The 288,358-nt window shown below is 43.2% G+C and overlaps 5 protein-coding genes across 10 annotated transcripts; 4 read left to right on the top strand and 1 right to left on the bottom strand.

Annotated features, from left to right (window-relative positions):
- The first annotated feature begins 63,474 nt into the window (after positions 1 to 63,474).
- On the top strand, positions 63,475 to 83,271 carry DEPDC1 (DEP domain containing 1). 3 transcript variants are annotated; one of them, XM_060231996.1, is made up of 12 exons: positions 63,475 to 63,775; positions 64,418 to 64,683; positions 65,260 to 65,398; positions 66,834 to 66,952; positions 68,029 to 68,159; positions 69,136 to 69,183; positions 73,418 to 73,558; positions 73,972 to 74,823; positions 75,430 to 75,602; positions 75,888 to 76,064; positions 76,853 to 77,038; positions 82,152 to 83,271. In XM_060231996.1, exons 1-12 carry the CDS (start codon positions 63,728 to 63,730, stop codon positions 82,290 to 82,292), a joined length of 2,421 nt encoding a protein of 806 aa, XP_060087979.1. In that variant the 5' UTR covers positions 63,475 to 63,727; the 3' UTR covers positions 82,293 to 83,271. The 3 variants fall into 3 exon arrangements, with proteins under 3 accessions (XP_060087979.1, XP_060087978.1, XP_060087980.1); XM_060231995.1 differs by having other exon boundaries at positions 65,260 to 65,407; XM_060231997.1 differs by lacking the exon at positions 73,972 to 74,823 and having other exon boundaries at positions 65,260 to 65,407.
- A 12,454-nt stretch (positions 83,272 to 95,725) lies between these two features.
- Positions 95,726 to 111,928, top strand: RPE65 (retinoid isomerohydrolase RPE65). 3 transcript variants are annotated; one of them, XM_060231989.1, is made up of 14 exons: positions 95,728 to 95,857; positions 96,852 to 96,934; positions 99,445 to 99,595; positions 101,184 to 101,291; positions 101,378 to 101,519; positions 103,691 to 103,838; positions 104,141 to 104,222; positions 105,486 to 105,618; positions 106,058 to 106,197; positions 108,726 to 108,855; positions 109,670 to 109,784; positions 109,874 to 109,968; positions 111,356 to 111,467; positions 111,641 to 111,928. In XM_060231989.1, exons 1-14 carry the CDS (start codon positions 95,847 to 95,849, stop codon positions 111,790 to 111,792), a joined length of 1,602 nt encoding a protein of 533 aa, XP_060087972.1. In that variant the 5' UTR covers positions 95,728 to 95,846; the 3' UTR covers positions 111,793 to 111,928. The 3 variants fall into 3 exon arrangements, with proteins under 3 accessions (XP_060087974.1, XP_060087973.1, XP_060087972.1); XM_060231990.1 differs by lacking the exons at positions 111,356 to 111,467; positions 111,641 to 111,928 and adding an exon at positions 110,331 to 110,532 and having other exon boundaries at positions 95,727 to 95,857; positions 109,874 to 110,022; XM_060231991.1 differs by lacking the exons at positions 106,058 to 106,197; positions 109,670 to 109,784; positions 109,874 to 109,968; positions 111,356 to 111,467; positions 111,641 to 111,928 and having other exon boundaries at positions 95,726 to 95,857; positions 108,726 to 108,856.
- A 187-nt stretch (positions 111,929 to 112,115) lies between these two features.
- LOC132566704 (methylcrotonoyl-CoA carboxylase beta chain, mitochondrial-like) lies at positions 112,116 to 282,908 on the bottom strand. Of its 2 annotated transcripts, none has more exons than XM_060231987.1 (13): positions 282,904 to 282,908; positions 136,113 to 136,427; positions 132,027 to 132,223; positions 131,189 to 131,367; positions 130,070 to 130,150; positions 127,402 to 127,580; positions 123,916 to 124,108; positions 120,625 to 120,716; positions 116,956 to 117,112; positions 115,595 to 115,717; positions 114,628 to 114,770; positions 114,194 to 114,275; positions 112,116 to 112,434 (listed from the first exon to the last, which is right to left on the bottom strand). In XM_060231987.1, exons 1-13 carry the CDS (start codon positions 282,906 to 282,908, stop codon positions 112,345 to 112,347), a joined length of 1,836 nt encoding a protein of 611 aa, XP_060087970.1. In that variant the 3' UTR covers positions 112,116 to 112,344. The 2 variants fall into 2 exon arrangements, with proteins under 2 accessions (XP_060087970.1, XP_060087969.1); XM_060231986.1 differs by lacking the exon at positions 282,904 to 282,908 and adding an exon at positions 140,421 to 140,530.
- Positions 179,558 to 237,577, top strand: WLS (Wnt ligand secretion mediator). The gene is made up of 12 exons (XM_060231988.1): positions 179,558 to 179,859; positions 200,895 to 201,167; positions 213,420 to 213,544; positions 216,626 to 216,787; positions 218,769 to 218,905; positions 219,567 to 219,735; positions 220,637 to 220,734; positions 221,732 to 221,795; positions 222,813 to 222,956; positions 229,644 to 229,727; positions 231,004 to 231,157; positions 236,732 to 237,577. Exons 1-12 carry the CDS (start codon positions 179,754 to 179,756, stop codon positions 236,839 to 236,841), a joined length of 1,626 nt encoding a protein of 541 aa, XP_060087971.1. The 5' UTR covers positions 179,558 to 179,753; the 3' UTR covers positions 236,842 to 237,577.
- Positions 264,978 to 269,348, top strand: DIRAS3 (DIRAS family GTPase 3). Its single transcript, XM_060231978.1, has 2 exons — positions 264,978 to 265,097; positions 268,432 to 269,348. The coding sequence occupies exon 2, from the start codon at positions 268,498 to 268,500 to the stop codon at positions 269,092 to 269,094; it is 597 nt and encodes a 198-aa protein (XP_060087961.1). The 5' UTR covers positions 264,978 to 265,097; positions 268,432 to 268,497; the 3' UTR covers positions 269,095 to 269,348.
- Positions 282,909 to 288,358: the final 5,450 nt, after the last annotated feature.

The raw sequence follows: 288,358 nt of genomic DNA, 5'->3' as shown, positions 1-288,358 counted from the left end.
AGTTGCAGCCCCAGGGCAGACAGTGTGAAATCCAATGGAAGCCTCGCAGAGAAGAAGAGAGTGAAAGCAGCATAAGGCTAGCGGGAAATCCATATCTGTGTCACACAGTGGCCAAAAAAACCAGGTGCTATCAGGAGGTCCAGCAGTGGGGCCAGGACACTAGAAGCCCTTCCAGTCCCCCCACCCCCAAGCACCAAGAATACAGAGCATCATTGCCCCATACAGAGAGTTCCATCAATACACTAATAGTCACTGATGGACCTCTGCTCCATATGTTTATCCAATCCCCTCTTGAAGCTGTCTATGCTTGTAGCTGCCACCACCTCCTGTGACAGTGAATTCCATGTGTCAATTGCCCTTTAGGTGAAACAGTACTTCCTTTTATCCATTCTAACCTGACTGCTCAGCAATTTTTTGAGTGTCCACGAGTTCTTGTATTGTGAGAAAGGAAGAAAAGTACTTCTTTCTCTACCTTCTCTATCCCATGCATAATCTTGTAAACCTCTATCATGTCACCCCTCAGTCAACATTTCTCCAAGCTAAAGAGCCCCAAGCATTTTAACCTTTCTTCATAGGGAAAGTGAACCCATTAATCATTCTAGATGCCCTTTTCTGGACATTCCCAATACTATAATATCTTTTTTGAGGTGTGGTGTCTAGAAGTGTACACAGTATTCCAAATGAGGCCATACCATCAATTTATACAGGGGCATTATGATAGTGACTGATTTGTTTTCAGTTCCCTTCCTAATAATTCCCAGCATAGCACTGGCCTTTTTTTATTGTAGTTACACACTGTCTCAACATTTTTAGTGAGTTATCTACCACGACCACGATCTAGTTAGGATTTTTGGACCCAATGTGCATTACTTTTCACTTGACCACATTGAACCTCATTTACCATGTTGATGCCCACTCGCCCAGCCTTGAAAGATCCCACCGAAGTGCCTCACAATTCTCTCTGGTTCTCACCACCCTGAACAATTTAGTGTCATCCGCAAACTTAACCACTTCACTGCTTACTCTCAACTCCAAATCATTAATGAACAAGTTAAAAAGCATTTTACCCAGTACTGAGCTTTGCAGTACCCCACTGCTTACCGCCCTCCACTGAGAAAATTGCCCATTTATACTCACTCTCTGTTTCCTATTAATTAGTCCATTTTTGATCCACAATAGTACTTGTCCTTTTACCCCATGACTCTTGAGCTTACTTAGGAGCCTTTGGTGAGGAGTTTTCTGGAAGTCAAGGTAAACAACATCTATTGGGTCCCTTTTGTCCACATGTGTGTTCACCCCTTCAAAGAACTCTAACAAGTTAGTGAGACAATATCTTCTGTTGGTGAATTCTGTTTATGCACAGCTCCTGTATACCTCCAATTACCCAAATAACCGGGAGCTTCTGAAATTACATTGATGGGTCACCAAAATTGTTGGGGGATTTATACTGTACCTCCAACAGCACAAACCCAAAACAAAAACCTGCAGTTACCAAAACAACCTGCAGTTATCAGAAGGCTAATACATACCCACTAATAAGTTTTAAGACCTCGTAGATAAATTTTATTAGACTCCCAGTTTGGAAAAGCAAAACAGTTTATTAGACTCCAAGTTTCTCCTTTAGACAGAAGGCTCATACAGTTCCTTTAGACAGAAGGTTTAAAATATATGGATAGAAAAGCAAACAGTTGGATAAACTTAGTACATTTAAGAAAACAATTACACAGTTAGAATTCAGTCAAGCATAAAGCATAGCTCTACCATAAAGCAGAGAGCATACTGAAAAATCTAAGCCCCAACAGCAACAGGGAGTTTACCCTATTGGTCTACATTTTCCCATTTACAATCTAAGTCCCAAATCCCATCCTAGCAGAGCTATGTTCTATATTCTAAGTTTGAGCATGTTTGAGGCCCCAAACAGAAATTAACAAGGATTGTTAGTTTCTTGGCTGGATTGACAAAGAGGTCCCTGCCTCTCATACAGTCAGCAGCTTCTGTTCAAGCTTTTAAAGGTGTCAACTCATCTCTTTATCAGATCTATTGGGTCACAGCTGCATCTTTGATGTAAACAATTTTGCAGCCAAATAAACAATCAGAGCCCAGATTGTCCTTAGTTTACGTTCACCTTCAACTCACTTTGTAGCAGGCTTCCTCCATCTTGTTTCCTGCCATACCAAATAAGGACCCCACCCAAATATGGTCTTCCTGCCTGGAGAGGCAGCTTGAACTTCCACCTACTAACTCCATTTTCCCAAAGATTGAAAGTAAACATAGATGCTCTATGGTGCTGAAAGACTGAGACCTCTAGTGGCCATGTTCATAACTGCAGCAAACGATCATAGAGAAATATAGAGGCTTCTAAGGTGTTTGAAGAGTTTAGTGCCCATTTCATAAGAGACCCAACCCAAAATCCTGTGACATCTTCCCTTACAGAACCCATACTGAGTCTTCCTCAATAATGTTTTTCATCAATGTGCCTATTAATTCTCTCTTTAATAACAGTTTTCACCCGGAATACTTTCCCAGTATTGAAGGCAGACTGTAATTTCCCAGATCTCCTTTGGAACCTTTTTTAAAGATGGGGGTGACATTAGCTACCTTCCAGTCCTCAGGAATGGAGGCAGATTTTAATGAAAGATTACATATTTTTGTCAGGAAATCCACAATTTCACCTTTGAGTTCTTTCAGAGCTCTTGGATGTATGCCATCCAGGCCTTTTAAACTGTCTATCAGTTGTAGAACTTCCTCCCTCCTCACCTCAATCTGATTCAGGTCTTTCAACACCCCTCCCAAAATCAGCAGTTCTGGAGTGGGCAAACACTTCTCATCTTCCACAGTGAATATGGAGGCAAAAAAAAATGCATCCAGCTTCTCAGCCATTTCCCTATCCTTCTTCAATAATTTTTTTACCCCTGGTCATCTAAGGGTCCCACTGCCTCCCTCGCTGGTTTCCTGCTTCTAATGTATTTGAAGAACTATTTATTTTTGGTCTTTATGTTTTTTGCAATATGCTCCTCACAGTCCCCTTTTGCCTGCCTGATCACAGACTCATTTTATTTGCCACAGCCTGTGTTCCCTTTTATTAACCTCACTTGGACTAGTTTTCCACTGCTTAAAGGAATCATTCTTACCTTTTACAGCTTCCATTACTTTGTTTGTTAACCATGCAGGTCTTTTTCTATACCTATTTGTGCCTTTCCTGACTTGTGGTATATATTTTACCTGACCTTTTAGGATTGTAGTTTTAAATAGTATCCAAGTTTCCCCGAGGGTTTTGACCATATTTACCTTTCCTTTTAGTTTCCTCTTCACATGCCTCCTCATCTCAGAGAAGTTACCCCTTTTAAAGTTAAAAGTGGTTGTGTTGATCTTTTGGGGCAACTCTCTATTGATACAAATGGTGAACTCAATAACATTATGGTCACTGCTCTCAAGCAGTGCAATCACTTTTACATCTCTCAACAGATCTTGGGCATTATTTAGGACCAAGTTCAGGATCACCTCTCCCCTGGTAGGTTCCATGACCACCTGTTCCATAGCACAGTCATTGAGAGTGTCTAGAAACTCAATCTCTTTCTCCCAACCTGAAAACATATTGACCCAATGTGCGGGTAGTTAAAATCACCTATTATGACATATTTTATGTCTAGCTGCTATCTTTAATTCTTTCATCATTTTATAATCATCCTCTATCTTTTGATCTGGTGGGCAATAACAAACTCCCAGAGTTAAGCTTCCTTTTGGGCCCACTATTTCAACCCAAAGCATTTCTAGAAGTGAATCTAATTCTCTGACCTTCTCAATCTTACTGGACCATATACCCTCTCTGACATACAGAGCCACTCCATCTCCAACCCTTCCTTCCCTTTCCTTCTGATATAATTTATATCCAGGAATCACCATGTTCCACTGATTTTCCTCATTCCACCAAGTTTCTGAAATACCCACAATGTCTATATTTTCCCCCAACACTAAGCATTCCAGCTCCCTAATTTTACCTCAGACATTTCTAGCATTTGTAAAAAAAAATCTATAATTTCCCAGGCAAATTTCACTAAGAAGATTTTGCTTTGGAAAATGCCATAGTGTTTTAGCTCTTTTTTTGTGGCACAAAGCAAGTAAACAATTCATTGAACAAAACTAAAGCAACAGAGGGGCAGAAATCATAACACTTTCCAAAGAATTTCTTTGTGGAAAATATCTTGAGAGTCAGCAAGTTGTGGCAGATAAAGTTCTGGACTAGGATCCTGAAAAACCTGGGTTATGTTGCTTCAAATAATCCATAATACCTCTTGGGAAACTTAGGTTTGGATCTCCACACTACCATGGAAGTTTACTGGGTAACCTTGAGCCAGCCACCAGTCACTTCTCTCAACCTAAATGATAAAATGGAGAAGAGGAGAATGATGTTCTGTCTTGAGACCCCATTTGGGATATAAATCAATGCAAATTCATAAATGCATTGTCTTCGGTGTTCTTTAACCATATTGCTGGGACGCCATCTACTACCAAGGGTGATTTACTGATCAATCCTATACATGCTTACTCAGACACCAGTTTCACTGATCACATACTGAGACTTAACTCCCAACAGTATATATAGCATTGAGCTAGTCAAACACACAGCCTAACCTACCTCACAGGGTTGTTCTGAAGATGAAATGAAGAAGGGGAGAAAGTTGTACGCCACTTTGGGTTTCCACTGGGATGAAAAGTGGGTTATAAATGAAGTATATACATTAATTAATGAAGATTTCAATACTATGTACAAAGTTGGAACTAAGTCTCATTGTGCTCAGTGGAACTTCTGAGTAAACATATATAGGATTGGGCAGTAAGCCACCTTTGCTGCATCCAGAACTCTAATTTACAAAGCTTCCATTGTTCCTAACACATTGCCTATCATATTTACATATATAATTCTATTAATGGGTTACTTTTGTCACAAGTCCACTAGATAGACCTCTAGTGTAAATTAACTAAACTTCAGCAAGAGCATAATGTGTTCCAGTTGTTCCATGCACATTCATTTGTGTAAAACTTATATTGGAGACACAATTAATATGGATTCTGATTAGAGCACCAGTCTGCAAACAAGGGTTTGGATGTGTTTGTTTTTTAAATCCTAACAACCAACATTAATGCTATCTTCCAACCAGCCTGACTCCATAGTTTTTATGTGCATTTATACAAGCCAGTTCATTGGTATATCCATATTAAAGAGGTAAGATCATACAGATACAGACTGTTTCCATTTTCTGTTACTCCTGTTGAGTTCTGTAGGATGTTGTGGGAGGAGAGGAATCATAGTAATATCACTAGGAGTAAGGGAGAGTTTTAACACTACCTCATGGTATTCTAGTGAGCAGCCCTTGATTTTATTCCTTGTAAACAAATAACTGCCTTACATGCCTATTTGCAAAACAAGATAAAATAGTGAATGATTTGACCCAGTGCCACCAAAGAGTTCCTTCCATATGCAGCCCCTCACTTCACATAGATTATGGTAGGAATTTTGTTAGTCTCATATAAATAACACCCCCCCTTTTTTTTTTAATCCAAACACTGGATTTTTTGACAGTTTGGTTAAAGGTGGTTTTAGAACTAATAAGCAGCTGTCAAGAACATCTAGCAGAATTTTGTTTAGCTGGACAATTTGACTGCATTATAACCTGTAAGACATGTAGAGATTATCCAACTTATTCTTGTACAGAATTAATGTTTTACATCTTATAGGATCTGTGTGGGCTGAATGTTCCTCTAAAATGTTTTACTGCCATGGAAACGCTGGTAGATATTTTCTCTTAATTGCATGAATAGTTGACAGATAACAAAGCAGTGCTATGGAATTAAGTCCTTGACTATTAGTGAATTGTGCCTAGATCTGGAATGAAGTGGGGAGCAAAGAAAGCCATACAACAATCTGGGATGAACAAAGGTCACAAATTTTAAAACAAATAGTTTGGCAAACTTACAGAAATAGGGCGGATATTGGCAAATCCACACACTAGTCAACTAGGCAAGGACATGTGAAAGACATTCATGTCAAACACAGAGCTTTCGGCTTCTTCCCTAGCAGCATGATCAGTTAGAATATTTTTAGCCTCCGAAGTCTTTTAAGAAACCCCTCCCTTTTTAAGGGTCATGTTTCCTTCTTGTTTACTTCCTTAAAAGATATACAAAAATCAAGTGTCTAAAATACCTCCAAGTCCTGCAGGAACCCTGAAGCACTTGTTGCTGGTTTCCTTTGTTTTCTCTTACATCTCTATGGATATTGCTTATCTGTCCCTTGTGATGGTATGAATTCTCATGAGCAGGGGCTAAGCAAACATGACATTCATGTGTGAATCTGCCGAACAGGTGAACACAGTACACTAGATTAAATTCCCAGTGCAATATTCTAAAGGGCTGTGTCTTGATATCTGTACAAGAGTATCCCACTCCCTTCCTACCCTATGAGTTCTAACATCATGCCAGAGTTTATGTTTCACTGTAACCATGGGGTGTTGGGTGTGTTTCAACTGAAATGAAAGTGTTTTAGAGACTCTCCAGATCAAATATTTTAGTGGGTGCCCTGTCCTAAAAGAATATGTGAATGTCACAGCCTCCTGATAGATGGTAATGACCAATGGCCAGGTCTCTCAGTTCCCATTTATTGGGTCTCTCTTCCAATGCTGACTGTCCTTTACCACTTTCTGTCATTATCTTAGATGTGTGATCCACAAGGACTATTGAAGGCCCAAAGCTTGGCATTCAGATTCAATCCCAGCATCTCCAATGGAAAGGATCAGGTAGTAGGTGATATGAAAGATTTCCACCTGACATCTTGGAAAGCTACAACCAGTCTGAGTAGACAATTCTGACCTTGATGGACTGATGTTCTGATTCAGCATTAGGCAGCTTCTTGTGTATTTATGTATTAGGCTACTATGTATGGAGTCTGACCATATTCTTACAGCACAATCCAGAGGGGGGGCAGAAAGTCTTTTGAGAGCAGACGAGCTGCTATGTGGGCGTAAGAAGGGTTTGCACTGATGTACGACCAGTGCCACCACAGCGGAGAGAAGTTACGTGGGTGGGGGGGCCGCCCGAGCACTGTTCCACCCGAGGGCAGTGGCACCTGAGAGCTGCGCCCGAGCGTGGGCAGAAGTGAAGTGGAGCGTGGCATTCAGGCGGAGGAGGGTGTGGAGTTGGGGACACAGCCAGGCTTAGGCAGCTTCCTGAGCAATTTGGCCCATGACACGCCCCCCCCCCCGAGAGGTGCAACATTATGCCAGCAAAAAAAAAAGCGTGTCCCATAGGCACTCGTTGAAACAAAAAACAAAGATCGCCTCCGCCACTGTGGAAGCTCGCAAACCCCTTAGGGTGAGGTGTGATTGCCTCGCCAATCCCCTCAGGCCTCAGGCTGACAAGCCCCCTCCCCAGCACCCAATCACAGTCTCCCCCTCCTAGAAATACTTCCGCTCTGGCCTTGCACAACTCAGTTGTTAGGGAGAGGAGCACGTGGTGGGAAAATCTGCCAGCGAGCTCCTGGCCATACAGATTTAGAGTGAGGGACAGGCAGGCACGTTGGTGACGGGTTTTGCACTGCACTGTTGCTTTGACAGTATCTTTGACTTGCGAGGGGGAGAGATAGGTCTCTCCCCTGGGGCTAACTGCTCTTGTTTCCAGGTTCCGGGCTAGGTAAGTTCCACTGTTCTCCCCAGCCTCCCCCTCCCCTCACTCTCGACCGCTTGGTGTGCGAGTGTCTCTGGCACTTGAACCAGGCAGTGGGCTCCGGCAGGGTGCATTTGCTGACCCCGCTCCCCTGTGCTGCCGCCTGCTCCCTTCCCTTGGTCTGCCCTCTGCTGCATTCCCAACCCCTGGCAGGGCATGGGGGTGTGTGGCAGCTGCCCTATTGCAGGGAGGTGGGTCAGAGACTGTCCCTTTAAGAGAATGCCCTGCTGAAGTGCAGCCTGCTCTTCCAGCCACTGCCCCTGCAGGTGCTCTTGATCTCTATCTTCGTTTTGCAGGTGGGACTCCAACACAGAGGCTTCCACATGTGTCACTCCACTGCCCCCCCACTCCCTCAGCTGTTTCTGCCTGCCGCTCAGAATGGAGCCCCACCCGCGGTGACACTGCCCAGCGTGCGCCAGAGAGACTGTTACACTCTGTTCTGGAAAAATAAAGTCTGAGCTGTGCCCTCTGTTGTCTCTCCTGCTTGGCATCTGCTGCACATTCCTTAGGCAACCTACCCCCCCCCCATCAGAGGCCTCTCTGAGGGAATACCTGGGAGGGTGGGCAAACTTGTTTTTTTTTGGGGGGGAACAGTCTACGAGCCGCCACACTGCCCCCTGCGTGGCTGGACAGGGGAGGGGAGTGCTGCCCCTCAGCCTGCCTGGGCTGACAGTCTACCCAACCCCACAGGGCTGTTGTGTGCAGGGCACTAAGGGGGGGCTGATGAAGTGGACTCAGAGTTCTGCAGCTGATGCACTCGCACTCTGAGTTCCGTGGCCCCCGGGGGAGGTGTTCTGTGCACATGGCAGGGAGCAACACAGAGGGTCTCTGGGTGGGGGAATGTCTGCTGCTGGTCTGCTCACTCCCAGACACACATTCCAGCCGCTGTCTATGACAGCGAACTTCTGCACTTGGAACTTCCTGCTTGTCTGCCTGCCATTGGCAGAGTCTCTGACAGCGGGAGGGTGTGAGGGGATTGATGGCTTCTCCGTGGTCCCTTGCAGGCCTGTCTCGCTCCCACCCCCACCTCACCACCAAGCCAGGCTTCTCATGCGCGCATGCCCAGCCTCACTCCTGTTCCCTCCCCGTGTTGGTGGGATGTCTCTCCTTTGCCTTTGATGGTCTGCCCATCATTGGCTCCGTTCTCTGTTTGGGGGCGGGTTGGGGATGGCTATCAGCCTCTCTGGGGCCGCCTCTCCCCATCCCTGTCATGAGCCGTGGCGCATGAGCCAGGACTGGCCAATGGGGGGGTGGGCTGGCCCTCCCCTCCGGCTGCCTCCACCTCCCTTGCGTGCCTACGCCAGCAGTGTTACCATGGTGACAGTCTCTCTCACGGCAAGCTACGCCTCTCCCCTCCCCATGCTCCAGCATGCTGAAGTCTTCAGGAAGTCTATTAGCGGCACGGCAGCTATGCCACGGCCAGCCACCACTTATTTCTGGATTGGGCTGCCTGTCACTGGTAATCTCCTAATCATACATCTAACCTATTGAGACTCATCTTGTAACTAACCCTACCCTCAACAGAGGCAATACACACTGTATATACATACACACACGGAAAACTCAAAGCTACAAACAACAGAAAGGTAAGGGACTTATTACAGAGAGAGGCCAGAAAGACACTGGTTTGTTACATTACCTTGATATATTTAAAGATTGTTTTACTTCTGCAGAAAAGCTCAAAAGGGAGACTTCAGTAAAAAGATGCAGAGCTTACTCACATGTAGGTTTGGTACTTTTAAAAACTTTTTTATCACTCACCTTTCTCACTGAGACTCAAAGTAGATTGCAAAAGTATTTTTTAAAAACTCCCAATTATATTAGACAGCATAGACATCCAGTAAATAACCCCAGTAGTACTAGCATTACAGAATTAGAAAACAATGCAAACAGAAAACTGTCTAAGGCAGGAGTGGCCAAACTTGCTTAATGAAAGAGCACATAGAATAAACATCAAATGTATGAGAGCCACGAGGTATAAACGTCAGATGTTTGAGAGCTGCAAGACAGGAAGGGGGGAGAGGTGGAAAGAAAGCTGCTTTAACTTTAAATGCATTTTCCAAGCTGCCAGCTGGCTTGGCTTGGAGAAGTGATTTAAAAAGACACCTTCTCCAAGCTGGCTGATGGGGTGGTGGGGGCTTCAATAGTTGCACAATATGTGTAAAAGAGCCACTTGTGGCTCCTGTGCCCCAGTTTGGCCACCCAAGGTCTAAAGTATGACATACCATAAATAATGTAGAGAACTGATTATAAAGACAGAAGACAGTGTAGTAAAACAATATGATGCAATAAACAGTTGCAATAGATGACAGTTCTTTATACTATCAAACTCAGATTCCATCAGGCCTCAAAGGAGATAACTACAAAAAGTAATTGTCCATCTGTTTTACCTTACTTTACTAATTCATCACTAGTTGGGAGTTGTCCTGATAATTTATTCTTTACCAATTTCATTGTTTCTGCATGCAATGTCACATACCTAGGAAAATGGGTTTTCTGGATTTTTTTTTAACAGCCTAACCCTCCTGAATTTCTAATGTTTGTAGTGCTGGTTTCTGCCAGCTGAACTAACATTTTATACATATGATGAATTGATCTCTGATTCACAAAAACTCTTTTCAGCCAAGGTAAATCTCTTTCCAAATTTTCTGTGCAAGTCTTGGACCTTTCTCTCACTGAGAAAGGTAGGCAGTGGGCTTAATTTGCCCTCCACTACCCCGAACAAAACTTTCAGCCTGCTCCCGTTACGAGAGACAACTCAGCTCGGCATTTTCCTTCCCCGGAAGTTCCTCTGATTCACAAAAACTCATGCTCCAGTGAATTCATCATAAGGTGCCACAATATTCTTTATTTTGCTATGGACTAACTCAGCAACACTGCTGGAATCCTTTGGTTACAAGAGCTTACATTATAGACAAAACATAAAATTCTCTGTTAATAATACTTGTTCTCAGCACTCTTTAAATGGGAAAAACATATCCAATGGTTAGCATGAAGTTTCACTCCTCTAGAAACTGTTCTCTGACTAGATAAATGTGGGTAGTTTGGCACACTTCTGTAGCATTAGTCAAATCTGCCTGGATTTTATTTTAACCTCATTACATTATTCTTACCATCTTTGGAATTTTTCATACTTTAAATCCACATGCATTCTAAAATTAGAGCTGTTGGAAACTGAAACTTGGGAGACAAATGTGTACATTTAAACCAACTTAATTAAACTGCACAGTGTCATACCTTTTCACAGTGCTCTATAACAGTTATTGCTGACAGAAAAGCAGAAGCAAAAAGAACAGAAAAAAGGAGCAGGTTTTAGGGTACGTCTTCAATCACAATTAATATTTTTTAAAAATATGGTAGTGAAAATTACAATAGAGAAACTGAAATATAAAATTGGCCAATTAAAAAAATTGGCATTTGCTTCTCATCCTGGATTCAAATCAACCATTATATTACAAAAGAGAGAAAGATTTTTTTTTGCTAAAATACAGCACCTAGAAACATAGCTCCCCTTATAATACATGACCTAATCTACTTACTTTCACTAAAGCAGCAATCTGTATTATGTAAACCCCAAGTCTGTGAAAGATACTGTCAGTTCTTGCTCTATTGATGCAAATGCTGAAATATGAGTGTGCAGTGTAGAAGCTGTTGCCATGGAATTTGCCAGCAATGTGCTTTGGAGGATTCTGAGGTTTTGGCTGACCTAGGGTTGCCAAGAGGCCTACAAAAAAAATGATGTCCCTTTAAAAGAAGCTTAATGTATACTGATGGGCAGCTAAAACTATTTATGGCATGGAGGTAAATAACATCCAGTTAAAAGGATGGAGATTTTTTTTCCCTTCAGGCAGTTGGCAACTCTAAACTCACTTGGATTACAATTTTCTCTCAAGGATCGGCTTCACTGTCTGTTCAGGTTAACATAAACCCTCCTGCATAACTCTAATAAGAGGCACTACAATCTAGAAGGCATGACATAATTTTACAGTGCAATCCTATGCAGAATTATTCACTTCTAAATCCATTTAGCTCTCTCATGGATTGCTGCCTTGACATGGCAAGAGAACTTGTGCAGTTCATTGAGGCTGTGGGCTGTGTCATGCAGGGCCACCCAAGATGGACAGGCCGCAGCTGAGAACCCAGACAAAATGAGATCCACTGGAGTAGGAAATGGCAATCCAAGACTCCCGTAGAAAAAATGGTATGGCCTTTATAGTTAACAAGAGAGTGAGGAAGGTAGTAATGGGATACGATCTCAAAAATGACTGAATGATCTCAGTCCGTATCCAAGGTAAGCCATTCAACAGCACAGTAATCCAAATCTATGCCCCAACCAATGACACAGAAGAGGCTGAAGTGGATCAGTTCTATGAAGATCTACAACACCTTCTAGAACTAACACCAAAAAAAGATCTCCTCCTAGGGGACTGGAATGCCAAAGTAGGAAGTCAAACGGTAACTGGTACAGAAGGCAGCAATCAGCACCATCCCAGAGAAAAAGAAATGCAAGAAAGCAAAGTGGCTGTCTGATGAGGCTTTACAAATAGCTGAGGAAAGAAGGAAAGTGAAAGGCAAAGGTGAAAAGGAAAAATTCATCCAACTGAATGCAGGTTTTCAGAGAACAGCAAGGAGAGATAAGGAAGCCTTCCTAAAGGAACAATGCAAAGCAATAGAGGAAAATAATAGAATGGGAAGGACAAGAGATATCTTCAAGAAAATTGGAGAAATCAAGGAAATGTTTTGTGCAAAGCTGGCCATGAAAAAGGACAAAAATGGTAGGCAGAAGAGATCAGGAAGAGGTGGCAAGAATACACAGAAGAATTGTACAAGAAGGATCTCAATGTCCTTGACAACCATGATGGTGAAATCACTGAACTCGAGCCAGACATCCTGGAGTGTGAAGTCAAATGGGCTTAGAAAGCTTTACTAAGCGAGCAGAGATGACAGTATCCCAGCTGAGCTATTCAAAATCCTGTGACAAAAGACTGTGCTGTTAAAGTGATGCACTCATTATGTCAGCAAATTTGGAAAATGCAACAATGGCCACAGGACTGGAAAAAGTCAGTTTATATTCCAATCCCAAAGAAGGGTAATGCCAAGGAATGTTCAAACTATCGCACCATTGAACTCATTTCACATGCCAGCAAGGTCATGTTAAAGTCCTACGAACTGGATTGGGAACTACCAGAAGTACAAGCTGGGCTTCAAAGAGGTAGAGGAACTAGAGATCAAATTGCCAACATTTGCTGGATTATGGAGAAAGCACGGGAGTACCAGAAAAATGTCTATTTCTGTTTCATTGACCACGCTAAAGCCTTTGATTATGTGGATCACTACAAACTGTGGCAAGTCCTTAATGAGCTGGGAGTACCAGCCCACCTCAGCTATCTCCTGAGAAACCTATATAAGGGTCAAGAAGTGACTGTCAGATCAGGATATGGAACAACTGATTGGTTTAGAATAGGAAAAGGAGTTCGACAAGGATGCATATCGTCACCCTGCTTATACAATTTATATGAAGTACATCATATAATGCCGGCCTGGATGAAGCAGAAACTGGAATTAAGATTGCCAGGGAAAGCATCAACAACTTCAGATATTCAGACAACACCACTCTAATGGCAGAAAGTGAGGAGGACCTAAAGAACCTCTTGTTGAGGGTGAAAGATGAGAGCACAAAAGTAGGCTTGAAACTCAACATCAAAAAAACTAAGATCATGGCATCCGGCCCCATCACTCCTTGGCAAATAGAAGGGGAAGACCTGAAAGTAGTGACAGACTTCACATTTCTGGGATCCAAGATCACTGCAGATGGTGACTGTAGCCATGAAATTAAAAGATGTTTGCTCCTTGGGAGGACAGCTATGGCAAACCTAGACAGTATAATAAAAAGTAGAGATATCACCCTGCCAACAAAAGTCCATATAGTCAAAGTTATGGTATTCCCAGTAGTAATGTATGGCTGTGAGAGTTGGACCATAAGAAAGGCTGAGCGCAGAAAAATAGATGCTTTCGAATTGCGGTGCTGGAGAAGACTCTTGAGAGTCCCTTGGACTGCAAGATCAAATCAGTCAGTCCTAAGAGAAATCAACCCCGATTGTTCCCTGGAAGGTCAGATGATGAAGCTGAAGCTCAAATACTTTGGCCATCAAATGAGAAGGGAGCACTCACTGGAGAAGACCCTGATGCTGCGAAAGACAGAAGGCAAAAGAAGAAGGGGACGACAAAAGATGTGATTACTGGACAGCATTACTGATATAACTAACATTAATTTGAGAGGACTTCAGAGGATGGTGAATGACAGGAGGGCTTGGCATGACTTGGTCCATGGGGTCGCAAAGAGTCGGACTCGACTATGCTAGTGAACAATTTATTTATTTATTCATTCATTCATTCATTATATCCTGCCCTCCCCTGTCAGGCTCAGGGTGGCTAACAACAGTCAACAATTTGATGACAATTTAAATTATTAAAATAAAACATTATTAAAATATTAAAATATTAAAACAATTTTAAATACAATTTCAAATACAATTTCAGATGGCGTTCTGTCTTGTTCAGAATCATTTATGTTAATACTTTGGGATGGTGGACACTACGCACCCCCGTAGATGTTAAGAGCACCTCCAATTAGTTGTTGAAAGCCTGCCTGAACAGGTATGTCTTGCAGGCCCTGCAGACAACAACAACAACATCCATTTAGAAGGGTGCAACTCAGTTCATGCAAAGCCAAGTCAACAGTGCTATCCTAATCTCCATTCAGGTTCTTGTTTCACTATGAATTCACTTGGTAGCCTTGGGTAAACTAATCCAGATCTCTATTCAAATAATAGCCAGTTCAAAGAGGATACAATATTCCAATAGATTCCAATTTCTATTTTGAAGAGGTAACTTTTTGCAGGTCTGGGGCAAAGCCCTGAAGAAAAAGCTGTTCCTGTTCAAATGGTTTGGAATCAAGGCACGTGTCTCATGACTATGCATTTTTACTCTGCTATACGTATGCATAGGGGGAAGTTGATAGGATTGCCCCCCAACACCCTCTGTGTCCCCATTCTTCTTCTGCTTCTTAGTATACTGAGGATTTGAGAGAAATGAAGAGGGCACTTAGATGGCTAGAGTGACTCTGGTGATGTACTCATAACAAGGCATCCAGAACACTTTCTAGAGCACTTGATGGCCTATGAGGTGGTGGTGAAGGCAGCAAGAAGACTTATTTTCCTGTCTCCATTGCCTCCGCAAATTCACATCTGGTGCAATTATTTAGGGTGATTTTGTCAAAAAACTGACCTTTTATGACAGCCATTTGTCTTTAAGTGTTTGTTCTCTTGTCTGTAAATTGTCGGAACCTTTCTACTGTAAATGCCAATACCCCGTTATTAAGTATTTTTAGGACTATTATCCAAGGGATCTAAGATAGTTTGTGATATCAGCTGTTTTCAGTTATTGGTATGTACCTGTATGTAATAGCCATCAGCTGGGAACTGTCAAGTTAATTGTTTTGACAGATAGCAATCTGGATCAAATGACAGCAGGAGATCTAGATCTTCCTTGCTTTTAGCATCTTGATTAGACAAGGATAGAGACTGGCTAGTCAATTAGGAATGACAGCTGGGCTAGTATAAGAGAAACCCAGGTTCAAGGCTTAAAAAGATGTCTTCAGGACTATATTTCAGAAACCTCAACGGCTGAGAGTTGAAGGAACAGGGAGAGACAAAAGACAGATGCTATCCAGGACTTATACTTTGCTACATTGTTTGCTGCTGACAATGCTGTTTGTCAAGGTTTTGCTGTAACCTTGAAGCTTTAGGCTGGTAGGAGCAGTTATTGGTGAGCTAGTCAGTTTTTCTTTCTTTTATAATAATAATAATGTTTTTATTTATACCCCGCCCTCCCCGCCGAAGCAGGCTCAGGGCAGCTTACAAGGCGTGATATAAAATATCATGATATAACAATAAAACAAAATAATACAGTCAATAAACCGAACAATATAAATTATACAATATATAAGTTAACATTAAAATCATCAATCTAAAAACAGTATAAAGGTGCTACCATCGCAGTATATACAAGATGGCTTGATGATAATTCCAGGTTTATCTTAAAAGGCTAATTGGAAGAGGGCAGTTTTGCAAGCCCTATGGAATTGGTTAAGATCCCGTAGGGCCCGCACCTCTTCTGGCAGCTGATTCCACCATTGGGGTGCCTTTATAGAGAAGGCCTGCTCCCTGGTTGTTTTTAATTTGGCCTCCTTGGGCCCAGGGATTTCCAAGAGATTTTGTGAGCTGGAACGCAGTGCTCTCTGGGGAACATATGGAGAGAGGCGGTCCCTAAGGTAGGCAGGTCCTCGGCCATATAGGGCTTTAAAGGTGATAACCAGCACCTTGTAACGAACTCGGTAGACAATTGGCAGCCAGTGCAGTTCCCGCAGCCTAGGCCGCACATGTTCCCACTGAGGTAGTCCCACTAGCAGTCTGGCCGCTGCATTCTGCACTAGCTGCAGTTTCCGAGTTCGGTACAGGGGCAGCCCCATGTAGAGGGCATTACCATAGTCTAGCCTCGAGGTGACCATTGCATGGATCACTGTTGCCAGGTCGCAGCGTTCCAGGAAGGGGGCCAACCGCCTCACCCGTCTAAGATGGAAAAGGCGGATTTGGCAGTGACTGCTATCTGGGTCTCCATTGTCAAGGAAGACTCCAGCAGCACTCCCAAGCTCCTGACCTCATGCACTGGTGCCAATGGCACCCCATCAAAAGCTGGAAGGGGGATCCCTCCTTACAGACCACCGCGACCTAGACAAAGGACCTCTGTCTTTGCTGGATTCAATTTCAGCCCGCTCAGCTTAATCCAATCAGCCACGGCTTGCAACGCCTGGTCCAGATTTACAGGGATGTCACCAGTTCAGCCGCCTATCAGTAGATAGAGCTGGGTATCATCAGCATATTGGTGACAACCCAGCCCATACCTCCAAGCAATCTGGGCAAGGGGGCACATATAGATGTTAAATAACATCGGGGAGAGAACTGCCCCCTTGGGCACCCCACAATTAAGTAGGTGCCTCTGGGACAGCTCACCCCCAATTGCCACCCTTTGTCCCCAACCTTCAAGGAAAGAGGAAAGCCACTGTAAGGCTAATCCCTGAATCCCTGCGTCGGCGAGGTGGCGGGTCAGCAGCTGGTGATCGACCATCTCGAATGCTGCTGATAGATCTAACAGCAGCAATACCACCATACTGCCTCGATCCAGATGTCGCCGGAGATCATCCATGAGAGCAACCAACACTGTCTCCATCCCGTGGCCCGGGTGGAAGCCGGACTGAAAAGGATCTAAGGTGGAAGCATCATCCAGAAAACTCTGCAACGCCACAGCCCTCTCAATAACTTTGCCCAAAAAGGGCAAGTTTGAGAAGGCCGGTAATGCGCCAATTCGGCCGGATCTGATGTAGCCTTTTTCAGGAGAAGGCGGACCACTGCCTCTTTCAGAGGGGTTGGAAAAAGACCCTCCGAAAGAGATCTATTTATGATGTCCCGTATAGGACATCTTCGCTCCTCCTGACAAGCTTTAATTAGCCAGGAGGGGCATGGGTCCAGATCACAAGTTGTTGGGCATGCAGCAGAGAGGATTCTGTCAACTTCCTCCAAGCTGAGGGGGTCAAAACGATCCAGGATCAAACCAGAAGACAGGCACGGAGCCTCGAGTTTACATACTGTATCCAACATGGCAGGGCAGTCGTGGCGGAGCGATTGGACTTTGTCTGCAAAAAATTTTGCAAAAGCCTCACAGCCTATCTCTAATTCCTTAACATTTGGTTTGCCTTGTGGCAATGTAGTGAGATTCCGAATTATCCTAAACAATTGTGCCGGGTGCAAATTTGCAGACGCAATCTTAGCCGCAAAGTACGTTCTCTTTTATAGTTCTTTGTTGTACTGTACACTCTTTTCCCTAACCTGTATGTTTTATGTGTGTTATCTTTTGTAAATAAATTTCTGTTATATTTTAATTGGAGTGAGTTTCTGAACCAGACCCAGGTGTTTCAGTGCCTACCTAATGCTACTAAGAAGTGAAACATCTTTAATTTGGAGCTATTATTTTTCTAAAGTTACTCGGCTAGCAGATATCTGTTTAAGTACTGGTATCTTGACAAGTTCAGAACTTGACCTTCCTGAATGTGAGATCCCAAAATATCAGAAATTCAGTTTTGGAGCTGCAACTTCCTTCAAAGATAAAATTTTGAAACTCCACCATGACCTCGCCACTAGCTTTGTTCCCAGTAGTATGCGGGAGGCTCTGTGTTTACATCAAGGTCCTTTTGGTCACTTCAACCAGCTCTCACCTGCTAACACTGATAGGATTTTGCCCATTATTGGTGTCTCCCTAGCTTAATCTGGCTCTATCTGCAACCAATAAGAGACACCAAATCACATAATGAAAAAACAAATCACATTTTCACTGAAGTTTATCCATTATTGCAAAACATTTGTGCTAGATTTGCAGTGCAATTCTATGCACATCTCTTCAGAAATAAGCCACAATGAGTTTAAAGAGGTTTTATTCCAACAGACATGCAGCATAGGCATCTTCCAGACATGCAGCATAGGCATTGTGATCCAATTTATCCTTTGCTGTCAGGTACCTACTATTATTGTGTGATCAAGGTGGTCATTCCACACTGCCTAATTAAATGTGGAATTTCCCTTGTATGTGTGCCATCTCTTCTTTTTCATTTGTAGCAAGTTTTTTTTTGTTTTTCTGTGCATGTGCTTCAGTGCTATCATGCAACACCAAGCACAATGCTGTTTAGTACATACCTGTATACAGTTCCCACCTCAAAAAACACACTTATGAATTATACCTGGTGTACATGTGTGGTATAATTCACAAGTGTTTTTTCTGAGGTGGGAACTGTATACAGGTATGTACTAAACAGCATTGTGCTTGGTGTTGCATGATAGCACTGACTGCAAGACGATCAAATCAGTCAGTCCTAAGGGAAATTAACCCCAACTGTTCCCTGGAAGGTCAGATGCTGAAGCTCAACTACTTTGGCCACCAAATGAGAAGGGAGCACTCACTGGAGAAGACCCTGATGCTGGGAAAGACAGAAGGCAAAAAAAGAAGGGGACAGCAAAAGATGAGATGGCTGGACACATTACTGATGTAACAAACACGAGATTTCAGAGGATGGTGGAAGACAGGAGGGCCTGGCATGACTTTGTCCATGGGGTCGCAAATAGTCAGACTCGACTGTGTGACTGAACAACAATGTACATGTATGGCCTGTAATTGGTTGGTTACTTTTCCACATGTAAATGGTTATTTTCACAAGCTAGTGACTACACAGTTTTTTTACTACATTTTAAAAATTCCAGCAGATAAAGATTTTAGAACAACTATGGTGGATCACAGGATTCTGGCAATAAACACAGAGACTCCTTGAAGCACCTTAACACTGTGCATAGTTTTCTTGAATAGTGTGTGCAGTAGGGAAAGGAGAGTTTCTAATTTCCTCTGGTGAAGAAAAGTACCTGAGGCAGTTGCCATCTTCACACAAAGCAGCGTTCTCCAGCCTGAATCAAGAAAGAACAGGCAAAGGAACTTGATCCCTTTTGTGCAGTGATGGCACACATAATTTTTGTATAGATGGGGACTGAATAAAGAGCTAGATCTTTTTTTTCTTAAAGGAAATGGAAGAGGAAAAAGAGAACTTTTTTCTGTCAGTTTCCTTCTCTCCCAGTCTTACTTCACTTTTTGTATTTTGTGTGTGTGTGCATGTATGTCTGGAAGTCATAGCTGACTTCTTATGGCCCCGAATGGGACTTGGACATTTCAGAGAGGTGGCTGGCTTGCCTGCTTCTGCATCCTGGCCCTTGGAGGTCTGCCATCCAAGAACTTGCCTGGGTTGGCCCTGCTTATCTTCTGATATCAGATGAGATTGGGCTTGCCTGGGCTATCTAGATCCAAGTGGGCAGCCATGTTGGTCTGAAGTAGTTGAACAAAGCAGGAGTCAAGTTGCACCTTTAAGACCAACAAAGTTTTATTCAGAACATAAGCTTTCGTGCGCTAAAAGCACACTTCTTCAGACGAGGGAATAAGGTACAGTGGGCTGAAATAGACATCTATTTCAACCCACTGTACCTTATTACTTTGTCTGAAGAAGTGTGCTTTTTAGCACACAAAAGCTTATGTTCTGAATAAAATGTCTTAAAGGTGTACCTTGTCTCCTGCTTTGTTCAACTGGGCTATCTAGGTCAGGGCTTTTCCTGCTTATTTCAGTTAGTAAAAGTTCCAGTGGATGAGGCCATGTCTAGAAGAAGAAGATATTGGATTTTTATCCCACCCTCCACTCCGAAGAGTCTCAGAGCGGCTCACAATCTCCTTTACCTTCCTCCCCCACATCAGACACCCTGTGAGGTGGGTGGGGCTGGAGAGGGCTCTCCCAGCAGCTGCCCTTTCAAGGACAACCTCTGCCAGAGCTATGGGTGACCCAAGGCTATGCTAGGAGGTGCAAGTGGAGGAGTGGGGAATCAAACCCGGTTCTCCCAGATAAGAGTCCACGCACTTAACCACTACACCAAACTGGCTCACCTAATCTACAGGTGTGTGTGCTGCTGCCCTGGCTATTGAGAAAAGCTTAGAATAAACCTTGCTTGAGATAAAGGTCCATGAACATCTGAAATGTGTGTGAGGTGTGCATCCATCGGTCTCCAATCAGTTTGTAAACTTAGATCAGAAGCAAGTCCATGGTCTCCTGTTCTCGCTAAAAGATCTCAGGTACTCCTGTGATACTGCTTTGCTCTTTAGCCAGCATGAGTGTAGTATGCACTGCACACAGAATTTAAAAACAGTGCCAGTGCTCAAATGTGCTGTAAAAATGTTCTATGAAGCATCAAGACAATGATTGGCCACAATGGCTTATTCAGCACATGTGCAGTCTCCTGCTGGGCAACTGTAACGCTAGCATACAGACCAAAAAAAAAAGGAATCACCACCCACCCACACTGTCCCAAACCAAATGGTGAGGTGTGCAGAGCACTCAAAAAGGCATGGACATTTCAAACTGGCAAAAAACTGAAATCTAACCATTTTAGAAAAAATATTAGAGTAAACAGGTTTCAGAAACAGCAGCAGGGGAGTAGAAAAACATAGAGCAAGAGTAGTAAGGTATTGCTAACAAAGCTGTGTGGGAATGAGGAAAACAACCACTAACAAAGGAAAATGGAAGTGGAATATTTTAAGGCTATCTGGAAAGCACTATAGAGTACAATTTTGAGCACTTGGGCATAAGCCCCCTTGGTGTGGTATTTTGCTATCAAAGGGAAAGGTCCCTGTTCCTGTATGTGCTGCACAACCAGACCACAACGCTGTAAAATGCCAGACTCTGTGTTTCTTCCTGTTGCTGTCTCTCTCTTTGGCTTCATGGGACAGAAATCCTGCTGATCTGCAGCTTTCTGCATGAACATTGTTATGTCTTGCATTTCAGTCGTGATGTTACAACACAGCCAACGCTACAGAGGCAATCAGTGGAAGTCCACTGGTCCCCGGATGTAGCTCACTAATTTGCTCCACCAATCAAGATCTGTGACAGGAAGTTTAACTGGATTGGACCTGGCCAGACGGAGGGTTGTTCCAGGGTATATATATAATCGAGACCTGGCCCGCGTGTCCTTCCCTTGTGATGTACTCGCCAATAAAGTATGTTGCCTTCAACATGTCTCGTCACTCAGTACATTACAGTAGCGACGAGGATGGGATCCTAGCCAGGTAACTCCTCAAGCGGGACTTCGCTGACCTGGCTGGAGATGAGGAAGGCACGCAGTCTAGGGAGACTGAAGCACCCGCCGCCACCGCCACCATGGCTAACCCGAGTGTGACGACGGGCCACCTTGCAGACTTCGACCCCGCCAACCCTGATAGGTGGGAGACCTACATGGAGCTGGTCGACTGCTACCTATGAGCAAACATGATCACGGACGACGGTGTCAAGTCTGCTGTAATTCTTATAAAATGCATCTTTGGTTCAGGAAAAGGATCCTGGGTAAAAACCATACTATGTACCGATGCTGCTAGCTTGATCTCTCCTTTCCCTTCCTCCCTCCTTTTGTTATGTAGTACTGCTTTGAAATGGGAATATGGGAACAAGATAGTAGTGCCTTCTCAGGAGAGCGTGGGGGGAATTGGTGCCAAGAAGACGGCCAAAGCCGGCCTGGCCTGAGAACGAAATAGTAACAGCAATGTGTGAATGTGCCCTGCATAGAGTACCCCTCCCTCAAGAATCCCTTTGATGTATACCTTAAATGCTTGCCCTGATTATGTACTCGCCTGTCTTTCAATTTAACTCTATAGTCTAACAACATGTTACAATAAACTAGAAACTTTTATCAAAACGGTCTCGTTATTGAAACATCAGACTTGACAGACGGCCATAAGAGAGATGTGCTCCTGAGTGTCTGCAGGAAGGCCACATTCGAGATCGCAAAGGGTCTCTCGGCCCCCGCAAATATCACGGAGAAAACATACGAGGAGATAGTCAGACTCCTGACCGGGCACTTCTTGCCCCAGCCATCCATCATTGCCCGCCGATTTCTCTTCGACAAGAGGGATCAAGGGGCGGGAGAGATGGCCACAGTCTATCTGGCCGCCCTCCGCCAACTTGTGGGGAACTGCAGCTTCGACAAGCTGGATGAAGCCCTGAGGGATCGATTCGTCTGGGGCCTCCGGGACAAAAGACTGCAGCAAAAGCTCTTTGCAAAGGAGGAGCTCACCCTCCAACTTGCCTTCAACGAAGCCACCACGTTCAAGAGAGCCACCAAAGCTTTCCACAACCCGCGAGCAGAAGCCATCCACCAAGAGGAGATGGCACCGGGTAACCCAGAGGAGGAGGAGGCACACCAGCTTTGTCGCCAACCAGGAATGGGGCCAAGAGTGACCAATCGGCCACGAGCGGCCAAGAGACCAGCCAACACCAAGTGAGCCAGCTGTGGGGATCCACACAAGCGACGGGACTGCCCCTATCGCAACATAGACTACAGGAACTGTGGAAGAGTGGGCCACATAGCGTGGGCTTGCCGGGCCAAGGCCACCCGCAGACGCCAGTCCACCAACCACGATTCGACCGATGACTACTCGACCGCATCGACTAGCCTGCAGTTAATGAACTTGCCCCTCAACAACTCCGATAAGGTCAGGGTGTCGGTTCGAATCGAGGGCGCTCCATGCCTAATGGAGCTGGACTCGGGCTCCTCCATCTTCATAATTTCGGAGGAGTCTCTAAGAAAACTTTGCCCCCGTGGCCTGCCCAGGCTGCGACCGGCTGATTTCATACTGCGGGACTTCCAAAAAAAACCCGTACAGATTTTGGGTTGGGCCACTGTTAGGGTAGTGTTTAAGAACTTTAGGGGCAAACTGGACATACTTGTGGTCAAACGCCAACTCAACACATTACTGGGGCTGGCCTGGTTTCAATTTTGAGCACGTGTGCCGGGAATTTCCGGAAGTGTTTGATGGGTCCCTGGGGTGCTACAAAGGGCCTCCCATCACCTTACCCCTCGATCCCCATGTGAGACCAATAAGGCTGAAGGCCAGGCAAGTTCCGTTCGCTCTTAAGCCAAGAACCGGTTTCCTACGCTGCATGGGAAACACCCATAGTCACTCCAGTGAAGCCTAATGAAAATGTGCGCAATAAATAAGGCACTCCAGGATAATCCATACCCTGTCCTGGTGGTCAGCCATGTGCTGGCAGCACTAGTGGGCTCTACGGTTTTTGGGAAACTGGACTTGGCCCAGGCGTACCAGTAACTTCCGGTGGGCGCCGAGACAGCAGAAGCCCAGACCATTGTGACCCACAGGGGAGCTTTTCGGGTGTGGCGGTTGCAATTCGGGGTTAGTGTGGCTCCGGGGATTTTTCAGAGCATAATGGATTCTCTTCTCAAAGGGATCCCCGGGGTTCAACCATTTTTCGACAACGTTTGATCGCCGCCCCGGACACTGAGGAGTTCAGCAACCGTCTGCGTGAGGTATTCCACTGTTTCCAGGCAGCGGGACTTAAAGTAAAGCAGAAGTGTTCCCTCAGAGTGTCGAGGGTAGAGTTCTTGGGGATTGCAGTAGACGCTGCGGACATCCACCCGACGGCCAACAAGACCAGGGCTATTGTCCATGCCCCAGCCCCCACTTGCAAGATGGAGTTACAAAGTTTCTTGGGATTATTAAATTTCTATCATTCATTTTTGCCCCACAAAGCAGCCATCGCAGAACCCCTTCATAGACTCCTAGATAAAAACGCCCCGTGGGTCTGGGGAAAGAAGCAGGCCGCCGCTTTTCAGGCAGTCAAGGACCTACTGGTTTCCAATGAGGTGCTCTACCATTTTGACGAATCCTTACCAGTGATTCTGGCATGCGATGCTTCCCCGTACAGGGTGGGCGCCGTCCTGGGGCACCAACTCCCGGACAGGAGGGAGGTTCCCATGGCCTATTATTCAAGGACCCTGACCCCTGCTGAGCGCAACTATGCCCAGATAGACAAGGAGGCCTTGGCAATAGTGGCGGGTGTGCATAAATTCAATGACTACCTGTACGGTAGGCATTTCACGATTGCCACAGACCATAAGCCGCTACTGGGCCTCCTCGCCCCAGACCGCCAGACGCCACAAATTCTGTCACAGCGCGTCCTGCAGTGGAATCAGTTCCTCAATTCATACACATATGCCCTGGTCCACCGCTCAAGCAAAGCTATGGGACACGCTGACACCCTCAGCTGCCTGCCGCTGCCCTCTATCAACCCGGCCCCGGCCCACCATGTGATTCTTATAGAGACTCTACCGGAGAGGCCCCTCCACGGTGCTGAGGTAGCTAGGGCCACGGGTATAGACCGCATCCTTGCCCGTGTTTTAGACTGGGTGGGAAGGGGATGGCCTGCGGGCAAACAGGACGCAGAATTCAGGGCATTCGCATCACGCAGAGAAGAACTGTCCATGCACAAGGGGTGCCTTCTCTGGGGAAGCAGGGTGGTGGTTCCCCCCCCCCCCCGCCGCCATTGCGAAAACAAGTGCTGGAAGCCCTTCACGAAACTCATCTGGGAATAGTGCAGATGAAGGCCCTGGCACGCAGCTATGTATGGTGGCCAGGAATGGACGAAGAGATTGAAGGGTGGGTTCGAAGGTGCCAACCCTGCCAAGAGTCCCAGCCTGATCCACCCAGTGCCCCTGTCCACCATTGGGAGTCCAATAGGAGGCTGTGGTACCGGTTACACCTAGACTTTGCAGGGCCATACAAGGGCCAAATATTCTTTATTCTTGTAGATGCATACACCAAGTGGTTGGAAGTGATTCCCGTAGCTTCAGCCTCCACCACGGCAGCGGTCAGAGCCTTGCGTAGGGTCTTTTGCACACATGGGATTCCCGATACCCTTGTCATGGACAACGGGACTGCTTTCATCTCCCAGGAATTCCGGGAGTTCTTGAATAGATACCTCATACAGCACATTCGGTCCACCCCCTTCCATCCGGCCACCAACAGCCAAGCAGAGCGCATGGTGCGCACCACTAAAGAGGCCCTGGGGCGCATTGTACAGGGAGATTGGGACCACCACCTGGCAGCCTTCCTATTTGATAACAGAATCACTCCCAACCCCATCAACGGGTTAAGCCCTGCCGAGTTACTAATGGGGAGGAAGTTGATCACGAGGCTAGACAGGTTGCATCCTGACCGGGCCACAGACCTCCGCAGTTCCCCCGAAACCAGGGAAGCCACTAGGGGGTTCTTCCCAGGGGATCTGGTGTATGCTAAGAACTTTGCAAGCAGCCCAGAGTGGTTAGCCGCCCGGGTGCTGCTGGTGACCGGGTCCCGCTCCTACGAGGTCTTGTCAGAGGGGGGCCAGATCCTAAGAAGGCATATCGACCAGCTGCACCACCACACTTTGCCAGAGGAACTGACAGCAACACCCCCGAAAGCTACTCAGCCTATGCCGGCCGCACTGACTATACGGGCAGAAGAGCACCACAGTGGTGGAAGTGACCCCCCCAGAGAGGGGATTCTGGAACAGCAACAAGCGGCGGACAGTCCTCTTCCAGCGTCACCCCAACACGAGGAACCAGCTGCTTCTCCAGCCACGGCGGCCGCTCCAACTGCCCAAATAACCCCAAGGAGGTCGACCAGGGAATGCAGGGCGCCAGCCTACTTGAAAGACTTTGTGTCCTGAACTAGGGGGGGAGGAGTGTTATGTCTTGCATTTCAGTCGTGATGTTACAACAGCTTTCTGCATGAACATTGTTATGTCTTGCATTTCAGTCATGATGTTACAACACAGCCAACGCTACAGAGGCGACCAGTGGAAATCCACTGGTCCCCGGATGTAGCTCGCTAATACGCTCCGCCAATCAAGATCTTTGGCGGGAAGTGTAACTGGCCAGGATTGGTCCTGGCCAGACAGAGGGTTGTTCCGGGGTATGTATATAATCGGGACCCAGCCCGCGTGTCCTTTCCTTGTGATGTACTCGCCAATGAAGTATGTTGCCTTCAACACGTCTCATCACTCAGTACATTACAAACATACAATGCCAGCTCTACATCAACTTCACTGGCTGACAATTTGTTTCTCAACGTAATTGAAAATGCTGATTTTAACCTTTACATCCCTAACAGGCGGGATGTCACGGGCTAGCCAGTTGCCACCTGGATGAGGAGGAGGAAACTGAAGAATCAGGCAACACACAGAGACGGAATCCCCACCTGAGCAGACAGCTCCAGACCCAATGGGGAAGCGAGAACACTTCTCAGTCATGACTGGGCTATTCAGTCTTCCAGGAAAAGAAAGAAACACCATAGAGACAAGATTCCCCATCAGCCTCTCCTGAGCCAGAAGAAGAGAGCAGTTGACAGCTCAGGAGAGATGAAGACATGCTCACTTGGCTGCTCAGCATTAGTTCCTGCAGCAAAGTCCCTGCAGGACCAGGACTGAAGGACTGATAGGGAAACAGTAAAACATCTGTAGGAAGGCCAGTGTGACTGTAAGGAGCAATACCTGGCCCTCTGTGTTAGCAAAAAGTAGAAATAAAAGGAACACACTGAGCAAATCTTGGTGTCAAAGCGACCTTGGTTGCTGGCATGTTTATCAAACAGAGCTCAGTGTCACATTTGCTACTCTCCAGTCTGCTAGTAGAGCAGCTGAATTTAGTGATAGGTTATATATACAGATTACTAGATCAATGATCTCACATCTGAATTCCCTAAGAACTCTCAGGTGCACGCCATTAGGACCTGAACACTTATCAGTTTTTCATTTCCCCAACTGTCCCTCAATGTCATCTCTGGTTCACTTACGTAATTTGACTCCATTCATGAAAACAATGGCTGTCACATGGTAGAGGCCACATTTTCCATAGATAACATCAAAGAAAAAATTCATCGAGCTTCTCCGTCATCTGCCCATCTTCCTTTAGCAATCCCTTCATTCCTTTGTCAGCCCAAGGTTGCTTCTGTAGCTGGTTTCTTGCTCTGGACATATTTTAAAAAATTTACTTGACTTTTTATAGCTTCCTTGAGTTGTGTAGTTAACCTTGCAGGCATTCTTTTAGACTTGGCAGCGACTTTCTTAACTTGTGGAGTGCATTCCTTCTGGGCTTTAATTAGTGTGGTTTAAATAACTTCCATGCATCCTTTAGGGAGCTGACCCTCTTGTATTTCCCTTTCAGCTGCCTTTTAACTATTCCCCTCATTCCCCTCTTTTGAAATCAAATGTTACAGGCTTTCTTCAAATGCAGGCTTTCACCCATTTTGCTGTAAGTGGGTATTAGTAGTCCGAACTTTAATAATTTGAAAGGCAAGATATGCATGTTTTAATAAATAAAAAGATACTATTCTAAAGCCATTTTTGAACAAATTTATTTAAAAAGTCTACTGAACTCTACTGTTGTTCCTGGGTGGAAAAGCAGATAAATTGCCTTTCAGATTTGTTCTCTGCAGTGCTTATATTTCTTTTCTGTGATTATCCACTTGTCCTTGTTGTAGAGGACCATCTAACTGGGATTTAAATAGAATGTGATGCAGTTTATGATGACCTTATACACTTAACCTACAATGGATTATTTTTCTCCCCAGAATGATAAGGACACTCCTTACATGTTCTGGTTATGTACAAATTCTGTCAAACAAAGTTGCCCAAGGAGAAGCACTCTACAAATTTCTCTGCTACACAGAATCTTTTGAATAAATATACGGAGAAACAAAATCTAAGCCATTTAAAACTCACCATGCTGTTTATTAAAAACAGAAGAAGCTCATTAAAATTCAAGGGATAAGCAGGAGAAATACCCAAGACATACAGATATAGGAGAGGGTTCATGCAACGAGTCAAACAGAAATGGCAGACAATTCAATAATTTGGAACTTCCAGTAATTTGTTTCACGGGAAAAATTTGAATCACCACTATTTCTCATCCACGGTGCCTATTAAAATATCTTGTTTTCCTTCCATAGCACATTTCAAGCATTCAAAGCAGAGAACACATCAATCTCCCTATATTGCAGATGTGCAGCTGATGGAACAGTAGCTTGCTAAAAAAAAAGGACTTACTGAGTTTGGGGTTGAGATGAAAGTTCAGTTGGAGATGCCTTTGCTCACAGATTATTACTCCTAACCACTATGCTACATGAGTTCAACCTCCCCCATCTTTCCATTTTTTCTTCCACACAAGTAACCCCCATCCACTCTTGTGTCTGTCTCTCTCCCTCCCACACACACACTCTTTGGACTCTCCTCACTTATTTCTGATCCTGGTACTCAAGCTACCTCCTCCAGTTTGCAACATTTGGCTCAGCAAGCATGCAGGCTGTTGGTTATCTCCAATGCCAAATCCTTTGGCATTTCATCTGCTACCTGCCCTGTACAGAAGTAGATAAATAAGCAGCTGTGGCTTCTAACACATTATCCTCAGCAGCTGATTTCTTTATGCTTAAACTTTTCTCTATTCTAGGACCTCCCTCCCTCCAGCAGACATGAAGCAATCATTTTTAATGCCTCCCTGAACATGGAAGAGATTTATTAGGGCATAGGGGAACAGAGTTATTTCAGAATGTTTAATTGATGTTTCTGTTGGATCACTGCATAATCATGTGATAGAAACATCCCAAAGCCATCTAGAATAATCATGCTGGGGAAACCCATGGTCCTGCCCCCATTTATTTATTTATTTATTATTTTATTTATTTATTTATTTGGGATTTGTATCCCGCCCTTCCCACAAGTGGCTCAGGGCGGCTTCCAACAACTAATCAACATAAATTTAACAATTTTAAATATAAAACAATTAAATAATTAACATTTAAACATTAAAACCGGTAACATTTCACTTCATAAAACAATACAGCTTAAAACCAATAACATGTCATTTTATATAAACAGATGGCTGGCCAGTTACGTCAAGTTTTATCCCAGCTAGGTGTAGGCTAGCCGGAAGAGGGTCGTCTTACAGGCCCTGCGGAATTGAGCCAAGTCCCGCAGGGCCCTCACCTCTTCCGGCAGCTGATTCCACCAAGTGGGGGCCATAACGGAGAAAGCCCTTTCTCGGGTGACTTTCAAGCGGGCTTCTTTTGGCCCGGGGATAGAGAGGAGATTTTGTGTTCCTGACCTCAGTGCTCTCTGGGGAACATGTGGGGAGAGACGGTCCTTCAGGTAGGCAGGTCCCAGGCCATATAGGGCTTTAAAGGTAATAACCAGCACCTTGTACCGGACTCGGTACATCACTTGAAGCCAGTGCAGAGTCCGAAGACCCGGCCGAATGTGTCCCCACTTTGGGAGACCCAATAACAGCCGGGCCGCGGCATTCTGCACCAGCTGCAGTTTTCGAGTCCGGGACAGGGGCAGCCCCATGTAGAGGGCATTGCAGTAGTCCAACCTCGAGGTGACCGTAGCATGGATCACTGTTGCTAGGTCGTCACGCTCCAGGAAGGGGGCCAGCTGCCTTGCCCGCCTAAGATGAAAAAATGCGGACATGGCAGCGGCTGCTATCTGAGCCTCCATCTTTAAGGAAGGCTCCAACAGCACCCCCAAGCTCCTGACTCTGTCCGCCGCCATCAGCGGCGCACCGTCAAAAGCTGGCAGGGGGATCCCCCCTCCCGGGCCGCGGCGACCCAAGCAAAGGACCTCTGTCTTCGTTGGATTTAGCTTCAGCCCACTCAGTCTGAGCCACTCAGCCACGGCCCGTAATGCCCGGTCAAGATTTTCCGGGGCGCAGACCGGCCGGCCATCCATTAGTAGATAGAGCTGGGTGTCATCAGCATACTGGTGACACCCCAGCCCATACCTTCGGGCAATCTGGGCAAGAGGCCACATGTAGATATTGAATAACATCGGGGAGAGAACCGCCCCCTGGGGCACACCACAATCAAGTGTGCGCCTCTGGGATAGCTCCCCCCCTATTGCGACCTTTTGTCCCCGACCTTCCAGGAAAGAGGAAAGCCACTGTAAGGCCAACCCCTGAATCCCCGCGTCGGTGAGGCGGCACGTCAGTAGCCGATGGTCGACCGTGTCGAACGCCGCCGACAGGTCTAGTAACATCAGCACCGCCGAGCCGCCCCGATCCAGATGCCGTTGAAGGTCATCCACTAGGGCAACCAACACTGTCTCCGTCCCGTGTCCCGGGCGAAAGCTGGACTGAAATGGGTCAAGGATGGAAGCGTCCTCCAGGAAAGTCTGTAATTGCATCGCCACTGCCCTCTCAATGAGTTTACCCAAAAAGGGCAAATTTGAAACCGGCCGATAATGTGCCAATTGGGCCGGATCTAAGGATGGTTTTTTTAGGAGGGGACGGACCACGGCCTCTTTAAGTGGCGTTGGAAAGTGCCCTTCCGTTAGGGATCTATTTATGATATCCCGCACAGGATATCTAAGATCCCCCTGGCAAGATTTAATAAGCCAGGAAGGGCATGGGTCCAATTTACAAGTTGTTGGGCGAGCCAATAAGAGAATCCTGTCAACTTCCTCCAGGCTGAGGGGCCGAAAGCCATCCAGAGTATAATCCGAAGACAGGCTCGGGGCCTCAGGTTCGCTAACTGTCACCAAACTGGCAGGGGGGTCGGGACGGAGTGATGCGATTTTATCCGCAAAAAATTTCGCAAAAGCCTCACAGCCAATTTCCAATTCAATAGAATTTAACCTGCCTTGTGGCAGTGTTGTAAGTCCTCTAATTATGTCAAATAATTGTGCCGGGCGCGAAGTTGCGGACGCAATCTTAGCCGCAAAGAATACTCTCTTTGCGGATTTGATTGCCATCTCATAGGCCTTCAAACTCTCTCTATAAGATGTTCGGGTCACTTCGTCTCGAGTACGCCACCATTGCCTCTCTAGTCATCTGAGCCTCCGCTTTTGTTGCCACAGCTCCCGGTTAAACCATGGCGACGGTTTCGGGCGGGGGCGCAGAGGGCGCCTGGGTGCGATCTCCTCAATGGCCCTGGAGAGCCCATCGTTCCAGGACTCTACCAGATCATCCAGGGAATCGCCAGCGGGCCAGGTATCCCGTAGAGCCGTTAGGAACCGTTCCGGGTCCATCAGGCTCCGCGGGTGAGCTGAAATACGCTCTCCGCCTAAACAGGTTTTGGGTGACACCTCCATACGGGCCTTAAGGGCAAAGTGATCTGACCATGGCACTGCTTCCATTGCAATATCAGTCACTGATATTCCGGCCACAAAGACCAGGTCTAACATGTGTCCCGCCTGATGAGTGGGTGTTGTAACAACCTGGGAGAGTCCTAGTGTCGCCATGGATGACACCAGGTCCATCGCCTGGCTGGATGCCGCGTCGTCGGCATGGACATTGAAGTCACCCAAGACCAAAAGCCTTGGGTGCTCCAGCGCCCAGCCCGCCGCGGCCTCCACCAGGGATGGTAAGGCGCCGGCCGGCACGTTAGGCGGTCGGTACACCAGCCAGATCGCCAACCCCTCCCCAACATCCCACATCAGGCCAACACATTCAACGCCCGGAATCTCTGGAGCCGGAAGAGCCCTAAAGGAGTAAGCCTCTCGTATGAAAAGTGCCACCCCGCCCCCCCCGCCCGCTAGTCCGTGACTGATGAAAGACCGAGTATCCCGGGGGAACGGTCTGGGAGAGAGCTACCGTCTCCCCTTCGCGCACCCAGGTCTCGGTCACGCAAGCCAGGTCCATGTCCTGTTCAGTCAGGAACTCCTGCAGGACAGAGGTCTTATTATTAATGGACCTGGCATTGCATAACACCAGTGACGGAGGCGGGTGATTCAACCTGGCCCCGCTACCTGTCACCATCGGGATGGGGCGGAGGCTGGAAGGGGGTCGAGCACTATTATGTCTCGACCTCCTTCCCTTATAATTCTGCCTTGTCCCACCGTCATATCTTCCCCTCCCCAGGAGCACTGGAATCCCCAGGCCAATCATCTACTGTTAATGCCCCCTTAATTTGATGGAGCCGTCAGAGTTACCCTCTCTTCCACCCCCTCCTCCCAGCTGACAGCCTGCTCAGCAGCAGCCATTCACACCCACCCCCTATGGTACTCTGGCAGCCAGATTCTGATGATGGCAGCCGCTCCCACCCACTTTCACATGGGACATTGCTTGGACCCAAACGGCAGGAGGTAGGCATAGTGGGGACTGGCAGTAATCCTCAATTTTTTTTTCTCAGGACCCCAAATCGTTAAGATCTCCCCTGAAAATAACTGTCCTCCAACAAACCTTTTCCCATTTTTCTCTGCCTATTTGGCTGCTTGCTCCATTTTGGCTGGTCAGGCAACCAAAATTTCCTTTCACCCAGACCTTTCATAAGAGAATGTTTACTTGTATATGCTCCTAACATGTCCTTTTTTGATACATAATTACAAAGGAAACTTTGATAACACACAATTTTGTTACCACACAACAGATTCAGCAACCCAGTTAGAACATATCCTTTGGAATATTTCTGAATTTTGAACATAATTTTTACTAGAAAAAGATATATGCTATGTTCCCTGCACAAAAATATAAGTATGTCAAGCTTCAAGATCAGTGCACTTATTAAAAACTACTATAACACAGTCATTTTACTGACGGGACTATACACTCACCTTAGATAAGATCATCTGAGCCAAATTTCAGTTCTCTTTATGATTAATATACCAGTTCACTTAAATTCACTCTATGATTATGATATTAGCTAAGGGAGGGGTGTCAAACATGCAGTTTGGGGGTCAAATCAGGCCCCCGAAGGGCTCCTATCAGGCCCCCAAGCAAATGGCTGTCATTTGCTTCCTTCTCCCTACATCTTGTTTCCTTCTGCATAATAGGTTGCTTTGCAAGGCTTGCTCAATTGCGCAGGAGCTACAGAGCAAAACCTCTATTTTCTCCATTGGCTGAGGCTCCTCCTCCCCATCCCCTGGGGAAGGAAGGAAAGAGCCAGAACTTCCTTTGTCCAGCTCCCTGGATCCCATGGGAGAAATACAAAGAAAGCATCTTTAAGACCAATCTTTAAGACCAATGAGTGCTAATGTTTTAAGCATGTTTTAAGTGTTTTTAAAATATATAAAATGTATATCTCTGCTACCTAATCTTAAATAGGTACACACATGGCCTGGCCTGACATGGCTCGGTCCAACCCTACATGGTCTGGCCCAACAAGGTCTCATTTATGTCAGATCTGGCCCTCATAACAAACTAGTTCGACACCCCTGAGCTAAAGCATCAAGATAACAGAATGCTCTTTAACTGATGCAACCTTAGGAAGCCTGGGCTCCCTATTTGAGCAAACAGGCATGAACCCCATGGTGTTCCACAAGACAGTCCACAGGAACAGCCCTTCACAATGGCTAACAAAATGAATTTATATGAACAACATAGTCAATTACATAAAATAATGTTAAATTGACTTAAGGGGAAAAAACTCATCTATGTTTGTTTCCACCTGAAAAGCAACTTATTTTTCTTTCTTGTTGCCAATAAGAACACACCACACAGAAAACTGGCATGAGAGGAAGGAAGGAAGGAAGGAAGGAAGGAAGGAAGGAAGGAAGGAAGGAAGGAAGGAAGGAAGGAAGGAAGGAAGGAAGGAAGGAAGGAAGGAAGGAAGGAAGGAAGCATGGCCGGTGCGTGGGAGTAGGCCATTTAGGTGACCACCTAGGGCATCACCTGACCTAGGGTGCACCACCAGGTGCTCCCTCTGCCCATGTGCAGTCTGTGTGCTCCTTGAAGCCTGCCTTCCCCAATGGAAAGCAGGCTTCACGGAGTGCAGATGCTGCCCAGCCAGTTTTGCATTCCCCAGGTCTGTTACAGACCCAGGAAAAGCAAAAGTGGATGGCGCCTGCACAATGCACTCGTCGGAGCCCAGCAGGGATAAATTAACCAATTGTAAAAGGTGAAGAAGAGCCAATTACAGTTTCTAAAAATTGGCTCCTGTTGAAGTTGTATGCTGCAACTCATCCTTCCTATTCTACTTTAACAGAGCCATGGGGTGGGAGCCATAGCTCAGTGGTAGAGCATCTTTCTTGCATGCACAAGGTCTTGTCACTGGCACCTCCAACTAAAACGATCAAGTAGAAATGGTCATGTGAAGGTCTTGTCTCTGGCACCTCCAGCTAAAAGGATCAAGTAGTACTCTCACAATTTTTATTGCTTAATCTCACTTTTTTTAAATAATTAAATTTAAAATAAAAAACTGTAAATTAAAAATGTAAATAGTTTCAAGTTTCTTCATTTCTCCTACATTTCTCTTTTTTTAATTTTGAGGAGGCTAGTGGGTAACTTGCCTAGGGCACCAAAAACCCTAGCACCAGCAAAGGGAAGGGGAGGGGAAGGAAGGAGGTAATGTACCATTGTAAATACTTTTGGGGGGGAGAATGAAAAAATAAGACTTTATTATAGCCTGTAATACAAAACAGGAATGGTAATATTTCAAAATCAATGTATATTTAATAATTGTGCAACCATATTTTAAATAAATATACGTTAGAATGTAATTTAATTGAGTACACATCATTGAGATGGCTCCAGGTTCTCTCTGAAACCCATTTCCATGCCTAAAAATTAGATTCAATGGCACCATCTTGTGGACAAAATGAAAAACAAAAATAAGTATGAAATGTAAAGACATTCATTCTTTATCTTTTGTGCACTGCAGCCCTATTCACATTTACTTAGAAGCAATTATTTAATTTTAATAACTTTACTCCCAAATAAAAGACAACCATCACCTGTATGCAGTTTAGCCCTGTGTATGCATAGTACTTGCATGCAAAGGCAGCTTGATCTTTCAGGAAGTTTTCTCCTTGAAGAATGTGCCCCCTCCCAAAGGTGTCTGCAGCTGGACCAGGCTTGAACTGGCTGGCCACCCTAGCTCTTTGCTCCACATGGAAATCATCAGCACTTGCCAAGCTTGGCCTAGAAACTGTGCAGGTCAAATGTGCTTCAGCTTGAATGCTGTAGGGTGGCTGTAAGTGTAGGGTTAGATAGGAGAAACCTCAGTTTACTCAACCCTGTCTCCTCCCACCAGTTTACAGGATGAGTGGAGTAGCTGAAAGATCATGATTTTTACCCCATTTGGGGTAATGATAAAGAACAATAGATTGGAATCCCTGGATTACTATCTTTCCTTTGAGGCGGTTGTGTTCATTGTTTACTTCAACTATCTAGGTATTTTAAATAGTGTAATATCTTGCAAAACATACTTCCCCCCCCTCACACTCATGTTTTCTGCTTGTAGCACATTATCCGAATGCCAACAACTAAACTGTCAAGAAACTGGGTACAAAGAATACTATATAAACTTGCCTTTTCAAGACAGACTTCAGGATTCAGTCACTTCTACAGCTGCATATAGAATACTGGCTATGTTAAATAACATTGTGGTCACTGGAAACTTAAGTCCCACTGGACAAAGAAAGACTTAATTTAGAGTAACCATCCATAGATTCAGTGGTATGTTCTCTGTGTAGCACTGAATGTGTTTAATGGCCTAATATCACCTTTATCCATCTTTTGTATCAAAGTTCAATCTTGTCTGCATGCACCATTTGCAGGATAATTATATCAAATACTCCAAGTTAAATTACAAAGGGCGTTTTCGCATTCACGTTCAGCCGGCGCGACCCCCCTCTTCACCGTGCAGGATCTGCGCGGATTTCGCACTAAATGCCGCGGAGCAGCCTTTTGCGCCGGAAACCCCCGTCGCAAAAGCCGCGCAAACGGAAACTGCTTTTTGGCGGTTTACGTTTGACCGGCTTTTGCGCCGGGAGTTTCCGGCGCAAAAGGCTACTCCGCGGCATTTAGTGCGAAATCCACGCAGATCCTGCGCAGTGAAGAGGGGGGTCGTGCCGGCTGAAGGTGAGTGCGAAAACACCCAAAAAGTTTCAAACAATTCTGCTGCAAAAAAGTTAACTTGGAAAAGCTGGTAACATTTAAGTGAATCAAAAACCCTTTCACACCCCAAGAGACAAACTTCAAAAACGACAGAAGTGTCAATAGCTGTAAGAATACCCAATTAAAATCAGAGTTATGAAGCCACAGTCCACCTTGGTCCCTGAAGATAAGGAACAATGTATTTTTCTTCCAAGTGATCAAAGAAAAAAACATCTAAGTGGGGAAAAAATCACATACTGTGACCCACACAGTACATTCAGTAACTGAAGTTATTATTGTTTAAAAATGGCATAATGTGTTGAAAAAACCACTCTTCTAATCTTACAGTTGAAAACAACAGCCATCTGGTTAACCACAGGTTGAAAAATGTTCTGCTTTCATTTTATTAATAGGGAAAATATATTTCCATCAGTGAGCCAGGAATGATAATACTCCTTGTTCAAATGAAAAAGGAATCAAGATGCCCAGTAAAACGATGACTCTTAATCAAGGAGAGGCAGAATTGCCCCCTTAGGAGATGCACAGCTTTAAAAAAAATCAGCACTCCATTTTCTAGACAGATGCGATGGACATTTGAGAACATTAATAACATACACCACACAAAGCAAACATAGCTAATTAATATAAAATATTTATGCAAAGACACAATTACCTATCCAGAAGAACCTCAGGTAAATATGATTAATCCACTTGGCAAGCAGACAAGACACCAAATTATGAGGAAACCAAGTAGCAATCCAACAGTGTACAAGTAACATGTGCTTTACTGTTCCCCACCAAAGAAGATAATGACAATGATTATGAACATCAAGAATCCAACATTTTCTTTATACTGCTTCACACAGCAGTTCTCAGATCTTAGCAATCCTGAGACATGCTTTTTAAATTAAAATTTCTACCGACTCCTGAGTTGTCCCCCGCCTTCATAGCATCTGCCACAGATAGCCTCTTTTCAAAGAGCACACAGCAACACCTCCCCCCCTCCCCTTGGAACCCCTTGATACCATGAAAACATTATTAGGTTTACTCTAAAAGAAATTTTCAGGCAAATGATGAATTGGCTGCACATAGTCTACAAGATCAGGTTTCAAGATAACTAAGAGTGTATGCACATAACTCGAAATCCTCTGACTTAAGTTCTGTAAGCAATATTGCCCTTTGATTGGAATGGACTTTGTGCTGAGACAATAAGCAGCTTCCTAACTGGGTAATTGCTGGGAGTGAGTGACTCAGCATGCCTGGACATTGGCAGGTGCTACATCACTCCAAGTGGCCTGAGATGTTATCTCCTTGAATGGGATACCTCTCTTTGCCTTAACCTGGAAGCTACCCTCTGACCCCTCCTCTCTCTGCACATGGCCTTCCATGGAGACGCCTGTCTCTGCAGGACTCTCCTGTAGATGCAATGCCCTAATACTTCCACATACACAGTGCCAAACAAGCTGGTCATTTGTGATAGGGAAAGTACTCTAAGTTAGGCTTGTGTCTCTCCTTTCAACTACAACCAGAATGTGAACTGGATCCACTTGAATAAATGTAATATACTTCTTAGAAGATTTTTTTTTTTGCAGTATACTTCTTGGGAGATCTATTTACTGCACTCAATATCATACACCTATGACTGGGTGAAAGTCTGCCATATTAACCAAATATCCCAATACTAATAACTTCTAGCTATGTGCCAAGTGAGCGGGGGTGAGCGGTGGGGAAGACCCCTGGAAAATGTTTAGAGCTGCTCACAGAAATAGAAAAAGACCAATGTTGCACAAATATTTCCAGTATTCAGCTAAAGCTGCCATTGGCTATTAGATGGCAATAGATATTGCCTACTGGAGTAATAATGAACATTAAGGAACTTTTGTTCCCTTGTCAGGGGATCTAATTAACCAGGGATTTAGAATGACATCCTGCTAGTTCTATGGTGAAATGATTCGCACTGGGAAATTAAGTGAAAATCAGTTCAATTCTACACCAGAAGTAACTCTGATGAGGGCATTTGGACAGTATTCTTTGGTGCCGCTCACCCAGTTAGCATTCCTAGGGCTGATCTAATGGTTCCCAGCGACCAATCAGTGCATTTTCTGGCTAATGTAGTAATCTGGAAGTTACACAGTAGCATGTGACAGCAACTCTACAAGCTCCTGCCCTTCAAAAGAGGGTGAACTGCATTTTCATGCTAAAGAAATAGATGTGAGGAGGTGCCCTCTGCTTTTACAAAGGACCTGCAGACTAGGGATGTGCAAAAAAAAATAAATTCAGAATTAATCGGATTCAGAAATATACGGGGCCAAAATATTCGGAATACCGTATATTTCTAAATACCGATATTCGGAATAGCCGTATATACTGGAGACATTTGACTATTTCCGACTATACGGCCACATTATACCCTATGGGCCATTGAAATCAATGGCAAAATAGGGTATATTGGAAGCCACCTGGAGGCGAGGGGTTTTGAGGGAGAGCCCCCAAATTTGCAGGGGACCTGCAGGGGACTCTCCCCTACGAATCCGCCAAGTTCCAAAAATATTGGGCCAGGGGTTCCCATTCCAGGGAAAGAGGGTGCCCCCTATCCCATCATTATACCCTATGGGCTATTGAAATCAATGGCAACATAAGGCATAATCAGAGGCTACTGGGGGGCATGGGGTTTAAGGGAGACCCCCCAAAAAAAACTGCCAGGGAAGCCACAGGAGACGCTCCCCTACAAAGTCCCCAAGTCCCAAAAGAATTGGGACAGGGGGTTCCTGTCTTTGGGCTCCCCAAAAGGCCCATTGCCACCAATGCTGGGGAAAGCCCAATTAGCCACTTCCTCCACTATAATTGCTGTGGGGAAAGTGGCTCTGGACAGAGGGGAAGTTGAGGGAGAGGCCCCAAAACTGCAGGACAGCTTCAGGGGACTCCCCCACATGCAACCCCCCTGGCCCAAAAAGACTACACCCATCTGTGGGCACCCCAAAAGGAACACTGTTCCCAATGGTGAGAAAACACCAATTAGAGCCACTTTCCCCACTGCAATTATCGTGGGAAAGGTGGTTCTGGGAAGCAGGAGGTTTTGAGGAGAGCCCCCAAACTGCTGTGCAGCTTCAGGGCACTGTCACACACAAAATCCGCAAGGCCAAAAAAAAATTGGACTACGGGGTCCAATTCCTGGGGCACCCAAAGCCAAACCTAACTTCACATCAGAAAATCTCTATAGGACCCAAATGCACTACATCCATATATCTACTCTATGACGCCGCCCTGAGCCTGCTTCGGCGGGGAGGGCGGGATACAAATAAAAAATATTATTATTATTATTATTATTATTATTATTATTATTATTATTATTACCCTGCTGGCCTGGAACCAATATAAACCCAGTTGCCACACAAAACACAATCTGCTCAAAGTCTGCTCTGCAGACCTGACTGCAGCAAACCCAGATGCCAGCTCTCCAGCCCTGCCCCAAATAACGTGGAGAGAGCTGGCCAAGCACAACAAGCATGCTGGTTCTGGGTCTCTCACCCAGGTGCCAGCTTCCCTGCCACAGAACACGCAAACTACAGATGCCAGCTCTACAGTCCTGCCCCAAACAACACCTCTCAAACAAGAGAAGTGGTGGACCACACCTAGCTCCACATCATTCTGTATCTGACACAAAGCAAGAAGCATTTAGACTTACCTTGAGTGATAGATGGTTGGCTGGTCCAGGCTCTTTTGCGTTACCCAGGGTGCACCACAAGGAGGCGAGCCAAAGTTGCAGCCCAAATGAGGAAGATCACTGGGAGGGCCTCAGATTGTGTGAGAGGAAGGGAACCATTCCTTCGCTCTCAGCTCAGCAGCAACACACCAGCTATCACTGTCCAATTAGAGGGACCTCGGCATTGGTATGGCTGCTGGCTGCCTGTCATCATCACTGGCACCTCCCTCTTTCTTCCTCCTGCCACTGGAAAAAAACTGGGTTATCCTGGCTGGGCCTGTGGGTGCTGTCAGTTACAGTTGAGGGCTGCAATGGCCCTTTCAGTATTATTAGGCAAGTGTGGATGGGGACTGGGGAAATTTGAATTGCTTTGCAGATTTTAAATCAGCATTCACTTTTGGTTTGGGGATAGATGAGGGGTGGGGGGTTGCACTGCTAATCAATTTGTGAGTGAGTTTTTGGGCTGTCTTTGGACTCTAGTCTATGTTTAGTGGGAGAGCATTTTACAACCACCTTCCAAGCGCAGACCAAGAGAGGATGCAGGCACAAGTAGGTGCTCACTTCATTCACTCTCAAAGTCTACGTTCGGGGAGCTGAACAGAGGCAAGTTGACCTTCAGGAAGACCAACTGCTCAACTGTCCAGGGTTGCAGGTGATTGCGATGTGGGCGGACAATGTCGCCCATATGCGAAAAGATGCACTCGCTCTGCACGCTGTTTGGTGGGCATGAGAGGAACGCCTTGGCCACAGAGGAGAGGGCTGGCCAGACCCCCTCCTTTGTAACCCAGTAGTCCAAAGGAGACGTTTCCTATGACTCATTGGGCTTCGAAAGATAGTCCCTCACCATCGCAGCATTCATCTCTGCTTTCAGAGGCCTACCGCTCCCAGAGGGACCAACGAGTCGCCCAATGAGTGTCATCTCAGCACTCTTCTTGGTGTGAGTCTGGTGGGAAACACTGTCTAGCCAGGGAGGTTGGGGATGAACAGCAGTGGAAGTGGCAGATGAGCTGCTTCCACCCACCCTCCTCCTCAGCTACCAGCACTGGACCCGCCCTGACTCTGCAGTGCTTGACCTTTTGGGAGAGCTTGTCTCACCAGCAATCGAGCTCGTTGGCCCGCTCGGTGATCATGCCCTTAAGGCGCGGGTCTGACATGGTCTCCATCATGTAGACCTTATCCTGGGTGAAAGTCTGAAAGTGGGCCTCAAGCCCTTCCTGCAGCCTAACAGCCAGGGCGTGCACCGCTGGAAGAACATCTGCACAGCCTTGAGCTGGCACTAGAAATGAGGCCAGGTCCTCGGGGGCCATGGGGACCATGGGGATGACCAGTGCGATGCTCGCCATATCAGACGAAAGCATTTCTGTGTGGGTCTTGAAGGGCCCAAGAACCTCCATAGTCTGAGAAATGACCACCCAATCCTCTTGGATGAGACGGTTCTCATCCCAAAAGACCCTTGTCTCAGAGACAAAGGCATCCAGGACTGCTCTCTGCTCCACCATGCGCTACAGCATGGCACAGGTGGAGTTCCAGCGTGTGCTGACTTCACCAATCAGGTGGTGCCCTGGCATGCCTTGTCAGTGTCTGTTTCTCATGCAACAGATACGAGTCCGTATTGCTGCGTGAGAAGTGACCCGTGATGTGCCGACACTTCTAGAGCAGAAGTTGGTACTCATGGGTCACGGCTAGATACCGACGATCCTGGCTTTTCATCTGGCCCAATGCGTCCTTAACCATGAGGTGGAGAAGGTGGGCCACGCAAGGAAGGCATTTTAGACCCTGACATTGGCAGCCACCTTGATGTTGGAGCCACCATCAGCCACCACAAAGCCCGTTGCGACATTCCTCCTGCCCACCCAGCCCTCTAACTGCCATGAGAGGATGGCTCCAAGAGTGTCCGCCATGTGCGGCTTGTCGACTGCTTTGGCATGCTGCAAGGCCCAGCAATAGCCGGCCTGGCAGCCCTGACCCTGCCTGCTGCTACTGCCACCTCCACCCTGCAGCTCACTGGGTTGCCACCAATGCACTGTCAGGGAGAGATACCCCTCGAAGGCATGTTGGGAGCTCCAGATATATGAGGTGAAATGAACAGTCCCCCTGGTAGCACGGGACTAATGCTCCTTCACCACAGATCTGGTCGCCCTGGAAGCAGATGGCACAATGGTCCTGCTAATGGTGGTTCTAGCAGGAACTTTGTACCAAGGTGCCAGGTACTCGAGCAACCCTAGCACCCCAGGATTCTCAACCACTGAAAATGGAAGCCCATTAGCAACCAACCTGGCTGGGTGGTGTTGACCATTTGGGCACCCCAGCACCAGCCTGCTTCTCCCACTTAAGAAGCACCGCCTGGTGGAGTTTCCACAGGTGGTTCCACATCCCCCCCGGAGTCAGGCCCTGCACAGCTGGCACTGCACATAGTGTGGATCCTCCATAAGTCAGAAATGATTCCAGACATCGGAGGTGTACAGATGCCCAAGCTGACCGCAGCTTGGGTGTCCAGAGCCACCTCCTGTGAGGTGCACTGCAACCCTAGTCTCTTTAAAAGGGAGCCTGGTGTGGCCTAGTAGTCATGCTGCCTTTTATGAGAAACCTAAAATCTTTAAATTGCTTCTATCTGATCTAGTTGAATTTTGAAAGAAGATAAAGCCCTAAACTGGATTAACTTTTTAAAAAATTTCAAAAAACACAATCCCTAAAAAACACCCTTATTAGTGGGGCAGCCTATTTAGTGGCCCCAGCCAAACCGAAAGCACCCTCAGACTCCAAAAATAACTCTATAAAAACATGAAAGTGACCCACCCTACACACCAACCCCCTCACACCAACCAGAGGTAATTTAAAAAAACCCCAAAATGTGACAAAAAAACCCCTTAACTTTTAACACCCCCCCAAAAAAAAAACCAGAACCAGGAAAAGGGAAACAGGACAGGAAGGATGCAAAACCAACAGCAACAGATTCAAACAAATCCAACTGAGAAAAGGCCAGCAAACTCAACTGTTAAAAAACTGACCTTTTTAACAATAAAAAACCTCAGGCCAAATCAGTCAATACCCGCCACCTCCCAAAACCAGAACCAGGAGAAAGGGGCAACAGGACAGGATGCAAAACCAACCACAACAGATCCAAACAAATCACTGAGAAAAGGCGAAGAAACTCAACTTTTAAAAAACTGACCTTTTTAACAATAAAAAAATCTCAGGCCAAATCAATCAACAACACCCCCCCAAACCAAAACCAGGAAAAGTGTCAACAACAGATCCAAACAAATCACTGAGAAAAGGCCAACAAACTCAACTGTTAAAAAACAGCTCTCCCCCCCCGCAAGAACCAGAAGAGAAATGAACAACAGCAGCACAACACAGCAGCAACAAATCAAACACAGAATCCTTTTAAAACAGTAAAAAAAAATTGACTTTTAACAATACAGGACTTTACCAACACCTCCCCCCCCAAAAAAAAACTTCACCCTAACCCCAAGAAATCCAAGCCACCCAAATCAGGAAAAGTAAAAGGACACTGCCCTTTTAAAAGTCCTCTCACTAAAGTAAGATATAGGCAAATTGGCAACCCCCCACCCCAGGCCCCCAACCCCAGCAGAAACCCCTAACCCCAAATAAGCTACCCAATACCCACCCACCCAAATCTGGATAGGTAAAGGGACTCTGAGTCTTAAAAAGTCCTTTTACTTTTATCCTAACTAAAATAAAAACATGAATCCCAAGACTGTCTTACCTTAGATGTCTTCTCTTCTCCAAGAAGGTCAGGCAAGGCTGAGAGAGAGCAGCAGCAGCTGAGGCCAAGGGCCAGTGCAGCACAATCTCTCTCACACACCAACAACAACACAGCAGCAATGGAATGGAGTCCAGACAGACAGACTCCTTAAAAAGGTTCTCTGGCCCTACACAGAGCAGTTTCAAAAAATAAGCTACCCAATACCCACCCACCCAAATCTGGATAGGTAAAGGGACTCTGAGTCTTAAAAAGTCCTTTTACTTTTATCCTAACTAAAATAAAAACAAGAATCCCAAGACTGTCTTACCTTAGATGTCTTCTCTTCTCCAAGAAGGTCAGGCAAGGCTGAGAGAGAGCAGCAGCAGCTGAGGCCAAGGGCCAGCGCAGCACAATCTCTCTCTCACACCAACAACAACACAGCAGCAATGGAATGGAGTCCAGACAGAGAGACTCCTTAAAAAGGTTCTCTGGCCCTACACAGAGCAGTTTCAAAAAATAGCCCAGCCATCAGCTACACAACAGCCCTGCAAAGCATGCATTTGCAATGCATTTTGCAAATGCATGCTTTGGATTGGTTGCTGGGGCTCCTCTCCCCCTCCCCCCCTTATCACAGGGTGGCTATGGGAGAGGCGGGAAAAGGCTTCCAAAAGAGGGAAAGGAGGCAAGCAGCTCCACTGAGGCTGCAGAAGCTCCTTTCCCATTGACTTCTGAATACTTCCAAATATTGATTCAGAAGTATATGGGAGCCGTATACAGCTCCCGTATAATGCCTGCAAATTGGATTCGGAAGTATACAACGCCGTATACTTCCGAATCAGGGGGTATTCGGCAGTCTATTCTGTTCGGCTGAATTGAATGCAGACCCCTAGGGATACCTGGACTAGCTTGAAAAATATTGGTTTAACAATTAATTATTGTTTATTGCAAGTAAGTCTAGAACAGCAGTCCTCAACCTTTTTGGCACCAGGGACTGGTTTTGTGGAAGACAATTTTTCCGGGGACTGGGGTGGGGGAACGGTTTTGGGATGATACAACTGTGCACTTTATTTCTATTAGTTTGGCATGGTGGTTAAGTGTGCAAACTCTTATCTGGGTTTGATTTCCCACTCCTCCACTTGCAGCTGCTGGAAATGGCCTTGGGCCAGCCATAGCTCTCGTAGAGTTGTCCTTGAAAGGGCAGCTTCTGGGAAGAGCTCTCTCAGCTCCACCCACCTCACAGGGATGTTGTAGAAGAAAAAGGCAATGGAGATCATGAGCCGCTCTGAGACTCTAAAATTTGGAGTGGAGGGCAGGATATAAATCCAATGTCTTTTTCTTTTTATTATTATTATTATTACTACTACATTGTAACATATAAGGAAATAATTATACAACTCATGGCCTGGTTGCTAACAGGCCACGAACCAGTACCGGTCTGTGGCCCAGGGGTTGGGGACCCCTGGTCTAGAAGATTCATACAAAAGAGGAATAAGAAAATTGTTAGGTCACTAAGGCTTTCCTGAGAGGAAGTGCCATTGAATTAGATTTACTTCTGAGTAGACCTGCTTAGGATTACTGCTTAAGTGTATTAGTGTCGTGCAAAAATAGCACAACCCAATTTTTTGCAGGCTTACTTGGAAGAAAGCCCAATGGACCTAACTTTCAAAGAAGAAGTGTAGACAGCATTGCTGCCTTGTGTCAAGCATGGTGAAATTCCATTGATAATTGATTGTTATAGGATCCTACCTAACCCTGGTCTGCGAAGTATCATGGAGGACTCAGTTTTACTAGCCTTGTTATTCTTTCCCTCCCCCCTTCTTGCTTTATTGCCTAAAGAGTAGAAGTAGTGAGAAATGAAACTAACTTGAGAAGAAGTAATCAGCACCTTCCCATACATTCTCGGTAGGGAGTGTGAGACATCTGGGGAAAGCAAGGACAGAGTCCTGATAACACTGTGGGAATGTAGACATTTATGATAGTTTATGTGTGAGAGCTACTCCCCAACCCCATCCTTTGGAATCCTTTTGAAGTAAGCCTTAAAAGTATTGTATCAATGTATCAATGTATATGCAGTTTTACTCTCAAGAATCTGTTAACACAGAAAGTATCGGTCTATCAATAAACGTAGTCTTTGTATCGACTCGTCATTGAACCCGCATTTATTCTGTACCTTGACACACTTAGGTCTTGAAAAAAAATTGAGTCCAGTGGCAGCTTTAAGACCAAAAAAGTTTTATTCAAGGTGTGAGCCTTCATGTGCACACACACTATGCAACCTTTGTATTTCAGAATATTTCTTTTTTGGAATAGTACATTGGAATAGTGGTTGCAGTGCAAGAGATAAAAAAGCATTTAAAAAAAAATGAAAGGAGCAACTGGGAAAATCTATAAGAAACTGAGATGGAAAGACACTACTAAGCACTGCTTGACAGATGAGGAGTGGGGAAAGAAAAAGAGGGAGCTCTTCATGAATGGAAGAATACCTTTTAGCTTCTGGGAAATGAGATGGAAGATGTTCCAACACATATGCCAAAAACTGCTGGAGAAAAAACAGTTATGCAAGAAACCCAAGTGCACACTTCCTCAGACACATTGGAATGGAAGTTATCAGTTCATATATAGAAATAGATGCCTTTTCATAGATGAACAGCAATTAGCATACAACTTAATGAAGATGTTGTCACATAATCAAAGAAGATGATGATGATATTGGATTTATACCCCAGATTGGATTTATATCTCGGAGTGGTTTACGATCTCCTTTACCTCCCCTCCCCCCGCATGCACACACACAACAGACACCCTGTGAGGTAAGTGGGGCTGAGAGAGCTCTCACAGAAGCTGCCCTTTCAAGGACAGCTCTGAGATAGCTATGGCTGTCCCAAGGCCATTCCAGCAGCTGCAAAGACCAAACAGCAATGTCCAACCATCTCAGTTGTTGGTTTCATGTCTGTGCATTTGGGTCTTCTTTTTAATAGTATTTTTGTAAAACACAGTAACAACACCCAATAAATCATCACATCAACAAAAACCACCAAAATGAAGTTCAAAGAAGCAGCTGATAAAACCAATAAAATAGAGTCACAAAAATTAAAGAATTCTAAAGAGACAGGTATATTTCAAAAACTAATATATACTATTGACAATTTTCAATATAGTTGCATACAGAAAGCCAATCCAGCTCTTCATATATAAATAAATATAAATAATAAATAAACTTAGATCAATTTTGCACTCACCCTACACCCCTCTCACTTTTGTCTTCTCAGCGCCTCATCCTTCCGATTTCTCACTATCTGCCCCGGGGTTGCAGCAAAGATCAGTGTTTAAATGTAGCAAACAGAAACTGTTTTTTAGCAGTTTCTGTTTGCTGTGCTTAAAAGCTGATCTTTGCTGAAGCCCCGGAGCAGATAGTGAGAAATCGGAAGGATGCCGCACTGAGAAGATGAACATGAGAGTGATGTAGGGTGAGTGCAAAATCGGTCTTGGATTCAAATTGTCAAGTTAAATCACTGAGAACCCTCAGCACCCTCTTAACATCCAACTGGTGCTATTCCTTTTCCTGAGGATGTTTAGAATTGGGACAGAACAAAGGAAGGATAAGTTCCCCAAACTTACGAAAGGAAGAATGAACCTTTGGGACAAAGATTGGATCAGGACAGAGCACTACCCTGTCATTATGAAAGACACAGAGCTCTTTATCCACAGAAAGAGTTCTGAGACCCTCCTTGCTGAGGTGATACCCACCAGAAAAATTGTTTCAAAGGTGAGCTCCTTGAGAGAACAGGTAGGGCCTGTGAGAGGGCTTTAGTCACTATATTTAGGTTCCAGAAGGGAAACCTGTGAGCCTGAGAATTTATCAGAAACATACCCTTGAGAAATCTCCTAACATGGGGATGATGTGAGAAACCCATTATCACAGAGATGGCTGCCACCAGTGTTTTCAGGATGCTAGTACTTAGACCCTTATCCAAATCGTCCTGCAAGAAGGAAAAGAGATCCCCTACTTCAGCTGAGAATGGCTCTAACTCTTTATGTGAGCACCAGGATTTATCATTCTCCAATTCTGACATGTTTACTGCCTTTGTTGTTGTCCCACACAAATGCTATCCAGACCAAACTTGGTGTTCTTACAGTTTGTTGATTTCAACATTTTGCCAATGAATTCCAACTTTGTATTTCTTTGCATGCTTAACCACTGCCCACCAGCTATATGTAACACTGTTCACTGTTCCCCATTTCATTGTCTGATGAAGTATGCATGCACATGAAACCTTACATTCTAAATAAAACATAGTTGGTCTTAAAGGTGCTACTGGACTCCAATTTTGTTCTACTACTTCAGACCAACATGGCTGTCCACCTGGATCTATCTATTGTATATCTTGTTAGTTGAGCCCTTCTTATCCAGGAGATAAGAGTGCCAATGACCTTATTGGGATACCCTGTTTCTTTAAATTGCAACCATTCAACCTCCAGGCTGTGAAACGTAGCAACTCAGGCTGAGGATGAAGGAGGGACCGCAATGAAGAAGGTTCTTCCTACTCAGGAGGAGCCAAGGTTCCCTAGAGGACAGCTGAAGCAGATCTTGGAACCATGACCTTCTGGACCAGAACAGAGCTACCAATATAACTTCTGCTTTGAGATCTATGATCCATACCATACCAAACCTTTAATGGCATAACAGTTGCAAATAAAAATACACAGAATATAAAAATTTAAACATTGGAGAGAAAATCAAAATGAAACCGAGCTTACAGATGCATTCATACATGGTCAGATTTAAATTTAAGGATGTCAGCCAAAACTTTTGCCACAGCCTTGCTAACCCCACCCCCCCCCCTCAGAATCATTCAATAAATAATAACAGGGTGGCAGAATAGACAAATCTGGGGAGAAAGAAAGTTTGCAAAATAAATCTTTATGGAGATTATGATAAAAGGAACAATCAAGCAATATATGCTGAATTGAGTCAGGAATATTCGCTCCACAGGAATAGAGTCTGTCACCTAAAGGGACTTGATGATATCTCCCTTGTAAAACTTTGTAGGGAAACGCATTTAGTCTAGCCAACATAAATCCCCTGCAATGACTTGGAATGGTTAAGTCTGATAGATAATGGGTCATTTTGCCGCAGAAAGCATAAAGACCTAAAGAAGCTGGGGAGCAAATATAAGCGTCTGTTGGATGTAGTTTCGTTTCCTCCAACTCCAACAGTCTCAGTTTAATACATCTGAAGGTATATGACTCATCAGAAGTAAAAAAAATCATCAACCTCTAACCCCAACTGGTTAAGTTTGGACATAAGAACTGCTGACCAGGATGAAATATATGAGTCTCTTTTCATACAATCAAGAAAGCTGTTGGGATCTGTTCTAAAGTGAATTTTGAGCCAGAATTTAAACACTGCAATCCAGGCTTTTGTCTCCACCAAAGACTGACCCACTGCAGAGCAGAGAGCAAAGTAGGACACATATTTTGGCATACCAAAAATTTGTCTAAAGAATGCAGCTTGAATGCCCTCCACTTTCCTGGTAAATGCTGAGATCCATATAGGGATACCATAGAGAATTTGGACTAGCGTTTTAGCTTTGAACACCTTAATTGCTGATGAAACTAATTGGTTGCCCCTTGCAAAGAAAAACTGTTTAATTTGAGCAGCCGAACATTTAGCCAAGCTGACAGTGTTGTTATGATGTGAAACCCAGCTTAACTTGTGATTAAAAGTGATCCCCAAGTATTTTTAAAAAAATTGTTTGCTCAATTGTTGAGTTGCTAATAAACCATCTCTGTGGGCACCAGCAATTTGAAAAGACAACTACTTTAGATTTGGCATAATTGATAGAGAGTGAATTACAATTACAGTAGTCATAGAAGGCATTCAAATACCTTTGCAGGCCACACTTGTGCAAGAGAGTATGGTAGTATCATCGGCATAAAGTAATAAGGGTACCGCTTGTCCTGCTAGTTTAGGCGGATGACCATTTATAAGGTTCAAAAACTGTATCAGGTCAGTTAAAAATAAATTTAAAAGATGCGGGGCCAGCACACAACCTTGTTTAACCCCCTTTAACACTGGGATTTTGCTAGTCAAGTCACCACTAGAAGAAAATTTCACTTTGCAAAAAGTATTAGAATGAAGTTTCCTCAAGAGAAACCGCAGACGAGAGTCCATTCCCAGGTAACCTAGCTCAATCCATAGTTGGGCTCTATCTATTGAATCAAATGCACCCTTCAAGTCAATGAAGGCAGCATATAATTTTTTTGTCCCAGTATGCATATATTTTTCAGCAAGGAAGGCCAGAGTGCAGCAATGGTTCATAACAGATTTGCTTTTGGAGAAGCCAATTTGTTCAGGACCTATGATGTTGCCTAGGCGCATCCAGTCAGTTAATCGGAGTTCTAAATGTTTGGCATACAATTTGCCCACTATAGATAATAAACTAATGGGGCGGAAATTTTCTGGTAACTCCAACCCCCCCCCCCTTTTTGTATATTGGGATAATTATAGAATCAAGCCAAGAGTCTGGGATGGAGCCATGCAGATCAATGAAACAGAACAATTTTGCAAGGGACAAGAGCCACCAATCAGCAAACTTTGTGAATACCTCAGAGGAAAGGCCATCAGGGCCTGGTGCTTTACCCACTTTTAAAACTTTCAATAAATCACTGATTTCCTCTAGAGTTACTGGAGGCCAGACCGGCATATCAGTAACTGTGGGGTTTGCTAAGATAGGAGGAGATACAGATGGAGCAGCAAAAATGTTAGAGAAGTAATCAACCCATGTTTGTGCAGAAATATTTGGGTCAGTAACAGAATTGTTTTTAGATTACCCGAAATGATTCTCCAGAAAGCCTTATTATCATCAGATTTTATCGAGTGGTAAAATTGGTCCCATTTATTCTGAAAGAAAACTTTCTTTTTGGATGTGATAAACTCCAGGTAGGCTGTTTTACAAGCAATATAGGCCTTAATTTTTGTTGGGTCTTTGGAGTGACAGGCCTCTTTAAATTGTGCTCTCAGTTCTTGTTTCCAAGCTAAACAATCTGTATTGAACCAGCTAGAGAAATTAGACCTAGACAAGATCACAGGTTTAGCTTTAGCACTACAGTAATCAATTAATAATGAGAATCCTGAAAGGATTGTATAATCTGAATTGGAATTTATGATTGAATACCTTAATCTGCACAGTGCTTCAGAGCCAAAGAGGGAAGAAAACTCCCTTTCTAGGGCCGGGGACCACTTGATTTTTTTTAGAACATTCTCAGAGGGCTTCACAGATTGGGAAGATGATACCATATTAACCTCCAGGTCTAATCTTAAAGATAGAATTTCCGTGCGCGAATCAATGTAAAAGTTATCGATAGATGACAGAAGGTTGGATGAACCCAAACAAAAATCTATCACACTGCAACCCCATGTGGAAAAAAAAGTAAAATCAGTTGCGGCTGGAAATTTGGAGAGACCATTAAATATTATAGCATTGTGTGCTATGCAGAATTCAATTAATCTAAGACCCGCCTTATTGGCTAAAGTATCTTTAGAACAACGGGGCAAACATAATTGTAGTGGAAGGGATTCAGCCACTTCAAAGCCAAAATGAGAGATCCATTTCTGATTATTACTGCCTATCTGAGCATTAAAATCACCAAAAATCATGAGCTGAGCAGTATGGAATTTCCGAGACAAAGACATCACATAATCAGAAAATTTCTCCCAGACAGCATCAAACTCCAGCTCTCCATTAGAAGGAGCTAAATAAACATTAATCATGATTAGAGTCAGTGCTGGAGAGGACAGCAATAAAGCCTGGGCAAATGGCGGGCAAGGATCCAAGAGGACCACCTTAAATGGTAAGTTGGATTTCACCAAAGCAGCCAGACCTGCTTTACTGCGACCTTTAGAATGAGTTCTATAAGCAGGGAGATTAAAAACTTTAAAATCCATCAGTCTAAAACTGTATTTCACCCACGTTTGCTGAAGGAAAACACAATCAAACTATTTCAAAAAGTCCAAAAAATCTGAGTAATTCACTTTACTCTTCCACCCAGCTATGTTCCAGGAGACAATGTGGATATTCCTTGTGGCTTCCCTAGCTGGTAGTCAATCGATAATGGATATCCTTTCTAACACCCTGGCATCATCAGTGAAAATACAACCATGTTGGGGTGCCCTTGAGCCAGTTAGAGAGGCTTCCATAGTCAGATCAATTAAGTCAGCCGATGGGGGACAAGGGGACAGGGGGTTGCCTGCAGGATCCAGGTTGATTGAAGGAACTGATTTCCCCTGCTCTAAAGACATTGCAGCTGCCGCTTAGTACATTCAAGTCTTACGAGGATCACCTGTTGTTCTTTTGCTGGAAGGCTCCCAAATGACTGCAGAAGGTCATCTTCTATTGAAACATTAAGGGGACTATGCATCACATCCATAGAGGGCTGCACTGATGACTCATTATCCAATTCAGGGTTTTATTGGGACTGACCAGAGAATGCTCTGGATACCTTAAAACACAGCGAAGCCTTATATTTTGCCGCTGAAGTTGATGCCTTCTTCAAAAGATAAGGGTTACTTCGCGTGCTGTCCCTTGCAGACAGGTTAGGCAGCAGAGCATTAGTTTGAGAGTTAATAAAGGATCACACAGGGAAAAACCCCTTTGACCACAAGTAATTCTTTCACCTCAAAATTAGTGAAGGAATGTTGGGGGATTGAAAGGTAAGCAGAATCCTCTGCATTTGAGACTGATCATTAAGAGATTCGATAGTAATCAAGTCAATTTTGTGATAGTTCAGATGAAGAAGTTCACAGAGATGAGATTTAACTAAAAGTTTACTTCTCCAGCATGGGGTCTTCCCGCCATAAGGACAAACTGTGATGCATACCTTATTGGGCTATAGAACCAATTGTTGCACATTCCTTTCATGGCCCATGCTGACCTTAGACTCGGTAAAGGAGCTCTGGGGATCCACATCCTGTGTTGCAGGTGGACACCACTTTAAAGAGGCTAAAGCTCCAACAGAGGTATCATACTGCTGGGCTAAGTGAACTTTATCCATTGACACTGATAGTCTCTTTATTTCCAAAGAAAGGTCAAGACTTTGATCTTCTAATCCCTTTATCTTTTAAAAGATACATTCCACTGTGCTTGCAATCAGGGTAATTGGGGCGAGCTCGTCAGAAGACATGGATCTTTCTTCATTATCACAGCATATTTGTAACTCGTGCTGTCTCTGTTGCACCTTTAAAGCCCCCACCCCAGACTAGAGTTGAGAGTCTACGACATCTTCGTGGTCAGACTCATTAGTCAGTTCCTCCTTTTCTGCTGGCTCTAACTTGTCTTCTAGAGGGGAGAAGCAATTTGATGTTTTTAATAGCAAATGACGGCAGAGCAGATTTGGACTTGTTTAAGGTAAAAAAAGTCCTCTATCCTAAACTGTTTGCAAACTGGCAAAGAAGCAGATTCCTCCTCCACTTCTCTTGGCCGCTTGCCTGATGCCATTAAGAGGGTTCTGTTGGATGGCAATTGGCACTGTTCTGAAAAAATATATATAAATAAAACAAATACCAGACAACTAATGTCTTAAAACTTACAGATAAAAGCCGCAACATCTGCTAAGAATATCATAAAATGGCTTTAAAAGCCAAATTTGTCAGAGCCAACGCTGTAGCCGACTGCACTCCACCATGTTGCTTTGCAAGAGTTGACTTAATTTCAACCTTCAGTTAGATTCACAGTTCAAATTAAGAGACTCTAAAAAATCTGTCTTTGAGGGACAACATAAGACTTTGTAAAACTTTATAAAACATCAGCTGTAGTTTGTTAGCTGCAGCAGCTTCTGAGTCAGAAAGCGAAAGCAGAAGCTTATTAACTGATTAAACAGCCGGAGCTTAAGAAAGACGAAACAGCTGCACCAAAAATTAAAAGTGAGGTGATAAGATAAGATAAGACTATTTAAAAACAATTCCTTTTATCAAGGCAAGATAAAAGTTAGAAGATTGAAAACAACTTAGCATTTTTAGGAGCAAAGAAACAAGCGTCTGCCTTCCTCCAGCCTCTGGTTAAAAACCTCCTGAGATCTATGATCCTTCAGATCACCCTCTGGATTAGCTGGGTGGGCAGGAGGGCATACAGCAATTGGTCTGGCTAGCTGCAGCTTAGGGCAATTATCCCTATGGCTTGAGGACACCTTAACCTTGAGATGAATCTTGGGAGCTGATTATTGTGTTCTGTGGTGAAAAGATTCACCTCTGCTTTGCCAAGTTTGTAACAGATCTATTGAAATATTTCCCTGTTCAGCATCCATTGGTCCAGGGATCTCCAGCTGAGATTGTTGGCCTTCCCTACCATGTGAACAGGTTTCAACAACTGCAGGTGATTCTCCACCTATTGCAGAATCAGCTTCACCTCCACATGCAGGGAGCTGGATTTTGTGCCCCCTTGACAGTTGCTATAAGACTTGGCATTTGCATTGTCCATATGGATGAGGATATCCTCGAAGGCCAGAAGTCCCAACCTGTTTACCCTGAGCTCCAGAAAATTGATGCTTCAATTGGTCTCCTTGCAGGACCAGATCCCTTGTGCCATCTTCACTTGGGAGTGGGCCCCCCACCCTCTGAAGCTGGCATCCAAAGTCAAATTAAGCCCAGTTCTCCAGAATAGAGTCCACCACTCTTAACCACTAGACACATAATACAAACTATACACAGAAGTATAGCCCACAGTCTCTAACCTTAAAGGTAAATGAAATCATATTTCTGAATCATTTTGTACAGCCCTAGAAGATAGCAAAAAGCCCTTATTTCTGGAAAAAAAGGGAAGCATGGTTCAGAAATGTGGCCAGGGCTTTTTTTCTAGCAAAAGCACAGAAGGAATCATTTGCATATTAGGCCATGCCCCTGACATAACCATTGTTTTACACAGAGCTTTTTTCCTAGAAAAAGACCAGCAGAAACTCATTTGCATGTTAGGCCACACCCCCTGGCACCAAGACAGCTGGAACTGTGTTCCTGTGCATTCCTGCTCAAAAAAAGCCCTGAATGTGGCAAAGTGGTAAGAAAGAAGAGAGAGCAAGAACTGTGACCAATTCACAGCATTTTGTTTTAGAGTAAAGGAGTTTAGGGAATATAGTGAAGCAATGTGACAAAAAGAGAGCTGGTTAACTGGGTAGCTAAGAGTGCTGGGAGGGAAGGGATGTGACTCACCCTTAGCTTCCCTGCCCTTTTGCAGCCTCTTTACTGCAATCAACTTACTAGTAAGCAGGTTCCTTATTTTAGTGAGGCTTTGCTAGCAGCTGCATAACACAAGGGGGCTTCAGATAGTACAATAAGGATTTTGTTTGCCAACAGACATGAAAGACATAGAGCAGGGGTGTCAAACATGTGGCCAGGAGCTGAATTAGGCCACTGGAGGGTTCCTATCAGGTCCCCAAGCAACTGACTGCCATCTGCTTCCTTCTCCCTCTTTCTTGCTTCCTTCTACATCCTTTACCAGGCTTGCTCAATTGTACAGGAGCTACAGAGCAAAGCCTTTATTTTCTCCATTGACTGAGGCTCCTCCCTTGGGGAGAAAGGGGAGGAGTGAGAGCTTTCTTTGCCAGGCTCTCAATCACACAGCAGAGCTACTGAGCCAAGCCTCTCTTAGGCTGATCAGAGCCACCAAGTAATACACTGTCTTTCAGTTTGCAAAAATATATTATAAGGATTGTGTACAACACATAATAAACAATACAATAATGATAGAGGCCAGTGGTGCTAGGGCCTTTTAAAGTAACAGAAAACCCAAGGGGCCAAAAAAGCCCATCCCCAAATGAATAGATATAAGACCAAACTTGGAAATAGTCCAACTGAAATTCACAAGGTGGGTGCTCCTGAGGAGTGTAGCTTCAACGCAGCTGCTTTCTTAAAAAGACGTCTCTCTAGATTTTGATGACATTTCAATTCTTTTTTCAGTTTAACGGCTCACTTATTTAGGAACCCCATTCTACATTCTCTAATCACAGCATTAAGCTTCTAATTTCAGTGTGAAAGAGCCCGATGTTCATACTTTTTAAGAAAGCGGCTGTGTTGAAGCTACATTCCTCAGGAGCAACCACCTTGTGAATTTCAGTTGGACTATTTCCATGTTTGGACTTGTATCTATTCATTTGGGGACAGGGTTTTTTGGCCTCTTGGGGTTTCTGTTACTTTAAGGACCTAGCACTGCCAGCCTCTATCATTATTGTATTTTTTATTACATGTTGTACACAATCCTTATATTTTTGCAAACTGAAAGATGGTGTATTACTTGGTGGCTTTGATCAGTCTACTAATTACACCAAGTGCCCTTCAAGCAGCAGCTCTCTTCCTTCTATTGGTTGAGGCTCATCCCCCTCCTGGTCCCCTGGGAAGGAAGGAAAGAGCCAGAGCTTCCTTTGCCCAGTTCCCTGGATCGCACAGTAGAGATACAAAGAAAGCATGTTTTATTTTAAACTTTTTAAAAAACTTTGTATTTGTCTGTGTGCTTTATAAAGTTTATATCTCTACTATCTGGCATTACATTTTATGACACACATGGCCTGGCCCAACAAGGTCTCATGTATGTCAGATCCAGGGCTGGATCTGGGGAGCGGGGGGCAGAGAGGGGTGCTTGCCCCGGGCACCAATGCAGGGGGGCACCAAATTGGGTATGGAGTCCATTGTATTCTATGGACCCATAAAATAGAATAGGCCCATAAGGGGGCGTCATTTTTTAATTTTGCTCCTCCTCAGAAAACATAAATCCAAGGAATAAATAAAATATAGATCCAGTCCTGGTCAGATCGGGCCCTCATAACAAACGAGTTTGACACCCGTGACATAGAGGTTTAATGTGTGGAAACAGCCAGCTGAAGCTTTTCATGGCACTGTGGGTAAATAACATCATCTGGTAAATAGCGTCACATTCAACTTTCTTAAAGGGACATGACACTTTCTAGATGCAGTTGGCAACCCAAGAAGGAAGGAAGCAGTGTGAATAAGCTGAGATTGGTTATGTAGACCAACTGTGGTTTATGCAGGAAAGCTTGTTTAAAACAAACCACAGCTTATTATGCCTGTTCAATGCAGACAGGATTTAGGCATTCTCTCTGCTTCCACTGAAAAAGATTCTAATCCAAAAATTGAAAATTTAGACCTGGACTCCCTTAACCAGAAGAATGTCTGTTTCATACCAAAGAAAAACCAAATAGGTTCCCTTAGGCCCTGTTTAGACAGCATGTTGAGTCCGTGTTAAACTGACCCGGTTCTGTTCCGAATATCTTTGTTCCGGATATTATTGATCAGACTGCCATACTGCAATTCGAATCACTCCGCTGTGAAACCGTCTTCTGCCATCCACACGACGGCACCGTGCAGTTATTTTTTCTCAACTTTTATGCACATTGTGCACATATGCGCATAGGTTAAAACATTATGTGGTTATGCAGTTATGCGCATATCGCTAAGTAGTAAAAAAAATGGTGACCGTAAACTGGATGTCTGAGGCTCCTTTTGCTCCGGGACAGCCTTCAGACAACCAGAAATTGGTCGAGAATGATCCAGACGGGGAAATTATGAGGTGAAACTGGAGAACTCAAAAAACACTGCAAAGGAGCAGGTATCAAAACACTCTGGTTCCGAGAAGGATGGGGGGGCTACTGCGAGTTAATACCGGTAGGCAGGTGTTGCTGCCTGATCAGCCACTTTTAATCCGGCATGAAACAGCAGCGACAACTGATTATACTGTGCGTCTGAACAGCCCCTTAGTGTGGGACACAGCTTTAGTCAGGAAGGCCATGAGCATGCTTAAGTAATATCATTAAGGGTTACCACACAGCTAGGCCTGTCTGAGAAGAAGAAAAAACAACAGAAGAGTACCAACATTCCAATCTTATCTATAACATAAACATAACTTGCCCTATGCCTCACTGTATCTCTACTGTGTCCCTAAGCAACAATAGATGTAGGGGGGCTCTTAGAGCCCCAAACCAGATTTATTTGGTCAAGGCACATGCAAAGTAGAATTTTTCAGACAGGATCTATGTCACAAAGTAGAATGTGACATAGATCCTGTCCAATGGACAAAATTTATTAGCAGTGTGTAGCTGGCTCTCGCTATGAAATTATGACTCATCAACAGTGCAAAATGACTCTTGTTATGGAACTAATACAAAACTACTTGTTCCAGACAAAATGGCACAGGTAAAATGCTGCAGCTTTGCTGAAGACTGTTTTCAAGGTCAAGGACTATTGCATAAAGCAAACACAAAGCAATAAGCATGTGACCAATGCCTCTTCCTATGGGAAAAGATTTAAATCCTAAGATTAGATTTATGTAAGTATGATTTCCCTTAGCTTCACTGAATGTTTTCTTTCAACAAATACTCTGCATTCAGACCCTAGTTAGTCTTTTAAAACAAAGGTCAGAAATGAGCAAACAAAATCTCTGGCACAGCAAATATTAAAACCACTCATGTAACATTTTCATATAAAAGTTTTATTCTAGAAAACACCAGAACCTCCAGTGAGAGAAAGACACACAGGGCCCCAACCAGCCTTACTAACAAGATGGGTCTGTCACATTTCCTGGTGGGGCTTCAAATGTGCATGAAAAATCCTATCGTTCCCTCCTAGCAAAATTCTATGTTTCTGCACCTTTGTATGTGTATTTAGGTGTTTATGAACTGCTGACACTAAATATAAATGTACTAAGAATAGTTATTCTCAGAAGCATTTCCTTCCTTATAATAACTTCCCTTTAATGAATTGTAATTAGAAATGAATAAATAAATACACTTTTGTGGACTAGAACCCATTTTGTCAAATACATGAGGCGGGGCCAATTAACAGTAGTAATTAGTGATAACCTAGTCTCCTTAGTTTTGCTATGCTTATTGACACCTGGATAGGCTGACTAATTCGAGGCGCTTGTGTAGGCCTCAAGAGATGCTTTCAAATTTCATAATGAATTCTAATTCAACAGACTCAACTGACAGGAAGCATCTAAAAGGCTTTCCCTTTAAATGCTTCTTGCCAGCTGGTTAGGGGTACTGTTCACCAGAATGACAAGGGGCATAACTCCTAGTTATTCAGGCATGTGAGACCCGGCTGACCGGAAGCATCTAAAAGGCTTTCCCTTTAAATGCTTCTTGCCAGCTGGTTGTGGGGGGTCTCCTGTGCCTGAATGCAGCGCCTCTTGACATTCACATACATGAGACCCCTCCCCCCCACCAGCTGGCAAGAAGCAAATAAAGGGAAAGCCTTTTAGTTGCTTCTTGGCCTCTAAGTTTTGCACGCCTGAATGCCAAGGGGCTATGCTTCTTGGTATTCTGGTTCAGGAGACCCCTACCAGCTGTGCATAATTCTGGAATTCACTGGCATGAGAATCCAGCTCCGCAGGCAGAAAGCTTTTAAAGGGAAAGGGGAGGGGTCTCTTAACATGCTTTCTTCCAGCCAGGGGTCTCAAGCAAAACCTAGGCTCATGTTTGCAAGACCTATAAGCCCCCTTGGCATTCATGTTTGCAAGACCTAGGTTTTCAAGGTGAAGTGTGGGGGTGGGGGTCCCTTGAAATGCCTTCAGCCAGCCTGGGATCTCACACACCTGGATTCCTAGTGGCATAGGGGATTGGAATTCAGGTGCATGAGACCCCAGCCTTGCATGCAGGAAGCATTTAAATTGAATAAGGGGTTCCTTCAGGGCTGGCATTAGACAGTTAGCAGAGTAGATCGCTACAGAGGGTACCCTCTGGTGGCAGGGGTGGGCTACTGCAGGCTATAAGGAGGAAGCACTGGCAAAGGCAGCAGTGGCTGTCAAGCCCCAGCAGGTGAGCAGGCAGGGCGGGCAGTGGAGGACGAGCCCTGGCTGGTGGGCAGGATGGGTGGGCAGCCTTGGAGCATACCCAGAGCACCTGCCTGGCTGAGCCTGCCTTGGCCATGAAACACAGCTGAGCCAGTAGAGGCTGGACTGGGGGGGGGGGCAGGTGGGGGTGGCCAGTGTTCCTCTTCCACCGTGGGGCTGGACTGCCAGGTCTGTTCATGCTTCTCTCCCTTCCCTTCTCCTTGGCCAAAGCCTTTTCTGGCATCTCTCTGCCTTGGAGCACCACAAGAGGTGAGCAGGGTAGAATGTATTGCTGCTCACTTTCTGAGCAACCATGTTCTCCCAGGGGAACTGATCCTTGTAGTCTGGAGATCAGTTGTAATCCCAGGAGATCTCCAGGCTGCACCTGGAAGTTCAGAGACATTCTCTTATTTATCATTATTTGAGTGCAATAACACTTGAAAGACCAACAAAAATTTCCGGTATGTAAGCTTTTGAGAGCCAATGCTCTGAGAAAGGAGTGTTGACTCTCAAAATCTTATACCCTGGAAAATCTTGTTGGTCTTTAAGTTGCCTCTGGAGTCCAATCTAGTTCTTCTATGCAGACCAACACAGCTGCCCATCTGAAACATATTCATCATTATTACACCTCCCAGGTCTAAAAGAAAATGAAATCATGCAGAGTTAAAGAGCTGGGGACTGCTGCACCAGTCAAAATTCCTTTTTCCTTCCCACTTTTTAACGATACAGGAGTTTTGGTGGCCTTTGCCTATGCCCACCCTGTTGCCAGGACTGACATTAGTACTGGGAAATCCATGCAGAGGCTAAAATGCTGATCAGTTCTGGTTTTTATGCTTTCCGTTTTCCCAATAGTATGCTTTATGTCAGCTTTAACAGTTTTTGGAATTGTGATTCAGGAAGAGAAACAGTGATTTTCAGTGATAGCCAGTTACTGTTTCATCTCAATGACTCAGGAGTGAACTTGCCGCAAGACAAGTACACGATTTGTTATTTCTTTGTATATTCTAATTTTTACCTGGATCTTCCCAATGTTAAGCAGAAATCATCTGTGAGTTTGCATTGTTCTCAGAAACACCCTACTGCTTTGGCCTACAGCTGTCTCAGTTATTAACAATTTAATGTCCAGCAACTGGCTGAGTAGGAGCTATCTAATTTAGTAATTTATCTTGTCTCTGGCTTTCTGTAGTTTTGTTGAAAATTTAGGATGGTTTTATTGATTTTAGTTTATAAGCCTCTCTGACTCTCTCTCTGATTTTAGTTTATAAGCCTCTAAGGATGGTTTTATTGATTTTAGTTTATAAGCCTTTATAAGAAAAGATGCATATATGCTTTAAAATTAAGAAATCAGGCACCATAGCTAAGAAGCCGCCCTTGTTCAATTCGGCAATTTTTGCAAACCTGTTTTAATGGCATAGGAGCAAAGCTGCTCTTATATTGTATGTCTCTGCACTTTCCTTTAATAAACCTTATTAATTATATTTGGTTGTGTTGTTAGGTTTTGGGGCTTCAGTCTGAATCCTGTACTGAATCCCAGGCCACTGCTGAATTTGAGGGCATATCTAACGTTGGAAGGTGAACAAGTAAATGAACCTGAGATGGTATGGCAGGTGTTGTTAGGCCCAAGTACTGTGTTGTTAGAATGGATATGGGGACAGAGCTGGCATCTTGGTTTGTTTCAAGCTGTGGTCCCAGAGGTCTTGTCCATGTTAGGTTGTTATGTCTTGAAACACAAGCTGATGTACCGCATGGCGATCACTACAGAGGAGACCCACGGGTCCCCGGATGTAACTCGCCAGACGCCCCACCCATCAAGATCTGTGGCGGGAAGTTTGACTGACCAGGATTGGACTGGTCAGACTGGGGGGCAGTTCCGGGAAATGTATATAAGTGGGACCCGGCCCGTGTGTTCCCTCTCTTGTAATGTACCACTGAATAAAGCATGTTGCCTTCAACCCGTCTCGCAACTCCGTACATTACATAGGTGTTGGATTCTCTGGACTTGATGCTGCCAGAGAACCATATAAAAGTAGCAGAGCACTCAAGGCCTTAAAGCAGCAGAGTTGGGTCTAGGTGTGGCAACAGACTAGCAAAGTTATATGGAGTCATCGATCAGTTCTAAGACTAACAACTTTTATTAAGGAAATACATGCAGGAGAATGCAGGTAGGAGATAGGGATAGATTGCCTATTCTTGCTAACCAGATGGTGTTGGATTCTGGCTGCATGTCCAATATCCATGGTGAAAGATGGAGAGATCATGCACATTCTCTGTGCAAGAGAGAGGGGAGGTGTGAGAGCAAAAAAAAAAAAGGAAACTGCACCCCTAAAAGTAGCATTCTGCTTCAAAGGAAATTATCAGATAGCAGGAAGGAAAGGATGCTTTGTGTGTCCTGACTTCTCTATCTGGCTAAACTCTTTGGTACCAAGAGTGCAAGTGCAAAGTCCTCCACTTCCAACACTGAGCTCAATCCCCTCTCCAAATCCCACCTCCATAGGCTCCACGTCCCAAATCTCCAGGCATTTCCCAAATCCCAAGCTGACAACCCCAATGGGTGGAGGCAATTCCAGGACCCAAAGAGACAGATGCCAAGAAGTCATGTTCAACCCAACCTCTATGTGTCGAAATGAACTGCCTCAAACCACAGCTGCTGGAAGGCGGGGGGGATAGATCAGGGATGCCATGCTGGGGTTGGGAGGGAGGGGTTAATGCCTCACCCTTCCAGGAGTAGGAAAGCTTTGTTCTGCTTCCCTGAACTTCTCAGGTGGTGGTGGAAAGTGCCATCAAGTTACAGCTGATTTATGGAGACCCCCACAGGAGTTTCTAAACAAGAGACAACCCAGGCCTGTAGCTACAGGGGGGCCTGTGGGGGCCCTGCCCCCTGACTTCTTGTTGAGTGCACCAACTCAGGTGCCCCAGCTTTCCATCCCTTCCCTCCCCAGCCACCACTACAGGGATGAAAGCTGAGAGGCTGGGGACCACCCCCCTCCCTCCCCCCCAGCAGCCGCTGCCCCACCCATGCCATTTAAACAGCCAAGTGGAAGGGGGTGGGAGGGCAGGTCAGGCACCCTGAGTTGGGCATCCTGAGTCATGATAGTGGTGCCAGGGGAGGCAAGCCACTAAGTGCCCCTTGACTTTTTTACATGCCCCCCAACTTTTAAAATCCTGGCTACAGGCCTGAGACAACCAGAGGTGGTTAGCCATTGCCTGCCACTGTGCAGCAACTCTGGAATTCTTTGGTGGTCTCCTTGGCTACAGACTGTGCAAAATCCTCCACTTCCAACATTAGGAAGGCTATTGCTGTGGGTGAGCAGTTGTGTAAGGTTAAGAGGCTGACTGGGACCAAGAAAAGGTTTGCCTCTCAATGGCAAGTTGTGAGAATCAATAAAGTAAAATCAATAAATAAGAGCATTCTGAAGGCAGGCTGTCTCTCCCACATTTTCTTCCTTGCACATCATCCTGGGATTTATAGTGTTGTTCTAAACAGCATCACCCCCTTTGAGGCTCACTGACTTCAGTAGATTAAGAAGGGGGTATGAACAACCCTGACCTGGGTGTGATGCTCATAGTGCAAATGGTTTGTTTTGGATTTCAACAGGCAAGAACAAGCTTATGAGAGAAAGCAGTTTTTATTAACTAAAGCATAATAAACTAACTCAAGAGTAACAGCAAGCATAACCACACATACAGTCCTCAGCAGTGGGCTTGTCTTATATGTCTGGAAGTTGCTCCTTACGTGAGCTTCCGCTTGGTGCCTCTTTTTACAAACACAGAACTAAACTAACTCAATAAATAATTAAGTCCACCTAGGACTTGTTTTCTAAATTTTACTGTGCTCTTTCTCTCCCCCCCCCCCCTTGCTTCTGGGCTCCATTGTTCAAAACTCCTGTGAGAATTTTGCTGAACTCCAAGATTTGACAAACTTTCTAATATTTCCCCCCACAAAAAAATGGGAAAATAACCAAAACATATACACTGTGGCCACATAGGAGAAAGTAATTTAAAAAGTATGATGGGAGTAAGGTTTTATTATGACAATTATAATTCAAGAAGCATTTTAAGACAGATGCTGAGCTGATATAATTTAGCTTTCAGTGATGTCAGGGGTATGAGTTTACCCTGTGCGGGCATTCCTAAAGTCCTCTTCCTTGTACCTATCACTTATCAACTTCAGTCCATCTCGCTTTTCCCGCGACACTGGCAGAGCGGAGGCCACGCAGCCCAAGGCTTCCCAGCTGCACTCTCTGACCAATCGGACCACTTTCCCTTCCTTACAAGCGCAGCGAGACAGACCCTGCTGAGTGACGTCCACATCCTCCTCCAATCAGAGGCTGCGGGGCGCAGTTCAAACCTTCAGACGGCCGTTGGTGGAGGTGTGTGCAGCTGGCTGCGGGTAGGGGAGATTGCCTCGGTTCAGCCTCTCTTCTCCCACCCCGAGTCGTACTATGGTATGGAGAGGCGGCTGCTGACCCCAGGCCCCTTTCGTGCCACGAAGCTGGTAAGGAAGATGGGCCAGGACGCAGTCGAGCAGCTAGTATGAAACGCCGTGCTTTGGGAACTGCAGAGGGAAGGCACGCGTGGCTGGAGAAGCTGCCTAAAGTAGAAGAGGGGAGATGGGTCGGTGGGTGACTGTGAGTGCGTAAGAGGAAGATTTATGCTCCTCTGACAAGAGTATAATTTATGCAGATCACATTCTTTCATTGGTAAATGCAAATAAAAGTTATTTTCTTAGCTTCGTATGTTAACATATTTTCGGAAAAGATCGTATAACCAAAGATGCAGGTATGACAAGGAAAACTGAGATTGTCTGCGTTTAAGTGTGAGCTTTGTCAGGCAGCAGCCATTAGGAGCCTTGTATACAATCTACAGCAAACACATGTTTTATCTTCCTACACAGGATTTTTCATTGCATTTGTGTAATGCATGTAATGTGTAATTTAAAAACAGCATTTGTCTAGGTGCTGGTAATTGGTTTTATTTTGAAAGTAAATGTGTGTTGCCTTTTTCTTACAGGGAATTTGCGCATATGTAGTGTAGAATTTAGAGTCTTGTAAAACCAATTTCAAGCTAAAAATTCTGTCTTATTGATGCTGAATTTATGATTGCTTTAAAGTCCTAAATTTCATCTTTTGTTTTGCAGTGGAATGAAGTTACTAAATATTTTCGGGCAGGAATGCCACGAAGAAAACATAGGCAACACTTTAAAAAATATGGCAACTGTTTTACTGCAGCTGAAGCAACTGACTGGCTTCATGAATTACTTAAAAATAATAACAATTTTGGTCTAGAAGTTACTAGGGAGCAAACTGTCCAGCTTTTAAGGAAGTTTCTGAAAAATCATGTGATTGAGGATATAAAAGGAAGATGGGGCTCAGAAAACTTAGAAGACAACAATAATTTGTACAGGTAGTATACATTCATATTGATAGAACATTAAAAATAAATTATACAAAATATCGGTTGCTTTTTCTATTATTAGGGACTACCATGAGAACTCTCTGCCTCCTTTGTTCATAATTTCAACTCACCTGTAGCATGTGGCTTTAAACATTTAGCTGTAGTGCAAGATCAGAATTCTAGTTACATGATATAATATGCCTTCTATCACACTTGTGCTGGGTGTATGCATTTTATGCTATCCTGTCAATGCATCTTGCAATATTTACTTGTTTTGTAACAGATTTATATATTCTCTTCATGGAAATTGTCAACTTTGCACCATATCTGCTTGCTTACTTACTATATTGCTATCCCATTTACTTCTCTCTCTTTCTCTCTCTCTCTTTTTAATTGTCTGATATGGAAACACACCACCCTGCTTTCAGTATTGCAGATGCTGAAGTGGTGAAAAAGGTTCTAAACACCTGAAAAACGTAAAGTGTAAATCTGTTTACAAATCCTCCTCCTTGGTCAGGATAATCTAAGATGCTCATGAAAACTAGATTACATTGTTATTTATTTATTGTGCATTGTAAATTATAGATTTCCTTCAACTTCTCCAGTTAGAAGTCCACCAAGTCGGTGTCCATTGCGTGAGAAAAAAAATATTCCTAAAGAATCAGACAGTGCACTTAAGGTGCCACATTTCTTCAGGATCACTCCTAAAAAAAATGAACAACTAGTAAATCAGGTACTATTCTAGATTTTGGGGGAGGGGGGAAGGACTTAAATGATATGATACATCTCCAGTAGATGGTTTAATACTTTAGTGTCTTTTGTGTTTGATAGGGTTGCCAGTTCTAGGCTGGGAAACTCCTGGAGATTTGGGGGTGGAGCCTAGGGAGGAACAGTGTCACAAAGTATCCATTGTCTCCAGGGAATCTGATGTCTGTAGATGAGCTGTAATTCTAGGGTATCACCAGGTAGTGGGAGGCTGGCATCCTTGTCTAAGAATCTTTGATGAAACATTCAAGCCAGTCTTTCCTAACATATATATATTGGCAACGTGGCCTCCTAGTTAAAATCTGGCTCACTGAAAGACATAAATTGTTGGGACTTATTTTTACTAATGACTTTTAAAATGTAGACTTTTAGATAAGTGGTTTAGATGATGTACTTGAGGAGAATGTATTCTGTTTAATGAGGTGGGAATAGACAAGTTTTTTTAAAAAGGACTTGGCAATGATGCAGTTCAGTTGGTAACTTAAATGTTGTTTTCTTTTATTCTGAGGGCTTTTCTTGAGCAGGAACACAGTTCTGGCTGGCTTGGCATCAGGGTGTGTGGCCTAATATGCAAATACATTCTGCTGGGCCTTTTTCTACTAAAATGCTCTGTGAAGCAATGGTGATGTCAGCGAGTGTGGCCTTATATGCAAATTAGTTTCTGCTGGGCTTTTTCTACAAAAAAGCCTTGTTAACTAAAAATTGTCATGCACTGTTATGAATCTGCTAATTAAGGTTATGTTCCAAGACCATTGATTGCTGAGTCATCAGCAAACTTATGTTCAGTCTCTTGGAACTGTGTGGTATTACTTACATTAAGTGGTGCTGGGAGTCTCATGTAAACCTGTCCTTTCAGATTGGAATATCAGAGAAAAAGTTTCATGGCCTATGTAAGGTCAAGAATCCACAGGAGCTGAAATCCAGCAAGTTCCCTGTTCCCTGTGGGGAAAAGTTGTGCTCCTAAAATCCCAAAAGAAATAGTCATTACACTGATACTCTTGGGGCTGAAAGTCGCTGTGTGAGAAACTGCTCTATCTGGCTTGTCAAAGGATCTCTTATCCCTGGGTGGGAACTTTTAATATCCTCCTGGTGTGATTGATACAACAGTTATTTTTGTATTACAAAGGAGTTTGGAACCCTTTTCAGACAGACTAGAGAAATGCAGGATTAATTTGCCCTTGACTATTCTTCTATAACTGTATAAAAGATGTGAGATCCAGTACTTTCCAGGTACTTCATATAACACTGTTGAGAGAATGTGGAAATAAATGGCTGGTAATACTTCTGGTTAGCTTCTGCATACCTCAGGTGGGGGCACAAATGGATTATTAGGCCCTGAATGTTCCTCCCAACTCTTAAGGATGTATTTTGGAATCATTATTGCATCTCTGTAGGAAATTGTAGAGAATTTAAATAGTGATGCAGTGCAAGAACATACCGACAAAATGGCACACAGCAAGAGAATAAGCCAAGCAGACATTGAAGAAATTTGGAGAAGCACCATTTTGATACAGTGAGTGATATATGATTTTCCTTTTTCCTATCATTTCCCAACGTAATTAGGAGTCGAACAATTAATGTATGATGCTCTGATAGTTGTAGCGTCCCAATAATGGACCTGGGATCTTCAAAACATTTTGATAGAACAACCCTATACTGTAGGTGCTTGTACTGAGGGCTAGAACTTCTGATTCTAGCAAGTGCAAATATTTGTGTAAGTACTCCTATTAAGCCATAAAGAAATAGAGTATTTTGGAATGGGTAGTTCTTGGAGCAAGAACTTTTGTTGTCTTTAATACTTTATAGAACTGCTGCTGTACTTTTCAAATGCTAGATCACTGGTTTCTTTGATAATATTCCTATTTTCTCTAGCATTTCTCTTGCTCATATCTTTAAAAAGTTTGCTGCAGTTACTAAGCCTTCTAAGATGGTTGAAGTTAATAGGCTTAGAAGAATGTAACCATTTAGAATTATACTGTAAAGAAGGACTAGTTTTGTACTAGGCAGTGTGTTAGAGTGGAATTATCACTTGGCCACTTCTCCACTGTATGATGGTAGTGTGATGATGATTTTGGGAGATGATCAGGTCACCATCTATGGCAGGAGTCCACACACTGGCAGCCCGTCTTCTAACCACCGCTGGACAGCAGGAGAATTTTTAAAAATTGTCAGCATTGTATTATGTCACTTCTGAGGAAAGGCCTGAAAGGATGTCATTTTGCTGTAGGAATCACCAGAAACTCTGGTTTTGCCATAGTTTCCAGCAATTCCTAGAGCCATATGATATCACTTTCAGTTTTCTCCATAAGTGATGTTGCTTTCTGTGTCGATGTGCCCAGCACCCATCTACAGTCAGGTGCCAGCTATCAGACAGCAACCCTACTGGTGAAGCAGAATGTGGGGGGAGGGGGCTTCTGAGAGGGTGGAAAGTGAATTTGACTCATACGCGGCATAATAAAACACAGTGTGAAATCATAATGCTTATCATTTTGTGATCTACTCAAATAGGTTACTTCACAGCACTACTAAGTTGTTCTCAAAGTATTATGCTCAGTTTCAAAACTATCTGGTCCTTTTTTCTTCCTGTAGCTTGCAAACTATTTTAGGTGTACCATCCTTAGAAGAAGTCTTGGACCCAGCACAAATATTTCCTAAGCATATCATATATAATATGACAAATACAAGTAAACGTGGTGTTGTTGTTCTGCAAGACAAATCAGGTAAGACTTCCTGAAGCTGTTTTTAAAATCCTTTAAGTCTACAGTAACCAGAATGCAGAATAAAACTTTTCTATTTACTCTTGATAATGTCTGGAATAAATCTGATGAATACTTTCAAAGAACCAAGTGGCAGTGGTTTTGATAGATCTTCTAGGTTGATAAGACTTGAGGGTTGCACTCTAATGATGGAGATGCAGGAATAAAGTTGTGGCTCTTCTTTAATTTTAAAGTAAGCCATTGTGGTACACTGACAGGTTCAAATTTCCATTCAGGTGTGAAACTTATTGAGCTATAACTTGGATATACACCAGAGTGGGGGATGAGGATCCTGGTCTGCTTACCTGGAAACAGGTGTCCTCCATCCCTCAGGTTGGGTTTGGAATTGGCTGGGTTCAAATATTGGCCTGCTTCATGGGCCTCAGAATGGGAAGGGAGGCAGGTTCACATCACCCCTGACTTCCCTAATCCCCCTGGGATCTGCTCTGGAGTTCCTTCCCTTCTCTCTGGTCCCAACTGATCTTCCTTGGCTCAGGATTGGCTTGGTTTAAATAGCCCAGCCAGCCCCTTCCAGACTCCACCCACCTTGTGCCTTTCTGAGATTGATTGAGTGCCTTGCAAAATTATCTCATGTGGTTTGGGTCAGGATTGAGAGCCCTCTTGAGCCACTGTTCAGCCACTAGGATGGGGTCTCAGTGTTGTATTCGCTGCTGCCTCTGCCAGGAGTTCCACCATGGTCACTGCCACTGGCAGAGTCTCAGCCTTCCTGGATCTCACTGGCTGCTGGCATCTCTGTGCCACAGCACTAGGTTTTGTGAGCTGTACCAGTAGGAAGGATGGGCCAGGCATGCTCCAGTCAAGGGGTGAGTGCTATCCTCCAGAAAACCAGCACTTCAAAGTAAGCTTCCTTGGATTCATTGGATTAAGATGGTATGCAAATACAAATATATCTTTCTCTCCCCCCCCCCCTTTCTTGCAGAAGACCTTCCACATTGGGTACTGTCTGCCATGAAATGTTTAGCAAACTGTAAGTTAGACAAAAACTTTTTTGAAATGTCAGAAACTGGTTTTTGTTCTGCAGAGCAGAAATAATGTACTATAGTGGTGACTTCTATTAGGGTCTTCTGTTCTGGAGCTCAGATTTCAGACTTGAAGATAAACCAGATAAAAACAGAAAAATCCATATCTACAAATAGAATCATAGTCATGCATTATAATTCTATAACCAGAATACATCGTATACTGGTGATGTACCTGATACCAAACACTTTCTACTAAATCATCCAAATATGAATCCAACAGTATTTTTTTAAAAGTATCCAACTAGATTGCCCAAGGTGTCTTATCAGTAAGGCATGGCAGACATTTGTTGTCTGGCTCCAGCATCTGATGAGCCGAAGCGCACTGTTCTGAACTTGGATGTTACCTTGTTAGCCATGGCTGCTAAAAATAGATCTTATATGGTTGTGCCTAATCCTTTATAAAGCCATTAGCATTGCATTATGTAGTGATGAATAAACTGTAATCTGCACTGGGCAGGTCCCTTGGAGAGCACCACAAAAATTTGCTAAATAACTTTTACTGCCCAACTAGAAATGCATATAATTATAGGGACTTTCTAGCTGCTATAACTTTTAGTGAAATATCCAATAACTTCCATCTTTATACACACAATGATAACATTAACTTTCTTTACAATGTATTTCTCAAAGAAATGTCAGCCCCTATTCCTGACGTGCTTATCTTTTCACAACTAATATCCAATTTTGTTGCTATGCCTTCGTTTAAAGATCCTTTGCTTCTCTTTGGTGTACATTACCACTCACTGTCTCATCTTCCACATCTGTTGTCACAAGAGCTCCTATGGATGATCCCATTCCTCATCAGTCCTTCCCTCTCTGTACAGAGGGTCCATATTGTAAAGCGTTATAGGATTTTGCGGTAGAAACAATCATGAAGACATTAGCCAAGTTGCTGTATGCCATGGAATTTCACAGACAAATGCAGATGGAAAGCCAGCTGCAGCTGCAACAAATGCTGCCAAATGCTCTTGTATGTGCAGCATAGCCGACAGCACAGTGGCGGACACCTGAACAGATAACCACGGAGTACATCCAGCAATGGTAGTGACCACAAGAGGCCGTGCTGACAGGCAAGCCTGACCTGCTTAGAAAGCAAGTGAGGCAAAAGAACTGAACCGTGCCTTCTCCCTGTCAAATAAAAGCTTCACAGCACCAAAAAAAAAAAAGAGCGAGAGATGCTCAAGAAGCCATAGAGTTGCCAGGTCAGGTACAAGGAGATTTCCAGTGCCCATAAAAAGTTCTGTAGAAGGGGCAGTTTTGCCAGTTGATAACTTTCCCATCACATTACTGCAGTCCTGTAAGACATCAACTCAAAGCTGCAGTAAGGACTGAGATTCTCACACTGGTAAATTATTTGTTGCACACTTCTATTACCTTGTAATGAAAGTGATCATGGATGACATTTATTAAGTGGTGGTAATATGAAATGGCTTCCTGGAAAAAGGTACAATGGCCAGGTCTCCAGGGATTTTGTGAACAGCAGAGCGATTGTGAGAAAAGAAGACCATACAGGATGGATAGAGATATAATTTTGGGGTGATCCAGGGGGGTGGGGAGCGAAGCAGTAATAGCTGGCTGCATGTGGGCTCCAGAACTGTGCAGTAGGGAAGCATCTGGAGGTTAGGGAGGTGCAGACAGAAGTAGGAATGGTTAAAATGGTAATATAAGCATTTCCTTGGATAACCTGCAATGGAAGATAACATCTGGAATTGTATCCGGAAGTTAGATTGGATTTACAAGTCGTTTCAGCTTGCAAGCCTGCTTTACAAAACAGAGTTGGGAAGGGACTGTGGTTCAGTGGTAGAGCATCTGCTTTGGACACACAAGGCCCTGAGTTAATCCCCAGCATCTCTGGTTACAAAGATCAGGCAATGGAAGACATGAAGTGAAAAATCTCCACCTGATACCTGAAGAGCTTCTGCTAGTCAGAGTAGACAGTACTGACCATGATAGACTCATGGGCTGATCCATGAGACAACTTCCTGTGTTCATGTATGGCCATGCTATTTAAGCTACTGGGTTAAAGCTAACCAGTTTTTTCTCTGACTAAAAAAAAGAGGGACCCTCCCCTCTTCAGAAAAGCTAAGCGGGGGATAGTTGGACCTTCATGGACAAAAACTATATGGAATGTGGGGTTGTAAGAAGGGGGGGAAATTGGTGAGTGCAAAAGTGGGTGGGGTCCAATCCACTGAATACCAAAGGCCAATATGATTGATTTGAAATCATTTACAGAAGACAGTAATGGGAAAAGTTTACTTTTATTGAGTTGACTGCTAATGTTTTCTATGGGAAATGTTTCAAGGCTTCTCCAACTTGATGCCTGTAACCAACTGAGGTCTTTGGAAGGAAATCTTTCATTGAAATCTGCCTCCGTTCCTGAGGACTGGAAGGTAGCAAATGTCACCCCCATCTTTAAAAAGGGTTCCAGAGGAGATCCGGGAAATTACAGGCCAGTCAGTCTGACTTCAATACCGGGAAAGTTGGTAGAAACCATTATCAAGGACAGAATGAGTAGGCACATTGATGAACACGGGTTATTGAGGAAGACTCAGCATGGGTTCTGCAAGGGAAGATCTTGCCTCACTAACCTGTTACATTTCTTTGAGGGGGTGAACAAACATGTGGACAAAGGAGACCCGATAGATGTTGTTTACCTTGACTTCCAGAAAGCTTTTGATAAAGTTCCTCATCAAAGGCTCCTTAGAAAGCTTGAGAGTCATGGAGTAAAAGGACAGGTCCTCTTGTGGATCAAAAACTGGCTGAGTAATAGGAAGCAGAGAGTGAGTATAAATGGGCAGTCTTCGCAGTGGAGGACGGTAAGCAGTGGGGTGCCGCAGGGCTCGGTACTGGGTCCCATCCTCTTTAACTTGTTCATAAATGATTTAGAGTTGGGAGTGAGCAGTGAAGTGGCCAAATTTGCGGATGACACTAAATTGTTCAGGGTGGTGAGAACCAGAGAGGATTGTGAGGAACTCCAAAGGGATCTGTTGAGGCTGGGTGAGTGGGCGTCAACGTGGCAGATGCGGTTCAATGTGGCCAAGTGCAAAGTAATGCACATTGGGGCCAAGAATCCCAGCTACAAATACAAGTTGATGGGGTGTGAACTGGCAGAGACAGACCAAGAGAGAGATCTTGGGGTCATGGTAGATGATTCACTGAAAATGTCAAGACAGTGTGCGTTTGCAATAAAAAAGGCCAACGCCATGCTGGGAATTATTAGGAAGGGAATTGAAAACAAATCAGCCAGTATCATAATGCCTCTGTATAAATCGATGGTGCGGTCTCATTTGGAGTACTGTGTGCAGTTCTGGTCGCCGCACCTCAAAAAGGATATTATAGCATTGGAGAAAGTTCAGAAAAGGGCAACTAAAATGATTAAAGGGCTGGAACACCTTCCCTATAAAGAAAGGTTGAAACGCTTAGGGCTCTTTAGCTTGGAGAAACGTCGACTGAGGGGTGACATGATAGAAGTTTACAAGATAATGCATGGGATGGAGAAAGTAGAGAAAGAAGTACTTTTCTCCCTTTCTCACAATACAAGAACTCGTGGGCATTCGATGAAATTGCTGAGCAGACAGGTTAAAACGGATAAAAGGAAGTACTTCTTCACCCAAAGGGTGATTAACATGTGGAATTCACTGCCACAGGAGGTGGTGGCGTCCACAAGCATAGCCACCTTCAAGAAGGGGTTAGATAAAAATATGGAGCAGAGGTCCATCAGTGGCTATTAGCCACAGTGTGTGTGTGTGTGTGTGTGTGTGTGTGTGTATATATATATATATATATATTTGGCCGCTGTGTGACACAGAATGTTGGACTGGATGGGCCATTGGCCTGATCTAACATGGCTTCTCTTATGTTCTTAATTAATCAGCTAGGAATATGTGGCTTTTTAAGAAGAATATAAGAGCACTAATATTATCCTCAGAGATGAATGAAATAGTGATATTTCATATCTTTTAAAATATTTTTACTTTATTGCTAAAATATATCATTTGATATCATTACTGTGGCTAAATTTTGCTTTTGATTTCTCAAGTATTTTCATTGGTACATGTGATAGATGACATAAGACTTTTACTGCAGAAACACTAGGTTGTTCTGTATGCTGTTTATCCACACTGTAATTCTTTAACACCAAAATCCATTTTTCTAAGATTTTATTTTTTCTGCATTTAGGGCCTAGAAGTAATGACATGAGCCAGCCAATTTATGTGGGCTTTGAACAAGATGTATTTAAAACAGTTGCTGACTATTTCCTTAGCCTCCCTGAACCTTTGCTTACTTTTGAATACTATGAACTGTTTGTGAACATCTTAGGTATGTATTTATCTGTAGCACTGAAACTATATGTGCAATTGAGAGGATGGATTAAAATACCATGAATCTGAGGGAGATTGATCTCTGCAGGCTGATTTTCAGGGTAAACTGTACCAGTATTTTAGGATAAGTAATCAATATAATCTGTTACAAATACAAGTAAATTCTGGCTTGGGGACATCCTAGTTTAGGTGCTGATTGCTGAACACAGAATGATTTGTTTGTCCTTAGCTTTGCATATTTGGGCTAATGGTTGCATGTTTGTTTTTGAATGACCCCTGATAGAGCAAGTGTTCTTTCAACATTACTAACGCTGAACTTTAACTCTGCCTTGTTAACTTTTCTGATTCAGTCATTTATTTGTTGTCCTGTCACACCACTTGCATCTTAATTTGTATTTCGTTTTCTGATAGTCTTATGTGGCTACATCACAATTCCAAATAGATCCTGTGGAAACCCTAGTTCCTGGAATGGCTTGCAGCTTCCAAAAACTCCACATTTAAACTCTTTCAGATCAACTGAATGTCTCCTGCTAAGTTTGCTCCATCGTGTTACTGACAAAAAGGATGAGACTTCTGGAACTGTTTCTAAAAAGATGGATAGAGTTGAAAGAAGTTGTGGTGCAAAGTTCCAGCAATATAATACAGCTCGTAAACGTGGCAGTCTTCATGAACTAATGGATGACAGTTACCAGAATCTTTCAAGACTCAAAAATGAAGAAGCCCTGCCTCTCAAATCTAAAGCAAAATATTGCTCTTTGGAGGGAATTACAGATACCACAGCAACCATGCTTAGCAAAGATGGATTAAAAATGCTTTCTCAACCTGAAGTTCACATCACGCCAGTCACAAAAAATGAAAATCAGCTGCTTCATTCACAGTATAAACCAGACTCTTTGATGAATCTGTGTTCTAGTAACACTAATCAAAAACAGTCAGGTGGTGTCAAAAGAGTTTTTGCATCTGGAGTTACTGAGCAAAAACTACATAGTGGTAACTGTAAGTCAAAGCAACTTGGCAGGTCTCAGAGTTTACGTGAAAATAAATCCAATCGGTGTAGCATCAGTGATCCAGTTGCAAAGATCACATCTAGTAAACCACATCCAGTAAACCACAAAAACCAAAGTACTGCTAAATTGCTTGCTAAAACAGGAAGTGAGCCTGAATGTTCTGATGTTGTCATCAGTAAGAGACTCTGCAAAAGTTCCACAGAACTTTCAGAAAACTTATTTTCTCCTGACACTTTTATGTTGACTGGCACATCAAGTAAGATTGCTTTCCACAGCATGGTTTTTTTAAAAAAGAGTAAACTTTTTCTGCTTGCTTTTGCCACTGCTAGAGTTTTGAATTGCTGTAGCTGAATTTATCAAAAAGGAGCTTCTGGCCTGTGAGGTTAAGGAATGTGATAACCTAATACTTTACAATGCAAACATCAGAATCTTCCATTGTGCATGCTAATACCACGAATTTATTCTCCTGTCCAACCTGTGATATTTATCTGGTTTTTCAAATCCGTACTTAGTAAGAAGGGTTTTTTGCCATCTAAACATGGGGGAGAGGGAGGGGGATTTGACCCTGATTTTAAATCATTTTTCTAATCGCCCAGCATCTATATGCTTACCTAGGTGATGTGTGTAACTAGAATATACAGAATACTTCAGCGTAAAAAAATACCTTGTTGGTGTTTCACCTGCATTTGTTGAAGCAAACTGAGGTGACTTTGCATCTCAACAAAAATGTCTAGACAAGAGCAGAAATGTATATTACTGCAAGGAAGATAATTATTTTAAAAATGCAAAAGAAATTAGAACTACTGTTACTGCCTTTGGTGTAGTGACAGTTTGTTGCATCTCCCCAATTCTTAATCACTAGGTCTGTTGCAACCTCATTTAGAAAGAGTGGCCATTGAAGCTCTGCAAGTGTGCTGTTTGCTCCTTTCACCACCCAATCGCAGAAAACTTCAACTCTTAATGCGCATGATCTCCCGAATGAGTGAAAATGTTGACATGCCACGCCTTCATGATGCAGTGGGCACAAGATCTTTGGTAAGATTCTTTCCACAAATAATTTTTACATTTTTCAGCTCTATAGTGATATTTATAAATAGGATACAATTATTGATCGATCTTCTTTCTATACTGTTGTAAAGGGGGTTGGTGTGATAAGAAAGGCAGTTTTTAAATGTTATGATTATTATTAGATGTCTCATGCTATTGGATTGCACTATTTTACACCCTGAGTCTCAATGAGAAAGGTGAGCTTTAAATAAATGAGTGTCACTGCAATACTTAATAGAAATCCCTTTGTTATGTGGTTTGTTTACATTTCAGATGATACAGACATTTTCTCGATGTGTATTGTGTTGTGCAGAAGAAGTAGACCTTGATGAGCTGCTTGCCACTAGATTAGTTTCCTTTCTAATGGATCATCATCAAGATATTTTTCAAGTTCCAACTTATTTACAAGTTGCAGTGCAAGACCACATAGAGACTTTAAAAACTACTCAGGTGAGATAATGATGGAAAAGGATTAAAGCTTCTCTTTTTAAATAGAGATTCCTGTGAGATTCTGTTAGTGGAGTCATTTGTTCTCTAGGCTGCTGACAACTTTTCCTTCTAAGATAATGTCTACTCATGGCTCATACTTAAAATGTAGGGTTTAATAGATCTTGCTGATGGATAAAAGTTGCACAGGATCCTTCCATGGATGTAGCTCCTTGGCAGTTGTACCATGTGCTTCTGGAATAAATGTCTATGCAGTGCTTAGGTTTTGACCAGCTGACTTTACACCTTGCCAGAGTTAGCCTTGTAGTTGTCACAGAAGCAACATAACTGCCTGAAAATAAAGAATATATTGGCACAGTCCGGACTTTGTTCCTTGTGCCTGTATATGTCTTTATATCAAGACGTTTTAGCAACATACTGTTCCAGAAAGGAAATGTTTGGGTGTGATGGCAGTAGTGCAAAATCTGCTATACTCTAGATTTGAGGTTTCTGTCTTACTTGCAGTATGTCATGTTTAAAGCAAAATTTTTGTATAATAATGGATCTCCCATGTTGCAGCTGTTCCATGTGCTTTATGTAAATTCTGTTAGTCCCTGTAAAGTAGACCAATATTATACCAGTATTAGAAACGGAGATCTGAGGCTATGAGAATAGTGGTTTATCTAAGTCTACACAGTTCCTGCTAAGCTTACATTTGAACTAGAAACTTCACACTGGCTTCTTAAATTTTACCGATTCCCCTTTTGTGATCAAAATACTAAAAGTTTCTCTACTGCCTTATTGGCTAACAGAAGAAATGTTTTGGGGAAGATCTGAGTGCCATATTTCCTACTTACTCCTACTGCAAGAGGATAACTACTCAGGAATTTGATGAACAAAAAGTTTATACTTCTCAGGCTGCAGTTGCAGAGCTCTTGGAAAGCATTATTAAGGATCGAACATTATCTATTAAAGATAAGAAGAAAAAGCTTAAACAGGTAATAGAAGAATTTTCTATTAAAATCTTATTAGGTATTACACCAAAGTGGATTTTTAAATATTTGAAGGATTACTAATGCAAGATTGTAACCAATTGTTTTCATCTGCCCTATCATACAGGAAAAATGTCTCAAAGTAGGGAACACAAGAGTTTCTTTAAATGTCCCCTGAGGCGCTGCTTCCAGGACTAGTTTGGGGGGGAATCATCCAACCTATCCCCACCCCTTGTGCCTGCAGAAATTCCAAGCAGGACTAGGTCCAGGTTTTGTTCCTTTGATCAGATCTTTTTTTGCAGGACAGTTCTCTTCCAGAAGGGCTTCTGTTGACTGTGGAATCTTTTTGTTTTTTAACCTTTGAGCAAACATTTAATAACCCATAAACAAGACTTTTTAAACATCTGGTCACCTTTTTGCTACAGCATCTACAATAGGGGGTGGGATGTTGGTGTCTGTGGTCTCTGTCCCTACAGGCCCCTTGTGGCACTGTGTTGCAAACCAAAAGCAGGATAGCATGATATGATCTTGTTTCAGAACTGAATCCTTTGAAAGCAGAGTGCAGAACTGAACAGTTAGCTTGACATCTTGGCACAGTAAAAAAAAAAATACAGCATGTGTTCTGGGTTAGGTGGCACTATAAATCAGGAGTTAAAAATCTGATTTTTTTAGCCTTGGCTGAAGCCCTATGTTTGTTTCCTTGGACATAAATCCCACCAAGTTTTGCAGAATTTACATGGAAGTATACGTATATAGCCTTGCAACCTTAAAGTGCCTTTTTCTTTTCTTTTTTCAATTGGACTTCTCATTATTGTTAATACTGTTCAATGAGTATGTTTTGTCATGCAAAATTAAAATGTATCATTTTAAACTTTATTCAAAGTCATCTGACACAATTTATTATAATCTGCTTTCTGCTGAAGTGAAACCACTTTGGTAAAGTTTAGTACAGAGTACTCCTGTTCTTTTTGCAGAAAATCTTGTTCAGAGAAAGTTGCCAAAATCTGCTATACACAATTGCACTTGTCCCAGAATTTCCTAAGCAAGTCTTATGACTGGAGCCTGGCTGTAAACAAGCTGCTTTTAAATCGCTAAATTGTTGTTGCTCCCACTCCCTGTGCTCTCTTACAGAAATGCAGACTGTGTGGTGCTTAGAAATGTTTCAGAAATTGTGTCAAACATTTCAGTAGACTTATATACCAGTTCCTCAGCTGGCTGGCTGCCTGTTCCAAAATTACTTTTAGCTTAGATTGTGATAATCTAGACAAAAATACTGAAGTAGATTAAGCTTCAGAAGACTGACAATTGTGTGTTGGTTGTGATTGTCCTAGCTCTTGCCATGTAATGCTAGGGTTCCCTGTTCTGAGGGGTTTGCACAGCAGTGTTTGCTGTTATCATTTCACTTCCCCATAGGGATGCCAGATCTGGGTTGGAAAATACCTGGAGACTTTGGGGGTGGATCTGAGAGAGGCAGGGTTTGGGGAGGGGCCTCAGCATGGTACAATGCATAGAGTCCACCCTTCAAAGCAGCTATTTTCTCAAGCAGAGCTGATCTCTGCCAGCTGGAGATCAGATGTAAAAGTGGGAGATCTACAAGCCCCACCTGGAGACTTGGCAAGCAAAACAGAAGAAACACAGCCTAGGTTGGAAAATATACATGGGCTGTGTACATTGGATTAGGATTGGGGAAACTGAGGTGCATATTTGTTCTTGCTGTTAACCTTGGTGGCTGACTTTGGCCATTAATTCTGCCAGTCTAACCTACCACACAGGGTTCTTTATGAATGTAAAATTGAAGAGAAGAACGTTTACCATCCTGAGCTCCTAAATTACATTAGCGGAGAATTCAGGAGCAGGATTTCGGCAAGACATTAAGAAACTCGCAGTAAAGTAGGCAGAGGGCTTTTGGTTTGGACACTATGTTGATAATTGGTAATCTAGAACAGGTCCCCAGGCCACGGACCAGTACCGGTCCGTGGCCTGTTAGCAACCTGGCCATGAGTTGTATAATTATTTCATTATATATTACAATATAGTAAGAAGAAGAAGACAACATTGGATTTATATCCTGCCCTCCACTCCGAATTTCAGAGTCTCAGAGTGGCTCACAATCTCCTTTACCTTCCTCTCCCACAACAGACACCCTGTGAGGTGGATGGGGCTGAAAGAGCTCTCCCAAGAAGCTACCTTTTCAAGGACAACTCTGCAAGAGCTATGGCTGACCAAAGGCCATTCCATCAGCTGCAAGTGGAGAAGTGGGGAATAAAACCCAGTTCTCCCAGATAAGAGTCCACACACTTAACCACCACACCAAACTAATAGAAATAAAGTGCACAATTGTATCATCCTGAAACCATCCCACCCCCGGTGGTCCGTGGAAAAATTGTCTTCCACAAAACCAGTCCCTGATGCCAAAAAGGTTGGGGACCGCTGATCTAGAAGAATACTTGTCTCTACACATACATGCAGTTGTATTAACTTGTAGCCATGTATACTCTACAATATACAGTGATTTGCGCTTTAAAAAAAACAACTATAGATGGGCATACAATACCACCTTATCCAGTGGACTATAGCAAAGGAACAATTCCTTTTTCCAGTGCTGGCAAAACAATTTTCCTAGCTTTTGGCTGCTCTCATGTTGAAGGTGTTTGGAAAAGCATTCACCTGCTGCTGACAAAGTTCTACAACAATACAATACCTTTCATCCCATCTTCAGTAATTTCTGCTCCAGTTTTTTTTTTTTTTTAGTATGGTTCCCCTTCACTGCTAGAAAATCTCTAAAAGCCAGGTTTTGTCTCTTGAAAATCCTACTCCTAGTCTGCATTGTCACTGGAATGAAGCTTGGAAGCCAAACCAGCCTGAAATGGTACAGCCAAATTAACAGAGACCATGGGAAACCTGAAAAGGAATCCAGTGCAAATGAGTAAGGAGCCTAATATTGTTCCATTGTCCTGAAAGGATCAGAGTCCTCATAGGCTAAGAAAAATAGCCCCTTTTCATTTGACTTTTTTGATGTTGCTATGGGCATGTTAAGAAGAGGGAATTGGGCTTTTAAATATGCAAGATTGACAGAAAGGCCTGAGGTTTGACTACTGTGTAGACGCTGATGTGTTTCTCTGGTGAGCTGCTTGCCTTGATTCACTTCATTTTTAATTCACTTCATTTATACCTGACCTTTCTCTCTGGTGGGGACCCAAAGCAGTGTACATCATTTCCTCTCTTCCATTCTATTCTCACAACTTCTCTGGAAAGTAGGTTGGACCTTGATGTAGCCAGTCCTCCAAGAGCTTACAGGGCACTTCGTACAGGGCCTACTGTCAGCTCCAGGAGGATTGGCTACATCTGGGGTGTGTGGCCTAATATGCAAAGGAGTTCCCGCTACAAAAAAACCCCTGGGTTGGACTGAGAGTGTGTGATGCCCCAGGTAACCCAGCAAGCTTTTGTGGCTGTGTGGGAATTTGAATATGGCACTCCCAGACCCTAGTGCAACATTCTAACTACTATAGCACACTGCCACTAGCTGTCATAGCCTTCCTTGAGACATTTTGTGGGCTGAAGAGAGTGGCCTCTGCTGCAAGAATTGCTGGTTTAATCTGTGGGGCAATACTGAATGCATAGTTGTATGTTTGGTTGGGCATCTGTTCTCATTGCACTTTGTCAGTGGACAAGGCTTAGTATATGGTTGAGGGAATACCATGAGCAAGCCTTTCTTTAGCCCTCTGTGAGCCATCTGCATGACTAGAATGCTAAAGGAGATAGTTCTAAACCCATATAATGTCATCTCTTCCTTATGGGCTACTACCTAGCTATCCTTTAAGAATGTGTTTTATTTTACCTCATTTGGATATCTAGTCTCTTTCCTCTTCCCCATCCTCAACTTGTATGCACCCTTTACAGATGCTGTTATATATGGCTTATGTGATACTCAGGGCTAAAAATTTAACTTCTATGCAAAGACTGTCCTGAGGTTATGAGGCATTTACGGGCTACATAGCTCTAATGCATGTAAATATAATAAGATCTGTGCACTGGCTGCTCTCCATGAGCAGAACAAATAATCACCCTCATAAGACAGTGTCTATTATAGTCAACTAGCTCTTTCTAATGCTGCATATATAGTTCTTGAGTGTACTGGGTGTTTTGTCATTTTATCAAATACTGTCAAGCATTTTAAAGTATTTATAAAGCATCAGTAGATTCGATACTAGTTACAAAAAGATTAGTAATACGTAGTAATTACTATGTTCCAGTTTTTAAAGTTATACTATTTTGAAATTATTACTTTCAAACATTAATTTTGTAAAAAAAAATATGGTAATTTACTTTAACAATGTAAAATTTCTATAAATTTGTACAATTACAGTTCAGTTAACCAAACAATGGGGAGGGACGGTGGCTCAGTGGTAGAACATCTGCTTGGTAAGCAGAAGGTCCCAGGTTCAATCCCCAGCATCTCCAACTAAATAGGGTCCAGGCAAACAGGCATGAAAAACCTCAGCTTGAGACCCTGGAGAGCCACTGCCAGTCTGAGAAGACAGTACTGACTTTGATGGACCAAGGGTCTGATTCAGTATAAGGCAGCTTCATATGTTCAATTAGGTATCATGGAACATCAGTCTCACTCAACAATTCCTAAACAATTTTAAAAGTACAGGCAAAGTAATAGCAGTTATTAATTGGAAAGTTAGTCTTGCAGCTACATTAAGTAAGCATCAGGCCAACATGTGAAGATGCCTGCAACCAGTATAAGGTGCTGTGCTGAGCCATTAAGGCCTGCAACTAGCTACTGCAAGGCTAGGGGGCAAGCAGCCATACTCCTGCTCTTGCTAACAAATGATACTGTACTGAAATTCCACAAAAAAAAAAGCTATTGGGTTGGAGGTATTTGTGAATTTCCTGCATTGTGCAAAGGGTTGGATTAGATGACCCTGGAGGTCCTTTACTCCTTTCCAATTCTATGATTCTGTATATAATGGCTTCCTGGAATATTTCATTATAATCCAATAATAGGTAATGAGTTGTCTGGTCAGCTGACATTTAATTATTAAATTGGCAGGCATGCTAATGTTACTCTAGGAAATTTCAGTTTAAATAATTGGTGTATTTTTTTTTCCAGTTTCAGAAAGCATACCCACAGATCTATCAGAAGAGATTTCCATTGACAGAAAGTGAAGCCATATTGTTTGAAGACAAGCCCACAATTAAGCAGCCAATGCTCATTCTGCAAAAGCCAAAGTTTTGTAATCTAAGACATTGATTTTCATTTTTTTAAATTTCACTTGCCTGATGCTTGTAAATAGCATTTGTGGACAAGTATGCTAAAATGTGCTAAAGTTGCCTAAAGTGAAAATGATTACATCAGTGTTTACAAATGAACCCAGTAGCTGTAAATACAAAAAGAATAAGTGTAAGTGAAATGGAGGTGACATTATATATAGTCACACTAGTTGCCAACAAGAAAAATGTGGTGATATTGAGAAAATGAAACAAACGTAATAACTCTTTCTGTTCTGGAAAGGGTGGGAGGGTTTTTCAAAACACCATAAATTGTCCTTTGTCTTCAGTTTTGATATATATTATATGGTTGGATCTTAAGTAAAGATCTTGAGCTTGAACCTTTGGTTCGAGTAACATAACTGTACATTTCTCCTATAATTTGCACTTATTGTAAATAAAATTATATTCTCAGTGATAAGTATCCTGTTCTGATGGAATGCAGTGTAACATGCTTTTGACAAAAAACAGTGAAGACTAGGAAGCATAGAGCATGGTCACAGAGATACAAAAAATGATCAAGATTCTGTTTGCAGTCGTGGCCCCTTTATGTACAAGTCTAGCTTTTGAAAGAGATGGCTACCTTGCTTCAACAGCCATAAGGGGACAGTTCATATCTTCCTGACACCAGCACCACTGTGGGGAAAAATTGAATTGCATAGTTTATGAGCCCTTATTTCACTATTTGTACTGTGCCAAGTCCTTACAATATGTTTTATTTTTGTTATTGTTCAATTAATATCTATATGTTCTGTTGCAAGAGCAGACTATCTAGATGTTTTCCTTTTTATCTTTATTCTGTTTACAGCATTGGAATGTTATTTAAGCTCACCTTTTAAATATATCAAAATAGTTTAATAAACTCTGATTTAATGTGGTTAACTGAAATTAATACCTTGCTGTGAAAGTGTGTTCAACTGTGTCAAAGCTGTAGTAAAGGAATCTAATTCCTAAACCTAAAATGATGCATCTGGATTTATGGTGATAGGGGTCTCAATTTTACCATCCCTCAGTGTTTCCTCATTCTCTTCTATTAAAAAAACCCATCACCTCTCCCATTTTTCTGCTTCCTTCTTTCCTTCCCACCCATCAGCCAACCTACCTTTATCTCCCCACGCACCCCATCTTCAGTTTTCCCTTCTACCCTCCTGTGGGAGCATCTCCCCAGGAAAACTGACCACTCTTAAATTTTATTTAGTATCTTAAATATTCCAATACATAATTTTGTACTTCTGGATGTCCAATATGTAAAATGTCCCTGTTCTTTTATTGCAATGCTTGTATCAGTTAGAAGTTCTAAGTGCCATTCTTGCAGTTCTGTATGGGGTATACATAATTTTAGTAATTCTTCCTAATCCCCACATTAACTGATCATTTTGAGATAGAATTGTGGACTAAGTTTTATAAAGCTATTGCTATTTTTTTTTCTCTTCTATAAGTTGTTTACTTTCCAAATCTGCTATCTGTAAATTATAGGTACCAATTATTTCTGTTTTACTGTTTGAATGAGAATACATTCAGATTTATTAAGGGTCTGAAATATATTCATCCTTTACTCTGTTTGCCTCACAAAAAATGTTTTATCTGGAGATAGAAAAAATGGGAGAGCAGCTTCACCCTTTTCACACTTAAGATCTGGAAAGGGCTTAATTGTATAGTCCTTAATAAAGTCTATCTAATGCTGCATATATGGCTATCACCTTAAGCAGAAGTTATATTTGATTATTGTGCCTATGAATTTTGCCACTGAGAGGGTAACATGAATATTTATGTATGATAGTGGCCATGACACCTGGGCTCGTACATTTAGCAATTCCATATTTTTATGTAAAGGGGGAGACTAAATTACCCCTCAACTTGTTAAATATAGGGCACTCTATAATCATGTTCGATAGTTTCAATTTTATCCTATGTGCATCTGCATGTTCTATTAAGAGTATGATACTCTTATTATATCTGCCCTCCAAAGCCATTGAGGGAAGAGCATTCTTGCCAAAGTAAAAGTTCTTCTTAGATTTGGGACTGTCAACTGATAAAATTACTTTGGCAGTTGCAATGGGAGAGCAATTCCCAAATGGAGTGATGAACATGCCCTGCACACCCTAACAGACATACTTGTAACATCTAGCTTCCTTACACATTTTTTTGTCTTATAATCTCTTTAGTTTATGTATTATATCATTTATTATTTCTCAATATTTCATTTTCTTTTCCAGTTGTTGGTCGTATTAGCTATAATGTTTATCTGCATAGATAAGCTCAAGTGGAGTCACTCCTCCCTCAGATATTAAATCCTTTACATTGAAGAGAAATGCTTTAGTTTAGTTAAATTTATACCCCGCCCTCCCCACTGAGGCAGACTCAGGGCTGCTTGCATTGGTCATAACAATAAAAGACTAATACATTGGTACCTCATAATATCAATTAAAACAATAAAACAGTTGGTGCTAATTAACATTTTGGTGTTATTCAGTTATGATGACAGTATTTCCTGGATTCCTCCTGCTGTTGTAGGTCTCAAAGCTCAGCTGAAAGCAAGCCAGGAGAGTATGGTCTTACAGGCCTTGCAAGGCCCTAACCTCTTCCAGCAACTGGTTCCACCAGTGGGGGGCTGCTACTGAGAAGGCGCGATCCCTGGTAGTCTGTCAGTCTCATCTCTCTTTGCCCAGGGATCACTAAAAGATGTTGAGTTTCCGATCTTAGTACCCTCTGGGGAACATGTGGGGACAGATGGTCCCTCAGGTAGGCAAGTCCTCAGCCATAAAGGGCTTTAATCCAAGCCCTGACTTCCATCAGTAATTCATGTAGTCCCACTCTTGGTGCTATGTCCAAGACACATCTGGGAGTAATCAATAAATGTTGGAAAAATAATATTGGATGGAATCCATCTTTTCAGAAGAATCCTGAATTCAAATTTCCACACCATACAGGAATTGGTTTCGAACCTTAGCATTTAAGGCTAAGGGAACACATTCACCTAATGAGTAAAAGTACTCATTTAATTGGTCCTTAGTAAAGTTAGTCATCCTTGTAGAGCCAAACTCCATAATTACTAACTATATGTTTCTATAAATTCAATATGACATAAGAGGCACGCAGGGGAAAACAAATCCCAATTTCTTTTTAAACCAATCTTATGCTATAGTTAATACAGTTTTAATAGGATTAGAACAATCGAATTGGAAGGGGCCATACAGGCCAATCCCTTGCTCAATGCATGATCAGCCCCTAGAGCATCCCCAACAAGTGTGCAGCCACTGCTTAAAGACCACCAGTGAGGGGGAGTTCACTTCCCTAGGTAGCTGGTTGCGCTGTTGAACAAAATTGCTGTAAAAACGTTTTTCCTAATATCCAGCCAGTACTTTCCCATTCTTAATTTAAACCCATTTTAAGTCCTATCCTCTGCTGCCAATAAGAACAGCTCCCTGCCCTCCTCTAAGTGACAGCCCTTCAAATATTTAAAGAGAGCAATCATGTCCCTCCTCAGCCTCTTCTCCAGACTAAACATTAGTCCCTTAGCTTTTCCTTATAAGGTTTGATCTCCAGGCCCCTGATCATCCTTGTTGCTCTCCATTCTGTCCACATCCTTTTTGAAGTGAGGCTTCCAGAACTGCACACAATACTCCAGGTGCAACCTGACTAATGCAGTGTACAGTGGGGTCTATGACATCTTGCGATTTGGATGTTATGCCTCTGTTGATACATCCCAAGATGGCATTAGCCTTTTTTGTTGCTGCATCTTACTGGCTGCTCGTATTTAACTTGCAGTCTACCCATACCCCAAGATCTTGTTCACTACTAAGAAGTGTGTCCCCCATCCAGTATACGTGTTCCTCATTTTTGTTACCCAGATATAGAACTCAGCACTTATCCTTGTTAAATTGTATCTTGTTTACTTCTGCCCACTTTTCCAGCATGTTCAGATCTCATTGAATTCTGTATCTTCTGGGTGTGTTTGCTGCTCCTCCCAGTTTGGTGTCATCTGCAAATTTAATGAGTAGCCCCTCCACACCCTCATCCAGATCATTGATAAAAATATTGAAAAGTACTGGGCCCAGAACTGAACCCTGTGGCACTCCACTGGACACCTCCCTCCAGTCAGATGAAATACCATTGACAACTACTCTTTGTGTGCAGTTCTCCAACCAGTTTCCTATCCACCTAATTATAATCCTAGAGTCCACTCCACAGTCTAGTTTGAGAGCCAGTTTGGTGTACTGGTTATGCGTGCAGAGTCTTGTGAGCAAAAATACATTGTGAGCTACTGGCATGAAAGTTGTGAGTCACTGCTTAAATTATTGTGCTCTGGGGTCATCTTTCCTGAGCTAAGACAAAAATGTGTGAGCTGGAAGCTAAAAATCTGTGAGCTAGCTCACGCTAACTCAGCTTAGAGGGAACCCTGGTCCTAAGTCTTGCCTGTGGTTTCATTGAAGTGATCTTGACTATTGTCCCCCTGCCACTGCAGACATTCCTTAAGGCTTCTGGACTTTTAAGAATGGCATGGAATGTAGCATGGGTTTATACAAGGGAAAATTAGCAGAAATCAGCCTTCTCCATTGCAGTGCAAGATGTTCTTCAAGTGGAGCAAGAGTTTACATAGTAATTAAATCCTTGTGCCAATTCTCCGTTTGCACTACATCCTATGTGAACAGATCCAGATGAGTAGCTGTGTGGGTCTGAAGCAACAGAATAAAGTTAGAGTCCCATGGCACCTTTAAGAAAGAAAGTTTTATTCAAATTATGAGCTTTTGTATGCATGCACATTTAAGTTAAATGAAATGGAAGAAAACTATTCAAACTTACAGACGCTGAATAGCATATTAGCATATAACATGATGAAGATGTTTTGAGACTAAACAGGAATAACAAGTGTTTAATTATGGGGGAACAGCAGTTGAAGCAATGAATATTTCAAAAAAGGAGATAAATGTAAGAATCCTTTCTAATTGTGGGAAGTTAACGACTTCTTTATGAAGCCCCCTTCATCTGCTCTCAAGTGTGAAGGTAACAAACAGCATTTTTTTTCTTTTGTTAGGGTGGAGTGCAGTGTTATGTAAGGAAATATATTTCAAGTTTCATTGCTTGTAGACTTCCATTTTCCTCAACATTCCTACTTTTGGGGCCCCATCCTCTGCCATGAGATTTCAGCAAAACTGGCAACATTGCAGTCTAGTTTTTGTGAGGGAAAGCAAATTAGCAGTGCTTTCTTTCATAAGCAAAATTCTATCATGAATTGGTCTTTTCTATAAAGTTGTAATAATGGAGATCATTGTGCCATTTTACCCAGAATCTGTGACAGTGTGACTCTCTATGAATCTATTCCAAGAAGGGCAGCAATATCAGTTCCATCATTAATAAAATAACTTATTTCTATTCTCTGTAGCACTGCTTGAGCTTTAGATGAAAGCAAAGCACACAGCACTGGGTTATACAATGCAAATGGCCTGTTCTGAAATAATGTATCTTAAGACAGACAACAAATCCTAGAATCTTAGCCTTGTGTATCAAATAACTCTTGGGTCATGATATCCTGTGCTAATCTATAAGGTTAGCCTGCTTTTATATAACCAAATCATTCCAAATCAGAGGTTTATCAGAAGGCCCTAAAGACGCTTCTTTCCTGTTTGTTTCACCTCCCTAAATTCCAGATTTGTATATAAATGTACTCTATCATTAACAAGTTACATACATGAACATTTGGGGGGGAGGGGTGGGCTCCCTCTTGGGTATCCTGCCCCCCCAGGGAAAGTGTATGCGCAATACATAGCCTCTCCTCTCCCGGTGTAGTGAACACCACGTGGTTACTGTCTGGCTATGCCTGGCAGATGGTCACTGCAATGGCCTCTCCTGCATTACTGCATCCGTGGCAACACCTTCCTGCTGGTCCCCCCCCCCCCCGTTTCTCACAGAGTTTGCCACGTCATGGTGCGACCGAATGTCCGGCGGTATAACCGGATAGGCAGGCTGGGCTCACCAACCTCGCCAGCCAAGAGAAGGAAAACTCTAACATCAAACCCGGGCAGATAGAGCTCGTTAATGTAACACCTACCACCTGGAGGACTCGCTGCCGGCGTCCCAGCTTACTGGGCCATGGCAAATGACCCCAAGGTGAAAGGGTGGAGCCAGTACCGCGCACACTGTGCTTCACCTAAAAATTCCTCTGCGCAGGCCTGAAGGGCATATCCACAACACACCAAGTCCTGCAGCGATGGGCAAGGGGCGAAACGGCAGGTGGAAGATGCCATTGGAAGCCGCAGTCCCGATCCTGCATGTAGGCGGTTCAGGGTATTGGTCGCCTGATGCTGACCCGGAGACGAAAGCATTTTTCGGCAGCACCCTGAACAACCAAGCAGCCTTATCTAGGCACAGCACTGCTTGCTCCACACGGAGAGGGGCCTAGAAAAGGTGGCCTAAACAAAGCTCGTCTCCCCCACCCCAGTTGGCTAGCCGCGGTCAACGGGCATCCTTACTTGCGGTCAAAAAATAACAACAAAGAAAAGGCATGCACCTGCCTCACAAAGTGTGCAAAGACTAAAGCTTGCGTGTTGGAACATCAGAACCATGCTTGACACAGTAGACAGTGGTCGCCCTGAACGACGCTCTGCTCTAGTTGGCCACGAACTTCTCAGGTTGAATATTGACATAGCAGCTCTCAGTGAGGTCCGTTTCCCTGAGGAAGGTAGTCTTCAAGAACATGGTGCTGGCTATACCCTCTACTGGTCGGGTAAGTCAAAGGCTGAGAGCCGCCTTTCTGGCGTTGGCTTCATGGTCAGGAACTCCATTGCCTCCAAACTCGAAAACCTGCCAACAGGTCACTCAGATCGCATCATGTCCATGCGCCTCCCACTTCAAAACAAGCAACATGCAACACTCTTCAATGTGTATGCCCCAACCCTTCAAGCAGATCCTGCAGAAAAGAACAAGTTCTATGCTGATCTACGCAACCTCGTACGGAAGACCCCTACAGAGGACAAGGTGATCATCCTTGGCGACTTCAATGCCAGAGTAGGTAAAGACTCGGAAGCCTGGAAAGGAGTACTTGGCAAACACGGCATTGGCAACTGCAATGATAATGGGTGCCTCCTGCTAGAATTCTGCACGGAGCACCAGCTCACCATTACCAACACTATCTTTCAACAGAAGAACAGCCTGAAGACAACCTGGATGCACCCACGGTCCAAGCACTGGCACCTTATCGGCTACATTCTGGTGCGCCAGAGAGACCTTCGAGATGTCTTACACACCCGAGTAATGCCCAGTGCGGAATGTCATACGGATCATCATCTTGTACGCTGCAATCTCCGTCTTCACTTTAAACCCACACCCAGGAGAGGAGGTATCCCTCGGAGGAAGCTTCAGGTTGGCAGCCTTCAGTCAGCCGAAGTTAAAGCTGCCTTCTAGGCAAAACTCCAGTCAAGAATTGAGGACCCCAGTTGCCCCACAGACCCTTCTCCAGAAGCACTCTGGGAACACCTAAAAACTACCATCCTGTTGATCTCTGAAGAAGTCCTCGGGTTCTCCACAAGGAAGAACAAGGACTGGTTTGACGAGAACAATCAAGAGATCCAAGAATTACTAGCGAAAAAGAGATCTGCCTACCAAGCACATCTTGGTCAGCCCTCCTGTCCCAGGAAAAAAGCAACCTTTCGCGCTGCATGTAGCAACCTCCAGCGCAAGCTTCGAGACATTCAGAACGAGTGGTGGACCAAGCTTGCAGAGAGAACCCAGCTGTGTGCAGACACTGGTGATTTAAGAGGGTTCTACGAAGCCCTGAAGGCAGTATATGGCCCATCATATCAGGCTCAGAGTCCCTTGCGTAGTGCAGACGGCCAAGTGCTCCTCACAGACAAGGCATCCATACTAAACTGGTGGTCAGAGTATTTTCAGGTTCTCTTCAGCGCCAACCACGTAGTTCAAGATTCAGCAATCCACCTCACCCCACTTCAACCAGTGAAAACAGAGTTGGATGAGATCCCCACCCTAGAAGAGACTGTTAAAGCCATCAAGCAACTGAAAAGTGGCAAGGCAGCGGGAGTTGATGGAATCCCACCAGAGATCTGGAAGCATGGGGGCACAGTACTACATAGCACACTTCACAAAGTACTTGTCACCTGCTGGGGACAAGGCAAACTACCACAGGACTTTCGCGATGCAATCATCATCACTCTACACAAGAACAAAGGGGAAAAGTCAGACTGCTCCAACTACCAGGGGATAACCCTGCTCTCCATCGCAGGCAAAATCCTTGCCAGAATACTCCTGAACAGACTGGTGCCCACCATTGCAGAAGAACTCCTCCCAGAGAGCCACTGCGGCTTCACAGCTAACAGGAGCACCACCGACATGGTATTTGTTCTCAGGCAGCTCCAAGAGAAATGCAGGGAACAGAACAAGGGTCTATATGTGACTTTTGTCGACCTTACCAAAGCTTTGGATACCGTTAGCAGGAAAGGCCTATGGCAAATCTTGAAACGTTTAGGATGTCCCCCAAGGTTCCTCAGCATGATCATCCAGCTACATGAAGACCAGCGAGGCCAAGTCAGACACTGCAACGACCTCTCAGAGCCCTTCCCAATATGCACAGGTGTAAAGCAAGGCTGCGTTCTCGCGCCAACTCTCTTTACGATCTTCTTTAGCATGATGCTTCAAAGAGCCGCAGTAGATCTAGATGATGACGATGGTGTCTACATCCGCTATCGCACCGATGGCAGCCTGTTCAACCTGAGGCGACTAAAGGCTCACTCCAAGACAATGGAAAAACTTATCCGCGAGCTACTGTTTGCTGATGATGCTGCACTCGTCTCCCACTCGGTATCAGCTCTGCAGCATATGACGTCCTGCTTTGCAGAGGCTGCCAAGCTATTCGGCCTAGAAGTTAGTCTGAAGAAGACAGAAGTTCTCCACCAGCCTGCACCCCAGGAAGATTATCACCCTCCCTGCATCACTGTGGGTGAATCAGTTCTGAAGACAGTCCAGCAGTTCAGCTACCTGGGGTGCATCATCGCCTCAGATGCCAAGATCGACAAGGAGATTGACAACAGGCTGGCAAAGGCAAATCGTGCATTTGGCCAACTGCACAAAAGAGTGTGGAGCAACAAGCATCTGAAAAAAGGCACAAAGATCAATGTTTACAAAGCGGTTGTGATGACAACCCTCATCTACGGCTCCGAATCGTGGGTTTTATACCGTCATCACCTGCGACTCCTTGAGCGCTTTCATCAGCACTGCCTTCGCACCATCCTCAACATCCACTGGAGTGACTTTGTGACCAACACTGAAGTCCTCAAGAGGGCGGAGGTTACAAGCATCGAGGCACTGCTGTTGAAGACGCAGCTGCGCTGGGCAGGGCATATTTCTAGGATGGAAAACCACCGCCTTCCCAAGATTGCTCTGTATGGCGAACTTTCCACCGGCCATCGAAATAGAGGGGCAACAAAGAATAGGTACAAGGACTCCTTGAAGAAATCCCTTGGCACCTGTCGCATCAACCATCACCAGTGGTCTGACCTAGCCTCAGATCGCAAAGCATGGAGGCACACCATCCACCAGGCTGTCTCTTCCTTTGAGAACGCACGCATAGCTGGTCTTGAGGACAAAAGGAGTTTGAGGAAGAATCACACTGCTACAGCACCAACCCCAAATCAGACTTTTCCCTGCAGCCACTGTGGCCGGATCTGCCTGTCCCGCATTGGTCTTGTCAGCCACCAGCGAGCCTGCAGCAGACGTGGACTACTGCACCCTTCTTAAATCTTCATTCGCGAAGTCAAGCCGAGAGAGAGAGACATGAACATTTATCTGACTTGATTTTGCAAACAAGCTTAAATGTATCCCATGACTGCTGCTAGTTAAGGTCAGTAAGTCAATTTACCGTATTTTTCGGACCATAAGACGCACTTCCCCCCCCCCCAAAAAAAAGTGGGGGGGAGAGTGTGCGTCTTATGGAGCGAAGAGTGTACGCCAGCGAGGCTGAGGGGGGCGCTGCGATGGGAGGCGAGGGGGATGGGTGGCGCCGGTTCCCATTGGCTGCCTCTCCCTCCGCCGGTGGGCTGAGGCGGGGAGACGGAGTCTGGCCTGCCTTTTTGCCTGCCAGGTCTGCAGGAGGGCCGCCACCGCTATCGTCGCTATGAAGAACTGCGAGTACCGGCAGATTCCACCGGGAACCCAGGCTGCGCCACCTTCTTCAGCGGAGCCTCCTGGGGCAGTCTCCGTGGAACGCCATGGCATTCCACAGCAAACGTGCATGACCACCCAGAGCAGCCCCCCATCAGGCGTGCAGGGCTCTATAGGGGAAAGCAGAAGAGCAAAGCACTCTCCCTCCACCCCCGCAATCTCAATTCATAACAATCATGTCTGAAAGGGGAGAGTCCCAGTCCCCCCCCCCCCCCATGCACCCCTGGTAAGAAATTCATGGAGCATTACGCTTATAGAGGAGAACACATGGGCACTTCCGAATTGGAGCTGTCTCAGTCTTCAGGGAAAACTCCCACCTACAGTGATCTCCGAGAGAACTGAGTTTAAAAAATGTTTAAAAGGGGGGGGGGAGAGAAATAGCGGGGGTTTGGGGGGGAGGGGGAATAATCAAAAGCTATGGGCCTGCCAGAAGAACCGCACCAGACCCAAGGCGTTCACATGGTGAACATGCCCAAGGTTCTTGCAGGTCTCAGCAGCCGCTGTGGGGGCCACACAGGTATGGTAGTTCCAGCAGCTCTGGCTGGGCTCAGCTGCTGCTGCCGCCCTGCATTCGCATCTTCCTGCAAGCTCTGGGGCAGGCAGCACCTTCAAGCAGAGGATCTCACAACACCCCCCTCCCTCCCGCTCGTCTGGTCTGTCCCCTCCCTTTGGGGGAGAAAAAGGGGCTTGTGCTAATGATGCCGGGGTTGATCAAAGCCTTGCAAAGAGCGGCCTCCCCCCCCCCCGCCTTCTCCCCGGCGTGCCAGGCTTTTGCACCCGTTCTCCACGCTGCCTGCCTGAAGGCCGCCGCTTCTTGCAGCCTTGGCTGCTTCTCCTCTCCAAGTCCCCGTTCTCTCTTTCACTCCCTCGGCTCCTGGGCTCAGTTTGGGAGCTGCAGCAGCCACTGCGGCGGCCGAGTTTTCCCCTCGCCTCGCCTCCACTTCCCCCCCTCGGTTTCCCATGCTGGCTGAATGTGACTTGACCGTTTCAAAAAAGTTTGACATAGAGCTTGAACATTTCCGCATTCCACCCCAACTACAAAGGCAGCCAGTCACCTTCTGCCAGGCAGACCGGAGGAAGCGAAGCCCGGCGAAAGCATCCCTATTGCGAGCAAAGGGAGCCATCTCCACCATGGAAAGACAGGCTAGGTGAGCACCAAGGTCTGAGGAACAGCAGCGGGGCAGAAGCGTGTGTACTTTTTGGCTTTTGTTCCGGCTCCGTGGCGTTCAAACGAGCGGGCAGATGCAGTCCAAGTCCTCCGTTCCAGACTCGGCCCGACTGACAAGCGTCTCAGGCGGAGGAGAGGGAAAGTGAGAGCTGTACCGGCAGATTCCACCGGGTACCCCGGCTGCACCGCCCTCTTCGACGGAGCCTCCTGGGGCAGTCTCCATTGCGTTCTTCAGGAACTTCCTGAGCCGGAGTTGGCTTTGGCTGCCCTAGTAGAGCCAGGTCCTGCCTGCTGCCCTGGGTTTGGTCTTTGTTTGTAGTCTGGAACGGAGGACTTGGACTGGGTACTGGGGCCATTCGGGGTGTGACATTCCTGGGTCTGATAGTGGCGAGGGAGACAGTTGCAAGCCCAGCAGAGAGAGCGCAAAGCAGGTTAGTGGCGTGGACTCGTTCCAAGCGGGGTGGCAGGGTGCATGCAAACGCTTGCATTGCTTCAGTTACCCAGGAAGAGCGGAACTGGGTACTGGGGCCGTTCGGGGTGTGACATTTCTCGGTCTGATAGTAGCGAGGGAGACAGATGAGGCCTTTTGCTGCCACCCAGGGGCTACCTGGCCCAGGCAGGGCCCACGCATTGAACTCTGGGTTGCCCTGAACATGGAGCAACTGCATGGCCCGAAGAAGAGGGAGAGGCCGGGCAGGGTGTGGTGTGGTGACTGGGCTGGGCGGAGGCTCCGAAGCAGGAAGCGGAGGCTGCAGAAGTTGCTCCTGGTGCTGGGTTTGTAGTGCTGAGAGGCTCCCGGCGGTGGTTTAACTGGCGAGATTGGAGGGGTTTTTTTGGTTTTGCCAGGATTGAGAGGGGGAAGGTGCCCAGATCTGGGTGCACAGCTTCAAAAAAATTTTTCCTGTTTCCCTCCTCTAAAAACTAGATGCGTCTTATGGTCCGGTGCATCTAATGTCTGAAAAATACGCATTATGATACAAGATCAGAAATTGCTGGCTAAGTTATTGAATACAACATCTGATAATGTTTAGGGCCTAGGAGAATAAGGCTACGATCCAAGAAGTAAGTCCATTAAAATTGGAGTTTAATTGCAAGTTGATACATTTAGAACTGAAGAAGATAGAAGAAGATATTGGATTTATATCCCGCCCTCCACTCCGAAGAGTCTCAGAGCGGCTCACAATCTCCTTTACCTTCCTCCCTCACAACAGACACCCTGTGAGGTGGGTGGGGCTGGAGAGGGCTCTCACAGCAGCTGCCCTTTCAAGGACAACCTCTGCCAGAGCTATGGCTGACCCAAGGCCATTCCAGCAGGTGCAAGTGGAGGAGTGGGGAATCAAACCCGGTTCTCCCAGATAAGAGTCCGCACACTTAACCACTACACCAAACTGGCTCTCCTGGAAGCAGGAGTTAAGTATTTGTTTTGGGAGTAACCTGACTACCTAATAGTTCTGTATAACTCTAAAGACTGAATGCCCTTTCCACTAATGGTTTGGTTAAATTATACCATGTTCTATATTATGCACTCCCTAGACACAAGTCTGAAAACTGAGAAATAAAGACAGTTGACACAAGGAGTTCTTTCAGTGATCACAAAACTAGTTCAAATTATCAGTAGCACAAAAATCTGCTGTAAGTAGAAGTTATGGTTGCAAGGCACATATTTTTGGATAAGCTAGCAATTCTTGTACATCCCTGCTGATGTCTACTACTTGTCATGTTCATCAGAACCTCTCCAAAGAAAAGAAAGCAGTGTGTAATCCTTCATATATGACACATGGAGAAGCCTTATACAAATTCGGAGCCAGCAGTGTGCCTGCCTGGGGCTAGTTTCTCTAAACTGGAAATCTGGGCACTGGGTAATTGTTGGTGCCAAAGAGGAAGCACGTTACAGGCTGTGTGACTATAGTCTGCTCTCCTTGTCCTTGTTTCTTTGTAATCCATTTCTGCTCGAGGATTTAGGTCTCTGGAAAACATTCAAAGACCTTTGAACAGCAGGACAAAATCTCATAAAGCTTCAGGAGGATTTGAGTGTTGAAAGATGCTTCTGTTTACTGGGAACAAGCTGATTGGCTTCTATGTTTCCTTAAAGCCATCACTCCCTTCAGGAACACCTCACATTCATATAAATACCCAGCCCACATCTCTGACTGCTGTAGTCTACACTTGGCTCAGGAAAGTTCCAGTCTTACTGAGGACATGTACAGCCAGTGAGTATCCTCTAGGCTTTTTTCAGCATGCATTAAATACTAACTAACAAAAGGGACTTATTTATTGCAGCTGACTAATTTTTCAGAAGCAAAGAGGCCTGCATGTTCACAGGCTGCTTGGTATGAGACTTGTACAATATTGTGATGAGAATTCTCAGAATTTTAGGGAGAGAACACCAAACCCAAGAAGGCAGTTTGCAATGGATACTCATAGAACTGCAACTAGATCCCCCTTTTTCTTAGATGTTGAATCCCATACACAGAAATAGGTCCCATTGAACTATCACAGAGAGTTCATTCAGGTGTTCTCAAAATGTATGCATGCTCAATAGGATGTTTTGTTGTTCTTTGAACAGCAGTACCCTATGCCCATTTTACACATCACTTTTGAAACTCCCTGACATTCCAAGCAGCATAGGGAGTTGTTATTCAAGAAGCCCATGGTCAAAGCCCCACTGGATGAATTGTTGTGACCAATTGGCTTGGGATCAGGGTAAGAGGAACATTTTGCGTTCAAGGGTTCAGATTGTGATGACTGAAGTCATCCTGGAGACTGGCACATGTGAAGATGGCTAATACATATACTTAGTTCTTATATAATGTGATTTGATCATGGGTAATTGCAGACTGACCTTGATGGAAGGACTATGTGTGGCTATTGGTTTTTCCTTTGGCAAATATTGGTTGTGGTCAGCAAACATGCAGCAAACATGGAAACACAACTGATCGCTTTTGGTTCAAAAAGATATAATTGCTTTCAAGCAGAGGGAATGATATATTCTGTCCGCAATCCTAAAAAATATTTAATAGGGATTAAGTCCCACTGAAGTAGGTGGAATTTACTTCTAAATGTACAAGCTAAGGAATTCACTGTCTATCTTCAAGTTCCTGGTTTAGTGTTTGGCACAATTTTTGGCCAGCTTAAAGCTTACTTTAGTCTTCTTTCCTCCCAACTATTCAAATGTGTATCCCTGGCCACCTTGACACCTTTCAGAGTTGAGCACCCAGCTGGTGGATACAAGAAGCTTTTTGAGACTGTAGAGGAACTGTCCTCGCCAATAACAGCTCATATTACAGGTGAGTGCATTGCTAATTTTTTTTTAAACCCTGCTTTCTTACTTGCTTTCAAGACCAGAATTCTGTTCACTGGGATAAGGAGGGTTGAATTTGTCTCAGATGCCTAATGATATTTGAGGAAGTAAGAGGCAGAAAACCCAGGCCATAAATGCAAAGGGTAATATAGAAGCTGGCTTCTAAAAAATTAGTCGTTATATGCACTCCACTCACATTCTAAAACAGAGTTAATTTCTGTATTGACTCAAACTGGAATCCTGTCCTCAAGTTTGGCTGTTTAAATCCCAAAAAAATCAAATCTAAATCTTGAATACTATTATAAAGCAACAACTTAGTAGGAATACTATCTTTCAAATGTCACCCATAGCACCAGACCCTTAAGCCCTGTCCCCCCCAGTGACATTTGGATAATATTCTGGTATTTAGATGTTTACCTAAGTAAATTTCCCCAGTATGTTAAACAAGTTACAGGATTTACTTTTCTCAATTCAGAAGCATCTTAGGAAGCAATTCCTAATATAAATGTGTTTAGGTCTGAAAAGTGAATCATTTAGAATGCTGTCTGATGGACATTCATTATGTTGTGAAAAAATATCAAACTCAAATCAACCCCACCCATTCCCCAATTCCTTATTTTCTGATGTGGAGATTCACTAGTTTTTAGAGGAGTCTCCCAGATGGAAAACTGAATAAACAAACTATGTAATAGCAATTAGTGGTTTGTACAAATCTTAGTATCATCTGTTACAGCCACTGGATCTTACAGTGAGAACATAAGAGAAGCCATGTTGGATCAGGCCAATGGCCCATCCAGTCCAACACTCTGTGTCACACAGTGGCCAAAAAACCCAAGTGCCATCAAGAGGTCCACCAGTGGGGCTAGAAGCCCTGCCACTGTGCCCCCCCCAGCACAAGAATACAGAGCATCACTGCCCCAGAGAGTTCCAATAATAAGATGTGGCTAACAGCCACTGATGGACCTCTGCTCCATATGCTTATCCATTCCCTCTTGAAGCTGTCTATGCTTGTAGCCGCCACCTCCTGTGGCATTGAATTCCACATGTTAATCATCCTTTGGGTGAAGAAGTACTTTTATCCATTCTAACCTGACTGCTCAGCAATTTCATTGAATGCCCATGAGTTCTTGTATTGTGAGAAAGGAAGAAAAGTACTTTTTTCTCTACCTTCTCTATCCCATGCATAATCTTGTAAACCTCTATCATGTCACCTTGCAGTCGTTTCTCAAAGCTAAAGAGCCCCAAGCATTTTAACCTTTCTTCATAAGGAAAATGTTCCAACTCTTTAAACATTCTAGTTGCCCTTTTCTGCACTTTTTTCCAATGCTATATCTTTTTTGAGGTGCGGTGAACAGAACTGCACACAGTACTCCAAATGAGGCCACACCACTGATTTATACAGGGGCATTATGATACTGGCTGATTTTTCAGTTCCCTTCCTAATAATTCCCAGCATGGCGTTGGCCTTTTTTATTGCAATTGCACACTATCTTGACATTTTCAGTGAGTTATCTACCATGACACCAAGATCTCTCTCTTGGTCACTCTCTGCCAGTGACCAAAAGCAGCTAGCAGTTTGTGGAGAAGCTCTTATCTCAGCTTCTTCCTGTTCCAGAGACAGCTTGAGACATTCTGTGCCTGTAGCAGAAAACCAAAAATCTTCCTTTGCTAACATCTAGTCCTGCATAATGCCAGAGCTAATAGTCTTATTCATGTCCCACAATTCTCCGTTGTTATAGCATGAATGTATGGAGGGGACAGGCATAGCTTCACAGGTTACTCAAATCACATTAATAGCAGCTGGGATGAATGCTTGGGGACAGAATGATGATGGAAGGAGATGAATCCTCTTTTGGCTTCACATCTTGTTCTGCTACTACTGTTATAAGCATAGTAAGGTGGGGAGTGGCTAGTACAGCCCCGCCCCCCCAGTCACATACCTCACACTTCTTCTACACCCTTAAAGCAGAGGTATTGTGTTCATTTGTTATGGATCTGACATAAATGTCCCTTTGTCAGGTGGGCCATGGATGTCATAAAATGTAGGGCCAGGTACAGGAGAGCTCATGCCTTGAGTAAAACTTTGTTCATTTTAAAGATCCACTGGAATCAAGATTTTGTTCTGCTGCTTCAGACCAACACAACTAACCCACCTGGATCTAAAGGCAAACTCAATTAACAATATTATTTTTTCGCAAAATACAAACATACTTAAAACATTAACACTTGTATAGTATTTTCTTAAAGTATCTCCCTGATGCCCACTCTTCCACTCCACCACCCACTATTCATTAGCACTGGGGCAGTATACAGAGACATAATGCACAGCCTCTGTCTTCTGGCACCAAAGATAATGACCAGCTGCTAGCAGGCCAGATAAGAGCCCTGATCAGGCCAGTTCTAGCCCACCCAGCTTTAAAGAATGCAGTTATTTCAGCAGCACAACTCCAACATCTGAAATGTTTTATTGGATTTCCCCCCCTCCTTTTGCAATAGGTAGGATTCCAGTTTGGCTTAAAGGCAGTCTCCTCAGATGTGGACCTGGATTATTTGAAGTTGGCTCAGAACCATTCTATCATCTGTTTGATGGGCAAGCGCTCCTTCACAAGTTTGACTTTAAGGAGGGCCATGTCACTTATTACAGGAGGTTAGTGTTCAGCAAGCAAATGATATACTTCATAATCTCCAGCGTTGCCTATGAATGACAATATAGCACCCTTCAGCTACTCAGGCACCCTCAGTTCTTTGTTTATATCAAACCTGTCTTTAAAGTAATAATTAAAATAAAAATTAATATTACGTATTGGCCACTTCTCTAAATCCAGAATCTACTGTAGTGTTTTCATGTGATATTTTCTAAAGCCTGTTATACAAATGCCATATAAGCAGTGAATAATTCCTGCTGAAGGTGTGTTGGATGCGGCTTTCAGTATTTATGGATGGGATTATTTAATCCTTTGTAATTTTCCCTCCCTTGTACTGCATGGTTATGTATTTTATTTTGTCTATAGCTCATCTTTCTCACTGGGATTCAAGGTGGATTGCACAGAAATGAGTCAGTACAATTTAACAGGATTTGTTGTTGTTCAGTTGCACAATCGAGTCCGACTCTTTGCGACCCCATGGACAAAGTCATGCCAGGCCCTCCTGTCTTCTACCATCCTCCGAAGTCTGCTCAAAATTTAACAGGATAGTACTCCATCAAAATTGGAAAGCATAATGTCCTTCAAGATATCCATCTTCCAAATCAGCATTACCTCTGTCTTTTCATGCTTTATTTTCAATTTGTTTACTCCTAGACAGTTAAGTACAGCATCCAGACAGCTATTCAGGACCTCCACCGCATCATCAGGAGATTTGGACAAGGATACATCATTGTCATCAGTAAACTGGATATTGTCAGCATATGGATGACAACCAGCCCCAAAACTATAAATGACTTGTCCTAAAGGCTTTATATAGAGCAGGGGTGGCCAATGGTAGCTCTCCAGATGTTTTTTGCCTACAACTCCCATCAGCCCCAGCCATTCGCCATGCTGGCTGGGGCTGATGGGAGTTGTAAGCAAAAAACATCTGGAGAGCTACCGTTGGCCACCCCTAATATAGAGATTGAAAGGCATTTGAGGTTGAACTGCACCCTGTGGAACACCACAGGTTAAGTCCCATACTAAGGATCATTTCCAATAGCAGCCTCTTGAATCTTCACCAGTTCAATGCTCATACTAATACCTACTTTTTTCTCAACAAGATGGCATGATCTTGTACTGTATCAAAGGCTGCAGATAAATCCAGTAAGAACTACAAGGAGGCATGACCTTTGTCTACACCCAGATGGAAGTTATCAGCTAAAGCCAGTAGAACCATCTCTGTCCTATATCACACTAGTGACATATTTAAGACCCCTTCTGAGGTTATTTCCTATCTGCATTGCTACAGTAATTCAGAAACCCAAGGCTTCAAGCCAGTGTTGCTTCTCTAAGGAAAAAGATGCATTACTGGTATGAAAAGATCACATTATGGTCTCTGTTCATGAGTCTTGTGTGTTCCCATATAAAAGAATAACAAAAAAATCATCACATGATCTACCCTAGCCATTATGGGCAGAAGTTGTCTACATTAGCCAAAATAGGTGTGTGAGCAGCCTTAAGGAAGTAGCTACCATACTGCAGCTGGTAACATTTGATCAAGACCTCCTGAATATATTTATGGCTCTTATGATTTTGTTTTCTTCATAGGTTTGTCCGCACTGATGCCTATGTAAGAGCAATGACAGAGAAAAGAATCGTAATAACAGAATTTGGCACATATGCATACCCAGATCCATGCAAAAATATATTTTCCAGGTAACAAAAAAGTATATTGTTAAACTCATTTTTTCACTATGTGGTTCAAGAGCGGAGGGAAATCTTATTTTGAATGTCTTCGCCAGGTTTTTTTCATACTTCAAAGGCGTAGAGATCACTGACAATGCTCTGGTGAATGTGTACCCTGTGGGTGAAGATTTTTATGCTTGTACTGAGACCAACTTCATAACAAGAATTAACCCAGAGAATTTGGAAACAATTAAGAAGGTAAAATTTTGACAGATAAAAGCCAGAGGTGAATGAGAATTATGTGAAAGGCTTTTAAAAGAATGGTCTGCTTGAATATGAGAACTGTGGCAGAAGCCAAGCCCTATCTTCTGATTGAATTTAATTCAAATGTTGACCCCCTGCATTAAATGTTCTACCAAAACATTTTATCAGAATGCACTGGCCAATGCCAGTCAGCTCAACTACTAACTTATGGGACACTTGTAACCATATGGATTGTGACACAGTAGATTGGACATATTAGCATTTAGATGAAGTGCTTTAGCAATAGCAGTAGAGAGACTGGCAATTTTACAGAATTTGTTATTAATCTGAACGATGCAGAGTTTCTGAGAGATTGTACTGGAGGCAAGGACAATCAAAGGACTAATTATAAGTGATAATGAGGTAATTAAAAGAAGCAAATTCTGTGGATCCTGGTCAGGGAATTCCCAGGGCCCTCTCCCTTTCTCTGCCCACCACCAGGCCCCTGCTCACACTCTCCTTCCCTTCCTCCCACCCTCATGTTTCTCATGTGCCTGTGTTCTTCCTCTGCCCGCTTGCAAGACCTGCCATTGTCTATGATCGTAGCTGCCTACACAACCCACAATTTCCCCGGTGGCACTGCACAGTGCTTGCAGTTGGTGGAGCATTAATGCATGAGTAGGTGGGGGTGGGGGAGGCTCAGCAGCAGTGGGATCTGCCAGAAGCCTTGGGCTCTGGCAGCTGCCCCATCCAAGGGTATACTGATGCTGGTCATGACAAGAACCAAAAGTCTTCAGAGCTCTTCCTTCCACAACATTTTTCATACAAGGAGATAAACACTGCTTATGAAAATGTATGAACATAGTCTTATGGTGCATACATACTGGTTATCTTACTAAAAGCACATTTTGAGAAGCCAACATATATCATATATTTGTGGCAAAATAAATACAGTGCAGTTTCTCTAAGCAGGAACAAAACTATATAACAGGGGTGGCCAATGGTAGCTCTCCAGATGTTTTTTTGCCTACAGCTCCCATCAGCCCCAGCCAGCATGGCCAATGGCTGGGGCTGATGGGAGTTGTAGGCAAAAACATCTGGAGAGCTACCGTTGGCCACCCCTGCTATATAACATATGCCTGTACTGAAATACAGCTGCATATCATCAGAGATTGAAAACAATGTGCATTTTTTGCTTCTATACAAGGGCAAACAGTACTCATGTAAAAAGGGGGGGATAGTTGGGCTGTGAAAATGGAACTGAAAGGAAAGGCACATACAGAACTGTATAGAGTGCAGAGTAGAATGTTTGTCCAAATCATATTGGTGTCATCATGACCTTTATAAAGGACAGCAACTGAAAGACAGGATTATCATATACAAACAATTATCAAAAACACTTCATAGGGCTCTGAAGACTCTCTGCCACTGCCTCCAGCCCTACTGAAGAGTACTCTAAGCTGTGTATGCTCTCATGGCACACATGCCAGCCCAGTCCCAAATAAACAAATCTAAATTATCAGGTTAGGAGAACTGAACTAGCTTTAAAAACTTGTCCTCGTATATTGTTTGTTGATTACTCTAAACTTTCATTCCCTAATTGCTAAGTCTAATGTTTTCCTGCACATTGGTTTGTTTCTACAGATTGCGTGACAGACTATTCATGTATAATGTCATTCCCCTCTCCCAGAAACATTTTCCACTGGGTAAAAACAATTTTAAATAAACCATTTTTTGCCATTACCCCTGTAAAGAAGTCACCATAGTTAACCATATGAATTTTCCGTTATATTCTAACTTTCTAGCACCTATTTCAACCACATAGTACTGTCTAAATGTAGCAATTTATGATTAACTGCTAGATAGTGACTAGTTATCCAGGAGGTTAATCAGGCATATCATAGCAAATCCTGCTCATCTTAATGTATAAGAGAAGACTGTTAAGAGAAGACTGTTCCGTTTAACACAGATGATTTCCTCTATAAATCTAGGGAAGTGTTCCTGCAGTGGTTCAGAACAGAACTCCAGAGGCTGGTTGCTCTGTTTAAGCATTATGACTTATGGAAGGAATTACACAAGAATGCACACAGTATCACATAATGGACCAAAAGTAGTACAATAACCAGTTTCCTCTGACAGAGTATGGAATTTCTCCAACCAAGTCAACTCTTTGGTTCATTCCTTAGGTGGATGTCAGCAAATATATATCAGTCAATGGAGTAACAGCACATCCTCACATTGAAAATGATGGAACAGTTTACAACATTGGCAACTGTTTTGGAAAGAATTTTTCACTTGCCTACAATATTGTGCGGATTCCTCCCCTGAAAGCAGGTCTGTTCATTTCCAAAGAACACCAACATGTTTCAGGATATGAAGGCATATTTATTTTCTCATATACCAGTTAAATCTACTATCCTTGTTGCACTTTTGATTTTTTAGGTGATAGTGTTGCCATATAGGTTGACATTTTTAAAGATCTTTTTTAGAAACAATGAATGGAGTTTTCTTAAATACAAGAACCCATGCTTGGGTTGAAGACAAAGCAGGTGATCTTGTATATAGTTATAATTGACTAGGTTGTGCAAGAAAAATACCCTGGATGGATTTTGCCCTTACATTCAGTCTTCTTTCAGACAAGAAAGATCCAATTACCAAATGTGAAGTGGTTGTTCAATTTCCTTGCAGTGACAGATTCAAGCCATCTTATGTTCACAGGTAAATTCTAATTCTTTATACAAATAAGTTGTATTGACAGATGACTATATAGGTCTATACAAAACTATGGTAAAAATAAACTGTTAACAAGAGTCCAGTGTCATTTTAGAGGGTGAGGTATATTAAAAGGGCTAGTTTAAAATAAGATCCAATCAAAATGGTCATTAGTCCACTCAGAGTGGGTGAGGACCACTCCCAACTGTAGACAGACAGTCTAACATAGGATTAATCTAGGAACACTGGCACACATCCAACTTTGTCTTCACATTCACTCATGCAATACAATCACAGAACCTAATAACATCAGCTTTACCATCTTGGTCTCATTTGCTTGCTCATTCTTCACTGTTGTATCTGCCAGTATGTATTAGCAGTGTCCCATTCTCTACATAAGGTGGGGGGAGGTAAATCCATACTGGAAATTACAAACGGTTCAAAATCTGACACGAAAAACTGCATATCCAGAAACCAGTGGGTGAATATTTTAATCTTCTAGAGCATTTTGGACCTGATTGAAAAGTCACAGTTCACTTACAAAGAAACTTCAAAGTAAGACTCCAGTGCAAAATTGCTGAGAGAGGGTTCATCTCGAGAGCTTTAACTCTATTCTCCTCTCCCAGTATTCACAAAAACTTTGATTTCTTACTCACCATAGATGCTAGTTATCATGCATAACCCCTTACATGTTACCTAGTTCTCACTTGCAAATAAATTCTGCTTTTTATGTTGCGTCCTGCACTTACTTAGGCAAATCTATCTATCAACAGTTGGAAGTGGTTCAATAGTTGGATCTTGTTTTAAACTAGCCTCTCTTTGTAATACCTCCTATTTTTCTGTTTGCAGTCTTTAATATAAACTCATCATTCTTATGGACTTTTACTTCATCCATCTGATGAAGTGAGCCTCATGAAAGCTTATACTGGAATAAAGTTTGTTAGCCTCTAAAGGACTCCTGTTTTATTTTGCTGCAACAGACATATGACTGCCCATATGGAATAAAACTGTGCTATTTGGCCTTCACAGCATCAACATATTTTAAAATTGCCATTTTTAGAAATACCTTTGCCCCAAATGAAAAATAATGGACATGCTGAAGAACCATTTTATGTTGACAGGAAAATATGAAACCAGCAACTAGAACTGAAAAGCAAAATAAATGGCCAATTCTCCAAAAACCTACAGCTGAATTTTGTATACTGTCACTTTCATAAATATAAAGCTATGTTATCTGATATGTACCATCCTCAATTATTATCTGGGCAGTTTTGGTCTGACTCCTAATTACATCGTGTTTGTTGAAACACCTGTGAAAATCAACCTGCTGAAGTTTCTTTCTTCCTGGAGTCTCTGGGGAGCCAACTACATGGACTGTTTTGAGTCTAATGAAAGCATGGGGGTAAGTGAAGTTATTCATATTTATTTATAGTTTTACACTGCTTTTTTAACCAAGATCTCAAAGCAATTTAGCATTTATCAGAGTATTTTAAAAAACAACTTGAAAATCCTCTAAAACTTTTTAAACATCTGATGAATTTCAATCAACAGCAATATAAATATCATTTTTTAAACTTCCTGTACTAAATCTCAGCAAATAAAAAAATCACTTTGGTCCAAAAAGTCACAGGGCTCTGAGATGATCAATAAATAAATGTAGAAAATTAGTCTCTAGGGAAAGTGAGGTCCACTGCGCAAAAGTAATTCAGGTTCTGTTCTTTCTGGTAGATATCAATCTAGCATCTACCTGCTACCATTGTTAAAAAGAATATGAAAGTACATAGAGCAGTGGCTGCTTCTTTGTTTTACAAGGGTGAACAGTATGACTTTTATATTTTTAGGTCTGGATGCATGTAGCTGATAAGAAAAAACGGAAATACCTCAACATCAAATACAGAACATCACCATTTAATCTCTTTCATCATATTAATACTTATGAAGATAATGGATTTCTGATTGTTGACCTATGCACATGGAAGGGGTAAGATATAGGCACTGAGAATGCTGCACTTAAAGCTCTGAAGGGGCCCAAATAGAACCTTTTTTAAAAACACCCAGGATTCAAGTAGCAATTTATTTACAGAATTTGTTTACTTTTTTTAAAAAAGTACAGGTAGTTTCTTGTGCAAGCACTGTTGCCTTCCAGAGTCATCTACACTTTCCCCCCAGCAAGCTGGGTACTCATTTTACTGACCTCGGAAGGATGGAAGGCTGAGTCAACCTGGAGCTGGCTACCTGAACTCAGCTTCCACAGGGATGAGCAGAGAGTTCAGACTGCAGTACTGCAGCTTTACCACTCTGCGCCACAGGGCTGCTACTTTACTTTGTTTACTTTAGAGACCAACATAAGAATTTATGAGTCAGGGCACACTTTATCAGGTGCATGAATTATATGTCCATGAGACTGTTGATATATATATTGAAGGATGCAAACAGCAGAAAGGGAAGATTACAATGAGAGGCCAGTTTAAAGGAAGATCCAATCATAAGAGTAATCATGCACTCAGTACATGAAGATCACTCCAAAAGACAACTTTATTTTCATATTACTGAGAAATAATCTCACTTTGACAAAGAGGATGGCTGAATGGACACTGTTTTTAGGATTAAAAATCACAGTTGTTTTACTGGAATTCAAGGTCAAACTAGATGAAACACTGGAAGATCAATAAATGGATTGGGGTTCTTAATGATAAAAGCAACTATGCATGCCTCCCATTCAGATATGGCACCTGAGCATAAGAAAGGACCATATAAATATGAACTCTATTTTCTCAAGCTATAGTTCTATTGGTCCAACAGAGCTGCTGACAGCCTACAGTGCAGATGGCAGCAGCAAAAACATACAACACAAATGGCAGCAGTTGCTGCCATTTTAAAAAAATCATTCATAGGTCTTCAAAGAAGTTGGCTAGTTGAGTCCTCATTTCCAGATTACTGTGTTTAGGAGTGCAATCAAAGGAATCTTAGAATCATAGAGTTGGAAGGGACCTCCAGGATCATCTAATCCAACCCCCTGCACAATGCAGGAAATTCACAAATACCTACCCCTAAATTCACAGGATCTGCATTGCTGTCAGATGGTCATCTAGCCTCTATTTAAAAACCTCCAAGGAAGGAGAGCCCACCACCTCATGAGGAAGCCTGTTCCACTGAGGAACTGCTCTGTCAGGAATTTCTTCCTAATGTTAAGCCAGAAACTCTTTTGATTTAATTTCAACCTGTTGGTTCTGGTCCTACTTTCTGGGGCAACATAAAACAATTTCATACCATCCTCTATATGACAGCTCTTCAAGTACTTGAAAATGGTGATCATATCACCTCTCAGCCACCTCCTCTCCAGGCTAAACATCCCCAGCTCCTTCAACTTTTTTTTATAGGACTTGGTCTTCAAACCCCTCAGCATCTTAGTTGCCCTACCCCGGACCCATTCGGGCTTGTCTATATCCTTCTTTGGTGCCCAAAACTGAACACAATAATCCAGCTGCGGTCTTACCAGAGCAGAGTAAAGCGATACCATCACTTCAAATTGACACTATACTTCTGTTAATACAGCCCAAAATTGCATTTGCCTTTTTAGCCACCACATCGCACTGTTGACTCATGTTCAGCATATGGTCCACTAAGATCCCTAGATCCTTTTCACACATACTACTGCTTAGACAAGTCTCCCCATCCTATAACCATGCATTGGATTTTTTTCTGCCTAAATGCAGAACTTTACATTTATCCCTGTTAAAATTCATTTTATTGGTTTCAGCCCAGTTTTCCAGCCTGTCAAGATCATCCTATATCCTGTTTCTGTCTTCTACTGTATTTGCAACCCTTCCCAATTTAGTATCATCTGCAAATTTAATAAGCATTCCCTTTATTCTTTCATCCAAATCATTTATAAAGATGTTGAACAAAAGAGGCCCCAGGACAGATCCTTGAGGCACTCCACTTGTCACTCCTCTCCAAGAGGATGAGGAACCATTCACAAGCACTCTTTGGGTGCAATCTGTCCATCAATTACAGATCCACCTAATGGTAACAGAATCCAAACCACATTTTACCAACCTGTCAACAAGGATAATATGTGGAACCTTATCAAAAGCCTTACTGAAATCAAGATAAACAATGTCTACGGCATTCCCCTGATCCAGCAAGGTAGTAACTTTCTCAAAAAAAGAGATCTAAATCTAAGGAGTTTAATCTAATTCTGCAACAAATTTAGATTTAACCTCATGCTATTAAATTTAGAAGACAGTCAGAGAGCCAGACATTTGACTGTTCTACTGTGGGCATCTGCTTATTTGTCATAGGAGTTGTAATAATGATCCCTTTCAAGAACATTGATCTATCTACTTGCTTCCAAGAAGCTGTATTGATCAATAACATATCCCATCAGCTTTATTTTTAGGAAGTCCCCCGAGTGTAAAATCCTAGTTTGCAGGGAAGGAATCTCTAAGAATAAAAAGATTTATTTTTAATACAGCTGACCTTAATGTTAATTATGTCTTTGTACAGGTATGAATTTGTTTACAATTACTTATATTTAGCCAATTTAAGGGAAAACTGGGATGAAGTGAAGAAAAATGCACAAAAAGCTCCCCAACCTGAAGTTCGCCGTTATGTCCTTCCCCTAAATATTGAGAAGGTTTGTTTCTCTGTTTCTCTGTTCTGTTTGTTTCCCTGAGAATATCAAGGCTTGACTAACTTCTAAAAACTCCATATAAATAGTCTGATTGAGTTTTAATTTTCCATTATTTTTAAAGGGAAATAATTGAGAACTGGTTTAGCATATTTGCTGAGCCATGAATCACGAAGTCCCCCTGGTTTAAAAGCCTAGTTTGAGGAGAAGGAACCTCCAACAGATCCACATGTCCACACTCAGATGTTGTAGCAAAAAGTAGTTTGGCTGAAGACCATGAAAGTTTCAGTTGCATTCTGGAGGGTGGGGTGGAAGAGGGAGCATGGCAACAAGTCAGATTCATGTCCATTTACAAACAAGCCTCTGGGCGTTTTCGCACAGGGCTTACCCCGCAGCGACGTCCCTCTTCACCGCGCAGCGTCTGCGCGGATTTCGCACAAACTTCTCTGCAGAGCCGCGAAGAGCTGCAGCTTTTGCGTTGCAGATGTAAACTGTTTTTTGGCGGTTTACATTTGCAACGCAAAAGCCGCAGCACTTCGCGGCTCTTCCGGGTTCTGCGGAGCGGTTGGTGCGAAATCCGCACAGACGCTGCGCGGTGAAGAGGGACGTCGCTCCGGGGTAAGCCCTGTGCAAAAACGCCCTCTGTTTTGTTAATGGTGTGAATGTAGCCACAGTGTGGTCAAGGGCTCTGGTTTTTGGTTACACTTCAGCAGTCACAGAACATTGGAAGAATGGTGCAATGTTGAGGAACAGTATAAAATACTAGAAGGAAGTATATCACTGGAAACTTTAGAATTTCCTGCCTCTTTCATTGTCTCAGGCTGACACAGGAAAAAATTTAATCACACTGCCTAACACAACTGCTACTGCGATACTGCGCAGTGATGAAACAATCTGGCTGGAACCAGAAGTCATTTTTTCAGGACCTCGTCAAGGTAAGATCAACCTCAGCCACAGATAACAAAATATCTTACTAATGCAAATGATTCAAAAATCTCTGTAAATTGTGTCTCTTGTTTTATAGCTTTTGAATTTCCACAAATAAACTACACAAAATATTCAGGGAAACCCTATACATATGCATATGGACTTGGACTGAATCACTTTGTTCCAGACAGGGTAAGCATTATGCACTAATGTCTGCACTGGACAAACTCTTGCTCTAATGCAAAGGTGAAAGGAAAGAAAAGGTCTCCTGTGCAAGCACCAGTCGTTTCCGACTCTGGGGTGACATTGCTTTCACAATGTTTTCATGGCAGACTTTTTATGGGGTGGTTTGCCATTGCCTTCCCCAGTCATCTACACTTTCCCCCCAGCAAGCTGGGTACTCATTTTACCGACCTCGGAAGGATGGAAGGCTGAGTCAACCTCGAGCCGGCTACCTGAAAATCCAGCTTCCACCGGGGATCGAACTCAGGTCGTGAGCAGAGCTTAGGACTGCAGTACTGCAGCTTTAACTCTGTGCCACGGGGCTCTTAAAGGTGAAAAGGTGAATGCAAATCCACAATCGATCTCATGGCCAGGACTAGGACTGATATAGATGTGCAAAGGAACAGTTTTTCGTACGTGTTTTCTCTTCACCTATGCCCAGCAGCAATTTGAATAATTAAGGTGGTTCCAGCTCAAGAGTAATCAAGAAGTGTTCTGGTTTAACTCAAACTTGAAATATACTTTGATATTTATTCTAATCCTGGTCTACCTAAGTGTATGTGTATGTATATGTGTGTGTGTGTGTGTGTGTGTGTATATATAAGCCCAAATCAGTAAATGTTTTAATTGTTCATAAAATAAAGATAATCAATGCCATTTCAAAATAGCATAGATGAGCATGAAGTACAATGCAGGTTATATATGCAGCACGAGGCATGCGCATTCAAATCCAGAGCACACAGTTCAATTAATATATACCCAGATCCATCTGCTGCCCTGTATTTTCTCAGTTCTAGCCAACATATAAGCTACCATTTCTTCTCAGAACAAGAAAGGATAACGTTATATAAATAAGGCTCAGTTCTCATGATTGCTTTTAATATAGTAAAGCACAAAGTGACTTTTAAGCACTGATTAACCATTACTTTAATTACTTTTAACCAATGTTCCCTTTAAGCTACGGAGTCTTGTGAGCAAAAATTCCACTTTGTGAGGTGCTGGTATTGAGGTTTTGAGCTACTGGCATTAAAGTTGTGAGCTTATTGTGCTCTGGGGTCATCCTTTCTGAGCTAAGACAAAAATGTGTGAGCTGGAGGCTAAAAACCTGTGAGCTAGCTCACACTAACTCAGCTTAGAGGGAACACTGCTTTTAATAACCATTACTTTTATCATTCAAATGTATTCATGTAGTAATATTTCATAGCAAACTCTGATGATCAGTTCGTAAGGTGAAAATTAGGAATAAAAGTTATTTGAAGTGACTTTGCAATATCAATAGAGGTAGTAATGCAGGTTTCTATCTGATTAGGGTTTTTAAACTTCCAATTAACATTCCATAATACTTTATTTTTTCCAGCTTTGTAAGATGAATGTTAAAACTAAAGAGACGTGGGTGTGGCAAGAAACAGATGCATACCCTTCTGAACCAATCTTTGTCTCTCAACCAGATGCCCTGGAAGAAGATGATGGTAATGTCTTTATTCAAGTCCATTACATTCTCCTGTCTCTGTGGGTCAGATAGGGAATGCCGGGTGTATTCCAAAGAGAAATATGGTTTATACCCACCAAATCTTCACTGACAGACCTATCACAGTTTTGATCCTAGTGCTTCTTCATCTGGGTAATTTTTTTTTTAATTCAGGTATTCTCTTGAGCATTGTCATTACCCCTGGCAGTGGACCAAAGCCAGCCTACCTTTTGATTCTGAGCGCAAAGGACATGAGTGAAGTTGCCAGGGCAGAAGTTGACATAAACATTCCAGTTACTTTTCATGGAATGTTCAAGAGAGCATGACAGCAGCTGTGTGTCCATCATCACTAACATCTGCCTTTTAAGAATAATGAATGCAGCTCTAAACGGAATTCAGAAACAATTGTCTTCCCACTGTTGGACAATGACTTGTAAAATTAGTTTAGTAAGATTAACGCTTCAAAAAGGGCAACTCCACAGAACTTAAACATGCTTTTGAGAACCTTGTATACCATAAGTGTTTTTGGAAACTGTCAACATTGTGTCTCATTAACAGTTTTAAGAGTATAGATACTTCACAGTGCCAAGTACACTTTTAAGTCATCATTCCAACAAAGAACCTTAAAGAAGAATTAATTATAAGGGTGTGACTATTTTAAAATGTATTTATTCGTCATCCACCTCATTACAGAGTTATAAAGACTGCATTCTTCCTACTATTTTGCAGTTATGATGTATAGTGTATACTGTGAGTAATGCAATGATTACACAAATTTAAAAACAATGAAATAAAAACAGTATAATACACTGCTTAGACTGGATTTCTGGTCACATAGTATTGATACCACTAAATTATTTACAAGCATCCACTCCTACTTACATCCTTATGACAGGTAGAGGATATTGTTGTAGTGACAGGATCTGATATTTCTGCTGTTTTATAATTCTTAAACACTGTGCAATTATCTGCCAAAAGAGAAAGTACAGCACAAATAACACCAGATAATAGGTGAATACGGTTTCAACCACAGCATTTACTTCTTTGAACCTTTTTCTGCACTAGAATAGTTTGAATATCTTCAGTCTTAGTGCAGCAGTAACAAACTTTTTAATAAACTTCTCCTCCTTCACTCGACATCATGACACAAAAAACATGAGGTTTATTTTGTTCTATTAAAGGCCTATGTGGGCAGTCTGAAAAGCCCAGACTAACCCGAGCTTGTCAGAGCTTGGAAGCTAAGCAGGGTCAGTCATGGCCAGTACTCAGATGGGAGACCACCAAGGAAGACGAGGGTTGCTGTGCAAACCACCCCTGCTCATCACTTGCCTTAAAGACCCCATGAGGAGTAAGTCAATGGTGACTTGAAAGCACTTTATTTATTATTAAAGGTCAATGTAAGGAAATAACAATTTCCTTCTGAAAACATACAGGCTACAAAGCTCAGTACATGGTAGTCATAAACACAGTCACAGATGTAGCAAGTCATCACCTCAAATAACCTCTTATAAGTAATAAGCAAAAAAACCCTGTCTGGTCCAAAAGTCCTGCTGCATGAGCCAAATGGGGAGAAGGAAAATGATCTGTTCCATCCACCACCCAGCTGCTTCAGGCTTTCTGTAGTCACTTTTCAAAGGGGATAGAATTGTGCTCTAACAGTAGGAACTTTGGATCCAAGGCTGAAGAGTAATTTATAGGCTGAAGACACCAAAATGAAATTCTCAGGTCACCATAAGATTCATGGGGTAAGAACAGCAGATGTGATGGCAGAACTGGCAAGAGACAAGCAAGATTGCCTGTAGTGAAGCATACATGTGTACAGGGCCTTTTTTGTAGAAAAAGCCCAGCAGGAACTTATTTGTATATCAGGCCACACCCCCTGATATCACCATTGTTTCACACGAGGCTTTTTTGTTGAAAATGCCCAGCAGGAACTCATTTGCATATTAGGCCACACTCACTGCTGCCAAGTCAGTCATAATTGTGAAAAAGGTAAGAAAAAAAGGATAAAAGTAAGAAGTATCAGAAGCAATGTGTTGGCCTATAGGTGCATCTGTTCTAATTTTCCTGAATAGTAGTTACCTCAAGGAAGTATGCCATTAATAACTGCTCTGTATCTATGCTATCTGCCCTATTCTGGCTCCTTTTCCAATCACTTAATTAAAGCTTCAGTCATATGCACACTTAAACTCAGTGGAATTTACTTCCACATAAACACACACTGCACTGCAAGATTCACACAGTTGCCTTGGAATAAGTCCTAATGAACTCATCAGTAGTGGCTTCTGATAAACAAGCCAAGGATCTGGCTGCTACTCCTGACTTGGCCCATGCATTCATTTCCAAAAGCAACATTAAAAGATAAACCATCCATTGATTGGGGGAGGGTGAAAAAAAGCAGGGGGAAAGATGCTCTAAATTGATGATTTCCCATTGGAGGGAACTGACAGAATGTGCAATCCTGTGCAGGTTTACTTGGAAGTAAACCTCACTGTGTTCAATGTTCAACAGTCCCAGGTGACTGTTTAAGATTACAGACTAAAGCACTTCTGCTCATTGTATCAGATGTTAGGAACAGGAATAACTTGTGCTTACTGAATTTGACATTAGCTAACTGATGAGCTGAATCAATGACAATCACATTTTTCACAGGCTACATGAAAAGTATGAAAATGACTGTATGACATGGCTTCTAAAGTGTAGTCATGGTCTTACACAGGAACCTACCTTCCTAGAATTCTGGGGTAGAATCACACCATCATCCCACACCCTGGCAGAAGAGTAAAATGCACTGCTTTCTTCTTCTAGTCTGGAAATGCAAAATTTTGTAGAGGTAAAGCATTTTTTTAAAAAGCACACAAATGCTACCTTCAGAGATATTTATAAAGAATCTGTATAGTGATCCTGTATGCTCCTTAAAGTGTAACCCACAAATTTCCTCAAGGGAAAGACACCCCAAAATGTAACCCAAATCTGCTCATTCAATTAGATTCATTATATTTTAGAGTGCTGAAGATAATCACCTGCAGAGCAATTTTAGAGATTCAGAATGATTTTAGTTGTTTAGGAAATTCAGAAGTATCCTGAAAGCCAAAGCCAAACAAATGTCACTAACATTAATTCAATCTTAATTTAGAGGTTTTCGTTCACAGTACACTTACTTTTCCTTTAGTTCTTTTAACTCCGTTCCTGTCCAATTGTCACTCCAAGTCAGTGAGTATGTGGGTAAATGTCTTGAATCCACAAGAGCAATTCTTGCATTAGGCCAAAGGAACAGGAAATTTGGATCAAATGATCTCCCACACTAAAAAAAAATGCAGCCAACTTCTCAGTTAAGCATGCTAAACGAACTATCTACACATTAGAAGGTGTTAAAAAGTTTTTGTAATATGACAGAATAGTTTATACTATACCACTGATCTCAGATCTTTTATATAGCAGTGGTAGGTGGATAACTGTGAGGTGGATGGGGCTGAGAGAGCTTTCCCAGAAGCTGCCCTTTCAAAGACAGCTCTGCAAGAGCTATGGCTGACCCAAAGCCATTCCCAAAGCAACTGGAAGAGTGGGGAATCAAGTCTGGATCTCCCAGATAAGAGTCCAGACACTTAAACACCACACCAAAATAAAGTGCACAATTGTATCATCCTGAAACCATCACTTCCCACCACCACCACCCGCCATGGTCCATGGAAAAATTGTCTTCCACAAAACCAGTCCCTGGTGCCAAAAAGGTTGGGGACTACTGCTCTACAGCAATTTGCCAAATGAACCATTTTGCTTATGACTTTAATGGTTTTCTGAAGGTATTATTTAGACTTAAGTAAGCTTCTACGACAGAAATCTAATAGAAACTGTAATTCAGTTTTCTATCTGACAGAAACAAATGTATGGAATAGGTACAAAGTCTACATGCATCATATCCCCAGTAAAGCCAGGATGCCCTGCAACTACAACTTAAACTAAGATCAGTGATTTTGTCCTTGCCAGGCCATTCCAAGGCTGTTCATTAGCCATGATGTAACTAATACAGATTAGACCTGCATACTGGAAAGTAGGTGAGAAGAGACAAGTTTGTCACTTGCACCTAACCCTCTGACAGATTAGCCATCATGCTCAAAAACATCTTACCATAGCGTAACTTTCATTTCCATAGCATCCACCAATCACAAGGGTTATTTTGGGGACAGCAGCACAAGCAGCCACAGCCATCATGGAGGCCTGTGCCTTTAACTTATTTGTATGATCCTCAGCCTACAGGATAATGGAAAAAAATACTGACTTAGTTTTGTTCACAGAGATTCCTTCTGTCTCTCCCAACATACAGACTCCAGCGATCATACCAAAGTAAAAGTTTTAAATCATTATTTGCCTGCCAACTCAAAATGGAAGAAGAGAGGGGGATGCTATCAATTAGTGTTATATTCAGGTTATGTTCAAGTGTCATTACTAGACATATGACATATGAAGCTGCCTTATACTGAATCAGACCCTTGGTCCATCAAAGTCAGTATTGTCTTCTCAGACTGGCAGCGGCTCTCCAGGGTCTCAAGCTGAGGTTCTTCACACCTATTTGCCTGGACCCTTTTTTGGAGATGCCGGGGATTGAACCTGGGACCTTCTGCTTCCCAAGCAGATGCTCTATCACTGAGCCACCGTCTCTCCCCCCAGACTTCATCTTTCTACAAAACTACTTCTAGCTGAGAGAAGAAAACTGCATGTGCAGAACAAAGAAAAGAAAGCTATGCAAACAAGTTTCAAATTGGATGTAAGCTGACAGATGTAAGCTCATTCTTCTCCATGAATAAAAACAAGCCACACTACTTGGAAACACTGAACTTCAGAGGTACTTCACTGTTTATTACAAGTGCTTTCAATGTTTATAGCATTGAGTGCCACTAATATTCTTCCCTAACAGAAAACAAGATTAATTGATCAAGAGACTAAGCTACAAATAATTGTTTTGCATTATTTAAACACTGAATAAATAGCTCAATTATTTTTAAGTTGTTTCACAATCCCAGAGTTATACTTCTTTCAGCATGTCCATATGGTATCCTAATGAATTCTCAGAAACTATTTGCCTCCCCTTCAATTAGTGCAGGGTTTAAAAACTAAGGGCAACTTTTCCCTATTGAATTATATGCAGAATTAGATCTACTTGTTGCAGCTAGAATACTGACCTCATCATCTTTTTCTGTGAACTCTGAGGATACTCTAGAACACAACCCCATCTCCTTTGCAACCTTTGCATCAGAGAGAGAATCTGTAGTGCTGGGTAAGCTGTCTTTCAAAGATGTTTGCATCCTGTTTCAATCTTTTTTCTAGAGGACTTCTTGACTGTCTCCTGATGAACCACCTGAATATCTTCTGACGCTGGTAGAGGACTAGAACAGGTTAAGGGGCTCATATATATTGCAGAGACCATTCTCTGAAAAAGCACATATGACCCTTCGGTTTAGAGCCATTTCAGTGCATTCAGTCTACTTTACCTGAGCAAAACTGACTGGCTCTGCCGACTGTGGAGCTGTATTCAGGATGAACAGGATGGGAATATTTCGTTGATTACAAAGCTGAATGAAGTGACAGCCCTTTAGAGAAGCATCATGAGTCAGCTCACCGTTGTTAGCCACTATTCCAACCAGCTGTCTAACAACATGAACATGTTATGTAGCTTAAAAGTGATGGACACATTGCATCAAACTAAATTAAACCAAAATCTTACATGCTTTTTTAGTATTGGAGTTTAATCATACCATCCTGAAGAAGCCTTGTATTTCTCTCGATATAAAGCCTTCTGAAATATTTATAAACTAAGAGTAAGGCCCATTGTGAAGAAAAATGCAATGGGCTCTAGAACGAGGCTCTGGATGAGTGCCCCCCCACCCTTGCAGTCTTTCCACCCATCCAAGTGAAGGCATTCACTCCCCCCCACCTCAAGGGGAGCTGATATCTGCCATCTGGAGAGCAGTTGTAATTCTGAATGATCTCCAGCCTTCACCTGGAGATTGGCAACAGTGGTTCCCCAGGATGAATTGCATTGTACCTGTCTCATCCCTCCTCAAACCCCACCCTCTCCAGGCCCCACCACTTAAACCTCCAGGAATTTCCCAACCTGGAGTTGGCAATCCTATCTCCTTCCCTTTATCTGCCCCCTGACTTCAGCTTTTCATCACCTTCCCCCTCCCTGCAGCCTCTACATAGGAAAAATACAGTCTTTCTCCACAGTGGGAGAGAACCAAAGAAGCTTACTTCATTCTCCTCTTCCCCCTTTGACCTGAACAACAACCCTGTGAGGCAAGTTAGGCTGGAAGTGTGTGACTGGTCTGAAATCACCCAGTCAGCTTCCACAGCAAGAACCTGGGTCTAGCAGACCCTGCTCTGAAGCCCTAACTCCTATGCCCTCCTCAAACCACCACAGAATTTCTAGGGATTTCCCACCAACCTGGAAAAGTATCAATAAAGGCTTCTGGGTGAGTGCCCCCCCTTGCTGTCTTTCTACCCACCCAAGTGAAGGTATTCACTCCCACACACACCTCAAGGGGAGCTGATCTCTGCCATCTGGACTCCAGGTAACAGCTCACTCTCCTCTGGCTAGCACTTCCTAGGGGACAGTCATGAATTCTAAGGAAACACTCCCAGCAGGGCCTGGCTTCCCTGGCTATTTCTGTGGCCCTTGGGGGCTGCGTGTGCTGGGAGGCCTTTCATGAGGCTGCACTAGCTCTGCAGCCCTTTCTGAGGCTGGTTGACAGAGAGGACTCAGAGAAGAGTTGGAGATGTGGCTGCCTCTGAGGTAAGACTGCTGTTGGCAGTGTGTTCAACATTCTTGGGCCTGCAGTAGGTGGGGCCAGGGAAGTCAGCCAATGGGAGGCCAGAGACAGTGACCGAAATGTGATGGGCCAATAACATGTCCTCCCCACAGTAACTGCCAGGACTCAGGTTGGTTGCATTTTACTGACAGAATAAGTGTTGCTGGCTAGCAACAGCCACTTGGGTGGGAGAGAGGAGCAGATTCAACCAATGGCATGCAAGTACTCTTGATTGATAGTTTGATGGGCCAAAGGCTGATATCCCACAGTCCCACTGAGCCCCAACCAATCAGGATGGTCAGATTTGCCATCACAACAGGAGAATTATTACTAAAACATATTTTATGTTAACTAAAATACTTTCATTCTGAGAAATTTAAAAGAACAGCAAGGTATGGGCAATTTTTTGTCCAAATCCTTACAGCAAGTCAGTGGCAAACCTTGGTGACGTATTGTGCATATAATATATTGCAAAACAGTGTTCTCTAATCATAGTTTTAAAAAGGTTTTCCATTTCTTTATCAAATTAAGCAAATTTGTTATCAACAAGGATGCTCTAGGTCATCCTGCATGGAATGGGGTGGTTTTTAGGACTCTTCCAACTTTTTAATTCTGTGACTCTAGCAAGATACAAACTCACAGTGAAAAAAATCAAAAATAGTACATAATGACAAACAACTAAAATCTAACTGCAAAAGGTTTTTCACATTAATATTCACTTCAAGAGTGCAGAGATCCTTCTGTGTTTTGAGGCAAGTGTCACTGACTACTGTAACATATATGATGTCACTGTCCTTATTTTAGCTTGTTTCAGTTGCTTCAAGTGCTAGTTCAAAGCACTGGTTAATGTATTTAAGGTTAATAAAACATTAAAATGCCAAATTCAGGCAACAACTTACCACATATTTGCTATTAGTTTTCCCTGTGGTAGTTCTAGCCATGTAAACAAATGGTTATCTGTACTTCTACAAAGGTGCAACATGTCTGTGTGGGGAGATATTATACTGGACTTACTGTGTGATAAGGCTACAGGTTGCAGTTGAGGGCCTTCTCCCTTTGAGTGGTCAGGTGACTGCTTGTTATACAATTTGAGGTGAAAAGCATTCATCTGATCACCCAAAGGAAAAAAAGGTACACAGCTGTAGATGCTTAGGCATCTACATTTTAAAATATTTTACTTTACACTATTACTAGTATGTAAGGTCAATAAATTGGCAACTTCTCTCCCACTTTATCCTCTATCAAATTAAAGTTTGTCTATACTGTAGACCCTGTGACTAAACTCAGTTCAGATGAAGAAATCAGAAATAATAATTAGGAAAGTTATCTTTGTACAAATAACAGTGCACATGATTGTATCCTTTCAAAATCACAAGATAAAGCCCATAGTAGCTCTGCATATTTATCCTGTGAGTATCAAAAACATACATTTTTATTAATGAAGGCTCACAATTAAAGAATTAATATGTAGCTTCCAATCTTAGCCTATGCTGCTCCAGACGCTTCCTGCGGCAAGCAAAATACACTCATCCATATTCTCAGTGGCACAATTTGCTTTTCCATCATAATGAAGAAAAAGCATCTCAGCTATCACATTTTCATCTCAGAGGAAATCAATTAGTCCGAGTCACAAGCATGCTTTATTAAACCTAGCAAAATTATCCACTTTGTTAGTGGTGTTTAGAGAAAAGGTAAATGTTAAGGGGAAAGGTTATAGTCCCCTAAAAGCTTCTTTTCATATACAAAATTGACTTTAAATATTAACTCTAGTTGTCAAATTTTATATGATTTTACAGTTAGAGAAAGCAGTCATACTAACTACCCTAAGAGAATTAAGTCTGCTGTTTATCCAAGAGGTTGACCCAAGAGGTGGCAGCTCAGGTTCTTTCATCCTTCATCACGAGCACAGGGCTAAAAGAACTATCTGTGGAAATTGCTCGCCACACATCAAAACCATCTTATCAAAATACAGCAGCACTAAAATAAATGTCTGAAGCAGCATTCATGTAATGAAAGCTAGCAGGGAAGTATTATGTTTTCCCTGGACAGACATCAGGGAAAGGCAGGCAGCAGGTGGCCAGCTGCTGGGAGAGCTTAGTGCAGTGTGAGTGGGACTGGAGGAACCTGGAATAAAATAGCTACAAGAGGGCAGATTTACATAAGCAATCCATAAGCAAGAGCCACAAAAGGCACAGTTGGCTACAAATGGCAGCAAATCTAAATTCACCATGACCACAGTGAAAAGCTGATCTAGACCACAGAATCCCATTTACTAATTATTTTAAATCTAACTAATTATAACTATTTTAAAGGAATCTGTTCTGGCTGTTTTTTAAAAAACTCTACTCTTACCCTTCTATGTAAGCAAATCCAGTCACTAAAGTTGTTCCATAATTAGCTTTGAATTCCTGGAACCTGCTGCCATCTATCATGCGGCTCAGAATCTATAAAACATTTTCAAGAGAAATGAAAAATCAATATTAAGAGGCTTTCTAAAAGGAAAAAAAAGACATCATGCTTCCCTTCAGTCAGAAATTGTGCCTTGTTGTTTGAAGATCATGTCAGATCACAACTTGTACACTATTAAATCTAATAATGTGTTAGGCACAAAAATAAACAACTTTAACTGTTAGGTAACAATCGTACACCAAGTGTCAAGCTTTACAGTCAGCCTCTTAAACATACACAAAGGGGAAAAAATTCTATTCCCTTGGCTATGAACACTTCTATTGATTAAAGATTTACAGTCTACATTTCGATTAAATGCTCCTCAAAACAGTTTACAAACAACAGATTAAATACAATATAAATAGCAGCTCTCCAGGATCATTTCGAAGTTAGAAAAATAGCACTGGGGGGGGGCAGAGATAGCAATTTAAATCCCTTTCCTTGCATACTGCAATCTTGATCAGAATCAAGTGTCACTCATCTGAAAACTAAATTTTAATAACTGCTTGAATTTCCAAAACATGGAACTTGATTCATATACCCAGTTTGGCCCTCTGATAATCTGGTTTCCAGAGAAGTGGCATGACAGAGAACATGTATATAAATATACTGTAGTCACTGTGCACATTTATTTGAGTGATGCATGACCAATATGAATATGATTTTATGTCTAAAGAATGCTTATATGATTTGCTAATCCTTACAAATTACAATTTTTAAAAAACAAAACAAAACCCTACTTAGCCCCATTTTAGCCCCAATGTTCTTCATTTGTAATGAGTATTTATTTATTAATTTATTAAATTTATCATCCATCATCCTCAGGGTGGAATACAACACAGTCATATAAAACATCAATAAAACAATAAAATTTAAATAAGAAATAAACTTCATAATCTGATTTACTACGTCTTCATTGACTTCAGATGGCACTAAAATCCTAACAGCATTGTAGGGATGGGAAATGGGGGAAATGGAAGTGCCAAGGCAGAACCGTTGCTGTCCTCAACCAAATGCCTAGCAGAACATTCCTGCCTTGCATGTCCTGCAGAACTGTAAGATGTCCCACAGGCCATGGATGTTATTTGGCAGAGAGTTCCACCAGACTTGAGCCAGGGCAGAGAAGCCCCTAGCACTGATGGAAAACAGCTGGGTATCTCCCAGGCCAGGGACCACCAATAAATTCTGATCTTTCAAGAATAATACTCTTCTGGCCATATACCAGGTACGTAGGTCCCTGACTATTAAGGGCCTTAAAGGTCAGTACCATAACCTTGAATCTGATCTGGTACTCCACCAGAAGCCAATCCAGCTCATGCAGCACTGGTTGAATATGCGCTGTGGGGGGGGGGGGAGTGGAGGGGAGGTAAGGACCTGTACTGCTGCATTTTGCACCAGTTGGAGTTTCCAGGTCAGACTCAAGAGCAGGCCCACATACAGCGAGTTATAGTAATCCAATCTGGAGGTGACTTTTGCTTGGATTACAGTGGCTAGGTCAGGGTGAGACAGGTAGGGGGGCAGTTGCCGGGCCTGGTGCAGTCTGACAACATTTGTGACCTGGACCTCCACTGTCAAGGAGGCATCCAGGATCACAACCATACTCCTTATGATAAATGTCAGTCAAGGGCTGGGAGTTGGCACCCCAATGCAGAGTCTCCCCAGTTCAGTCACAGAACCTCTGTTTTACAAGGATTCAGTCTTAGCTGGCTCTGTTTTAACCATCCCACCACAGCTGCCAACCCAACTTTTCTGGAGTGGCATCTGGCTGGTTGCTCGCCAACAGATAAAGCTGTGTATCATCAGTGTACTGTGTATCAGTGTACTGATGATACCCCAGCCTGAACCTATGTACCAGTTGGGCAAAGGGGAGCATAAAGATGTTAAATAACATCAGGGAGAGGACTGCCCCTTGAGGCATCCCACATATTAAGGGGTACCTAAGTGATATCCTCTCTCCCAGCACCACCCTCTGTCCCCAACCTTAGAGAAATGAACTAAGCCACAGCAAGACTACAACCTTGACACCTACATCAGTGAGGCAGTGGGTCAAGAGATCATGATCAACCATGTCGAATGCTGCTGTGAGATCTAATAACACCAGCAGTGCCAACCTGCCTCAGTCCAGCTGTCTGTAGAGCTCATTTGTGAGAGCGACTAAAGCTGTCACTGTCCTACGGCCAGGGTGGAAGCTGGATTAGAATGGATCCAGAGCCAATGTGTCATCCAGGAAACTCCGGAGCTACTCTGCAACCACTCTCTCCATTACTTTGCCCAGGAATGAAAGATTTGAAACTGGGCGGTAATTGGAGGGATCCAATTAATTGGCTTTGTATAGTTTTGCTCTCATTTCAAGGGGACAGTATTAGAATCCTTTATTTGTAATATACATATTTATCTGGGTACTTTTGTCCTACTTTTCACCACTTAACATGGGTTCATAGTGGCTTTCAATATCACCCCCATGCACACACAGAAAACTAAAAATAAAAGCCAAGTTAACAACATATCTACCCTCTTTGGGGGAGGGGAGGCAACATACTATGTAATAGCAGTTCTGCCATCAATGGCATCAGTCTCTCCCCAGACAGACACTCTCTCCCCTCCTCCCACTTCCACTGCATACAAAAGTTGTCCTAGTATCTGATTCAAGTACTGTAAGTTATTGGCTCCGCTGCCTATACCCATTATTTTGTGTCCAGCTGGTGGACCTCAGTTTTCCAGCACAAGACAAAGTAGTTCCTGCAAAACTAAAATCTGCCCACCTCTTTTCAAAACCATGGTTTAGAATTAGTTCAGAATTCCAATTTTGGATAAGAAACAAATATCACTTTGTTGAGGCACCTAAACTTTTGCATGGCAGAACAATCTGCGAGTAGACTGATACTTTCTAAACCAGGAAATCTTCAGTCATGGCTCAGCATATAAGAGGACAAGGAGGAAAAATGAAAGGAGTATGTGAGCCCAAGGATGTAAGCTGATTTGTACATAAAGTAATTGTGCTTTGTGTGTTACACATGAATACAGCCATAGTTTAAACTACTGTTTTAATAGTCTTATAAACGAGAACAAATCTAGACTCACAAACTCAAAAAGAAAGCAGTAATCTTGCACACAGATAGCTCAAATCTCATTGATCTAAATGGGATTTGTTGTAAGCAGTCTCACTGTGGGCAATATTGCAATTAATGTTCTTACCAATTTTATATGTAGAGTGTAGCGATAATCTTTTGGTGCAAGTCCTAGCAGCTCATCTACACAGTACAAAGGGTTGTCATATTCCAGAGTATCTTCTTCAGGAATTTCATAATTCAGTGTTGCAAAGATATTTCGAACACATTCATATGCTTCTTTTTCTGAATACGCAAAATGATCAACACAGCCACTGACTCTGAGCAAGAAATTATGCACACATAACAAGTAAGGTTCAGGACAATAATCACAGGAAGTAAAACATTAATCGGAACAATATAATTCAATTAAACCAGTTGTGTTCATACTGCAACTGTCTCATGGCTAAAAACAGACTTTTACTCTTGTTTTAAGCATAGTGCAATTTTGTTCCAGAAAATGGGTTATAGAAACACTAATATATGAAGTGATTGCTCTTCCATTTGCATTTTATAGAAAAAACAGTATAAAGAAGCTCTATTATCCTTCAACAATATTACTTCTCTTCATAAAAGTTATTTCAGAAGATATAGGGTTCAATCAAAAAAATGCTCTTCAATTCTGTTCGTGTGTGTAAAGTAACCCTCAGTAACAAGTAAACCAGTATAAAGACACAATAGATTGTCTCCACTGAGCTATCACTGCCAAAATAATGGATGGTTTTTCAAACACTATTATTTCTTATGAAAATGATTTTAAATAAAGAATTGTTACAATAACATTCCTTAAAGAGCCTGCAGTGAATCTGACTGTAAACATCAACCTGACTGCTGGTTTTGATCCAGAATTTTCACACATTTTGAATACAAGAACTTAAGATACTGCCATAAGAGAAGTACTTTATTTTGGTGATTACTGGATGTTTTGTTGTGAAGGAACTGTATTGTGATTATTTCATTGTTTGTAATTAGTTGCGCACCTGTGGGTACCAACAAGGTGTCAGAGCCTTTCACAGCAGGCTCTTTAATGAATGTTATTCTAACAATTCTCTATTTAAAATCAGTTTCATAAGAAATAATAGTGTTTGAAAAACCATCCATTATTTCGACAGTAATAGCTCAATGGAGACAATCTATTGCGTCTTTATATTGGTTTGTGTGTGTTAAATGTCATCAAGTCACAGCCAACTCTTGGAAACCCTGCAGGATTTTCAAGGCAAGAGATCTTCAGAGATGGTTTGCCATTGTTTGTCTCTATGTAGAGACTTTTGACTTCCTTGGTGGTCTCCCATCCAAGTACTAACCGCAATTGACCATGCTTAGATTCCAAGATCTGGAAGCTGGATATTACAAGTGCGTCTTTTAGGGCATGCAGGGTATGGTCATCACTCCATTTGAGAACTGCCCTCCCAATGCAACTGCCAATATATTTTATCAACTGACAATTCCAATTCTAAGAACAGCTTTTATTTTGGCAAGAATGAATGCTCTTCCTTCAGCAGTACTGGAGGGCAGATATAATAGGATATCATACTCTAATAGAACATGCAAATGCTCATATGATAAAACAGAAACTCTCAAACATGATTACAGAGTGCCTGATATTTAATGAATTGGGGGCTAATTTGGTCACCCTTTACTTAAAAATAGGGAATTGCTGAGTGTGCAAGCCCAGGTGTCATGGCTGCTGTCGTATACAAATGATCGTCAGCCTCTCAGTGACAAAATTCATAGGCACAATAATCAAGTACAAGAGAAATAATACTGAGTAAGGTTTTAAAAATAATTTTTATTCAAACTTTTGCATAAGGCAATATCCATAAAGACAGTAGATAGACAGATTCCGAGATCTGACAAGATTGGGCTAACCTGGGCAATCCATGTCAAGGAGCAGTTCTGTTTACTAAGGCTCAAACTACACTTTATAACTTAATAAGACATGTCTAGGTTCCCAGAAACAATTCTCAGTCCTTGCAGTCATACAGGAGCCACAGGGGGCTTCATTCCAGTGTGTGTGTTGGGATGGGGGGGGAGAGACATGGGGTTCCTGCATTTCCCCCTAGCCATTTTCCTAAGCCAAAGTGGACTAGGGGAACTCTTTGTCCCATTTTTGAACTTCCTTCCTGGAGCTATTTTGGGTCTGGAAAATGACAAAGAAGATGAGTGCATGAGCCCCTTCCCACTCCACTGTGGTCCCAAGCAGAATAGGGCCCAGTGACTCTTTAAAAAGCATTTCTCTGTGGCTCCTGAGTGACTACAGAGAACCTGATTTAGGTCTGGAAAACCCTGTCCTGAGTCATTAAAGCTGTCAAATCTAGTTCAAGCCTTATTAAAGCAAACTCCTTTAGTTAGTCAACAATAGCTGCCACTTGTTAAAAGACAGAACATCTAGTTTGGACCTCAGCAGTATGCCTTGATATTAACTGAGACTTAAAGTGTACTTGGAATTGCAGCCCGAGTGCATAAAGAAGATTGGATACTGACTTTAGACCGTCTGACTCTTCCTTTTTTGCCACCCACAAGTACAGAAAAATACTACTTAAGCAAAGACAGAACGTTTATATATACTAAATGTAAGTCTGTATAGACGTATATAGACTTTCCAAATAAATCCTTAGGCCCAGCACCTGAACTGAAATTTGACACTAAAATTAATTTTTCTATTGTTCTATTTTATTTATAATCCCTCATTCTCAATGGGACTCAAGACAGATTATAAATATGGTAGAACTAGTCAGTCAATGAGCAGAATACAAAATATAACATTTGGATGATAACAATATTTGAACCTCATAGCAAAGATTCCTGGTAAAACAGAATAATGCAGTGGAACTAGACTTGAAGAACTGTAAGAAAAAACACAGTGTCTCTAACAGAGGCCACCTTCCAATCTCATCCATTCCTCTACAAGAATACCCCCTGAACAATTCTGTTTTTCACATTTTGCAAAGCAACAGAAATGTGGGGACATTCTAATAGTCTCAGGCAGACTGTTTCATAGATATGACACATTCACATAAATCTAACTGGAAAGCATATTGGCGGAGAGCCAAAATTCTATGCAATGGATTTTTCAGTTCCATCCCCTCCAGAAGTTTCTCCAAAACAGAACTTTCTGGGGTGCAAGAAGCTACTGTTTATAAACAGAAATGTGCTATTTCCCCTCTTTTCTCAGTCATCCATGTATGCAATGATGCTTCCATACAGTAGAGGGGCTGGGGGTGGAGAGAAAAAGAAATAGGCAGGATCCCGGTCATTATATTCCCCTGAGTGAAAATGAACCTGCAGGATAGGTTAATTATGTGGTATAAGAACAATTGTGTCTAAAAAGAAACAAAGAACTGAAAAAGCCAACATTCCTTAGCAGGAAATATACATTCAGTAATACAGTGTACATTCACAATTCTTGACCTGAAAACAGATTCAAGAGCAGAGGCTTGTGCAAATTAATCAGGGCTTCTCCATTTTCATTTTTAAGAGACACTCAAATTCTCTTTACAAAAACTACCTGAAAATGGCTGTACTATGACTGAAGGTCATAGATTCATTTACTAAGATTTTAAAATGTACCTACCTGGAGTGCAGACTAGCTCCTCCCAGTGCCTCAGAAAGAATGTCTTCTCCTGTGGCAGCCTTAACTAATGGGGGCCCAGCAAGGAACAGTGTACCAATTTTATCTACAATGGCTGTCTCTTCTGCCATGGTAGGGACATAAGCACCTCCAGCTGTACAAGAACCACACACAACTGCTACCTAGAGGACACATCAACATTGCTGGTTAAAAGGGAAGTGCAGATGGGAAATGCTTCAAATATCAGCAGTATGTAGAAAAGTTAAGCTGTGATTGCAGCAACAGCATGCAACACCACAAAAAACATTTTACAGTGGAAACCTAAGCAGAGCTACACCTTTTTATGTTCAGTGAAGTCAGCGAGTTTAGAGTGTATATCTGCTTAGAATTGCACTGCGAGTTGCCAGGGAAAACTCCAAAGAACCAGAGATTTCAGATTTAGGCTTTTCATAATCCAACCAGTGCCCCATCTAGCCCAGAATCCTGTCTCACATAGTGGGCAACCAGTACCTCTGGAAAGCCAACAACAGGGCATAGAGGTTGAGGCCTTCTCTGAAGTTGCCTTCCAGCTTTGGGGTTCAGAAGTTTAGTGCCTCTGAATATGGAGTTTCCCATCAGTTGCCACGGCTAGTAGCCATTGGCAGACTTATCCCCCATGAATCTAAGTCTCTTTTAACCCTTCCAAGCTATCAGGTTTGTTTGTTTTTTTGACCCAACAAGTCATGGGAAAAAACTGATTTACCCATTTAAAGCTTTCTACAGGCACCAAAATCCTGCTGAGCCTTCTCAACAATGAACTGCAGTGCCATGAAGTCCCTCTCTCCCCTCCCCACTGCCCTTCTTTTTAGTTTCATCAAAATGGTATATGGGGTCCATCTGGCCCCCAATAGACTTGACTTGAAAATGAAAGCACTATGCATAATTATTACTGGGGTTTCTATTTCTCCCAACAAATACTTAAAAAAAATGTTCCCATTTTAAATAGATAGACCAATACCTATGATTTCCATTTCATTGAAAGGTGGAAAAAGCAGTGAAAACAAAAAAGAATTCTCATAATTTATATCTATAGACTTTTTTGGCTTTGATGTTTTATACCACTTTTAGAATTGGGGACTGCAACAACCCCCAGGGAAGCCAGTCTTTGCAACCTGAATTGCTGAGCACATAGCAGAAGTAGGTAAAAGCTCTGTGTCTGTGCTCTGTCAAAGCTTCCCTCATGCCCACAGCCCCATGGAAAAAACTCAAATTCAATGGTACTGCAGTTTTCGAAATGGGGTTGTTCATGGGGTCGCCCAGTAGGATAAGCCTGGATATGTTGAAGACATCCTCTGAACCTCACATTTTTCAAAATCGAAGGAGCCATGAAGCCTGGAACTCTAAATGATGCCTGGTCACCTGTTTTCTGAGCTAATTGCTTCCCTAATTGCTTCCTTCAGATTTGGCAAGCCTCAGAGTGATCTTCTCAACTTTGCATATCTGGGGTGGGGGAAGTACTTCAGATTACCCCAGCCACCTGTCCACTGAGCTGAACTTTGCACTGAACTGTTCACCTTCAAGTTTCTCAAACCTCTGATTGGATCATTTCAATTTTACAGGGCGAAGTTACTCTAGATGACCCATAACCACCTATGCATTGAACTGCTCACCTGTGATCCCTGGCCACCTGTTTTCTGAGCTAATTGCTTCCCTTTGCCTTTATTCATTGTTCCTCTATTATCACAAGTTTCAATGTTGTAACAGTTAAAAATTATTGTTTTATAGATTCCCAACTCTGTCTTCTGCTTTAAAAATGGTAGGCTCAATTTAACCCCATTTATGTTTTTGTGGAGTTCTGATCTTTTAAATGAGGGGTATGTTTGACAACAATTCCAAATCTGTCACTCTTTTGTCCATTTCTGAAGGAAGTTATTCCTGAGGTCTGATTTTTTTTTCTTAGTAGCTAACGCTATGACAGAGAGAGCTATCAGGTTTCCATTGCTTTTTGCTATAATGTGGGGTCACTTTGACGCCTATGCTGAAATAGGATAGTTGGGGTTTTTTTCCTGGGGAGGGTTAAAGCTGTTTATTCCTGAGGCTATCAATACACCCTCTGGCAGCAAATTCCACATTTCACTCACTCTCTGTGTAAAGAACCAGGAAGTTTAATCTAGATAACTCGCATTTAGAGCAAGGAAAGCAGTGTGTACTTTTCTTTGCACATCTTATCTCTGGGACAAAAGATATATTATGTTTTATATCAACTTGTCCATCTTTTGCTGCAACCTTAATCTACACACACCCTTTTGTGCGGTGGGCCAATGCTGCCCAAATAACATCAGCTGCTATGAAGGAGAGGTACTGTGGTGTCAACATGTTGATGGGGATTGCATTTAGAACCTGCATTTAGAATTAAATGCTGAAAAAAGAGTGATCTGCTGGTGGTATAACTGGAAGACCGCAACTGACTAGCCCTAGTGCAGATCAAAAGACAAAGATTTATTGCTGATTTTGCTCTATATACTATACTGCTCTTGGAGTACGGCAGGCAGCATAAGCAACCAATTCAAAATTTCAGATGGGACGTGACACTTCTGAAGCATTAAGTGCCCCACTCACCAGCTATCCACTTTTTTTGCTATTAACCGAACACAGGTTTCTTCCCCACACTACTGCACTGGGTAGATTATACCTGAGGGATTTTCATTGCAGACATCACAGCTTCATTGTAGAAAATTCTACCACCATGGAACTGGTCAGGAAACAGCTCTGCCTAATAATGAAGGAAGATGAAAGAACCAGGGAGTTTCAGCATTACATTAAATTCAAAACTATTGAATATTTGCTTTTTCACACAAAAACTACCCCTGTTTCTGTTTTATAATGTCTACCCTTCTCATAGTCTGTTTCTAAATTAAGTTGTAAAACTAGTTTCTCTTTCTCTCCTTAGAGGTTCTTTCCTAGCTATGCAAGTTTTTAAGTGAGTGTTTATATGTGTATGTGTGTGTGAGTGTGTATATAGACACACACACACACATGCTGAATACTAGTATGGCAGGACCTTCAGCCTGGAACTCCTTCTATCCCCCAGAACTAAAGCAATAACAGATGGGGGGGGGGCGGGAATCAAGAACAAAATGGCACATTTTATTTTCACCCAACTGGATAGCAACTGTTGAACTATAAGCAACTATTAAACCAATACAAAAACAGAAAATCCTCCTTCTATATCTTCATCCCTTCCAGCAATAATCCTATCAGTTCTTTGGTTCTGTGCACTGACACTGTTAATAACTGAGGAGTCAAATTGTTCAACAGCACCACATCCTTCCTCAAGTGAGCAACTAACTGCAATCTTAAACAGAGTTGCACCCATCTAATCAATGACCTCAATGAACATTAAAAGGCTTTAACTCTGATGAGGATGGCACTGCAAGGAACTTCATTTCAATAAAAAGAAGCCAGATCTCTTATATACAAGACTAATGCCTGCATCTCTCAGGTGCTCCATCCCCACATCGGTTATATCATAGGTTTTTTTTCTTTTTTTTTAGATGTCACAAAACAACCTATGTATTCTATGTGTTAGTATGATACTTCATCCAGCTCTTCAACTATGGTAATGTTTTAGCAGCTCATTTGAAGTCTAGCTTTAGCTTTGCTATTGTGATGTAGGTTATTTACTCAATTGACATTTTCCTAGCATACAGGAAGTTCAAGTAGGGAAATCCAAACAGACGAGAGACTAAAATGAGTAAGTAAATTTATGTGGAAATCAACAGAGCTAAATTCTATACTAGCTATATATTACCTGCAGTGGTAAGAATGCTCCTCCACTATCTACTAGATAAACAGATGGTAGTCTGTTTTGAATTGCTATTTCTTGAGCTCTTAGCTGTTTCTTCACAGATACAGGATAAATGGTTCCACCTTTCACAGTTGCATCATTTGCTATGAAAACACACCAAATTCCACAAATTCTTCCAAGTCCTGCAATGCAGATCAAAGAAACTATTGCAAAGATAAAGAAGGATGTTTTAGAACAACCTCAATTATTCACATGGAAAGACTTTGTAATTATGCCTTAAAGCAGACAGAAAAACATGCAAACACAGAAATATGCTCGTGTTTTTATCAAAAGTCTATAGCTGTGTCCTCTCTTCCACAGCACATTAGTCACTTCCTTAGTTTAATTAAGGAGCAAAAAGCATCCCTCAGAAATTATGAGATGCGAAATAAAACATTACAAGTACATACATTCTAACACCCCTCCCCAAAAAAATTACTATAGATTTTCACCCTTAACTTGGAATGTTACTGTTATAGACAACTTTGCAAGCCCTCCTAGGATTTTTTAAAATGTACTAGCCCAAAGATGATTCTGAGCATTTTTGTTTTTACATATCAAGATGGTAGGTAACAAAAGCCCTCAAGTCTCCCCTCATTCAACCTCTGTCAGTACAGAACTCAATTTTATCTGCTATCAAACAGGTATTAGTAACAGGCCATGCTCCTGATTGAGAAGTGGGGTATAAATGAAGTAAATAAAATAAATTGATTGGTCAAAATTGATGAACAATTGGCCATGAAACCTCTGGATCATATAGCAATTTATCTTAAATAGCAATTTTCCTTTACACACAACCTACCAGTGAGACATCCTGCAGCAGGAACATCACCATAAGGCATATCAAGGCCTGCAAGTGGGGACAACTCAAGGAAAAATTCATCATCAAGAAGCATTCTTAGGCGTTCCCGAACAAGCAGCTTCTTGTTCTTTTGAGTGTGACGAAATATCGCATTTTCTCCTCCGCCTTTATGGACCTTTGCAAGCAACTCCAAGTATCTGACATCAAAACCAAAAGCTCAAAGGAAAGCTAGCTTGCTTTTCCAAACACCAAAGCACTTCAAAAACAAGTTAATATTCTACATATAATTAGACTGGGCAGCATATAACGAGCTTAAGATATTAGTTGCAATTTAGCATATTTCCATATGCAAATGAAAATGGCTTGTCAACTGTACTGTTCCACAAATTTAAGCTGGAAATAACAGGTTTATCCCACAAACATGCTACGCTAACAGCAGTATCTGCCTTGAATGCAAGAGATTTTTCCATCAGCAGAAGAGCCTTTTGCCTCAGAGGAAAGTTTCTTACAGTAAGATAACAACCCATTACATTATAAGACCAAGACATGACCTTCAGCACACCTAAAAATGCTTTATTTTCATACAGATCTTAGTTTCAATTGGATCTATGACGACATCTTTTTTTTAAAAAAACAACAGAATTATACAGGGCTTTTTTTGTAGCAGGAACTTTTTTGCATATTAGGAGCTTACAAAAGTTTACAGGATTCTTCTTATAGGGCCTACATCAGAGGTGTGTGGCCTAATATGCAAAGGAGTTCCTTCTACAAAAAAAGCCCTGGAATTATAGTTAAGCACATTTATTTCTGAACAAATAAACCAAAGAGCAATCAAAAGAATTTTGCTTTCCTGTAGAACCAATGGTGGAAAGTTTCATCAGGTCACTGTCAACTTATGGTTACTCTGTTGGGCTCTCATGGCAAAAGGTGATCAGCATGGGCGGTGTGTGGCAGTAGGCCAAGTAGGTAGCTGCCTAGGGTGCCACCTGGCCTAGGGGATGCCACGAGGCACCCCCTCTCTACACACAGGATGTGTGCTCCTTGGAGCCTGTCTTCCCCAATGGAAAGCAGGCTTAATAAGAACATAAGAGAAGCCATGTTGGATCAGGCCAATGGCCCATCCAGTCCAACACTCTGTGTCACACAGTGGCAAAAAAAATTATATATACACACACACTGTGGCTAATAGCCACTGATGGACCTGTGCTCCATATTTTTATCTAAACCCCTCTTGAAGGTGGCTATACTTGTGGCCGCCACCACATCCTGTGGCAGTGAATTCCACATGTTAATCACCCTTTGGGTGAAGAAGTACTTCCTTTTATCCGTTTTAACCTGTCTGCTCAGCAATTTCATCGAATGCCCACGAGTTCTTGTATTGTGAGAAAGGGAGAAAAGTACTTCTTTCTCTACTTTCTCCATCCCATGCATTATCTTGTAAACCTTTATCATGTCACCCCGCAGTCGACGTTTCTCCAAGCTAAAGAGTCCCAAGCGTTTCAACCTTTCTTCATAGGGAAAGTGCTCCAGCCCTTTAATCATTCTAGTTGCCCTTTTCTGGACTTTCTCCAATGCTATAATATCCTTTTTGAGGTGCGGTGACCAGAACTGCACACAGTACTCCAAATGAGACCGCACCATCGATTTATACAGGGACATTGTGATACTGGCTGATTTGTTTTCAATTCCCTTCCTAATAATTCCCAGCATGACGTTGACCTTTTTTATTGCAAACGCACACTGTCTTGACATTTTCAGTGAGTTATCTACAACAACCCCAAGATCTCTCTCTTGGTCAGTCTCTGCCAGTTCACAACCCATCAACTTTTATTTGTAGCTGGGATTCTTGGCCCCAATGTGCATTACTTTGCACTTGGTCACATTGAACCGCACCTGCCACGTTGACGCCCACTCACCCAGCCTCAACAGATCCCTTTGGAGTTCCTCACAATCCTCTCTGGTTCTCACCACCCTGAACAATTTAGTGTCATCCGCAAACTTGGCCACTTCACTGCTCACTCCCAACTCTAAATCATTTATGAACAAGTTAAAGAGCATGGGACCCAGTACCGAGCCCTGCGGCACCCCACTGCTTACCGTCCTCCACTGCGAAGACTGCCCATTTATACTCACTCTCTGCTTCCTATTACTCAGCCAGTTTTTGATCCACAAGAGGACCTGTCCTTTTACTCCATGACTCTCAAGCTTTCTAAGGAGCCTTTGATGAGGAACTTTATCAAAAGCTTTCTGGAAGTCAAGGTAAACAACATCTATCGGGTCTCCTTTGTCCACATGTTTGTTCACCCCCTCAAAGAAATGTAACAGGTCAGTGAGGCAAGATCTTCCCTTGCAGAACCCATGCTGAGTCTTCCTCAGGCTTCACAGAGAGCAGATGCTGCCCAGCCAGTTTTGCGTTCCCTGGGTCTGTTACAGACCCGGGAAACTCTAAAGTGGACAGCGCCTGCACAGTGAGCTCCTTGCAGCCCGGCAGGGATAAATTAACCAATTGTAAAAACTGAACAAGAGCTAATAACAGTTTCTAAAAATTGGCTCCTGTTGAAGTTGTATGCTGCTACTCATCCTTCCTACTCTACTATAACAGAGCTATGGGGTGGGAGTCATAGCTCAGTAGTACAGCATCTTTCTTGCATGCGCAAGATCTTGGCACCTCCAACTAAAAGGATAAAGTAGAAATGGTCATGTGAAGGTCTTGTCCCTGGCACCTCCAGCTAAAAGGATCAAGTAGTATTCTCAAAATTTTTATTGTTAATCTCACATTTTTTTAAAAAAAAAATAAAATAAAAAACTGTAAATTAAAACTAAATTGTTTCAAGTTTCTTCATTTCTCCTACAATTCTCTGTTTTTTAAATGTGTGGGGGGGGCTAGTGGGCAGCTCGCACAGGGCACCAAAAACCCCAGCCACCACCCCTGGTTGATCCAAGGTGATTTGCCATTGCTTGCCTCTGCATCATGACCAGTGTTCCCTCTAAGATGAGTTAGTGTGAACTAGCTTTTTTAGCCTCTGGCTCACACATTTTTGTCTTAGCTCAGGTAAGATGGCCCCAGAGCAAACTAATGTATGCAGTAGCTCACAACTTTAATGCCAGTAGCTTACAAAGCTTCTACTTTCTTGCTCACAAGCCTCCACAGCTTAGAGGGAGCATTGATAATGACCCTGAAGTTCCTTGGTGGTTTCCCATCCAAGTAAAACCAGGCTGATACTGCTTAGCTTCTGCGATCAGGCTTGCCTGAGCCATCCAAGTCAGGGTAAGAACTAATATTTGACAAAAAAAGGAAATGGCTTGCATTATTGTAAATTCCCTAACAACACCATTTTGAAATTACTGTATGTTTTAAAAGTACTGTATCTTCAAAAGATATTGTGGAAATAACTAAACAGAAAGAATTCATGAAAGGGCATGCATGGGGGAGAGGCACATTGACTTCATTAATTCTTTCAGTTCATGTTTAAAGCTCTGACTGAAATCCTTTAGATTGTTGCTCTTTGGTCCTTAAGCACATAGCCATCAAAGTAGTGACTCACTTTCCTGCCTTTGTCAGTGAATCATAATTAATTAAAACAACTTTACTCAGGCTCTACAAAGATATGACTCACCAATATATGCCTTTGAATTTGCAATCAATGTAGGGCAAATTTCATGAAGTTGGCAAAAATATGCAAAGAAGACAGTACAGATAAAATTTAAAGGGAAAATAAAATTATCCAGCAACCCTGGGTAAATCGTCCTTTATCCATCCCATGAAGGTAAAAATCCATGTTCCCAAAACCTGAGAAATAATTCCAATCCTATTAAAAAGCAGAAGTATCCTGTAATATAGTTTTCATGTTTTAATCATCTAGAATATTTAAACAGTACAATGTTTTCTATAAAATATATAGAAGCAAAAACTCAAAACTGCTTTTGAAGCCACTTGCTTTAGCAAACTTTCAAATTAGCAAACTGACTAAGGCTGACTTGAAGCCAAACAAAATTACTTTAGATTCTGGCCTCAATAATATCACACTCCACTGTTCACTATATACATACAAAGCTAACGTACAAGGGTATTAACAAAAGAGTTACCTCTGAATGCAGATCTCACTGTTGCTTGAATTTCCATCCCACACATGTTTATACAGGGAAGGGATGTTTCCATCTAATATTGGGAAGGATTTTATATATTGATGTTTTTTTTTAATGCTGAAACTCTTGGAAGAAGTGTGCATCATGACAGATGGAACCATGCTAACAGTCTTTCCTACATCCTGGTAGTTCAACAGGCATGATATAGTCTGTATGCCTGAGCCATTTTGTTGGCACTTGCACTTGGAAGTTTGAAATAATGGGGAGCAGGATGCTGATAAAATACATGGTAGATTTCTGGAGAGCGTGGTGAACCTAGAAAGAAACACATTTATTACTTTAACAAATGTATATCTATTTCCTAACAGACTCAGGCATTAACAAAAGGAACCAACAAATATCACAAGGCCAAGCAATCTAACACACATTTAGAAAATCTAGTATTTTAAAGTATGGAGACAAGTATCCCAAACAGGTTTTTTTAAACATTAGACAATATCATTACATTTTCAATCAATATTCTGAATATAAGCAAAAAGTAGAATAGTTCTACAGTGTAGCCAAATATCTACCATCATATTGATGTTTCTGGTTAGAATTCTATACTCTTTCACCAGAGTCAAATGCACAATAATAGTTGTATGGAAACGGTATATCACCCACCATTCTCTACCAACCACTACTATTCATCCATCATAACCTGAGGTGATGGCGCCACATCCCTGATGTAATTTAACCAATTTCACATACCCTCCCACACATAATACACAAATCTGCTGCCAAGAAAAGCTCGCAGTGATGTTTCAAGAACACTGAATGTCATCACTTACTGCTTATGAGAAGTTATAAGCAGCAGACAGGTAACCAAGCACAAGCAGCTGCAAAAGAACTCCTTTGCCAGGGGAACAACCAGACTGCCTTTCCATCACAAAAATCCACAAGCTACATAGTCCAATATCTAAAAGAAAGCCTGCATATAGAACCAACAGGCGGCAGATTTTTCTGAAGAGGGTCTGAGTCCTGCTGTGGGGTCAAGGGTTTTACACAACCAGCACTAATTTACACTGTATGTCTATATCAGTGTCTGATGAACAATGTCCTTTTTTGCATGGAGGCCAGTGGGACAAATACAAATAGACTACAATAGCATTCTCAGAGGTGAGAACAAAACTGCAACAAGGCAAGTTCAAACCCTTCCCTCTCCCATGTAGGAGCTGATGGCAATAATTTTAGATACAACAAAAAGGTATAGAATTCACTTTATGTCCCATGTATACAGATGGAAGTCCAGTGCAGGGCTGTTAAATATACAGTCCATGAGTCAGAACCAGCTCGTCCAGGGCTTTTATCTGGCCTGTGAGAAACTGGTGTAAGGGAGGGTACAGGAGGCTACTTAGGTGTGATGTGAAGGAACCAGCTGCCATCTCCTTGGAGGAGGAATCAGAAGAATTGGGCCCCACACCAATGGAATCCCCACCCAAGCAGCAGGGTCTAGCCACAGACCCAATAGGGGAAACATTGGGAAACATTCCAGTCACGGCCAGGCTCAGGCTGTTCAGTCAGGGCAAGAGACACTACAAAGACCAGTGTCTCCATCTCTGCTAGCCTCTCTAGAACCAGAAAAGTGTAGAAGAACAGAGCACTTGATAGCTCTAGAGAGAAGACAAAGCACTCCCCTGATTGCTCAGCAATGATCAATGTTAATTCCTGGAGTCCTTGCAGGACCAGGACTGACAGACTGAAAGGGAACAGTAAAGACCTGCACCTGTAGAAAGGTGACTGTAAGGAGTGACACCTGGGCCTCAGGGTATGAGTCAGCAAGAGGCAAATAAAAGGAACACTCTGAGCAATGTCTGGCATGGAAGCAGCCTTGTTTGCCACGGTTCTGTGAAACTGACCTGTGTAGTATATACAGTTGTACCCTGACTGTGTTGCACCTTATTGTTGGTAACCTGTACTTGCTTCTACAGCCTGGGACTCAGACACTGAATCCTCCATCTGTTCCCCAGCCCTGGAACTGGACTCTTGAATTCCTGAACCACCACCCCCTTACACTGACCCTTGGACTGGACCTGTGATCTCTGACTCCAGACTGGTAGACCTTGCCTCTGTACTTATTGTTGTGCTTACTATACTGTATTTGGGTATCCTGGAAACCCTGGATAGAACAACAGTGCCAGGCTTGGCCCTGAATGTGGCAGAGTGGGTGAATCCACTCTGAATGTGGCTTCAGTGCAGTGGAACAACCTTGCTACAGCAGTCAGAGTTCCTTCAGTTCACCAGCAGCTTCACTTACAAGCTGGGGCTGCCGCAGCTGCATTCATGCCGGCTCAGGGTTCCAAGGTGAGGCTGTGAGCCTCTCTGCTTGACCTGCAACTCCAAGGATGCTGTCCTGGACTGCTGCTTGGGATCAGCATTTGTACCAGGGGGGTGCATATGATCCTCTGCCAGGGCCTGCTGGCAGCCAGTACTGTTGCCATATTCACATCTCCCCATATGGTGACTGTGCTTCAGTCCATGGGGAGAATTTCTGTACATCAGGGGTCTAATCCTGCTGCCAAGCATGTGATAGCAGCCAAGTCTCCTTCCTCTATAGACCATCCAGAGACCTTCAGCTGTAGGTGGTTGTTGCCTTGTGGGGCACTGGTGCTGGCAATCTCTGGTTATACTAGGCAGCCTGGGGCCTCTACCAAACATGCAGCCTCATGTGTGCAATTCCTGCCCTTCCCCCCCATCCGGTGATCCACTGGCCTTCAGTGGGTGCAGTGGGCTTGCCAGCAATCACTGACTTGAACTTCTGGCTGCCCCCCCTCCCTGGATTACTGGCATTCTTCTCCGGAGGCAGCCATTGCCACATGGGCATCTCTAGATTATCAGGCTTTGCTTAGCTGGTGTCCTGCTGTGCACACATCCTTGTATCTGGATCACTGCCCTCCATGTTTCCATGGAGGGGTTAGTTCAACTCATCTTCCTGGCCCCCTACTGCAGTGGCTTGTGGGTGGGGGAGTTTGCAATGTACAGCTGCTTTGCATTTTTCCCTTGGGGTCTGGGCTCACAGCATTGTTGATAAGAGTGGGCTGCCCCACTCTGGGCAGTGTGGGGGTGTCTAACTAGTGCTGCACTGCTGGCTCTCCAGTCTGCTCCTGCAGATTCTCCTCTGCCCACCCAGCCCTCAGGCCCTCCCAGTGAGGACACACCAATTCAGAGTCTACCAGCTGATATCCTTTATAAAGTTTGTCTCTCCAGTACCTGCTATTATATTTTATGGCACGCATGGCACAGCCTGACAAAGTGGCATTTATGTCAGATCACATCCTCCTAACAAATGGGCTTAACACTTCTGGTCTAATGAAGACCCTCTACATTGGGTTGCCAGGTCCAGTTTGGGAAATTTCTGGAGATTTGGAAGCAGTGACTGGGAAGACTGAGTTTAGAGAGGGCAAAGAGCTCAATAGTAAGCCCAGAGTCTGCCCTTTGAGAATGTCACTTCTTCCAGGAGAAATTATTTCTGAAGTCTGTGGATCAGCTGTTATTCCAGGAGAATCCCAGGGCTCCAGTTTTAGATTGATAACCCTAGTTTAAGAGAGCGCTAATCCACAGAAGTATATACTAGTGTAAACATGTGTTAGTCTTTTAAAAGGTAAAGGTAGCCCCTTGTGCAAGCACCAGTCATTTCCGACTCTGGGGTGATGTTTCTTTCACAACTTTTTCACAGCAGACTTTTTATGGGGTGGTTTGCCATTGCCTTCCGCAGTCCTCTACACTTTCCCCCAGCAAGCTGGGTACTCATTTTATCGACCTCGGAAGGATGAGTCAACCTCAAGCCGGCTACCTGAACCCAGCTTCTGCTGGGATCGAACTCAGGTCGTGAGCAGCACTTAGGACTGCAGTATTGCAGCTTTACCACTCTGCACCACGGAGTCTTTAAGCAGTCACAAATTTAACATGGCTCCTACCCCACTTGAAATTATCTTGTCCGTACAGTTTTAAAACCGGCAGTCATAACTTGTAAATAAAGAATTTCTAAGGCCTCGGGATCTTGCAAGGAGGCTTCCGAAGGGGGAGCAAGATAACATCACAAAAAAACCAAAAAGGGCCGCGCTAGAGAGAATGCTCAACTTCATCGGATACAGACGCGGACTTTGATCCGAGCTAAAGCTCCAAACAGTAACTCCTAGCCCGCCCGGGCTCTATTTCCCACCAACAATCGCTTCAGTTTCTTACACAAAACATACTGTAACCCAGAACTGCAGTCATTTTCTACCTCAACCCTCCCACTTCTTCTCTCTATGTTCCCACTCCACCAACCTCATCCCTCGAGAGGTCCCAAAGAAAAGTGTACAGCTCGGATCTTCTCCATTAACGCCCCGCCCAGTTTCCTGCGCGTAACAAGCTTCCTTCTCGCGGCATTCACGCCCCTGAACGAGCGCTCCCCGGGCTCGGTATACAGTGCGCCTGCGCTAGGGTTAGTTTGTTGGTTTTAAAAAATAAACTTCAGTAATCATCTAGGGTTTTTGGTTGGTGCTCTTTTGTCCAAAGACTAGCTCTAGCTTATGGCGACCGGTGCTTATGTCTGCCAGAAATGCGAATGAAGAGCCAACAGTTCCTTTCCATTCGCTTACTTTCAAAGACCTCCCTTGGACTTGGTTGCCTCCAGTGGTTTTGTCTCCGTCGTTAGATTTGGTCTTCCTTCCGAGCTAGTTATCCATCGTTTACGCTTGTGTGTATTTCTCAATATAATTTAAACTGGATTGGTTTTCATTCACTATATATAGAAAATAATCAGGCTGATCAGACAGTTCTTGTTTGCTTCACTGCCGGGTTGTACTTCACTTCCTCTCTCCTCCTAACTGTGGTCTGGGTCTTTCTGGCAGAATTCTACCTTTATTTATTGGGTTTAAATTATGGGAGGTTCTCGAGGACGTTTGCAGCTTAATTATTTATTTACTTATTTTTACCTCAACCTGGCTACAAAGGCAGTAACTCCGAGTGTAACACTGTCCCTGCAGTCTCCATCTGATCCATGGGTTCTTTAAGTAGTGGGGGGCCACTTCTGCTGCCAGGAGCGGCTCTAGGGCTAATAAGCCCTAGGCAGTGCCCCCCAGCTGCCATGCTCCACTTGCCCCCACCCGCTGCCACAGTGCTCTGCTCGCTCGCCCCCTGCCGCACTCTGCTAGCCTGCTGCCGCTGTGGTGCTCCTGCACTTGTCACCCCTCTTCCCCCCGCTCGCCAGGACTGCTGCCGGTCCACACACTGTTTTAGTGGCAGGGAAGGGAGGGCTGTGGTGAGCTCACCGCTGCCCTCTCTTCCCCACCAGTAAAATAACGTGTGGGCCAGAAGCAGCCCCCAGCCCCTGAGCCAGTTAAAGGGCCCGCAGATCAGCTGTTTCGCGGGCCCTTAACTCGCATGGGGCTGGAGGCTGCTACTGCCACCGGTCCACGCGTTATTTTACTGATGGGGAAGAGAGGGCGGTCATGAGCTTGGCACAGCCTTCCCTTCCCTAAAACAGTGTGTGGGGCCAGCAGCAGAAGGGGGCCCCAGCCCCCTCAATTTAAAGGGCCCGCGAAACAGTTGATTAGCAGGCTCTTTAACTCAGGCCAGAGGCTGGGACTGCTTATGCCCCCTGCCCCAGAAGCGACCTCTCCACTGCCCTGGAACCATGGCAGAGGCCCCAGGGACTGGTTGGGGCCCCAGAGTCAGGGGGCCGCTTCCAGAAGTCGGAGGGCTGTGCCCCCACAGGCCCCCTCATAGCTACGGGCCTGGGAGACAGAAGTCAGATTTCACAAAAAATGCTAAATATGGTTGGGATCATTTGGCAAACCACCTTGTCTTTCATTAACTGACCAGCAGAGGTCTCCAGATGAGCTATTAATTCAAGTTTTCCCCTTTGGGGTTTCTAGTTGATGACGTGAATTATTTTTTGCTTCCTTGGGATAGGAAATAGCTTCCAGGACAATGTTTTCATACCGTGCTTTGGTTTTAGTCAATATAAATTACTTCCTTTGTTCAGGATCATGAAAGCATAACCTGTATCGATACATTGTTTATAGTAACTAATATAATTCAGAAACAGGATTAATTATCTAGTTAGAACCCTCTGATGCATAATTGTATTCTGGGTTTTTTGCATTTTTTCCCCTGACTGTAAACATCACTATGTAGGGTTATTTCTATTAATGTCTGTATTTAAATATAGGTGCAGGTGCTGAGGATGGCAGCCTTTGTCTTCTCTTTTTCTCATCCTGTTATAAGTGTATCTTGAACATGGAACAATGATGCTTTCATGTATATATGCAGCTACTTAGATTCATTTCTAAAAGGCAGCAATGATACAATATGAGTGTGTTTCATTTTATATATAGCTAGTTGTCTGATGTATTTCACTTTAGACCCAGTGATTTGTTTGTGGAATTCTGTTTGCAGAAAGGAACTTTGTCTCCCTCTCTTACACCCCACCACTGATCCTTTCAAAACAAGAGGCCTTTAGAAACAGTGCTGGGTATGATGTAGAGCCTGTGGGAGATGGGGGTGTTAGTAAAAGTGCCCTTGTGCCAGCAAAAAATACCCATTGGATCCAACTCTTGTTCTTTCCTGATTAAATGATCATACTACGTATCTTTGAGCCTTACTCAGTTTGTTTTTCAGTCTAATTATTGGTTTAATGCTTGCTGCTGTTTCACAGAGTTCAGTGTGGAAAAATCCACATTTAATTAGTGACATACAGTCAGTGAGTTCAGTAGCTGAGTGAGAGGCTATACAACAGCTCTCAATGTTTTCTCACTTTAAGAAGGATTCAGTATTTTATTTTTAAGGTTATTGCTATGCAAAGAATAGTTAAAATAGTTAATGTAACTTTTGGGTGCCAGCCCCCAGGTGGATCCAGGGGATCTCCTGAAATTACAGCTCATTGCCAGATGACGACTATCAGTTACCCTGGAGAATATGGATGCTTTGAAGAGTGGACTTTATGGCATTGTACCCCACTGAGGCCCCTGTCCTCCCAGGCTCCATTTCCAAATCTTCAAGAGTTTTGCATGCTGGAGCTGGCAACCCTATTCTCAATCCCCCACTGGTTGCCAGGGGGCATCTGGCAACCTGAATAACTGTTGTTTCCTTTCAGAATTCCTTACCAAAGTTAAACAGATTCCTAACAGAGATCATATTGCATGCTTAATTCACTTGTGTTGTTCTTTTCAATACCCAGAGGGTCTTCAGCCTGCAACAATAATTGTTTGGGAAACATGTTTATATTAGAGAATAGTATTGTTTCTCTAGAGCCCAAAGCCATAATACTTGGCCCCTGTAATCAAAAGCAGGCAGCTTAACTAATTGTACATAAATGTAATCATTAAAATGTTTTCTTAGGACCACTTCAGTTCTGGAAGAATAGGAGGATGGGAAAATGAGCTAAAGGTCGGGAAACTGGAGATCACTGCAGGAAGTTAAATTTTAAGACTACATGCAAACATAGATTGAAAGGGTGTTATTTTATACTCTGTTATTTTATAAATTAATTGATTTAATTGCAACTAAGCAACAAGAGCTTTTTCAAATAACCATAATGCATCACCCACTTCATGGAGATGTAAGTACATATCTGCAGACGTTCTTGATGGAAGATGTGATGTTTGAGCAGACTGTAGTTGCTTTATTTATTTATTCTTTATTCACCTTACCACTCCTATGCTCTAAGCACACTGCAACATTTATATGCAACAATTTCAATAAAATATTAACTAAGGATACTCAACCACCGTGTCTATAAATCAAAAAAGAAGCAAAACATTCTTACAATACCTTGCTAGTCTCAAGAGACTTCTCTCAGTCTATGTGCCTTATCCCCTCTATTAATCTGAAAATTGTCTAAGAAAAAAGTTTGAAAGTGAGATAAATGTAGAAAATACATCTCATGAAAGGAGGAAAAATGCATTTATGGCAGAAAGGTGAAATAAATATTGCCTCAATAACTAAAACTTAATTCAGATTACGGCAGAGGTTCTCTTCATAATGGCTCAGTGGTTCTAGATATGGCATTCAGCCTGCCCTAAATGGAATTTCACACCCATGACAAGTATGTTTGTAGCTGGAGGGGGGTTCCCTATCAATTTCAGCTCTTTTCTCCCAGAATTCATCTTCCTTCAATAGCACAAGGCTCTTTCAATCAGTAACTGATACGTGATTTTCAGCCTCTCCTCTCCAAGACAAAGGTGGCTATTATTTGCCCAGAGTAGCTTATATTGTTCTCACCTCAATTTAAATGAGTTTGTTCCCATTTTATCTGAAGAAGTGAACTCTATCTCATGAAAACTCATACTGGAATAAATGTTGGTCTTTAAGGTGCCTTCTGTTTTGTTTTGCTATGATACTATATGGATACCCCCACTGAAATTACCTGGGCTACCTGACAAGCTTCCATGGCAAAGTGGGAATTCAAACCTAGGTCTCCCTGATCCTAGTCTGACAACTACTACATCATGCCATCCTAGGGTTGCCAAGTCCAATTAAAGAAAAATCTGGGGACTTTGGGGGCGGAGCCAGGAGACTTTGGGGGTGGAGCCAGGAGACCTTGGGGGTGGAGCCAGGAACAAGGATGTGACAAGCATAATTGAACTCCAAGGGAGTTCTGGCCATCACATTTAAAGGGACAGCTCACCTTTTTAAATGCCTTTCTTCCATAGGAAATAATTAAGGATAGGGGCACCATCTTTTGGGGCTCATAGAATTGGACCCTCTGGTCCAATCGTTTTGAAACTTGGGGGGTATTTTGGGGAGAGGCACTAGATGCTATACTAAAAATTTGGTGCCTCTACCTCAAAAAATAGCCCCCCCAGAGCCCTCAATACCCACGGATCAATTCCCTATTATTCCCTATGGGAATTGTTCTCCATAGGGAATAATAGAGTGCCTAGTAGACATTTCCCTCCCCCCCCCACGCTTTCTAAAGGAAGGGGGAGGGCCTCCATACCAGGGAATTCCCCCCTCCCTGCCCCCTCCCTCTCTCACACACACAAACAAACACTTACCGCACTTGGTCTTCTTCCCTCTGCCTGCTCTGAAAACGAAAGCAAAGAAAGGGCGGGGCCGTTCTCCGAAGCCCTTCCTGTTTCCTCCTTCCTGCCCAGCCTTAAAGGGGCAGAAATTTTACAAACTGCTCAGGACTCAGGAGCTCTACACCAACATGAACGCTTCAGGTATGTTCTCCCCCCCCCTCCACCCCCCCACCCCCCCGCTTCCTGATTTCTGGAGACCGGGGGATGAAGCTGGGAACCCAGGAGCCTCCCGGAAAAGCGGGGGGATTGGGAAGCCTATGCCATCCATACTCTTGCGTAACCTAGTGTTAACTGTAATATATGTATATTTGCCTTTGAAAAGTGTAGGGATTTCAACTGTTTCACCCACATTATGAACAAGAACAAGTCATTTTGACATTTAAAATCTAGCATGGGGTTGCCATATGTGCTTGCTTTGTTTCCAAGATCTATATTTAGAGGCCCTACACCAGTGCAGAGATCAAGTGAGTAGTAAGTGTGGAGAACACTACTTGGTGCAAACATTCTTCCAGTAAAATTGCCCTCTATCAGACAAATTTGTACCGTGAATGATTTTATGTAGGTGTCAAAGTTAAACTATTTGCAGTGCAACACAGAAGTCTACAAAAAGGAAAAATGCAATGGTAAGACAACCCAAAACAGTTCCCTAGTAAACCACTTGCCTATCCTGTAAGCCAAAATGCCCTCAAAATGAGGTTGGGGAATTGACAGGTGGGCACCTGACTTAAAAAGGATCTTTGAATCTATGTATACAGGATACACGTCTAGAAATTATTGCTTAAAATTACCAGGGACATTAATTAAGTAAAAACAATTAAAATTTATTATAGAAAAATATAGACACACATGCAAGGTAATAAACTCATAAAACATACATACAGTCCTAAGAAAAATAGAAATTCAGAGATAACACAAGGATGGACAAACAGGGTGATAATTACCGATCGTAGTCTTCAAGGAAGGCTCCAATGGTGACAAACGAGGACTTGGGGAGGGTACCCTCAACTGATCAGGAATCGGGGATGTAGCTAGACAGTGGAACTGGGGTACTGCTAGATGCACACATGCAGAATGTTGGGTCAGAGGTTATAAAGTCTACCTTGACCCTTAAGGGGGTAGGCGGTTCAGGGGCAGATGACAGGTGGTCAGCTGGTACATGACCTCAGAAAAAGGGGAGGCTCCGCAATGACCATAAGGGCTGGACTTATGCAGTAGCCAATAGCCAGTTTATTGGGGGTACCTGATTGGCTGCCCATGACTGGCCAATGAGCAGGCTTGGCCTTGGTTACCTGATTGGGCTTCCAGGTAACAATGGGCCAAGGGGGAGGCACCAGAATGACCATTAAGGGAAAGAATGGGAGAAATGATTGGGGTGGGGGTGATTAAAACTATCAAGCTTATATTAAAAGGTGACAATAGATGGCCAAATTGCTACCTAAGGTAACACCCGGTCTATGCAAAGACACTTGGCTCTAGGTGAAGATGTTCTTCCTCTTCTTCATCCCTCTACTGGCACTAGTCTTTGTCTTGGGTTCCATTGCACAAAGGCTTAGGCCGTCTGGCAGGATCCATGCCTAAGATAAGCTTGATTGCCTTATGCAGAAGTTGAAGCAGCTGTTGGATACGTGAGTCTCTTGCTTTGCTGAAATGGAGTCAGGAAAACAAGAGGATTCTGGTGGTGTTAGCTTTTGGTTCATGGAAACAGGCTGGAAACTGTTTGCCTGTACAGTTCATGGTGGTGTGGCTTCTTCCACTGCAACGGCCGAGATTGTGCATGCAAGGAGCGGCTGGAGGCTCGTCTGTAGTTCTGGCTAACACCCATCCAGAGATGTAGAATGCTGCTGCAAAGCTGAGGCTTATAGTATTCACATAAGCCTTAGGAACCGTGGGCAAAGTCCACTTCTTAGAGCAGATCTGTGTGAGTCAGAACTTACTGGTGATCACAATGTCCATGTGTATGAAAAGTAGGGGCTTTTTCTTACAATCCTTAATGGAATTGGCCAAATCTGGAATTCCCATTGGTTGTGATGTGCACTCCATCAATGAAAGGCCCATCAATTGCCACTCAACTTGCATGTCATTGGCTAGGTTCACTCCTCTCTCCCACCCACTGTTGGCATTCAGAAGTGAAAGTAGGCTCTGCCAGGAGCATTTCCTCAGAAGCCATGATGGATACCACTTTCTTGTCACTCCCTCCCTCCCTCCTCCCCTCAGCCTCACACCAGGACAGATGAGGTTTGGCCCACTGGGGAAGCTGCTGCTAGGCAACCAAGGTTGTTCCTGTCTGTAAAGGGAGAAGCCTCAGCTAAATACAATGCCATAGAGTCCACCCTCCAAAGCAGTAATTTTCTCCAGGGGGAGAAAGATACATTGTCTGGAGTTCAGCTGTGATACTAGGAGATCTTCAGGCTCCACCTGGAGGTTGGTTGTCCTAGGCCTAGCTGCTTTCTACTGCTGATGGGAAGGAGACAGGGTTGCCAACTCCAGGTTTTGAAATTCCTGGGGATTTGAGGAGTGACGCCTGGAGAGGGTGGGGTTTGAGGAGGGGTGGGACCTCAGACAGGTACAATGCCATACACTCCACCCTCCAAACCAGCCAACTTCTGGAGAACCATAATTGCCAATCTCCAGGTGAGGGCTGGAGATCACTCAGAATTACTACTGCTCTCCAGATGGCAGAAAACAGTTTTCCTGGAGAAAACAGCTGTTTTGCAGGGTGGACTCTGTGTCGTCGTGCCCTGCTGAGGTTGCTTCCCTCCTGCTTTGGTCCACTCTATGGAGAAAGACTGTAGTTTTCATAGGTAGAGGCTGCAGGGAGGGAGGAGGAGATGGAAAGCTGAAGTCAGAACATTTCCCCTCCAGAAAACAGCCACCTTGAGACACATACTCCATGGTATTCCATAACACAACCAAGCCAGGCATAAAACCCTGGATCACGCCACAAGCTCATGCTGATGCTAAATGCCACAAGGCTGAATATGACAGGAAAAGTTAGCAAACATGCACTTCAAACAAAAGGAATGCTGAGCTTCAGCATCTGTGTGACTGTTGTCATGCCCCCTGCACCCCCCATATTTATTCTTCTTTATCTCCATTTGGGGCCTCTTTCGGGGCTTTGAGCCACCACAGACATGGGGACACACACATGCTGGGAGAGGGACCAGCATCTGTTACAGCTGCAGGATTGGCATGGTTGTAAACAAGGAGTTTCTAATAAGGCTCCCTCCACAGTGGGAAAACAGCAGGGGAGACTAAGTGAATACCAAGGGTTGGGGATCAGAAGGAAGATAGTGGGGGGGGGGGGGGTAGTGAAGGCCAAAGATTGGTAAATGAGTGGGAAGACACCAAAGGTGGGATGAGTGATTGTCATGGTTGGGGAGTAGTAGCATGCCAAGGGTGTGGGGGTAGTTAAGAGGAAGAGATGGTTTGAGGTAGGTGGTAGTTGGAAGGGGGTGGAAATACACCAAGGATGGGGGGAAGTGAATGCTTTTGAAGGGGGACCCCTGAATAATTAATGAAAACCTCTATAATAATAATAGATGAAAATATGGGTTTTGTGCCTTCAGAAGAGAATGTCTGATGCAATGTTTGAAGCAGCTGTTAAAACCAGACAGCCCAAATGGGTGTGAGTCACAAATGTGTATTGATAACAGACAGGCTTTGCTGGGAAGCTTCTTGCTGAAAGCTGATAGCAGACTCATACAGGGAGGTGGGGCATTTGAATAGATAAGGTTGGTGGGCTTGTCTGCTTGTTTTGAGTTGTGAATAAAAATGGTCTGAAGGCTGATGATTTTTAACTTAGTCATTTTGGGCTTATGCCGACAAGTTCTACTTTGATATCAAAGTAAAATACCTTGTTTCAAACCAAGCAATGTGTGGGGCTTCGTTATTTTCCTGCTACACCTTCACTTGGGTGAGGGGCACTCACCCATAGCCTCTTTCTAGAGCCTGTTGCATTTTTCTTCACAACAGGCCATGGAGTGAAGGGGGAAGAGACCAACTGTGAAGTCTGGGTAACTGGATGGCTGAGGAGTACCTCTTTATACCCTGTTGCCAAGAATGAGGAGGAGTAGAGATGTTGGCATTGGAATGTGGGAGTAATAAAAATGCAATCTTTCCAGATATTAGCAAGTACAAAAGAAAGTAATTGTCAGATTTGTAGAGGAGAGTTTTCCTTGTCTGCATTATCAAAATGTTCACTCGAGGAGTTAAAACTTCCCTTGGAAAATTAGAACTATGGCTAGGTACTTGTCATGATTAAGGAAGGGCAGGAACCTTCGAGTCTGATCATTAAGATATGGAGGAACTTGTTGGTGTTACTTCTTGTTTTGGAGATCTGAGTCATTAATTAAGAACAAACTGTCTGGAAGGAGGCTCCAAGGCCCATGGGGGACATGGCACTTGACTGAATCCTTCTTTGGGTGTGCTTTTGTATGATTAATGGAGGAGGTGCCCTGCATGCCTTTATGCACTTAGCATGACTCACTGCCATGTGATATTTGTTTAATGTCGGCTCCAGCTGTCATTCCTAGGCCCACATGTACAAAGTGGGGGCTCCCAGAGGTTAGGGTCTCAGGGGCATCACCATGTTAAGACCAATTCATTTTCTAAAGCTTATGCTGGCTGATTTATCAACATTTTATTTATTATTTGGTTCAACTGTTCTTTTGATTGTTTCATAGGTTTTATGGCCTAAGAATATCATCCTCTTAATGTTGATTATTGTACATAGTCTAATTGTACATTGCCCAGAGCCCAGCAACAGCAGGGATTGGATGGTGGTGGTGGTTAAGAATAATTATCATCATCCTCTTGTGCCATGTTTTATTAAGAAAGATATTTTACTTTAGCTTTTGTTACATGTCTGCTCTCAGTGCAATACAGGAGGGGAAAGGCTTTTTACATGTCTAACTGCTTCCCATGCTTCAACCTGGGACTCTTAGCTTGCTGTTCAGAAAGACTTCTGCAAGAAGCTTCCCTGGTATCTTCAACTGCTCTTTACCCGTAGTGCCATGCCCATCACTTTCCACTGCAGCCCTTTGTCTCGCTGAAAAGTGTAAGCTGCCTTTCAGGGTACATGTTAAAATTTAAATAAATCTTGGTCAATTAACATCATCATAGCAAACTCTGAAACACCTGCATTATCTTGTTATTTTCTTTGAGTAAGCAACTGAAGGTATACCAACAACTGTTGTGATAGACTTCACTTTAGCAGTATAATTTACACTTTCAGTTGCAGAGGGACCATAATACATGTACAACTGCATTTAATTTTTTTTTCTGTTTGGGGAATAACTTGAGAATTTTTGTGTTCTAGGTTTTTCTGCTTTTTTAATATATGGATGTTGACAACATTTTATGTAATTTCACGGATTGTAGATTACTCATTTCTAGACCTATAGGTAATACTTGATCAGATGCTCAGTTTTGTACTTTGTGATTTGTGTCCCATTCCAAATAACATTGTAGTGCCTTATATAGATAAATATGAGTGGAGATTACATGGTTCCTTACGTAGGGTAACAATTCACATAGAGTATGCCGATCTAAGTACATTTTCAGTACATAATCAGCAACAATGTGTGGTTAGACTATTGTATAAACATTGACTAATTTGATCTGTTTGTTCACCAATAATTTTTTATCAATAGTAGAATATCTAATTCTGGGTTTAATACTGTTGAACACATCCCTACTCATTAGGCTTCTTGACAACAAACCTCCGACAACACTCCCCACACCTTTAATACTATGACCAGCTCTTCTGTATGTGTTAAGCGGGACCAAGAAACAAATTTTGGGCTACAGTATGGGTATAACAAAAGGCAGACTGAGTGTCACTGCACCTAACTCAGTCATAGTACCTGGAATATAATAAATTGTATCTGGGCAGGTTAATGCTTCACCAAGTATCTGGGCATCAGATTAACAATCAGGACCTCTGAGCAATTAATCACTGTGCCTCTAGCCACAAAATAAAACTGCCGTGTTTGTTTCTGCCAAAGAAAGAGTGTCCCTCACATAATCATTTCCCATCAAAACGTTTTGGTGTGATTGATCTAATTTATACAACTGGGAATTGTCCGCTAAAGCTAGAAAGCCATTGTGATGTTAACAGCATTGGATTAGGGTCTGGGATTCCTATGTCTGAACTATGTTTGAGCAGGATGTTTAAATATTTGCTAGGGTTGTCTGGTAAATCAAGCAACATGCTAATGAAATATTCCATAATATTTAGAATCTGACCCTTCCTTCCATCTCCTGACTCAATATTTAAATCAATTTTGTAATTTCTTAAAGGACATCTCCCCTCACCGCCCATGAGGGTAATTTACTAGACTGGACAGTTTGATGTAGTGGTGAGAGCCAGTTTGGTGTAGTGGTTAAGTGTGCGGACTCTTATCTGGGAGAACTGGGTTTGATTCCCCACTCCTCCACTTGCACCTGCTGGAATGGCCTTGGGTCAGCCATAGCTCTAGTTGTCCTTGAAAGGGCAACTGCTGCGAGAGTCCTCTCAGCCCCACCCACCTCACAGGGTGTCTGTTGTGGGGGAGGAAGATAAAGGAGATTGTGAGCCACTCTGAGATTTGGAGTGGAGGGCAGGCTATAAATCCAATATCATCATTGTCTTCTCTGCCTATCTAATTTTTACCCTGTCTTTCCCCAAGGAGCTCAGGGCGATGTACATAGAGGTATAAAATATCTAGACATTTCGAAGCCATCAAAAAAATGGGGTGGGGTGGAAGCTTGAAATATATGAGCAATGTCTTAACAGAAAAATTCATCTTATACCACTTTACATATAAAATTGTACTCTTGTGAAATTTGCAATATAAATGCCTTAATTTTCTGCAACCAAAACTGCAAATTAACCCAGTACTTGAGAGGCAGAGCACATAACCGCTGCACTCTCTGGCACAGGTATTTTAAGTTGAGCTTAATTTGAGAGCCAGTTTGGTGTAATGGTTAAGAGTGTGGACTAATCTGAGAGAACTGGGTTTGATTTCCCACTCCTCCACATGCAGTTACTGGGTGACCTTGGGTCAGTCACAATTCTCTCAGAGCTCTACTCTCAAGAACAGTTCTTGAAAGAGCTCTTTCAACCCCATCTACCTCACAGAGTGTCTATTGTGGGGAGCAGAAGGGGAAAGAGATTGTAAACTGCACTGAGACTTGAGTGGGCAGCCTATAAATCCAATCTTCTCCTCCTCCTCCTCTTCTTCTGCAAGGTTGGAAAAATTAAAAGCTGAAATAAGAAAAAAATTAAACACTGAATCCTGAGAGGTGCAATTCAGCCACTGCACTACAACTGTTCTACTATGGTGTTTGCAATGTGATAAATAACTCTTTTCAGATTTCTTTGATCATTACTTTTGACGAAATTGTCAGACTCATTATAAATGCTCACTGAATCTTTAAAAGATGTTGCAGAAACATCTGTATTTTCCATAAGGAAGCAAATACCTGCAAATATCTTCAAATTAAGCTGTTTAACTTGTGAAGTTCACCATGACTAGACTCAAGACAAGAAGTGACTGGCCTCTGATTCCCAAAGCTATAACCTTGATTAAAATTTGAAGAAATAAAAGCATGACACTAATGGACTTTTCTTGTTCTCATTTCTTGGCATCTGTGGTTTAAAGGCATCTAATTTTAGTTCCATTAGCTCTGGTCAGAGGGTTATTTGGTTTTTCTCTTTCCTTTAAAGTAATATGCTCCTTTTAGACAGACTAAAGTGTTGATGATGCATTCCTGTAGCATATATACCTTTCTAACGCTCCATGGATTTCCCCCCCACACACACACACACTGTTCCAGGCTCTGCTTGATGGTGGGGTAGAAGATGTTGAAGTCCTGATGAAGGGGATAAGCACCAGTTCCATTAGCAACTGCTATGTACCCAGGGGTCATTTTGTAGAAAAAGAGGTGGTGGAGCTCATTAGCATAACTCATTAGCATTTGCCACCACCACCCCACCAGCCAAAAGCCACCTGATGTGAGAAAGGAGAACCCTGGGTGAGCGAGGCCTGCTTGGGCTGGCTAGAGAAAAGTGTCAAAAGGCCAGCAAGCCACAAGCTGCCCAAAATCACATAAGGAGTGGAGAAAGGGTGGCATGGGCTTCTCCAGGGGTTAATGAGGGCTGTTGGGGATATAGCAAAGCTCCTGGTGGCTGGTTGGCTGCCCGCCCTCCTAATCCAAGGATTGTTATGCAGCTGCACCTACTATTCAATGGACAAGGTAGGTGGGGAGGAGGAGGGGGAGCCTTCAGAAAGGATCAGGAGCTGTGCTCCTGCTGAATTCAAGGTCTGTACGTACCAGAGCTGAGACTGGGTCCCTTTAGTTTCCAGTGTCTTTTAAGAATAGAGAAATGTGCTTATCCAGTTTTCTTCCTTAGTAACATGTGATGACAAACTTGTGCATTACCTGGATCATCTTGCCTCTAGTAAACCTGACACAATGGCATTATAGTTTGAGACGCATTTGTTAATCAACAGTTGCCTGAGGTAACTCTGCAGGCATCTTGCTGGTTGAAGTGGAATGTAATGGAACAAGAGAATCGCAAGAGCAATGCAAGATGACTCTTAAATCATAGCTATTGCTTTTGTGCTGTGCATAGATTCATTATACCAAAATGTGCATTTGAAATATTTTTGAACAAGGATTACCTGCAGTTTCCTCTTTCTGTGCTTATACATCTTTGTTCAGTAAAGCAGGTCACAAGGTTGCTACCAATTTAGCATTAAAGCTTCTTTCTTTTTTGTCTGTCTTTGTGTATGGTTTTGTATTCTTTCAAGGCATCAGCCTGCCCAGCAGAGCGTCTCCAGTTCAGTACAAGAATATTCTGGACCTGTGAACAGATGCTGAAACAAGACTGAATAAAATCACTGGTACGATTTTAACCTTTGCTCTTGGCATATGTAAGCCAAAATGCCCTCAAAAGAGGTTGGGGAATTGACAGGTGGGCAACTTTGGCTCAAAAGGACCTAGAATCTATGTATACAGGATTCCACTTCCAGAAACTATTGCTAAATTTACCAACGACACGAATTAAGTAAAACAATCATGAATTTATTACAGAAAAATATAGAACACACATACAAGACGATACATATAACATACATACAGACCTAAGAAGAAGGAGGGGGTCTCTATCCATTATTAAACCTATCTTCACATTCCCACCCCAGATAGATGCGATCAGTAGGCCTTGGGGAGTGACCGGACTTCACATAAGTCTTCCCTTGCTTTCCAGTCAGGCTCAACCCCTGTACAGGCGGTATCTGGCCCTCTGGGTGCGGCTGGAGAATCAGTGCTGAATGATAGAGCGGGAGCAGCCCCCCCACATTATAGAAATGCTCTCTAGAGCCGTTCACACAAGTCACAGTCACTCACACATTCACACAACAGCCTAACCAGCAAGATTTCTGGATGGTGTTCTCCCACGTCTGGTTGTCTGAAGATACACGTGTCAACTCGCTTGTGTTCAGACAGTCAGGATTCTGCCAACACTTTCTCCACCAATATCTGTAAGCCAAAATGCCCTCAAAAGATATTGAAGAAGAAGAAGATATTGGATTTATATCCCGCCCTCCACTCTGAAGAGTCTCAGAGCGGCTCACAATCTCCTTTACCTTCCTCCCCCACAACAAACACCCTGTGAGGTGGGTGGGGCTGGAGAGGGCTCTCACAGCAGCTGCCCTTTCAAGGACAACCTCTGCCACAGCTATGGCTGACCCAAGGCCATTCCAGCAGGTGCAAGTGGAGGAGTAAGGAATCAAACCCGGTTCTTCCAGATAAGAGTCCGCACACTTAACCACTACACCAAACTAGCTCTCCTAAAAGAGGTTGGGAAATTGACAGGTGGGCAACTTTGGCTCAAAAGGACCTAGAATCTTTGTATACAGGATTCCACTTCCAGAAACTATTGCTAAATTTACCAAGGACACTAAGAAAAACAATCATGAACTTATTACAGAAAAATATAGAACACACATACAAGACAATAGATACATATAACATACAGACAGACCTAATAAAAATAGAGAGAAATGCACAGAGGTAACACAGGGATAGACAAACAGGGTGATAACTACCGATCGTAGTCTTCGAGGAAGGCTCCAATGGCAACAAACTAGGGTGATGGGGGAAGGGACCCTCAACTGATCAGGAATCGGGGATGCATCTAAACAGCAGGAATGGGGTACTGTTAGATGCACACGTGCAGAATGTTGGGTCAGAGGTTATAAAGTCTACCTTGACCCCTAAGGGGGTAGGAGGTTCAGACGCGAATGACAGGTGGTCAGCTGGTACATGACCTCAGAAAACTGGTGTGGACTAGGTCTACCCCTTGGATGGAAGATCTCTGGAAGTCCCAAGTGTAATCTCAGCATCCAACAGCCCAGCCTGGCCCCAATGCAAAGAGGACCAGCCACAGTTATGATCTATATCTCTGCAACCCTGGTGGAAAGATGGGCAGGCAGGAAAGTGGGAGAGGGACAGCATGTGGGAGGAAGAGCAAAGCAAGCAGGTGGGGAATAGCAAGCCTGAGTTGGCATGCACAGTGGTGGATGGAGGGCAGCAAACCAGGAGTGGCACTGGGTGATAGTCAAGTAAGAGGGGAAGAATAGGAAGGGACCAAGGATTGCAAGAACAAATAATTGTGTGTATGAGGGACTACAGCTGAAGCAGAATTTTATTTATTTATTTGTAATTTGAATTTATGAGTTGCCTGATCCTTGAGTACTCAAGGCTCAGAGTGTTGAACAACAGTAAAAGTTCCAACAAATTTGTGCAAAACTAAGGTTTGAAAGAGGATTTGAAAGATGATGAGTGGTCACAGCATAAGTTTCCTTTAAAGGAGTTCAAAGTGCAGGAATTGCACAGGGGAATGAGAAAAATTAACTTGAGGTCCTTGGCATGGAGGGTGGCAGAGTCACAAGAGCTTAAACCAAAAAGAGAGAGAGAGAACCCTCTCGCATTCTGCTATTGGTATTTCATTGGACTTTTGTTTGAGTACAATTTCTTATCTCATGTGAGCTGACCCAGAGTGGGAGCCAGCAAAGACATTATTCTCTGGCTTAGTTGAATACTTGGATCAGATGTAAGAACAAGTTATGCCCTGGTACTATATGAATAAGCTTAACCATTTAATCCTAAACAGAGAGAGGTATGGTCTTGGAAGGGTTGTTCAGAATTGCACTGTAAGCTTCTGTCCCTTAGAGTCTGAAATCCTGGCTTGTAGGAATGAGAATTATTATATTATTATATAATAATATTGTACTAACATTATGATATAATATCAGTTATAAAGGCAAACTACGATGGGCCACAAAAGCAGAATTGGAGGAAGGTTTGTGTGGGCCCAGGCAACCCTGTACACACACATACACACATTGATATAAGGACCAACCTTGGTTTGTTATGTCTGACTAATGCCTACATCTTTACTATGAAATGGGATCGTGTCACAAAATACCAAGTCCCTTACTATGTGGCATTTCATAGAGAAAAGGGTGCCTTAAATTGTGTAAAGAATAGGTAGGTGATTCTTTGTTTCCACATTCAAATTTGGGAGTAATCCAGATTCTGATACCAAGATCCATTACATCACTTTAGCACTGTTCGTATCACTTGCTTCCAGGAGGCTCAAAGAAATAAGAAAATCTGTTCCACCAGTTCCACCAAGACTTAGTGCTACTCATTCACACACAGCAGGGAAGCTACATTGTGAATTCTCAAGAGATCTTTCTTTCTGCTGCACAGCTGGTGGCAGGGATGTTGCTACATTAAAGCATCTGTCAGTATCAATTGTCATTGCTTGGGCTCTTACATTCCAGAGAATAAATTGGCCTGCTTCATCTGGCAATTCCACTGATTGCACTCTCCTGGGTTTTACTTGGGTAGAATTCAAAACAGTCAATTCACATGTTATCAAGGGAGTTCTGGGAGATGTGTAAGCTAGTTATGGGAGACATCCATTTGCTCATAAACACCTAGAGAGGATGGAGTAATTTAAATCATCAAGGAAAAAAAGGAATGTAAATCACTGAGTTCCTAGATTAAAACATCTGTTTCCTAACTGCCTTGACCTGGAAAGTGCAGACTAGCCCAGTCTCATCAGGTCTCAGAAGCTAAGCAGGGTTGACCATCTTTAATATTTGGATGAGACCACTAAGGAATACCATGGTTGCAACCAGGTCTTTTGTTGTAGAAAAAGCCCAGCAGGAACTCATTTGCATATTAAACCACATCCCTGACACTACCATTGTTTCACACAGGCCCAGGAGGAACTTATTTGCATATTAGACCACACCCCCTGACACCAAGTCAGCCGGAACTGCATTCCTGCTCAATAAAAGCCCTAGTTGCCACATGAAGGAAGGCACTGGCAAATCAACTTCTGAATGCCTTTTGCCTTGAAACCTTGACAAGGTCACCATAAGTCAGCTATGACTTGGCAACAAAACCCCCCAAATCCTAACTAAGAATAGATATGAACTAGCAACTACTGAATCCAGCAAAGACAGAGGTCCTTTGCTTGGGTCGCTGTGGCCCAGGAAGGGAAATCCCCCTGCCAGTTTTTGACGGCGCGCCGCTGACAGCGTCGGGCAGGGTCAAGAGCCTGGGGGTGCTATTGGAGCCTTCTCTGACGATGGAGGCTCAGATAGCAGCCACTGCCAAGTCCGCTTTTTTTCACCTTAGGCAGGCGAGGCAGTTGGCCCCCTTCCTGGAGCGTGACGACCTAGCAACAGTGATCCATGCTACGGTCACCTCGAGGTTGGACTACTGTAATGCCCTCTACATGGGGCTACCCTTGTGCCGGACCCGGAAACTGCAGTTAGTGCAGAATGCTGCTGCCCGGCTGCTACTAGGGCTCCCAAGATGGGAGCACATTCGGCCGGGGCTCCGGGATCTGCACTGGCTGCCAGTAATATTCCGAGTCCAGTACAAGGTGTTGGTCATTACCTTTAAAGCCCTATATGGCCTAGGACCTGCCTACCTTAGGGACCGTCTCTCCCCACACGTTCCCCAGAGAGTACTACGCTCCGGTTCACAAAATCTGCTGGTAGTCCCCGGGCCAAAGGAGGCCCGTCTAAAATCCACCAGGGATCGGGCCTTCTCAACAGCGGCACCTTATTGGTGGAACCAGCTGCCGGAGGAGGTGCGGGCCCTGCGGGACCTAGGGCAGTTCCGCAGTGCCTGTAAGACAGCCGTCTTCCGGCAAGCCTATAACACCTAACTGATAATGAGAACATCTCTGAATGGAACAAAAATGCTCTTATAGACCGCTGGTTTTATTTTATCTTGTTTTATTAATTATGGTTTTAATTGTACTTGTAAACGTTTTAAATTGAATTATATGAATCATTATGTTGTAAGCCGCCCTGAGACACTTCGGTGAGAAGGGCGGGATATAAGTCCATTAAATAAATAAATAAATAAATAAAAAAGTTTTGCAACTAAGCACAAGTTTCTCACACCCTATTAGTATAATCCAAATTTGACATCATTTCAGCACTACATCTATCTTCTTTATACTCCAGCTCCCAGAAGGCTAAATGTAATTGATAAGATTGCTGCATTGTAGCCACCAACCCACAGTGCATGTTGGTTGCATGGCCAGAATTATGTCTGTCTGTTTAGAGACAAGGGAGAGATTACTTTTTGGCTTTCACAGTACACCAGCATGGCTGGTGCGTGAGAGTAGGCCAAGTAGGCGGCCGCCTAGGGCACAACCTGGCCAAGGGGATACCGCCAGGTGCCCTCTTTCCACATGTGTTGCGTGTGTGCTCCTTAGAGCCTGCCTTCCCCAATGGAAAGCAGGTTCCATGCACCACAGACACTGCCTGGCCGGTTTTGCATTCCCCAGGTCTGTTACAGACCCAGGAAACGCAAAAGCGGATGGCGCCTGCACAGTGCGCTCCTCGGAGCCCAGCAGGGATAAATTAACTAATTGTAAAAACTGAAGAAGAGCCAATTACAGTTTCTAAAAATTGGTTCCTGTTGAAGTCGTATGCTGCCACTCATCCTTCCTACTCTAACAGAGCCATGGGGTGGGAGCCATAGCTCAGTGGAAGAGCATCTTTCTTGCATGCACAAGGTCTTGTCACTGGCACCTCCAACTAAAAGGATCAAGTAGAAATGGTCATGCGAAGGTCTTGTCCCTGGCACCTCCAGCTAAAAGGATCAAGTAGTATTATCATGAATTTTATTGCTTAATTTTTTTTTTTAAAAAAAATAAAATTTAAAAACTTTTGCCTCCCTGCCCATTGCCATTCATCTTCCCGCGGCCACCCACCACCCTCCACTCCCCGCGGCTGGCTGCCTGCCCACCTGCTGCTGCCATTTACTTCCCCTCGCCCACCGCCACCCCCTGCCCGCTGTCATCCCCGCCCACTCTCTGCGCCGGCTGCCACACGACAAAGTCCGGGGGGCCATGTGGCAGTGACTTAATAATGACATCACTGCCACATGCCCCCCGGACTTTGCCAAGCTGGCAGCCGGCACAGGGGGGGGGGTGGGGATGGCAGCAGTGGGCAGGGGAAGTAAACGGCACCGGCTGGCAGGCAGCTGCAGGGAGGGCAGTGACGTCATTATGATGCTATTGGCGCACATGGGGAAAAAAACCTAGGGGAGGTGGAGGTCGGGAATTCAGCCTAGGGGTGCAGGCACCCCTAGCCCTGGACCTGCATGGACACTAAGCAAGATCATGAAGAGTAACTGCATGCTCATGCAGGAGTGCAGACTTTTCATTTTCCTGGCGTGTGTGGGGAGGTATGTACTGATATGTGCAGGTATTTTTGTGTTTTGACAGTTATTTTTACCTCATCATTATAGAATTCAGCAGTCTACTTTTTTTTTTAAGTATCTTCTAAAGTTATACCTTCAAGAATATGGTTGATTTCCACAGAATGGAAAGTAAAGGAGCCTTCCCATAACCAGCATTAAAACCAAGTTAAATACTGTGCAATGTTACATTTGCACCAGTATTTAATTATGATTATCTGTATTCCCTAACCATGGTTTATAAACCAGCCATTGATTATCTTCAGGGTTTTTTTGTAGCAGGAGCTCCTTTGCGTATTAGGCCACACCCCCTTAATGTAGCCAATCCTCCGTGAGCTTACAGGGCTTTTAGTACAGGGCCTAATGTAAGCTCCAGGAGGATTGGCTACATCTGGGGTATGTGGCCTAATATGCAAAGGAGGTCCAGCTACAAAAAAAGCCCTGATTATCTTGAATTCAAACTTAACTATGGACAGTGACTATGCAGATGTAATGCAGCATCATATGTAATGATGATTATGGAGTAGAGCAGGGGTGTCAAACATGTGGCCGGGGGGCTGAATCAGGCCCTGGAGGGCTCCTATCAGGCCCTCAAGCAACTGGCTGTCATCTGCTTCCTTCTCCCAATCTCTTGCTTCCTTCTGCATCACAGCTTGCTTTGCCAGGCTTGCTCAATTGTGCAGGAGCTACAAAGCAAAACCTCTATTTCTCCATTGACTGAGGCTCCTCCCTTGGGGAGGAAGGGGGAAGACAGAGCTTGTTTGTTCAGACTCTCTCAATTGCACAGCAGAGCTACTGAGCCAAGTCTTTCTTCCTTCTATTGGCTGAGATTCTTCCACCTTCTGGGGAAGGAAGGTAAGAGCCAGAGCTTCCTTTCCCCAGTTCCCTGGTTCCCATGGGAGAAATACAAAGAAAGTACCTTTAAAACGTGCTTAAAATAGCACGTTTTAAGTTTTTTTAAAACATGTGTTTGTGTCCTTTATAAAGTTTATATCTCTGCTCCCTAATCTTAAATAGCTATACACATGGCCTGACCTGACATAGCCCATCCCAGCATAACATGGCCTGGCCCAACAAGGCCTCATTTGTATCAGATCCAGCCCTCATAACAAATGAGTTCGACACCCCTGGAGTAGAGGGTGAATTCACACAGATGAGATGAGGAAGGAGGCAAAAAGGATAAAACTGCAGTACATTATCTCACTCCAACTTGGCTAAAGGATTAATTTCGTTACCTCAAACTGAATCTCAACCTTGGGGATGTGGTTGAGTTGCGACTCAGAAACTGCACAAAGCAATCATTGATGGAAGGAATAGTAAGCAATGCTAACATTAAGCCTTGGGGAAAAGACCTCAATTTTTGTTCCATGGCTACCCTGTACTTAACAGAAATGTCTACAATCATGAATGGGGGTGGGGGGGAGTGTTCAGAACTATATGAAGACATAACACATCTTACTATAACTTACTGAACTGCCATCTCCTACTTTCTGTATTCTTGGTGCTTGGGGGGGGGGCAAAGTGGAAGGGCTTCTAGCCTCACTTGTGAACCTCCTGATGGCACTTGGGGGGGGGGGTTGTGATGGTGAGCAAAAATGGCTACCAGCCAAGAAGGCAGAGAAACCAAAAAGAAAATTCCTCATCTCCCATTTCAGTTACCAATGTACCAGAAACACTATTAGTATTTAATTTATTTACTTGCCTGCTTTGTTTATACCCAGTGTATCTCTCCAGTGAGGACTTCCTCACAACCTTGTGGCATAGGTTAGTCTGAGAGTATGTGTCTGGGTCAAGAGGTCACACAGCAACCTTCCATGCATAAGAATGCATGGGAGAGAGAACTAGTAACTTTGGTCAGTGACTATGCCTTCCCTGGCCTGTAGATTTTATATTTATTCAATATTACTCTCCTCTCCTCCTCCCCCCCCCCCCCAAATTCCACTATACAGGGATTTAGTTTCATTGTCCCTTATTCCTAGTAATTATCAAGGCATAAAGCATGTTATCCTTGCTAAAAAGGAGGAAATGGGGAGGGAATATGTCTCCAGGCTGTTAATGGGTCACAAAGATTTTCCTGGAATTTGTCCCAAAGTGTAGCTCTCTTCCTCCCTTATTGCTTCAGGCTGTGCCTAAACTTATTTTATCCTTTACAAGTTCAATGATGAAAAAAAGAATTTTTTTACAAGTTCAATGATGAAAAAAAGAATTTTAGCACTTTGCTATAACAACTTGGCTATCCTAGCATAAAACAAACTGTATGAAACGTTTCCATGTCAGTGGCCTTTGCTTGGATGCATGTGATATAAAGAAGAACAGGAAATGTTGATTTTACTGACTTGTGAGATAATAGCAGTGGGACTAACATTTTCTTAAGCTTGACATTTCCAAGCATTGAAATAATTATTTGGTTATATTCTATAGCTCTATGACTTCTGTTTTATTTTGCTGCAACTAATTCCCTTTGGAGTTATTAGCTGTGTTCTGTAAAACATTTTGGACTGGACAATCACTGCAATTTTTTAAAACCCTCTTTAAATGGATGCATAATCGAGTCCTAACAATCAAACCAATAATTCTGGCTTCTACCATAATGCTTTTTAGATTATATTAAATGTCTGTACATGTTCCCTTTGTTACAGACTTGTATGAGTTTAAAGATGACAACTTCAGACTTTATAGGGGCCTAGTTCAGCAGAGTCAACAGCTGGGCAAGGAACTGGTTTCAAATCTTACCTTTAGATATATATTTAAGTGCTAAAGAAACGGATGGAGCTGTCCTAAGCAGGTCTGCTCAGAAGTAAGTTCCATGTTTTTAATGAGGCTGATTGCCAGTAAAGGGTCTGTGACAAGTGTCTGCCAACTTTCTGGCCGAGGTTTGTCAGCAGACCTGCCAACTAATGGTAGAAGGCAGAACCAAAGCCTGGTATTTCACCCCAAGAACACCAGGAGGGTAGACTGCCACCAGACTGGGTAGATTCCTTAGCACAGAGGCCCCAGGCAGACCTCTGCCTAATAAGGGCATCCTAGGGAAAGCCAAGCCACACAATTGCAGCAAGGGGTTCCCAAAGTCAGTTTTTAAGAATTGGTAGTAGGCACTCCAAAGGCTAGTGGGTAAGCTTTGGCGAGGATTGTTGTGACTTTAAAAGCAAACAACCAAGAGATAAACTTATCAGAAAGTTTATTTTAAATATTAGGCAAAATAAAAGCATCGGTTTAGGGAGCCGTAAGAAAACAAAAACATTGTGAAATCTGACTACCTAACTTAATACAGTTTAGCCTTCTAGATGTTACCATTTGACAGAGTTCAATGTCCAGATGGAATCCTGTAGTTTCACCACTTGGAATCATGTCAGGAGGTTGATCAGTATACAGTCACAGGAGAGAGTCCTATCTCCAGACCACAGACTCTAGTCCGGCGTCTAAGCGCTAGTCTTGGTTAGGCTAGGCAAAGTGATGCCGCAGTATGATTATTTTTATCCTCCTAGGCCGTCATGGTGTAACCAATTAAGGATATTCTGCTATCTCAACACAATTAAGCCCACCTGGAGCTAACTGAGCAGAGAACCATCAGCGCACCAATTAAAGAAAAATCTAACTGTTATGACCTCACAACTAAAAATTCTTTTCAGGGAGCAGGCCAAATCTTGACCTTTGTTAACCTAAAAATATTTGGTGCATGGCTACTGTATTACAGGGTCAGTGACTTTTAAATGTTTGTATAAAACTGATTGCACAAATTCTTTGTTTTGTGTGGGGACAGCACTGACCAGCTGCTTTGGAAACCTCCCATTTTGTGCTAGTGTCAGGTATGATTTTGTGAACTCTAATGATAGTGATGAATAGCCCTGAGTGTCCCACAAAATACATTGAAATGTATAACACAATAGGTTCTGGTACGTATTTTCTGCGTCATTAATGTTGATGGTCATTTGCTATTTACCACCAAAACTGGCTGCACACTACATGAATCATTAAAGTATGTCTGACTCTTATAGGAAATTAATAGTTCTTAATTTTGGATGCGAGACCACTGAAGAAGTCCAGGATCACTATGCAGAGATGAGCAATAGCAAACCACCTCTGAATATCTCTTGCCCGTAAAACTTTATGGGGTCACCATAAATCAGCTGCAACTTGACAGCACTTTCCACCATCACCACGCATTTAAAAAAAACCAATCAGCAATTGTTATCTTTGTACACCCATTAGCCTGCAAGGTAACAATAGTTTTCATTGACAGACACTCTTATCTTTTCTGGGGTTGGCCTCATAGATTAAAGTGCTATTATTCCAACCAGTCGGTGGTGTAGGGTTGCCAAGTCCAATTCAAGAAATATCTGGAGACTTTGGGGGTGGAGCCAGGAGCAAGGGTGTGACAACCATAATTGAACTCCAAAGGGGGTTCTGGCCATCACGTTGAAAGGGACCGCATACCTTTTAAAATGCCTTCCTTCCATAGGAAATAATGAAGGATAGGGGTACCTTCTTTGGGGGCTCATAGAATTGGATCCCCTGGTCCAATCTTTTTGAAACTTAAGGAGCAGTTTGTGGGGGGAGGCACTGTATGCTAGACTGAAATTTGGTGCCTCTACCTCAAAATACAGCCCCCCAGACACCTGCGGATCAATTCTCCATTATTTCTTGTGGGAATAAGTCTCCATAGGAAATAATAGAGTTCCCAGAAGACATTTCCCTCCCCTCCCCCCACTTTCTGATGATCCTGAAGCAGGGGGAGGGCGTCCAAACCAAGGGATCCTCTACCCCCAGCTGGGGATTGGCAACCCTACAGTGTTGTGACGACCAATCTGATGGTATATAGGCCAACTGCATAACTGCTGACCTCTCTACCACTCACAGATTTTGATTTGCTAATCCAAATTCTGGTTTCTGTCTGATCAATATACACCTGGACATTTGTATTTTCTATCACTTCATAAATGATTATTTTTCCTCATGATCCAGGACTTGTTTGGTGGTTTCCTTCCTACTGACTTTTAAAAAGATGGAAAGGGGAATGCCTTTTGAGATGTCTCATGCTTCTCTTATCATCGTCCAAGAGTGATAGATTTATTGTTGGGAAAGTATCTTCTTTTTATCTTCTGGTTAACAGTGCTCCCCCACCCCTTCTGCTTCACAGAGCTGCAAGTGCCTGTTCCCAGTGGAGGTTGCAAAATCATTAGCCTCTTGTTAACAGAACTGAAAAATCAATACATGTACCTAACCTGAAACTCTATCCGAAAAAATAGAAGACAGAGAAATAAAACCCTAGATGTGATTCACCATTGCTAATACTAAATGTGGTAGTCACCACATTTAGTATTAACAATGGCGAACCACATCTATGAACATATGAAAAGAAAGGTCAATGTTTATATAAGATAATGCTTTAGGGTTTGTAGAATCTTTTGGGCTCAAGTGCCATGTTCTACTGGAGAAAGTTTTTCTTCCAGACGTTTCGTTCTCGGCTGTGGAGAACATCCTCAGTGGCGTTGCAACCGGAGCAGGCGCTCTGACCTTCTTGGCTGCTGTGCATATTCTCCGCAGCCGAGAACGAAACGTCTGGAAGAAAAACTTTCTCCAGTAGAACACGGCACTTGAGCCCAAAAGATTCTACAAACCCTAATGATGTTATCAGCCGTGAAAACCTGAAATCTTTGATAGATAATGCTTTAATAAAAAGAACTCAGGCAGCCCATAACTGCTGCACATCGAGCACTGATCTGCAGGTAATCTAGTCTCTCCTCCAGACTCCTTTGCGGTTTGTTTATTTCTAGAATCTATATAGGGTTGCCAAGTCCAATTTAAGAAATATCTGGGACTTTGGGGGTGGAGACAGGGAACTTTGGGGGTGGAGCCAGGAGACATTAGGGGTGGAGCCAAGATCAAGGCTGTGACAAGCATAATTGAACTCCAAAGGGAGTTCTGCTCATCACATTTAAAGGGATGGCACACCTTTTCAATGCCTTCCTTCCACAGGAAATAATGAAGGATAGGGGCACCTTCTTTTCAAGGTGCACACCTTTTCAAGGGGCACACCTTTTCAATGCCTTCCTTCCATAGGAAATAATGAAGGATAGGGGCACCTTCTTTTGCAATAATGGAGATCAAAGCAAAGTTTCTAAATGCCTGTCTCAGGAATGCAGAGAGAACAGCACAAGGGGTGGGGGGAGCTGACACAAAAGCACCTTGAAAGAAAAAGGGGGAGGAGAGGGGGAAGACAAACCCCTCTCCCCCTTTACGACTTAACCAACTTATTTACCTTTGATCGGAGCATGTGGCAATTAAATGCATGTAGGTCTAATTAAAAAGACTTAGCAAGAGCATTAAGGCAGTTTTGTATGACTCAGGCACAGGCTGCTTGGCTACGTGGCTTGGCAGTCTTCTAAAATAGCGCCTGGATCACTGCAACTGAATAATTCGCCATACCGACTCCTCCAATCTGTGCAGGCCTCCGCTTGGAAGTGTTCAAAGCGGCGCTTTTTTTGTTTTAAAGCCTCTCCCCTACTTCAAGGATGATTTTTATTTTCAAAAACAGGGGGGGGGGAGGGCGGTGATCTTGCAGCTGCTTTCTTGTGGCCAACCTTGTCAGCCCCCCCTCCAGGGAGAGCGGACTCTTAGGCGCGCTTTCAGGCGCGTCTGGAGAGGGTGGGGCTTCAACGCTTGTATTGAAGCCTCCACTCCCCGTCTCGGCAGTCCTCTCGGCGTGTTTGGATGGCAGGGAGCTTGCTTGCACGCTCTTAGTGAACGGGGGGGGGGATTAGGCCAGGAGGCTGGTGCGTCGGTGGATTGCGGCTGCGGGAAGCAAGGAGCCCCTTCTCTCATTTTACCTCAGAGGTGGAGCGGGTGACACTGCTGCGCTGCCACCTCTTCTCCACTTCAGCGTAGCTGCTCCTCCGAGATGGGCTAAGAAGGACCCTGACTCGCGGCTCGCCACGCTCCTTGGTGCCGTTTCCCCACTCCCTCCACTTCCAGATTTTTGGAGAGCGGGGGAAGAGGCTGCAAATCCAGGGGTCCCCTGCCAGGGTGGGAGGGTTGGGAAGCCTAAATCTATATGGTACTTTTCAACACTTCAGTGTCTACAAAGCAGATTACATACACAACATCCAGTACATTACATTGTCATTAAAATAATAAAACAATAAAATTTGAAACTCACAAATACATCACAAAATTGAAGCAGCAGCACTGATGTAAAACAAAAAATTAGTAGATGCAGCATCAGCCTAACAGACCAAAGGTAAAATACAAACAAAGGTATTTTCTTCTGAAAATAGGATATGTTCTCTTCCTGGCAAAGTTAATTAGCATAACTTTATCATAGCAAATTATTACGAATTTCCACCAAAAAAACCCCCCTTAAAGTTAGCCCAAAGATAGTTAGAATTCACTGTTAGTATTTCCACTTCTTGTACGAGGCTAATCAAAAGGAGGTTTGTCCTTTTATTGTGTATTTTATTATCTATTTTCTCCAATATATTTTTAAAACATTTTTTAGTGTGCTATACTGTGTGAAACAGCCTGTGAAGGCCACTTAACTTTTGGAAAATGCAGAAGCATTGCAAGGACTGTTTCTTCTGTTTTTTGTTTTAAATGTAATTTGCCGCACAAAATTGGCTCAGACTGTATCCCAGGAAAATGGGCATTGTCTTAATTTGTATTGATTAATCAAATTAAATATGTTAGCAAATTTCCATATTTTGCATAATTTGCTCAGCTACAGCTAGTTTATTAGGGGCTTTGTGGACACTATCTATTGTTGAGCCCTTCTTTGGCTTTAGAGTTTTTACTACATGTGTAATTCCCATAAATGGTGCCTTTGCAGCCATGGAAGCTAAAACCTTTTAAAAATTGGGCTGAAGCTCTTAGAATATTGAATTTTGCACCTTATCCAAATTCCATATTTTTCCTGCTCTTAGGTAGCATTGGATGATACAACTCTGACCTGAGAATTGTTTGACTGGGAGACTGAGTGCCAGACATAGTGGTAACATTATACTGGACATTGTCTGTGTGGCAGGAAAAGTAAAATTCAGCTAGGATTATTTTAGTTCTACCGCTGATAGCTTCAGCATGCATAATTCAAGAAGTTCCAGGTAGAAAATGCTGATTTATTGGAACAATGCAATTTAACTGAGCAGCTCAATAACTAACAACACTTGACAAAACTTTCCATCATCCCTATTTGGGCGTATTTGTCTTTTGTAAAACCATGTCCCTGTTTTTTCAAAAGCAGAAGCAGGTACATGAGTCCAATGGGTCATATTCCAAAATAAAAGTGCACAATTTTGAAGGCACAATCACTTATCCTGAGATAACATTTGCTGTTTAACCAAGAATGCAAATCTTCATGCAAATTCTTTGTATTCATTGAATTATATTTCCTAAGGTCTGGGGCTTTCAAAAAGTGTTAGTTTATTTCCACCCATATGTTTGGAAGCCATTGGAAAACAAAGCTATTGCAGAAGATCCACACTGTTTGCAGCAAGCTTCAGCAGCATGTTACAAAAAGACTGTTCAGGCACTGGTCTTTTCTGTTTGAAATTTCTTATGTGATGAAGAATTTAATTGGCTACTTGAAAAAAAATAAGCCTGCTTATTGAGCTGGAGAGGTACATTTGAGAAAAAAGCAAGTTTTGCATACAATTAAAATACATGCAGTTTTACTTCTCAGAAAATTTATTTAGAGACATAAAATTAATTATGTTGTAGTCAGCAGCACATGATGCTGTACTACTAGTTATGTTTATAACATTTTACTTTATTTACATAATGAGATGGAGCATCTAGCTGGTTAAAGCAGTGTTTCTTAATAGGGGCTGGGCTACACAGGCTTCCAAGGAAGGGTGATCAATAAATATTGGGAAGAATTCAAAAAATTCAAAATGTTTGGAGACTAATGAGACATTTCTAAAAAATGGGATTTTATGCATTCTCTTTTCCCCATATCCAGTGGCTTCTGACAACAAGCAAAAGAGAATTTCATTTAGTTTCCTCTAGTTGCTATTATCCAAAAACAAAAGAAAGAGATAATAAAATAAATTACTGCTGAGGCTGAAGCAGACTGTAGCTTTTCAGAAAGCTGCAAGTGCATTGATAGAGGGATTGCATCCAAGGTACACTTATTCTTTTGTCCTGGTGTCATGTTATAATATGTATGGCCTGCTTAAGAACATAAGAGAAGCCATGTTGGATCAGGCCAATGGCCCATCCAGTCCAACACTCTGTGTCACACAGTGGCCAAACCCCCCCCCCCAAACCCAAGTGCCATCAGGAGGTTCACAAGTGGGTTTAGAAGCCCTTCCACTTTGCTCCCCCCCAAGCACCAAGAATACAGAGCATCACTGGCCCAGACAGCTCCAATAATATACTGTGGCTAATAGCCACTGATGGACCTCTGCTCCATATTTTTATCCAATCCCCTCTTGAAGCTGGTTATGCTTGTAGCCGCCACCACCTCCTGTGGCAGTGAATTCCACATGTTAATCACCCTTTGGGTGAAGAAGTACTTCCTTTTATCTGTTTTAACCCGACTGCTCAGCAATTTCATTGAATGCCCACGAGTTCTTATATTGTGAGAAAGGGAGAAAAGTACTTCTTTCTCTACTTTCTCCATCCCATGCATAATCTTGTAAACCTCTATCATGTCACCCCTCAGTCGACATTTCTCCAAGCTAAAGAGCCCCAAGTGTTTTAACCTTTCTTCAAAGGGAAAGTGTTCCAAACTTTCAATCATTCTAGTTGCCCTTTTCTGGACTTTTTCCAATGCTATAAAATCCTTTTTGAGGTGCGGTGACCAGAATTGTATACAGTATTCCAAATGAGACCACACCATCGATTTATACAGGGGCATTATGATACTGGCTGATTTGTTTTCAGTTCCCTTCCTAATAATTCCCAGCATAGTGTTGGCCTTTTTTATTGCAATCGCACACTGTCTTGACATTTTCAGTGAGTTATCTACCATGATTCCAAGATCTCTCTCTTGGTCAGTCTCTGCCAGTTCACACCCCATCACCTTGTATTTGTAGCTGGGATTCTTGGCCCCAATGTGCATTACTTTGCACTTGGCCACATTGAACCTCATCTGCAACATTGACGCCCACTCACCCAGCCTCAACAGATCCCTTTGGAGTGCCTCACAATCCTCTCTGGTTCTCACCACCCTGAACAATTTAGTGTCATCTGCAAACTTGGCCACTTCACTGCTTACTCCCAACTCCAAATGCTTCAAATGTAATGACAATCCATGGTTTGCTGTTACATGAATACAAGTATCAGGGTATCTGGAATTGTATGCACTCTCTCTTTAGGCATGTTTTCATAATCAAGGATTTTCACTCTTGTGTGGGAAGCTGTAGTTTGACATTGAATCCCAAACACAAACTCTTATTTTGCAGTCAACCCAAAGATCACTTAGGCTTGTTCCCATAATGATAACCTGTAAATGACATGTTATATGCAGGCTTATATGTAATAACAAACCATGCTTTAGAGAGATATTAAACAGCACACTGAGGGAGTCAAAAACAGTTAAAACAATATGTGAGGATTGTCTCCTCCCTATTTTCCTACCCTTGTGATGAAGAAGCAATCTAAGGAAGGAAAAAAAAGGAAAGAGTGTTTTGTGTAACAATCCCCAGTGATAGAACAAAGTTTGAGTCCAGTAGCATCTTTAAGACTAATAATGTTTAACTCTGGGTATAAGAATAAGAATTATACCCAGAATTAAAGAATATAAGAACATGGCTACCCACTTGAATCCCCAGTGAGACTGTCATCTGTCCTGAGTCTACTAATCCTGTGGCATCATTGTGTCATTTAGACTAACAAGGGTCAGTCACATGCAAATAAGTGTCACTGATAAGTGGGAAACTGCCTGTCAGTTGCACCCTAAGGTTGTACCCACCAAATACAAACACATGAAAGACAACATTGCTGATGACTGCAGCTACAAAGCTTGAAGACCTGGGTCTGGGTCTGAGGGAAGAGATTATGAGCTGGAAGATGGGCTGATAAGGATGCCAGCTTCCAGGTGGGATCTGGGGATCCCTGGAATTATAGCTCATCTCCAGACTATAGAGATCAGTTCCTCTGGATAAAATGGATGCTCTGGAGGGTGGCCTCTATGGCATTGTATCCTACTGAGGTCCTTGTACTCCCCAGGCTCCACCCCCAGATCGCCAGGAATTTCCCTACCTGGTGCTAGCAAATCTACCCCCATTCCCCACCAGTGACCAAGGCAGACCTAGCAACCCTAGGGCGATTAGTGATACAAAATTCAGGGGGGGGGGGGGCAGCTTGCCTATTCTAGGCAACATATGCTCTTCTGGATGTGAAAGATCCCAGAGGGAATTTTTTGCAGCCCCAGGCTGACTCTTGGCAGTACTTTCTGGGAAGACAGACTGGGAAGGAAGAGCCAGGTGACCACACTCATTAAATACAACCCCATGCTGAGAAGCATTTGTCTAGCAGTAAATTAAATAATAGTCCAATGGCAACTTAAAGACCAAGGCAATTCATTCCAGCAGGACTTTTTTTGAGCCGGAACAAATCGGAACGTTGTTTCGGCTGGCATGGGGAGCGTTCCAGCCCCCATGCCCGCATTCCACCTCAGCCCAGCCAGCTTCCCAGCTGGGCTGAGCTTGCTGAACCAGCTTCCCAACCAGCGGGGGTCAGGGAGCCAAGCCGTGCTTGTGTGGCGTCCTCCCAGCTCCCTGATGACCGGCCGAGATCAGGGGGCCCAAGCTGGGCATTCTCACCATTTTCCCGCCTCCCCAACCTCCAGCCAGGGTCAGGGGGCCGAGCCTTGGATTTGCGGCGTTTTCCCACCTCTCCAACGGCCGCCCGGGGTCGGGGGGGGCAAGCTGCACATCTGCAGCATTTTTCCGCTTCTCTGGCCGGGGTCAGGGGGCCGAGCTGCACGTTCACAGCATTTTTCAGGCTTCCCGATGGCCGGCCAGGGTCGGGGGGCTGAGCCACACATTTGCGGCATTTCCCCGCCTCCCTGATGTCCGGCCGGGGTCAGGGGGGCTGAGCTGTGCATCGACGGCATTTTCTCGCCTCCCTGATGTCTGGCCAGGGTCAGGGGGGCCGAGCCGCACATCCGTGGTGTTTTCACACTTCCAGACGGCTGGCTGGGGTTGGGGGGGGGGGCAAGCCGCACATCCATCGCATTTTCCCACCTCCCCGACCTTCAGCCGGGGTCAGGGGGGCTGAGCTGCACATGCACGGCATTTTCCAGGCTCCCCGACGGACGGACGGGGTCAGGGGGCTGAGCCGTGCATTTGTCTTTTTCTTTTCTCTCTCTCTCTCTCTCCTTCCTTCCTTCCTTCTCTCAAACATATGACATTCATGTCTTACAGCTCTCAGACATCTGATGTTTATTTTATGTTGCTTTTATATTAAGCAAATTCCTGTGCTAAGGGTTCTTTTGGGTCACAGCCAGTGTTCCCTCTAAGCTGAGTTAGTGTGAGCTAGCTCACTGATTTTTAGCCTCCAGCTAACAGATTTTTGTCTTAGCTCAGGAAGGATGACCCCAGAGCACAATAATTTATGCAGTAGCTCACAGCTTCAATGCCAGTAGCTCATAACTTATGCCAGTAGTTCACAAAGTAGAATTTTTGCTCTCAAGACTCTGCAGTTTAGAGTGAATATTGCCAGCCAGTGCCTCCCAAATGATTGCTAAGATGTCAGCCCAGATGCTCTCTCACATGTGCATATATGAATACTCTCAACAAAGAAACGTGGCCACAACTGAATTGCCAGGTGCCAGCATTCACTTCAAGTAAGGAACAGTGCAATCCTAAAAAGATCTATTCAGAATTTTGTTGAACTCTACTCTGTTGTGAGTATTTCTAGGAAGGTTAGATTCATGTCTAGTAGCACCTTAGAGACCAAGAAGATTTTTGGCAGAGAGCAAAATTCCTATTGGCAGCCCTGATGGAGTGAAATACACAAAGCAGTAGAATGGATTGTTCATATTCTTAGCAGCAGGGGGTGTTCACATCATTATCCTTTTAAACCACTTCTTTCTTTCCAGGGCTTTGAGAATCAAAGCTGGGAGGTTTACACCTCAAAAATATTTTTGGTCTCTAAGATGCCAATGGACTTGAGTCTAGCTGTTCTCCTGCAGACCAATACAGCTACCCTCTGAAACTATTGTAAAATGTGAATTATAGACACAGTGAGAATATGGAGAAATTATCTCAGTGGATTGCACTGAAATCTCCTGGAATAACTTGTTAACTTTTGGGAGGACTGTGTAAATGTGCATGTTTATATGGCAGTTCTAGAGGAACATGAAAATACTGAAGAATTTTGTTTCCTAAGAATCTCCCACTTTCATTCAAAAAGCAGTTTTCTAGCCCTTTTGCCTGTAAAGCCATGACTTTAGTAGTCCAGACTATCCTGATCTCATAAACTACAAAGGGTTGTGGCTCAGTGGTAGAGCATCCTCTTGGTATGCAGAAAGTCCTAGGTTCAATAGCCAGTTAAAAGGATGAGGTAGGAGAGCTGCTGCCAGTCTGTGTAGACAATGCTGACCTTGATGGACCAGTATAAGGCAGCTTCATGTGCTCCAGTATGTTGGCCGTGATTAGTATTTAGATGGGAGGACCTCCCAAGCAATACTCCCTCTAAGCTGTGTAGTCCTGTGAGCTAGAATTCAATTTTGTGAGCTACTGGCATTAAAGTTGAGAGCTACTGCATAAATTAGTGTGCCCTGGGGCCATTTTTCCAAGCTAAGACAAAAATGTGTGAGCTGGAAGCTAAAAAACTATGAGCTAGCTCATACTAACTCATCTTAGAGGTAGATGTGGCTAGATGACCATCCTTCTGGTGATGTCAGAAGCATGGCTTTGCATGCAAATGATGGTGATGTCAGAGGTGCGGCCTATTATGCAAATGATGATGATGATGTCAGAGGTGTGGCCTGTTATGCAAATAATGGTGATGTCAGAGGTGTGGCCTGTTATGCAAATAATGGTGATGTCAGAGGTGTGGCCTCACATACTAATGAGTTCCTGCTGGGCTTTTTTTACAGCATAAGTTTTGGTGAGTCAAAGATCACTTTATTGGATGCTCCTGATTACATTAGCTGTGGATCACAAAAGTTTGCGCTGAAGTAAATTGTGTTGGTCCTTAAAATGCCACTGGGCTCCTGTTTTATTTTCCTGCTATGGACTTTACATGGCTACCCATCTGGCATTATCTAATAGTTAATGTATAAACCTGATTTTCATTATGGTAAGAACTTTCTCCTATGGTGGAAACATAACCTGGAAATATGGGAACAGATAATAAACACATAGAAGAATGCCATTGGCCTTAACACAGTCTGCTGCTGCTTCAGTCAATGATAGCGATTGCATTTTCATTTGGTCAGAGCTCAGCTGAAGCAGTGACACACATAATCTGGCATGCCTGTGTATTTGGTGCTTGGGTGAGAGATAACTGTTTGCGGTTTAATTGAGGTGAGAGGGAGATAAATGTTAGAGGAATCCACTAGAAGAGGCAGAGAGCAAAATTCCTATTGGCAGCCCTGATGGAGTGAAATACACAAAGCAGTAGAATGGATTGTTCATATTCTTAGCAGCAGGGGGTGTTCACATCATTATCCTTTTAGACCACTTCTTTCTTCCCAGGGCATTTATTTCTCTCTGCAGAGAAAGGCATTTCAGTTCACTGCTCCTTCCCAAGCAACTCTCTCCACACACTGTGAAATCCTATAACACTTGCTGATCTGCATTCTCTGAGGTGATTTTTTTTTTTAAATGAATGGTATCAATCCTGAAAAGGTGGGGGAGTCTGAAAGCTCATTTCCATCTGTTTTACTGTTTGAGGGAATTGGAAGGAAGAAAATGGCAAGATTAAATTGCAATTAATTTTTGCATTGTGTTTTGTAGAAGAATTTTAAGAGGTGTGGTTTATTTCAGATTTATCATCCAATTCAGTAGTAAGATAGAAATCTTCTGGAAAATTAAATGAGAATAGTCTTTTAATCTTTTCAAATATTCCCAAAATGCTTCTCATGTGTTATCTTTAAGAAAGCTGAATCTCACTATCCTCATTTTGCTAATGGAGGTTGAGCAAGGGGCATACCTGCAGCTACCTAGTGAGTTTGTTGTGGAGGTGAAATTTGAACTGTGCATGATCTGATGGATGCCTCAGTCTCACACTATGGCTTCAGTCCTAAGAACACTTCCTGGGAGTAAGATCCACTTGATAAAATGGAACTTACTTATGAGTAGACTTGCTTAGGTTTGCCATCATAAACCTCAAACCAGGGATGCCGAACATGTGGCCCGGGGGCCGAATCAGCCCCCCGGAGGGCTCTATCAGGCTCTTGAGCAACTGGCTGTCATCTGTTTCCTTCTCCCTATCTCTTGCTTCCTTCTGCATCACAGCTTGCTTTGCCAGGCTTGCTCAATCACACAGGAGCTACAGAGCAAAACCTCTATTTCTCAATTGGCTGAGCCTCCTCCATTGGGGAGGAAGGGGGGAAGGCAGAGCTTGTTTGTCCAGGCTCTCTCAATCACACAGCAGAGCTACTGAGCCAAGTCTCTCTTTCTTCTATTGCCTGAGACACCTCCCCCTCCTGGGGAAGGAAGGTAAGAGCCAGAGCTTACTTTGCCTAGTTCCCTGGATCTCATGGGAGAAATACAAAGAAAGTACCTTTAAGACCAACAAGTGCTAACATTTTAAGCATGTTTTAAGTTTGTTTAAAAATATTTAATTGTGTTTGTGTCCTTTATAAAGATTATATCTCTGCTCCCTAATCTTAAATAGGTACATACATGGCTTCGCCTGACATGGTCCAGCCCAACATGGCCTCATTTATATCAGATCTGGCCCTCATAACAAATGAGTTTGACACCCCTGCCTTAAACCACACTAGCTATCAGTTTATAATCCTGAATGAAGTCAAGCAACTATCCTTTTCTTATGGGGAAACCTGTAAGATTAGTTTCAGGCTGCAGTGTGAATTTCTCTATTTGCTGCAGTCTTTCCAAATCAAAGATGCTTAGCTGTTGGGTATTTTTTTAACTGTCAAAGTAGTGGGTTCTGAAATAAAGTCTTAGATTATATTTTAAGTGTATGCCTTTTCTTTCAACATGGGTTGAGTAATGAGGATAGGAGATGGCAGACTGCAAGAGTGGATGTGCAGCTTGTATCATCTCCACCTATGAAGCTGAACTTTTATAAGAATGGCATTTCTCCGTTCAAAAGATATACTGTAAAACACTGATGAAGCTGTTGTGTCCACTGGGTCCCTGGGCTTCTCTAATAAATGTTTCACATCCACAGAGCAGGTACTAGAGGAGTTGGGCAAAGAGACAAGTGGTACAGGTCCTGCTACAGGAAACCTTATAGGTGGAAACAGATTCTTAAACTGTTCTGAAAAAACATTTGCTTAGGAAGCTAATAATAGCACCAAGTATTCCAAGGATCCACCCATTTCATGACTTCTGAGATTTTTCTATTGTTTCCAAAAAGCAATTGTGAAATCAATCATCAAGAAGCCATGCATAATTCATGTAACAAGGATTTAAACTTTGCAAACTAAAGGTCCATGTAGCACAAATCTCCAACGGTAACTAGTCTGAGCATCTTGCAAATTGGACACAATGGGAGGGGGAGCTATGAGGAAGTATGGATTGGGGAAATAAGCACTCCTTTATCTCTCCCCCCCACCCCACTCCTATGACTCCACTGTTTTCAACATTCTTTTCTATTGGAATGTGCTTAGTTCTTATTAGGTCATTTTGCACTGTGTGCATCCTTTTTTGTGTGTGTGTGAATAATTTACGAAGTAATTTTTGTGTACTTGGAGAATTCCCCTAAATATATAGAAAGTCCCAATTTTTCCTCCAGTGTCCTGTTTTGTTTCTCTAATTAATGCTGACAGAGAGAGTAATAATGTATTCGCCAATCTTTCCTGTTTGCCCCACAACATCTGTACAGAGATTCAAGATAGGTGCAATGTCTGATACACTGGACAAGAGATAGCCTCCATGAATCTCATTGGTCATTTTCGCACTCACCTCCAGCCGGCGCGACCCCCCTCTTCACCGCGCAGGATCTGCGCGGATTTCGCACTAAATGCCGCGGAGCAGCCTTTTGCGCCGGAAACTCCCGTCGCAAAAGCCGCTCAAACGTAAATCGCCAAAAAGCAGTTGTGCACATACAAGGGACCTCTTCACTTGTCAGCCTTGGTTCACATAGTTTACCTGTTCTGCTCAGAATATTCTGCAGATGATTCCCCTAAACAGCTCCTATGGTGCAAAGAACAGGACAGTGATTTGAATAACTGGGAGACAGTACATTGTAAAGGAAGAACAGCATTTGCATTTTTTAAATTAGTTTGGGACAGAATTGACACTTTTTTTTTGCAAGTCTGAGCCTCTTGTCCCTTTAACAGCAACTTGATCAGCAAAGCTGCTGTGAAGTGTCCACAACCTTGTTCAGCCTGTGGGGACTATTGGAATATTTATAAGGCAGTGGGTGCCACCACAATACTGATTGCAATGGAGCAAGGCCAAATCGAGAATGTTAGAAGGTTCCAAACCAAGCAATCACAAGCTATGTCTCCTGCTCCAAAGAGGTAGAGAAAAACTTTGGGGAAGAAGGATGTGGCCATCAGGAAACACATTGGAAGAGGCCATGTTGGATAACTGTGTTAGCAAGTAATAATGGTTAATTCTTTTGCTTCAGGCAGGAGGACTTTTCTTTTTGAGTCAGCTGACAACTTCATTATGAAAATTTGGATGAGCTAAGTAGCAAACTAGTATTGTGAATACTTTGACTGGTATTAGCGACTGCTCTTTCTACACGATGGCATTCAAGCAGATTGAGATTCTCCAAATAAACCAGGGGAAGGAAATAAAAATGTTACATTTGTAGCCCAGTTTTTAAATTAAGTGCTAGGCTAAAATGAATTGAAGTAAAAAAAGAGCTGATTAAACTTAACTTTAATCAGGAAGTTCGACATTTACAAAAGATACAGATTGACTAATGCAGCTATGCCGGACAACTGAACATTATATTATCTGTTTTGTATTGTGTGGGTTTGTACTGTCACAGTTTGACCTCCTTAGGTAATCACTTGCATCAGTTCAGAGCAGAAACCCTACTTTAATTTTTGCCTCCATCTGTCTGGTGATTCTTTACAAGCTGAACATTATGTCATACAAATTTGGGGAACAACCACCAATGGACCTGAAATGTACTAATGACTAGGCTGCACTATGAAGAGAGCCAGGATACTGATTGGCCAAGTAGTTTGCTATTGGTACAGCTTGTTACTTTTTACAGAGGGAAGTGTCTTGATATCCATCCTCTTGATAAGTGGCTATTCCAAATGCAGGTCAAATGTCACGGCATGACAAAGAAAAAAAGCCAAATTATCTGAAGGGTTAGAAACTGCTGTGGAAAATGGAACGTTGTAAGAGCAGAGGGATAGAAAAATCATCACTGGGTAGTGATCCTGAATTAAAAAAAAGCTGATCTGATGATCTACCAAAAATGGTTAAAAAGTTCTAATTTGTTTTCCAATTCTGTTTTCTGCATTGCAAAACATTTGTAAATCAAGTTAAACAAAACTAACAAAAAAGTTAAACTAAAAATCCCAAAGCAAAGAACGGTATGGTATTGAGATTACAAACCCTGGAGCTAGTTGTTTAGCCTTGGGTTTTCTTCCATATCTGTAAAACGGGAATATTACTAAACTTTTATACAACTGTGATAATGGATGCTGTTCTTTTCACACTGGGCAGAAGATGCTACAGCATTTGACCTCCTTATCTTTGGGTTTGTTCAGAATTTGGAAATGTCACTACAGCATATCTTAAATGATTTAGGCACTTGGTAATTTGAATTTAAATCAATTTAATAATTTAGAGTGGGTCAGATTACTAGTTTCTGGATACAGTGTGATTTGAAATGTTTCTGAAAGTATCTGGGCATAAAGCTCCTAAATTTGTAGACTGCTGTTGCCGAGATGTTCTGCTAATCTTAGTAATATAGCAAAAAACAAACCAACAAACCCCAACCCTTTATCTTGGTTTTAAAATAAAAGGAGATCTTGTGATAATTTAAGAACATAAGAGAAGCTATGTTGGATCAGGCCAGTGGCCCATCCAGTCCAACACTCTGTGTCACAAAGTGGCCAAAAACCAGGCGAAGGGTAACAGATGCTTTTGTGGGCCCCCTTCTAGTGTTGCATTTCAGCATGCTTCTCATTCAGTTACACGGATTCCTTCAGATAGAATGGAAATAATTCTTTGGAGATGATACTGGAGAGCAAAAGGTTCTTTTTCGTATAATACAATAATTTTAACGAGAAGTTTCTTAATTAGATATGCCTGGCCTCCTTTAATTTCCTTCCTTAATCTGGTGAACCTTTGAGCCGTCGGTCCTGGGAACCTGGAAAGCTTTCCTCAGTGTTGGGCAACCTTTGTGGACTTGGGGGATCGTCCGCGCCTCCTCGACTGCAGAGATGCTTCTCAATTAAAGCAAGCGACCTTCTGCCGGCTTCCCCCACGGCTGCGAGAGACTGACACCAATTGCTGCTGAATGGCTCCGGGAGGGGAGAGAGGAGGGAGGCGGGTATCATGTGATTCGCTTTCCTGCTCCAGTAAAGCAGCCACATGCAGCCGAGCGCCGGCCACAATCACAGCTCCCAGCAGAGGGGGAGCCAGATCCGGGCTTGCCTGGGCAATCAGTGCTGCCTCCTCCGTATCCCGTGTAGCTTTAAGTTTTGCAGCCGCCGCTGGAAGTGCAAGGGGGGAAGAAAAGCTTTGGGAAAATGGCTGGGGCAATAATTGAGAACATGAGCACGAAAAAGCTCTGCATTGTTGGAGGGATCCTGTTGGTTTTCCAAGTCGTCGCCTTTCTAGTGGGAGGTCTGATCGGTAAGTGTTAGGGGTGGGGGGAACTTTATCCTCCTGCTTCTCCCTTTGCTGTTTGGATACTTGTTACTAATCTTGGCTTGCTTAGATGATCTAATTAGTCCGGTAATTGTAGTTATAAAGCCTCTCGCCTCGGGCTCTTTTGTGCCCACCGCACTCTAGTGGTTGCGAGGGAAAGCGGGGGCAGAAAAGTTTTTTTGGCCTCGGTTCAGGCTCGACTTCAAGCAAGCGACTTGCGAGGCGAACCTCGAAGCATGGCGACGCGTCGTGCAAGAAAGCTTTTGGGCTGCAAAGTTGGTCGCTCTCTCTGACTTCAGCCTCTTCTCCCCCTCCCGTCTCTGTTCTTTCTCTTCGATCGCGGGAGGAAACCGAATCTCTTTCAATTAAGGGGGAAAAAGGGCGGGGGGTCCAGGCGAGGGAAGAAATCTTTGTGCTTTGTGTCTCACGGACGGTGTTTTGCCTTGAGAGCGGTGTTTGATTTTGCTTGGGCATTGCTTTGCGAGCCGCAAGGGCGGAGAAGGGCTGGAGAGTAGAATGGGAGCTCGATCGGGAGAAAGAAGGCGGGCTTCTCTCTTTCTTTGAGGGAGGGACGAAGAGTTTTCCTGTTGGTATTTCTTTTGTTCTGCGCTTTTCGTTTTCAAAGTCTTGAGTCCCTCGGGCAGCTCGAGGTGGGCTTGAACTCGGGTACCTGTGGGGGTCTGGCCTCCCTTAATATGCCTTGTGGGCGTTTCGTGCTTGAGGCTTTCTCCAGCCTTCTCTTTTCCTCCCTCTCAGCCAAGAGTGTTAACGCTCACCTGCTGCCCAGAAGAGCTGTCTTCCTATTATTTCGCCCTTAGACATGGAAAGACTGCCTCCAGGGACTCCCAGAATCCCTTGAAATGGATGAAACTTGTATGGTTACTGGGTTGCAGGGCGCAGCATCTCTTCTGAATGCTTCTTTGGGGGTACAAAAATGGTAGTGGATGTTTAGTTCCGAAATCTTTTGCTAAAGGTATATATCCCCTGAAACTGTAGTTGGTCTTTGAGTTGCAACTGAACTGGAATCAAACTATCCACACAGTGTTTGCTTTTTTCTCTCTCCAAGTCCCTGACTTGGATATTAAGGGTCTATGTCACCCTGATTAAATTATTATTCTTCCGTCTGTTTGACTGTAATCCACTTGTTGTACTTCATGATTATCCATCCTTTCAGAATCTCTGCCCCCAATGTTGACTTTCATTTTGAATACTTCTGTATCCACTGCATATAAGGTGTTAAATGGAATAGCAAATGGACTAGCTGAAAGAAAGACCTTTCTGAATTCAGGGAATAGTTTTGGTTGGATCAAAAGACATTTAAATAACAACCTTTGCAGCCATTATACTTGTCAATTCAATAAATCCACACATGGGGAAAAATCCTTTCCAAGGAAAATCTCCTTTTGTTTTAAAATAAGTACCGCATAACATTAGTAGAGCACATGCTTATAGGGAAGGCGGAATAGATAACGCTGAAAAGCTAGCCCTCTTGAATTTGAGCTCTTTGAAAAATATGGCTTCAGGCAGTTCCTTATAAACAATATTCTTGGTGCACTCATACTTCAAGAAGGCAGGAGTTCTCCCAACCATTCTGATTCCCAGAAACATTTAAAATATCTTGATGACCTTTGTCTGACCCATGTAAAAAGCTTTGTGGCACAATCTTTACAGCTGTGTTTCTTGAGGGGTCCAGGTCCCATCCCAGATTCTTTAGCTTATTCTCCTTTTCAAGTTGTTGTCCTGTTAGTGCTTTGTTAGGCCCATCTGTTGCAATAATGGGAAAGCATCACTTTTGCTGGCATGTCTAAGATGCAAGTTACTACAGATTTGCACAGATTATTTCAAAGATACTGGTCTGTTTGCTCTACCTACCTTAACCAGCTGCGCATGGAGGCGCCTTCTGCTAGATTTAAGATTTTGAAAGTAGATTTAATGTATCCTTATGCCCAGATCTGGCTTGCTAAAATCACTGCCACTTCATGGTTGAAAATGCATCAAGTATTTAAAAATGCATTGATGGCTTATTTAGAGCAAAGTGAAGTGTAGAGAGTGAGTGTCTTGCTTGGTGTGAATGTGACCCATGTACCTGATTCAGCTTGTCTGAATCATGAGTATATTCATCAGAATGTTTATCTTCTAGCTGAATGAGAAGGTATTGGTTGGTTTATATGCTGATTCCCCCCCCCAGCTGAAATTAGTTTATTACATTTGTACCCCATCTTTTTTCCATCAAGAAATGTGAGGTGGTGTCCATGCATGTAATTTAATGGAGATAAATGTAAAGTTCTGCATTCGGGTAGGAAAAATCAAATGCATAATTATAGGTTGGGGGAGACCTGTCTTGGCAATAGTATGTGTGAAAAGGATCTACGGTCTTCTCTCTCGGCTTGACTTCGCGAATGAAGATTTAAGAAGGGTGCAGTAGTCCACGTCTGCTGCAGGCTCGCTGGTGGCTGACAAGACCAATGCGGGACAGGCAGATCCAGCCACAGTGGCTGCAGGGAAAAGTCTGATTTGGGGTTGGTGCTGTAGCAGTGCGATTCTTCCTCAATCTCCTTTTGTCCTCAAGACCAGCTATGCGTGCGTTCTCAAAGGAAGAAACAGCCTGGTGGATGGTGTGCCTCCATGCTTTGCGATCTGCGGCTAGATCAGACCACTGGTGATGGTTGATGCGACAGGTGCCAAGGGATTTCTTCAAGGAGTCCTTGTACCTCTTCTTTGGTGCCCCTCTATTTCGATGGCCGGTGGAAAGTTCGCCATACAGAGCAATCTTGGGAAGGCGGTGGTTTTCCATCCTAGAAATATGCCCTGCCCAGCGCAGCTGCGTCTTCAGCAGCAGTGCCTCTATGCTTGTAACCTCCGCCCTCTTGAGGACTTCAGTGTTGGTCACAAAGTCACTCCAGTGGAGGTTGAGGATGGTGCGAAGGCAGCGCTGATGAAAGCGCTCAAGGAGTCGCAGGTGATGACGGTATAAAACCCACGATTCGGAGCCGTAGATGAGGGTTGTCATCACAACCGCTTTGTAAACATTGATCTTTGTGCCTTTTTTCAGATGCTTGTTGCTGCACACTCTTTTGTGCAGTCGGCCAAATGTACGGTTTGCCTTTGCCAGCCTGTTGTCAATCTCCTTGTCGATCTTGGCATCTGAGGAGATGATGCACCCCAGGTAGCTGAACTGTTGGACTGTCTTCAAAACTGATTCACCCACAGTGATGCAGGGAGGGTGATAATCTTCCTGGGGTGCAGGCTGGTGGAGAACTTCTGTCTTCTTCAGACTAACTTCTAGGCCGAATACCTTGGCAGCTTCTGCAAAGCAGGACGTCATATGCTGCAGAGCTGATACCGAGTGGGAGACCCACTCTACGGTCTTAGTGGGAGACCCACTCTACGGTCTTAGTGGACCATATATTGAACATGATCCAGCAGTGTGATGAAATAGCTAAAAAAGCAAATGTAATTTTGGGCTGTACCAACAGAAGTATAGTGTCCAGATCAAGTGAAGTAATGGTGTTGCTTTACTTTGTTCTGGTTTGATCTCAGCTAGAGTAATGTGTTCTGTTTTGGGCACCACAATTTAAGAAGGATATAGACAAGCTGGAACATGTCCATAGGAGGGGGGAAAAGATGGTGAGGGGTCTGGAGACCGTCCTACAATGGAAGGTTGAAGGAGCTGGGTATGTTTAGCCTGGAGAAGAGATGAGTGAGAGGTGATATGATAACTAGGTACCTGAAGGGGTGTCATATAGAGGATGCTGTGGAGTTTTCTGTTGCCCCAAAAGGTCGGTCCTGAACCAATGGGTTGGAATTAAATCAGAAGAGTTTTAGTCTAAACATTAGGAAGAACTTCCTGACAACAGTGTTTCCCATCCTAAGCAGAACAGGCTTCCTTGGGAGGTGGTGGTCTCTCCTTTGGAGGTTTCTTAACAGAGGCTAGATGGCCATCTGACAGCATTGCTGATTCTGTGAACTGAGGAGGGCAGGAAGGGCTGCATCTATGCTTAGTTCTCATGGCCCTTTCATGCCTAGGGAAACACTGATTGCCACTTTGGGATCAGGCAGCAATTTTTCTCCAGGCCAGTTTTGCCAGGAATGCTGGAGGTTTTTTGTCATCTTCTGGGCATGGAACAGGAGTCACTGGATGTGGGAGTTATTTGTGAGTTTCATGCATTGGGGGGGGGGGGGGGTTGATGACCCTGGAGGTCCCTTGCAGCGCTATGATTCTAAGTACCAACAAGGATCAAACCTTGAGAATTCTTGGAGAACCGGAGAGGTGCCGGAAGATTGGAGGCGGGCAAATGTTGTCCCCATACTCAAGAAGGGGAGAAAAGAGGATCTGGGTAACTACCAACACATCAGATTGACGTCTATACATGGAAAAGTTTTAGAACAAATCATCAGTTTGTCCTGGAACATTTAGAAAGAATGGATGTGATTACTAAGAACCAGCATGGGTTTCTCAAGAACAAATTATATTAGACTAACCTGATCTCTCTTTTTGAGAAAGTGGAGACTACCTTGCTGGATCAGGGGAATGCTGTAGACATCATTTATCTTGATTTCAGTAGGGCTTTTGATAAGGTTCCACATACTATCCTTGTTGACAAGTTGGTAAAATGTGGTTTGGATCCTGTTACCATTAGGTGGATCTGTAACTGGTTGACAGATTGCACCCAAAGAGTGTTTGTGAATGGTTCCTCATCCTCTTGGAGAGGAGTGACAAGTGGAGTGCCTCAAGGATCTGTCCTGGGACCTGTTTTGTTCAACATCTTTACAAATGATTCGGATGAAGGAATAGAGGGAATGCTTATTAAATTTGCCGATGATACTAAATCAGAACGGGTTGCAAATACAGTAGAAGACAGAAACAGGATACAGGATGACCATGACAGGCTGGAAAACTGGGCTAAAATCAATACAATGAATTTATCAGGGATAAATGTAAAGTTCTGCATTTAGGTTGGAAAAATCCAATGCATGGTTATAGGATGGGGGGACACTTGTCTTAGCAGTAGTATGTGCGAAAGGGATCTAGGGATTTTAGTGGATCATACGCTGAACAGTATGATGCAGTGGCTAAAAAGGCAAATGCAATTTTGGGCTGTATCAACAGAAGTATAGTGTCCAGATCACGTGATGTAATAGTATCACTTTACTCTGCTCTGGTAAGACCTCACCTGGAGTATTGTGTTCAGTTTTGGGCATCACATTTTAAGAAGGATATAGACAAGCTGTAATGGATCCAGAGAAGTGCGACGAAGATGGTGAGGGGTCTGGAGACCAAGTCCTATGAGGAAAGATTGAAGGAGCTGGGGATGTTTAGCCTGGAGAGGAGGCGGCTGAGAGGTGATATGATCACCATCTTCAAGTACTTGAAGGACTGTCATATAGATGATGTTGTGGAATTGTCTTCTGTGGTCCCAGAAGGTAGGACCAGAACCAATGGGTTGAAATTAAATCAAAAGAGTTTCTGGCTCAACATTAGGAAGAACTTCCTGACAGAACGATTCCTCAGTGGAAAAGGCTTCCTTGGGAAGTGGTGGGCTCTCCTTCCTTGGAGGTTTTTAAACAAAGGCTAGATGGCCATCTGACATCAATGAAGATCCTGTGAATTTAGAGGGAGGTATTTGTGAGTTTCCTGCATTGTGCAGGGGGTTGGACTAGATGACCCTATGATTCTAACCTGCTTAGACCAGCCTGATTACCTTTGTTTTGTGTCTTAAACTAAATCCTGAGATCATAAGTATTCCATGGGCTGTTAGGCTGCGAGCTATGGTGAGTGCTCTTCAGACTGGATAAGTGACTTAAGAGTGCCAGATAAAATGCCTTTTGCTCGTGTATGAAGATCCATGCTCCTATGTGAGTGTTAAGTACTTCTGGAAGAATTTTCAGCAGAATCATCTGTACTCCTAAGTTTTAAAAATGTAAAGGAACACATGCTTTTAATGTAGAATGCAAAAATTAGCAACTGTTGAAGAGAGACCTTTCTTTGCTTGAGAGACTGGAGAACTACTTTGAGCAAGATGGACCAATAGATAATTTCATACATTAACATGGTTTTTGTGCTGTGTTCCTCATCATTTCTTACAAGCTTGTACTACCTGTGTAGAATCACTGTCTGGAGGACAAATAACCACCTTCTCTTCAAGTAGATAGAAATACCAGAGAAGATGTGGAGAGCACCATCTCTGTCAAACAGACTGATGTATAAATTCTTCCTCTCTGAGCAAGAATAAAATCTTTTTGCTATTAAGCTTTTTTATATACCTCAGAATTTGAAGAAGAAACATTGACCAGCTTTTAAAATTATAATGATATTTAAATGATAAGGATTAAGCTTGTTCTGTGAGAAGGGACGACTGTCCACTATGTAACCACCGTCATTGTGCAGGTTTATCTACCCTTGCAACTATCCAGTTGAAAAGACCAGTTGTTGGGTCGTTGGTTTCTACATCTGTTGATTACCAGCCAGGTTATCTAAGTGTGCTTCTTTGATAAGGAGACATTAGGGAGAGAGATGCAGATATTCCAAAATAAGGAAGGCTCTGAAATTAACATTCCAGCTCAAGTTTTTGATTGTCTTCAAATGGGGAGTCCATTGGTTCTAAGCAAATATTGATCTCTTTTTTTAGAGACACAGTGTAAAATGAAAAAACTCAGATACTTGACGATTATGAACATTTATTCTGTGCGATTTTAAAAATATTTTATATGTACCTGGGTCCTACAAATAAGATACTGGGTTATACTGCAGCTTTAAAATAAGTCCACCACACCGGCGTTTTTATCAGTTCCTGGGGGCACTCTTTTGAATATACAGAAAGTGGCTTCTGAAACAATATATTTATTTATTGGACTTATTGGACCACCCTTCCCTACAAGCAAGGCTTAGGGCAGCTTACATCAGAGAAAATACAGTAATAACATGATTAAAGCAACTTCGATGAAACAATACACAAACCAAAATGGGCATAATTTTTTTCGGTTCCCCTTTGCCCCAGGTAGATATAATGTAGGGAGGTGAAAAAGGGGGAGAGGGTGGGTTGTGAGAGTGCCAGACAGTCGCTGTCCACTTCAACAGAATGTTTGGTGTAATAGATAATTTCAGATTATCTGCTCTTTTTAACTGGAGATGCTGGGGATTGATCCCTGGGACCTTCTGTATGTAAAGCAAATGCTTTTCCATGAACCATGGCCCTGAATAGTGCTTCTAGTACCAGTGGTTCATGTAGGGTTTCTGTACTTAGTCCCATAGTACTTGTCATGATTTAAAGTTTTAAGTATGTGTTTCTTTAAATGTTTGGTACGTTTCAGATGAACAAGGAAGGTGAAAGAGAGGAGTAAGTGAGTGAAGTGATGGTTGGTGACTGAGTTAGATAGTGTATGAGTGGAGCTTAAATGTGTGCATGGAGAGAGAGAGGGCAGAAGCCAGTCTGTCAGTCAGCAGATTAACAGTCAGTTGTGGTCAGTCAGCAATCTACAAAGTCTGAGAAACAGTCTACTGGTTAGAATTCCACAAAGTGCTATGAAAAGCATTAAGATTCTGTAGAAAAGTGGAAATTCTTAGAGGGCATATTAAGTGACTAAAGAGAGTCAAAATCAAATATTAGCAGAGTATTATAACAGAGTGACAGAAGGTGATAGAAATTTGAGTTAGGAGGAGAAAGGAGGATTTGAGAGTGATGAGCGTGTAAAGTGAGAGACTGTGACATCCCAGTCAGAAGTTGTTATTATTGACTGAAAAGTTAAATTATAAACATATTGAAACCTATATGCTTTTTGTACAAATAAAGGTTAATTGTGTTTTATTGTTAGCCCTGAGTCCTATGATATTAAAATATAAGAGTCTCATCCTCAGGACCACATAGTTCAATGAAGGAGCCTTAGAGCTTGAGCATGATACTGAGGAAAGGTTAATAAAATTGGAATTAAGTTTCTGGTGGCAGCATTACAAACCCAGAGAGAGGAATAACAAGAAAATTAAAAGATACACCATATGTAACCACATAAATTAAAAGAGAAGTTGTGACAGTACTGTTTTAAAAAAAGTTAGCTCAACAAGAACAAAATCTGTATATCCCTGGACCTTAAGAAGGTAATATATTGCCCAGGACAATAATAACTGAGTGATATTGCCAGTATGCTCACCACTAACTAGAGAAGCTATTGTTAATACCAGTAAGTATTGTTTGTTATATTCTGTTACACAAGATTTTAAAATCTGGACTCACTGGCTGCTGTAGCCAGACTTCTATGGTGAATAGGTACATAATTCTGGGCTTGAATATGGATGGATGTTCTCCTGCTTTGTCAGATTGCAGTCTTGGCATACATCTTGAGCTGTTGGGGGGGGGGCAAGAAAGGTCATGCCTGTGTATATCAGGTCTTCTCTGTTATTTTGTGAAGAATTGTAATTGCAAGAGAATGCATCAGAAAAATGAAATTTCTTTCATTTTATTAACCAGACTTCTACCCTGACTTTCTGCCTTCATAGAGTCACCAAGGCAGCACAATCTGTATGCCTAGGATTTGAGGCCATAGAGCAGGCGTGGGGAACGTCTGGCCTGAGGGCCATTTACGGCCCTTGAGATCACTCGGTCTAGCCCTTGGTCTGACATTGCCAGCCTGAATTGTTCTCTCTCAGCAGAGCACTGTTTTTTGAATTGATAATTTTGTATGGCCTGCAAATGATGTTATAAATATCCAAATGGCCTTTGGCAGAAAAAAGGTCCCCCACCCCTGCCATAGAGTCTAGTGTCCTCTGGGTAACTCTTTATATCTCACTGATGCTACTTCACTCCAAAGCCTTACTGTTTTCAGTAATAGTCTTTCAGTGCTGCCCTATGCAGAATCTCTCACACCTAGGTCTACTCATTACTGTGTGCATTTATTATACTTGCAGGATTGTAATGCTTATTGCATAGTTTTATGGCATAAAACAATTGTTTCTGCAGTCATCTCTGCATACTTTAAGACAGATAAGACTATTTCGGAACTTGAATCCAGCCATCACAAGACTAGGCAACCTTGGCATGCATGCCAAAAAGTGGCACACAAGACAGTTTTCTGCCCAAGGGACTGAGTCAGAATTGCTGAGGTGCTGACAGTCCTACCTGGGCTCAGCTTGCTCCTAGTATATCTAGCCAAGTACATTCCTTCTCACTGTCTCTCCCCCTGCCCTATTTGCTAACTGGCACAGACACCTCCACAGATAACACTGTGGATTGTTTGGCACTCAGGCCAGAAAGGATGCCTAACTCTGAACTAATATGACCCATTTGATGTTATAAATGTTGTGTGATGAAGAAGTGCATTTTGCTGGAGTATTGTGGGTTTGGATGTGTGGGATCTGGATTAAAAACTTTAATCACCTGTGTGGTGACTTTTGATGTTACTTTTCAGACATAACTCACCTCCTAGAGATGGTAGTTAAGATAAGACACTACATAAGTGTACACTAGCACATGTGTTGGAAATTGTAACTAAACTAGAAAGCAAAGGAGGCAGTACCAAAAATCTTGTTTTAAAATTTCGGTTTTTGCCTGGGTTTAGGAACTTGGAGAATTTGGGATGAGATCTTACACTGCTAAAGAAAACAGTCTTTCTTGAAGTGAAATTCTAACTCTTCTGCAAGCCAGAAATACTTTGCTTGTGGTAAAGATATGACATTAACATTCCACAGTTGCTTTAGCACACGTTCTGGCATGTATGTGATGGGTGCATAAAGGGAAATGTTTGCTGTCTAAATATACCTTTTAATGAGGTATTGGTAGTCGCCTTCTGATCAGATACTGCAAAATTGAAAAATTGCAACTTGAAAGTGACTGTTTTTCTTTTCAGAGTTCTGCTTCTCTGTGAATAATGCTGGATCCTCTCTGCTATTGAGGCCTGCATTGTGAGGGATTTAATAGCCCGGCTGGAGAGTAGCAGGAAGTGTGTTTTATCTCTAGTAAAAATCAACAAAAAGAGAAGCTTGGATAAGACCCAGATATGTTTTGCTGCAGTTAGCAACTGAAGTGCAAATATAGCAAAAGTGTGCATAATAGATAATTCAAATCACTGTTTTCTTTTTCATTAGTTTGGCTATTGCAAATGGTACACAATAATAGCTGTTGCTATTCTGTTACCAAGTCTGAGTGGCAAGCCCCAGCTATAAAGTTTTTTTATGTCTGCCTCCTTCCCAGGTGCTTTGGCCAGCAGGCATAGTTTTCCCTTCCCCTGTTTCCACTTACAACGACCTTGTTAGAGAGATGCTAGGCCAGGAATGACCCAAGGCCAACCACTGAGCTTCATTTGTACAGTGAGGATGTGAACAGTTGTCCTAGCCTAGCACACTGCTGCGCTACATTGGATATAAAGTGGAAGGACTTTCTGTCTACAAATAGCTGTGAAAATGAGCTGAAACTCATTTCGTTATCTGTGCCATGTTGCCATAGTGTTAAAAAGTGAGCAGAAGTGTTAAATTGTTATTTCCAGTTGAAGTAATATGATGTAGCAGCTGAGGCACTAGGATCAAATGCCTGGATTCTGTTGCCAGATCTGGCACAATTCTCAATTGTAAACTTTGGCAAGTCACTTTATCTACCTGTGAAACTCGACAAAATTGAGGGGAGCTTTTTGTTTCTTTCAGAGGTAGGTAAGCCTTCATTGTGGTTCCCCAAAGACCTTCATGTCAGTATATGCCTGGTTAAAGGTAAATTGAATTGATATCAGGTCATCTTTTCTCTTGTTACTTGACTACATGATAGGCTTAATTTCCATTTATTATCTGTCTGAACACAGATAATAAGCCTAAAAACTCAGTTTTACATTCTGAAGCAAAGATCCACTTATCTGACTACATTTCTCATCTTAAGATTCTTTGGTACATCTTTGTTTTCATAGGACAGGTTGTCTCAAGTCTTGAAAGTGTCCCCCTTCCCCCAGATTAAAACTCTGTGAGCGATTTCCCACTCATTGCTGTTAGAGTTGCACACTCTATTAAGATAGACTTGGTCTTTATGAGAGTTAACCAGGCAAAATGTTTATTTCTGGGACAGCTTTTTATACCATGAGGCCATGATGACGGTGCTAGTGGACATTCTAAAGCAGGTAATAGGAATCTTGTATGATGATTGCTGTCATTCTTCATTTGTGCAGATAAGCAACATTTTATCATGTTGGCTCTGCTTAGAAAAAATATCTGTTGGCTTGGAAGGAGTCTTTTGTCCATGTTGCTCCTGGGCATGAAATACTAGGTTTCTTCTAGCAAAAATATGTCTGTCAGTACAATATATGTTAATTTGATAGAATTCTACTTCTAAAAACATTTATAGCTTCCTTTTTCATAAGGTCAAGCAGATACAATGTTCTATTAAATAAAAAACATGGTGTGAAAATAAGGATTTAAAACCATATGAAAATATGACTTCTAACTTGCTAGCTCAGCATTTCACCATGGTATATTTTTTCAAAAACAATAGTGGGAGAGAGATGCTTGAGAACTAAGCTAATGATGAGGATGATAAATTGGCTTGTTTATTCCTACCCTGCTGTTGGTTAGGTTAATGAAGCAGAAGTCCATTGTATGTGCTCATTTGGTAGTGCTAGCTCTGCACAGAAGGAGGTAATTGAACAGAAAAGCAGAATGATCTTGATCTTGGAGCACAGGAGCAGTTAACCTTGTGGGGTGTCACTAGGCTTCAAGTTTTAATCAGGATAGACAAAGTGTAGTTCAATTTTTCTAAAGGGTCCACTGGTGTGAGAAACAGGGGTCAGCAGCTAATCTGAAATACCATAAGGCTGTCAAAAGTGTGGGACAGGATGCCACGAGACACCTTTTAATCTCAGTATGATTTATATTTTCAGCTAGCTGAACACATAAACACCAGTGCTTCATATAGCCACTTGGCTTGCATGTAAAAGTGAGGCCTTGAGGGAAGTCTTTAGTTATCTAGTCTTGCTGAGACTTGATGGGGTTGGATGGTCTGCTACTGATGACAAAAAACAGGTTGAATGGGAGGGGTTTGTAGCTATGCCTATGATGGAGCAGGGAATGAGTCAGCCATGGCTACTCATGCAATCTGAATGCAAGATCCTCTTGGTAACTAGGTGCAGAATGCCTAGTATTTTGCTTCCAGTGGAGACATACACAAATGGGCACTCTAAATGAGTTTGGGAAGTAGCTCTTCCAGCAACGGCTTAGCTATTGCTGAGAGCCTATGAATCACTGCAGTAGAACTTGGAAGAAGAAGAAAATGCTTTCTTTCTCTTTGGCTGACTTTGGAAAAACTGCTTGAAATACCCTAGATAATGCAGCTACATGGCAAGCTTGTTCTTTACAGTCAGTCCATTCTTTCATTTTTTTTGAAAGCCCAGTAGGAACTGTTGTTGGAACACAACAACTCTGTTTCCCGTGTTTAGGAGCAACACTGATAGCCACTGTGAGTGTTCCCACAATCAGGCAGATATGTCCCGAGTGCTACTTTGAGGGCAGATTTTAAGAGCAGTCAAGAACTGACAGGCTCTGTGGAAGATGATGCTGGTGGAGGCCATAATATTTCCTGGTTGGTCATGAGCGTGTTAGGTATACTTGCCTATTGAAGAGCCTACTATCATAGGCTGCTTCTTGGAACCTACAAACCACTACAGCAAAGTGAGCAGCAAAGGAAAATGGAAATCCTTAGATCAGTATTCAAAATAAATTCCTGCAATTTTTGAAGGCAAACACTAATTGAATACATTGCATGATTACAGTGATTAATATAATTTCCAGTATATATAACTGTGTCATATAACTGAGTGCTGTCCCCCACCCCGATGATCCAGTTCTGGAGAAAGCTGGATTAAAATGTTCAAATAAATTCATTAAAGTAAGCTTTTTGTGGTAAAGTAAAATAGAAGTATTTCCCCCCACTAATTTATCTTTCTGTATGCTCCTGGACGCATTCAGCCATCATCAGTTTCTAGTGATTGAGCCCTACAGCCCTTTTCTGTACAAAGGGGTTTTATCTGTTATCCTGTGCATTGATTTGGTATGAAAAATTAAGACATTATTTAATCAAATGGTGGATTGAAAAACTGGTCCCTAACATCGTGATCAGCACTGTATTAATTTGACTGGCCTGTATAAATCAGATATGGGGTGTTGAATACGTCATCAAGATCCCAACAGTTTTCTTCACCAGCATGTGAAGCGGTGATTGAAAGCTTAGCTGAATTGCTGGTCTTAGGGTGACATGTTGTATATGGCCTTTCAGATTCCAGTGACTCTTTCCTAAGGCACCAGTTGAAAAAGGATAAATGTATCTTTCCTAAATCTTTGCAAGCCTTGGTTTGAATTCAATATATTTCCCCACCCTTCCTGTTAAAATTCACTGAATTAGTACAGAATTATTGATCATTATACTGAACTCTGAATGCTCAGTGTTTTCAACCATGTATCTTCACTTCAGGCTGCTGTGTTACCATTGAGCTTTCAGCCATTATCTTAAAAGCAGAGAAATGTCAGATGTATGTTGGCTGGAGAGGACTGGCCTATAGATTGCCAGGACACCATAGTAATATATAATATAATGGGATGGGATGGGATGGATAGGATTTGATATAAATCTCCCACTACTCAGTTAAATATCTGAATATAAAGATACAAGCAGAGGACCTGGAAGGACTTGTGGGGGAAACTTTCATTTTCCCGTCCTGTATCGTCTTTCCCTTTCTTGAAAACCCCCATAGCCTTTCCTCCAGTTTCTTTAAACCCTTCATACCTACCAGCCAGTGTTGCTTTATCTGCCCCCTGGCTTCAGCTTTCCCTCCCTCTGGAAGCATCCATTCAAGAAAAATATGACCAAGTTGTGTGGTACAGAACCATCAAGGGCTTCCAGGGGGCACCTGACTTTCCCAAGTATCCCCTCCCCACCCTCTTTCCATCTTCCTACCAGCCCCTATATCCTCACCTATACCTGCTTCTTTTTCTCTTTCACACCCAACAACATACATTTTGATCGTCCTCCTCTTCAGCTATATTCATTACATTTTTCCACACTGAAAACTCAAAGCAGCTTACATCATTCTTATCTCCTCCATTTTATCCTCACAGGAACCCTGTGAGGTCAGTGAGGCTGAGAATGTGTAAGTGGTCTAGGGTCACCCAGTGAGCTTCCATGACAGGGTAGTAATTGGAATCTGGGTCTCTCAGGTCCTAGTCTGAAATTCTAACCACTATACCACACCGTCTTTTTGTTAGGGGGCTGCTGCTACAGGGACAGTGTTTAGGAGTAGACCAGGTAGGCAGCTTCCTAGGCACTACCTGGCCTACAGGGGTGCTGCTGTGTGCCCCCTCCCCTATGCATCTCTGAGCCCTGGCCATGTGTGTGTTCCTCAGAGCCTGCCTTTCCAAGGCAAAGCACAGACCCGGGGGTGCGGGGTGCAAAGGCAGTCGTCCCCAACCCTGCCCAGCCTTCCTGGGTTCCAGGAAGGTTGAGTGGGGTTGGTAGGGTGCTGTGGCAGTGGGCGCGCTTAGAACCTGGCTTTGAGTGCACCCACTGCTGAGCCGATCCCACTCAGCCTTCCTGGGACCCAGAAAGGCTGGGCGGGGTTGGGGGACAACGTGGAAGCAGGTGTGCTCATAGCCAGGCTCTGAGTTTGCTGCTGCACCGCCCCCCCCAACTGGAGAGCAGGGGTGGGGCAACAAAAACCCCAGTGCTGGCCCTGCTGCTGTAGAAAGCAACCAGTCCTGGGTGAGTCATGCAAGTCTCCTGGTAGCAAGTTGCCTGTCCCCAACTGCTGCTGGGTGTGGCCTTGATTACATTTCCCTCAAAGGCTAAAAAGAGCCCTGTTTCCTCCCCTTTGCCTTCTACTGATAGAAACCAGTGCTTGAAGGCTGATTATGCTGTGTAGTTGCCTAGCAATGGCCACTGAGGGCATTCGTTTCTTAAAGCTATGGGTGCTGCTTGTATTATTTGGGAAGTTTTAACCTCCTTCACAGTGTTTTGTTTTTAGATTACAGATTTTTCTGCAAACCTGGGCCATTTGTCAGGTTTGTAGAAAGATGCATCTTGTCATTCCATATCTCCAGTCTCCAGATATACATATAAAACAGATGGGGCTAAATTGAGAATTAAGAAGAAGAGATCGGATTTATACCCTGCCCTTCACTTAGACTCAGTATGGTTTATAGTCTTCTTTCCCTTCCTCTCCCCACAGCAGATACCCTGTGAGGTAGGTAGAGCTGAGAGAGTTCTTTCAAGAACTGTTCTTGAGAGAACAGCTCTTTCAAGAACTGTAACTGACCCAAGATCGCTCAGTAGGTGCATGTGGAGAAGTGGGGAATCAAACCCTGGTTCTTCCAGAATCCACACCCCTAACTATTACACCAAACTGACTCTTGATGTGTTTCTTGATATACTGATGTATTTGAGGACACCTGGGTAGGGAGTTGTATTTGTTCGTTGCCTCCAGTCCTCCCATTGTGAGGGAAGTGGTTTGTTTTAGCAGTTGCATCCCAAAGCCAACAAAACTAACCAACGCTTTAGTCCAACGGCTCCCAAACTTTTTGGCACCGGGACTGATTTTGTGGAAGACAATTTTTTATGGACCAACGGGGGAGGGGGGCTGGGGTTTTTGCCACCCCAGGCTGCCCCCATGTCCTGTCCTTACCCCCCCCCATGGGAGTCTTTAAATGAGGGGTAGGTGAAGGTCGCTGCCATGCTGCCCTTTCTGCCTGCCCAGGACCTGGGTGAATGAAAGAGGTGGTGCTTCGGAGCGAAGCCACGCTGCCTGTTTCGTCCGCCTGGGTGAAAGGGGTGGCGCGGCACCTCTGCCTTGCTCTGCAGCCTGGCTGGCGTTGCAGATCCCTGCTTTGGTCCCCCCCCCCCCATGTATGAATTGTGATGGAAAATAGGAATATTCTTGTTTAGCACAAGAAAGCATATATCCAAGCAATCTTTGCAACTTCTTGCCCATGCAGTGCATTCATGTTTTACACAACTCTTTTCAATTTATTTTTAAAAAGTGTAATTCTCCCACAACAGTAATCTCATTAGGCCTCCATTTACCCACCCAGACCCTACAGCTTTGCAAGTAACTTGGGAAATTAAGGTGGGTAACTGCACTTTTTCCAGGTAGCATGTTCAGTGAACATTTAAATTGAAAGTCCCAACTGAGGAAAACAACATGGCCTAGACTGAACAGCTTAAGAGGGCCTGGTCAGAGAAAAGGAATCACAAGGTACTAGCTATGTGTAGCAGCCAGGTGGATCAGAGGAACTGGAAAATCCCAGTCATGGCTGTCCACAAAGTTGATTGATACTTTGAGTATCTCAGCCATCCATGTCTAACTAAGTTAGTGCATTTGATGTTTTTGTAATTCACAGAACTGTTGTGGAACACTGGAACTACTTTAATAATATGGTTCTAATTTTAATAATATTAGCATTTTTATGTGAACAGTTAACTGTACTGCTCTTCTTGATTTTTATCTTGAAATACTACAGTTGGCTTACAGTTTAGAAGCTAAACAAAAAGTGAAAATGGAAATAAAAATAGCAGTTTACAAAAACAAAAGCCTGTTTAGAGATGCCTCCAGTTAAAAGGTAGAAGCTTTGGTATGCAACTATGTTTTTCCCCAGTCATCAGACTAGAGGTTAAAGTAGTCCTTGTCAAGTTATCGCTTACAAACAGTGTTGTCTTTATGGAATATTTGGTTGGATATTGGCCTGTTTAAATGCAACCAGTTGACTGGTGTACCAGTCTGGTGTTCAGGGTCATTACGCTTGAGAGTTGGTTTATGTCTTTGAGAATGAAAAGGGAAAACACACTAATGTTATGAGGGCCTGTTGAGTATTTCTGGAAATGTTGCTTTTCTAGCTCACAAACATTTAAAGAATACTTAAAATGCCTGCCAGTTATCTGCTGCTTCTGTGTGAACAATAACTCGATAGCTAGTGAACACAGTACTTAATTCAAATAAGAATAAAATGAAAGATTGGGACTTTGTTCTGATAGTGGTACTAGGTATGTCAGTGGGAAACAGCAAACTGGGCTAAATAATGAGTTAGCCATAAGTTGAAGAGACTTGGACTTTTGCCACATCACCATTGGTCTCAAAGGCATGTGCCAAAACACTTCCCAAGCAGCAGCACACCTCAGGAGTTTCATGCGCTTTTAAAGCATGTAGGGAAGTAAAGTTGAAGAACAGGCCACTCCGCTAGCAGAATAAAGCACAGCACGTGAGCATCCCCATGACAAGCATAGTGAGAAAGTAGAGGATGGACAGGTTTGTTTCTTCAGAGACAAGGTGATTGAATAGCTAGAATGACAATGGGAATTATTTTAGTGGGATAGGATAAAAATTGAGAGTGAGAATGAGTAGCAAAGACTGTCATGTGGAGGAGACAAAGTCAAAGAAAGAATTGTACATGGCAAGGGTAATTAAAAAGGGAAGGGGTGTACTGGTTTTATATGCCAGTGTTAGAAGCAGGCAAGCCAAAATAAGGGACCAGAAGTGCTTAGTCCTAAAAGAAGACATTGATGTAGTGGGCAAATGTGTGTTCAAATGACAACAAAAAAGAGGAAATTTCTAGATCTGTTCAATGTTTGTGTCCTAGTCATGGATCTGATTTGAGTGAGTGTGACCTTGGATTGATCCTAAGTGGTAGCTCTGATCTGGCACAGGAAGCAAAAGTTATCAAATCACTCAGGAACAGTGTCAGGGCTATGAAACAGCATGTGCATGAACAGTAAGTTGCTTGGAAAGTCTAAAGACAGCCATAAAGGCAACTTCTCAAGTCTGAAGGAATTAATTAAACTGGAATTGAAAGGAAGAGTCAGGAGGGCCAAATCCTTCAGGATGCTTAGAGATTATTTAAAATGCCTCCATCCTGGCCAAAGTCCATGTAATTTTGGATGTGTTGTTGTAATTGTAAACTGATAAGCTTGTGTCCCATGGTATCTTTCCAGGCAAGGTTCCAGCTGTGAAGAACAGACTATTATATATTGTCCAGAAATGGTGCAGTGGACAAGCATCACCAACTGGCAGGCTTGGTTGGCTTTGATCCCATTCAGTAAGGAAGAATGCTGAACCAGTTTTGGTGGGAGGGGAGTTCTATGAAACTGCAAGCCAGGTCACTTCACTGAATTGCAAAATGCTGTGTAAAACAAAGTGAGCCAAGAGTGCTGTATTTAATTGATTCCAAGCAGGACATTACTGCTTCTTTACAGACCATTTTTGCATGTTACTGCTGTAGATGGTTGGACATGTAAGGAGAAAAGCATGAACATCCCATCCCCTCTCATTATAAATAAGTACTCTGTGATTAAATGTCTATGATTTCTTATGGGTTGGAGGGAGAAGGGAGGGTGACAACTGGAATCTGATTTTGTTTACGTTTTCTAGTTCTAATTATATTCTTAAACAAGAATTACTGGACAGTTCCTCATACCCCAGTGTTTTTTCTTTTTGGACCTGCTGAATGTGACTTGACAATTCAGCTGTGAAATTTTTGTAGCAAGTACTGGAAAAAAATTTTTTAATTGTTTTCCATTCTTGCATATTGAAAAATTCAACATGGAGATGCTGGCATGTGTGCACATGCTTAGGAGTAGGAGAATTTCTTCAGAATACTTCAGTGTTGAAGTTGATTTGTCTCTTCCAATGTCCATAGACCTCAGTGGGTGATTTTTTGATGGGAGTGGGCATCCAGCAGCCTGTAAACTTTGTATGGTTCCTTAACTAGTTCAGGAGTCCATACTGTCATCTTAGATTTTGCTTCTCCCTCCCCACTCCTCCTTATTCACTCCTTTTAAACCAAGGCTAAGAAATAATATTATGGGGGTGGTGACCAGTGGTGACCAAAGAGTAAGAGATGTTCAGAGGTGGTATGCAACTGTCTGCCTCTGCTTAGCAACCCTAGATCTCCTTGATGCTCACCCATCCAAGTACTAAGCATGGCTGACCTTATTTAGCTTCTGAGATCTAACAGGATTGGGCTAGCCAGGTCAGGAAAATATAATATATAGGCCTCAGGAAATCTGGCTGTCAAGGATGGTGGGCATGGTCTTTCAGCATATTACCGCTCCCCGTCCCCCCCCCCCCGCCCAGTTCTCTATGTTTTGAGGGAGGTCTCTCATGCTATGCTGAAGTTTGGTTTTATGCCTCTTCTTCCCATCTCATAGCTTAGCACAACATATATACAGGGCATGTAAGTTATTTCACCAGGCTTTCAACTAATGTAATTTTGGTGGGCTCTATTATCAACACTGTTGGGTTTTTTATGCAAAAAGCATTAATTTGCTGTGTGCTGGGTTTTTAATTGGATTTTATTGAATTTATGGTATTGTTGCTGTACTATTATGTTGTTAGCTGTCCCTCCCCCATTCTGAGGAAGGGGTGAGATAAAAATCTAATAAAATAAAAATAAATATGGGGCCCACTATCTTTGACACACACATGCCCCATCAGCTGAGTCTTTGGGGGGGTGATAGAAGCCACAAAACAATGCCTGGTTATTGAGCCAGGTCAAGTTTTGTGGACACTTAACTGCTTAGGTCTTTGTGTTTATCATAAATAATTCAGCAACATGTTCCAAATTGGACGATGGTTTCAGATGCTTCTTGCATGAACTGTGCAGGACCTGGCAGTAATGGGAATAAATGTGCATTGGGCTGGAGACACAGGAAAATGCTTCGGTTCATCAGAGCAGGCTGTTGCTGGATGTTCAGGATCCAGGGACTTGTGAGTAGTTAAAGTTACTGATACAAAACAAAAAAACAAGATGTGCAAAGCCTATCATTGCCTTTGATTTTGTGTACACAGCTATAGCAGAATGTTTCCCTTCCGTTCAGGGCTGTTTTTGTAGGAAACGTCCAGCAGGAACTCATTTGCATATTAGGCCACACCCCCTGATGCCAAGGGAGCCGGAACTGTCTTCCTGTGTGTTCCTGCTCAAAAAACCCGCCTGCTTCCATTAACCCTGTTCTAATCATACTGTGGCTAGCAAAAATTTAGCATAGCAAACTGCCTGGATTCAAAGTGCCAAGAGTATCTTTCCATATATGAATTTTCCTCAAACATGTACTTGTTTTATTGACAATTTATTTACTTTATTTATACCCCACTTTTCCCCCAGGGACTCATTCCTGAAGACTGATCCTCAGTAGTTGCACCCTCATCATCACCTTCCATAAAACCAGTTGCGTTGCTTTCTCCAGTTTTTCTTAGAACTGTATTTTTTAATTTTGGCAATCCTTTATAGGTATTTTTGGTTGCTGCTTTATAGCTATTATGCTTTTGGCTTTCACTGCTTTGCTTTTTAAAGATTCTTTGCTTCATTGTTTCTGATTTAAGATAACATTAATGTGTAGGTTTATTTTTTTGTTGCATTGCTAGACTAAGGTGGATTATAAATTCTAAAATAGGGATATCTCAATTAAAGACACTTTTGTTAAACATATCAGTTTGCTGATGTGACAAAAATTGCATGTGACTAAAGCTAAATTTCTTTAGAATGATGCCATAGAGTCACCATTTTAGAAGGGGCATTTCCTCCTCTGTGTATGCAAGAGGGCAAAGGATATGCTTTATCTGGGGTTGACAGGTACCATTGTTGTCTTCTACACACCCTATAGTCATCATATAAAACAGATTGCATGGCTTGCTGTTAATAACCTAGTCATACTATTCGTGTGTGTGTTTGCACCATACATGTACCCCCAATTTCCACATTTTATTCCCTATTGTTTTTTCAGAGAGCTCAGAGCAATCTATATGAATTTTTATCCTGGTACGTTATGCTAAGAATGGCTGGCCCAAGGTCACACTTCTTTTTATTCTCCCTGAATAAAAGGCCACTGAATTTATAGCCAAGCATCAGTGGTGTTGTGGTCAGGGCCCCAGGAATATAACACACACACCCCACTCTCTCAATATCCCTACCTCTTTGAACAGAGCAGCTTGTACCTGCAGATTTTGTAAGACTTCTCATTGGCCTGCATCACTTCTTGTCAATCAGTGCTGATAACCATGTTTGTTGGTATTTTTGTTTGCAGCTCCGAGTCCCACCACAGCCGTGTCCTATCTGGCAAACAAATGTGTAGATGCGGGGAAGAACCGTCCCAAGACCAACTGGCATTTGCCTTGGGGATCTAAGCCATGTGAAAAAATCAGGGACTTTGATGAAGCAGTGAGCAGGCAGATAGAAGCCAATGACATTGTGTTCTCCATTCATGCACCTCATCCGCCTAATGAGATGAGCCCTTGGTTCCAGTTCATGCTCTATGTTTTGCATGTGGACATTGCCTTCAAGATGGACAACCAAATTAGTAAGTAACTTGGTAATTTTTGCATGTACTGTATTAAACGTAAGGAATGTAAATGAAAACTAATTCTCCTTTTATGTTGTCTTACTCAAGTTATGTCTGTTGCAGCATTCTGTATGTCATATCCTGAGTATCTGGGGCCATATAATCCAGTTATAATTCATCAGCCACAGATTCCTTCTAGTCAGAAATCTCATTCAATTCAACAAACATAGAATCAACCACTGTGGTTCTGAGAGACTTGCTTTCTGGTATTTGCAGTAAATGTATGGAGGATCTGGAGATGTGTCCTTGGGCTGATTGCTGATATTTTTTTAAAAAAAATTATTCACGTTCTTCTGACTTCATCAATCACAAACAGCCTTTTTCTTTTTGTCCCGAGAACAAAAAGAATACAAATGTAAGTTTTCTTCCTGTGATCAAGGAGACCTAAAGGGGAGAGTCATTTTGAGATCATTCTTGGCTTGATTATCTTTCCTTAATTTGAGCCATTTCTGGGCTGTGAATGAGAGTATAGACTGGCCCAATTCCAGGCCAGAATTCATTCTGGCAGATTTCCCAATTTCTGTAGACTTTGTTAAACATCCTACTACTTTTTGTTTTATCTTTAGCCTTTACTTAAATTTATAGTAGCATTAGGTAATAGTTGGCAGTCATCTTCCTTCAGTTGTGTTCATTTGCATTTAGATCAGTTCTTAGCCACAGAAATGTGCAAAGATTAGCATTCAGCAATGACCAAGGTTCTATTGGTACATTTTAAAATATTTATACCTCTCCTTTTCCAGTAGTTTGAGGTGGCTTACAATTCATAATGAAAATATTTAAGTGACAGTAAATCCCCATTTTCTCCCGAACCTAATAAAATGCTTTCAGTTTGCACTTCATTAATAGCTCTGGTAAATAAAATAGCCTCATAGAGTATTCAGTTCAGCACTTGATCAACTAACATTTTTATGTTTTTCATTTGTGGGGGAGGGGTGCTGCCACTCTGCCTCCTTTTTTCTAGAAGACCACCAATCCACTCAAACCTTTAATGGCATAGTAATACCATAAAACAGGAATAAACAGTCCAAAACTAATGCCTAAAAATATAAAAGAAGATTGTCACCAACCAGAACCCACTGAAATTAAAAAGGCACAGCAGGCAGGCATAATAGATCTATTTATTGTATTCTCTAGCCCTTAACTTCCATCCACATGACAAACTCAGCCACAGATGTAGTGATTTTGTGGGATGTCAGATAACAATTTATCAGATATAACAGATAACATAATAATATAACAGATAACAATATATGGATAGGAGCCCCATGGCGCAGAGTGGTGAAGCTGCAGTACTGTGGTCTGAACTCTCTGCTCACGACCTGAGTTTGATTCCGGCAGAAGCTGGATTCAGGTAGTCGGCTCAAGGTTGACTCAGCCTTCCATCCTTCCGAGGTCGGTAAAATGAGTACCCAGCTTGCTGGGGGGAAGGTGTAGATGACTGGGGAAGGCAATGGCAAACCACCCCGTTAAAAAGTCTGCCATGAAAACATCGTGATGCGACGTCACCCCAGAGTAAAAAATGACTGGTGCTTGCACAGGGGACCTTTCCTTTTTTTCCCAGATAACAAAAAGGCTTAATTATTATTGGTCATAGGTTTTACAGAAGGGAGAAGAGGGCGAATTAAGTAGTGGCAGAAGACCACATGTGCAGCCAGCAGTGCCTAGCATCACTTCATTCAGATTCACTTGGCTTTCTGCACAGAATGCAAAGAGGCCTAAAAATAAGAACTTGCTATCCCCACCCTGCCCTGTTTTAACATCTAACCTGAAGCATTCTGGAGAATAAAAAAAAAAGTGCACTGGTTTATTAGGATCTGTACCAGAATGTGCCTGCTCTGGCCTGCAGGCCCTATTCTACCCTGCCTCTCTGGATTTTCTCACCACCTGGAGAGGTTTTTCTTCCAATCTTGGGTAGCCCACCACCACATCCTCCTGACCTGTGTTCTGAATAGCCAACTGGAAGGGTCAGTAATCACAGCTTCCCTTCCAGTTTCTGAGGCCTTGCCTCTATCTCCAGCTGCCCAGCACCTGGTCACCACAGGGACAGTTCACTGCTTTGTGCACCCCTTGCCAACTGCTTTCCTTCCTCCAGGCACTCCTTTTAAAATAGTGTGTCTGAGACTATGGAGATCTATGTGATATAGACAACCACTACCAGCATCAAAAGTTTAAAAGTATTTATTTTTAAAAAAACATTTACAAGCATACTTATTTAGCATTGAACCAGGTTGAGCAAGGGAACCAAAGAAATGGGGAAAACAAAAATCCTTTGTCCTATCAAATGTTAAAATATAGGACAGGTCCCTTTTAGCTTAGGTGGTTAACAGATCCGTACAAATCCATTACCTTGAAGCTCCCTCTAGCTCTTTGGGCCTTAGTAAAAAAAATGACTGCCCTCCCAGAGGAGAGGTCTGTGTCCTCGCATCCCAGGAAAAGGCAGTTCCTTCCTGTTGCAAGGAAATTCTATCATATCTGTTTCTTCACCCACTTACCGCATCATACTAGGTCAAAGAGGTGTTTTCTGGAGACTGCTAGCAACCTGTTCCCTCAAAACAGTAAAGAGTCCTGTAGCACCTTGCATCTGACAAAGAGCCATGTTTCTCGAAAGCTTATGCTATAATAAAATATGTTAGCCTTAAATATGTGGGCTCTTTACTGTTTTGCAGCAACAGATTAACGCAGCTAACTTCTCTGGAACTGTCCCCTTAAAACTCTGTTCCCTGCTTGAAGGGTTCTTCTGGTTCCATCAGCTAGAGGTCCTGCAGAGGAGCAACTTAACCCCAACTTAAAACTGTCACTGAGACAGAGCATCATCAGGTGGGCTGACCCCTACAACTGAGACATGGCCCATCCTGTGTCTTGGACCACATCCTGCAACTTTTTAGAGTGTAAGTCTTCGCAGTTGGAGAATGTCAAAGGAAAAGGATGAACCTCAGCCAGTAGTAACTGTTGGTAATGATAGATGTCTTCTACTCTACACAAGGCTATATAATTGTGTTACTACTTTGTATCTTCTCCCTCTCCAAGGCTATTCAATTCTGGGTCTCAAAACTAAATTTTTGGCATGTCTAGCTGAGAGGTCAGGCTATCTCTGTTTCTGGGTACAGAGGCATCCTCTATAATCTTTTTTTAACAAGACCAGCAACTGTTCCCCTATATTCCTGGCTATATCTATGGCAGAAGGGAGATAGTGGATCCTATCCCACTTCTCTACTGAGCAAAGTTTGAAGGAATGTTCCTTCAATTTAAGTGGCTCTTCCACTGTTCTGACCTCAGGCTTTTGCTGATTTCCTCAAGAGTTAGAACTTAACCAGAAGGTGGTCACTTAGGTGGGTCTGGATCCAGATCTAGCAGGCAAGGGCTGTAGCTTTGCGAATTGATTAATCCAGCAAGGTTGTCTTTACAGTTCATGGTTTAATTAGGCTGAGATGTAATTTTGTCTAGCTGTATTACTGATGTGTGCTGGAATTCCTGAGAGAGATCTGTACACTGGCCAAGATTCTGCAAGGAGTTACACAGCTCTACCTTGATAATTGTATGCAATCAGCCTGGCACTTTGCCTCTTTTGTGACACTTGGCTTGAGCTCTTTGCCATCAGCATGTCTGTGGACTGGAAGAGGGTCCTGGGGGGCTACAGGGCTGAGCTCAAGTCCTTCATGACAGAGGTCTGGAGAAGTGTTCCCTCTAAGCTGAGTTAGCATGAGCTAGCTCACAGATTTTTAGCCTGCAGCTCACATATTTTTGTCTTAGCTCAGAAAAAATGGCCCCAGAGCACAATAATTTATGCAGTAGCTCACAACTAATACCAGTAGCTCACAAAGTACAATTTTTGCTTACAAGACTCTGCAGCTTAGAGGGAACATTAGTCTGGAGACTACCTCCAGGGCTGGTGGAGAGGCCTTCCTTGCAGGTTCTGAGGCTGAGGAGGCATTGTCTGTAGGAGGCTGTGCAGTGCTGGGGCCTTTCTGATCCCTCTGGTCCTTCTCAGATACTGACATTGGCTCCTCCTCTAGAGATTGAGTCGCTGAATGGGCTAGAGGCAGTCATGACAACCACTTAAATTGAAAGAAGACTCCTTAGGTTAGAGGAAGGCTTCTTGGAAGACTCATCTAAAGCAACAACCATATGTGAAGTGGGGATTTGAGTTGGATTTTTCTCATAGCCCATTTCAACCACCTAGCTGCCACAATAGCCACTCAACAAAAGTCTGAAAGGAACACTGCTGCATGTAACATAATCTAATACACAGCACTTAATGCTGGTCCTTGTTTGGATTTGTACTTGAGATTATTAGAGGTGGCATGCTAAAAGTGTCAGCTATGGGGTTGGATCCCAGGGAAGAACTCCACAGATGGAGGAGGGATGTTGCAAGCTTCTCTCAAGCTGTTCTAGATGTTCCGTTTTCCTCAGGAGCAGCATTTTGTGGGTATTTGGGGCCGCAGTGGGAGGGAGGTGGCAGTGAGCTCATGCTCCGCAGAAGAAAATCCTCTTCTGGATCCAGCCCCTCGGAAGTTTGCCACATCTCTCTGCTGCCCTCATTCAGATATCAGTAAAGGACTAGTTGGGTGGCTTTAAGTAAGCCATGATTTCTCAGCATCCCCCATATGTAATATGGGAATAATGCTGTCCTACCTACTGTATATAGGAATGCTGTATAAAATCAATACCTCATAGAATAGCTGCTTAGGGGAGAGGGTCTATGATGGTTAAAATGTTTTTAATACAGTATTGTGTGCAGACATGTCCTTGGTTGCAAAAGCATCCATATATGCAAGACCTAAAGCAAATATCACTATTATGACTTTGAGCATGTACCAAGGCTTGTGTAGATGTTTTTTCTGTATCATTTTGTGGCCCTTTATTTTGCGGAATATGTTTTTGCTGAAATTGTTATGACGTTTGTAATGATCTGTGGACTTCACTTGCTTTCTGGAGTCTCCTATATTTTCCTTTGCTTGGTATTTTGAAATCTTTCATTTGAGACATTCATGCATTTCCCCTCTTAAGCCCCATACACAATCAGAAAGGTAGAATCCCGTTGTCTCCAGTAATTTTTCACTCCAGTTTTTCCTAGTGGGCAGAGTTATTTTGGTGTTTGACATTAGGAATCAGAGAAGGTGTGTGCAGGTATATATAGAATACTTGGGTTGGGGAACACCAGTAGAATAAAAATGGACCAGTGACTCATTTGTCTGACTCAGGGCAGCAGCTGTCTTTGACCAGTATTTCTCCACTGGTTGAATTGTTATGAAGATTAGGAGAGGCTTAAGTCACCCTTTTACCACAATTTAATTACTGTTTCTCTCTTTTACAGTGGAGTAACTCAGGAGGCAGAAAACAAAATTTTTGGTCCCATACGTTCATTATTTAACGAGCAAAAGGTTTTCTGGTGGGGTAATAAAAACCCCCTAGTTTTCTTGGCAGGATGCCTCAAATAGATTTGTATTGTAGGTTGTTGTTTTTTACTCCAAGGTCATGCAGATTGATTAGGATGCTCTAAAATGCATCTTGGAGGCAGCTGCTGGTAGAGACCTTGAAGGGAGCTGTGCTGTTCTTTCTGAAGGATGTGTCTGTTAAGCATGCTTATGGAAATGAGGGCTTTCCACTGATTAAATTTTGCATAGTCAACTATTGCAGTGACTCTGCTACATGTTGTCGTATTTAAAGGTGTGAATACATTATCTGTGTGCAAGTGGCAGCCTGACATGAAGGAAGAAATTGACGGTTTTTGCCCTACTGCTAAATAAGGGCACCACGACCCCTTCTTTTAACTTAACTCACTGTTGGAAAAAAAATCAAAGCTGTGGAGTTTCTGAAATCAGAATAGAATGATGATGCGCCTATCCTGTTAATTTAGGTGGTTCTTAAGTTCCCATGAATTGTATCCTTGGGGGTGAAAATCAGCTGCAAACATTTTGGCTTCTGCTGGCCTTAGACACATGCGTGTGATTGTGTGGCAGCTGTAACTAGGATCTGTGAGACCCAGGTTCAAATTCCCTCAGAGCCATAAATCTCACTAGGCAGCCTTGGGCCAGTTTGTCTCTCAGCCTAACCTACTTCACAGGGCTGCTGTGAGGATATAATGGGAGAGGGAACCGAGGGTGGGGGTGGGGGAGTAAGACTGTGCCAAATTTTGACCTTGTGAACTAGCTCCAAATTCTGCCATAGTTAGCCATGAAATACAAAACAGCTAAACAAAAAACAAAACAAACCCGAGATCTGGTGACAGGCAAGCTGGGGACTCAGCTGCTCTGATGACTTTACATGGCTTTAAAGGAGCCCCGTGGTGCAGAGTAAAGCTGCAGTACTGCAGTCTGAGCTCTCTACTCACGACCTGAGTTTGATCCTGGCGGAAGCTGGGTTCAGGTAGCCGGCTCAAGGTTGACTCAGCCTTCCATCCTTCCGAAGTTGGTAAAATGAGCACCCAGCTTGCTGGGGGGAAAGTGTAGATGACTGGGGAAGGCAATGGCAAACCACCCCATAAAAAAGTTTGCCGTGAAAATGTTGTGATGTGATGTCACCCCAGAGTCGGAAACAGCTGGTGCTTGCATAGGGGACTACCTTTACCTTTAAGGGAGTGGGAAGATACTGACATGTTGTGATAGGGGATAGTATATAATGCTGATATCAAGTACAGAACATGGTTTTTGCAAGGAATGTCTCAGGTGTTAAACCAGATTAAAGATCTACCTGATCAAAATGGAAAGATGTTGCCTTTCAAGTAGTAACTATTTTTAGTGCTTTTCTACAAGCAGATGTGCAGATTTCTGCCCAAAAGAAAAATTAAAATCCTAAGAAGTGTTCTTTTTCAGTCAGTCCTGAAAATTAAACAGAGGTGTCTGTTACTAGGACTCACCACAAAGGCATAAGGTTTATTGGAAAATCTATCTGTAATAATGCTGTATTTCCAAACAGCTAGAAATGATTATGTGGCGTCACTTCCAAGTGGCTAGCACTTCATTTGCTTTTAACTACTGGGGTCTGTCAGATATTTCCTGCAGCAAATTACGTTTTGTCTCCAAATTCAGTTTTGTCCTGATGTAGCAAGTCTTATTCCACACAAGCCTTGTGAAACAAAAGCTCTGTGCCAATAGCATTGACTGCCTTCCAGCAATAACACAGCTGTAGAAAGAGTGTAGTCACCCATGCAATGGATGAAGTTCTGAAAGAGAATGTTTGCGTACAGCCACCTGACATTTGGCTAAATGGGACCCTGAAGCAAAATTGAAGGGTGGAGCATTGAAAGAGTAAGTGATCATCACTTCCCATTCAGTGTATCATTTCTTATTTCCTTAGGCTTACTATAGCTATTTCCCAAATACCTTTTCCTGCTGTAAGTGCCTCAGGAATTCAGTGTTTGGTCCAAGTGACAGCTTACCATTTAATTTAACAGGAGGTTGGTCAGTATGGTAGTGACACTGTTTCTGTGTGGCTTGAGGGTCCTGGACACACTGAATCAGTGTGACTTGACACACCCATGGACACCTTTATTTGGAAGCATCCTTGATCTACTTTTCTAGTTGCTTTTGCATGTGTATGGTGTGTGTGGAGTCCCATCCAAATGTTTTGAGTTTTCAAAAATGTAGTGGAGGTATCTACTTTTCAGCTAGTAGTGTGTTTTGATTTCGTAGGTCTAAAAAGAGTAGGGCAGTCGATCAGTGAAAAAAATGAGAACTATGTAATTTCACTTTTGAGTGTGTACACACACTGAATATGCATGTAAACTCTAGTGCAGTCATCCCCATTGTGGTGCCCATGGGTACCATGATGCCAGCCAATGTGTTTCGTGGGACTCATTACTTCCCCATGGCATTTTTGTGAGTGATTCCCCTCTTCCCAAAGCCAGCTTGTTGAGGTACTCGCTACCTGTTCTCAAAATTCCAGATGTGCCCATAGATTCAACAATATTGGGAACCCCTGCTGTAGGTGGGAAACCCATGTAATCCTCAGTCCAAAAATGAGGGATATACAGCATTCTCCTCTACCGTCCTTGATTACGTGGATTAATTCTTAGCATATAAGTGGGAGTTGGAGAAGCTTTTATCTCCTTTTCCCTGTAGGTACCAGCTATTTTTATTTTAGAAAAGCTACTTTTTCTTTTGTGTTGGCTAGGTCAACTGCTTGGAAACTCATTCATTACTGATCAGTATGGGGACCATATTTCCAGTAACTACTTATTTAAAGTGAAAAATAGAGGATGCGCACACATGTATTTTGACAGCTCCCCAGTCCAAAAGGGCTTACCATTATGCTGTCCGCCTGTTGGAAGACCAAAGAAAGGGAGGCAGTTGATGTTGTTGCTGCTGAAAGGAGGCAACACAATTGCTTTTGGTTCCAGAGAGCTACATAGAAGCCTGTGTAAAAGAATTGTGACAAAACTCATCAGACAAAAAGCATAATTACATATTCAAGACAATGCTCACTGGTACATAAGCACGAGGGAGCAAAATCAGCTGCTGTCTCCCCAATCTCAGTTCTAGAAAAATGGAGGAAAACACCAATGTACTGCTCATTGGTGGGTATGGATCCCTTTTAAGTATACATTCATATTCGAAAATATCCCTTGCTTGAGAACAGGGAAGGGCAGCAGGTAATTTGTGGCCAGTTTTCAGAGAATAGCCTTAGGACCTGATCATTGCTGGCATTCTTGCAAAAATGATGAACCAGGTCATGCTCACTTCTGATGCTGAACAAGAATCAAAAGAGCTGCTTGAAGTTAGGCAGACCTTTTGCTGAGTAGAGTGGTAGGCTACAGGCCAGCATGACTGAACTGCAATGCTTTAAGTCCTATTCTGTTGGTCATACTTTCTCTGGCCTGACAGAATAGTTGGGAAGGCTTTTCAACATGTGTGGTATCAAGCAAAGTAAGGCAGAGTTTCTAAAGGTGCACAGCAATCAGATATCTATTTTCAGGGATTTCTTTGAGCAGAACACAGTTCTGACTGGCTTGGTGTCAGGGGTTTGGCTTAATATGCAAATGAGTTCCTGCTGGGCTTTTTCTATAAGAAAGCCCTGTGTGAAACAATGGTGATGCTCAGTGCAACAAACAAAATAGCATAATAATCTACCCACACTGAATTTCCTTTTAATGCTTGTACTGCTACTTTACAACAGCAGACACCCCATGAAAGCCAGTTGTCAGACTAGGCTCTGGGAGACTTGTCGTTGAATTCCCATTCTGCTGTGAAAGCTCACTGGGAGACCTTGGGCCAGTGACACATTCTCAGCCTAATTTACCTCACAGGATAATTATTGTGAGAATAAAATGGAGTAGAGGGGAGTGTTATAAACTGCTTTGGGTTCCCTGTGTGGAGAAATGACATAAATAATAAATATAGCAAAGCAGGCAGCAGACTGAAGTGAGGAGGGCAGGTGAGTAGGGTTGCCAAGGCCAATTCAAGAAATATCTGGGGACTTTGGGGGTGGAGCCAGGAGGCATCAGGGGTGGAACCAGGAGCAAGGGTGTGACAAGCATAATTGAAATCCAAAGGGAATTCTGGCCATCACATTTAAAGGGACCGCACACCTTTCAAAATGCCTTCCTTCTGCAGGAAATAATAAAGGATGGGGCACCTTCTTTTGGACTTATAGAATAGGACCCCCTGGTCCAATCTTTTTGAAATTTGGGGGGGTATTTTGGGAAGAAGTACTGGATGCAATTTATTGTTTTAATCCTTACTATGTAAATGTTTTTAAGTTTATGTGTTGTGAGCCGCCCTGAGCCACTTCGGTGGGAAGGCCGGGATATAAGTCAAAATATAAATAAATAAAATAAATAAATAAATACTGAAATTTTGGTGCTTCTACCTCAAATAACAGGCCTCCGCAGAGCCCCAGATACCCACGGATCAATTCTCTATACTTTCCTATGGGAATAAGTCTCCATAGGGAATAATAGTTCCCAGCAGACTTTTCTCTCCCTTCCCCCGCTTTCTGATGACCCTGAAGCAGGGGAAGGGCCTCCAAACCAGGGGATCCCCTGCCCCCACCTGGGGATTGTGTAAACCAAATAGAGAAACACGGCAGAGAGTGACAGGAGAAAACTCCAAAGGGTTCCATGCTGACCTGCCTCAACAATAAGTCACAATACAAATTTTTTAGAAATATATAACATACTTATTGACACTCTTGTATACAAAAAATTGTTTCTTAACAAACATACCCTGATGCAAACACCCAAAAGCAAGTGCTGAGGAAGGACTCTTAAAGGGAAACAGTCAGTGTCATATAAAGTCCTCCTTCCAATGGGATCCCTAGTCTTGCTTCTGAAGAGGCTGGTTAGCACGGAGCCCTTTGGGGTTTTCTCCTGTCATCCACCTAGGGATTGGCAACCCTACAGGTGAGTGACTAAGCTATCTTAGCTGCTGCTGTGGGTGGGAATGGGACGGGACTGGAGACAGAGTGGGGGATGGGAGACCACCAGTGATCCCCCTCTTTGCAGTTTGCTGAGTTTCTGTGCTTGTTAAATACATAACTATAATCTTTTTAATTACCAGTGTATTTCTATGTACATGGCTGTCTCCCCACTGCTGCTGAATCTTAGCTAGCCTTTTTTGTATCTGAGGAAAGGCTTCTGTCTCTGCCTGCTCATTCTCTCCTCAGTATGAGGCACAGCAGGCCTGGCAAGAGAGTGAAATTGCTAAGAGCTAGCTGGTTGTTGAGAAAGGGGAGTAAATTCCCCCCCTTCATTATGGCCAGCTCACTCTTCTCCAGGATGTTTGCCATAGTGATGTTTTTATTCTCTCTTACCTGTATCTAGCTGGTTGTTATCCCAGCAGTTGCTTGAGTGCTGGGACTAAGTGAGGAGAAAGGTGGAGGGTTGTTGGAGAAGGTGGGTCCTTCCACCTTGGCATGAGGCTCACATCTTGGAGAGGCTTGCAGTTTAGCCCTCCTCCAGGTCCCTCTCACAGCAGCTGGAGAGTGGAAGAGCCACAGGTGTGATGTCAAAGAGCTACATGGGGCTCCCAAGCTGCTGGACATCACTGCTCTAGTTGTAATATTGGTTCGCTGGGGCAGAAATGGAATTAACAAAATAGAAAACAACAGCAAATCAAAACTAGAAACCAAAACTGTTGCTGTGTTCACTCAAATGAAGACAGGTTTTTAAAAATTTATTGTCAGATTTAAGAGACATAAAATTGTACATGTGTTTTTAATTGGCTTCAAACTTTATGTAGAATTAGTTTTAATTCAATGAATTTAATGTTTTTGAAAGAATCCAAACACTGAACAAGTTTTGCTCCTCAACAAGCAAATACAAGCATGATGACCTTCAGAAGGGGCATTTTAAATCTGGAGTGTGCAGATTGTACATTCTGGGAAAGGGGGAGGAGCTGAGAAACTGAAAAGGTTGTAGCACCCACACAGAATAGAAACACCTCTAAGCAATGTATAAATAGCAGGTCTGAACCACAGAGTCCTTCCACACCCATTCCCAGTACTCTAGATGAGTTTCTCTCTAACTTTGAAACTGGAAACAGATGTGTAGGTCTGTGGAACTTCAAAGATGTTGTCTTGCTCAGCTGCAGCCTGGAAATACAGTTTTCAGCATTGACCGCTGGGATCAGACTCTCAATGTTGTTGAGTGTAGAGTTCCTGTGATAACATGCAGCAACACTGATGGATTATGTTTAGGCCATATGTAAGCAACATCTGTAGTTTTGTATAAAAACTACAAGACTGTAATGAACAAGGTGTAATTAAAGCCAGGCAAAGGTGTTCATGACCATCAAGGCTTTTTTTGTAGAAAAAGCCCAGCAGGAACACATTTGCATATTAGGCCACACCCCGATGCCAAGCCAGCCAGAACTGCATTCCTGCATGTTCCTGCTCAAAAAAAGCCTTGATGACCCTAGTGCACATGCAGTCCCGGATTCTTGTAAAAATCTAAAAAATGAGGTTTCATCTCCCAGGATGGTTTTCCTGTCTTGTTTGGGGAGATAGGGAATATGTAGAGTCTGATAGTCTTTGTTGTGGACAGCAGAGCTACCTTGTGGTTCTACTTAAGTTACAGTGGTTGGACTCATCCAAACAGTACTAAGGGTCTATGTCTGACATCCTGGACTGTTCCTTTCCAGCTTTAATTGTGTACAGGATAAATCTCTAGCTAAACCAATGCACAGGGTTCATGTAAATTATCATCAGATGTGTGTGCTGCTTTTCAGACGTTCTATTTATTTCTGTAAAATGTTTGATGCCTTGCTCCTGCAGAAAACAATGCAGAGATTACATTTAATGTGTCCTTGGGATACCGTGACGACGTGGACAGTGAGTGGCAAGCAATGGCATATGCAGAAGAGACCCGGAAGCTCAAATGTGTGTTTAACCATCCAAAAGTAGGTTTCTTACTGTTCTTGGTCAGATAATACTGCCAGAAGCTTTTTATATTGGCATCAATCAACATATGTTTTCAGGTAGCTTTTGTTTTCTAATATATACCTTATTGAACTGAAAAGGAAAGGCATTAACAATTCCATATTTGCACTGAATCTGTTTAAGGGGGATGGGATTTGAGTTGGGAAATATTGAGAAGGAAGGTGCTTTTGGGGGGTCAAGATTTGGAATCATTTCTCTTTAGCAAAAGTTAGAGATGAAATATTTTGAAGAAACTGTGTTTAGGTTTTTTAGTGAGATAAGTAGGTGTCTTATCTGTAATTACACCTGGCTTTGAGGAGTGTTGAGAACACAGGAAATTGTTGTTCAGTTGCACAGTCGAGTCCGACTCTTTGCGACCACACAGACCAAGTCGCACCAGGTCCTCCTGTCTTCCGTCCTCCGAAGTACACTCAAATTCATGTTGGTTATATCAGTAACGCTGTCCAGCCATCACATCTTTTGCCACCCCCTTCTTCTTTTGCCTTCTGTCTTTCCCAGCATCAGGGTCTTCTCCAGTGAGTGCTCCCTTCTCATTTGGTGGCCAAAATATTTGAGCTTCAGTTTCAGCATCTGACCTTCCGGGGAGCAATCAGGGTTGATTTCTCTTAGGACTGACTGATTTGATCTTCTTGCAGTCCAAGGGACTCTCAAGAGTCTTCTCCAGCACCAGAACTCGAAAACATCTATTCTTCTGCGCTTGGCCTTTGGTCCAACTTTCACAGCCATACTTTACTACTGGGAATACCATCGCTTTGACTATACGGACTCTTGTTGGCAGAGTGATGTCTGTACTTTTTATTATACTGTCTAGGTTTGCCATAGCTGTCCTCCCAAGGAGCAGATGTCTTTTAATTTCATGGCTACAGTCACCATCTGTAGTGATCTTGGATCCCAGAAATGCGAAATCTGTCACTGCTTCCATGTCTTCCCCTTCTACTTGCCATGGTGTGATGGGGCCGGGTGCCATGATCTTAGTTTTTTTGATGTTGAGTTTCAAGCCTACTTTTGTGCTCTCCTCTTTCACCCTCAACAAGAGGTTCTTTAGGTCCTCTTCACTTTCTGCCATTAGAGTGGTGTCATCTGCATATCTTGAGGTTGTTGATGCTTTTTCCGGCAATCTTAATTCTGGTTTGTGCTTCATCCAGGCCGGCATTCCACATGATGTAGTCTGCATATAAATTAAATAAGCAGGGTGACAATATGCATCCTTGTTAAACTCCTTTTCCTATTCTAAACCAATCGGTTGTTCCATATCCTGTTCTGACACTCGCTTCTTGACTCTTATACAGGTTTCTCAGGAGACGTGTGTGGTGGTCTGGTACTCCCATCTCATTAAGGACTTGCCACAGTTTGTGGTGATCCACACAATCAAAGGCTTTAGCATAGTCAATGAAGCAGAAAGAGACGTTTTTCTGGTACTCCCATGCTTTCTCCATAATCCAGTGAATGTTGGCAATTTGATCTCTAGTTCCTCTACCTCTCTGAAATCCAGCTTGTACTTTGGTAGTTCCTGATCTACATACTGCTGAAGCCTAGCTTGTAGGATCTTTAACATGACCTTGCTGGCATGTGAAATGAGTGCAATGGTGCAATAGTTTAAACATTCCTTGGCATTACCCTTCTTTGGGATTGGAATATAAACTGACAGCTGCATTAAATTAGACTGAGTGGAAGCTGGGTGCCCAAGCCCATGGAGTGGGAACAAAAATAGGAAGAGGAGATAACGTTTGACTTGCAGTTGGCGCCAGAAAGATACCTGCAATTTGTTTTACTTCGTTGTTGAAAACAACCCTCCTCAGAAGCCAGAGCGAGGAATCTGCTAATGGCTTGGAATTGTTACTTGGACTGAATATCCTTGTTGTGCCATTTTGTTTTCTTTCCCCTCGCCTCTTTTGGTCCTGGAAATTGATTCAATAAAAATGAACTGTGTATCCTTTGACTCTGGAGTTCCCTTCTTGGTGCAGCAATTACGCCCGTAGCCAGGTGGGAGAACCCTATCTGGGAGTGGCAGTCTCCTTTACACTGACCATATAGAGCTTCTCCATCTTTGACTGCAAAGTATATAATCAATCTGGTTTCGGTGTTGCCCATCAGGTGATGTCCATGTGTAGAGTCGCTTTTTAGGTTGTTGAAAGAGGGTGTTTGCTATGACCAGTTTGTTCTCTTGGCAAAACTCTATTAACCTTTGCCCGGCTTCATTTTGTTCTTCAAGGCCATACTTGTCCATTGTTCCAGTTATCTTTTGACTTTCTACTTGGGCATTCCAGTCTCCTATGATGAGGAGGACATCTTTTTTTAGTGTTAGTTTTAGAAGGTGTTGTAGATCTTCATAGAACTGGTTCACTTCACCCCTTCTGCATCAATGGTTGGGGCATAGACTTGGATTACTATGATATTGAATGGTTTGCCTTGGATACGGACCGAGATCATTCTGTCATTTTTGAGATTGTATCCCATTACTGCCTTCCTCACTTTCTTGTTGACTATAAAGGCCACACTATTTCTTCTATGGAACTCTTGCCCACAGTAAAAAGAGGCTGGTCTTTTTTTATTTTCTGTTTTAACTCAAATTGTGTTCTTATATGAAGCATTAAAGGTTGTTGGCTGTTAAATAAAACAACCTCTGCTACTAGATGCAGAACATGGGTAGCAGTTGCAGAGAAACATTTTGTCCATCTTAGCACTACCTGTTCTGTAGCCTCTGGCTTCCAGGATCCCAGGTTTTTTTCAGTGTGGTTATATACTCCCGTAGTTTTAATGAATTACCTTCATGGATGGCTCTCCCCCTCCGGTGGAGACTGCCATGTATTCTTCTTAATTGTTGACTTGCTGACTAAAGTAGCAAATGTGATTCAGGTAGAATGTCAAGTAGGAAGCTATAACTAAATGTGTCCTGGATTCTTTTTTTAAATTCTGTGTTCCTGTGACTGACCTAATTTGTCCTGAAAGAGACACTAGAATCTGTGTCTGACTAGAATCTGGGAGACCCCCCAAAATAAATATTGATGATTATCTGTTTGCCTTCCTTCTTGTTCCAATAGACTAAAGAAAATGAAGGCAGTTTCTATGAATGTGACATACTTCCATTCATGGAGATTGGAACTGTTGCCCACAAATTCTACCTGATCAATATTCGACTCCCTGTGCATGAAAAGAAAGGTATCAATGTAGGAATTGGAGATATAAGAGATATTCGTCTAGTGGTAAGTATGCCTCTGTGTTGATCTTCTCTTCCTTTGTAAACTGACATTACAGCCAAGTGAGGGAACAAGTTTATTTCATACTGGATATTCATTTGAATATAGAGTGACTTAAACTGATTAAGATAAGCAAGAGTGTAAATTTGTCAAGCTCTAGAGAAGGGGTGTCAAACTTGATTGTTATGAGGGCCGGATCTGACATAAATAAGACCTTGCTGGGCCAGGCCATGTGTGTCATAAAATGTAATGCCAAGTTGTGGAGATATAAACTTTATAAAGGACACAGACAAACACAATTAAAAGGTTTAAAAAAAACCCCTTAAAATATGCTTAAAGTATTAGCACTCTTGCAATATTTGTAGTCAGTATCAAAGCAAGCTCTCCCTCCCTACCACTTCCTCCCCAAGAGAGAAGCCTCAGCCAGTGGGGAAAATAGAGGCTTTGCTCTGGAGCGTCTGTGCAGTTCCGGGTCGCATGTTTGACACCCCTGCTCTAGAGCATACATACGCACACATTGACAGTATACCTCCAGGTATGTTGTGTTAGTTTGTCTTAAAATCTGTGTAACTTAACTCTGCATTCAGTCCTTTCCCAAGTTCCTACGGTGAGTATTTCAGAAGGGTTTTTTTTAAAGTTTTAAAGTGATTTTTTTAAATAAAGTTTTTTGTTTTAATATCACTTAAAACACATGCTGACTTTACAATGTATTGTGTAGCTAAATTCCCTAGTAAGCATGCACCACGAAGTTTGACTCAGACAGCATAGAAGCAATATTGGGCATTTTAGACGCCTGAGACTTGTTTGAAGATGTGAGTATAGGATTGGTTTGAATTAGTCAACATACGGTTGAGCAAGAAAAGCATGGAATTAAGCTTTCTGTGGTTTTAACCTCTTTGTGAGGTAACTTGATTTCAAGGGTGAGAGCTCCAGTTAGCAGTGATTCAGTGCACGAGGTGTGCAGTTCTTCTGACACTTTGTCTGGTTTACTGTGTCTTATCACTTTAAGTTGGCTGTCCTTCATTGGGGACAGAAACAAAGAAAAGGTGGGTATAGATTGCTAGATTCTGTAATTACTTTGAGGAGTGACTTTGATTACCACAAAGGAATGTGCCTGCAAGAAATTAGAATCTTTCTACAGTCTCTGCCTGCAGTACATACATTTACAAATTCCATAGAAAACGCATACCATGGTCATCAGTCTGTTAGTGATGTGGAATGTTACTGCCATGGAGAGCCCCTGCATTCCCTATGGATTTTTTTTCCTTTTGGGGTGTCTTTGCTATTATCCTTCCCTTCTCCACCACATTAACTAGCTTTTCACTTGCCCTGGTGGTAATTGCTTCCTTGGCTTCCCCCCAAAGCAAGCAGTTTTATTAATTCCTGACCACCAGCACTTGTCTGTCACCCGCTGTCTGTTTTGAGGATTAACGTTTGCTAAGTCAGATGGAAAATGAAAAGTGGATTTTTAAAGATGTGGTGATTTTTACTGAGACAAAAACATTTTTGTCTGGTTTGGGTCTTTTTGATTCTCATATCCCTTTGATCCAGGCAGAGTAGTGATGTCTTTCCAGTACCTCCTGATTAAGTCAGTCATCTTCTCGACTAAAGTGACTGATTTCTTGATACAAATATTCCTAGTGTCTGACACTAGCTGTAGAGTTTTTCACAAGTAATGTTCAGCACTGGCTGACTTGGGTACTATAGCTGACCCAAGTATGGATTTGAGCAAGCTGTGGTTGGATTTTGCTCATGTTCAGAATTTTGTAAAGACCTTGACTCACTTTGTAAGGTTTTTGTTTTCCTTAGGATACTTTAATAGTTGTAACTGTTAATGGGCACTGTTTATTTGCTACAATGTGCTTATTTGGGGGGGAAATGGCTGGGAGGCTCAAGTAGCAATGTATTGGGTATTATATAAAAATGCAGAATGGATCTTGTTGGGAAAGCAGAGAAATGCAATTGTGTGCCTTGTTATTTTTTCCAGGGCATCCATCAAAATGGAGGCTTTACAAAAGTGTGGTTTGCAATGAAAACCTTTCTTACACCTAGCATCTTCATCATCATGGTGTGGTACTGGAGACGAATCACAATGATGACACGGGCACCTGTCTTACTGGAAAAGTGCGTACAGATAACTTGGAGTCTTACAAAGCAGCAAAACCCATGCAAAGGTTATTGAGTGTTCTGGAAAGAGGGAAAGAACCTTTGCATCAATTAGTTGGTTATGGATTGGCCACAGTTGGTTATGCATTAAGCTGGTTTTGATTGGCTTGCACTGGCAGTATGTTCTGCACTTGACATTCTGTGTATCTGCATAGTTAGATGTGACTGTCTACTAAAAGGCTTTTCTATCTGGAGAGCTTCATTCACTGAATTTGGCTCAAGTACATGTAGGTGTTCATTGGAATGTTTCTACAGGTCTTGGAGATGGGACCAACTGCTTGATTATCCTATCTGTGGAATGCTCTGAATGTAAAACAGTTAGTACAGATATGCCAAGAAGGGGTTGGCTTTTCATTGACATTTAGATCAGCGCTTTCTTTTGAAGGTGGTCTAGTCTTCAAGTAAACTTTCATTAGCTTTTAGAGTAAACTAGTAACAATTGCCCTAAAACAGAGCATGCTTTAAAAGGTAAGATGGAAATCAAATTCTAGCTAATTGTTGGCCATTAAAAAAAATCACTGAATGACTGTGCTCTCTATCTTCGTTTCTCTTGGAGTTTTTGGTAGTGGTTCCTTCTCTGAAATGGAAAATGGTTTTGAATGTGTTGCTCCTTTTCCAGAGTTATCTTTGCTCTTGGGATTTCCATGACATTCATAAACATCCCAGTGGAGTGGTTTTCTATTGGGTTTGACTGGACTTGGATGTTGCTGTTTGGAGATATTCGCCAAGGAATCTTCTATGCTATGCTTTCGTCATTTTGGATCATCTTCTGTGGAGAGCATATGATGGTGTGTATGAGCTTTTTGGGTGCATATAAGGTTCAGTCCTACTAAACTTCCTGCTGGTGCAATAGCAAAGGAATTAAATATGACCAGCTATCCTTCCCCTTGCACCAACAGAACTCTGGGTACTATTTTAGTCTGGAAAAACCAAGATCTATAAAGGGGCTGCCAGCCTGTTTTATGGACCGAAGTCGTTTTCAGTAAAGAAGAATGCCTTCCTATCCATAGGAAGGGTCCAGATCTCATTGTCCATCTAATTTCATGATTTCTTGTGGTGGTCAGGAGAGATAATGAAATGTAATTGCATACTATTATAATAGAATAGGGATCTCCAACTTTTTTGATCCTGTAGGCACCTTTGGGATTTTAACATAGTGTGTTGGGTGCAGACATAAGACATCTGTCGCAAGAAATGGAGCCATCCATACAATAGCTGCTGCAGCTTATGTTCCATCATACAGTGAAGATACTTTGTGCTGTGGTGGCAGCTACTACCATAGCAATATTTTTAAAAATCTGCTCAGCCAGTCAAATTTCCAGTGACCAGTTACAAGACTTGCTGGGCAAAAGTCCCACTTGGCCTTGCCCACTTTCTAAAAACACTTGGTGGGTTCCAGGAAAGGTGTCATTGAGCACCATGATCCTAATGGGTACCACACTGGAGACCCCTGAAGTTGCTGATTCCCATTAAAAGTCCAAAGGGCAGGTTGTAAGGCCCATTAGGTTTAAACTGGTTACTGAATCGGATTTTCTTGGCTGAGATGTATTTATGTATGATGGAAGTTACTGAAGCATGTTTCAGTAATACTACCTTTTTCATTGCTCTTTTCTCATGATGGTCATTGTAATATCTTTAGGTTTGTTTAATTAATCATTTGCAGATCATTTTGTTCTCCATTTTTATTAGGATCAGAATGAACGAAATCGTTTCTCTAGCTATTGGAAACAAGTTGGGCCAATTGCTGTAGGCTCCTTCTGTCTCTTTGTCTTTGACATGTGTGAGAGGTAATGTAGAGATATTCCTCTGAGTTTTTAAAGGTGTTATTATAGTAGCATCCCAATAATATCTAATTGCCAAAAGCAAAGAAAAGAAAATCCATGCAGATGAAGAAAGTCTACAAAATATGTCAAGCCTGGCTGAAATGAGGGTTCTGGGAGAAGCCCTAGGTTTGTAGAAAAATACACTTGAAAAAAATCAGTGGTGACCCTAATTGGAAGATGTCCCTTTATTTTTAAAAATGACACCCCCCCCCCATGGGCAACAAATTCTTTAGAGCTTCTATTGTTTGTCTAGTATAGGTATCTTTAAAAGGAGGTTAAACAAAGTCATGGAGGATAGGTCCATGATGGCTATTACACAATGAGTAAATGGAATCTCTGTTCAGAGATGGTGGTCCTTTGAATACTAGTGTTTGGGGGCAATGATGGTGGAGGCTTTGGCTTCCATGCTCTACTTGTAAGCTGCCTTAGGGCATATGGTTTGGCCACTGTGAAACAGGATCATTAGCCAGGGAATGCTGACCTGATCCAGCGGCATGATTGGCTGCTATGTTCTAGCAAGGTTCTACTCTTCATTGTGCTTTTTAAAAAAGCTGTCCATTTGCAGTTCTGTCCTGGAGGTTTTTTAAAAATATTTTATTGTGTGCATATAAATACACTTCATTTTTTACTTGTTGTCTTCTACAAATCAAACTGATTTGTCCTGAACTTTTAATAGTACATTCACTATCAGATAAATTTGGTGCCCAATGCCCCTCTAAACATCATTCATCTATTCTTGCCCTACTGTTTTTCCAAATAGCTTGGTGGAGGGAGGGGGAAGTCATTATACAATTAGATTTTAAACATTTTGAATACAATGCATGTGAACATATAGCCCAGCATCTTCTCTAAATATTGCTCCTTTGACTTTTCCAAATTAAAATGGGAAATGTTGCTTTGTGTTATGTTTTCATTGTATATGATTTGTTCCATGTGAGACATGATTTTCTTCCATTTCTAGAGGCGTACAATTAAAAAATCCATTCTACAGTATCTGGACCACAGATGTTGGTACGGAACTCGCTGTATCCTTTTCTTTCCATGTCAACAATGGCACTGCATAGGGAAGGGCAATGACAGCTTGAAGTGGAGGCTGCATTTTCTTTGGGGAGAGTGTAACCTGCAGAAAATCTTGTTAACTCTGGGAATGTGCTACTGATAAAGTGGTAGGAAGGTTTTTAATTTAATGATGTGGTGCATCCTGATATCCTTTGAACTAGTTTAATGAATTTGAAATTAGTGGTACTTCCCTCAAAATTTCATGTGCAGAGTTGATGTTAAACCAAGAAATGAGGCTTTGTGTTGTTTTGTTACAGAAACCTGGTATCCATATTGATATAAGTGGAGTTCTCTGTAAATGTAAAAAGATGATAAAGCGTGGATGTCCTTGCAGCACTTGGGTTACCCTAGTTTACAGTTGAAAGTTACCTCTATTGTGTATGTTCTGTCCTGCTCTAGAGTAATGTAGCATATTCACCAGACCAGTGCTTTGTATTTTGATACACTGCCATGTGTTCCTAAAATTAGTACTGCAGTTGAATTTTCTCTTTTTTAAAAAAAATGCCTGCTCATGTTATAAGCATTTTCCAGCTGCTGTTAATTTTTACTATGAAGCCAAGATAAGCTAATAGGCTTAGCTCACTCCCCCTGCATCACAGACCTCTGGCAAGCCTCTCCCTAAGATTAAAGGATGGTGGCTGTTTCCCAGCTTCCTCGTATGTACCAGTGGAGCAGAAGTGACAAGTCCACTGAGGTTTTTTAGCCTGCTGGTATTTTGGTTATTTATCCCACATTAATGCCACCTCAAGTCTCTGGAAACAGTCTCTGGAACTGAGCCAAAGAAAAGAGTTTTTGGGTGCTCATGAAATCTCACTCAGTCTGTAATTTCTTTGAGTTTAACAAAAGGAATTTCCCTTCTGGCTTCCAGGTAAGCATAGAACTATGGCAATGATGCTTAAGCAAAGCCAAATAAATTACTGCTATCTGAGTCTCTGTTGACTCTGTGTGTGTCAAGGTGCTGCTCCCTTAACTTTACTGCTCAGATGGCATTTATTATCGTTGCTGGAATCTGCCTCTGTCTCTACTTCCTGTTCCTGTGCTTTATGGTGTTTCAGGTGTTCCGAAACATCAGTGGCAAGCAGTCTAGCCTTCCAGCAATGAGTAAAGCTCGCAGACTTCACTATGAGGTAATGAACTGGAGTGGAGAAAATCTAGTCTTAAAAACCCTTGCAAACCCAACAGCACTTTTGCAATGGTATTCCAATCAATGATAGTGAACTGAAGCCAAGAAACAAAGGTATTTTGCCTGTAATGTGGTTTTTGTAAACAACAGTTGTGAAAGGAAAAAGTAACACACACAAGGACAACCTCATTTATCTGGAAGGTCCAAGGGATGTGTGAAGTATTAATTATAATCAAAGGTCTCTAGAGAAACAATTGGTACTTGCACAGTTAAAATGAGACAGAAAACAATATGCCTGATCTGATATACACTGACTCAAAAAGTAAACAATTCCTTGAGACTTTCTTGCAAGTGTGTGTGGAGTTGCAGGTTGTGTGACAGGCAGACCATTGAGTTCAGGTAATTTGACCTGAAATTTAGTGTATTTCAAATCAATAGGTAAATTTCAGTTGTGTTCTCCACTGACGGCTCCGGAATATGTGTAGCTCTTTCTCCTTTCTTGGTATGTTCTTTCTTTGTCTTGGACTTTGTTGTAAGAGAGCAGCTGAGTCTCAACAGACAGAAATGGAAGTATAACAACCAGAGGTCGTTCAGTGGCCAGCAGGTAGCAGACCCAGAACCTGAAAGCTCATTACTGCCATTTCTGTCATAAGTATTTGAGCCCTTTACAAGATAGATCTGCATAATGGTGTCTTTGTAAGGAGACTGTACACACAGGATTGTTTTTTAAAATGCAATGTCTCGATTTATTATCATGGATAAGTCTTATTTATTGTCATGGATAAAGACTTATCACGGATAAGTCTTTCATCCTAAACCATTAGTTGGTAAGTCCTAGACCTAAGTCCCCATAAAACCTCACTTTTGATTGGAATTTTACAGGCTTTCCTAGGTTGGGATAGATAGTATAATTAAGAGGTTAGCTGAAGGTGTGAACAAGCTTTTAAGACTGAACTTGGGAAGGGGATGTTGGTTTTTATGACTAGATCAGGAAGGGCATGAAAGCAGTCTTTGGTAAAGGCTGAACAACCTTGCCGCCACTGATGTGTGCTTATTCAGGTCGTGACCTGGAAGATGGAGTCATCTAAGGTCTGCCTATATGTGGGTGTGACTTAAGAGCACAAACTATAACTAGAAAACTGAAAATTGAAGATCTTCTTCGTGGTCTCTGTGCTTCACACTCATGGGATAGAGCGCCTGCACCGATCCCCGAATCGGTATCTGAAAGGCCCGGGATTTTTCCGCGCTTGGCGCCAATGGGCATGCGCAGGCGTCCCAGTATGCATGCTCACCGGCGCCAGCGCAGGGATCCCGCCAGTTCCTTTCTGACCGCTGCGCAGAGAGGATTCCCTTTCGTGTCCCCGGTCGGTAAGGTAGTTGGTGGATTACCTTTATTGTTGTAAATAGCCCGTTTGTTGTTTTTTCTTAGTGTAGATAGATAGTTAGTTAGTTAAAAAAAATGTTGTTGTTGGATTTGCCCCTCGGGGCCTTTCCCGTTTCCCCCCCCCCCCAATTTTTTTCCCCTCGGAGGACTCTGAGTGGGTTTTTGTGTGTTTGGCGTCTATGGAAAGACGTTGGGGGTTTTTCAAATGCTGCCGCTCTTGTGGGAAGAAGATTGCGCCCCCAGACGGCCATTCCCTGTGCCTTCTCTGCTTGGGTGAAGCGCATCGCGTGGAGTCCTGCTCGCATTGGTTCCACTTCTCCAAGCAAACCAGGAAGAAGCGGGCAGCGCGGCTTTTGGCTGCCTTAACTGAGTCGGCACTTCGACCTCAAAAATTGGCATCGGGCCCGTCGGTATCGACAATGGCAGACACTGCGGCTCCAACGGTCACATCGGCTGATGGGGCACCGGCCTTGACCGAGATGCCGAGCGAGCGAGGCTCCTCCACAAAACGATTTCACGAAGGATCAGTGGATACGCCCGCCAAGAAGTGTCGGGATGACTCGGGGACCCGAGCATCCGTACCGAAGAAGGCGAAGTCCAAGGAGAAACGGAAGAGGTCATCCTGCACTCCCTCATTTTCTCGCGACGCTTTGGCACCAATGACTTCTGCTCCGCCGGGGAAGATCCTGGCGTCCCCATGCCGCAGTCCGTCGGTATCGAGAGGCAGCGCTCATCAATCCCGTCTCACGACGTCTGAACACGAGATCAACCTCACTCAACAATCCTCTTCTTCCGGGACGAGGTGACGAAGTGGAAGTGGTTCGATCTCCGAAATAGAGGCATCAACCCCAATGGAACCTAGAGGCAGATGAGACCTGGAGCCTTCCATGGTACCACGTCGTTTCCCACCGTTACCACCGGGAGCAGCGTCAGTGGCTGCCCACCTATCCGTACCCTTATCCACCATATCAGTGGTTTCCACCAAAGGAGTTTGCGGAGTGGGATCAGCAATTGGAGGCATCCTACATGTTGAGGCTCTCGCACCATTCCAGAAGGCCCTTAGCATCAGCATCGATCCCTCCGGAGAGGCGTACCGCGCTAGCAGCTGAGACTCATCGGTGTGCATCGGCATCGACCCGTTCACCCATCCGGGAATCGACACCGATCCTCTCCGAGCATTTCATACAGAGAGAGTCTTCCTCGTCGGACTCTGAGAGTAGTACCGACAATCAAGAAAGAGCCTTGGAACCTTCCCCAGTGTCCCATACGGCCAAGGATCTTCCCATCTCGCCATCAGAAGATCTGAAGTCGTATGGCGAGCTGGTGAAGAGGATGGCAACCTCTCTCTCTCTGCCTGTGACGCAAACACAACCCGTTGTGGATGACAATGTCTTTGACATTATGCAGCGGGATACATCTATGGAAATCGCTTTGCCGGTCACCAAAGTGATTCTGCAGGCAGTCAAGGAGCCCTGGAAGAAACCATCTTCAACGCTGGTGTCATCTAGGAGGCTGGACCACATGTATAGGGTCCAAGAGGCGGGTGCCAAGTTCCTTTTCGCTCACCCGAAGCCGAACTCAGTGGTCGTCTCGTCCTCCTCCAAGGCGTGTAAGGTCCACTCCTCCCCACCTGACAAGGAAGGGAAGAAGCTGGACAACATGGGAAGAAAGGTCTACTCTGCAGGGGCCCTAGGAGTAAAGGTATCTAACTATGCTGCATGTATGACTAGATACCAATACTCCGTATGGGAACAACTTATCCCTCTCCTGTCTTCCCTGAGTGAAGATAAAAAAGCTGCTGCCAGGAAGCTGCAGAAAGAATGCTTTGCTGTGGCCAAGCAACAATTGGCTGCAGCAAAGCACATGGTGGATGTATCCGCAAAGACCATCATGTCAGCTGTGTGCCTCCGTCAACACTCATGGCTAAGATCAACAGCCCTTCAGCAAGACACTAGGGCCTTTGTGGAGGACTTGCCCTTTGAGGGAGACGGCCTCTTCAGCACCACCACAGATAGTGTGCTGCAGGAGATAGATAAAAGCCTGAAGACCTCGAGGAACTTGGGTGTTCAGGCCACCTCCAGAGCTCCCAAGGCAAAACAGTGGCACAAACCCTGGGCCAAAAAGACCTATCAGAAGTTCTCACCCAAAAAGACCTATCAGAAGTTCTCAACAACAGTGGAGGTCTCGCTCGGCCCAATCTGATAGCAGGCCCCCATATTCAGGGAATAACAGGAACCGTTATGGCTCCCAGGCCACTGGCAAATCCAAAGGCACTCGTCCTCAAAAGCAGGGCCTTTGACTTTCTCGTGGCATGTGTCATCGTCCCCACTGGTTCTACATCTATCCGCCTCCGCCCTTTCCTACCTGCCTGGGAGTTGATCTCTACAGACAGGTGGGCGCTGTCCATCACAGAGGAGGGCTACAAAATAGAGTTTGTTCAGATTCCAAACCAATCTGTTGAGCGTTGTGGCTGCCCATCTCCGTCTCCAGGGAGTTGTCATTTTTCCATACATCGACAACTGGTTCCTTGTGGCGGAGTCGAAAGAAAGTTTGTCAACCCACATTGCCATCACTCTACGTCTTCTCGACACCTTGGGGTTGCAGGTCAATTTGGAGAAATCTCACCTTACTCCGTCAAGGACAGTGCAGTTCATAGGGGCCTTGCTGGATGTGAACCTGCATCACGCATACCTGCCTCCGCAGAGAGCAAGGGACATTATCAGTCTGGTGCGAATTTTACAGAGGCGAAAGTGGGGCAAGCGCAGCAGCTGCAGTGGATGCTGGGTCTGATGGCGGCGACAACAAGCGTTCTACTTTTTGCAAAACTGAGGATGAGAGGCCTACAACTGGTTTCTTCGCCAGTTTTGACCACTCAGAGACTCGCCTCGAAAGAGACTCATCATCCCATCCGTGACTCTTCAGACGCTACAATGGTGGGAGTCAGAGAACAACATCTGTCAGGGAGCTCCCTTTCATCTCCCCACTGTGACTATCACAACAGATGCTTCTTTGTGGGGTTGGGGGGCCCACATGGAAGGTCTGTGTGTGGGGGGCCCTTGGCCGCCAAAACTGACTCAATGCCACATAAATTATCTAGAACTGCTGGCGGTTCATTTTGCTCTGTGCTCTTTCCGCCCCTTGGTGGCAGGGAATATCGTAGCATTACTAACGGACAATTCCACTGCCCTGTGCTACATCAACAGGCAGGGAGGGACAGTTTCTCATCGGCTCTGCGCATTGGTGATGGATCTCTGGTTGGAGTGTCTACAATACGACATCTTTGTGAAGGCTGCGCATCTTCCAGGGGTCATCAATATACAGGCAGACTCTCTCAGCAGGGGTGCGGCTTCTCCACACGAGTGGGAACTGCAGTGGCGCTTTCTCAAGCCTGTATTCCAGCTTTGGGGGTACCCGCAGCTGGATGTCTTTGCCACGGCCGAGAACAAGAAGTGTCCTCTGTTCTGTTCCAGAGGGGGAGCGGATCCAGCATCACTGGGAGACGGCCTTCTGTTTCCTTGGGAGGGTCGGTTCCTCTACATGTTTCCGCCTCTGCCGTTGTTGACAAAGGTGGTCAACAAGATAGCAAGAGAGAGACCATGCTGCATCCTGGTGACTCCCTGGTGGCCTCGCCAGAACTGGTTCTCGATCCTGCTCCAACTGTCGAGGGGGGTCTTCTACCAGTTTCCGGCAGAACCGGACCTCCTGTCAGCCCAGGGTGGTCACGTACTTCATCACAACGTGCCCCACCTGAAGCTGACAGCGTGGCTCATCGACCCTTGGGGTTCTCTGACAGAGTCCAGCAAGTCCTCATGAACAGTAGGAAACCCTCCACCCGCGCTTCCTATGACAGGAAGTGACAGAAGTTCATTCAGTTCTTAGTTAACCCTTCAGTTTCACCTAGCAGGATGGGATTGTCGGTAATTTTTGATTTTTTGTTATCCCTAGTGGATGCTGGCCTTGTTTTCTCCTCCATTAAGGTTTATTTGGCAGCAATATCTGCTTTTCACAATCCAGTGGAGGGATATTCTGGTTTTGCGCACTCTCACTCCAAGAAGTTTTTGAGGGGTTTGTTTTGGCTGCATCCACCATCAAGATCGCCCCCGTAGTTGTGGGACTTAACTTTAGTGCTGGACAAACTAAGTCGTCGCCCCTTTGAGCCGATGGCCACGTGCTCTTTGCAGCTCCTATCATGGAAAACTGCATTTTTGGTTGCTATCACGCCAGCACATCGTGTAGGGGAGCTCACGGCAATGCGTTGTGATTATCCCTACCTTGTTTTTTGAGAGGCTGGAGTTTCCTTAGCTCCTGACATTACTTTTCTTCCTAAGGTGGTCTCTCAGTTCCACCTCAACTTAGAAGTTTGGTTGCCCACTTTTTACCCTATGCCCTCCTCGGAAGAGGAACGTAGGTTGCATGCTTTGGACGTAAAGCGTGCTTTGTTGTTTTATTTGAACCGTTCAAAGAGTTTTCGTAAGGACAAGCAGCTTTTTGTTTCATACGCTGCCCCCAAGTTAGGTTCCAGGATTTCGTCTCAGAAGCTCTCAAAATGGCTCACTGAGACTATTAAACTCTGTTATTTGTTGGCAAAGAAGCCGTTACCTGGACCTATTCGCGGACACTCTACAAGGGCGATGGCGACGTCAGTGGCGTTCCTGAAAGGCGTGTCCCTGACTGATGTTTGCAAGGCTGCCACCTGGTCTTCTCCGCATGCCTTTATGAAGCACTACGCGCTGGACGTGCATGCTCAGCAGAGGACCCAGTTGGGAACTGCGGTGTTGTAAGCTGTTTCTTCCTGTTGACCGTCTTCCCGCCTCCAGGTATGTCTTGCTTGCTAATCTCCCATGAGTGTGAAGCACAGAGACCACGAAGAAGATAGACAGGTTGCTTACCTGTAACTGTAGATCTTCGAGTGGTCATCTGTGCATTCACACTACCCGCCCTCCTTCCCCACTGCTGACAGTCTCCCTTCAGTAGGGGCTTCCAGCGGTCAGGAAGGAACTGGCAGGATCCCCGTGCTGGCACCGGTGAGCATGTGTACTGGGACACCTGCGCATGCCCATTGGTGCCGAGCGCAGAAAAATCCCGGGCTTTTCAGATACCGATTCGGGGATCGGCGCAGGCGCTCTATCCCAGGAGTGTGAATGCACAGATGACCACTCGAAGATCTACAGTTAACAGGTAAGCAACCTGTCTATATCATCGATCTCACGTGTAATTTTGTTTCGTTTCATTTTACAGAAACTCTGGATTTAAATATTTGAGTTTTTCAATAAAATGACTAGTGCTGTTTTTTCTGTGTCTTTCTAGGGGCTGATTTTTAGGTTCAAGTTCTTGATGCTGATCACATTGGCTTGTGCTGCCATGACTGTAATATTTTTCATTGTCAGCCAGGTGAGTGTCCTAAAACAACTTTATCTAGGATTCTGACAAAATATTTTTAAACTTCTCAGAGAAATTTTGGGCTTTGGATAATAAATATTGTCAGTAGTGACCTGTTTTTTTGAGTAAAGAAGAAAAAAAGAGTAGATTTTTATATCCCGCTTTTCTCTACATTAAGGAGCCTCAAAGCAGCTTACAATCTTCTTCCATTTCCCTCCCCTCAAACAGGCACCTTGTGAGTTAGGTGGGGCTGAGAGCGCTCTGAGAGAACTGTGACTGGCCCAGGGTTACCCAGCGGGTTTCATGTGGAGGAGTGGGAATCAAACCTGGTTCTCAAGATTAGAGTCCAACCCTCTTAACCACTACACCACACTGTTTCTCCACAGAACAACTTTTATGTAAAGGACAATATTTATGAACCCCTTTCTCTAAAAGAGTGGTGTATATATTTTTTGTAATAAACATATTATTGAATTTAAAAGAATAAGAATATTTATTTTATTTTATTCCATTTGTATCCCGCCCTCCTTGCCTAGGAGCAATAGAACTCATGCAGTATTATCAGAACTGATGTACACAGTAAATAAACCCTGAACAGCATAGAATTTACAGATATGTCAAACAAGATATCAAATGTTATAGAATTTATCAATACAGGGAAAGTAGGAATGAACTTGTGGATAGTGAGAAATGTTAAGAGCATTCCAGTCTTTAGAAGTTAACCTGTCAAATTAAGTGTAAAAAGTAGTATGAAAGTAACATGACTTGGGAGTGAGGCCAAAACAGATTTAAATCTATATATGTTAAGAAACCTGGGGGTTCCATACCACAAATAGCACATAAGAAGAAAGGAAGATGAAAGGGTAGGGGGGGAGCAGGTAGAATTATAGGTAATTCTATAGGTTCACGATACTCTGGTTTCTGAGGCTGAATGTCATTTGCTGCAATGTACTCAATAAAAGGAAACAATTTCTCAGTGAATCCTGAATATCCAGGCCCTGAATCAGAATTGATGGGAGTGGGATGTATTTTTGATAGAACACTTCAGCATTCACTGTAACAGGAGATGGAATTTGGCTGCAGTCTACCTTTGAACATTTACTCCAAGGCTGCTTTATTTCCTTCCTTGTAATCATGAGGGGAGAGGACAGCTTGTCAGTTCATGCATTGGAATAGGTAGGGTGTATGTGAAAAAGGAGTCCTTTAACCTCTATTGGGCTTGTGATTCTCAGTTTCATATGTATTTATGCTCCTGCCTCAATTATACCTATTCTTTTTCCTGTCTTAGGTGACTGAAGGCCATTGGAAATGGGGTGGCTACACGGTTGAATTGAACAGCGCCTTTTTCACAGGGATTTATGGAATGTGGAACCTTTATGTCTTTTCCCTCATGTTCCTGTATGCGCCTTCACATAAAAACTATGGTGAAGATCTGTCGAATGGTGAGTTGAGATATGATGCAGCTGTAAGGAGGCTGGAGCCCTGAAACCAATAATTAGGAGACTGGAACTTTTCCACTTAATATCTTTATTAAATTTTAAACTTAATAGGAAAAATCCAAATACATTTCAACGATATGTATAAGGGGAGAAATATGTGTGTATAATAACTTATATAAAGTTCTACTTGTCTTAGACCCACAAAACAAAAATTGACAAAAGAAAAACCCTTTATGCACATTCTCAAAAAATTGTAGTTATAAAGGTCTGTATTCAACTGCACATCCTGAGTCCAAATGTCAAGAAAGGATTTCTAGCCTCTAGTGAAATTAATTTACATAATCTCCCATTTTTTAATTCTGTTAGTTTGACAAGTTACCATTTGTGGGAGTTTATTAAGCCCATGCTTCTACGTTTCAGTAACTCAAGCTCTACTAGCTATTATGTTCATCTTAGCAACTGTGAACATATTTCAGATGACTGTACTGTACTTTGAAGGAACAGAGTCTGGTTAGACCAAACAATACTACTTTGGGGACTTCTAGAATATTCAGTTCTGCCATGGAGAATATGTTTCTCTCAGTTTTTCCAGAAAGCTTTTATATAAGGACATGGCCACCACATATGTCTGCAGTTAGCATCTAAGACTCTATATTGCCAACATGCATATTTTTGTGTCTTCATAATCTTAATCAGTATATATGGAATCATAAACACTGTACCTTATAAAACTTTTCTTTCATGCTAACACATACGGTGGAAGCTGCCTCTGACTGTGCCATTCATCTTTCAGTATTGTACACTTAAATATTTTCTATCATTTTAAGGGAAACTGGCTCATCTGCATGAATAATTTGTAAAAGACAAAGAGGGAGCAGATACCAGACTGTGACCTACTGGGGACAGCAGGACATCATAATTGATTTACATAGTTAGCAGAGACTAGGGTTGCCAAGTCTTCCCTGGCTACTAGCAGGGGATGGGCAGTTAAGGTTAGGCCAGATAAACTCCAGGAAACTCCTGGAGATTTTGGAATGGAGCCTAGGGAGGACAAGGACCTCCATGGGGTGCAATGCCATAGAGTTTGCCCTCCAAAGCATCCATGTTCTCCAGAGGAACTGATCTCTGTAGTCTGGAGATGAGCTGTAATTCCATGGGATCCCTAAGTCCTCCTTGGAGGCTGACATCCCTGGTGGAGACACATCAGACACAATGATGTTCGTTTGCTGCATCCAATAAAGAGGCAATTAAGTCCACACAGGCTTCCTCATGAGCACAGTTCCCTTCACACATCTATTTCTGCCTTTTAAACCATAGAGGTCTGAGCTGTGGCTCTGCCTTGGGACAGTTTTACCAGTCCTAACCCTGTTGGTAGCCTTATCTTGCCCCAGGCTCCGGCTTCTCCTTTAGGCTCCTCTTCTTTGCACCTCCTCAGCTTTGCTCAGCCCGCTTGCATTCTTGACCTTCCTCCTCTCCTCTGACATTGCCCTTTTTCTCCCTGGGGCACTCCACCCATGCTGGTCAAGCCCAGCACCATCTCTCCCTTCTCAGAGCCTTGTTGCTTTCTTAACCCCTTTGTTGCCTTGCCCCACTCCTGGTGGGTGTGCACAGGGCTGCTACTGTATTCTTGCGAGTGCCCCACCCAATCCTGGAGCATCTGCTGCCTTTTGCCCAGTAAGCCAAGCTTCCTCTGGCCTCTGCTGTCGTATTTGTGCCACATAGACCTATAATTTCTTTCCTCTAAAAATTAATTTTTATATTTTCTTAATTTTGTACAAATAACTCTAGTATTCGTCTCTGTTAAGTTCATATATGAATTACATTGACTAACAATGTTCATCTACCTCTGTAAGCCTGTTTAACCAATTTGACCAAGGTGTTGAAATCAGAAACACCTTACTACAAATAAATCTGAGCTTAGTGATAAAATCACTGGACTTAACTATCTTCTTATGTTATCTCATACTTTGGGAACATCTTGACTAATACTTGAAGTATACTATGGTAAGTACAGCAAGGGGATATTTACACTCACTTTAAGAAAACCATGGCACTTTCCCCCTCTGTGTGGACCCTTCAATGCAAAGGTTTTAGTTCTGTTGTTTGGTAATGTTTCATATTTTTGCATTGTATGCCTCCTTCCTGTCTTCTTTTTTTTCCAAAGTAGATAAGGCAAATCCTTGGTTTATTTCGCGTGCAAATAAACTTTTGCTTCATCTTTTTTGAAAATGGCAAAAAGAAGTAGGATTGAGGGTAAAATCATCATTTTACAGCTGTTTTTTTGAACCAAAATGTTTGTAAGTTCTGTTCTAAGCCCCTAGTCTTACATAAGAATAAGTTATAACTTATTCTTATATAAATCTATAGGGTGTTAGAGGATAGCCTAATTCTTTAATAATGAGCAGAAAAGATAGACTAAGTAAATCCCAACTCTTAAAAGATTTCATCCTTAATCTGCATATTCAAATTTAATTCGAACACTTCTGTTTTCCCTTTGCTGACACAATAACCTGATAATTTTTACATGAAGGTCAAAGGACCCCTCTTTCCTTTCATGTATGTGGCTTGGGTAAAACCTGTTTCCGGCCTTGGAGAGGAAGGTGTTTGATGGATTTGATTTATTAGATTTATATCCCGCTCTCCCCGCTGAAGCAGGCTCAGGGCGGCTCACAATAACAAAATCACAATAAACATTAATTATGCATTTAAAAATAATGCAATATTCAATAATGTAGCAGTTGAAAACAGTGTGGTGCTAAAATTATTAATTTCTGAATGGCGTTCCGAGCTCTTAGGTATCCTTTGTATTACAATGGCAGGAATTCAGTCGAAGCCACCTGGAATAATAATAGTGTCTTGCAAGCCTTGCAGAACTGGGCTCTAACCTCCTTTGGTAGTTGGTTCCACCAATAGGGGGCAGAGATCGAGAAGGCTCTCTCCCTGGTGATTTTTAATCTTGCCTCCCTATGCCCCGGGATCGATAGTAGATTTGTGTTCCAGATCCGAGTACTCTCTGGGGAACATGTGGAGCGAAACGGTCCCTAAGGTGGGCAGGTCCTCGGCCATATAGGGCTTTATAGGTAATAACCAGCACTTTGTAGCAAATCTGGTACACTATTGACAGCTAGTGCAGTTCCCGCAGCCCCAGCTGTATGTGCCCCCACATGGAGAGCCCCAATAATAGCCTGGCTGCTGTGTTCTGCACCAGTTGTAGTCTCCGGACTCGTGACGTGACCGTAGCATGGATTACTGTTGCCAGGTTGCTGTGCTCGAGGAAGGGAACCAACTGTCTTACCCACCTTAGATGAAAAAAGGCAGATCTGGCAGTGGCTGCTATCTGGGTCTCCATTGACAGAGAAGGCTTCAGTAGCACTCCCAAGCTTCTCAACCTGGGCGCTGTTGTAAGTGGAATTTCCCTACCCAGACCGCCGCAACTCAGGCAAAGGACCTCTGTTTTCATCGGATTCTGCTTCAGTCGACTTAGCTGAAGCCATCCTGCCATGGCTTGCAGAGCCAGGTCCAGATTTTTTTGGACACAGCCTGACCGGCCGTCCATCAGTAGATAGAGCTGGGTGTCATCAGCGTACTGGTGGCAACCCAGCCCATACCTCTGGGCAATCTGAGCAAGGGGGTGCATGCAGAGGTTGAACACCATCGGAGAGAGCACCGTCCCCTGAGGCACACTGCAATTAAACGGGTGTCTCTGGAATGCCTGTTCCCCAATTGTCACCCTTTGTCCCCAACCATAGAGGAAAGAGGAAAGCCATTGTATGGCCAACTCCTGAATCCCTGCATCAGCAAGACGGTGGGTCAGCAACTGATTTTAACTGTGTCAAACGCAGCGGACAGATCTAATAACATCAGTACCGCCAAACCACCTCCATCCAGATGCCGCTGGAGATCATCCACCAGGGCGACCAGTACTGTCTCCGTCCCATGACCTGGGTGGGAGCCGAACTGGTGGGAGTCTAGGATGGAAGTATCCTTCAGAAAACTCTGTAATTGTAGTGCTACTGCCTTCTTAATGGTTTTACCCAAGAAGGATAAATTCGAGACTGACCGATAATGAGCCAATTTGGCCAGGTCCAGTGTTGGTTTTTTCAAGAGAGGGCGGACCACTGCCTCTTTAAGAGGCATTGGAAATGGCCTTTCTGAGAAGGATCTATTTACGATATTCCATATAGGATATTATAGCTCCATCCAGCAAGCTTTAATCAGCCAGGATGAGCATGGGTCCAGATTGCATGTAGTTGGGTGCACAGTGAAGAAGATTCTGTCAACTTCCTCCAGGCTGAGTGTTGTAAAGCAATCTAGAGCCCTGGAGAGCTGGGCATGCTACGACTCAACCAGGTCATCTAGGGAATTGCCAGGGGTCCTGCAGAGCAGTCTGGAACCTCACAGGGTCCATCAGGGATGGTGGCTCAGTGGTAGAGCATCTGCTTGGGAAGCAGAAGGTCCTAGGTTCAATCCCTGGCATCTCCAAAAAAGGGTCCAGGCAAATAGGTGTGAAAAACCTCAGCTTGAGACCCTGGAGAGCCGCTGCCAGTCTGAGAAGACAATACTGACTTTGATGGACCAAGGGTCTGATTCAGTATAAGGCAGCTTCTTATGTTCATCAGGCTCTGTGGGCAAGCTAAAATATGCTCGTCACCTAAACGGGTTTGGGGTAGGACATCCATATGAGCCTTCAGGATATAGTGGTCCAACTATGGCACTGCTTTCGCAGTAATCCGGTCCACTGAAACTCCCGCCGCAAAGATCAGATCCAGCATGTGTCCAGCCTGGTGAGTGGCCGTTGTTATCACTTGGGAGAGTCCTAGTGTCGCCATGGAGGACACTAGGTCCACCACCTGATTGGAGTTTGCGTTATTGGCATGGACATGGAGATCACCCAGGATCAGAAGCCTTGGGTGTTGCAATGCCCAGCCTGTTACAGCCTCCATCAGGGATGATAAGGCACCAGTTGGTGTGTTAGGCAGACGGTACACCAGCCAGATCGCCAAACCCTCCCCAACATCCCATGCCAGTCCGGCACATTCAGTGCCATCGATCTCTGGGGACTGGAGAGCCCTGAAGAAGTAAGCCTCCCATATGAATAGAGCCACCCCTCCCCCCCACCCACTAGTCTGTGATTGGTGAAAGACTGAGTATCCTGGGGGAGCTACTTGGGAGAGAGCTACTGTCTCCCCATCTTGCACCCAGGTCTCAGTCACGTAAGCCAGGTCCATGTCCTGCTCAAGCAGGAAGTCCCAAAGGACTGAGGTCTTATTGTTTATGGACCTGGCATTGCATAACACCAATGACAGAGGTGAGTAGTTCAACCTGGCCCCGCTACCTGCTACCATTGGGATGGGATACAGACTGGAAGGTGGCCAAGCGCCTCCGTGTCTCTGCCGTCTTCCCTTACATCTCTGTCTGTTCCCACTATCATACCTTCCCCTCACCAGGAGTACTTGGGTCTCCAGGCCGGTCATCCCCTATTGGTCTCTGCAGCAGCCTCAGACCGATTTATGGGATACACTCAAACCTTGTGTAATTGTCACTCCTCCAAGGCTGAAACATGGCTTTGTTTTCCAGGTGACCTGGGAATAAGCAGTGGAGAAGAACTTCAGCTTACGACAACCATCACCCATGTTGATGGACCAACAGAGGTTTACAAACTGGCTCGCAAGGAGGCCCAGGAGTAATTAATAAATAACAGCTCATCAAGCACAGACAGACGACGACACATGGAATGATAGCAGTATTTTCTTGTGAGGGTGGGTGGCTGAAATCATCCTAAACTTGTTTGTGTACTTTCACAGAATGGTGGCAAGAACAGTGGGAAATTCTCCTTGATAATAATTTGTGTTTGGGAAGAGGGGCTTTTATCAGATTTGATTCCTCCTCCCTTCATTACACTCCCAGTTTTGCTTTGGGTGTTAACCTCTGGGTGAAAGGGAGGGGGGCTTCATGAAGGGACAGGTGCCCATTTCTCTGGTCTGACCTTTAGGTCACTCTCAGATTAACACATCTGCTGCTCTCTTTGTTATAGAAAATCTTGGGGAACAAATCAGTATTTGTTGTTTCCTATTCAAGGTTTTGTTCTATATTTACAATGCCTACATTTAGAACCATTTTTGTTCTTTATTTATATTGCATGTAGCCAGTGCCGTTAAATATTTATGTACTTTGATAAACTCATTCATGACTTTTTATAGTCTAGTGTAATCCTGCCCTTTGTAAAGTTTTGGTACAAAAAGAGCATTTCTGCTTTAAAATTGAACCTCGTTTGCCTGTGCTTATATGTGCCTTGAGCACTAATAATTCTTTATGGTGTAGATATCTTTTTGATATGCGCTCACTCTAAATATGCTTGTATGATGCATAATCCATGGGAATATTGTAGTTTTTTTTATACTATGAATAAAATATACAATATTGTGCCTTTTCTCCTTTGTAGAAAAGCATGTAGCTGTAGGTCAAGCAGTTTTCTTAATTTTAATCTGCAGAAATAGAAAAGAGCAAGAGTGTAGTAGCATCTTAAAGACTACAAAATTTGGGGAAGGGTATGAGCTTTTGTTGAGTCACTGCTCAGTTCTTTAAGGTGGTACTGAACTCTTTTCTGCTGCTACAGACTAACAGCTATCCATCTTGATCAATCTGCAGAAAGTGATTGTTCCAGAGAACACTGTCCCCTGCTGGTATTCCAAAGCATCATACTGGGCTGCAAACAATTGTTAACCTTTAGGCAAAGAGTGTTGTATACTCAGAAACAGACTCTTTCAAACACTCAGGTTTTAATAAGGACTCTGACCTTTTAAACAGGAACACCTTAAAGACTTGCAACATTTATTCCAACATGTAGAATTAACACAGTAATTAGTTCAGTGTTTTGTTCCTGCTGTATTCTTTCTCTCAGTGACGCACAGATTGTGCATTGCCAGTGCTTTGGCCCATATTCACATTCCCTTGTGGTATACAACAATCCATGATGGATTCATGTAGAGGGCCTTAGCAAGAGATTGACCAGCTTCAGTTAATAACGCATCTGCCACCACCTCTGGCTTGGCAAAATGGCTGGTCCTTAAAGGGCTGTCAGGGAGGGGGGGGAGAGAATGTATCTGTTCATTACAATATTTATGCCCTGTCTTTTATTTATTTATTTTGTACATTTATAGCCCGCCCTTTCCTGTGAAGGGCTCAGGGAGGATTCCAACAAGCTAAAATATTAAAACCAACAAACCTCAAAATAGTTAAAACAATTAAACCAATATATTAAGTCAATCATTTAACATGGCATGGATGGTATAAGCACTTGAGGTGTAATTATCGTGGGCAGCCTAAGTTGCCCCAAGATCTCAACAGTATTGACCCCAAATGAAGTGGCAGTCATTGCTGGGAGGCCAGTTGGATGGTGTTGTAGGGTGAGGACGTTCGTTTGCCTCAACAATAGACCTGGTGGAAAAGCTCCGTTTTACAGGCCTTCTGGAATGGTGACAAATCCGGAAGGGCCTGAATCTCTGTAGGGAGCTGATTCCACCAGGTTGGGCAAGCCAGATGTCCTTTGGGCCAGGGATGGTCAAAAGATGTTGGCTGGCCAATCACAATGGCCTTTGGGGCTCATATAGGGAGAGACGGTCTTTCACAAGATGGCTTACAGTTCCAAAAATTAAAACCATACAAAATGCAGTAAAACTCCATTTCCACCCCCATGCACCCTCTGCAGGGCCTTACTTGCAGAGTAAGCTCTCACAAATAAGATGGTCTTATGGTGCTTTTGAAAAACTTAATGAAGATTATGTTCCCACTCGATCCCTTTAGGTGCTCATTTCATACAGTGGAAGCCACTGCAGAAAAGGCTCTAGTTGATGTTAAGTGGGATGCCTTGAGTAAAGGGACAACTAAAAGATGGCAACCAGAAGGCTGTATTTGGCAGACAGGGAGAGAGAATCCTTCATATGGTGTCAAGTGCTACAGCTGTAAAGTCTTCCCTTTAGACACATCAGAAAGTTTAGGTAGTCCCTTTTCAGCATCCTGGTATATAGTTTTAGCAGGTGGAGTTTGTCCTGGCATGGGGGGGAGGAGTGGCACCACCTGTAAACTTCTTTTGTTAAGCTGCTGTTAAAGGCACAAGTTCTGGGCCTCACTCCCTGCCTGAGCTCTGTGGGCATTTTTGCCCCCTACGTTGGGCTCAGGGGCCATCATTCCAGTCCCAAAACACTGTACCACAGCACTCACCCCATAGTCTTTCTCTAAATAATCCCATCCGTACTCTGGATGATGTGTACTTTGTAGAAAGATTGTAATATATAAATCTCTATAGCATGTCAAGCCATTTGGTCCACCTTGACAAGTAGACTGTTTTCTGGCTCTCTGGTATCTTGGGCACAAGCAAACAGTTCTCTGTTTCTGTCTTTCTTTTGACATCCCTGACACCTACCTCTTGACACACACTGCTGCCCACTGTCCACTATGGTAATTTCAGGAAGGATTCATAACTGAAAATTTAGACATACAATATTAATTGTAGAACAAACTGGTTCCGTGTCATTTCTGGTGCACACAAATGAAATACATTGGTAGTCTGGTGGTGCCTGATGGTAGGCAAACTTTAAGATACCATCTAGCTGCAACAGAACACCATGCAGTCTTCTGATGTGAAGTTGACATGACATGACCTTTCTAGGTAGGTTGACCATCTGCTGGTATCTTTACAAGCTGACAGCCAAAGGTACTATGGCAGAAGTTGTTTCTGTACTTTGGCAGCTATGGAAAAATGTTGATGTTCAGGGCTTTTTTATTGAAAAAGCCTGGCAGGAACTCGTTTGCCTATTAGGCCACACACCCTGATGCCAAATCAGCTGGAACGGCGTTCTTATGTGTTCCTGCTCAAAAAAATCCCTGATGATGTTAATATGTGTAGAATATAGCCAGGAGATCCTAAGATTGTCTGATAAGCCAGAAGTTCCAGCTCTTTTTGAATTATGCATCACTAGGTGGCAAGCTAGACTTGTTTTTAAGGCAAGAGACATTTCAGAGGTAGTTTGTCTTCACCTGCCTCTATATCATGCCCCTGGTATTCCTTGGAGGTTGTCTATCCAAATACTAGCCAGGGTCAACCCTGTTTAGCTTCTGAGATCTAATAGGATCAGGCTCACCTGGGCTATCCAGGTCAGGGTGGTTGATGATGTAATTTTTGGAAACTCTTTGCTCTAATGTTCTTCCTGCATTTGGTGTTCCTGTGTAAGTCAACATTTATTCTCCAGTTTTTGGCATGCTTACTTCATACGGTATCATACTTTTCTCCTGAAATCACATTTATATGTATTCCATGTTGTGAACATACATTTCCATGTGGTTTCTGTGGGGCTAATGCAAGGCAAAGTAAAATAAAAATAATTTTAACTTGGCTTTTCCACCAAACAGAACAATGCAATGGAACTGATGTTGCAAACACAAATACAGCAGTGAACAGAAAATGCAGCAGATTGAGTTTTTTGAACTCAGAGAGAAACCAAACAAACCCACAACTGATTCTTGCTTGCAACGCTTAGTGATGAGTTAAGTTCCCCTTCTCAAGTGCACTAAGGTACAGGATTCTTTTCATCTACTTTTCTTTCCAATGGCTTCAACCAGATTTCAATCTTGAAAGATACAGCCTTTACATAAGGTGATAAGAGCCCAGAAAATCTTTTCAAGCTCCTCAGCAACCACCATCAGTCTACTCTGGGGGTTGTCATTTCAGTCCCAGAACAGTTTATATGGTCCCAGTTAATGTCATTCTACTCTAGAGGCTGTCATTCCAGTCCCAGGCCATTAATTCTGGTCCCAGAAACTGTCATTCTACTCTGATGGCTGTCACTCCCGTCCCAGAACCATTTACCTGGGCTCAGGGGCCATCATTCCAGTCCCAGAACACTTTTGTTACTCCCAGCATCTGTCATTCCACTGGGGATTGTGTTGCAGTCCCAGAGTCCTGATTCCAGTCCCGGGGGCTGTCACGTCAGGCCAAAGCAGGTTGTTTGAAATCCTTTCTTTTATGTGCTGTTTTGATGGAGCCCATGTGAGTTGATTGGCATTCCTGGCTCCCATTATTCCCAGTGAGCTTTCAAAGATCCATACTTTTTCTCTTTGCTTTCTACCCATCTCCCTTCTTAAGAAATGTATGATTCATCCAGTATGTTGAAGCTATTTGCTGCCCTCCATTGGCAGTAAGGAGAAGTAATCTGGACTTTAAAAATTAAACCAGAATAAAGGTTTCAAATTTAGTTATATTCATTCACAAAAAATGGCTGTGGCTATGAGAAAGAAGGGAATGTGCTCCGTTGTGCTTTTCTAATAGCTTTACAGGAAGAAACCTTGATCCTCCAAGCACTTGCAATAAGAACATAAGAAAATCCATGTTGGATTAGGCTAATGATCCATCCAGTCCAACTCTCTGTGTCACACCATGGCCAAAAAAACCAAGTGCCATCAGGAGGTCCAGCAGTGGGGCAGGATATTAGAAGCTCTCCCACTGTTGCCCCCCCAGCACCAAGAATACAGAACATCACTTGCCTCAGACAGAAAGTTCCATCTATACCTTGTGACTAATAGCCACTGATGGACCTCTGCTCCATATGTTTATCCAGTCCCTCTTGAAGCTGTCTATACATGTAACTGCCACCATCTCCTGTGGCAATGAATTTTGTGTGTTAATCACTCTTCGGGTGAAGAAGTACTTCCTTTTATCTGTTCTAACCTGACTGCTCAGCAATTTCATTAAGTGCCCACGAGTTCTTGTGAGAAAGGGAGAAAAGTACTTCTTTCTCTACCTTCTCTATCCCATGCGTAATCTTGTAAACCTCTATCATGTCACCCCTCAGTCCAAGCAAAAGAGCCCCAATTGCTTTAACCTTTGTTCATAGGGAAAGTGTTCCAAACTTTTAATCATTTCAGTTGCCCTTTTCTGGACTTTTTCCAATGCTATAATATCTTTTTTGAGGTGTGGTGACAAGAATTGTACCCAGTATTCCAAATGAGGCTGCACCATTGATTTATGCAGGGGCATTATGATGCTGGCTGATTTGTTTTCAATTCCCTTCCTAATAATCCCCAGCATAGCATTGGCCTTTTAAAAATTACAGTCACACACTGTCTCAACATTTTCAGTGAGTTATCTACCATGACCCCAAGATATCTCTCTTGGTCAGTCTCCACCAGTTTGGACCCCATCAATGTGTATTTTTAGTTAAGATTTTTGGCCCCAATGTGCATCACTTTGCACTTGGCCACATTGAACTTCATCTGCCATATTGACCCCACTGCTTTTTGAGGGCAATCACCCTTTTCACACATATTCAGAACAAAGGAACCCTGAAAGGTGACTCACTAACTATGGCAATACTGCTGTCCACACTGAGGCTGCAGGCCTCTGTAGGGTTGTGCACCCTTAAACTGATTTCAAAGGATGTCTGCATGTGTTTAGCCCAAGACTAGCACAATCTCATCAGATCTTGGAAGTCAGATAACATTGGGAAACCACCAAGGCAATCTATTGTCGCTATGCAGAATAAAGCAATGGCATACACCCTCTGTTCACCTTTTGCCTTGAAAACACTATGGGGTCGCCAGAAATCAGCTGTGACTTGACAGCACATTTTGCCATTGCTACCACTTAATGTATCTTGCACTTCACAGCTTCTGTTCCACCTACAATTCTCTCTCTCTCTCTCGGCTTGAATTCGCGAACGAAGATTTAAGAAAGGTGCAGTAGTCCACGTCTGCTGCAGGCTCACTGGTGGCTGACAAGACCAATGCGGGACAGGCAGGTTCGGCCACAGTGGCTGCAGGGAAAAGTCTGATTTGGGGTTGGTGCTGTAGCAGTACAATTCTTCCTCAATCTCCTTTTGTCCTCAAGAGCAGCTATGCGTGCGTTCTCAAAGGAAGAGACAGCCTGGTGGATGGTGTGCCTTCATGCTTTGCGATCTGAGGCTAGATCAGACCACTGGTGATGGTTAATGCAACAGGTACCAATGATTGCGATGCAATCATCATCACTCTATACAAGAACAAAGGGGAAAAGTCAGACTGCTCCAACTACCGGGGGATAACCCTGCTCTCAATTGCAGGCAAAATCCTTGCCAGAATACTCCTGAACAGACTGGTGCCCACCATTGCAGAAGAACTCCTCCCAGAGAGCCAGTGCAGCTTCAGAGCTAACAGGAGCACCACCGACATGGTATTTGTTCTCAGGCAGCTCCAAGAGAAATGCAGGGAACAGAACAAGGGTCTATATGTGACTTTTGTCGACCTTACCAAAGCTTTCGATACCGTTAGCAGGAAAGGCCTGTGGCAAATCTTGGAACGTTTAGGATGTCCCCCAAGGTTCCTCAGCATGATCATCCAGCTACATGAAGACCAGCGAGGCCAAGTCAGACACTGCAACGACCTCTCGGAGCCCTTCCCAATAGGCACAGGTGTAAAGCAAGACTGCGTTCTCGCGCAAACTCTCTTTACGATCTTTAGCATGATGCTTCAAAGAGCCGCAATAGATCTAGATGATGACGATGGTGTCTACATCCGCTATCGCACCGATGGCAGCCTGTTCAACCTGAGGCGACTAAAGGCTCACTCCAAGACAATGGAAAAACTTATCCGCGAGCTACTGTTTGCTGATGATGCTGCACTCATCTCCCACTCGGTATCAGCTCTGCAGCATATGACGTCCTGCTTTGCAGAGGCTGCCAAGCTATTCGGCCTAGAAGTTAGTCTGAAGAAGACAGAAGTTCTCCACCAGCCTGCACCCCAGGAAGATTATCACCCTCCCTGCATCACTGTGGCTGAATCAGTTCTGAAGACAGTCCAGCAGTTCAGCTACCTGGGGTGCATCATCGCCTCAGATGCCAAGATCGACAAGGAGATTGACAACAGGCTGGCAAAGGCAAATCGTGCATTTGGCCGACTGCACAAAAGAGTGTGGAGCAACAAGCATCTGAAAAAAGGCACAAAGATCAATGTTTACAAAGCGGTTGTGATGACAACCCTCATCTACGGCTCCGAATCGTGGGTTTTATTCTGTCATCACCTGCGACTCCTTGAGCGCTTTCATCAGCGCTGCCTTCGCACCATCCTCAACATCCACTGGAGTGACTTTGTGACCAACACTGAAGTCCTCAAGAGGGCGGAGGTTACAAGCATCGAGGCACTGCTGTTGAAGACGCAGCTGCGCTGGGCAGGGCATATTTCTAGGATGGAAAACCACTGCCTTCCCAAGATTGCTCTGTATGGCGAACTTTCCACCAGCCATCGAAATAGAGGGGCACCAAAGAAGAGGCACAAGGACTCCTTGAAGAAATCCCTTGGCACCTGTCGCATCAACCATCACCAGTGGTCTGATCTAGCCTCAGATCGCAAAGCATGGAGGCACACCATCCACCAGGCTGTCTCTTCCTTTGAGAACGCACGCATAGCTGGTCTTGAGGACAAAAGGAGATTGAGGAAGAATCGCACTGCTACAGCACCAACCCCAAATCAGACTTTTCCCTGCAGCCACTGTGGCCAGATCTGCCTGTCCCGCATTGGTCTTGTCAGCCACCAGCGAGCCTGCAGCAGACGTGGACTACTGCACCCTTCTTAAATCTTCGTTCGCGAAGTCAAGCCGAGAGAGACCAAGGGATTTCTTCAAGGAGTCCTTGTACCTCTTCTTTGGTGCCCCTCTATTTCGATGGCCAGTGGAAAGTTCGCCATACAGGGCAATCTTGGGAAGGCGGTGGTTTTCTATCCTGGAGATATGCCCTGCCCAGCGCAGTTGCGTCTTCAACAGCAATGCCTCGATGCTTGTAACCTCCGCCCGCTTGAGGACTTCAATGTTGGTCACAAAGTCACTCCGGTGGATGTTGAGGATGGTGCGAAGGCAGCGCTGATGAAAGTGCTCAAGGAGTCGCAGGTGATGACGGTATAAAACCCACGATTCGGAGCCGTAGATGAGGGTTGTCATCACAACCGCTTTGTAAACATTGATCTTTGTGCCTTTTTTCAGATGCTTGTTGCTCCACAGTCTTTTATGCAGTCGGCCAAATGCACGGTTTGCCTTTGCCAGTCTATTGTCAATCTCCTTGTCGATCTTGGCGTCTGAGGAGATGATGCACCCCAGGTAGCTGAACTGCTGGACTGTCTTCAAAACTGATTCACCCACAGTGATGCAAGGAGGGTGATAATCTTCCTGGGGTGCAGGCTGGTGGAGAACTTCTGTCTTCTTCAGACTAACTTCTAGGCCGAATAGCTTGGCAGCCTCTGCAAAGCAGGACGTCATATGCTGCAGAGCTGATACCGAGTGGGAGACAAGTGCAGCATCATCAGCAAACAGTAGCTCTCAGATAAGTTTTTCTATTGTCTTGGAGTGGGCCTTTAGTCGCCTCAGGTTGAACAGACTGCCATCAGTACGATAGCGTATGTAGAGACCATCGTCATCATCTAAATCTACTGCGGCTCTTTGAAGCATCATGCTAAAGAAGATCGTAAGGAGAGTTGGCACGAGAACACAGCCTTGCTTTATACCTGTGCCTATTGGGAAGGGCTCTGAGAGATCGTTGCAGTGTCTGACTTGGCCACGCTGGTCTTCATGTATCTGGATGACCATACTGAGGAACCTTGGGGGACATCCTAAACGTTCCAAGATTTGCCACAGGCTGTTCCTGCTAATGATATCAAAGGCTTTGGTAAGGTCAACAAAAGTCACATATAGACTCTTGTTCTGTTCCCTGCATTTCTCTTGGAGCTGCCTGAGAACAAATACCATGTCGGTGGTGCTCCTGTTAGCTCTGAAGCCACACTGGCTCTCTGGGAGGAGTTCTTCTGCAATGGTGGGCACCACCTACAATTACATGTAAATTAACTCCTCAAGCTTGCCATTACTCACTTCTGGATATATACAAACAGCACAAGGTGACGGTATTGTCTTTTTTTTGCTTGTACAGCAGTAGCTGCCCACTCTTACCCAGTGTCTGTTGCAGGGGTATTGCCCTCTATAGTACAGACAGCACATTACAATGGAAATACTTCAGGAATGTGTTTTCTAAGATGAAGTTTTTGAACTCCATCCAGTTTCTAAGTGTCCTGCCCCCACCCCAACAATGATTCATCCAATAACCCAGTTCAGGAATTAGGTACTTCCATTCATGCAAGATGGTCTTTCAAAAGTGCCTCATACTACCAGAGGAACACAGTCCACACTGGAGGACCATTTCCTTGACAACCAAAGAGGGGTGCTAGGATTAGTATCCAAGCCTGCTAGGGAGGAGTATCCAAGCTAGGGAGGAGGGGTGCAGTGTTACTGCCATTCAGCCTCTTAGCAATAGCAGTTGCATTTTTCATTTCTAGTTTAGTTTGGTTCTTGTTAGAAGCAAATTCAATTCAGGGTTTACTCCTGTTTTATCTTTGTACCTTCTCTGTGGCCTCCTCTTCATGATTTTGTATTCTTATATATCCTCACAACAGCAAGTTCCCAAAGCTGAACAGCATTTCAAGTTTAAACTAAGATTAGAAGTTGGATATCCCATGGACAAAACCCAACACTGTCCTACATATTGCCCGGCTTTTCAGCTGTGTTATTCTATGGCAAGTCCCCCTTCCCACAAGCTGAAAGTTTGCTAGAATTCAGCAGTGATTTCATGCTGGTGTCATATCTACAAAATATCCAAGTAATATGTCCCATTTATATTGCTTTATTATTTATTGTAACTTACTGTTATATTTATCAATTAGATTGTATTTATTAATTAGAAGGGTCTCATGGTGACTTACAACATTAAAACCAATAAGGTAAAAAACCCACCACAAAACATTAAATGTTCCCGTCCGCAACCCGACATCTGTATTCTGGACCACCTGCCGTCTCCAAAGCATTTTCAGAGGTAGTCCTACATAGAGCAAAATATGCACTGAAAAAAGTTACAAAGTCTATAGTATATTTACTTTCAGAATAAAGCAATGCGTCAGTCCTTAAATTATTTCCACAGCAAAGTTACCAAAATGTAAATCAGATACTTCAAATTACAATAGCCACATTTCCAAAATCTGTAAAGGCAATGTCTCTTTAATCCTTGTGCTGTATTACTCCTTTTCCAACATGAATGGAAATGTCCACAAGTTCGTTTGAATAAATGCTGCTCTGGAGTTGTGCACTTTGAGGAAATTCAATGGAAGCCTGCAAGAAGAGAGAAAGAGAACTTGCCTCTTCCAGAATTTAAGATGGTTTCGATGCCCTTCATCTGCTCAGTCTCTCATGTAAATAATGTCTAACAGAGCTATTGTAACACAGAAACACATTGTAATAAAACCATACATGCCAACACATAGTGCATATCATATCCAGATCTTTAAAAACAAACTCACCCAGAGAGTACATTTCTTGTATGTGGATCAACGCAATCCCTTGGAAGTTCTGCACATGGCTCTTACCCCCAGAAGTCATGCATATTGAATAATTAGATCTCACAACAAATCTCTCGAGCCTCTTTCTTAAAGTGACAGCATTTTATATGATGATTAGTTAACACCTGTGCTTTATTTCTGAGTCTTCATTGTATCAAAAGAAAGTATTTAAGCTATGATTTCAGACTATTGTGTTACAGAAAAAGTTTTTATTTCTAAGAGAAAGGACAAGCTAACTTTTTGGGTATAATGCTTTAAAATACTTATATTGAATTATTAAGAATCACATATAGCCAATACAATAAAGTTTTAAAAAAACATGAGCAGTTAAAATTAGCAGGCTGTATGTTTAATAGAAAGGTTACTATGAAAGAAACTGTTGCAGTAAGCATTGATTTTTAATTAGCAGGAGTAATCTTTATCAAATGAAAGTATTTGCAACCAATTAAAGCCAAGACTAGAACAAGACTGAACAATAGCCAAGAAATTAATGAACAGGTGTCAAGTATAACTGCTATCTCAGATACCTGTACCAGGGCTTTTTTTGTAGCAGGAACTCTTTTGCATATTAGGCCACACACTCCTGATGTAGCCAGTCCTCGATTTGCTTACAGGGCTTCTCTAATAGGGCCTACTGTAAGCTCTTGGAAGATTGGCTACATCAGGGGTTTGTGGCCTAATATGCAACGGAGTTCCTGCTACAAAAAACCTAAAGCGAAAGAATTTTAATGAGACCTAAATAATAAGAGCTGGCTAATTTAATTGGGAAAAACAAATTATTTTCCTATACCGAGCGGGTCCTCAAGTGGTTTATTTATAAATGTTTAAAAAAACAGAAATTTAAATGAAACTTAGATTTTAAAAAATCAACAAGAGTTTCCTGGTGAGTTAAAGAATGAAAGTATGTATTCAAGAAAGAAAAAGAAGTCTTATGCCAAGAGCTATTTTGAAACCAAAAAATATATGGGAAAAGTTTGATTTTTCTAAGAAATGGATGAAATTGGATTATTACTATTGTTACATATATCTAGTAGGAATATTTTATGAACAAGTATTTGTGTGTCTTATATATGCATGTGTTAATATAGGAAAACCATATTAATAGTAGAAAAAAGTTATTTTTTGTTTGTAATATGAATTTAAGTCTGTAAGTTTGTAGAGATGGAAAGTCTGGGGAAATAGCCAATTTAGGGTTGCCAAGTCTAACTCAGAAAATATCTGGGGACTTTGGGGGTGGAGCCAGGAGACTTTCACATTCCCTAAAATAAATAAGTAAAAATACAGCAGTGCAGTTTCCCTGAATACAGTCTTCATTTCCTCACCCAAGCAGCTACATGTCCTGTGTATGCGCTCTCTCTCTCTCTCTCTCACACACACACACACACACACACAGAGCACAGCCAAAATACAGTTTGCAAGCCCACACTTGTGTGGTCTCACTGAACAATTTACTTACGAGTTGCTGAAGTTCCAAATTCTTCAGACTAACACAGGGAAACTGAAGGTGCTAGTTTATTCTTTACCGTACAAACGACTTCTGAAAGGATTGTAAACAAATGGAGGGTCTGGGCTGTTTTCCCTTGCTTTCTTACACCTTCACAGCTCACTGGGAGCACCCATGTTGTTCTGTTGGTTCACCCCGCCCCCATTCAGCCTAGCTCCTACAGATTTAAATGCACACACACCTTCTAAAAAGCAAGCCTTTCTAAGCTTCTTCTAGCCTTTGGAAGCGGAAAAGCACATGGTGGTTGTTGGGGTGGGGCTTCCCCCTGCCGTCAACTGACTGGGGGCAGTAAGGAGCCTGCAAAACCAGATGATTCTTTGCTGGGACCTGGAGATTGGCAACTCTAAGCCAACTAAGATAACGTTAAGGTCTTTGTCCAGAGAAGGATACTATATTTCATTTTTAACAAAGAAGTTTTGATAAGACACCTGTGGATGAAAGCACAGTAAAAGTTGAAAGTAAGCCAGAAAAATCTTTTTTGTCAAATGTAAAATTAATGAATATTAGAGACAAAATAGAAATACACATGTGTGAGTGATGTCAAGGATGATTTAAACTGGGGAGGAGAAGCCAAGAGCATAAAAATTGGAACAGAACTCATGCTCAATGGACATCTGGGCTGAAGTTTTGGCTTCATGTTGTCCCTTATTCAAATAAAATGTTTCTTTTACCCACTTGCTGCCTGGATTTTATCTCACTGTGTGACTTTAATTGGCTAGCCACACAAGTCAAAGAACCTTAGTGCCCTGAGGGCATTGTTTTCAATGTTGTATGATCAACAAACCTTTGTAGACATTATCCACCTCCTATCCCATTCCCAATCCTTCCACCAAGATGCTCAGGGCTGCATTTGTACAGTTCTGTCTTTCTGTAGTCTGTTCTCACAACTCTGAGCTAATTTAAGCTGAGAGAGTGTGAGTAGCCCAAAGTAACCCAATAAAGGAGCCAGTGTGGTATACTGATAAGAGTGTTGGACTAAGATCTAAGGGGCCTCAAGTTCACATCCCCAGCCTTCCAAGAAAGCTTTCGTGGCGATCTTGGGCCAATTACCCTAACCTACCTCACAAAGTTGTTATGAGAATAAAACAGAGGTATGGTATAAGCCAATAACACTGTCATTAGGAAGGTGATTAGCTCAAAGGAGATTATGGAGTATTAAGACGTGAGCACGTGTCATGATCTGAGCCCTAAAGGGCAGGGAGAAGCCTACCTAGGAGTAGATACAGGGGCCTACATCTTCCAGGATCCCTTCTGTCCCTCTGGGTGAAGAGGTTTTAAAAGGAAAACTAGCCCAAGGGTGCGGTCACACGTCACATTAAAAGTGGGTGTGTAGCGCTCAAATTGGAACCGCTGAATATTGATTCGATGCAGAGCCGATCAGATGAGTATCCAAGAATGCGACTCATCCTGTTGAGCGATCAGACATCCAATACTATCACGCTCTTTTCTTGGAGCATGCGTGATCAGATGGTGATTCCGGGGGGGGGGGGGATCCATTGAACATGCTCCTAACTGTTTGAAGGTGGGAAATCAAATGTTGCTTCAGAGACGGGGGGGGGGGAGTTTTTGGAATTAACGTTGCCAATTCAAACCAGGGAACTGCCAGGAACTACTTTCCTAGAAATTGGCAGTGACAATGATATCTGGAAATCCTCCACATTGAAAAAAAAAGATTTTTTTCCTGTTCTGAATAGTGGGATGTCCCCCCCCCCCCCCCCCCCACCGCATCCTGTGTTGATCGGAGAAGCAGAAGTGTCACCTCAGATTCCCGGATGATCTGGCAATGCTCATGTCTGGTGGGGCTTTTAAAAAAAAGGAAAGGAGGGAGGGGCGGTAAACATTCCAAGGGGCAGTATTGCGCGTGAGTTGTCCAAACAGGAAAAAACCAATCGTGTGCCGCTTCTGTGAAAAAGGACTGGACTTTCTGCACTATCAAATTAACACGGCATTGATCCGCAGCAAGCTGGGATGACCCCAGATGATGCTCTATTGCCAGATGTGGATGTCTGGACAAACGTATTTAATCCGTCAGTGGCTGTGTCGCCACTAATGGTACATCTGAACGCACCCCAAGAGGGGTGGGACGTGGGAGGAAAACATAAATAGGCCTGGCTGGGAAGGAAGTTGGTTCTCTCTGAAGAGAAGGCAACTGAAGAGTGATCCCTCACTCAAGTATAGTGAGTTTTGGTATAAGGGAAGTTTAGCAAGTCACATTAGGGCTTTTTTGTTTTGCACCAACCTTTACTGTTTATAAATTTCACTGTTGCACTAAAAGTTTTTATTACCAAATTATTGTTTGAGTACTGTAAATAAACTGTTTTTTTTAACTGCCTGGGTCCTCACCAGTATTCCCTTTAAGCTGAGTTAGAATGAGCTAGCTCACAGATTTTTAGTCTCCAGCTCACGCATTTTTGTCATAGCTCAGGAAAAATGTCTGCAGAGCACAATAATTTATGCAGTAGCCTACAACTTTAATGCCAGTAGCTCACAACTTTAATACCAGTAGCTCACAAAGTAGAATTTTTGCTCACAAGACTCTGCAGCTTAGAGGGAACATTGGGTCCTCACATGTCCTTGGTCACAGGAAAAAGGTTTTGCTAAAAAGGAAGATACAAGGGCAATTGGTTGCTCTGGGCCCTCCCTTACAGACCCTTACCAGAGTGGTAGCAGCCAGTAGAAGGCCCTTCCTGGTCCCCTGCTGTGTGGCAGCATGGTTTTGGGAATGCTTATGTATACACGTTTTATTATTTTCAGACCATGCTAGTAACGTTTCCAAGTTGTGACCCAATAATTGAGTCTGCAATGAATGAATCCTTAAGGAGCCTGTTTAAATGAGAGACTCATCAGTTGTGGTTTCTCTAATCTGTTCTTACTCCTGAACTGTTTGGCCACCCACCTTTTCTACTGCTGTTTTGGCACACCTGAAGTCCTGTCCTATAAAGCAAACAATAGCCTAGCTGGCAGAAAATACACAGAAGCAGCTGTGGCTATTACAGCATGAATCCCTCTACTCTGCTGAGCAGTGTTTGAATACTTCCAACATAAGGAGTCTTCCTCCAATCTAAGTGGCTCCTCTTCTGGAGGATGAGATACTTACTTGAAGAAGGACTCCTTAAGCACAGGAAGGCTTCAAGATTTGCTGAATGGGGTGGCTGGATATATGCTTGAACTTCCTATTTCATTTGGACTTTTAAAGTAAAGGGCCAGTCTCCAGATTGCAACCTAGCAACCCAATCCAAGGAAGTCAGTAGTGAGTGCAAAAACAGTTTATTGACAAGCCTAATCCATTTTGAGTTAAAATACAGTTATCATCAGGAGATATTTAATTAAAAGGAAACCTGTTCCAAAATATGGCTTCATACCTCTTGCATTTAAAAAAAAAAAAAATGAATTCTGAGGCCATTTTCCAGTCCTACAACTATGATGAAATTATATGAAAAACCTTAGTACTAGATATGAATGTGTTCCATGTTGCAAAGTGTCAATGAAATAAATCCCAGGGTCCTCAGATTCCTGGCATCACCACTCTGCCACCCACAAAAGTGATGTGGATTCATTTTCTTGGAGGCAATATAACCTTCAAAATGAGTACAGTGAATTGGTGATGTCACAGGATTTTACCATTCTCTGAGTGAAAAAGAAGGGGGAATGCTGCCTTGTCTGCTTACATGCTCCTTCTACTAATAGAACAGTAGGCCAGAGATTGTGTTTTGCTGCCACCAACCCCCCTGTAATAGCCACAGCAAGGCAGAAGTTGTGTGAAGAAAAAGAGTGAATTGCTGCCTCCTAACAGGGGATGTTGATGAATGGAAAAGAACCCTGTTCAAAGGGCAGGCAAGAGAGGCTTTCAGTCACCATGGTTATGTACTCCTGTTCTCTGAGGAGAATGCCAGAGGGAGCATTAATCAGCGTTGATCGTGACCAGACTTACTGAGCCCACACACTTGTTACGCTGGCTGATCACAGGTTTCAATCATGTCAAAGGAATGGGGGAACTGGAGATGAGTTGGGGACGTTCACATCACATACAACTTTCAGAATGTGTCCAGTCCTAACTTATGTTTACTCTTTAAAGAAAGTGGACAATACAGAGGTCTGTATCTCATCTCTATTAGTAAAGATTATAGAAACTTCCCTGAGATGGCTGGTCTACTGAAAATTTCTTCCAAAATCACTGTGGTTACTGTTTATGAGGTTTGGGCCTTTGCACCAGCATATATGGGTTCAAAGTCCAATTAATTGGGGATGTCTGGGGGTATAGACAAAGGTGAAGTTTGCAGTCTCTGACTTGGGATAGCCCAGGCTAGCCTGATTTTGTCAGAGAAGCTAAGCAAGGTCAGTCCTGGCTAGCGTTTGGATGGGAGACCTCCAAGGAATACCAAGGGTTGTGATCCAGTGACAAACAATGGCAAAACCACCTCTGAATCTCTTGCCTTGAAAACCGTATGAGGGATAACATAAATAAGCTGTGATTTCATGGCAACAAAACAAAACAAAACCTTGAGGAGCAGCTTAATTTATTGGGAGTTGTCATGGATGTGGGAAGCTCTTAGATGAGGTTGTAATCCTGGATGAGCTGCCCTTTTTAGGCTATAGTGAGAGTTTCAGTCCCTCATCTCCTCTCCCTCCCCTTGCTTCCTCCTGCCCCTATTAAACAACAGTAGGCCAGGGATTGTGCTTTGCTGCCACCAACCCACTTGGCTTTGGGATTTTCTTATAACTTGGAGAGAGCCCAGGTTATCCTCCTTCCCCTTTAATTATATTGGCAGTGCCACTTTTCACAAGCGGCTATTGTTTAGTTGTACAATTGAGCCTAGGGATAACAACCTCAAATTGGGCCCTATATAGCAGGGGTGGCCAACAGTAGCTCTCCAGATGTTTTTTGCCTACAACTCCCATCAGCCCCAGCCATTGGCCATGCTGGCTGGGGCTGATGGGAATTGTAGGCAAAAAAACATCTGGAGAGCTACCATTGGCCACCCCTACTATATAGGATTGCTAGTTAATGGCTGGCACCTGGCAAGAGATGGGGGGGAAGGGATGTGGGGGGCATTGGAGTTGAGGCTTTCCTCAGAAATGATATAATATTACATTGCAGTGCTGGTGATTTTAGTTTCATTTTTCTCCCACAGCTGCAGTGGTAAGAAAGGGTTGCTGGCAGGAGGTCTTCTGCCATAGCAGGGGATCTGGCAATCCTAAACCTGGAGTTCTCCTGAAATCTCAACTGATTTTGAGATTACAGAGATAAGTTCCTTTGGAGGAAATGGCAGTTTTGGAGATTGGACTGTATACCATACCATAGAGTCCAGGAGACACAGAAGTCCTTCAGTAACTTTATATCCCTGCTTAGTTCCTCCTATCCTCAAAGTCTGCTCCCCCCGCCACTGCCTTCCAAATCTCTGGATCTGGCAACTCCTACCAACCTTGAGATGTAAAAACTCCAGCAGAATTGAAAATTTTTAAATTAAATTAATTTAAATTAAATTAAATCCCCTCAATAGTGGTTTATGTAAACTTATTTCCCTGTATCTAGGATATACAGCTGTATATCTAATATTTGTAAGATCTGCAGGAGCCAATGAGAAGCAGCATTAGAGGAGAACGAACAACATTCTGAATAGTGACTTAGTGACCCAACTCAGGCCCTTCTTTAGAGTGCGCTTGCATAGTTAAACTACAGCATTTGAAAAAGAATAGTTATTTCAATTAAAAAGATAAAGGTAGTCCCCTGTGCAAGCACCAAGTCGTTACTGATCCATGGGGTGATGTCACATCATGACATTTTCTTTGCAGACTTTTTACGGAGTGGTTTGCCATTGCCTTCCCCAGTCATCTACACTTTACCTCCATGCAAGCTGGGTACTCATTTTACCAACCTCAGAAGGATGGAAGGCTGAGTCAACCTTGAGCCAGCTACTTGAACCCAACTTCTGCCAGGATCGAACTCAGGTCATGAGCAGAGCTTGGACTGCAGTACTACAGTTTACCGCTTTGCACCACTGAGCTCCCTTCTATTAAATGACATTTAGCTAAATTACTGCAACCAGTTTTCAGTAAAATGTGCCTAGATTTCTACTGCCAGTGACTGTAGCAGAAACTGAAAGAGGTCTCATCAGACTAGCTCTCTCTCACTGGCTATTTCTTCCATCAACCAAAGGTCTTTTAAAAAAAACTGTCCTAGACAGAATTAGAAAAGATATAATTGACAAGGCTGTGTCATCATCCTACAATTTTTAAAAACTTATTTTGAAGAAATAGTCTTGGTAAAATGGATTGGGGTAGAATAGATAGTTGGCACAATATTGTTAAGATCATATTGGAAATACCAGGGCAAATTTAATTTAAAATTATAATTTGAGATGTTCAGTCACAGTCAAGTCCGACTCTTTGTGACCCCATGGACAAAGTCACGCCAGGCCCTCCTGTCTTCCACCATCCTCCAAAGTCTGCTCAAATTCGTGTTTGTTACATCAGTAACGCTGTCCAGCCATCTCATCTTTTGCAGTCTCCTTCTTCTTTTGCCTTCTGTCTTTCCCAGCATCAGGATCTTCTTCAGTGAGTGCTCCCTTCTCATTTGGCGTAGTGGTTAAGTGTGTGGATTCTTACCTGGGAGAACCAGGTTTGATTCCCCACTCCTCCACTTGCAGCTGCTAGAATAGCTCTCACAGAGGTTGTCCTTGAAAGGGCAGCTTCTGTGAGAGTTCTCTCAGCCCCACCTATCTCACAGGGTGTCTGTTGTGGGGGAAGAAGATAAAGGAGATTGTAAGCCGCTCTGTGACTCTGATTCAGAGAGAAGGGTGGGGTATAAATCTACCATCTTCTTCTAAAAGCAAAACATCCAGCCTGATTAGGAGTTCTAGAAAACCTGAATATTTGCATACTGTATTCTTTTGGTTGATCTTAACAAAAGGTATTATGTGGCTTTTATTTTTGGATTTGGATTTGGATCCATCATAGCTGCTCTGAACTTCCTCTTAAGAATTTATTTTAGTTTCCATTTACCATTTATTTATTTACAAAATGTGTACTTACCATATGAAGAGTGCATTCTTAATTTTTAACTTATGCCACTGAGAAATCTTTCTCACAAGATTAATCTTTAAAATAAAATTGCTTTTAAATTAATCTCCTTGGCCTACCAAGGCAAACGGGGGAGGGGGGTTAAGGAGAGGCAGTATTCAATAAATTCTACCACTACCCCAGCTTTGAAGGAAAATTATTTCATTGTTTTCCCTGCAGTATATTGCCAGGAAAAACTTTGCTTGCATAATTGCTGCCTGTCTGGCTATTAAAGGCATAGCAGGGTCATTAAGAAAGGACAGCAACCCCAACTACCAATATAGGCTGGTATCAGGTTTTCAAATAAGGTTACAGATGAATCATTTTAAAAATGGTTTAGATTTTGACAGCCTCTTTCAATACACAAAAGGCTTTATATGAAAGTACTGCGTAAAATGAGTCAATTTATTTTACCCCTGTGACTGGGGGAAAGAGGCATTTTATATATTCATCCCTCTGGGGAAAAAATAACTAAAGTAACTGTTGTTGTTGTTTTTTAACAAATGCAGCTGCCTGAGACAATATCTGTGGAAAACATTTGAACATAAAGCCAGAATACAGATCTGGAACTAATCTGTCTGTTTTTAGATGCAAATAAATAATCCTGAGTCAAGAGGAAATAAGCTGACAGTCACACTGGACTCCCACAAGTTTGACAGACATTTTTCCTTTGGCTTTAATTTGTGGGGAAAAAATGAATCGAATTGCTATTTTATTTGTAGCAGGAAAAACCCTGAAATAGGCAATTGATGGTTGGTTCAGTGACAGATGAGGCCTGAGGCAGAATCAGGAAACAGCTTTTTCTTTATTGAAATAACATGCGCATGGATCAGGACCATGTGGCTCATGCCAGAGGGTATGGGTCTGACCCCGATTACAGAAAGAACATAAGGTTTTATACTGCTTAAAGTTACACATCAGCAGAATCGAGTAAACTGGAAACACATCAAGACATAGGCGGGCCACGATTGAGCCTTTTTGGTACTTTCCACACATGGCATTACATGGCAGCATTATTTGCAGTCATAAGACAAGCTAAACCACAGCTTTTCAGTTCAGTAATCAACTTCTTTGGGATTCTCCAGGAATCTGCTCCCGGGGTGCAATACATATACTTATGTTTCAGCAAGCTGCCTTTCGTAACATCAGTTTGCTAGCTAGCTAACCACAGTCTCATTTCCTGGGGTTCTTTGGGACTTTCCAAGCAATGAAGCAAGGCCAGCTTTGCGCAACACAACAGACATATTTCACATCACTTGAAGTGCCTTTTACACTGCCCTTCAAGCAAGCTTATTTGCTCCTCTTTGGCCCAACCAGTTCAATCTCACCCTTTTACTTATCAATTACCTATCAATAGCCAATTTTATTTCGATCCTTAATTAATACCTGCCACAATTTCCTGAAAAAAGTGGGTGTCTTTAACAGTTACATAGCACACAGAAATTCCACAGGTGTAGTTTCATCCTCATGCCAGGAAAAGCTGCCTCTTAAATTTCTGTCTATTGGGTAGCTGTTTAAAAGATATAGTTATTTGCAAGAGAAATAGATGATAACTTTAAATGGAATTTAAAAAGTAGCATCTTCCTGGTTTTTGTTATTAAGAGAGCTCTGAGAGAGAGCAGATACAAAGTGCTATAAGGCTGAGGTTTGGCTTTCTAAACGGCTGGGGGAGTTGCTGAGAATTTCTGAGTTTGTGTGACTGTGTGTGTTTGTGGTTGCTGGGGAACTTCTGTTTGTTTGGTTTGAGTGGGCTGAAGGTGATTGTTGCTGATTGATTAGGAGTGGCTGTGTTCCTGGGGCAGTCTGAGGCCCCACCCTCTTTGCATTATTAAGCTGCACCTTGCCAGAGGCGCAAGCCGAAGGGCGAGAGCTAAAGGGCTCTTGGGCTGTGGCTCTTAGCCTGGGGGCTGTGTAAGGACCAGGAACCCAGATCCCTATTTTCCTTGTGTTCCCAATAAGGTAAGTAGACCCTGCAGAAGGAGAGCCACATAAACAAACAAGATTTAAAAGAAGACTGTATATTTTTAAAAAGCTATCATGAAGGTAGAATGCCAGCAAGGGAGTGGGGGCTTTCCAGTGTTTTGCACTGAGTGTCACATGTATGACTATCTGCCCACAGGACAAAAGTCTTGGGTGTGTGCTCGATGCAAGGAGCTCCTGGTACTCAGGGAACAAGTTCGTACCCTTGAGGCCAAGGTGACTGACCTGGAGAAGCAAAGAAAGTCAGTTAGGCACTCGGAGAAGACTCTCGGGGACATATTAGATGAGCCCCACTCTGAACGTGACAGCCCCGTTGCTGCCAGGGAGCATGAGGGTCAAGAGGGAACAGGGCACCGTGCTGAGGATAAGGGAAATGCACCCTCAGAAGGGACCTCTTCTTCAGTTGGTGAGCAGGTATCCTTTCGCACCAAGGAACCATCCCTGGGCAGGGAGAGAGGGGGGGTCTTGGTAGTTGGTGATTCGATCCTTACGCAAGTAGATAGCTGGGTGGCAAAACCGCATACTGACCATATGGTGACTTGCCTGCCTGGTGCGAAGGTAGCGGACATTATGCGTGTAGTAGATAGGTTGATAGACAGTGCTGGGGAGGAGCCAGTGGTCGTGGTGCATGTTGGCACCAACTATGTGGGGAAATGCAGTCGTGAGGTCCTGGAGGAAAAATTTAGGCTGCTAGGCAGGAGACTTAAGGCCAGGACCTCAAAGGTAGCCTGCTCAGAAGTGCTACCTGTTCCACGTGCAGGGCTGGAGAGACAGGCACAAATTAGAAGTCTCAATATGTGGATGAGACGATGGTGTAGGGAGGAAGGGTTTAAATTTATTAGGCACTGGGATGCTTTCTGGAACAAGCGGGAGCTGTACAAAAGAGACAGTCTCCACTTGTCCCCAGATGGAACCAAGCTGTTGGCGCTTAAAATCAAAAAGGTGGCAGAGCAGTTTTTAAATTAAATCTTGGGGGAAAGCTGACAGGAGATGAAATGTCTCTGGTTCAAGAGGACTCATCTCAAAGAGATTAAGTGTTAGCTGTTACTTTTCTACCAGGTAATGGATCAGAGTTGTCCACTGAGATGGTGACAAACAGTATGGAGTGTCTGCCAAAGTCTCGAGGCAGCAGGAGGAAGGTTGCAGGCCTAATTTGCCTGGGAAATTATAGATGTTTGGATACAAATGTTAGAAGTGTTCGAAGTAAAATTGGTGAGTTGAAATGTTTAATGCTGGGGGAAAACACAGACATTGTGGGAATTTCAGAAACTTGGTGGAATGAGGAGAATCAGTGGGACACGTTGATTCCTGGATATAAGTTATATCGGAAGGATAGGAAGGGAAGGGTTGGAGGTGGGGTGGCTCTGTATGTCAGAGAGGGTATACAGTCCAGTAAGACTGAGGTCAAAGAATTAGATTCCCTTCTAGAAATGCTTTGGGTCGAAATAGAGGGCCCAAAAGGAAATTTAACTATGGGAGTTTGTTATCGCCCACCAAATCAAAAGATAGAGGATGATTATAATATGATGGGAGGATTAAAGATAGTGGCTAAACATAAAAACTGTGTTGTAATAGGTGATTTTAATTACCTGTGTTCAGGTCGAGAGAAAGAGATTGAGTTTTAGATGCTCTCAATGACTATGCTATGGAGCAGATGATCACAGAACCTACCAGGGGTGGGGCAATCTTAGGGCGATTTGGTCCTAAGTAATGCTCAAGACTTGGTGAGAGATGTAAAAGTGATCGCACCGCTTGGGAGCAGTGACCATAACGTTATTGATTTCACCATTTGTATAAATAGGGAGTTGCCCCAAAAGACCAGCACAACCACGTTTAACTTTAAAAGGGGTAAATTATCTGAGATGAGGAGGCATGTGAAGAAGAAACTGAAAGGAAAAGTAAACACAGTCAAAACCCTTGGGGAAGCTTGGAGGCTATTTAAAACTACAATCCTAGAAACTCAGATAAAATATATACCACAAGTTAGGAAAGGCACAAACAGGTATAAGAAAAGACCTGCATGGTTAACAAACGAAGTAATGGAAGCTGTAAAAGGTAAGAAGGACTCCTTTAAGCAGTGGAAAGCTAGTCCAAGTGAGATTAATAAAAGGGAACACAGGCTGTGGCAAATCAAATGCAAGACTGTGATCAGGCAGGCAAAAAGGGACTATGAGGAGCATATTGCAAAAGACATAAAGACCAACAATAAAAATTTCTTCAAATATATTAGAAGCAGGAGACCAGCCAGGGAGGCAGTGGGGCCCTTGGATGACCAAAGGGTAAAAGGATTACTGAAGGAGGATAGGGAAATGGCTGAGAAGCTGAATGCATTTTTTGCCTCCGTCTTCACTGTGGAAGATGAGAAGTGTTTGCCCGCTCCAGAACCACTAATTTTGGAAGGGGTGTTGAACGACCTGAGTCAGATTGAGGTGACAAAAGAGGAGGTCCTACAACTAATTGACGAATTAAAAACTAATAAGTCACCAGGTCCGGATGGCATACATCCAAGAGTTCTGAAAGAACTCAAAATTGAACTTGTGGATCTCCTGACAAAAATATGTAATCTTTCATTGAAATCTGCCTCCTTTCCTGAGGACTGGAAGGTAGCAAATGTCACCCCCATCTTTAAAAAGGGTTCCAGAGGAGATCCGGGAAATTACAGGCCAGTCAGTCTGACTTCAATACTGGGAAAGTTGGTAGAAACCATTATCAAGGACAGAATGAGTAGGCACATTGATGAACACAAGTTATTGAGGAAGACTCAGCATGGGTTCTGTAAGAGAAGATCTTGCCTCACTAACCTGTTACAGTTCTTTGAGGGGGTGAACAAACATGTGGACAAAGGGGACCCAATAGATGTTGTTTACCTTGACTTCCAGAAAGCTTTTGATAAAGTTCCTCATCAAAGGCTCCTTAGTAAGCTTGAGAGTCATGGAGTAAAAGGACAGGTCCTCTTGCAAATCAAAAACTGGCTAATTAATAAGAAGCAGAGAGTGTGTATAAATGGGCAGTCTTCACAGTGGAGAACGGTAAGCAGTGGGGTGCCGCAGGGCTTAGTGCTGGGTCCCATGCTCTTTAACTTGTTCATTAATGATCTGGAGTTGGGAGTAAGCAGTGAAGTGGCCAAGTTTGCAGATGACACTAAATTGTTCAGGGCAGTGAGAACCAGAGAGGATTGTGAGGCACTCCGAAGGGATCTGTTGAGACTGGGTGAGTGGGTGTCAACGTGGCAGATGAGGTTCAATGTGGCCAAGTGCAAAGTAATGCACATTGGGGCCAAGAATCCCAGTTACAAATACAAGTTGATGGGTTGTGAACTGGCAGAGACTGACCAAGAGAGAGATCTTGAGGTCATGGTAGATAACTCACTGAAAATGTCAAGATAGTGTGTGATTGCGATAAAAAAGGTCAACGCCATGCTGGGAATTATTAGGAAGGGAATTGAAAACAAATCAGTCAGTATCATAATGCCCCTGTATGAATTGATGGTGTGGTCTCATTTGGAATACTGTGTACAATTCTGGTCACTGCACCTCAAAAAGGATATTATAGCATTGGAAAAAGTGCAGAAAAGGGCAACTAGAATGATTAAAGTTTTGGAACACTTCCCCTATGAAGAAAGGTTAAAACGCTTGGGACTCTTTAGCTTGAAGAAACGTCGACTGCAGGGTGACATGATAAGAACATAAGAGAAGCCATGTTGCATCAGGCCAATGGCCCATCCAGTCCAACACTCTGTGTCACACAGTGGCCAAATATATATATATCCGTTTTAACCAACAGAGGTTTACAAGATTATGCATGGGATGGAGAAAGTAGAGAAAGAAGTACTTTTCTCCCTTTCTCACAATACAAGAATTTGTGGGCATTCAATGAAATTGCTGAGCAGTCAGGTTAAAATGGATAAAAGGAAGTACTTCTTCACCCAAAGGGTGATTAACATGTGGAATTCACTGCTACAGGAGGTGGTGGTGGCTACAAGCATAGCCAGCTTTAAGAGGGGATTGGATAAAAATAAGGAGCAGAGGTCCATCAGTGACTATTAACCACTGTGTGTGTGTGTGTATATATATGTGTGTGTGTGTGTGTGTGTATGTATGTATATGTATATGTGTACGTGTGTGTGTGTGTATATATACACATACACATATATTGGCCATTGTGTGACACAGAGTGTTGGACTGGATGGGCCATTGGCCTGATCCAACCTGGCTTCTCTTATGTTCTTATGAGAGACACAATCATTGCTGCAGGGGGAAATCCACATTTCGCACCATGCCAGCTGATCTGAATGGGTGTTAATTGTGCTCTATGCTGGGGTGGAAGGGGAGGCGAATGGTTTTATTAGCCCTATATATTAGAATCATAGGGTTGGAAGGGACCTCCAGAGTAATCTAGTCCAACTCCCTGCACAATGCAGGAAATTCACAAGTACCTCCCCCTGCCCTCCTAGGATTTAGTCTCCAGACCCCTCACCATCTTTGCTGTCCTTCTCTGGACATGCCCCAGCTTGTCTATATCCTTCTTAAATTGTGGTGCCCAGAACTGAACACAATACTCTATGTGAGGTCTAACCAGAGCAGAGTAAAGCAACGCCATCACTTCGCATTATTTGGACACTTCACTTCTGTTGATACAGTCTAAAATTACATTTGCCTTTTTAGCTACCATATCATACTGCTGACTCATGTTCAGTATACAGTCCACTAAGACCCCTAGATCCTTTTCACACATACTACTGTCAAATCAAGTCTTCTCCATCCTATAATGATGCATTGGATTTTTCCTACCTAAATGCGGAATTTTACATTTATCCCTGTTAAATTCATTTTATTTGTTTTAGCCCAGTTTTCCAGCCTGTTGAGATCATCCTGTATCCTGACTCTGTCTTCTACTGTATTTGCATCCCCTCTCATCTGCTCCATAGCATAGTATAATTAGTATAATCTGCAAATTTTATTAGCCACAGTGTGTGTGTGTGTATAAAAAATTTTGCCACTGTGTGACACAGAGTGTTGGACTGGATGGGCCGTTGGCCTGATCTAACATGGCTTCTCTTATGTTCTTAAGCATTCCCTCTTTTCCTTCATCCAAATAGTTTATAAAGATGTTGAACAAAACAGGTTCCAGGACAGATCCTTGAGGCACTCCACTTGCCACTCCTCTCCAAGAGGATGAGGAACCATCCCAGGGCTGTAGTCAGGATTTTAAAAGTCAGGGGGTACCCTTTACCATCCACTGTGGGGCTTGCCACTTCTCAAAAGCAAAGAAGCGACTGCACCTTGCATGCTGAGAGTGGGGGGGTGTCAATGGCACTTGGGGGTTTTGGCCACTGTGTGACGCAGTGTTGGACTGGATGGGCCATTGGCCTGATCCAACATGGCTCCCTTTATGTTCTTAACCTCCCTCTCCCCCACTCCAGCACTTTACAGCCAACAGCTTCATCTGTCCACTCCTCCCCAGCCCATTCCACATGGCTTCCTCCACCTCCCTCCTCTCCGCCTGCTGCTTTTGCTGCTGCAGTGCACTGTGCCACCATGCTAAGCTCTCCCAGCTCTGGCTACAGGGCCTGAACCATCCATAAACACTCTTTGGGTGTAATCTGTCAACCAGTTACAGAGTCACCTGACAGTAGTAGGATCCAAACCACATTTTACCAACTTGTCAACAAGAATATTATGAGGAAACTTACCAAAAGCCTTACTGAAATCAAGATAAACAATGTCTACAGCATTCCCCTGATCCAGCAAGGTAGTGACTTTGAAAAAAAAGATTAGTCTGACATTACTTGTTCTTGAGAAACTCTTAGTAATCACAGCCATCCTTTCTAAATGCTCAAGGACTGACTGACTATTTGTTCTATACCTTTTTCAGGCATAGATGTCAACCTGATGGGTCAGTAGTTACCCAGATCCTCCTTTCTCCCCTTCTTGAAGATGGTGACATTTGCTCACCTCCAGTCTTCTGGCACCTATTTTCTATGAATTCTCAAAAATAATGGCCAGAAGCTCTGAAATTACATCTGCAAGTTCTTTTAGGGAGGAAGGGACCTGATGAAAGCCATTGCTTTGCAGTAGGATGAATCATGCATCCAGATGGGATAAGTTTGATGAAAATAGCTATGTACTGAAGCCTATGCAGTATATTGAGACTATGAACTACAGAAGGGTTTTTTTAAATTGTGTTTTCTATAGAATAGATTATCATATTCCTTTTTGCTGGCTTATCATTGCATTTGTGATTGCAGGGGTTTTTTTCTTTTAGCAGCATGGAACTATTTAAAATTGTATATATGAAGTGCTTTTAAAATTACCAATAGCTGCAAATTAAGGACAAGTTTTCGAAACCTCAAGGGTGCCAATTTTTCCCCTGACGGCGGCTTTGCCTTTGATATTTGCTTGAGAAGACTGACATTTAGCAGATGCAGCCTGTCTATGCGCGGGGATTGCAGGATACTACTGTGCTGAGATGTTGTATTAATGGTTTCAGATGTTGACCGAAATTGGCGACCGTCTCTAAAATCTCAACCAGGAAATATTTTCTGTTTCCCTAAACACAGCGTCAGCCTGTGTTTTGCTCTTGCCAGCAGCACAATTAGGCTCAAGATCTTGAGAGAGACAGGAAGGGGGGGGGGGGCGACGGAAGATCAACCGGTGATCCAAAGTGGGAACTTCCCCCTCTCGAGAGGAAAAAGCGGGTCCCGGCAGGTCCTCCTCCCCGAAGGAGACGTTGTTCTTCTTCTGGAGCAGCTGCACAGCTGGGATGTTCCAGAAGCGGAACGCGCCGCGAAGGGGCAGCCGGAGCTTCCCCAGCCCTGCGGCGGGGCCGGGCTCCGGAGAGCTGCGTGACTGCCCAGTCCCTGCCTCGGCGTTATGGTGCCTCTCTTCTCTGCCCAGCAGGGGCTCGGAGGAGCACATTGGCAGGGAGCGCCGTCCCTCGTCACGCTCGGCAAGCAGCACCGTGCGCGGTTTTCCTCCCAAGCGGCTGGACGAGCCGGCGTTCGAGGTGAGCTCCCTTCATCCTCGTCCCCCCCTCCCCAAGGCACAGTGCCGGGGTCCCGTTAGGAGCTTTGACGGCCTTGGCATGGGTGGGGTGCTGGGCTTGGCGGCCGGCTCTCCCTGTTGGAAGGCCTGTGTTGGGTGCCGGCTTGAAATGGAAGCACTTGTTGAATGCGGGTTTGGCATCCAGATATGAAGTGAATGAAGCATCCCGGATCCTGGTGCTCCTTGTAGTTGCCAGGGGAGGACCAGTACAAAGCAAAGGCAGTTAAAAGTCAGCTACTCTCATTACTGTTTTTCGTTTTTTAAAGATGCATTTTTACATCCCTGTTCTAAATATGGTTGCTTGGAAGCAAGTCCTATTTGTTTCGATTAAACATACCCTTCCATAAGAGGGGTAGGATGGGCTGTTTCTTTTGCAAATGGCTTTGCCAACTTTCTTTTGTTTTCAACAGGAGAACATGATGAGAGGGTGAGAGCATATGTGATCCCAAAATTAAGCCTCGTTTTACAAGTCCAGATTCAGTATCTTTCTCCCACTGGATTTCGCCACAGCTGGGTGAGGAAACTGCCAGAAGGCAATACTTGGGGCAGTGTGACACTGGAAATTGCTTTTGTATTCAGGGGTAGGATAAAAATATTGGCTCCTGCTCTTTCTTTCTTTCTCCCTCCCTTCCTCTTTGCATTAATACAATTGCGTGATGAGGAGGAACAGCAGCAGGTGACGTTTGCCCTCCCAGCAACCACATGGTAGGAGAAGCTTCATTTAATTGCTCTTGTCATACAGTTGTTCACTGCAAAAGAACCCTGCTGGAAAAAGTGTTGGTTGGTCTGTACTTGTATTCATTCCCAATCCTGCAAGCATTATTACTTTCCAGAATGTTTTCTTGTGTATCCTAGCAACAGTATCACATAAATAGTATTTATTGATAGTATAGGCCAGGGGTGTCAAACATGCGGCCCAGGGGGCGAATCAGGTCCCCAAAGGGCTCCTCTCAGGCCCATGAGCAACTCAGAGTCATCTGCTTCCTTCTCCCTATATCTTGCTTCCTTCTGCATCACAGCTTGCTTTGCCAGGCTTGCTCAGTTGCCCAGGAGCTAGAACCTCTATTTTCTCCATTGGCTGAGGCTCCTCCCTTTTTTAAAAAACAAATCTTTAATTATGTTTGTCTGTGTCCTTTATAAAGTTTATACCTGTTCTACTTAATCTTAAATAGGTACACACATGGCCCGGCTCGACAAGGTCTCATTTATGTCAGATCCGGTCCTCATAACAGATGAATTTGACACTCCTGGTATAGACCCTTTTCCAAACATTTCAGCTGCTCTCCATGTCTGGATAAAGTGGTTTGCAACTGGGGTAGGGGAGATATTTAGTCTAGGACTTTTGGCTGTATTTCTAATATTGCTAATGGTGGAATTTATTCCCCCTCCCCCAATAACACAGTGCTGTGATCCTCAACGTAGTATCCACTGATGTTTCCTGGTGGCCTATGTGCTTCTTTTCCAAAATGAGGATCCAATCCTGACTCTCATCCATTTCACTGAAGTATTAGGTACTTCTGAAGAGACTAGGGTGCATCATTTGGGTGACTGCCAGGAACCCCCAATCAAAAACAGCTCCACCCATTATAGGAAGATGCTTGGCTTGGAATGTCTCATTCTGAAATTGTTCCTAGACCCCATGGCAGCCATTTTTGGTTGAGATGTTCCCCTACCTGTTCTAAAAATTCAACCAGTGCCAATAGGTTTCACTAAAGTCTAGTAGCTAGGTTCTAGCTTTTACTATGTCTTAGCACAAAAACAAAGACCTTTGAAGTGACTGCAGTAACAGTAAAGCTAATAACTTCACTATTAAAACTATTTTAATCATGTTTATAAAGTAGTGCTCCAGTTAGGGAAAGGAATACTCTTTCCCCCTAAAATTACTTACCACACTTAGGTCTGACAGTTTGTGTAGAAGGTACTTCTGTGTTTTATTAGTGTTTGGCTAGTAGTATCAGAATTGGAAAAATCCCAGTTGCCTAAACATCCTGACATCAGGGACCTGGAATATTTTTCCAATCCTAGCCACAGCGGGATGCTATTTTCTTGACAAGAAAATATATCTGATATTGCCTTCCCAGTAAGTTTCATCCTTAGTGTAGGATGGAAGCTGGAGCTCACCTTTGTGTCTTTAAAAGCATATTTGAAGAGTGACTAATCCATGTACAAGGTCTACTTACTGTGGTGCTCTGAGGGTATGTGCAGTCCATGGCTTTGAGTTTTCTTAGAAGTCTTGAGGAGTTCAATGAAGTTTACTCTGGTTAGGATTGCACTCTAAAGGTGGTTTGTGAGATGCTAGGAATATTGGCTTACAGGCAGCTACTGCAAGAGGATTCTTGCATGGGCTGACTGTTACACATGATTCAGATGACTCCATTAATCCTTATAATGGTTTCTAGGACATATTCTGATTTATAGTAATCTTAAATTCCAGACTGCTTTATATGTCCAGAGTACTCCAGTATTTGTAGCATGGAGAGCAGAAGCCCTTAAGAGACATTGCTGACCATGTTTCTTCTATGAGCAGTAGAATATGAGGAGCTGGTATAGAGGAACAATTAAGAAATCCTAGATTTAAAAAAACCATGGTTTCCCAAGTCAGTGATCGCAGCAGCACAAATTGAATACCATGTGCCAATCTTTTCTTTCCTAAAGGAGGCCAAATGTGCTTTACTGCAAGACAGATCTGTTTGCAATGCTGGCTCCTTTGCCTGCCAGTTGACAGCTGTGATTATGCCAGAGAGTGACACACTGGGCTTGGATGTATTTGTTTGCATGTATCATCCTGTGAGATGCAGTCAGACTGATGCACCTGTTACTTCTTGAGATCCATTGTGGACAGGCTCATAAATCAGGGAAGGGGCTTGAAGTGATAAACCGTGGGAATTAGCAGCCAGCCCACCTCTCTGCTTTAAATGCCAAAGGTAGAAAATAAAAAATTGTTCTGTTTGTGGGGAGGATGATCCTCACAAGTCTTTGTAGAGGCACCAACAAGCATTTGCACCAGCTGCAGGATGCTCTGTTGCTTGGGGACAGAAGAGCATTAATGAGGCAGGCTGGCTGATCTCCACTCTGATGGGCAATTATAATCTTATTGCTCCTGATGGAAGAGCTTTGCAACTGCTGGAGACTAGCTATTTCACTTTGAACACAACTGTTTCCTACAAAGTATGAAATCATAGGTCTGGCTTGGTCATTCTTATATTTGGGGGGGTAGAGATTTTAAATGTTTGTTTACATATTGTAACTTAATGTTGTATAACTTAACGTTACTGTGAACTCTCTTTCCTTGACAGGCCTGTTTCCCTCAGGGGTATGTAAGCACAAAGGACTTTGTCTTGGTTCCCAACTGAATAAGCAAGATGCCAGAACAAAGTAATGACTATAGAGTGGTTGTGTTTGGTGCAGCAGGGGTTGGTAAAAGTTCTTTGATTCTTCGTTTTGTAAGGGGAACCTTCAGAGAAACATATATCCCAACTGTTGAAGACACTTACCGCCAGGTGATCAGCTGTGACAAGAATATCTGCACTCTTCAGATCACGGACACCACTGGAAGCCACCAGTTCCCTGCCATGCAAAGACTCTCCATCTCCAAAGGCCATGCATTCATGCTGGTGTACTCTGTCACTAGCAGGCAGTCGCTGGAAGAACTGCAGCAGATCTATGAGCAGATCTGTCAGTTCAAAGGAGATATACAGAAGGTTCCTATCATGTTGGTTGGAAACAAGAGTGATGATACTCAGAGAGAGGTGGATGCCAGTGAAGGTGAAGTCCTCGCCAGCAAATGGAAGTGTTCCTTCATGGAGACATCGGCAAAAATGAACTACAATGTGCAGGAGCTTTTCCAAGAGCTCTTAAATTTGGAAAAGAGAAGAAGTGTAAGTCTTCAGGTAGATGGTAAGAAATCCAAACAGAAGCACAAGAAAGATAAACTGAAAGGCAAGTGCTTGGTGATGTGAATTGCTGAGATCTGAGCCTTCTGGGAGATAAAACAGAAACACGAACTTAAACTTACAGAACATTCTCATGTGCACTTGAAAATTGTTGGGTATTAGAGACATTCAGAGAAAAATGGCTTTAGGGTTGGGGGCGGGGTTATAAGGCATTTGAATATTTACTTGGTGAAAGTTTTGCATGTTTCTTTTTACCAAGCAGCCTTCTTAGGATGTAAACACCACCACAGTTGTCAAACTCCCTCCATACAGCAACCATTCTTGGCTACTATAAAACAAGAGAAGCAATTATAGTCAAGTGCAGGCCTTTTTGCTGGATAAAAAGCAACAGTAGTCATCTTACATCTGCATGTAGTCATATTTCTAAAATATGTCTAATGTGTTATAGAGCTTGTTATGCAAATACGTGCAGGAACAAATGATTCTAAGCTTGCATCATAACAGGGCTATAGTCCATAAGCCCAGCACAATATTTTTGCTTGCAGTTTATATATATGTCAAAAAACAAACAAAAGCCTTCAGACATACACAATCAGGGTAAATTTGACCGATTAAGTGGAGAGTTCTGATCACTTGTCAGTTTTTAAAATGTATGTTCAGCAAGGGAAAAAGAAACTGCATTCCTTACCAAAGACATGCTACTTATTTTATGTTCAATGTTAAAATTCCATGTGTCATGTATTGGCAATGATTTTATGTGAATTATTAAAATGAATTGAGTATTTAGTATATATTTACTTATTGATTCCTCCCCTTTTTAAAAAAAACTATTCCTTCTTCTGTACCTTTAAGGGAGCCTGATATTTTAGCATCTCAGGTCATTTTGTAATATAAATGAGACTAATTCAGTAAGCTGTAATTTGTCTTGAACATGCCCCCTTGTCATAAGTGGGAATAGAGCCAGAGTTATGCTTGGGTGGTTGTGGAATAAAGATCTTGCCTAGAATAAATTGTTAAATCCAAGAGCAATTCTGTTTTCAAAACTGCAAGTTGCCTTGTTGATCCATTAGGAAGAAGACCTGAAAACTGTAGTAGGACAATACATTTATTAAGACCAACTAAAAGTTACAAAGAAATGAGTAAGCTTTTATCAAATTCCAAATTAGGCTAGACTTTTTTTTTTAAAGTGAGTGTGGGAGAATACCCATGCTTTTCTTTTCTGGCAGCCTTGGGTTCAGCTTGAGATCTATTTGCACCAAGCATGGCTTAAAAGTTGTACAGCCATATTGATACAAAAACAACAGCAAAATCTGTGTTAATACCAGGGCTTTTTGGGTAGAAAAGGCCCAGCAGGAACTCATTTGTATATTAGGCAACATCCACTGACATCACCATTGTTTCACATAGGACTTTTAAAAGAAAAGGCCCAGCGGGAATTCATTTGCGTATTAGGCCACACCCCCTGATGCCAAGCCAGCCGGAACTGCGTTCCTGCTCATAAAAAGCCCTGGTTAATACTTTTAAAAAAAACCTGCTTTAAAAAAGCGCCCTGGTTAACACCTTATACTTGAACCAACAAAATTGACACTGAACATTGTGAAAGCTTTCAAGTTCACCAGAACTCTTCATCTGACAGCAGTGGGGTGGGGGCTTTCCAGTGTTTTGCACTGTGTCACATGTATGACCATCTACCCATTGGATGGAAGTCTTGGGTGTATGCTCAGTGCAAAGAGCTCCTGGTTCTTAGGGAATGAGTTTGCACCCCTGAGGCCAAAGTGGCTGACCTGGAGAAGGAGAGATAGTCAGACACATGGAGAAGACTCTTAGGGACTTGTTTCCCACTCTAAAAATGGCAGCCCCACTGCTGTCAGAGAGCATGAGGGTCGAGAGGAAAAGGGCACCATGCTGAGGTTAAGGGGAATGTCCCCTCAGAAGAGACTGCTTCTTCAGTTGGTGAACGGATATCCTTTTGCTCCAAGGAACCATCCCAGGGCAGGGAGGGAGGGGGGCTCTTCGTAGTTGGTGATTCAATCCTTAGGCAGGTAGACAGCTGGATGGTAAACCCATGTACTGACTGTATGGTGACTTGCCTGCCTGGTGCGAAGGTAGTGGACATTACACGTGTTCTAGATAGGCTGGTAGACAGTGCTGGGGAGGAGCCAGTGGTTGTGGTACATGTTGGCACCAACGATGTGGAGAAAGGCAGCCATGAGGTCCTGGAGGAAAAATTTAAGCTGCTATGCAGGAAACTCAAGTCCAGGACCTCCAAGGTAGCCTTCTCAGAAGTGCTGCCTATTCCACACACAGGGCTGGAGAGACAGACACAAATTAGGAGTCTCAATGCATGAATGAGATGATGGTGTAGGGAGGAAGGGTTCAAGTTTGTTAGGCAGTGGGATGCTTTTTGGAACAAGCGGGAGCTGTACAAAAGAAATGGTCTCCACTTGAAGTAACCAGGCTGCTGGCAATGAAAATCAAAAAGGTAGCAAAGTAGTTTTTAAGCTAAATCTTGGGGGAAAGATGACAGGAGGTTCAGGATGGTTCATCTCAAACAGCTGTTTACTGGAGGCTTCAGTCTCCAATTGAAAGGCTTCCTCTTGGGATGGTCTGTGTTACTTTATTTTATTCTATAACTTATATCCCGCCCTTCCCACAAAGTGGCTCAGTTGGCAGCACCTCGTGAGTAGAGACGCTCCGTGGCTTCAGAGTCACCAGAAACGGGGAGGGGGCGAGGGGAGGAGGGAAACGTCTGCTGAGCACTTCATTATTCCCTATGTGGAGATCGATTCTCATAGGGTATAATGGAGAACTGATCTGGAGGTTTCGGGGGAGCTGTTTTTTGAGGTAGAGGCACCAAATTTTCAGTATAGTATCTAGTGCCTCTCCCCAAAGTACCCCCCGCCAAGTTTCAAAACGATTGGACCAGGGAGTCCAATTCTATGAGCCCCAAAAGAAGGTGCCCCTATCCTTCATTATTTCCTATGGAAGGAAGACATTTAAAAAGGTGTGCTGTCCCTTTAAATGTGATGGCCAGAACTCCCTTGGAGTTCAATTATGCTTGTCACACCCTTGTTCCTGGCTCCACCCCCAAAGTCTCCTGGCTCCACCCCAAAAGTCCCCTGATATTTCTTGAATTGGACTTGGCAACCCTAGGTGGGAGTTAGTTCTGAATTTCCTGCACTGTGCAGGTGGTTGGACTAGATGACCCAGGAGGTCCCTTCCAACTCCATGTCTCTATGACTAGAGTTGCCAACTCCAACTTGGAGATCTGGAGATAGTACCTGAGGACAGCAGAATTCAGAGAGGAGAGAGAACCTGTAAGGTATGGGGAGCCATAGAGCGGGCCTTCTAAACCTCCTGTGTATTTTGGAAGAATTGATCTCTGTACGCTGGACATCAACTATAATTCCAGGCCTCATGATTCATCTAAGTGGTTGCTTGAGATGGCAATATATTGCAAAAGTATGAGTTCAGCATTACTTAATCTGAGATGTGCTAGAATCCCTTAAATTGTTGTAGAAGATTCTAGGGCACAATTCTCAGAATACACACTGAGTCCAAGAGTTGAGCTTCAACATTCTCTGTAACATTACATCCCAAAACACACTTTCCCAGACTGCACAGTCCAGCTGCTTGGGGAGACAAAATGTCTGATTTGTATTGTTTTGTGCCCCCCCCCTTTATGTATAAACAGAGCCTACCAATAATTTTTGTACATATATGATACTGTGATGTCATGTGCATTTTGAGCATACACAGTATTAGAAACCTATTTCATGCACAAAAATTAGTGAAGGCTACAGCTGTTCATTTGTCTTGTCTTATAAGTGAGATGCAGTATAAAGACGACGTGTGCATATTCGGAGTACTATTAGGCTGTGTTCAAAAAGAGTCATTTACCTTCACTATGCCTAAAATATTAGGAAAATTTTTAATTGAACACACCAGTGACAATGTCAGAAATCATCCACAGCCTGAACAGGCAGTAGCATGCTCATTTTCTTAGCTGGAATTAATGGAGATTCAGTACATAACAAGCCTCCATCCTTTGTATAGAAGCAGCAATATATTTTCCTTTGTTTTTTAAAAATCTATTTGGCTTGAGTAAATCAGAGAGTAATAATTAAAATATTTGTTACTCCTTTATTTTTAACTCACTAAGGCCACTCCTTGAACACATTTTGGTTCACTTTAACTGCTCCACCATTGTCCAGGTATTAATTGGTCTATCTTTCCTTTGTTTAAAAGGCAGGACGTATGCCTGTTCAGATCTGAAATTGTGTATACTTTTACATGCATCTATACACATCCAAATAACTTTGATGCACAAAACAGGGAAGAGACTTCTTTGTGCTGGCCCCACAGGATTGTACACTGTCCAAAAGACTCTCATCCTCTAAAACAAATGAGCAAAAAATGTAGATATGCAAAAAAAGAGAGGAGAGAGCAAATTAAAAGCTCTGACAAAGGGAATGAGTGGGATAATGATAGGGATGAAGGTCCTTGATAATAAGTTTTTTTTAAAATTTATACCCCGGCCTCCCCGCCGAAGCAGGCTCAGGGCGGCTCACAAGGCATGATATAAAATATCATGGTATAACAATAAAACAAAGTAGTACAATCAATATAAATTATACAATATATAAGTTAACATTAAAATCATTAGTCTAAAAACAGTATAAAGGTGCTACAGTCGCCGTATATACAAGATGGCTTGATGATAATTCCAGGTTCATTTTAAAAGGCTAGTTGGAAGAGGGTGGTTTTGCAAGCCCTATGGAACTGATTAAGATCCCGTACGTCCCGCACCTCTTCTGGTAGCTGATTCCACCATTGGGGTGCCTTTATAGAGAAGCCCTGCTCCCTAGTTGTTTTTAATTTGGCCTCCTTGGGCCCAGGGATTTCCAAAAGATTTTGTGAGCTGGAACACAGTGCTCTCTGGGGAATATATGGAGAGAGGCGGTCCCTAAGGTAGGCAGGTCCTCGGCCATTTAGGGCTTTAAAGGTGATAACCAGCACCTTGTAACAAACTCGGTAGACAATTGGCAGCCAGTGCAGTTCCCGCAGCCTAGGCCGCACGTGTTCCCACCGAGGTAGTCCCACTAGCAGTCTGGCCGCTGCATTCTGCACTAGCTGCAGTTTCCGAGTTCGGTACAGAGGCAGCCCCATGTAGCGGGCATTACAGTAGTCTAGCCTCGAGGTGACCGTTGCATGGATCACTGTTGCCAGGTCGCGGCGTTCCAGGAAGGGGGCCAATTGCCTTGCCCACCTAAGATGGAAGAAGGCGGATTTGGCAGTGGCTGCTATCTGGGTCTCCATTGTCAAGGAAGACTCCAGCAGCACTCCCAAGCTCCTGACCTCACGCACTGGTGCCAATGGCGCCCCGTCAAAAGCTGGAAGGGAGATCCCTCCTTCTGGACCGCCGCGACCTAGACAAAGGACCTCTGTCTTCGCTGGATTCAATTTCAGTCCGCTGAGCTTAATCCAATCAGCCACGGCTTGCAACGCCTGATCCAGATTTACAGGGACGTCACCAGTTCGGCCGCCCATCAAAAGATAGAACTGGGTGTCATCAGCATACTGGTGACAACCCAGCCCATACCTCCGGGCAATCTGGGCATATAGATGTTAAATAACATCGGGGAGAGAACTGCCCCCTGGGGCACCCCACAATTAAGTAGGTGCCTCTGGGACAGCTCACTCCCAATCGCCACCCTTTGTCCCCGGCCTTCAAGGAAAGAGGAAAGCCACTGTAAGGCTAACCCCTGAATCCCTGCGTCGGCGAGGCGGTGGGTCAGCGGCTGGTGATCGACCACATCGAATGCTGCCGATAGATCTAACAGCAGCAATACCGCCACACCGCCTCGATCCAGATGTCGCTGGAGATCATCCATGATAGCGACCAACACTGTCTCTGTCTCGTGGCCCGGGTGGAAGCCGGACTGAAAAGGATCTAAGGTGGAAGATATTGCTCTAAAATAATCTCAGGAAGGTAACATGTGTTTAAGTGTCTCAAGGAAAGAAAAATGGGAAGTAGAATGCTAATCAGGAACAATCAGGAACTGTGATGAGATGCAAGCCAGCCCAGCTCCTTGAGCTATGTTTAGCCCCTGATTGCCCAATTAGGTTTAATTGCAGACATTTCTACTTTTGTAGCTGATACTTAATCACCATTTTTACATGGATCCTGAATAGTGAGCTTACAGGCAGGACTTTGGGCTCCAGTTAGTGGCTAAAAAGAAAGGACACCTGTACATGGGTGGCAAAACTTCATGCATTTGTAACTCCTAAAGCTTTTCTAGTTGTGGCGATGCAGTGCATTATAGATTGTAAGTAGTTGGGATGCCACATGTTGAAAGCACATTTTTCTCTTTTCTGTATGGGTGCAGATTTTATGTGGTGTCATATTCATTAATTCAGGGACACTTGCAAGCCATGTTTGGATGTGGGAAACCTAGCTGTAGCACAAAGAGGGAGACTAGACTATATGTTGCCTTTAGCTATACTGCTCAATGACTCATCATCAGGGAGAGGCAACTGGAATCAATAAAACTAGTAATGGACTATCAGAGTCAGAGGATGAGTCAGACTCAGGGACAAGGGAACACACAATGTCAACAACGCTTCTATTTTTAGCACTGACCCTCTGGGAAAGATTAGCACCTGTAATCGTTTTCATACAATTGTGGGACTTCCCTTTGAAACAGGCCAGACCATGGAAAAATCAAGCATGTCTCTTGTCAACTGTATGGTATCATCACAGATGCATTGATGCTACATGCCCTCATGTATCACATTTCCGCAGGGCCTGTAAGACATATCTGTTCAGGCAGGCTTTTAATAACTAGATGGAGGTGCTTTTAACATCTATGGGGGTGTGTGTACTATCTACCCCACAATATCATCACAAATTAATCCAAAACAGACAGAACACCATCTGAACTGTATTTAAACTGTTTTAATATTTTAATGTTTTATTGTTATAATGCGAATTTGTCATCGAATTGTGACTGTTGTTAGCCGCCCTGAGCCTGTCTGGGGAGGGAGGGATATAAGTGCAATAAAATAAATAAATGTAACATTTGTACACAAATAATATGGTAACAGAATAAGCACATGTGTGTGTGTGTGTGTGTGTGTATATATATATATATATATCAAAGGATGTTTGGAGGTGTGTGTACATATATATACACACACCTCCAAACATCCTTTGATTTGTTCTATATAGTTATAAACTGCCATAAGAAATTCAAAGTCAGGAGCAAAAATGCCATTCTGCTCTTCCGGATCAGAGTACTGTTTAGTTGAAATGGTGTTCCTGTAAGATGTAAAGGAGGAGATATTATATACTTGAACTTTTAGTTTTTAAAAACAGTTTCCATTATCAGGGGTGTCAAACTCATTTGTTACTAGGGATGGATCATAAATGGGACTTTGTTGGGCCAGGCCATGTATGCCGTAAAATGTAATGCCAGGTAGCAGAGATACAAACTTTTATAAAGGATAAAGACAAACACAAAGATTTTTTTAAAAAATTAAAATACAAACATGCTTAAAACCCTTGTGATATTTTATTTAACAGTCTCTGATAACTGACACCTCCCAACCCCCCCCCCTTAAAAGATGCCTGCCTAAAATGGAAAGGTGGGGGAATAGTGGGATTTGGCAATGTAATTTTAAAATAAAACAACAAGAAAAAATACAAGATCACAGCAGAAATGAAAAATATAAAATGCTCTGAGCCTTGGAAAACAAGAAATGAATGGGCAGTGCAAGTTTTCCCCCCATCCTAGGTCTACTCAGAGTGGCAGTAGCTCTCCAGTGTAATGTCCCCCTTTGGCTGTGGATTTCCAGGTTAGAGTACTGACTCAGGTCCATTCAGCAGAGTCAAGCTGGCTCAGAACATCAACCATTTATTTGCAAAGAGAAAACTCCAGCAAGCGACAGCTTCAGCTAGCAAACAGAAACTGGAAAGTGCAACTACTTGGGCTCCACTCCACTGAAACATATTGCAATGCAGATAAAGCTGCAAAGAAAAAGAGAAATGGATTTTCCATTAAGATCTCTGGATCCAGACAGACTACTCTGGGGCTGGAATGAGAGACCCCAGAGTGGAATGACGGTCCCTGCAAGTAGCAGAAGCATTCTGGAAATGAAATGAGGCCCCCAGAGTGGAATTCCATTCCCAGGACACTGCTGCTACTTCCAGGAGCTGTCAATCCACTCTGCACCCTGTCATTTCAGTCAAAGAACACAGATTCTATTGTTAGGAGCCATCATACCACTCTGGGGCTGTCATTCCAGCCCCAGAACATTGTATCTATTGCTAGAAACAGTCCCAAAGTAGTCTATCAGGGCTCAGAGAACATAATGGAAAATCCATTCTGCATTTTCTTTGCAACTTTGCAAACCCAGAAGAGCTTCTTGCCAAGCAGGCAAAGATAAGGCAGAGGGAGCTGGGAACTTCAGCAGCCTGGAGTTTCAAATGGTAAGGACAGGTGGGGGAGGGGAAAAAAAAAGATCTGTGAGAGACATCAAAGTCCTGGGTGGGCCGATTCCATCCTGTGGGCCATAAGTTTGACACCCCTGGACTAATACATGTCATATTATATGATCATTTTCATTAAGACAAAAACAAAGCAAAGCAGTAGTAATTATACTGAAGATATAAATCATCTATGAGTCTATGTAATCATCAGTCATGGTCTTTTCCCCAACAACTAATCCATAAAACCATAGAAAAGTGATGGCAAACCTTTTAGAGACCGAGTGCCCAAACTGCAACCCAAAACCCACTTATTATGCCCTTCCTGAAGCGACCAAAATCAAAACCTGCAGTTACCAAAACAACCTGCAGTTATCAGAAGGCTAATACATACTCACTAATAAGTTTTAAGACCTCGTAGATAAACTTTCTTAGATTAAAATAAACTTTCTTAGATTGTTTAGAAAACAGTTTACGAGACTCCAAGTTTCTCTTCAAACAGAAGGCTTCAAATATAGTTAGAACGGCAAAACAAGAGATTACATTAGTACAGTTGCTCTTATAGTTCCTTTAGACTTAAGAATACTCCTTTAGAAGGCTTAAAATATATGGATAGAAAATGGTTGGATAAACTTAGCACATTTAAGGAAACAATTACACAGTAAGAGTTCAGTCAAGCACAAGCATAACATACAATAAAGCAATAATGAAAAATATGTCCCAACTTATCCCTATTAGTCTACATTTTCCCATTTAGAATCTAAGTCCCAAATTCCATTCTATAATAGAGATCTCCAGTATAAGAGCTATTGGACTCATGGCTTGACCATGAAGTCAGCCCAGGGGCTAAGTCCCAGTTAGCTTGGCATGATTGACACAGTGAGAGCCTCTTGTGCAGATCAGCTGTGTGAGCCAAAAAATCCACAGCTTATATAGGCTCCAGTGACCTCATACACACATCTACTGGGTCACACAGCTGTAAACAATTTCATGGTCAACCATCAACAATCAGAGCTAACCAAGCAATCATGGCTGAGAGTGCCTTCAGGCAACCATTACTTTCAACCCAGTTTCTGGGTTTTTGCAAATGGCTGCCTCCTCCATCTTGTTTTCTCCCATCCTGAATAAACTTTTACACAGTAACCATTTTAAGCCTTTAGATAGTGTAGTTCTATGGTTCTGAAAGACTGAGACCTCTGTGGCCAAATTCTATAACTGCATCCAAGATCAACAGCTTAGAGCTGCTGAGAGCAATTATTGCTGTTTAGAGAAATATGAATGCTTAATATTGCTGAAAAGCTTAGGACTCTTGTCAATTCATAAAGAGTAAGTTTAAAAGTATGTTTAAGACCATAAAGAATATGGTTAGGATCATAAAGAAGGCCAACCCAAAATAAATTCCGCCACACCACCATCCCACAGTATTAACACAAATGATTCTGAACAAGACAGAACGCCATCTGAAATTGTATTGAAATTGTATTTAAAATTGTTTTAATATTTTAATAATGTTTTATTTTAATAATTTAAATTGTTATCAAATTGTTGACTGTTGTTAGCCGCCCTGAGCCCGACAGGGGAGGGCGGGATATAAATACAATAAAATAAATAAATAATCGCAAAGTGCCAACATGGCAATTTAACCTGAATACTGAGGTTTTGGTTTAGAAAAAAAATCTCATAGTGAAATTAACAAACTGAAAGAACATTTGGTCTGGATAGCATTTGCTTAGGAAACCAACAAAATAGTAACATGTTAGAATGGGAGAATGATGGTGAGAGTGTCATAAGGCAATAAACGGAGGCTGTTCATTGCTCTGTTGCTTGCAAGTCTGAGTTAAACTGAGAACATGCCTTTCCCAGAGGAGTTCCTGTCCACCTAATTTACTTTTGAACATGTAACATACATTACAAACATCATTCTAGTTTGCCATTAGGAAAAAAGAATACATTAAAATATAGTGTGTTTAGTAGGAGCTGGTGGTTAGGGTGTCCAAATCAGATCTGGGAGGTCCTGATTCATATGCCCACTCTGCTCTGGCAGCTTGCTGAGAAACTATGCCCACTCTGCTCTGGCAGCTTGCTGAGAAACTTTGGACCAGTTAACCTGCCTCATAGGTTAGTTGTGAGGATAAAAGAGAAGGGGAGAGTGTGTCAAACCACTTCAGTGACCTTTTGGGGGAAGAAGGCAGGGGATACATTATGTTAGTTAATAAGTTGATGAAAGGAGTCCACTGATTTATATGGCTAAATCTCCGTACAGCAGCACCTTAGAGAACAAGACTTTTGAGAGTCAAAGTTCCTTTTATCTAATGGAGGGAGCTCTAATGCTGGAAAGCTTGTGCCCCCTCCCCCAAATCTTGTTGGTCTCTAAGGTGCTCCAAAGCTCGAATCTAGTTGTTCTACTATGGACCAGCACGGCTACCCTTGGAAACTTCAGAGATAGTCTGAAATGTATTAACTAGAAAGTCTGATGTGAGAAAGGAGGGCCAGTTTGGTGTAGAGGTTAAGTGCGTGGACTCTTATCTGGGAGCACCGGGTTTGATTCCCCACTCCTCCACTTTCAGCTGCTGGAATGGCCTTGGGTCAGCCATAGCTATCACAGAGCTGTCCTTGAAAGGGCAGCTTCTGGGAGAGCTTCTCTCAGCCCCACCTACCTCACAGGGTGTCTGTCGTGGGGGGGGGGGGAGATAAAGGAGATTGTGAGCTGCTCTAAGACTCTGAGATTCAGAGTAAAGGGCGGGATATAAATCCAATATCTTCTTCTTTCTTTAAACTAAAACTGCAATCCTGTGCATGTGTAGACAGTAGGTGCCACAGTGCTCACTGTAGATTACTTCCGAGTAACCATGGAGAGCAAGCCCAATGAGGAAAGGCTAAGGGACTTGGGGATATTCAGTCTGGAGGAGAGGAGGTTGAGGGGGGAGACATGATTGAAGTATTAGAAGGGCTGCCACTTAGAGGAGGGCAGGGAGCTGTTCCTGCTGGCAGCAGAGGAGAGGACTGGCATAGGAAAAACTTTTTAACAGTAAGAGTTGTTCAACAGTGCAATCGACCCCCTCACTGGCAGTCTTCAAGCAGCGGCTGGACAAACACTTGTTAGGGATGCTGTGGAAAACCAGAACAGCAGTGCAACTGTTAAAAAACAGCTTATCAACAATTTGCCTTATGGTCCCTGTAGCTTGAAAGAGCTCTGCTCAGTTACTGCTATCAGAAGCATCATATTTGAAAACAAGGAAGCCTGCAGTTCCTCCCATTCCACTCTTAAACCAGAGGCAATCCCAGCCACTGTTTCTGCCAGATTAGTGGGATCCAACATTTCCTGTAATAAACCCACATCCCTTCAAAAAAACATGCTTGATTCAAGGTCCTGATCTCCCCCCCTCCTCCCCATCCTCACACACCCATGATCTCTTCTTCCCTTCGGCTTGGACCATGCCACAACAGTTTTGAAATATGAAACGCAACCAGGTCTTAGCCACATGAAAATGTGAAGCTGCCTTATACCCATCTCTCTAGTGCAGGGGTGGCCAAACTGTGGCTTGGGAGCCACATATGGCTCTTTCACACACATCGTGTGGCTCTTTCACACACATCGTGTGGCTCTTTCAGCCCCCACCAGAGAAGCCATTTGTCTTTAAACCACTTTTTCAAGCCAAGCCAGCCAGTGGCTTGGAGAATGCATTTAAAGTTCAAGTTGCTTTCTTTCCACCTCTCCCTCCCTGCTCCCTCCTACCATCTTCCTTCCTTCCTTCCTTCCTTCCTTCCTTCCTTCCTTCCTTCCTTCCTTCCTTCCTTCTCTCAGACATCTGATGTTCATGTCTGGTGGCTTTCACACATCTGACATTTATTCTATGTGGCTCTTATGTTAAGCAAGTTTGGCCACCCCTGCCCTAGTGGGTCCCATCTAACCCCCTCCTTAAAACTGCAGGAACACCTGCAAGGAATTTTCCTCTGTGTGTTGTGCTTGGGAGTTGCATTGTGGTTGCACCCCCCCGTCAGAATTCCAAAGGTACCCAAGAGCTCAAAAACGTTGGAGTGCCCTGTTGTCTCTCTGAAGGAGGCCCAGTTAGGGTTGCCAGGTTTGGGTTGGGAAATAACTGGAGATTTGGGGGAAGGAGCCTGAGTTTGGGAGAGGAGGCGCTTCAATGAGATATGACTCCATAGAGTCCACCTTCCAAAGCAGCCATCTTCTCCAGGAAAATGGATCTCTTTTCGCTTGGAGATTCATTGTAATTCCAGGAGGTTTCCAGCCACCACCTGGGGGTTGGCAACCCTGTTCTGCATCCATGCTCAGAAAGGTATAATGCCACAGGGTCCACCTTCCAAAGCAGATACTTTCTCCAGGTGAACTGACCTCTGTCACCTGGAGATCAGTTGTAAAAGCCAGCAACTTCCAGCTATCACCTTGAGCAGGGGTGGCCAACTTGTGATTCGGGAGCTACAGATGCTTCTTTCGCAACTATTGTGTGGCTCTCGAAGCCCCCACCACCGCATCAGCCAGCTTGGAGAAGGCATTTGTTTCTTTAAATCCCTCTCCAAACTCAGAGCCCTCACTGTGGGCACAAGTGCTCCCTGCCCCCCCCCCCCACGCGAGGCTCGGCTCCCCCCCACTACCGCCCACCTTTCCTCCCTTCCCGGCGCTGCAATGCAGCCATGCTCTGTGGCCCCCCTCCTCCTCAGAGGCACACCGAGCTGCACTGCGCCGAAGCTGGACCCTACCAGCTTCGATTTGGCCAGTGCGCCTTCTAACTCTTTGAAACTGGAAGTGAGGGGGAGTGAAGCCTTCTCCTGTGTGGGCTTCAAAGAGTTAGAAGGCGCGCTGGCCGCATCGAAGCCAGTAGGGTCCAGCTTCAGTGCAGCACGACTCGGCGTGCCTCTGAGGAGGGGGGGGGGCACGGAGCGTGGCTGCATTGCAGCTCCAGAGAGGGAGGGAAGGTAGGGGCGGCAGTGTGGGAGGCGTGGTGGGGGGAGCCGAGCCTCATGTGCAGGGGGACAAGGGAGCGTGTGTGCCCACAGAGAGGGCTCTGAGTGCTGCCTCTGGCATGTGTGCCAGAGGTTCGCTACCACTGCCATAGAACATGATACCAGAATGTTTACCCTGTTTGGTCTATAACAGCCATACAGGCTAGCAAGCCTGAGCAGAACAGAAATGCTTTCTTGATTATACGTTTGTATTTCTGATGGTGTTTTCCTTGTATAGTTTTAACACAAATCAAACCTTTCAAAGTAACTAATATTTCAGATAGATCCAAATAGGCAGCTGTGTTGGTCTGAAGTAGTAGAACAAAATAGGAGTCAATTGCAACTTTAAGATCAACGTAGTTTTATTCAGAATGTAAGCTTTCGTGTGCATGCACACTTCTTCAGACGAGGAATTACTGTACCTCATTCCTCGTCTGAAGAAGTTTTATTCAGAACATAAGCTTTCATGTGCATGTACACTTCTTCAGATGAGGAATTACTGTACCTCATTCCTCGTCTGAAGAAGTGTGCTTACGCTCTGAATAAAACTATGTTGATCTTAAAGATGCAATTGACTCCTATTTTGTTCTAATATTTTAGAAGCGGCAAAATTACAAGGAGATAAAAATGTACTTTTCTCATACATCTATGAGACCTGTAAACTATTTAGTATGTTGCTCAGACCATAAATATCAATATAGCTGTAATACAACATTCTCAAACTCTATAGCGGTAAAAAAAATAGCCATACACCCTCCTCATGTTTATTATTCCAAAAAATAGTGCAGTCCAATACTTCAAGAATTTCTCCTTAGTAACAAGGCATATTTATGTGACTTCTAGAAAAATCTCTATGAGGTTATTCATGTTATTTCATATAATAGACAGTATATAAAAGATAATATGAGAAAAAGACAGCATTTTGGTTAGGTCATTATATTGATTGTTTAAGCTATTGTGTCATATATTTTAAAGCTATGATGCCATATATAATCCTATATATCAGGGGTGGCCAATGGTAGCTCTCCAGATGTTTTTTGCCTACAACTCCCATCAGCCCCAGCCATTGGCCATGCTGGCTGGGGGTGATGGGAGTTGTAGGCAAAAAACATCTGGAGAGCTACCATTGGCCACCCCTGCTATATATATAGAAACATGTTCTGTCTTGGCAAATCCAAGCTCCCTCATTGGTTGGGATGTGGTGCATCAACCTTTGGCCCATCAAACCATCAGTCAACTGTTCTTGTGTTTCACCGGTTGACTCTGCTCTCCTCCAGGCCCCAGCACAGATGAGGATTGGCCCTCTGGGGGAAAAGCAATCAAGCTTGGTTCTCTCAGTGAAAGGTGGTTGGGGAGGCCCTTTCAAGTCCTATTTTGGCCTTTGAGAGGGAACTCATTGGTTCACTCCGCTCCTCTCTGCTGCCTGAGTGGCTGTTGCTATCCAGCCAAGCTGTTTCTGTCAGTCAAAGGCAACCAACCTTGGTTCTGGCAGTTTATGGCTCTCCCTACTCTCCCATTGACAAAGCTCTTTCGCTTTGCTTTGCAGAGGAGAGAAAGCCTTCCCTTGAGTGGCTGAGGGACAGAGGAGGAAGGAAAGAGCCATAGAGAAAATCTTTTCACAATTGGCTGAGGGAGGGAAGAGGGGGAAGGCTTTCTCTCAATTGGCTGAGGACTCCTCCCTAGCCTCCTCTGGAAGGGAAACAGACAGAGACAGGGGAGAAAATGCTGTCCTGTACCAGCAGGCAAGATACAGAGAGAGAGGGAGGGACGGAAAGCAGGAGACAGAGACAGATTGAAGTCCTGTGCTTTAGACCAACAACAACAGCAGAGAGAGAGAGTGTTGGTCTGAAAGCTATCACTAAAGGCCTCTGAGGGAGAACTCATTGGGGCAAGTCCTAACGATGGCTGCCAGTTCCAGGTTCTTGCCATGGAAGCTGACTAGGTGATTTCGGACCAGTCACAGACTTTCAGCCTAACCTGCGTCACAGAGTTGTTGTTCAGATCAAAGGGAGGAGAGGAGAATGATGTAAGTTGCCTTGGTCTCCACCACTGTGGAGAGAGACTGTCCTTTCCCTAGGTGGAGGCTGCAGGGAGAGGGGAGGTGATGGAAAGCTGAAGTCAGAGGGGCAGATAAAGGGAAGGAGATAGGGTTGCCAACTCCAGGTTAGGAAATTCCTGGAGATCTAAGGGGTGGAGCCTGAAGAGGGTGGGTTTGAGGAGGGATGGGACCCCAGACAGGTACAATGCCATACACTACACCCTCCAAACCAGCCATTTCCTCCTCATAAACCACTGTTGCCAATCTCCAGGTGAGGGCTGGAGATCACTCAGAATTACAACTGCTCTCCAGATGGCAGAGATCAGCTCCCTTTGAGCTGGGGGGAGGAAATAAACATCTTCACTTGGGTGGGTGGGAAAACAGCAAGGGTGGGGGGGGGGCACTTACAGTTTCTTTCTAGAGCCCATAGTATTTTTCTCTTCAATGGGCCTTATTCCTAGTTATGTTATAATGTCATATGTACTACATGACATCATATATTTTAAGCTATGTCATACTTTTGTTTTGTTGTTGTTGTATAGACATATACGTTGACTAACAAATGTCCTTAACATCTGCTTTTCATTGTATCTGATAACCACATTTCTTATGTGTTTCTCCCATTTCCTTCTATTTCTATTCTGTATCCCTTTAAAAACTCAAAATAAAAATCTATTAAAGAATTTGTCCTCATACAAATTCTTACCACTCAGGATACTTTTATAATGTTAATTTAGTAAAATAAGTGATCGTCCAAGTTCTATAAACCCATGCAGATATTGTACGGACCTCCACACACTTTCAGTAGCTGCCAATACATATTCTAGCAACAATTATGAAATTGGTCATCAACTCCAAATCTGTATCTTTGATCACCTCTTTAAAATAGCATGACAGAATAACTTGAGAGTCAAAGGGATTTCATAGCAAATAATCTCACGAATTATTTCCAATACGGAGAACTAAAACCTCTGTATTTCAGTACATTCCCAAAAGATGCAGAATTGGTCTGCCCCTGAAGAATGACATCTCCAACAAACATCTACAGGTATTTTGTAAATTCAATCCAATTTATGTGGAGTTAGACACCAATCATACAGGATCTTATAGACATTATTTTTACAGTCACTGGAGATCAACTTCTTTGATATTTTCTCCCAGATCCATACTCAATCACTAGTTGTGATCTCTTCTCCCCAGCCATTGTTCCCATTTTCTCAGGTGTTTATCAAACGCTACATCTTGATTCAAAATTAATGTATACAAATCATGCACTTTCCCAGGTACTGAGGTATTAGTCATTTTTTCAAAAGTTGTTTTCTGCCAGCATTTCCCACACTTGAGTTAATGTTGAAATAATATGCCTAATCTGGAAGAACTGAAATAACTGCAGTCTTTCTCCCTTCATTTAGCTACAATTTGATCATGAGAGAATCCCCTCTTTTACATAATAGACTTCCAACTGTAGACAGATTAGCTTTCTTCCATAGCTGAATATCTCCTAAAGAGCTCACATCTTGCACCTCATTACAAAAAACAGATGTCAATTGTGATAGACCAGGACTCAATAATGGTCTCGGTATCCTCCAAATGTTTAGGTTGGTGTTAATACTCTCAAACTCATATTTCTTTTTCTTGACAACAAACCAAACAATAGTTGACAACTTCCTGTTCCTTTTCAACAGCGCTCAAATTCTTAACTGGCGTAAACCATTTTAATAGTGACCTTAATCTAACAGCTCAATTAAATATATATATATACATTAGGCACACCTAGTCCACCACATGAAAGTTTTGATACTAGATTGTAGCAGAAACTTCAGGAAGGTTGTTTTGCCAGATCAACTGAAGGATTCACTTTTGCCAGCTTTTTAATATTCCCAGATTAAGGGAATATTCATACATAAAAACAATAATTTGGTAACACAGGCATTTTGCCAGTTGCAGTCCTCCTCCACAAAGATATTGGGAGTAATCTCCACTTCTTTGATGGATTCTGAGAGAGGTTTCCTATGATTAACATCCACAACTATACTGAAATCTTCCTGAACCCAAATCCCCAGATATCTAATGGAATGACAATGCCATGAGATGCCTATTAAATCAGCAAGTTTGTTCTTCTGGGATACATCCATGCTAATACCCATCCAGTTTGATTTTTTAAAATTAACTCTATATCCTGAGATTCCCCGCAAAAGAATGCCAAATCCTTAACACAGTCTCTCACCAATGGCTCTCCCAATTGTTCAGGATGTCATGGGTACTGGGGACCCTGCAGAAGAAACTGTGCCCCTGCCACCTGCACCAGTGCCCCTGCCTCCTGCTGGAGAAGATCCAAGCTCCCCTGCCTCGCCCTCTTGGGTGGCTCGTGTGCGTGACCGCCTTCGTCAGGACCTCAGGGATCGGAGGAGGGTGGCACGCTCACGAGCAAGACGGTCCCTGAGCCCTGAGTGTTGAAAGGATTCTGGCCCTTCTAGGAGTGAGGGTGCTTGAGTCCCAGCAGGATCCTGGCTGCCCTCTGAGTCAGCAATTAGCCCAAATGGGCAACAGACAGCAGGGGGCTATATAGCTGTGGGCTTTGGGAGGAGGCTTTGTGGAAGCAACTAGTCACTTACCTGACGTTCTAGCATCCACTTTGGCTTTTGACTTTGGCTTCTGGACCCCCTGACTTCGGCTTCTGAACCTCTGACCTGCGATACCTGGACTGTGATTTGGTTTTGGCTCCTTGGACCCTTTTTGCTCACCGGCTACAGACCTTGGACTGCCCCTGGACTTTGCCTGACCTGGCCCCAGCCCATGACACAGGAGGCCTTTACAAAGACTACAACGGCACAGTAGTTATGGCACAGTTTATTGTATGGATTTCTTGTTTTTACGGCATTGTTCTCTAATTTCTGTAATCCAGTGTTTGTATTTGTGTCATATACTATTTGTGTTGCATTGTTGTCTAATTTCATAATCCAGTCCATTACAATGTTATGGATTGTTTGTTTTTGTTATTGTGGAAAATACAAACATACACAGTTTCTAGGATTTTAAAATACTTAAAGCACTAAAAAAAGTTTAAAATTTCATCTAAAATCTAGTAGCTGCCTATTGTCTAATTAGCATGCAATTTCTGTAACATGAGTATTGCCATACAGAAACTGGCTACTTGGTAGGTAATCTTGAGGTACTATCAGATAAAAAGAGTTCAAGTTTAGCTTTTTCTGGAAGGCCTAATTTTTTTTCCATCAGTGGGGGTGATGATCTCCTTACATGCCACCTTATAATACAAGCATATGCTCTGTAGTCTCAACCTCCAACAGGCAGGTACAGAGCCTTTCTGTGAAAAGAAAGTTCTTATATTTGTCATGGATCTGGAGGAGCAGCACCAGGAAAGGCTGTTGCTTTCATGTCCTTCTTTTTGGCCTTCTGTGGTACCACACTTGGTCTGATCCAGGACGGCATTTACATTGTTTTTGTTCTAAATGCTGTGACATGGAAAGAATGCTGTAGCACCTATACCTTTTCCTTTTTCAGATCTCTGGATCATAAACTGGTATCCAACATTTGAGATCATTTGCCATTTGATAAGCCTGAGCAGTCAGTACAGAATCAAACAACCAAGAAATAGTTGCTCAGGAGTTAGGACCATTTATAAAGCCAGCACACAGTAAGGTTGCAACTATTCATAGCTAGTGAAGTGGATTTATTTTGTGGATGAATTAAATTGGCTTTGTTTTATATCGGTATTTTGTTTTAAAATATTAACATTTGACTATTAGAGAACACAGACATTAAGCCCTATCTCTCAATTTTCATCTTTTTCAACTTGAAACTGGCAATCCACTGATGAA

Source organism: Heteronotia binoei, chromosome 2 (assembly GCF_032191835.1).
Source record: "Heteronotia binoei isolate CCM8104 ecotype False Entrance Well chromosome 2, APGP_CSIRO_Hbin_v1, whole genome shotgun sequence".
NCBI classification, from domain to species: Eukaryota; Metazoa; Chordata; class Lepidosauria; order Squamata; family Gekkonidae; genus Heteronotia; species Heteronotia binoei.
The sequence above is the reverse complement of the archived record's forward strand: the minus strand, read 5'-3'. Positions and strand labels throughout refer to the sequence as shown.

Coding starts and splice junctions, on each gene's coding strand:
- DEPDC1 (XM_060231995.1), top strand. CDS start 63,728: ATGGAGAGGCGGCTGCTGACCCCAGGCCCCTTTCGTGCCACGAAGCTG. Junction 65,408..66,833: donor ATGAACAACTAGTAAATCAG/GTACTATTCTAG, acceptor GCATCTCTGTAG/GAAATTGTAGAGAATTTAAA. Junction 68,160..69,135: donor TGTTCTGCAAGACAAATCAG/GTAAGACTTCCT, acceptor CCTTTCTTGCAG/AAGACCTTCCACATTGGGTA.
- WLS (XM_060231988.1), top strand. CDS start 179,754: ATGGCTGGGGCAATAATTGAGAACATGAGCACGAAAAAGCTCTGCATT. Junction 201,168..213,419: donor CAAGATGGACAACCAAATTA/GTAAGTAACTTG, acceptor TTGCTCCTGCAG/AAAACAATGCAGAGATTACA. Junction 218,906..219,566: donor GCACCTGTCTTACTGGAAAA/GTGCGTACAGAT, acceptor CTCCTTTTCCAG/AGTTATCTTTGCTCTTGGGA.
- DIRAS3 (XM_060231978.1), top strand. CDS start 268,498: ATGCCAGAACAAAGTAATGACTATAGAGTGGTTGTGTTTGGTGCAGCA.
- RPE65 (XM_060231989.1), top strand. Junction 105,619..106,057: donor AGTCTAATGAAAGCATGGGG/GTAAGTGAAGTT, acceptor TTATATTTTTAG/GTCTGGATGCATGTAGCTGA. Junction 111,468..111,640: donor TGCCCTGGAAGAAGATGATG/GTAATGTCTTTA, acceptor TTTTTAATTCAG/GTATTCTCTTGAGCATTGTC.
- LOC132566704 (XM_060231987.1), bottom strand. Junction 130,151..131,188: donor GAGCATTCTTACCACTGCAG/GTAATATATAGC, acceptor CTTCATTATTAG/GCAGAGCTGTTTCCTGACCA. Junction 127,581..130,069: donor CTGCAATGAAAATCCCTCAG/GTATAATCTACC, acceptor TGTGTCCTCTAG/GTAGCAGTTGTGTGTGGTTC.